Consider the following 287792-nt stretch of genomic DNA (forward strand, 5'->3'; position numbering starts at 1 on the left):
GGAGAGCCAAGGAGTCATCAGTAAGACTTGCTCACCCTTTAACAGTCCCATATGGCCCATGTGGAAGTGTAATGGAGAGTGGAGGCTAACAGTAGACTATCATGGCCTGAATGAAGTCACTCCGCCGTTGAGTGCTGCTGTGCCGGACATGCTAGAACTTCAATACTAACTGGAGTCAAAGGCAGCCAAGTGGTATGCCACAACTGATATTGCTAATGCATTCTTCTCAATCCCTCTGGCACCAGAGTGCAGGCCACAGTTTGCTTTCACTTGGAGGGGCATCCAGTACACTGGAATCAACTGTCCTAAGGGTGGAAACACAGCCCTACTATTTGTCATGGACTGATTCAGACTGTACTGAAACAGGGAGAAGCTCCATAACAACTTCAATACATCGATGATATGATTGTATGGGGCAACACAGCAAAAGAAGTTTTTGAGAAGGGGAAGAAAATAGTCAAAATCCTTCTGAAACCTGGTTTTGCAATAAAACAAAGTAAGGTCAAGGGACCCGCAAAAGAGATCCAGTTCTTAGGAATCAAATGGCAAGATGGTCGTCGTCAGATCCCAATGGATGTGATCAACAAAATAGCAGCCATGTCTCCACCAACTAGCAAAAAGGAAACACAAGCCTTTTTAGGGGTTGTGGGTTTTTGGAGAATGGATATTCCAAATTACAGTCTGATCGTAAGCCCTCTCTGTCAGATGACCCAGAAGAAGAATGATTTCAAATGGGGCCCTGAGCAACGACAAGCCTTTGAACAGATTAAACAAGAAATAGTTCATGCAGTAGCTCTTGGGCCAGTCCGGGCAGGACAAGATGTAATAAATGTGCTCTACACCACAGCTGGGGAGAATGGCCCTACCTGGAGCCTCTGGCAGAAAGCGCCAGGGGAGACTTGAGGTCAGCCCCTGGGGTTTTGGAGTTGGGGATACAGAGGGTCCAAAGCCCGCTACACTCCAACTGAAAAAGGGATATTGGCAGCATATGAAGGGGTTCGAGCTGCTTCAGCAGTGGTTGGTATTGAAGCACAGCTCCTCCTGGCACCCCGACTGCCAGTGCTGGGCTGGATGTTCAAAGGAAACATCCCCTCTACACACCAGTCAACTGATGCTACATGGAGTAAATGGGTTGCACTGATCACCCAGCGGGCTCGAGTAGGAAACCCCAGTCGCCCAGGAATCTTGGAAGTGATCATGGACTGGCCAGAAGGCAAAGATTTTGGATTATCATCAGAGGAGGAGGTGATGTGCTGAAGAAGCCCCACTGTATAACAAACTAACTGCCAGAAAATGAGAAGCAATATGCCCTATTCACTGATGGGTCCTGTCGCCTTGTGGGAAAGCACCGGAGATGGAAGGCTGCTCTATGGAGTCCTACAGGGCAAGTTGCAGAAACTGCTGAAGGAGAAGGTGAATCGAGCCAGTTTGCAGAGGTAAAGGCCATCCAGCTGGCCTTAGACATCGCTGAACGGGAAAAGTGGCCAGTGCTCTGTCTCTGTACTGACTCCTGGATGGTGGCAAATGCCCTGTGGGGGTGGTTACAGCACTGGAAGCAGAACAACTGGCAGCGCAGAGGCAAACCCATCTGGGCTGCTGCATTGTGGCAAGATATTGCTGCCCGGGTAGAGAACCTGGTTGTAAAGGTACATCATGTGGCTGCTCACGTCCCCAAGAGTCGGGCCACTGACGAACATCGAAACAACCAGCAGGTGGATCAGGCTGCTAAGACTGAAGTGGCTGAGGTGGATCTGGACTGGCAGCATAAGGGTGAACTATTCCTAGCTCGGTGGGCCCATGACACCTCAGGCCATCAAGGAAGAGATGCAACATACAGGTGGGCTCGTGATCGAGGGGTGGACTTGACCATGGACGCTATTGCACAGGTTATCCACGAATGTGAAGCATGCGCCGCAATCAAGCAAACCAAGCGGGTAAAGCCTCTGTGGTATGGGGGACGATGGCTGAAATATAAATATGGGCAGGCCTGGCAGAGTGACTATATCACACTCCCACAGACCAGCTAAGGCAAGCGCCATGTGCTTACAATGGTGGAAGCAACGACTGGCTGGCTGGAAACATATCCCGTCCCCCCCCGCCACTGCCCAGAACACTGTCCTGGGCCTGGAAAAACAAGTCCTGTGGCGACACGGCACCCCAGAGAGAATTGAGTCAGACAATGGGACTCAATTCTGAAATAGCCTCAGACCTGGGCCAAAGAGCATGGTACTGAGTGGGTGTATCACGTCTCCTATCATGCACCAGTCTCTGGAAAAATTGAACAGTACAATGGAATGTTAAAATCTACACTGAGAGCAATGGGGGGTGGAACATTCAAACACTGGGATACACATTTAGCAAAAGCCACTTGATTAGCCAACACTTGGGGATCTGCCAATCAAGCTGGCCTTGACCAATCAGAACCCTTACGTACTGTGGAAGGGGATAAAGTCCCTGTAGCGCACGTAAAAAATATGCTGGGGAAGACAGTCTGGGTTATTCCTGCTTCCAGCAGAGGCAAACCCACTCGTGGGATTGCTTTTGCTCGAGGACCTGTGTGCACTTGGTAGGTGATGCAGGAGGATGGAGGAGTCTGGTGTGTGCCTCAAGGGGATTTGAACTTGGGTGAAAACAGCCAATGAACTGAATGACATAATGCAAACTGCTATATAATATTGCATGTCATCTCTTCTGTGGTTGCTATATGCCATATCAGTGATATCATAGTAAAAATTTCCCAATCCATGGAAGATGAACTTTGATGAAACAAGCAAAGTGCAGCAGTGATGGAATGAAGACTGACTTGGTATGTAGCAACCCACCACCACACACACCATCTCTCCTGCCCTGAAAGACTGATATGACAGATGGAGCCTGGAGTCATGGACTGGGTGAACTCAATGGACATTATTATGGACATTTTACAGGGAAGGTCCATAAACTAAGGGAAAGATGTCTGTGTATTATGTCAAAGGATGGGAAGGGATGGGGTGGGGGTTAGTAAGGTTGTATTGGATGGTATGGGACCTAGGCATGGTGTAAATGGTATGGAATAAGGGGTGGGGAATGTGCTGGTTTTGGTTGAGAAAGTTAATTCTCGTCACTGTAGTGCCTGTGGCAGTCAGGGACCTTTCCAGCTTCCCATGCTCTGCCACGTGGGCAGGGGGCCGGGAGGGGCGGGGCCACAGCCAAGACAGCTGACCCCGACTGGCTGGTCGGATGAATGGATGTTCATTCCATACCATGTGATGCCATGACCAGTACATTAACCAGGGCAGCTGGTGTGCGGGGGGAGCTTGCGGCTCGGGGACTGGTGGTGTTGGGTTGGCAGGTGGTGAGCGGCTGCGTCACATGTGGGTTGTTTTGGTGGTTCATTCCCCCTTGCCCTCCACCCCCAGCCTGGGTTTTGCACCCCTCTTTGTTTTCCTTTCCATTGCATTATTGTTGCCATTGTTGTTTTATTTTAATTATTAAACTGTTCTTATCAAAACCCATGAGCGCTACCCTTCTGATTCTCTCCCCCATCCCACCAGTGGGGGAGTGAGCAAGTGGCTGTGTGGGGCTGAGTTGCTGGCTAAACCATGACACTCCACAAATCAGTTTCCCTTCCCATAAACTAATATGATTCATTCAATATATCTACCAGATTTAAAAAAAAATCTGATGTCCTTGCCACCCTCTGTCATATCTGGAAAGTCATGGAGACAGCGGAATCCCCAACAAGCAAAGAAAGACAAATGCTCCACCTATCTTTAAAAAAGGTCAAAATGATGCTTTGGGGAATTACAAGCCAATCAACCTCACTTTGGTTCCTGGGAGTCTGGGACCAGAAATATGGAGCAAATCCTCTTGTAAGACATTTCTAGACACATAAGGAAAGGTGATTGACAACAGTCTGCATGGATTTACCAGAGGCAAATCATGCCTGACCAAACCGACTGCCTGCTATGACAAAATGACTGGACTTGTGGAGCAGTGGATGACGTCTACCTCAAATCTAGCAAGGCTTTTTTAACATGGTATCCCACAACATTCTTATAACCCAGTTGGGATGTCATGGCCTGGATGGGTAGACAAGCAGATGGTTAAATTGGCTGGATTGTTGGGGTTCAGAGGGGGTGGTTAATGGATTGTACTCTACCTGGAGGCCACTAACAAGTGGAGTACTGTGGGGGTCTGTCTTGAGACCTCTCCCATTTAATGTATTCATCAATGACCTACAGAAAGTGGTAGCATGTCTGCTCATCAAGTTGGCAGCTGATACAAAACTGGGGGGGCCAGTTGATACCCTGGAGGGCAGGGCTGCTATTCAAAGGGATCTAGGCAGGCTGGAAAAATGGGTTGGCAGAAACCTTACAGAATCTAACAGACAGATGCAAAGTCCTCAGCAAAGAAAGGAATAATGCCTTGCCATGATACAAGCTGGGGACTGCCAGGCTGGGAAGCAGCTCTTTTGAAAAGGACCCAGGGGTGTTGGCAGACAATGAGCTGAACATGAACCAGCAATGTGCCCTGGCAGCAAAGGCGGCCAAGAGCATCCTGGGCTGTATTAAAAGGAGCATCATCAGTATATCAGAGGAGTAACTATACCCCTCTGTTCAGCACTTTTTAGACCACATATAATATTACATCCAGTTTTGGGCCCCCAGTACAGGAAATACATCAATTAATTGCAGTGAATTCAACAGGGGACCCCAAAGAAGGTCAGGGGGCTGGTGCACTCACTGTATGAGAAGAGGCTGAGGGAAGAGGGCTTGCTCAGCCAGGGGATGAGATGCCTTTTAGTAGGCCTAGTAGCAGTCTTCCAGTGCCTATGAAGTGGTTGTCAAAAGGACAGACTCAGGCTTTTCATAGTGGTGCACTGCAGGAGGACAAAAGACAGTGGACATACACTGAAACACAAGAAGTGTTTCAGACTTGGTATAAGGAGAAAAAATTTCAGCATTAGGACAGTTAAGCACTGGTTGGTTGCCCAAAGAGGCTGTGCTGTCTCCACCCTTGGAGGTTTTCAGGATCCTACCAGAAAAAGCCCTGAGCAACCTGGTCAGGCCTCATAGTTGACCCTGCTTTAAGCAGGAGGTTGGCCTAGCAACTTCCAGAGGCACCTTCCCACCTGAATGGGTTTTATGATAGACAAGACAGCTAGACTAAAGGTGGCTTGGGTATGTGTGCTCATATATCTGCTGTTACAAGACTGCAGCTGCAATGTAGACATACTTTAAAGGGATGTAGGAACACAAACCTTCCGATTGTCAATGGGACAGGCGCCCCTCAGCCAATTGTTTCTGAAACCACCAAACGCCTGCTTTTATGAAAAGTGCCTTAGGAGACAAGCCTCCACATTTTTCTCAAAGTAACATGGTACAAGCAAAGGTTAATCAGATTGCATGGAGATAAACTATGGGTCCAACCTGCCCTCCAGAGTTTTGGTTATCAATAACGATGTGCAAAAAAAGAAAAGACATGAGTTTGCTGGAAAATGTCTTAGGAAAAGCATGCTCTTATTTGTAAGTGGAGTAAATTGGATGTGGACTTAGTGAGATAAAACAGAAAAGGATGTCATTATTTGTAGGGTCATATTTTGGACTGGACTACATTTTAACATCAAAATGTCTATGTGCCAGAAAGCATAATCAATGTATGTACGGGATACCCTTCAATCCTCACATTTGTTGACCTATTACAAGCTGCATCTCAAATCAGATACAAATATCCAATGATATCTCTTCCTTTTCATACCCTGGTTTGGAAACTCTCATAACTACATACAGTTAGCTATAAACTCCACCCTGAGTGGAGATGACTCACAGGCAGGAGCACAGAAAAGCCCCTTCTGGAGCAGAGACTGATGCAAGCCCTTGTTCTCAAAGACTGCCATGTGTTCAGAGAAAATGGGTAGAATTCAGGTCTAAATCGGTTTCTGCTCTGTCTGTCTGGGTTTCCTTAGTCACATCAATAAAAATCTTTGCTATATCTATCAAAATGTGTGTAATTACACATATATGTCACCAGCATATTGTGAGGCCTAAGTAATATTTGTAAAGCAGCATATTATCTTCAGACAAAAAAGGCTACAGCTGCAAAGGGTTGCTACTTTTAGCTCCCTTCTGCTATTTCGGTCATGGTGGCTCCCAAGATTTTTCAAGTCTTTGTTTACTGTTGTTTGTAGCAGTTGCCATACAGTTTTTTTGGATCTGTTTTTAATGTACCTACCTACTGCTGTCCACAGCACAGACAGCAGGGCTGGCCCAGTCTTCTTCCCTGACACTCTCTGTGGCAGGGCCTGGACCGAGGACTGACCATATACAAGAAGAACAGTTAAAGAGCAGAGGAAATGTTGCTGTCAGTATTTCTAGGTTGAATTTTCTTCCAACACTAACATTACTGCAGTGCAGGAAACAGTTAATCTAGGCTATTGATTTTCCAATTTTCTTAATACTGAAGTGACTTTCAGAATAATTTTGACATTTATTCCCTTTAATTCTTTAACAGTGATTCAGTATGAACATACGAACTCTTGGACCTTACTCCAATTTAGTTATAGCTTCAAATTCATATCTCTAGCATACCGAAAATCAAGCACGTAGAAAGAAATCTTCTTGTCATATCTTTATTAGCATTAGCCTGAGGCCAGGGTCAACAGAGGGTGTGGACATCTTATTACCTTCTACTGACAATATTCTTCAGCAGTTTTGGCCAGCAAAGGATTAACTGAGTTTTGACACTGCAGCAATGGGTGCTACAATAAAAGTTGGGAGATAAATTAGAGGTAACGCTGCTTCTACATCACAGCTTGTGCTCTGCCTGGCTAAGACTTAAACTGTGCATGAAAAGGAACAGTTCCAGAAACACTCTCTGCTTTTCTTGCTAAACATCTGTCAGGCAATGTACCTGCTTGAGCCACTCAGCCCTGCTACCCCAATGGAAGGAAAGAGAACGCTATCAGGACAAGGAGGAGAGACACCAGACTTCTCTCTCCCTGGGACAGAGAAAGACCCATGAGGAGAGAAATTCAGATCATCCTCCAGAGAGTACAAAGAAGTGCCTCAACTCAGCAGCTCTCCTGGACTTAGCAAAAAATTTTATCCATTCATGATGTTGCAGAAAACCAAATGATATTTAAAATGCTCTGTTCACAATGGCTGGGGGATAAATTCAGTTTGTAGGAAGGGTACGGAAAATTAATGCTTTTGTGGGGAGGGTATAGATCAGATTGGTGGTAGAATGCAAAGTGGTAGATCTATTGGTGAGCGGTAGGGTCTGGATTTGAATGAAGCAAAGGGTGAGTTTCAAAGGAGAATGAACAAATTGACGATGAAAAACGTCCATGGTACGAAATGCATTCAATGGTCAAGGGAAAGAAAGAAGAGAGTGAAACAGCATCTCTCAATGCCAGAAAACTTGCATATGACCTGCAGTTTAACTCAAAAAAGCCTCTGCATTTAGACCAAGGAAACTATACTTTGCTAACTTCACCGTTCCTTTTAAAATCCAGCTCCAGACACCATAAAGCCTATTAAAAAGCATGGAATGATTTTTGGGAAGGAAAGAATCGCTGCCGGATGCAGCAGTTTGCTGGGATCATGCTCACATTTGCTGAATATTAGCACCACACAATTTCATACCTTCCTCTTTGATCTAGTTAAGGTGATCTAAATGGAAACACTTATCCCAAATAATGGCCCAGCCCAATGTCCATTAGCATTCTAATATGAGAAAAAATAAGGGAGAAAAGTTTTGTAGCAGAAGAAACAGTGCATTTTATTACCTAATGTATACTACTAAAAATTGTGACATGTTTCAGAGAGTGGCATTAACCATATATAATAAGATAATTTAAGCAGAAATTCACCATAGACAGAGGAGTACAGTATCAAAGGTATCCACTGCTTTGCTGCTACTGAGAATATATTTAAGGGAAGATCTTTGGAGCTAAATTAATAATTTTTAATTACTGCAGTGCTCACTTCAGTGCCATCTCTCTCTTGGCTATGGTTTTCATAGTGTATTTTCAAAAATGGTTTATGCCAGTGAAATTGAATTAATCCTACATTGCCTCCCAAAATTAAATGTGATGGACTGAGATGCTTAAAAGAGATATTTGCACCTGCTATTGGTGACTACTTTCCCTTTTCTGATTAAATGCTTGACTTGTCCAGAGTGCTGAACTAATTAAACCAGATGCAACAGCATTCATTTCAAGCCACAAGATAGCAGATTTTATCAGCTATCAGTCTCTTATCTTTACTATGAATTTGTTGAGGAAGAATCCGTGAGTGTGTTATATATTCAAGACCACAGGAAACATTGCTGTGCTCTTTTACATTCTATTAAAAAAAAAAAAGGCTGAAAAAAAACCACAAACCCTTCTTTGACACTATGTAGTATAGCTATAGTAAGTGATATCATGCAGTATCACTATGACTTCATTGCTTTGGCAGCAATTGTTTCCCTAATAAATAATTTAATGAGCAGCTAACCACTAGTTTAAAGCTAGCATACAGATTCTTCCTTTTCTGCTGATTACCTGAAAACATTCTTAAGTTACAGGACATCTTTCGCTGCTGCCTCTTCAACACCGATACCATTTTTCCTCCAGATTTAAGACAAAAATTAAGATTGAATACATTCTTTAACTGGCTGTCACAACCTGTATGTAGGTAGCGAAGTCTGTTTACCCCTTCAAACACTAGACAGAGCAATTCCTAGCAGTAAGTTCTGTATTTTCTCGACTTTACTGAATGTCACTAAAAGAACGAAGCATTTCTCCCTTCTTTTGCGTAGGTCTTTATTTTCCAGGACGTACGCCGTACAAATACGAGCAGCGCACCACTTTAGCAACGAACCCCTGAATTAGTAGAAAGAGGAGGAAGAAGCCGGGCTGCCAGCCGGTGCGGATGCTGCCCGCTCAGAGGCCTGTCACCCCACGCCGTCCCGGCCACCAGCCTGCCCCACGCCAGCTCCGCACCCCGCTGACACGTCCACCTGCCCCAGCACAGCAACCGGCCATTTCCATCCAGCAGGTATGGGTTAATGCTCTTGCATTAATTTTCTATTAACGTCCCGTATAAAGCTATAAATTATCACGGTGATGCATTAAGCACGGTGGAAAGCTCAGAGGAAAATTTGATATTTTTAAACACCTGGGTGAGCGGGAGTGTGAGCGACAGCACGACCCTCGCTGGCCACCTCAGGCTGCTCCCCCCACGCCCCCCGCCGCCCCCTCGCTGCGGGACACAGCCGGGCACAGCCCCCGCCTGCGCCCTTCCAGCCCCCCAACTAAAGCGGGGAGGCCGGGGCCGCCGCACTGCCCCGGGGCAGCCCCCGGCTACCCCCCGGCCCCCGCAGCCGGCTGCCGGCTCCCGCTCTCCCGCCCCGCCGCCGTGTCCCCGGGGCTCAAACCCGCGGCGGGGCAGGAAAGTTGCGGCGGGGCAGGTGCCGGGGCTCACCTGTGGGGTCCAGCACGGCCAGCGGACCCGACACGGCGGGGGCGGGCGGCGGCGCCATCATCATCTTCCACCCGCGGCCGCCTCCGCTCCGCTCCGCGCCTGGCCGCGCCGCGGGCGGTGGTGGCCGCGGGGTGCGGGCGGCCCGGCGGGCCCGCCCCGCGGGGGGAGAGCGGCGGGGGGCTGGGGCGGGGCGAGGCGGTTCCTAAGGCCGAACCGGCCGGTGCCGCCCCCAGCCCCGCGGCTGACGGGCGGGGAGGGGAACGGGGCGGCCTCGGCTTCGACCGGTGCCGGAGGGTCGCCTGCCATGGCCCGTGTCAAACAGAGCGGCCCAGGGCTGTACCTGTTGGCCCAGGGCCTGGAAAGGGCCAGCTCCCCACTGGGCGGGAGGGGCGCTGGGCGTTGGGGCCCGGGGTCCCCCCGCCGCCTCTCGCCCGCCGTCCCCGGGCTCTGCCTCTGCCCCGCTCCCCGTGCGCCCCGTCTGCGCCCCATCTCCAGGCTGGCGTTTGGGCGGGGGGACGGCAGGGGTGTGGAGTAGGTCCTCATCGGCACGGCGGTCAATAATTCCATTCATTATGTGCTTTACCTGTGACCCAGGCTTGGCTGCCCTTCTTGATTTGTTCTTGGCCTATGAGGGGACCAATTTTTCACCTGTTTCAGATCAGAATTATCAAGCTTCCCTTTCAGTTTTCCCTTTAAAAAAAATAATCAGTATCAATCAGAAATTAAATACCACCGCAACCAGAAATGTTAATAAAATTAATAACAAAACCAGGCATCTCGGAGACAAAGGTTAAGGTAGGCGTAGGCTAAGGCAGACGATGACAACAGTCAAGAGATGGCGTAGGGCTATTCTTTTTCTCACATGGTGTCCTACCAATTTCCCAGCCTCACTGGCTCTCTCCTTCTGTCCCGGTTTTCGTTCCCACGGCAGAACCTGCCCCTTGTCCTGCTGCCACCCAAGGAGGAGCTAGCTGCTGCTTCTAGTGCTACTGGCTGCAGGGACGGGTGACTTCTGCCTGAAAGGGCCTGGGAACAACTGAGAAGAGCGAGCCAACAGCCACTGTGCTGTTGCAGTGCCTGCTGTTCCTTTTGCAAGGACTTGCCCGTAGCAGAGAACATAAGAACATTTTTTGTGGGCAATGTTTTTGATGCCAAGCGCTTTGCTTACACTACAGTGTGTTCTCCCACTTGCAACAAACGCAGCTCTATTTAACATTCCTGTTTTTCTTTTGCTCAAACCTCTAAATGTGTACATGTATACATATATAACTTTTTCAGTCTTTGGCTGATTTCCCCAGAAAATGGTGAGATGGAAAGAGAGAACTTTCTCAGGTACCACACCTAGTCTATGAAGCCAAATAAGCCAGGAGCTAAGGCCAGCCATGAAGCCACTTTTTCCTCTTCACATCCTCTAACCTGGAGGGGTTGAAGAAAAGACAAAATTAGAATAGAGGTAGTATTTGTCCTATTAATTACTAATTATTAATAGAAATTAATGACATAACAGACTGAGAAGACAGAAGAGGTGATGGTACAAATAAAACATTTCTTAGAAAGTGACCGTGGATAAGACCTATAAAAAAGCCCCAAAATCTGGTATAGAGCCTCAGATTCAGGGATGGCTATGAGCAGAGATTTCCATCAACGCTAAATAACAGGGACGCCTGAGGAAGACTTTAATTCCCCAGACAGTTTGGAAAACAAATACCATATGCAGCATATATTAGTGGGTGTGATGGGCAATAAACATTTTCTACCAACAGCCACCAAGGGGAAGCTGCTGTAGAATTCTTTTCAGTAAACAAAATAAATCCTTTTTAAAACAATTTGATTATAGAAAATAACCTTTGATGAATGACGCCTGGTTTTTACTGCAAATCTCAGGACAGTCAAAAATAGATCTGGTCCTACAGTCCTGGGGGTCAGAGGGCAAACATTAGGAAACTACAGAAAAATGATTGGTGAGGCTGCTTGGACCTAAAAACTCAAGCATTTGAGTTTGGAAGAATCATGGACACACTTTAAATCCAAAATGAAAAATCCTGTGTAGCACTTTCATCCCCTAAAAGAGGTTGGAATAGTCAAGAACAATTGTAGACCTAGTGGATAAGTAACTACCTGAAAATGGATATTAAAGCAGTGAGCACAACTACAGGAAAGGAAACGGGGGAACTACAGTTAACAGGGTTAGAAACTACAGAACCAGAGAGAAAGAATGGATAAAAATCTAGCTGAGCCAGATGTTACAAAGAACAGGGCAACAAAGAATTCTTCAACTATATAAACAAAAACGATTCAGAGAAGGAAGACATATGGTCAGTAAATGCTGGGAATGGGATGAAGAAGAGTGAGGCTGCTCCAAATCTTGAATTAATACACTGCCTCAGTTTTCAGTTAAAGAATTGTTTACATGAGGGTATTGGCAGAGAACCTAAAGCAAGTGAGGATATTGGAAATTATTACATTAGCAGATGTGAAAAGGGAGCATAACTTTGGCTGTTTCTTGTGACAGGCCCAGAAAAATTGCACCCCAAATGTTGAAAGAATTGGTACTTACCTTTTCAAGTCCTGAGCAAGGTTTTCAGTGAATCAGCCAAGTTGCAGGTGAAGCACTGTTACTGAAGAATAGGAAACCTCTCATAAAAAGGCAGAGGGGGTGAGGGGAACAGCAACTCCATGCCCCATTAATTTGACTGGGCAAAGTCTTAGAGGTTAGTGAGAAATGGGTTCAACTACAGTATGGTTCATCGAAGTTAGATCATGTCAGACTAACAAGATCTTTGATAAGGTAAGTGATTCCTGAGGCAAAAGCAATGCAGTGAAGCAAATCTGTCTGGATAATGCTACACACAATTGAGTCCTTCAGAGAAAGTGACTTAACGTGGAGCAGACAGCTGCAAGTGTGGGTCACCGTCAGGTATGGAGATTGCTAAAGGGAAGCCAAGATACTGAAAGAGGCAGGCTGTTGGAGGTGCCCCTCAGGGACCAGTCTGGAGGCAAGATCACCGGTGTTGTCATGTTAAAAGAATGTATGTGTGGTTATGAAGCGGGTGACCATCACCAAGCTGGTAGACAATGCTCTTACTGAAGCCTACAGGAGCACGCTAGCATATTAGAAATGGGTTGAGGTGGAACTTACACACTTAAAAACTAGCATAGAGAGCTTTTAGTGTAACTTTGGATACCCCCTAGTCCAGTGAAATTGACGAGGGATCTGTGTACTACCAACAGTGCTTGCACAATGCCAATGCAAAGACTGCTAAACAGGTGTGATCTAGGATGCATGATTAATTAATACTTGTTAATTAGTTCAATGCATTGTAAGTGTGGCAGAACTTCATTTTATATTTATGTTGCTGGCTGTCTCTAAAGTTAAATGATTTTTTTCACCATTTTGATGTGTAACTTGGACCTAAATTTTCTTAATTAATATTTTTAAGGACTTTGTTTCTCAGCTGCCTGGCTCAGGTACCTTGCTCATATGTCAAAATTAAATAATTTGCTAGAATTGTGCCCAGAAAGAGTCCCCAGATTCCAAGGTTAGGCTGGCAAGGCTGTTAAGAGTTCTTCTAATGTGTGTGCTGCATAGAACATTGCCTATATTTCAGGATAATCTTTGCATTCTGACTTTAAAAGTACCCTGTTAGCACTGGGCCTGAAGGCCTCCATGATGCCCTTGGTCCTTTCATGTGGCACACTACAGCTTTGAAGGTTTTTGTCTTTTGTCCTGTAGGTCATCATTATGCTGGTGAATGCTTTGGAGCTGAGGTTGGTTACACATGAAATTTGAATCCTAGGTGTCCCTGAAGTCTTTTCATCTTTATTTTAAACAAGGCCAATCTATTTGATCTTTCCTCACCGGCCGTGTTTTCGAGGCTAGTGGACATTCCCATTGCTTCCCTCTAGTCTCTGTGTCATCACACTCTGTGTGGGCCACACGTTTTTAAGGGTGATGCCCAACGGCTGGGCAATATTCAAAATAGTTTTGAATGCTAAGTCTGTCTACCAGCATACTTCCTCCAATATACTGAACAGTTTCTTCCAACTTCATGTCATCTGCAACTTTAGTATACCTTATACCCCAAGGCCACCAGTAACCATATTGAATAGTACCAGACAATGGAAGCACCTCAGTACTTTTCATCTTCCAGTACCATTGATAGGTGTGACTCTCCAGCTACTTTTCTCATCCTTTCGGTTGCATTGCCATTTATACTCTTTCTCTGTAAAAGGATCTGGTCTGGGACTAAGTCCTGTTACGTTGGATTCATTCTCTTGCAAGAGTTATTTTCTCAGTAACCCCATTTGGAAATCCATTGTGGGCTTTCGGTGGTGGTGGTGTTGTCTTTAGGGGAAGGTTGTTTAGGGTTTTTTTAGTAAAATTCAAAGGAAAAAAACCATTCCTTCCAGCCTTCCTCCAAGGCTCTTGCTCTCCGCAGGGGTTTGTTTCCCAGGCTCAGGCTCAGAGATCCAGTCAGATACTGCCTGTGTAAAGCAGTTTAAATTACCCCAATGCTCTTAACTCTTCACCATAGTACTCAGACTGATTTTGTATTCCTCAAAAAGTTTGGGTCCCGTCTCCTCCTCCCATTATTTGAATCCCCAACAGAAAGGTAAGCCACTCATCGCTAAGGCTAAACTCAGGGTTCTTAATAAGCCAGTTTGCCCAGTCACACAGGGTCATGACAATGAGGTAGGTGGATTTCCTTTGTTCATAATTTATAAATAGTATTTATTGGCATGGTTACTGGTACAATCCCTCTAGGAATACATTGCCTTAGTTCAGCTGGGCAGTATAAGGAAATCGTGCAGGAAGTAAAAGGGACAAGAGAAGTAGCCATGAGGTTGAGGTTAATGGCCATTGACTATTTGACTAAAATAGTCACTGGCTATTAAAAGACAATTGCTGGACAATTCACTTAAAAAATTTTGCTTCCTGGCACCAGCCAGTTTCCAAGGTGTGGTGAGGTGTGGTTTTATTAGCAGAAGATTTAAAAGACTCTGTCTGCTAGCTTAAAAAGGGGCTTGAGAATGTACAGCAATTCATAACATTGTTCAGAGGCATCTGAGGTAAGTGAATGACACACAGGTACATGTTTGTCAAAAGCGGTTTAAAGTCTTTAACAGCCTTCAGTAGACTTTTCACCCATTAGTATGTGCAGTCAGTTTTTGAACTGTATAAACTTCCAGCGCTGACAACGTATTGTGACAAGGAGCTCCACTGGTATCTGTGTGCAGTGTGAAGAAGTGGGATATCCCAGTGGGAGCAAGAAGCAAACTGAGAAGAGCAAGATAAAAGTCAAGTTAAATGTCAGGTATATTTAGAGTCATAAGGGAATGTACCTGAGGAAAGGTACATTGCCCTTACAAAAAAACATTTGCTGCATGATACCAAAAGTCATTATTGTTACATACCTCTCAATAAAGCTGGATAATGAGAAGTCATATGTATGGAGACCATTCTTGTGGTGTAGCTCATAACCATATCAAGCCAACAGTATTGTGAGAAATGGACTTGACTTTGCTGAAGACTGACAGCTGTCTCTTAGCTGGGCTGATGACAACGCTGCTTCCTTCAGGAAGATCTTATCACTCAGTGAAAGAAGGGAATTAATCTAATTCAAAGGATTTAAGAAAGGAAGACAAAACCAAATGCAAGGGGTAACCAAAAGGCAGAGATTAAGGTATTTTGCGGTGGTTTGGAGACAGGCATAACTGTCCAAGACGCTAAATATGACATATTCAGAGTCATCATAATTATATGTCCCCATTAACACAGACCATGAAGACACAAAATATCAGAAGACATACAGTCCATGATATGAATATGCTACTATGAAAATGAAACATGCTAAGGATTTGCATAAATCTATAACAACAAAATGAAATCGCTGCACCCTAATCTTACTTCATGGAATAGTCAGCATGATTTCAGTAAAATATGAGAATATCTTCTCTTTCAGGTGCCTTCCGAAGGATTGACTCAATACAGAAATAAAATCTTTGAAAATTGAACTCTTCCTTTGATAGTTTAAAGTGACTTTCTCTGGGTGGTTGTAGGTCAATGAATGTTGAAGGTCAACATTCTGTACCTCTCAGTATGAGAGAGGTACAGAAATAACATACCAGACCTTTGTCAGGAAATTCCTATTGGTAGGAATAATCCAGTGTTACAGTGAACACTGCCCAACAGAAAGCCTTTTTATTGGAAAAAAAATCTCTGAAAACTAAAGTTAAAAAAGGTTTTCAGAAAAGTACCTGTTTTTGAAATATTCTTATATTGATAGAGCCTAAGTTTATATAAGCTGGATATGTACCTCTGCAAGATGATTAATAAAGGTAGTTTGAAATGCACAGATGTGTGTGACAACAAAAAAAAACCTCCTTAGTTTGTGTTGTGAACTGTTGCATTAATTTGTACATAGGTAAGAATGTATATACAGAGGTATTTATACCAGTCCAAACAGGAACAGATCATCAATTTTTGGAATGCCTGAAGACACTCCTCCAGAAAATGCAGCTTAAATTTCAAAAATGTGCCATCACCAAAAGAATAAATCGATCTGAAATACACGTGTGGTAATGATATTTTTATAACAGGCATAATTTCAATTACACTTCTGGGCAGTAAACATAAAGTTTGATTAATTATTTTGCCCATCTCAAGGCATGTTCAGAAATTCCTTGAATAGCTCAGTGAAATACACTATCCATTCACATTTTTTTTTTAAAGCCCAGAAGTAAGTGAGGCATCCTGTACCTTTTCTCATATCTGCTGGTGCCTATTTTAGTGAGCTGCCCTTCATGTCTGCTATAGCAGGCACTGTTAAAGTCAAGGACAATAGAGAATACAGTCTCAGTGAGGGAGAATAGCTCCTTGCACCTCTCTCTTGCCATGCAGGGTTGTTCCTCAGTATATTCTGAATGGCTTTGCTCAGTTCGGTTTTAAAGTCTCAGTTATGAGGTTCTCCTCCTTTCCCTTGACAGGCTGTTTTACAGTTTAATGGAAACTGGGGAGAGGCAAGGGCCAAGTTTCACACTGAGAACCCCCTCGAGAGTTGCAACCTACTGCAACGTTTGTCAGACTGATCTCCTATTTGTTTTACTGATGTACTCCCTAAACTTGAATAACTCAGTAATCTTCAGAAACTCTGGGCAATTAAATATGAAATTAGAGTAATATACAGACATGCACTGAAATGTCTTAGGAGATCAGTGAAGTTTGGAGCATGTGGTAGTGTGGCTCAACTGGGAAGAAGACAGCAGAGGGAGAGGGTGAGCAGACACAAGTGGGTCAGCCTTCAAATTTCACTCAAGAAGGAAATGCACATCTGTGGAGAGGTATCCGAGTAATGTAGAGTGGGTCTCTTTCTCCCTCCCAAAGGGTCTTTGGGAACCACTTGGGTATTTAGAGGGGGATAAGGTGGTGGGCTTTTATTGTAGTCAAGTGTCTCAGCATTTTTACAGTGCTTACATCCATTGAAAAGGTGACAAGTGCAGCATTTTATTTCACACAGGAGAAAAGCAGCTTGCCAATTCTTAAAAGCTTGTGTTTAGGATTTAATAAAGACGTGAGAGAAAGAAGGCCACAGAACCTCACCTATAGGCTGGGCCCTCCCGCAGGACGTTGTGTGACACTGGAGAGATGAGGATTCCTGGCTACTTGGCAGAATAAGGCAGGGAACGGGGTGGATCACATTTAGCTGGAGACAGTGCAGGATATGCAAGCAGCAAGTGAGTTCTGGGTGTCAGAGTCGAGGTGGCTCTCCACCAGTCTCACTAGTTAGCAGAGTGACTTACAGTGGCCATTGCTTTAGCTCAGCTGAGCCTTTCAGACGTGGAAGGGGCTGCCTTCACACCATCCCACTTGTGGCTGTGTCCATGATGGCTCCAAAGCAGCTGGGGAACTTGGCCTTTAATTTTAAAAGGGAGGACGATGCTCCATTCCCTGTTGTCACCTCTGTGGGGAAGAAATTCTTCAATTAAAAGTTAAAATGTCAGCACTTTGTCTTCCAGATTCCTAGCTTTGTTCATTATGGCAGCACAAAGGAAAGGCTACAGCCTGGTTTATTTCTTCTGCTTGATTTGAAAGTAACAGAATTAATGGTGCATGTGGTGACATGGTCTGCTTGTGGAGATAAAAGAGAGATGTAGGGTTGAAATAAAAAAAGGTGACAGGTTTTAAAATGCATTCTCTACCTTCAGGGCCAAGACACTTTCAGCAGCAGTTTAGAGTCTTCCAGGCACTTTGTTTTCTAAAATGATAAATTGTCAATATGGGAAAAAGAGTTAAAAGTACCTGGTGGACCATGACTTGCTGCTGGGGAGGTTTAACTATCCCGGAGATGGACTATGGCTTGCTGCCATGGAGGTTTAGACATCCAAGTAGAGGGCAAAAGGCGCAGAGCCATTGCAGCCCAAAGCGTTTCACAAAGGAAAAAATGCATAGAAAAAAACAACATTCAAAGATTTTTAAAAGTGTTTTCCTTTCTCCCTCCCTCTTTTTTTCAGCTTTGAGGCCCTCATATTTAGAGTGGTTAAGGGGACCACGTTACATGTCTTCCTCTTTTTCCCTCCGACCTCGTTGTCCAAAGTGTTCTGTGAAGTCATCATATTCTGATGCTAAAAATAGCAATAAATTCAGTCTAGGAAGCATACATCACTTCAAGGCTTCTTCTGTCCCTAATTTTTGTTTTCTTCAGTTGTCAGTCATAGACGTTTCTCCTGATCTCAAAGCTGTCACTTAAGCAGCAGAGCCCCTGTGCCTTATGTCATTAGACCACAAGAACAATATTTTCCGCAGTGCAGGACAGCACCCACAAGAACTCCAGAGGAACCTCTCTAGGCTGGAAAGATTTAAGCCATGAATAAATGTTGAAACTTGATTAGGACGACCATGAGTCAGACTGGTATTTGTAAGGCCTGCATCCCCAGTAATAAATCTCCATCTTTTCTGTCTGTGGACCCCCACAGACGGAGCCCTCAAGTTGCTGGATGCAACGGGTTGTGCAGAGGTGAAGACGGTGATCCTGAAAGAGTAGGACAAAACCAAAGCCCTTCTGTCTTGCTTGCTTTCCTTCATGCAGAACTGCCTGCTAGCCTGGAAGAAAGCCCTGCTGGTGTTGGCAGTGGTACAGGGGAGTTGGAGGATGACAGCCCAGGGAGGCAGTTCAGAAAGTGACAAAATGTAGCTGCTCAGAAGGAGTTTCAAACTCTCTGAGTGCAGCCACTGAAGACAGATACCTTTTAATTAGCTGTTGTATTCCTCCTCAGCAAACAAGCTACAGCATTGCATAGCGAAACAAGAGACATTCTTTGCCTATGCACAGGTGAAAGTCAGACAGACAAGAGAGCTAGAATGTGAGCAGGAAACCAGTCTCCTCATCATGCACTCTTTCAGTGCCAGTAAAAAAATGGTCATTGAAATATGGGTGGGGAAAAAAATAGAGACTTGAAATCAATCAGCTTGTGTGGGCTGGATGCACTGAAACACCTATGGAGGTAGGTGTGCAAATGATATACAGTATCACTCTTGATTTCATAGACTTTTAAAGGAAAAAATAGGTTATATTTGGAGATGCACTGACTGTTCATAGTAAAGAGATACCTTGATAAATGAGGCCGTCCTTTTGCCTCACTGATTATGAATGATGGTCTACATCTGATATTACATTAACTTTGTCCACTCATGTGACTGTTCATTTGAACAAATGTAAACTTAAGGTGGTAAGTAGCTGTTATGGGTTTGCCTCCAAGGCCCCTTTCAGTTCCTTCCCAAATTTTGATCAAGGCATCATTTTTCAGGTTGCTCCCTTCAGCAACAACATCTGCTTGGTTCCAGCATATGTGCAACAGCAATAGATGATTCACAGATTTCTGGCCCTTTTTCCTGAGGATCAACAAGAGCGTGTTCAGTTATCTGCACACTGAGCTTTTGTTTATGTTGATAAGATAAAGCTGTAATAAACCTAATTTTTTCATAAATCATCTTCAAACATCTTTTTTTTTTCAGTGCCTCTATTGTGCAAATAATGCAAGGACCTTTTAGAAAAATATGCTGGCCACTTCCAACAAGAATACAATATTGAGTGTTTATTTATGCTAATATTTATGTCTTTTTCCCTTTCCAAGAACAACCTTGATATGATCCATTTATTATGTCACAAATGCCATTAAAGAGCATGTCAACAGCATGCCTTTATTATTATGTTTTGCTTTATCTCCCCATCTTCTGTAAAACTTTGAGTCCATAAAACAGAGAATCTCTTAGCACAATTCTGTAACATCTTAATTTCCTATATATTTCCTATATATTTTTCATCTGAAAGTGTTTTTTTTAAAAAATTATTGTTGTTACTGATAAAGCCATTCAAATAGATACTGAAAACCTTGATCCAGCAACCTAGTAGGCATCTGCTTAACATCCTGCCCTACAGTTCATCTCTTTGGCTTCCATGGACACCCCCCGCACCTGTGTTGTGGTCCTGCTGTGAAGAAGGCAGATCCTGCAAACCCATAGGAAAATTATTCTGACTTCAGCCTGGCCCATGGGCTTCTGCAGGTCTCTAAGACATACAAATGCCCTTTGCACACAAGACAGTGCACGACTGGGTCCTCTAAACTTATAAGCTTATATTTTTCCAATATATAGAGAAAGACCTGATAGAAATGCAGTAGTAAAGATTTATTAGCATGACTGAGCAAATGCCTGAGCAACTGGTATATGGTAAAAGCCTGAAAGTTTTAGAAAGGCCAACCCTAACACATACCACCTCCAAGCAGTACCGAAAGGGTACAGACCAGTCTTAGAAAAACTGCTGTAGGTACTTCTTTGCAAAGATACTTAGAAACTATGCTGCTGACAGTTTTCACATGACTCTCTAGCCATCTGCCTTAGTACAGAGGTACAAGACTCAAAAAAGCGTGAGAAGCTAAGTGGTAAGTTTCTGAATTCTCTGACAATAATTTAAAACTGCTTTTCCATGTGCAATACCACCTCAGTTTTAGGAGCTGGGCCATCTGTCAGAAGATCAGCTAAAAGGTGGGAATCTCTACTTCAGTTTGCACAAAGCCTTCAGTCCTGGCTTTGCTGCTTGTTGAGATTTCAAGTCTTAGGTCTGACTGTTTCAGGAAAGGATGTGACATTGCCTCACTGCCTGGGTCACTGGGAAAGATGGGGAAGGGCGTGAGGACAGGCAGAAAAGCGCTATGGAGACAGAGTTGGCAAAAGATCCATCTTCTTAAAGGGAACAATTGCTGAGAGCTCATGCTAGTGGGAGGGCATCACTTGTTCAGCCTCTGTGGCAACAGCAGTTTGAAAGTGTCAGGGATTTATAGGGTGCAAACTGGGCTCAAAGGATACAGGTTAGTGGGACGTGGTGCAGGCGAGGCCTTAAAAATGCCTAGAGAATGAAATATAATTGCATATAGCTAAAGCTATCACACTGTCATAACTCTATTATATAGGCATATCTATTTCTATTTAAATATGTATACATATATGCTCATGCATCCCATTAAAACGTGTTAGATTCTTAAAAACATGAGTTCTTAGTGGTGCTCAGAGCCAGTAGGATTTTTTTTCCAGCTAATAGTAAATCTTTAAATTTACTTTGACTCTCTTTGTGAATTGAACCTAAGCTCTGCACATATATTTCTTGCCATAATTAATCCTGAGGACAAAATTTAGTATGAGAAATAAGCCATTCACTTGATCTGTTCATTGTTTCTCTCTTTTTATTGTGTGTGATCAGTCATCTACCTCCAAGGCTTGCCTATGGTCATAGCATGGGATTGCCCCAGAAGGAAGGAATGAAGGATTTCCCCTCAGAATACTCCCTTGGTGGTGTTGTACACCCTCAGGCTTGCATTATGCCCGCTGAGGTGCAAGGAGACATCAGACTTCCTCACCGTGCTGAGGGGAGACCTATGGCTCCCAAACCCATAGTTTCAGCCCTCATAGCACAAACATACCTGCACTTGTCCCAGTGCGTCTGCACCTTGCCTAGGAAAACAAACCTTTTAAGATTAATTTTAATAAGAATTTGACATACCCCCTATACTACTGTTTGCTCATCGGTATATGTGTTTATACATAGAATAGCTGTTTCTTGAGCATCTATGCAAATGAAAAATCTCACCCACACAAAGGTTATGAACAACATGTAACAGAAGTTACACATTTAGAAGTTTTAAAGAAGAAATGTTTGTGAATTTAGTTTAGTACTGGGCTCATTCTAGTAAAAACAAACCAACAGACCTTGAAACTGGGAATTTGTAGTAAACCTGAATTACATCAACAGTCACAAAAGAGAGCTCTGACTTTGGGGAAGGGGGCAGTTTTGTGGTTCCCTGTATTTGCTGGGCTGTGCCAGACACAAAGGAGACAGAAGACCTAGTTTAAAATAGCTGCCTTCTGCATTTTAATAACCAGCTCTTCACATGCTATGTATGTCTTTTATTTTAAATAATACTTACCCCAAGGTCCAAATGAGTCAGTAGATGCGATCACAGCTACTAGTATATAGCAGCTTATTTCAAGTGCTGCAGGTACTTTCTGCTTTATCCTTTAATAAAACTTTCAAAAGGGCCTTCATTTGGCTCCTAAATTTTGATTCAGGTTCCTTCAAGTAAAGGCATTCTTCTCTCAACATAACTCCTTTAGTAGTAACTAAGTTTAGTGATCCATTTGGCTATTGTCCCTGGAAGGCTTTCTGAGCAGAGCTTACAATGTATATTTCCAAATGTATATATATACAATATATATATGTATATATGTGTGTGTATATATATGTATGTATGTATATATATACAATGTGTATTTATACAATGTATATTTCCAAAATCACTTTTTAGTCACTTGAGAGCATTTACATCCTAAACCAAGTCTGCTTTTTATGGACCTTGATTTTGCATCTGCTTTTTATGCAAGTTCCCGCTAAGCACGATGCCAGCCTGGCATGCGGAGAAAGAAGTGACATCAGACCCAAGGGCTCCCTGCCCTGACAGAACACTTAGGATAATTTAAGATTCTGAGTCTGGCCCCTCCTACATCTGTACTGAAGCTTTTGTACATGATGTCAGAATTTGGCACAATTCAGGTGAGCAAAGTCAAATGAGCTAAGCCTGAAGTCACAATCTTTGGAAACCAGAACTTCACACAGTTTAGAATAGAACAAGGGAAGTACTGATGGTATTCGGGGTTCAAACTGAACACAGGTTTCCTGAACACACTCAGAGAGAACTAAGCAGGAACACCAACAGAAGCCACTCGTAAACTACCATATGAATGTGAGAGTTATTTAAGATCAACATATAGGACAGAGTGTTTTTAAAGACCTGGTTTTGGAAAAGCTTCTTTTGCCAGGCATCATTTCATACCTCCACGTTGACTCTCTCTGCAAGTTGCTGGCAATTATTCCCCCAAATCTTATGCTTATCTTGTTAGCAGCTGAGTGTCACAGGGCTATGGTTTGTACTCACCGTTAACGGTGGACACACTGTTAATTCAGGTCCTCAGTAGCCCTTGACTACAGTGGGATGGAGAAATAGATGAACTTCTTTCTCCTAAATGCCTTTGGAACATGTTGCCAGCACAATCATCCCCAGGCAGAAACTCAGCCCCATTTTGGTTTGTTTGTAGTACAAGGTAGGGGAAACACCACTGGGGTTGTTCTGTGTTACAGCTGAGACTGTGACTGCAAAATCCAACATACAAAGCCAAATTCTTTCTGTTCCTTTGGCCATTTTATGTTGGTCTTGAGTGTTTATACTCAGTATGAAATGCCATAGTCTTTTAGTGTGAGAAGAAACAGCTGAAGGGTTGGAACTGAAACTACATTGAGGCTAGTTGGTGGCCAAAGCTGTGACCTAAAAAGCCCACAGGGAGCTGCCAGGTAATGCCAGAGACATGTCCCTGCTTGACTCCAGCAGAAGCATGCCACCTCTGCTCACCCCCGGGGCCGTTCCTGGCCTGAGCAGCTCAGCACCTCTCCTCAGCCCAAGTGCCTTTTAAAAATATGGTGGTGACCGCATTTTATTTAATAGTTTTGTCACAACAGTGCTCACTCGGGGAGTGGGAAGACTCTGAGGACAGCCTGTGTTCACTAGGCCAACAGTACTTTGGGAGGACTACATTTGCTACTACTTACATTTCCTAATGAAGGTGGACCATCATTACTTCCTTGGTCAGCAAGGAGGCACTGATTTTGTTTCTTATCCAGCTGGTATTTAATGAAAAATGCACAAATAGCTCCTGGCATATGGGCCACAACTGCCCTACGTCAGGTGAGTATGCTCACCACGAAAATACAGTGTCCTGCTGCAACGTACTCCATCTCTTCCACAGTCTCCACGTGCTCAGCCACTGATGCTTTGGAAACAAAGGTCAGGAATTTTTGCCCTATAAAGGAGACTAAATGGACAGAGGCATCTGCCTGCAGCCTTTTGGGATGTATCTGAATCTTGGAGTATAGGATTGCTATAAACTGCTATTCATGGTCCCTCCTCAGTTTACGCAGCATTTGGAATGCCACATGAGAAGGCCTAACTCCATACACTCTGCATGGCAGTCCCTGGGCTGCCTCTGTTTCAGAGGTCTGAATTCAATTTGGGCAGAACTGGTAGGATCTTCAGCTTATGGGCAAACACCCATTTTACTATGGCTTGGGGTACAGTTTAGATTTTATATATATCAGATTCCTGCCTTGCCCATGTGCATGGTTTTTATCCATGATAAACTAAAGGCCACTTTCTACCTCGGTGGAAAAAAAGACATGTAATTTGAAAAATTATAATAAAGCAGCATAAACAATGGGAATAAAACAAGAGCTGAGACCAAGATTCCTGCTATAATGCAAGCAACTTTTGAAAGAAGTCAACTAAAACAACACATCATTCTAATTTCTGATGTCTTTAGGTTATTCTTTCTGAACACAAACATTTAAAAATTTTAATTACTACAGAATCCTCATAAATCTAGAGGACTTCCATACAGATGACCAAAACTGCCTTCATCAGTCTGGAAGATTATGGGCACCTGTTGACAACAAAGCTTAATCTAACCCAGCCTTCAGAGACTTCCAACTATCAGCAGACAATTCATGTGAATGCATGTGGGTGTTCAGCTCTGCTTCGAACATAAATGCCTGCCATTTATTTTGCCCTTTCAACTACAGTGCACCGTAAATAAACACAAAGCATTTCCTTCCTAGAGCACTTTGTTCCATTTTTTACTTCTTATCCAGACTTTTGAGTTTTTTAAGTAGATGCTACTTGTTGATTTACAATCTGCAATTTTCTTATTGTGTTAAAAATTTCTTGGTATACAGCATCCTACACTTCCCCTACCAAGCAAGGATGCCAGATCTTTAATCTTAATATTACCTCCTCATCTATTTATATTTGACAGTTGTTCGTGGAAACTTCTATCCTTTTCATTTTGATGAAGGACACCTTTAGGAGAATGCATATAGCTAGAAGGACTGGTGCCTGCTGTACAAAGAGAAATGAAAAGAAAGGAAATGAGACAAGAAAATCTTAACAGGGTTGGAGGTTGGCCATGTCTGGCTTACTCAGGAGGCTTTTGTTTTGATTTTCTCCTCTGGAAATGTGGCTGAAACAGTCATTCTGCCTGCAAGTGTTTTTTGGGAGGTGTCTCACTAACAACTTTTGAACCCTGGCCAAAGGGGCACTCCTGGACTTCAGCTCAAAGCAGACAACACAAGTGGCTGGACACCCTCTGAGGTGTTCAGGGTGTATAAATGTGGGGACAGGCACAGAGGGACACATTGTGAGGGACAGAAGTCATATGGGACCAAGAGGCCAAGGCAAAGCAAAGGAAGGAGAATGCCAGAGGAAGGATTTAGTGAGAGCCAGGAGGGAGACAGATAATAAATGCTGCAGCATTTTAACTCCTCAAATAATGACTGTGCTTTCAGCATGACATAAATTGACCCCAACCTTATGGTGACCTTACAAATAAAAGATAACTTTTTAATTAATTGCACAGTGAACAAGAGAGAAATTAAGGCTTCTTTTCTATAATTATGATGTGCATTTGGTCATGTTCTCCTGCTGCCTAAATAAACGGTAGGCAGAGTGTTGTGGTGTTCTGGCAGCACTTCTGGGATTGGATTATCTCCCCTCCTTTTCTTGGCATCACAGAACAGTCAGTCTTAATTGTGCCTTCGATCTGATTATTAACCACTGCTTCTGATCATGCTCCATCTCTTCCCTCATCTGCTTTTCATCTTTTGCATTGCCTCTCTATAATTGCAGACAGACCTGCCTCAAGGCCCTGAATTATTTCTTATCATCTTTGGGTGCGACAGATTGTTTTGGGGATTTTTACAGCTCCACTTGTCTTAGAGCTGTTCATCTCTCGCCTGAAGCTCTGTCTTGTTGGGTTCTGACATTGGCCAAGAACAGGAGCAGTTCCTACAGGCACTGGTGATCTGAACCCTACTCAGGGACAAAGACCCCGAACCAGCGTGACCTGTGTGTGGTCGCAGTCTTCCAATAGCTCGGCAGGCCCAACAGTGAAAGTACTGTGGGGTACAAAATGGAAATCAGTTTTGGTACCACACTGCCCTGCCTGTCTCCAACAGAGCAAACAAAGTGTAGTGGTGGCTGCCAGCCTGCAGAGGTTAGGTGAAGCAGTGATTTTGCATCATGGTCCAGAGGCACTGGCATAGTATAAGCAATGCATGGCACATGTTGCAAGATACATTCATAAGAAATGTTTCATATATGCAGTCATTGCCTTCTAAAAATCCTCTCACCAACCCTCCATGCAGCCAGACAGGAGTTGCTTCAAAGTCAGTGAAGTAAATAATTTTTTAAAAAAATTCTAGGAGACAGCCAGACCTCCTTGCTAGGAAGATGATTAGGCCATCACTTGGAGGCTGAAGCAGAGGAAAGGAATAAATGAAAGTGATAATATGTCCATCTATTCATATTACAGATCATGAAAGGGGAAAAACTGGCAAGCACCTGGCATGTAAGAAGCTGGTCTGGAAGTTGGGAAACAAGCAAGAGAGAGCTTGACTAAAGCCAGACTTCTCTGGAGGAGCAAAAAGACCCTTAATCATTAAATACTGCACATACCCTTCCCATTTAGACAGCAAATACTGAATGAAAATAAAATTCATATTGGCTGAATTATTAGCTCGCTAAATACCCAGCAGCAGCTAGCTCTAAGCTGCGATGCTGAGTACAGCAATGCTGGAAATTTCAGACAGGGAAACTGAATACCAAGTCTGTATCGCTGCTATTGATTACTTTGCTTTCATTTATAAATAATGCTGGGTTGCTTAGGTTGCCAGTTAGGAACTCTAAGACTATCCGGGGTGGTATCTCATTCCTTTAGAAAGATTTGGTTTAATACATTATACGCTCTGAAGGGCATCACTGCAGGAAGAGGCAATAAAACCACAAAGCAAGAATCAGTTGCATGGAAAAAGTGAGTTTTCATCCAGTATCAGGAGGAATCTGAGATCTTCTGTCCTTTTTCCCAGCTGGAAACAGAGGTACCTACCTCCCAAATAGTCAGTCACCAAGAAGTTGAGCTCTCCTACAGAAACGCTCTGGTGTTTTGGACCCTGGTTCCAGAGTCACATTCACTCAACTGAGAAGACAAATCCACACATCTGACAAGGCCTGTGATACAAGAGCTAGTTCTTGGCAGAAGTACCCCTCTGATGTAGGAATGAATATACAGTACCTCTACATCTACACATGCACACCCATGCATATGTGTAGTGTTCAAGGACCAGTGAGCTTGGGTTAGATAAGGTAAAAAAAGTACAGGGGTTTGCATGTGCAACTACAAATTAAAATCCTCCATGCAGCTGATTTGCCTGTTGAAACCTGGGAGAGGTTGGGCCCCTTTGAAATTGAGGCATCTTTAAGTGAGAGGTCTACCGTTCTTTCACACTCCAAAATGGACATCAGAGGCACCAAACTCATGGGTTTTTTACAGTCTTTATGTTAAGAATAATTGTAAGGCCCTTGCCTTTTGCAGGTTATTGTTAGCTGATATGCAGATAACATCTGTCCATACAACATCTGTAGCTCCAGCCTTGTGTGATAACTCTGTCTGCATGCAGGAATGTTCTTCCACTTGTTTAAGAGGAAGAGTGTTGCCTGGGAAAGCACTGCTCAACCCACATTTTAGCCAATGAATGCTTGGAGGTTTCTTAAATCAGGTTATTTTTCTCCTTTTTATTCTCTCTGGGGGATTTTTATCCTTGTCTCCACTGGAGCTGAGACTTGTGCAATTGTGCTGCCTATCAGTCACCTGTAATAACATTTGAACCCAGCTGCCAAATGTAATCACACTTGGCAGAGGGCTGGATGTCTCAAGGATAACACAGCTGGGAAAAGAGGCAATCAAACAGTGAAGGGAGAGGGAGTAAGTTAATGCATTCACTGCAGAAGGGTGTCAAGGGGAGATAAACCACATCGGGAGGCATCAAAGAAGTTACACAGGGGAGAAAACATGGGAAACAGCCTCTGCCAATCTGGGCATCATGGAGCAGCTTGTCTGAGAGTGTTCTCTTGAAAAACCCAGATGGACCAGTCACTCTGACAACATCAAGTACATGCCTGCATGTAGATGAATTTTGTCTCTTCCCAATAGATTCACAAACAGATGAAGTGTGCTGGACTAGTTCAGTCCAGCTCAGTTTTATTTTACCTACAGGATCAGATTTGTTCTACTTTTGTGAACGACTTTAATAGACAATGTTCAGGAGGCGTCCCTGGCGCTGTTCTCAGGGATCAATTGCCGAGTGCTTACAGCCATGCACTTACAGAAAAGGGATATCTAGTAAAAAGTAAGTCAACTTCCTTCCTCTCTTGTCATGGATTGTGCTTCTCAAACAGTCTATGCCACTATACAGCAGAGGACAGCATTTCTTCTCCACGCAGTCCACATGGCATAGTCATATCGAGCATGTGTGGTGGTGTACCAAGTGGTTTCCTGAATAGAAAGCAAATATGCTGGTTTGTGTCTCAATATCTCATCAATGTCCTGGAAAAAGTGTGAAGTTCATTGAAAGAAATCATGTTGGACTGCAGGTATAGGAAGGGAGAGACAAAGTTTTCCATCAGGACCCAGCAAAATGACACACAGCAGCTGGTAATACCTCCCCAGGCAGGTTACTGCTGCTTGCAGGGGGACCATGTCCCAGCAAGAAACAAGGCTTTACACTTCCTTATTATGAAAGGATATCTGATAGCCCAGATTGCTCTACCTGGCAACGTATCATTTATTTATTGAGCTTTAATGAGATTGAATAGTTGTCTGCCCCTCCTGGATACATCCTGCTTTCTGCTCTCTAAGTAACTGATAGGCACCATTAATATTGTGGTGGACAGATACATTGATTTTAGGGGGAGGAGGTGTTTCTTAGGTTGAATACTGTGTGCTTTTCCCAACATCCAGAAAGCTACAGCAGAACTGAAAAAAAATGCAAAGATGCATCAGGACGCATCAGGATGCATCTGTGCATCAGCAGTGAGGCTAATCAAAGGTACCAAGTGACCTCTGCACCAGAAACCACTAAGTCTAGGAATGGTCTTCTGTTTGAAGAGGAGGTGAGTGGGGCTGGTGTGAGGGAGATCAGTAAGACCACAAATGACAGGAAGAAAGCCAGTGGGGGACAGTTGCCAGCTGTCTCTTCTAATCCAAGATGCACTAGGCAGCAAACGAGCCTGTAAGGCAGCAGTTTTAAAGGACAGAAAAATACCTGTGTACATAATCTGCAGGTAATCTGTGGGCTGCCTTGCCAGAGACCTTTTGTAGGCTAAAAGGTCACCTGAGCTCAGAAAGCACCCAGACCAGTTGAAAAGAGAGTCATCACCACTGGCTCAGATGGTAGAAATGTCCCGCTGTCCCCTTATCCCTCGGGGGCATTTGGGTCTGCATCTGATGCCCAGACATGATGGCCGGCACCTGGATGAAGGCTGCCAGGAGCCCCACAGCTGCTTCCTGCCCCAACCCAGTCCATGGTGGCCACCTGAGCATGGGGATGCTCCAGGGCTTCCTGACCCATGGCACATGGTGGGGTTGGATGATGGTAGATGGGGCCCCTCTTGTGTCTTGCTGGGAGAGTGGTCTCAGGATGTGGAGCAGTTCCACAGCTGGTGGGTCTTGGACCAAGGACCCCTGCAGGGGTCAGCCACTAGAGCTCAGGAAAAACCCACATTGTAGCTGTTCTGCGATGTTCTGCAAACCATTTGTACAAAAAAAACCCAAAACAAAACAAACAAAAAAACCCCAACAAACTAGAAAGTAATTTAAATGTAAAGCGTGTGTGCTGGGAAGACCATCCCCTCATCCCAGCCTCTGAGCCCTCTCCTGGGGCCTTGAGTTGAGCACACAGGATCATGTTCAGCTCATTCAGCACCCCACGCGTGCCACTGGTGACACCTTATATGCCCTCCTCAGGTTGCTCCTTAGTCAGACTTGCATTATTTAATGATTCCATCAGTTTGGTGGCAACCAGAAAGCCTGTACGAGACCAGGCCTGAGAGCTGGAAGGGAGGGACACTGCAAAATCAGCACTGAAAGGCATCCTGCTGGAGTCAGCAGCATCCATGACCCAGAGTTTCTAGATGTCTGTTGTAAGAGCCAAGAGCTGTGTTACTGTTACTGGAGGAAAAAACAATAATATATTGCAGGAAAAAAACCCCCACAGAATTTCTGGAATATAATGTATTATCTAAGGTCACTTTTCTTCCTTGTGTAAGACTCTCCTCAAAGTCAACATAGGTGCTGCATATAGGGAGGTCCCAATGGAGTTAGTGAAACTGGGTTGTCTTTAGCCATCTAAACTTAGCAAAGCCATTAAACCTATGAAAGAAGACAACAAGAGAAAGGTATTATTTTCTAATATGTAAAAATACATTTAAAATAACTATAATATAAAAACATTTTACTTTTGCATATTCACTGCATGACTTGCATTTCTTAGACCCTAAGAAATAACAGGCAACAGAGACCTAAGGTGTCCAGTCCATATCCTTGCTGGTGATAACGTTTGGCAGTGCTTGCCCTGTTTGCTGAGAGGTTGTGCTTTTAGTACTGTCCCTGACAGACTCTTCCTCACCCTCTCCACACTGCTGCTGGGGGCCAGACAAGGCCCTCCTGGTAGCTCCTACTCCTCGCTGTAAAACACATGCCATGAAATTCTACCCAGTCTTTGCTACCGTGATCTCCTAGCTTACAGTTTCAGAAGCTATTTACAATTGATCTGAAAAGCTGCGATGAAGCTCCCAAGGAGGGCATAAGCACATAAAATGTTGACACTCAGTAGTCCACACCTAGCTCTGGACAAATTTTATTTCCCTAGCCTTCAGGCAGTAAAGTCCCCTAAGTAGTAGTAAAAGCAGCTTCAACTGAAAAAGAACTTTACATTTAGAATATAGAGTTTTTTTCTATTAATCATGCCTTTTCTGCAAGGTGACCGCTAGTGAGTGGTCAAACACACCAGTACCAAAAATCTCTGCCTTTCTCCTTCCTGCTCTGTGCTGAAGACACCTGTACAGGTCCTCGCCCTCAGAAGCAGGTCTGATTTTGCTGGAGGGCCCTCCCTTAGCAGTTATTACTCCCATCTTCAAAAAAAACCCCGACCTGACAGGTTTCTCCATCTGCCGCTCTTCACGCTGAACCTTTGCACCCACGATGCTGTTCTGGAAATACACTACCAGATAACAGTCAGTAGATTATGACCTGCCATCTCATCCATTCTCACTGTCTAGGAGGAATTAGCCCTTAATCCTTCAGATCAGTCAGCTGCACACATGCATCTTTAAAATGTATAGCTTGAAAGGCGACTTCTAACAGCTACCACACACACTCAGCTTTTACTCCATGTTGTGCAGGTAAGAGAGGGGGATCAATGCTGTATAGTGCTAGTGATTATCGATCCTCTTGACTGTCTGGCTGAAATGACATTGATTAATAAATGTATTTGCAGAAATGCTTAGGAAGAAGCAGACACATACACATGCATTCCTCATGGACATAAATAAAGAGAGAAGTGCTGTCAGCCAATATCCACACTCCCCCTCCCACATCCCCAGCAACATAGGAACCAAGCAACTGGACTTCATGTGTTTTGATGGAATGAGACAACGTACAAGTCAGCGATGGGGGTATATTTATGCACATAGCTACCCCCTTTCTATCCAGTATATCTGGGGGGCGTGGGAGCTCTGGGTGAGTGTTGGTACCTGCTAGTGAGTCCTGCAATGAACTGGTGGAGGCATAAGTAGGAATTCAACTAGGAACACTCTGGACATTTACAAAAATTATTTTAGATTGCTTCCTAAATAAGACAGAGTTTTAGCAAGCCCACACTTTTCAGGCATTTAGTAGACACCAAACACTTTTCACCATGTGCGTTGCCAGCAAGCATATACTCGCTGAGCACAAGCACATCCTCTTTGCAGGGCTTTTGGCTGGCAGGTTATGGGGAATACTGCTTACTGAGCACAGGTGATGCACTTTGCCTTGTGGTCATGACCCTGAAAGCCCCTCAAGCAGCTAATATGTCTGAGAGGGAAATCCCCCAAACCAGCAACTTTAGTACCACCTGTGATGTGAAGACAGCTGCCATGTCCAGGCACAAGGTCAGAAGCGCCGCCCAGAAGCATCCCATAGGCAGCAGCACAAGCCAGGCAAGGCTGGAGGGAGGCAAACAGCAGTGAGATATGTGGTGGGAGAGGAAACCGGGTGAGCAGCAGGATCTCGGAGCCGCTGGAAAAGCAGTGGGGAGAGGCAAGGAAGTAGAAGGTAAAATGCAGGAGAGAAACAGAGCAGCAGGCAGAGAAGGAGGGAGAAAGTGTGAGCAACCTCAACAGGGAAGCAAAACTGCATTCTTGGCTGCCCTCAAGGTGCACCAAAAGCTTTCCTTTCTCTCCAAAAGTTGATCAGCTTCATCCAGATCTCAGTGCCAGTGCTCTGAGTCCCTGAGGATGTGTGTGTTCTGCTGATGGGATGTGGTGGAACTGGAAATTACCCACGTTTCCCCAGTTTTTTGGCCATGCGGGTGTAGGTGTTCATTGTAACCAGAGTGGCTCTTGCTGCGAGGGGCGCTGGGAAGTGCCCCTGTGGCTCTGCAGCGCCTCAAGGACGAGGTGGGACAGATGAGGGGATGTGAGGAAATACATGCAGAGTCAAGGCTTGCGGCCGCAGAGCAGCTGCAGCCCCCATGACTGCCCCAAAGGCTGTGGCAGCAGGCCAGGTTGCTGCCCCAAAGATCGGGGGAGCACCATCCCCACCTACCAAGCAATGGCCAGATACTGCCTCCCCCCAATCCACCAGCAGAAGCACATCTATCAAAATGATTCAAAGTTAGAAAAAACTGGTAATTAAGGGCATTGAGGTAAACTGGGTCAGAGGGAGGTAAGAGAGCTTGGGAACCATCTCACGTGCAGTTGTGCTGGCTGACTGGAGGGGGGCAGCAAAACATTGGGGAACTTTGGACCCCAGTTCAGCACCAGCTGTCCTTTCCAGGAGTGGCTGACAGCCTTTACACCCACCCAGCTGCACCCCACACCCAGCTTTGGAACCCAGCAGGTGTCCACACAGGCCACAAAGTGTTAAGTGTCACTGAGAGTGCCCTGGCCTCAACTCAGGTCTTCTGACCTCTCGTGGAAAGTCTCTGTATCCTGTTGCCCATCCTCAGAGCTGCCCACTAATCACTCATTTATCAATATTGGCATTTTGCAATATTGGCATTTAAAGTGACTTTACTGAGTCAAGAAAAAGAAGCTGTTTACAGGGGCACAGTCACAAAGCAGGCAGAAAGCAAAGATCATCACAGAGCCCGTCTGCCCTGTACATCTCCACCTAAGAGGGTGCTGCTGTCCTGGGGCCACAGGAAGGAACAGCCTGCTCAGCTCTGTTGCCCTTGTGCACTGCATGATGCTATTGCTCTCACAAAATGAAGAAGGGAGACTGGCATTTTAGGACATTTTGGTGCTCCACATATAACTGAGGTCATGACTGCACGTATGACCAGCTGGAGCAGCTGTTAATGCAGGGGTTATTCAGGGACTTGACAGTTCCTCCTCTGCCACTGATTGCCTGTGTGACCTCCTTGGGCACATCACTGAGCCTGTCTTTGCCTCCGTTTGCAACCTGAAAATGGTGATGACAACCCTCCCCCTATCCTCACAGGAGTATTGCAAGGTGGTAAGACGCCACAGTGGTGGGACCCACATATGTAACTGCAGACCAGAGTCCTGGCAATGGGAAATGGGATTTCTTGTGGATCTGCAAATCTTGTGAGTTCAGCAGTAGGGTAGCAGTTCAGACCAAAGTCATGATGGGGCATCACTAAGAATGGGCATGAGCTTTAAGGTATTTTCATTTAAGCCTAAATTTAGCTTGAAGGGATATGTCAGCATCCCAGATCTGGATTTTGCAAATCACTTTTGCTTAGTTAAAAGCATGCCTTGCTGTTTGCCCGAGGGACCTGGCCTCTACAGGGTCCAGCTGCAGCCTACTGCTTCCCTCCACTAGTCTCTGCAAGGGTCTTTTCATGCTCAGTCAAAACACGGAGACAAAGGACGGTGTAGCTGGATCCCGCCTTGATCCAAATTGGGTCGAGACTAATCTTGCTTTCCAGTGTGGGAACTTGAAAACTTCCAAATCTGGCTAGGGAAACCTATGAATAAAGCTACTGGTCTCCCCTCACGTGCCTGCCCAGGCACCACAATAACATTGGTATTCATTGTGGGGCCACTTTGTGTGTGTACACAGTTCCCCTCCTGCCTTGGCAAACCCTGCGTGAGCAGAGTGGCAGGGCCAGGATTCACACAATATGGCCTCCCTCCAGCCTTGGGAATTCAGAAATGATCCCAAATAAGTAACTTGTACCCAGCTTCAGAAAAGCTAAATTGGGTGTTGTTCCTCTGCTGACTGTGCACGGAGCCCTGACTGGTCATGTAGGTGCTCTGTTCCCATGCCAGCAGGCAGGCAGCATGAATGTATCCCCTAGCCATCCACATTTTATTTACTTTCAGCAAGGCATGGGCATCTACATGCCTAAGGTCTGGATCCTCCAAGATATCTAAGCACATAAGTTTCACTGAAGCACCACAGGGTATATTCACAGATGAGAGCAAGAGCAGGATACAAAAAAACCAAGACAGAATAACAGCATAGTCTATGCTGGACCATTTGGAGGTCTGTTTATCCAGTGCATGAGCCAGAAAAGCCAAGGATATAACACAGGTGTCGGAGAAGTGAAAGGACTACTAACTACTACTCAGCAGCCTGACTTGCCCGTGAGCCATCCCTGAGATGTCTCTCCACCAGTCTGCAATGGAGCACTTGGAGAATATTTGTAATCCTCTCTGCTGTCCTACAGTAGGTTTATAAAAAGCATCCCCCCATGTCTGTCCTTATTAAGATGTTTCTGCACTTCAGCAATTAAAGTAAAGACAAATTTTACTGGATTTCTGTGTATATATGGCTTCCCATAGGACAAGCCTTAATGTCTTTCTAAACTGGAAGAAACTGTTTGGCTAATTCCCTGGCTTTCTAATGGGAAAGTATCTTGTTGCCTGTCATAGATATTAGTCATCATGTCCTCTCTTACTGCGCCTGTTCCCCCCTGGTTCCGCTGCGCATCATTCCACTCCTTCTGTTTTTAGCTGAGCGCTATTACATGAGACACTTTTCAAATGATTGATCATTGCTGAGCTGCATTTCAAGTGCGAGGTCAGACTTCGTTTGTAACAATTTCACAGCAGTGGATTGCAAACTGGAGTTTAAAGGGCAGGAGGAAAACCATGAATTGTTAAACACAAATGGGAAAAACAACAAAAAAAGGGCACCATCTGTAGATAAGCCAGTGATTTGGGGCAATCAGACCAAAGACCCTGTGCCATTACGCCTCTGGACAACAACCTACAGCACTGCTGAAAACAGTTATTTCGAAGACATTTCCTACTCACTTTTCTTCATACAGAAATAGCATTCAGTACGGACTGTGAGAGGTTATCACCTCATCTTTAACATCTGATTCACTGCCACATTGCAGCCTGAGGTCTTCATCACAGTTTTGTATTGGCAAGATTTTTTTTTCATCCTGGGTGTGTCCTGGAATATAAATTACAAATATCCATGTAAACAGAATAACCTGAAAAAATGGTATGACTACCCGCTTAGACTCACTCACTGAGCAAATAAATAAGCTCTTACAATGTCATTGAAAGCCCTGAAATTATCATTCTAAACTTGAAAGTTAAATTTATTATTCATTTTCATGCCCAGCTGAAAATCTGGCCAGGGAGGAAAATAAAAATACTACACAAAATCTATTTCTGAACATGTGTGTTTCGGGGCTGGAAAAGCCTGTCTAGAATTATCAAACATGGTCATATCCAAAATATGTTTTTGGCAAGTCTCATGAATGCCCCCCATCTCCGTGTCCCCCTCTGTAAGCAGACCATAGGGGTGCTGGCCCTCTTTTTGAGAATGCTTTAGGGTCCTTGGTAAGTGGATCTCTGCTGCTGTGTGTGAAGCAATGCTGTTACTCGCTGTGAGTACACAGAGCACTAGGACTAAGGAAGCTTCATTAATCGAAGATGTCAAATTGTGCTCCACGGGTTTATGAAGGCGACAGGGGCCTTTGCTGTGGGACCAAAAGTAGCTGGCTGACATGGTGTGACCCCACGTTTGTAAGCTCATAGTTTATCTAATCCTTCTGAAATGCAAGTTCTGCTCCCTCCCCTGAGCACATGCGCATCCTCCCTTTTGGCAAAGCAAGCCGTGGGTGCCGTGCGAGGGCTCCTGTGTAGGAAGCAAACCGGACTGCCAGGCTGCCCTCCTCAGACCACCGAAATGTCTGATTTACATGGGTCCCCGTGCAGGCTTCTTACCATTGGGTGCTGCCACGCCGCTGGTGCCTGCTGGGCATCGCCGCAGGTGGGAGCACAGCCCATGACACCTGGCTGGAGAGAGCCCGGCAGGGGAGGGCCAGCCAACAGCATGGAGCATGCCAGGCTTGCAGAAAGATGCTGTGTTGGTCCTGGTATGGACAACATAAGTTCTTATTCAAATGGTGTTTTGACTTGTTGCTCCTTCAGTAAAAGAAACTCACTGAAATGTGACTCTGGCAGCTGAGAAGATGGACTTGCCACAGGCTCATTGAACCAGTTGATGGTTCAGGTTTACAGGTTTGGCTTTCTGGCGAAGCTGTAAATGTCAGATGAGAATCAGGCTCACTGTCTTGCAGGGTGGCCAGTGGTCTTTGCCATGGATCCTGCCAAGTCTGTCAACCTTAATACTTATTTCTAGGAAGGAATAAATCTAGCTACAGGTACGAGTCAACGGATAAATGCCACAAATACATCTTTGTGCCAGTCTTATAGTTTAGGAACAGAACAAGTTCTTTATAGCAACTGGGATATATCTCAAGAGCCAGGCCTCGTATTCACAATTATCTCCACAACTTCTGCTTATAGCAGCAGTTAATTCCAAATACCGTGACTTCCTGATGGTGCATTGGGATCACAAGCTTCATTATCCGTTATAGATACTGATCCCAGGCACTCAGATCAATATAAAGATGCACTGATACTTAAATTCTGATGCATAGTCATATTCTGAAATGTTCCCATCTCAGCAGCATGACAGCTAAACATAAAAGTGCCATAAATGCTCCTAACCCGTTTTAGCGAAACACTTAAGTTTTAAAATAACTTGTCTCAATCTGGCCTTCCCTTGAAATGTTGATTCAGCCAGCATTTGTATTAATGGCACCTCCATTAAAATGGTTCACCTTGTGTCTCTGAAAACAGAGATTTCTAAGTCTTGTAGAGAAATAGCCAAAAGTGGAACTGTTTCATCCATAGCCAGGTACGTTTTTAATGCCAGGTCGCTAGACCAGTTGTTTAATAGCTCCACAAGTAGGCACACAGAGATTGTTTAATACTAAAACCTGCTTGTGCTCAGCCTTTGCCCTCAGATTTCTCACCTCCTCGTTTCTTGAGGATCCCTCCTTAGCACTTACAGTCCCACTATCAGGAAAAAAATCTCGTAGTCTTTTTATAGTTACCAACATTTATTAGAACAAAAGAAATATTTCTGCCTCTGGATGAAGATTGAATGCATCATTTTTGCCATTTCCTCAATCATTTAGGCACTGTTTTAAAAGGCCTCTCAGCATGGACAGTTCAGATGTGCAAAGAGGAGTTCGCAGTTGTTTCCAGAGCCATGCAATCATGCGCAGCTCACCATGGAGGACCCTCGGGGCTGTTCCCCTTGCTTTGCATCCTCTTGGGCAACCCTGGATGGATGCTGCAGTGCTGCCTGTGCCAGCACCCTGCTGCTGCTGCGTGTGTGGGTGCAGGACAGCAGCAACACAGCCCCGCTGTCACCCCTACTGCCGCAAGAGGAGGTGAGAGGTGACTCTTCGAGAGACAACCTGGCCTGCATTTGGGGTCCCTTATAGCACAGCACCATTACATCATGCTTTTCAATAGCTCAGAATACTTTATTCAACAGAAATAAGTATCTATGCAGCAACAGGAGCCACGTCAATTAAAAGAGCATCGGTCTGTTGTTATAACAAGGCCAGGAGGATGGCTGAGCTGCTCCAGAGGGACAGGGAGTGTAAAAGGATGGCTGCATGCTAAAGTGAGCTCATTAACCACTGAGCAGCCACTGTGGTTATCCTGGAAGATAATTCCACACTTTCTTGCTGGCCTCATTTCCTTCTATAAGCCTGGAAAAAAGTGCCTTTACATATACATACGTGTATATATTTTTTTTTTCATATATATGTATATATATGTACAAACACATCACATACATAAAAATATTTTTATATATATTTATACTCATATATATATATCTCATTGGCACCAATAGGGGAAATAAGGCCTATGGGGATTTAGCTCTGAACAAATACAGTGTTACTCAGACTGACAGCGAAGGACGCATCAGCCATGCATACCTGAAGGCAATTGTCAATGAGTACAAGGGGCATCTATAAAAGCAGATTTTCCCAATGCTTTTTTAACTCTCACAGCTTAAGGGACTGCTTTCCACTCAGTACTGATTTCTTACGCGGTTGAAGCTGACCCTTCCCTGCCCAGTCCGATGCAGCGTTAACATCCAAAACAGCACACCCAAAGGTTGCATAAACCCACCGTGTGCAAATAAAGCATGGTGCCTCCAGGAAACTGCAGCTGGTCGATCCTTACCTGGGTTGGGCTGTCTGTGGTGTTGGGCAGGAGCCTTCAGGGCCTGCTGAGGACCCAGCTCTGAAGACGTGATAAAGATAACTGTCATCTTGTCACCTGGGACTGGCAGGGCTCTGCTATGGTTGGGCGGGTGCCCGCTTTGGCTGGCACCAGGTTACATCCTTCATCGGTTTTGGCTGGGAGGGAAGGGGAGACCATACCTTGATTCACCCATTACCTGGGGGAAGCTAGTGTAGCAATCAGCAGGCAGGAGCAGCCCAGTATCAAAGCCAAGACTGGGGGCAGGCCAGAATAAAGCGAGATCACGTTAAAGAACATGTAGCCAAACAAGGGTTTTTCAGTTGCCCAGGAGGAGAGCAATTCAGCAATGAGCCAAAGCAATCTCTGAAAATCTTGCTGAGGACCAGCCTCCTTCCCAGGGGCCCAAAGACAGATAAATACACCGCCTTCATTTAAAACCAGAGAGAAAGGAAGGACCTGTGGAAATAAGTTAGCCCCGTTCAATACAGATGAAGAGACTAGAAACAGTATTACACAATTAGTTTACAAATACCTACCAGTTCATACGGTGATTTAAGTCATGCTGAAAATGCCAGACCAGTCTAATTTCTTGCTTTGCCTAGGAGGGCAGGTGGTAAACTTGGCGTATCTTGGTTTAGGTAAGGTTTCAAAGTGTTTCACTTAGCATTTCTCCAAACAAACTTTGATAATGGGATCTAGGTGAAATAACCATCAGGTGAGTTCACAAGCATTTGAAAACCTGTTCCCAAAGAGGAGTTTCTACAGTTATCTGTACTTATCCCTGCTTTCTTCTAAACTGGGAGGATATCCTTGAATTAAGGAATTGTTCTCCCTAGAAACACACTATAGGATTAGTGAGGAACTGGTACTTTGTTACTTCCTTACCATAACATCACTGGTAATGCACTATCTGAGTTAGTCATGGATTTATTGAACAGTCTCATTAATTATCTAGCAGAAGCTGGGTGAAAAGTGCAGTCATGAATTGGAAGGATACAATTTGTAATACAGAGGCACACTGCGCCAGAACAAGGGAGTGATGTGTGAGCATGATGGCAGCCTGAGTGCTGTTACATACATTTTTCCCAGTCTCTTGACCTTAGCATGTAAGCAAATGTTGGGGTGGCTTGCCTTTGCTTTGCTGGGTGCAGAGTCCATTTCTGAACACCAGGTGCAGAACTGAGCTGGGTGTCCTTAAAAACGAGGCCCTTTGGACATGTTTGGACAAGGACTAAGAAAGGTACATTAAAATTAAGACCCAGACTCTGTGTTGTTACTTTTTCATCTCAGTTAAAAACTGAAAATCAGCACACATCTGCTACTGATGCAAGAGAGATGGTCAGCTTGTCCACAGGGGACTTTGGCCACAGAAATGGAGCAAGAGTACAGGAAGGTCTGGCAGGATTAGAAACTTGGGCAGAAAATCACATGATTTTAGTGTGGCAAAGTACAAGATATTAAGCCAGAGGACAAGTATGTGAATGGCTAAAATTTGATGGGAGGAAGGACTGTGAGAAGAAGCAGCACGCAGAGCAGTTTGGAGAATTTGCTGAATAATAAATACACACAAATTGGCAATTTGATAAGTCTGTGTTAAAAAAAAAAAAAAACCACACAAAAAAAAAATCCCAACAAAAAACCACCCTAAGTCATTTTGAGTTGATCATGCTGAGACATCATATTACCAAGCTGAAAAGCACTATTCTCCTCTTTGGGCCAGATCCCAAAGTAAATTTAAGCCCGTGGGCACATTGCCATTGATTTTAGTGGGTTTGTGGTTGGTAAGGCCATGTCTTGAACACCATTCAATTTTGGGCACCTTATTACCCCCAAGACATAGAGAAGCTGGGAGAAGTTCAAAGGAAAATGGCAGTAACAGACTCTGGGAGAACTGGCTGAGGAAGTAAGAATGAAGAGTTATTAAATTATTAATAGCATGGCTAAGCAATATCTCAACAGTCTTTGAAGCAGGGAGGCATAAAGGAAACAAAGGTGAGGGGAAGCAATACCTCACAAGGTGGTGATGCCAGTACAGCCATGGTGAGGCCAGAGCCGGGGAAAAGCCCAGCCCAGCGCACCTGGGCAGACTTGAAGGCTGAGCCCACTATCACTTAAATATGATGGGGTTTCCCTCCAGCTAAGTGGTCCCCACCACCCACAACACCACCACCACCACCCCTCCCGCAGCCATGCGCCACAGTCCCCAAGGGGTGTCTGGCCTGCCCAGGGGTGATGGGGTGTCCCTGGTACAGGACTGCTGTCACCATCGACTGGCCATGGGCTTGGTAATGAGTCTCAGGAGCAAGGTCCATTGAGCGTGCTAAATCTGATCTTCTCTTGACCTGCCGGCAGCTCTGGGTTACTTGGTTCAGTTGTAGCAGCAGCTTTGCTAGTAGACCAGGTGTCCTTGGCATGTCTGCTTTACTTGTTTATCTTCATATTATGTAGCCATAGTTCCATACATAGAGCCCCACCCCCAGCTGTCAACAGTTTATGGAGGGGCAGGTGAGGACATGCGGCCTGGAGGTAGGCAGAAGGTGCTTCAGGGCTCGGGGCAAGAGCAGAGAAACCAGGCCTAACAGGTGGAGTAACTGGTAATAACGCGGACAGTACACACCATGCACAGCAAATTCAGATGCAACATGAAGCTGCAGGCCAGTGAAGAAAGACTAAGGTGCAAAAGCTAGTTTGCAAACATAAAAATGACCCCATGTGGTTTCTTGAGTAAGGCCAAAGAAGCCATCAACACAGACATCACTATGTTCCTGGTGCAGAACTTCAGATGCTCATGACTCTCCATAGCCCCCACCAGACCCGCCAGCAAGACACCACTAATCTCAGAAGCCCAAGGAGCAGGGGAAGGGGGAACATAACATCAGGAAAAGGGGTGAAGGCTAAAAAGTGTGTGTACAATTTTAACTGCATCATTGTTCTTTCCTGCAACATCTAGATTTGGAGTAGTAATGGTTAGACTCATAAGATTTCAATTACACTAACAATACATTCTTGGCTTTACTGGATGAGCATACCTTTCGTCCATGAACAAGATTTTGAGTGTAACAGAAGCCAGGGTGCAGCTTTGCAGATGGGTGTTTGGCTGGGCATGTGGCTTATTTCTTTGCAACGCCACATGAAACTCTATGGCCTGTGGCAGTCTGTGCATATGGAGAAATCCCTTTGGTGAAAGTTGATGAAGCCAGAACTACTGGAGATGTTTCATGGGGTGTTTAACATTCCCAAGGACCCCGTTACTTGCCATCACCCGAAAGAGACCGCGAGCAGTAGTATGTTGCCCCCACAACAGCAGGCTTTGGCACTCAACCATGTCTGAAAGGAACATCATTGGGTTTTGCTGGGTTTACTTTTGTGTTCAGTTTAGCAGGTTTTTATAGCAATAATTTCCTTCAGTTTCTTGAGAGGCAGAGGGGATGTAAAGAGAGCTGGCTGGCCCCCTGGTGGGTTCAGCAGCCCTTGGACAAACAGGGGCAGGACAGAAAAGCGGATATCAGCCATGCTCCTTCTGGAGAACCGGGGTGAGTGGTAGGTCAGCCCTGAAGAGAGGCTGCTTTACCTTTTCCACAGCTCTGATCATTCTGTGCTATTACAAGCCCAGCACTGCACTTTTGCCAACCCCCCTCCTTTCTCTTGTCACTTGCCCTGAGGCTGGGAACAGTGGGAATATAAGTTCAGTTCAAGTCCAAGAGGTTCCCACTGTTTTCTTCCCTTGAAGTTTTCAGGCAGCAGATCTGACATAATTATTATCAAATGCGGAATAACTGTGCTCCCCAGGTCTGAAAAATACTGACACATTTTCCCTTGACAACCTGTGAAACACAGGAGAAGCAAATGAGAGGGATTGCTAGTAAAAACACAATCCAACTAAAAACAAAACAAACCCCAAACCCAAATTCCTACACAAAATACAATCCTGGACATGAAAAGCATCCCTTCACCATCCTCCACTGCCTGAGACACTGGCAATAATTTTCGCTGCGTTCTCTTTCATTCTAAGTTTTAGATTTCAGAAATTTTCAGAAAATTTTCTTTATCGTCGCCATGAGAAAAGGAGAGCAAGTCCAGTGTGTCTGATCACCTGCTGATCTTTTAATACAGAAGACAGCCATGGGTCAAAGAGAAAGGCATAAACCTCATGGACTTCAAATGCCAGCCCCAGTGTCCGACCCCATTGGCGACTCCCAGGCATGCCGCGGAGGATCCCCACAGGAGCCTCCCACCACGTCATGCTACACTGCAGTGGGTTTTCCTCCTGGCCAGTGTGGTCCGTGCTGTGCACCATGGAGGCACCAAAGTGGCACACGATGCACACCTCTTTTGGGGAGCCAGGCTGAAATCATGGTGCTTGGAGAGGCAGTGGCACGGAGCCGCCCAAAACCTGCAGGCCGGTCCCCTGGCCTGGTGGTGCTCCAGTAAGGCAGCAGGCAGTAACCTGTCCCTCCTGGTATTTCCCCACCACCACCACCACCTCCTGCACAGCCTCCACAGGAGGGAGGAATCAGTGCCGTTATCACGAGTGAACAAAGTTAATGTTATATTAACTTTGACATCGAGCTCCTAGGGCAAACCTAAAGCAGCTCAAGCGGGTACAGCGTGTGAGGAGCTCTGCGTAAAGCAGGCCTAGCCTTTGCTGGCCAAGGCGTGCCACCACATGGTTCTGCTCAGGGCAACATCTCCAAGGGATAACATCTCAGCCTGGGTCTAACTTTTCAAACCTCACCTCCAGCCTTGTGCCACCCCCACGCTCCTGTGGAACCTTCCCCCTCGGCTGTCCTTCTCTTCAGTGGCCAGCCCAAGGTCAGTGATGCAGGCATTAAATACCAGCTGGGGAAAGCAAACATCAGTCCCTCTTTGAGCAGCTCTGGGTACATTAAACATGACAAAAGGCTCGGGGTTGAGGGTTGTCACAGCAAAGGGACCAGGGCTGGCTGCAACAGCTGCAAGGCTAGAGCATCGGGGCAGTGCACTGGATGCTGATGGGCAGCCCTGCATGGTCAGATGAGGAAAACGGGCACTGATTGAATCCTGATGGACTACAGCAAGAGGGTGCTTAGACCAGCAACCCTCCTGTGGGAACGTGAGATGTCCACTGGTCAGTAACAAGTGTCCTGACAAATTACTGCAGTGGCCAGGAGCCCTTCAGCAGACCCCATAGAGTAGCCATCACTCTGTCCTACCTTGATAAACCTCTTAGAAAGGCAATGCTCATTTTCACTCACACACACAAAGTTTCCACGAGAATCCCATATTTTTTATAGCTGCACATGGGTCGCGCCCATGGCTCAGCTGTCCCACACAGCCAGCGTGTCATGGGAGCTCTGATTTCAGCTCTGCACCAATGCTTCCCCCTCCTGCTGTTCCAGCAGGTTTCTCACCCCCACTTGCCCCCCATGTTTGCTGCATCCCCTCACACAGGCATCAGTGCCCCCTCTGCTCACGACTTCCCATATCCTGTATTTCGTCCACCTTAAGTGGCAGGAGACGAGAAGAAGGAGGTTCCCCTGGCCTCCTGTGCAGTTCAGTGGGTAAATAAAGGCATCAAGACCTTTTGTCAGCTCTGTGCAGCCAGATTTCACTCATTGTTTAGAAAAAACCTCGAAGGAAAAATCTGTCATTACGAACGTCTGCTCCTTTCATCCCAAACTTTTTTCCAGCCTTTCAGGGGGAACACCAAATTCTGAGTCAGTTTGTTTGCAGGGAGGTGGAAAATCCCCAGGTTCCCAATGGGAAATTTCTACACTCAGTACTCATGCACGTAGGAGGGTGCAGCTCTTGATGCCCCTACTCTTCTTATGGTTTCTGCTGCTGTGAAGCAGAAGAGGGCAGGGGGACGAGCCAGTGAAGGTGACGTGGCTGTGTCTGGCTTGGGAGCAGGCTGCCCGTGTCCATGGCATGCAGCACATGGCATCCCCTCCAGGCCCCTCATGGTACCTCTTTGGCCCCACCAAAGACATAATAAATATTTTTGCACATTTTCCCAGGTCTAGGTCTTGGAAGAGGGGAGGGCTGTGCAGCAGGCTTTTTGTGACGTGAAATAGAGGGGACCCCTTGTGTTCTCAGGGATGGGGCTGAGCCACGTGGGTGATCGGGCTTGTTGATGCTTTTCTTTATCAGCCGGCTGCATTCCTGGAGTCCTCTTGTCCAATTCTACCTTTATTATGTGAATTATGTACACTGTTGTTGGATTTTTTTAAGCAAGCTCTTTAGTAGACATAAACCTGGAAAATTTATACTTTTCTATTTTGAAGACAAGCTGCCACAGAAAAAAGGTATGGTTTCCTTCCAGTGGGGCACCCCCTGCCTGAAAATAGTTTCGAGTCTTGCCCTAACCCACAACACAAGCAGTAAGAGAAGCTTTACAAAGACAGTGCTAATTTTCAGAAAAAATGCTGCAAAATGCGTTTAAATTCATGCCACGTCTGTACCAGAGTCTCCTCGTTCAGTGAATTGCTGTGGGTACAGGAGAAGAGCTGTGACTGCAAATGACTGTCACATGCCTGCATGTACACAAGCACAGGGACATGTGCACGGTCACCCTGATGGGCTCACCTCCCAGAAGTACCAAACCTGCCTGCTGAGGCGGGAGGAGCTGTGAGCGGGGCAAGAAAACAGAGAGGATGGAGGGGGAGAGCAGAAAGGGGAGCGCAGCTCCCGTGACAGCAGCGACAGGGGGACCAGGAGGTGATTTGCAGCCTTTAGCCAGACCTGACAGGAGGAGAGGTTGAAATGTCAAAATATCCAAGAATAAAAAACTTCCAAAATTTTAAAATGTTGCATTTCTAGTCGGTTCAGTGACAGGCTGGGTTAGCCTCTGCTGTCACATCACCTGGGGGTTTAAGCTTGAGTGCCTCTTGTGCCCTGGTCAGGGGAATGGGACAGGGTCCCTGGCCAGGCAATGGAGTGTCAGCCAAGGAAAACCCCATCCCCATGTGCAACCCTGCTGCTGTGCCATGGGAGCTCCGGCACATGGGGGAATTACTACTGCAGAGGGGGTCTCACAGAGCAAGCAGGTACCAATTAATCTATCCTGAACCAAAAACAAGTGATTTAGCCTGATTAGACATCAAACTGGAAAAAAAAAATCTTATTTGGATGAAGCAGCCTAGAATAAAATATTGTATTTTTGTATTCTGAGTTAGAACTGGAGAAGAAAATAAAGAAATAGCAAAGTCAGCACTTACTGACTGAAAAATATGGTGCTTATAGGACAATAACATATGCCATACCCATCACTTGCTGCCTTCTAAACCTGCAAGGTTTATCTTTTTCTAAACACTTTTCAGCAGAGTTTATCCCCGTACCAAGAACATATCTCGTGGGCATAGGCCCTGTTTTTCTGAATTACCTCTTCCAAAGTGGTTGGAAGACATTCATACAGAGAATTCAGGGGCCACAATCCATGGGTTGAAAACCGATCCTTCTCCACAATCTGCTGGCAGCTCTGCACAGGGAGAAAAGGAGAACGATGCCTGTGTGGGTTTTGGTAGTGGTGAATATGTGATCACTGAGGTTCTGGTGGCACAGCAGCCACCAAGGGTTTGACAGCTGCTGCTACACTGAGTTAGTGCGAATCAAAACCTCTGAGGGAGAGAGGAGCAGAGCTGCTCAGGGCTGTTGCAGGGGTTCTCTGTCCTTTCCAGCCAGGGCTGTAGGACCTCAAAAATCAGGTGGTTCCCATGACACTGGAAAAATAGAAAAATCCTTTTCTGGTTTGCATCCTGCTCAATAAAAATTAGGACCGTAGGTTCCCCAGACAATGATAGATGGGAACAGACAGGATATAATATAAGAGGGAAGAGCACACGAAATCCTTGGCCTCAGTTTCATTAGAGCACAAACTCCTAAGTTTCGAGAGGCTCCATTTTGCCTTCTGTGCAGACACTTGTGCTGAGGCTCAGCTGTGCCGACCTGAGCGGTGCCTCCTCACCTTTACTTGCGGTGGAAACCCTGCTGATTTGTACATCACCTTCAGCGTGTGGAAACAGAAATAGCAACATTTTCCTTTGAGCATAATTTGGGATTTGATTTTGTTATGAATAATTAATCTGGTTGTTGTTTAGATTTAGCTGCATCCTGAAGTTGTGCACCGTTAGATTATCACCTTTCTGCAAGCAGGGTCGAGATTTAAATTTCCTTCCCTTTCTTCATAAATATTCTAACTCCCCATCTAACTGAGTCCAGTTGCTCCCTTCCACCCGATCCACCAGACGGGCTCATGCTCAATATGGAAAAAAGTGAAATCCTGCTGAAGACCTGCTACTTCCCTCCCTGCTTTTCCCCCTAACCTCTTCACTCCTCTGTTCTCATTTCTGAAACTGCTATGTGGGAGCCTCCGACAGCCTTTTAACCTCTGGGTAGCTGTTTCATTTTCAGGCCGCTGCCCAATCTCCTTGTCTTATTTTAACTTTAAAAAAATGAACCATTTGTCCTGAATGTTGGTCAGTTCATGGTGTAATCATCACTGAAAGTACCTTTCTGTTCATCCTCCTCTCCTTTCTGTGGGAAATACAAATTGGTCAAATGTCTGCAAATCTTATTTTTCTTTTACTTGGCCTGACTCCTATTTCATCATCCGAAAACAAGTTAAATCACCCTAAATTGGTGGCTATTACACTATCTATCATGCTGCTTGATCTGAGGCAGAAAAGCACAGTAAATCTCTCTGTATGTTCAGAAACTCAGCATTATTTGACAGAATAACCCTGCCATATTACTCCAGCTGACAGGCTCAGTTACAGCTGTCTCAAAGTCCAAATAATCCAAAGTCTCTCAGTCAGCCTTCTCATGTAAGCCCGTTTTAAAGATTTAGCCCCCACCATGCGTCCTGTGAAGTGAGTGAAAGGCAGGGAACGCCCATATACCTAGTTAAAAGGGATGAAACCCCAGTCCTGCTGAATTCACAGGGCAGTTTTGGGGTTTGACGTTACTGGGGTCCAGTAAGAGAGTAAGAGCATTAGCGAACAACTTCGACAAGCAGCAAGCACACCAGTGTGCTTGGAAGGGCTTTCAAAAACCCAAGCTCTCCTTGCAGCAGGGGCATTTAGAGAGCCCGTTGGCTTTGCCGCTTGCCATGCACCCTTTGCTTTTCCGTCCATGGGGAGCTGATGGGGACACTTTTCAGTCCTGCTCCTCTGTGCACGGAGCGAGCTCAGGGTTGGGCTCTGAACGTACCAGAGCCTTTGGCTGTAAAGCAGACAGAAAATGATATCTGTATGTTCTCCGCTCTGCCTCATCTTACACCTGTATGGAAAAACTTTTATTATGTTATTATACTATTAGTGATATTCTTTATTATTTACTTTATTATTATATTATTTTATTATTTTTTCTTTTTCTCTCCTCCATCTTTCTTCTGGTGGCATGCTGAGAGGGAGGCAGGGATAGTCAGCAAGCAAGGTAGGGATACCCTCTGAAGTTGAGTCATCATCGTCAGAGATCACCTAAAAATATTCCCCACAGAAGACAGAAAAACATTGAACAGTGCTTTTCCCCTACTCACTCCTGCTGTGATCCCCTATATCCCAACACATGGTTACAGGCTGTAGTGGGAGAATTATATTCACTATTTGCAGGTTAATTGGAACCAAAAAAATAAAAAAGAAAAGAAAACCTAGAGAGAAACAAGTTCTCCTTCCCTTTATCTGCTCTGATAGCAGCTATCGCACCGAGCATATCACAAGCCCTATGGGCACTCCGCAAAATGCGTAACTCTGCCGATCTGCTAAAATGGTCAAGAGAAAGGAGAAGGGCATTTGATAGGAACTAACTTCTCCTTGCCAGCCTCAACACCGAGCATTATCAACACCTTTTATAAAGAATTGTATCTGCTGCAGGTTGATAATGGTGAGCAGAGGCTTTTATTGGTATAGGAAGTAATCTCGTTGACCTTCAGCAGAGAAGAAGCTATAAAAACCAAAGTGTTTTTCTTGGGGGACTGTTTGGGCACCGGTTGAATTTCTTATTTTCTGAGGAGGACGCATTTGGGGGAAATTTTGTGAGAAAATGGCAACTTTAAATGAAAAAAAGACCTGCAGCGAGCGGATGGAAAATTTCCGTCGATTTGTCTGGAATCCAGAAACAAAGCTCTTTATGGGAAGGACCTTAATTAACTGGGGTAGGTTTTCATACACAAGAGTCTTCTCTTTCTTCTGATATACTTAAAAATCTTGGGTGGAAGGTCGTCCTAATGAATGGGACGTAATGTGCTGGTAGATGTGTTGTAATTGTTGAAGACATCAGCGCTCATAAATGCTTCTGGGCTGCTTTTAGGCTGGCCTTGTAAGCTGAGTCAATTAGACCAAAACATTGACCCAAGAGGTTCCTGCAAGTATAATATGACTTTAAACTAGTTTCAAACCAAATATTTCAAATGGACAATATTTAATGCATTAACAATTAACTTATTAATAGCCAAGGGGGATGGATACAGTATGATTCTGACACTGCTGGCTACAGGGGTCTGGTATGCGGACCATTTTGTTTAGTCGGTGGGTTTTGTCCAATTCTCTGGAAACATATTTCGCTTTTCCAAAATTCCTTTCTAAATTACTGTCTGCTCAGTAGATGTTCTCTCTTATCACCGTGTGCTAATGCAAATGTGTCTACGACGACTGTGATTTTTCTGATCTAAGTTCTGGGAAGGGCAGCTCTGACCATTGTAAGGGAGGTCCCTGCTCTTCCCACAGAGCAGCTGCAAGCTTCCAGGTGAATTTTTTCTGCCATGAAGCCCATGAGTGCAGCTTGTTAGCCATTCTTAAAACCATGATTTTACAGAACACCAAACTGAAACATGAGCCTTTCCACTTTGGAGAGAAGAAGGTGCTACGAGGCACCGATGATTACAGGGAGTGGTTTCTGACGGCCGCCCCAAGATACTGGCTGCATGTAGGGCACTGGCCGCTTGTAAGACATGTTATGCACACACAGACAGAGGCACAGTGTCATTCCACGTCTCACACCAGAATTAAAATAGTGAGGTGACATGTTTTGCTGATGGTGATTTCAGATGTAAAAGGTAGTGAGGTGATACGGGTCTAAAATCAGCACACCCGAAATACTGACACCCGCCATCCAAATAACACAAGCAGCAGCAACTTGTTTTTGTTGAAGAAATACCTCGGCTGTGTCGCTTAGTCCATGTTAATAAGCAGATAAGTGGTCCTAATACGTGGAGCCACTTCAAGAAGTCGCACAATCTTTTAAGCTTTAAATGATCTGAGGAGCTAAGCACCAACTACTTCAAAAGCCCTTGTAAAACCAAACAAATTTACAGTAAAATTTTTCTAGAAGAATATTCTTTTGAGTATAAAGAAGAAGATCCAAACCACTAGTCTCTTCACAGGGAAAACCTCCCTGGGGCCAAGGGCAGAAAGGAGATGGTCACTGCTGCCAGGACGGTCCTGGCTGCGGAGGGATCACTGCACCCCTTGCTCAAAAAATGAGATTTTGCCCTTATTTTTTTCCACAGTGTGGATCAGCCTGTACTACCTGGCTTTCTACGTGGTGATGTCTGGGCTGTTCGCACTCTCCATTTACTCTTTAATGAGGACGGTGAATCCATATGAGCCGGATTACCAAGACCAGCTGAAATCCCCAGGTATTGCCACGGTCTGGCCGGCTGCAGCCCGGCAGGGAGTTAAACCCGCTGGGACCCTGCAGCGGCTGCGTGGGCTGGGCTGCGCTGAGAGGCACCAGCAGGGCCCGGGCACAAAGGGAGGCAAATGTGGAATAAATCGGGTTGACTCTCCCCAGACAATCCCTGCAAAGTTTAACTTCTGCCTGCAAACACTTGCAGGCTTAAAAAAAAAAATTGGCACATTAATTTATTAATATTTAGAAATGCATAGCTATTTAATATATTTTTTTATATTATCTATATAAATATATACCTCCTCTCCCCATGGGCAGGAGTCAGCCCCTGGGGAAACCCTGGTTTCTGCTTCAGCTCCCCAAACACCCCAGAGGTTTTGGGGTGCCCAGTGAGGTCAAGGGGCACTGGGGCGAGCAGCCTGGGGTGGGTATTTCCACACTTGTCAGCAGCTTGGAAAGTCCCTGGGAGAGCAGGAACCCCTCCCCGCTGGGGTGTGCTGTGCCGGTGGCCAAGCAAATAAAAATAAGACAGGCAAAGACACATGGGATTAGAAACAAACATGTGTGGGACACAGAGTGAGGCTGGGGAGGGACAAGACAATATTAGCAAGAGATCATCTGTGCTTCCTGCTAAAACTTCACCCCTCTAATGGCTTGTTTTTACAAGCAATGGGAAGGAAAAAAATTACTTTATCGAAGCTGTAGCCCTAAAAATTATTCTATCCGCCTGTTGCTGAATTTTGAATTTTCCTTTCCCAATATTCAATAAGCTTGATGTTTGCTGGAAAAATAATTCCTGTAAAATATTAAGTGTGGCTTTTTCAAAAGCTGTTTCTCACACTGCAGTATGATCTGTTTCTTTAACCTAACGTGACTATTATAACTGTTACTTTTAACAAGCCCTGGGGAAATCCAGTGCAATGGCTGGAATGATTTTTGCAAGTTGTTCTGATAACAGCAAGGATATACGTGAAAAGAAAAGAGTTTAGCAGTAGCTTTTGGTTTTCAGTTGAACAATTCAGAACTGAGATGGTTTCCGAACATGGTTAAATCCTCTCCAGCAAAGCCTGGGGATCTCGTACGCTTAGAATAATGAGTCTTGAAGCGGCGTAATCCCTATTATCAATTTAAATGAACAAATCTGTGCCTGGCACCTCTCCTCTGTTTTGCCTTCGCTTTTCTTTCCCCATGAAGGTGTAACGTTACGACCCGACGTTTATGGGGACAGAGGACTACAAATTTATTACAACGTATCTGACAACAAAACCTGGGAAGGTCTCGTGACAACTCTTCGGAATTATCTCTCAGGTAAAAAGGAGGTTTCCTACATAACATTGAAGGAACATGCTGTCACATCTCCCTCATTGGGCCTGAGGACCTTAAGTCAGTGTTTCCATTTTCTATTTGTCCTTCTGAAATCAGATTTTGAGTGGAAAATGCATCTGCTGAAAGGGACGCGTAAATCACCTCATGACTCTATAAACCAAATGTATGTAAATCTGTCTATTAAAGCTGAGCTTCTAGTTGCTGCTTCAGAGCTTTTACTTTTTTAAAAATCCTGAATAGCCTTAATAAAATAGGCTAATAGAAAGTTTGAAGAAAGAGGGTAAAAAAAGGTCTTCAATACTAAATTAATCTAATATTGTCCGTGACTACAAAGTGCCTTAGTAAGTCTTGTGAAGCCATTGCATAGTGTCATCAGAGAGTAGAGTCAAAGTAGGTTGGGTGCTCCATTTGCCTGTACGTTATCTTGATGTGTTTATATTCCTTGTGAGCCTTAATATCATATTTCTGTGTTTCTCATACACTTATTGAGAAAAATTGTATTTGAGATGGACTTTATATGGAGCTACCAACACAAATTGCCAGCATTAACTCAATTTGATCTTCTTTTTGCTTTGCATGGGGGTATTCTAAAAAAAAACCCCAAACCCAGACAATTCAAGCTTTCCTCATTCCATCTAATCCCAGCATCACTTGAAGTACAGTTTGTCATGATATAACCTCCAGCCCAGTATTGGGATATATATGAAAAGCTTCAGAAGGGAATTTTTTTCCTTCCTTCACACATCTAGCGTATACGCCAGCTGCTCAGCGTCTGAACATCAACTGCACCGGTGACACATACTTCATTCAGGACACCTTTGATGGCCCGAATAAAACAAAACTGTCCTGCAAATTTACCTCAGATATGCTTCAAAACTGCTCCGGCATCACAGATCCTACTTTTGGATTTCCAGAAGGAAAACCCTGTTTTATTATAAAAATGAACAGAGTAAGTATGAGCTTAAGGTGCTGAGCAGGAAAGAATTCTCCCAAAAAAACCCTGATAGCTCAAGTCTCTGCTGGGGAGCTGCTCCATCGTCTGCTGCCGTGGGCTCTGATCTCTGCTTTGTACTGGGAGGACAAATTCATATGCTTTTCCCAAGAGATCTCCGGTGTTACCAGAGAAATAGTGAGACTTTATCACCATGCCTAGGAAAGTTACATAGGAAAAAGTGATCTGTAAACCAACTTCCTAAAGCTTTGGGGTTTGTTTAGTTTTGTCAGTGACTCTGTAGCATCTCATCCAACAAGCTAGTACGTAAATCAGTTTCCTTCTGCAATACTGCGATCCTGGACCTTCAGCTAAGGCGTTAAAGTGTGACAGTAACTGAAGTGATTTCAGAGAGATAATATTTGCACACCTTATTTTTCCAGGCTGCAAAGAAAATCTTTAGCAGGACCTGTAAGAAACAAAATTAAAACCTGTTGAAATTTTTTTGTGTGTGTGAAAACCACAAACACTTTTATTTTAGAAAGGAAAAACGGAATCTTCCACACCTCCTCTATTTTTTTTCAGGACATGGACAAAGGCATAAGCATTTTATTTTTGTTTTCAGGTAAGATTCTGAACCTTCTAGCTCAATTTCAGTATGAAGTGAAGAATTCGTATTCTCCACCAGCTCCTGATAGACAAAATCACTTCAGTTTTGGTTGGGCTTGCACCCTAGACTCAGGCAATGAATATTTTCAAGAATCTGTGCAAGGTCCAGCTGTGAGAAGAGAGCTGTGCCCCTGATTTTGGCAGGTGAAAGACACGCTTTTCCCCCAAAAGCCTTTGCCTCCTTCAGCAAGGCTGCACACCAGCCCTGGCAGGGGAAAGGCAGGTGGATACGGCCTAGGGCCTTTACCTCCTTTCGCCTTTGCTGCCTCAGGGTGCAACCCCACTATTTTTGTAGGATCAAATGGAAACAAGAGGTTCTGCCAAAGCCACGGTTTTCTAATATGGCATATGATGAAAAGAACAAGGGTTCAGCTTTTTCTTTATTTTCATGCAACTAGCCGCTTTAAGAGATGCCCGGCCGAGAGCAAGCAGAACAGGGAGGCGAAGGAGCTGAGCTTGCCGCGGGGCGCAGCCAGGAAAGAGCCCGCCTGCAGTGCCCATCCCAGGCAGCATGGAGTCCTGCTTCTTAAACATCCAGCCACAACACGGGTTTTTTTCCACACAGGTACATAAGATGAGATGGCCTTACGCAGAAACACAGTTAAGCAGCACCTGAAGCTTAGTTAATTGTTTGCTTGGTTTTATCTCAAAACAATTTCCAAGATGACCAAATAGGAGTTTTCTATTTCAGATCATCAAATTTCTCCCTGGCAACGGCACTGCACCAAGAGTGGACTGCACATATGTGGTAAGTGTATGAGGTCCAGGTCTCGAAAATTTCAGGCACTGCAGCTCTGATAGCAAGTGAAGGGCAGCCGCAACCTGAAAGATTACCCTGCAGCTCTGGAAATCAGATCATTCTGGCCAAACACTGGGAATATTCTCAGTTCTGTGCAATTTCTTGCACGAGCAGACATCCTAAGAAGAACAAAAAATAATGTTTGCTTTATATTAAATCACCTGAAAAATTGTTTTTCTATGCTGCACAGAACATTTGCTGCTTGCTTTCAGCTCCCACTGGTGAAGTTCGTGCCTCAGAACAGCTCCTTGAGGCTCTCTGCACGTTTCAGCAGGTCCCCATTCACTGAATTCACAACTGCTATGAAAGAACACTTCCCTGTTTTTCTTGGCAAAAGAAACAGTGGAAGAGTTCCACTTTTATTTGAAAAACAAGAACAAGGCTGGTGCTAAACAGATTGCTGAACTTGAGCTTTAATACACGCTGCACAGCTTTTAGCAGCAGTAAAACACTTGCCCAGGGCTGGCTTACGACTGCCCGGCCAGCTGAGCTGCTTTCTTGCTTTACAAACAGGGTGACAAGTCTCGCCCGCTGGAGGTGGACTACTACCCCGTGAACGGGACCTTCAACCTGCACTACTTCCCCTACTACGGAAAAAAGGCACAGGTGGGTGCTCATGTATTTCAATATCACTTTTCTTCTTTACCTTTGTATAAGATGAAACACGTGGGGCATCTCTGCAATCTTACAGGAACGGGAGGGAAGGCTAATTTTAAGACTTTTAAAATTGGTAGTGTAAAATTAAAGAACCTTTTTTCCCCTCTCTAGCCCAGCTACAGCAATCCTTTGGTAGCTGTGAAATTTCTCAACATTACGAGGAACGTAGAACTTAAAATAGTGTGCAGAATCATCGGGGCTGGAATTACCTTTGACAATGTTCACGATCCGTACGAAGGCAAAGTGGAGTTTAAATTGAAAATAGAAGACTGAGCAGCAACAGAGACACTTCTGAAGAACGTGTGAAGAGTGATCTTACCTATCACCACTTTCATCTGTATTTATTTTCTATGATTTCCATATAAAATTACACAAATTACAGTGCAAAGAGACGTTTTCTACCGAAAGATGACCCATGTAGCTAAAAATCAAGATACTGCTCTCAGTGTGTGAAGGAGATGAGGATTATCTCGATGTACATAGCTTAGCATTCCATGGCTACTGTACGCTGCTGCCTAAGTGCAAATATTTGTACAAAACACGTGCCCTGTAAACTGAGCAGCTGTGTCTTCAAAGAAAATAAGCATAGGATCAAAACATTTTCTGTCACTTTTCAAACCATAATAAATAATTGATGTATGATACTAAATCTTGGACATTGAGAAATAGGTAACTAGAAGAAGAAATCAATACTTTGACGTACTAGCAAGTAATATATTCTCAATCTCTCTTGTATAGGATGTATAAACTATAAAAGTATATTAAAATTATCTGTATCCCAGTGAGTTGGGTTTTTTTACTAGTCAGCCAACTCAGATTTTTTTAGTCGACAAATCAACGACTGCAAAAGAAACTTGAAATCTCTCCTCTAGCTTACCAATTTTATTGTACCACTTACAACTTCTGTATATATATAACTTAATAAAAATGACTGGTAAGACTGTAACATCCAGTAACATCCAGTTGCACCCAGGAGAACTGTGGTCATTTAACTACTGAAAGGGTTTTTTGTTTGTTTTGGGTTTTTTTTAGTGTTTTTTTTTTTTTCATTAGGATAGCCCTGTATTGCAGTGATAAGTTTTGGGTTTCTTGGAATAATCTGGAAGATGCTGAAGTAACACTAAATCTTGAAGTGAATCTAAAATTTGAGAAATCTAACTCTACCACAGATGATACAAAGACACAAGATTGCTCTATATATATATCTATCTCACTATAGACTATATCCATATAGTATGTTTATGTTAGATGAAGTCCAGGATGCTTCAGCCAGAGAATGAACATTGCCCAGAAAAAGATGTACAAGAGAAGAAATCATTTTACACCTTCACTGCCTGGACAATTTAGGAAGTGGGGAGACGTTAACAGGCTAAGCTCCTGTGATGCTCGGAGAGCCAGCTTGCAGAAAGAATCCAGTTGGAGGGGAATATTTCCCCTTCAAAATCACAAATGGTATTTGAGCCTTTCTCAGAAAAATTGGACATTTTTCATTTCAGAAACAATAAGAAAATGCATCTTCTTATAGGATTCCTCCCCCCGCCCTGCTTCCAGCCTTCCATGTTTCAGCTTTTACAGTGGGACTGTGTCTCTCTTCTAAGAGACTGAATGAAAATCAGTTTTATATCCTTGTCGGAACACAGGTCTCCCCCTATGCATCTTTCCAAAATAACATGGAAAACAATAAAATAATAGACTACTTTTGGTAACAAAATAGTAATTCATGCTCAAAGGTAACTCAAGGTTGCCTATAACCAGAACATTTTAAATATTACCAAGAAAACTAAGGACTCTTCCCTTCCCTTGGTGTCTCTAACATAGGCAGATTCTCTGCTCGACCATATCTGATTTAGCATCTCCCATTTACACGTTTGAGTCAGGTGACGCAGCGTTACAGGGTCACATTTTAGTTAGCGCTACAGCACAACACAGGAAGATGCTGAACAAATTTCCCACGGACTGGGTGTCTGCATAGCCACAGCTTCAGATCAACAGCCTAGACCGACTTTACAAAAAGACCTCTGATGGGATACACACATCAAAAGAAAAGCCTGAAGCGCCCCCATATCGAACAAAGGATGATGTGTTCTGAGGTCAAAAAAAGGGTACACAGGTCCACGGGATCTGGTTCTTCAAGTACTGAGGTTGTCACCCTGAATTTAGATTTCTCTTCAGGTTTTAGCCACCTGAGATTATTCTTTCTTTATTGGAATTATAAATAACAACAGAGAGCAAGGTTTGCGGTTACTGTAGCAAAGTAGAAAAGCTCTGTGAAAGCTCTAAGTGTATTAATCTGAGTATAGTTAACATTAGCTTGACTGGAATCCAAATACAAGCACACTTAAACAGCAGAACAGCCAGCATGTAAGCATTTTGCAATACTGTGATGGCACAGCCCCACACTACGTGTAAGCATTTCATGTAGTGAGCAACATAACCATCAAAGCAGGCAGCCAGGCATGCACGGTTGCACTTTGGAGACATCCAAGTGACAGAAGTTACAAGATGAAGACCAAAAGAAGCACAGGGGAAGGAAAACGGGCTGGGCACCCTGCCCAAGGCACACGAGGCGTGACTGGCAAAAGCAACACCAAGTTAAGGAGCTTCAGGCAGGGGAGGCGGGAGGGCAAGAAGCATTAAACACGAGCGATGACAGGGAGATACAAAGACAGACACTTCCTTTGGTGGAAGAGTTCTCCAGCCTGATCCTGGATCCTCACCTTGGAGACTTAATGAGGGCCTTGGCCATCGGTGCCAGCTGTACAGCAGCACCTCCATGCTATTGTATAGTCACAGTTAATTCAGTGTACAAGTGTTACAGACTAAGTTTTATATACATAGCAATAATGATCAATAATATGCAAGAATTAACCATTAGCACAAAGTGAGTTGTTAATGAATTCAGTGGTTTTAAGTTTAAAACTGACCTCATTTATCAGTCTTTTAAGGAGTCCCATCGCAAGTCTCCAGCTCGAGAGACAGACACAGAAAGACAGGCACACGCACATGCAGGAACATATATAGATGCATACATACACAGAATGTATACATATACATAGATATAAATAAATGCAGTTGCAGCATCAGAGGTATTTGATTAGACCAAGCAATAGAAATGGGAAGAAACTGTCAGGCTATGTGGATTTTTGATTAGGAAACTGAAGCAGCATATTTAAGAACAAAATACAAGTGAAAACAAATTCCTGAATTTAGTTAGATGTTGATCAACGAGGACATCTGACAGAAAAGGCAGTTAATCTGTGCCTCCGGAGCAGCGGAGGGGCAGGCAGGCGTTACCAGAGGAGACAACTGGGTGGCTGTCAGTGCCAGACCGTCTGCCCTTTTTCCTATCAGCTGTGCACGAGAGAGGTTGGCCAGAAGATGCATAGGGAAGATAACATGCCATGACACTAGTATCACCGACGCTATGGTTTTTATGTATGGAATAAATTTTAGTTTCCAGACTCATCCCTTAAAGGTGTTAAATAAAGCTCCCGAAGATCAGTGCAGAGAGAACAGAAACACGGCTTTGAGATGTATCTTCCTCTCAACATCTCCATCTATTCTGACAAACGTTCGGATGACTGGTAAAGCCAATAATTGAAGTGTAAAGTCCTAAAGTCTATTATTATAAATGATGAAGAAAAATTAACAGAGTGATGAAGAACACTGAATACAAGCTCCTTGATGCTTAAAGGACTTTTTGTGCCATGAGACTACAGCAAGTTCAAAGCATTTGCCCTCTATCTTTCAGAATTGCTAAGCACTATATATGAATTATTAAGTCTTTGCTAAATGGTCTCAACATGATGTCATTGCTATTGCACTTGGGAATTCCTCTTATCATTTCATGTAACTGGTTTTAATCTCCTACCTGTAATAAAAGTCAGGCAGACATTGATTCTGCATCAAATAGAGCTATATAACCATGTGCCACTTTCCGTAACTGGATGTAGAATAACAGCTGCACAAAATATTTTATGCTTCGCACATATGCTCCCTTCACCAGCTTCACTTCTTTCAGATACAAAAGTTCAAGCTCAAGCATGATCTTATTTAACATAAAAGCGTGCATGAAAAAACAGGCATCCTTTTCTTTTCCTCAATTTAACTTGTAAAACTCTCTCTCACTGGGGACAAAGACTCTTTACTTTTCTTCTCTTTCAATTTCTTTTTCTTGATACCAGAGCAATAACAATAGTCGCACGGCACTTATTATGTTAAGAGCAGAAACTGGGCTGAAAATTCCTGTTAGGATCCCGCTCCATCTCTCTCACTTGGTCTAAAATGAGAATGAACTGAATTCTGGAGAGACACTTGGGGTAACACCCTTCATCATTAATGCGTGTCTTTAAGCGTAGTCGTGTTGCCATTGTGGAAATTCTATCATTCCAATCAAAACATGTTCCAGGGGCTTATTACCACCTTTATCAACTAGATAACTAATTTTAATTATTCTGATTTCAAGCCCCAGTCCTTAACACTTGTGTCATTCTTCTCTCTGATATTGATGAGCCTGTTAAAATGGCATCTTTTTGTGTGACCTGACATAAATCCAGTAATTTACGGTTTGGGCTTTTTTTTTTTTTTTTTTAATAAACCAAAACAGAGTGCCTTAAATCTCTAAAAGATCTTGCCCGTAGGTATCAAATAAGTGGGATAATGGCTTTTTTCTGAGTCTTTCCCACTTTTCCCAATACCCTTTTTAAACTATGATGCTAGCAAGCACATAGCTGCTCACTAGTGGTCTCACTGTATGTGTTTGCATGTAACATCACTTTCCAATCCATTGTTAGTTCTACCTCTACATCCAAAAGCAGATTAGCAAGTTCCTTAAAACACCATGTGGGAGACATATGCAGTTCTTGTCCACCTCGTTCACCCACATCATTTTTAGGATCCCGTATTTTCAGCATATAGTCTTACCTCCTGTAAGCGTAGCTTGAATTCTTTGTTCAAAAGATGTGTAGTTTAACTGTGACATTTTTTGGACATGACCCACTTGCCAAGCAATCCACAGTAATCTGTCCTTTTCATTGTTTACTAACCACTACCACTTAACAACATATTTTAATTTTCTTCTGGGTTATTGAAGAAAATGTTAAACAGAAGTACAATCTTACTTGATGCAGCTCTTCAGTCGGGGATAATGCCACACAGACTTACTTTTGATTCAGCAGTAAACAGTTCACAACCCTTTAACATACAATCTGTTGATATTGTAAAACATGTATTTAAAATCAGAATGCAATGAAGCAGAAAATGCTTAAAGATGCTGAAACATATCCATTGTTTCCTTAATCAGCTAAAAAGTTGTAATGTCCTCCCATATTCATTTCATAAGGCCTATTCTGTACTTTGTTATTAATAATTAACCTTCCAGGCTTTTAATTTTATTTCAGCCGTTTCCTTCAACAGTTTTTCTAATATGATGTTCAGGGCTGATCTCAGGCTGTCTAGACCACATTTGGACAGGACCTCCTCACACCACTTTGAAAACTGGCACTCTAGCATTACTTTAAGAATTTACTATTTCAAGGTTCATTAAAAATCAGCATCAGAAACGTAGATATCCACTTGCTGCCCAGCATAAAGTAGCTGGGTTGCCTGTTTTAGAAGATTTAAGCTTTAACTATGAGCTTAATGTTCTGCTTTAACAAATTCTCTCAAGTTTACATGATAAAAGAACATGAACCTTGCCCAAAGTCTGCAACTTCACTGTCCTTTAACATGCTGTAATGCAGAAACTTTCCATTCTGCTCTGACCAGCCCTGCCAATAGGTACGGGCTGGTATCATTACAATACTTACAGCAATGTACCATGATGTGTACACAGTGACATGTTAAAAGAAGATCAAATCTTTGAGCCCAAGTTTGGATTTCAACCTGTTCCAAACATCCAAAAACTGAACAAACAAAAGAGGCGTTAGCAGAACAAAGAAAAGCATTTGTAAAGATACTACGTGGATGACTTTTGATTAACACCAGTCTCTCTTCTTTATTCTCTGCCACATCAGTACATTCTGCCCTTATCGCAGCAAAGCTGTCAATCAAACCATCATGATTTTCTCTGGTTAATGTCTCACTTGGTAGTGGTGACATATTTCAGATGTCTCTCTGGGGACAGCAGCTCTCCAACTGAGAGGCAGACACAGCTAGGTGACAACCATCATCATGCCAGATGAGAATTACCAGTGTAACCAAACGCCGGCAGTAGGAAACACCTGTGCATGTCGCTTGTTGCCCTTCTTCAGTCTGCTCTCAGCATCACCTGTATTTCTGCTTCTTAGAAACCTCATCCTAAAGGAAGACAGTCTTCAGGTGCACCTGCTCATCTACCTTTTCCATCATAGGAGTTCGGTAACTTTTGATGGCTTCTGAAGATGAGCTGAGCTTCCATTTTTTTCCTTTGGTATGAGTCTTCGGTATGAGGCAAGCCAGATGACCTGCTTCTTAGTCTGTTCCTCTCTCTTATGGGATCCATATGGTAATTCAGGCATCTCAGGTCATCTCTAGTCCACTTCCTGCTCAAGGTATGGTCAGCCATGAGGTCAGACTACATTGCTCAGGGCTTTTATCATGTCTGGTCTTGAAAACCCAAGGATGGAATCAGCAGAACCTTTTGGGGCAACCTGTTCCACAGCTTGACTATTGTAGGTTCCTCCTCAAACCCTGTTAGAAACACTTCTGTTTCAGCCTCTCATCTTCCCACCATGCACCACTGCAGACTGATTCTATCTTTGCGATTACCATCTCGCAGTACTGGAAGGCTGCTATTAGGACTCCTGAGACCATCCCTTCTTCAGGCTGAACACACCTCTCTCCCTCAGCCTCTCCTCATACAGCAACTGCTCTAGCCCCCTGAGCATCTTGGTAACCCTCCAGAATCGATGGGAGTTCAGGGAGGAATCAGAGACCACAAAAAAACATGGAAAAAATCTTAAATCCCAAATATAGAAAATAATGAAAATAAAAGTTGCCGCTTTCATTGTGCTAGCTTGTCTTTGCTTTTCCTGATAAACGGATAAGGTAAAGCAAGACTTCAACAACGAAGCGTGTGTGGTAATATTCACATCCTTCTGGAAGCAGACAGTTCTGAGAAGAGCCGAAAGTTAACAACTCAATGTAGTAGTCAAGACAAACAGCCTGCTACTCTCCTCATAAGCAGTCAAGAGAAAGGAAATCCCTACAGGACAGAATGGACTATCTGGGAAAAAAAATGTATATACTCTCCTTTCTACTGATGATCATTCCAGTAGTAATACATCAATGCTTTTTCTTCTTTCACCCTTTTTATAGTAAAACAGCATACAAATTTCAACTTCTCCATTGATGTGAAGATTTCACAACCCATGTATTCACTGACAAAGAAATGAAGAGCTCTATCTTGTGACAATTACCTCCCTTCCATAAACAAGTTACTAAATGATCTTCAAGGGGTTGGTACCCTACCAGCCCCATTTATTTTCTCTTCTGTGCAATAGTTGCTCTTCATTGAAGGAAGATTAAAAAACAGGAAGTTTCCAGTCATAAACGCTTTTCTTCAGTTAAGCAAATGCCTACAGGACAAGTAAAACATTTACTTTTGGAAAAAAACCAATCCTTCTTAACTTGTTACCCATGTCAAAGTAGAGAGACAGTCTTTCAAAGCTCAGTATCACTTTAAAAAACAGTGTAAGATGCACACTGTTCCCAGGATTTTTCTGCAGGACCATTTCACAGATATACATACACACACCTACTTCGCAATTTTTCCTCTTCTTCAAACCACAAAAAAGTGCTGACAAGTGAAAGAAAAAAGAGCACATCCCTTCCCTGTCATGTTTTTCTCCCAACTGAGCCCTTATTACCATTCTCATTACTTTTACCATCTTTTCATCTTTCTTAAACGGAATTCTAGTTTCTATCTCCTTACAGTATTTTCTACTTCCACAGATTTCCTCACCAGTTTCCTGTCTGTGATTTCCTCACATTCTGTTCCTGGTTTTGATCTTCCTTTTCCATCTGTACATGTGGTACCACCCTCTTCAGAGATTAGAACCATATAGTTTAAAGTTATCTTCCCCTTTCCAGGTCCTTTCAGGCCAGGCCTGATGTTATTACATCCGCTCTACGCATTCCTCTGCCTTTTTTTTTTTTTTAAAATAAATTTTCTACTACTTGTCTTTTTTGTAGTCTTTGACTAGCCTTCTCTTGTTTTCTCACTACTTCATCCCAACTTACACCTTCTCTTCTTATACCCCTCAGTATAGACCCTAAGGTTCAATCTGTTCGATCGTTCCTGGTTCCCTCCTCTTCCTCCTCCTTCAAGTCTCCTTCCCTCATTTCCACCTCCTCCCTCACCATTCGTCTCTTACCTTTTTTTCCTCTCCTTCACCTAAACACTATGACCAGGTAACTGCCTGAAATCTAGCAAGTAATTAAAAAGTCAGTAGACTTTCTCTTGTTATTGTTGCATTTACTAGAAAGCTCTCCTGAAACAAAGGTAATATAGATCATTCCCCCAAACTACTCCAACACTGCTTGTTTAAACTCACAATTTCCATTTCAGACATTCATCAGCAACCAAAAGCAAGCGAAATAATGTCTTTTGAAATGAATGTTTTGCCACACTTTCACTCCCACCTTGACCTTGTCTCATCTGAGGTCTATTCCACATATAAGAACCAAAAGGAAACTGTCAAGATGCTTTTAGCCTTCGTTACCTAACATCCCTGTACTCACTCTTCGCAGGTAAATCTTGGATCATACATTGGAGATTCAGAACATAAAGGAAAACTGGAATAACCCCCTTGGACCATCAAAAGTTCCTTCATAACTATTGTTGGGCTCTGCAGATAAAACTGCTATTCAACAGCAAAGAGGATTGGAATCAGCTGACTCAACTGTGACAAGAACATTGCTTCTAGCATTAGCACTGCAAAGAATGACATCTTCAGTGAGAAGCAAAGCATTCAGGTTAGCTCCCCCCCTCCAAATGGTTTTCCCAGGCCCATAAAATGAAGTCATTTGCTTGGTTTACTTGTATTACCATGTTTGATACAATTAGAAAACTGCTTATCAGCTGCTCTGTAGTAAGTATCTACATCCCTTTACCACAGAATACCTATCAAGGCATAATCCCTCAGAGAAAAAAACCCACGTATCACACTTCATATTTACCACAGGGTTTAAGTGAATCCAGGAGCCCTTACCACAGATGGAGCAGTTATTAGACTGTAAGCTGTCTTTGCAGAGACTCCCTGGAGTTTGTGGAAGTAACAGATCCTGACTCTGATAGCAGCCTGCAGAGTGACTGAGCCAGTTCAGTGACCTGTGCTTTCAGGTGAGAGCAGAGGATGTGATCTAACAAAAAGATTTAAAGGTGGAAGTATATTGCAAGTAGGTGCAGACCTGTTTTGAGGACATGGAATGTATGATGGAAAGCCAGGATTGAGGAATATGGGGTGAAAAGTTAGGATAGTAAGTATGGGATTTTAAACAGAGAAGCTGCATTGGAGTACTAAGGTTGGCCTGACACACTGAGGAGCAACAGGAGGTGTGAAAGAAGAAAGTATACAGGGTAAGATACTGCTTTTTGCATCATAAGTTACCAAGAGCTACAAGGACAAATTACTAAATCAAAGCAAAAAGTCTGGGCCCTCTGTAGTGCAGATGCATTATCCTGAGACAGTTAATTCTAGGTCTTGTGATGAGAGGAAGTGAAATGTTCTAAAATAACCCTAAAATTAGAAAAACCACAGAGCTTGTTAAAAATGCCCATGCGCGTTTTATTAATAAAAACTAACAGTGCCAAGGTTAAACAAGTAAAACAATTATAGTCTCTTTATATTCCATAAAATATTACAGAAAAGTTTATTTGTGTTTCAATAAAAAGACTACTGTCTTAGAATAGGCAGCTGACAGTATTTGTGCAGTTAATTGTTTGTGAATAAATTTAAAAAGACTACCACCTGCCCTGAAATTCCTTTTATAAAAATGAACTATTAAAAATGATTGACAAATTTTGAGTTAAAAAACTTAAAACATTCTCTATATTTAATTTCAACTTTATAATAGATTACAGGAAGATGCTTATGAAACAAATACAAACATTTGTTTCAGTACATGTCTTTATATGATAGACTTATAAGTATGTAAACAACTATATAATAAAAAGTTTCCAAAGTCTGCCTGTAAGAAATCAGGCAAATTTTACCATAAGCAATAAATCATTCCAAACCTTCAAGACATTTTATATAGCTGCACCAACTGGCAGTAAACATTTGCCAAGAACTTTGTAATTCATATGTCCCAACATACAGTGAGAAGTATATAAACTTGATGGAATCATAATGTTAGATATAATTTAAGGGAAAATAAGTTCACATCAACATTTCTGGAATTTAACATGTAAAAAAGTAGGACGTATCTTTCTTGTTTGGTTCTTTGGACACTGCGCGATTAACAAAAAACACTACTACATTAGCTCACTATCCCTCAAAAAGGGGCATAATCAAAATACACTCCAAATAAATTGCCATTCAGTGTATTCATTTTCCACAGAAGGACAGCATTTTATTTCTCAATGATGTGTCTACATTTTTTTAGCAAACTTTGCAAGAACATTTGGGGCAAAATCCATTTTCCTTCAAGTAAAAAAAACCAAAACCAAACAAAAAAACAACCAACAAACCAAAACCCCTAAAACAAGAGTAAATAAAGGCTCTGCATTAACACACTGGTATCAAAAACACACATCCACACCACATTTAAAAGTATCCTACATAAAACGATCCTTGTTTGCTTATCAGAGGTGCAATTTCTAAACTCGGAACTGCTTACCAATATTCTCCTTGAGGGATGGGGCAAAGTAATTTGAGACACTTCTCCCTAGAACAATTTATTCCTGAAGCTTGCTGAATTTTAACAAAAAATAGTCTACAAGCAAAGGGCATCAGTCGTCATCATCGTTTTCATTAAAATCGTCGTCATCGTCATCATCATCCCCAACATAAGAAACTGGCGTTTCAACTCTGGAGCCACTGTACTGAGATCCATTGGAGCTTGTCGCCAACATCCCATCGCCACCATTGGAAAAGTCACTGAAAAAAGAAAAAGAGGCCGGTTGGCATTGCTTAATGATTTCTCTCAGTTTACTGTGCTCTTAAATATAAACATGTACCTATTCAGTTTCATTAATAAATCTGCCATTGCTACTTTATAAATTGTCTTTAACATATGTCTAAGTTGCTTCTCAAAAGCTAAAACAATTGAAGCAATTTTGAAGTGGTTTATTATGTTTCTTCCTTTAGGTTTAGTATAAACATTAAATACTTTCACAGGTGCCTTAGAAGTATGCTTTCCAGGTTTCTTCTAAAGTACATTTAGTGTTAAGGCTACACAGCTATTAATACCCTTTAATATTTTTATGTAGTACTGGATACTTGCATCACAAGTGAATCATGTCCTTCAGAAGTACTAATCTTGATTCAAACCCTTGGAAAATTGAGAAATTACTAGCTTCTCCTTATTTCCTTGTTATTACGTGGCAAACTATCATTGCTGCATGTGCTGTATATTTACCTTAAAATTATTTCCCTCTTATGATTTTTCTTTCCTAGTTTAAAAAAGAAAAACCCCAAACAAACCCAACAACCAAACCAACTCAGAAAACCTCTTCAGAATCTCAGGATTTTCCCTCCATGAGAGTATCCCTACTTTGACAATTCACCTCCTGGATCAGCAAATAGATTCAGGAGTATCCACTTTCTTACTTGAATATGTTCTTTTTCCACCAAAATACATACACACATTGTAGATATGACCTGGAATGTCTTGCTCCTAGACGAATTAACTGCATGCAGAAATATTTTATCTTAATAGAGCCAAAATATTTCTGCCTCCATCATTACTTCTTATTTGCCAATCTTTTTTATTGTTTATCAATAGTTTCATAAAGTATTAAACTTGGTCACAAAATCTTGACAAAATATTTTTCTAAAAATCGCAGAAATACTATCTTCAACTTGAAAGACTCATCATTTAAAAATTACTTTCAAAAATAAGCTTGCTAGTAATTTTTTAATCAAGCTAATGTACATAATCAACCATGCACACTGTTATTGTATGGACCTAACTAAATCGTCTATCATCACAGAACGGTTTGGGTTGGAAGGGACCTTAACGGCCATCTAGTTCTGACTCCCCTGCCATGGGCAGGGACATCTTCCTCTAGATCAGATTGCTCAAAGCTCTGTCCAGCCTGACCTTGAATACTTCCAGGGATGGAGTATCCACAGCTTCTCGGGGCAACCTGTTCCACTCTCCTGCCAACCTCATTGTAAAAAATTCTTCCTTATATCCAATCTAAACCTACCCTCTTTCAATTATAAACCATCGCCCCTGGTCCTATCTCCACGTGCCTCTGTGAAAAGTCCCTCTCCAGCTTTCCTGGAAGCGCCCTTCAGGTACTGGAAGACCACAATAAGGTCTCCCCAGAGCCTTCTCTTCTCCAGGCTGGACAACCCCAACTCTCTCAGCCTGTCTTCACAGGAGAAGTGCTCCAGCCCTTGGATCATCTTTGTGACCCTCCTCTTGACCCACTCCAACAGGTCCATGTCCTTCTAAAGTTGGGGGCCCCAGAGCTGGACGCAGTACTCCAGGCGGGGTCTCACCAGAGCAGAGTAGAGGGGCAGAATCACCTCCCTCGACCTGCTGGCCACGCTGCTTCTGGTGCAGCCCAGGATACAGTTGGCTTTCTGGGCTGCGAGCACACATTGGTGGCTCACGTTGAGCTTCTCGTCAACCAACACCCCCAAGTCCTTCTCCTCAGGGCTGCTCTCTCAATCCATTCTCCACCCAGGCTGTATTTGTGCTTGGGACTGCCCCAAGCCATGTGTAGGGCCTTGCACTTGGCCTTGTTCAACTTCATAAGGCTCGCATGGGGTCACCTCAAGCCTGTCAAGGCCCCTCCGGATGACATCCCTTCCCTCCAGCGTGTCGACCGCAACACACAGCTGGTGTTTTTGGCAAACTTGCTGAGGGTGCACTCAATCCCACTGTCTGCATCACTGACAAAGATGTTAAACAGTGCTGGTCCCAGTACTGACCCCTGAAGAACACCACTCACCAGTGGTCTCCACTTGGATATCAATCCTTTGATCACAACTCTTAGAGTGTGACCATCCAGCCAATTCCTTACCCTGTTTCCCTCTGGAGAGGGCCCATATTTTCTCTAGTCTTCCCTGTAACACCGATGCACCTATAGAAACTTTTCTTGTTGCCCTTGACGTCCCTGACCAGATTTAAGTCTGCCAGGGCTTTAGCTTTCCTAACCTGATCTCTGGCTGCTTGGACAATTTATCTGTATTCCTCCCAGGCTACCTGTCCTTGCTTCCATCTTCTATAGGCTTCCTTTCTGCATTCAAGTTTGTCCAGGAGCTCCTTTGTTCATCCATGCAGGCCTCCTGGCATTTTTGCCTGACTTCCTCTCTGTTGTGATGCTTGAGCACCTCCTCTCTGAGCTTGGAGGATGTGATCCACAAATATTAACCAGCCTTCTTGGGACCCTCTTCCCTCCAGGACTTTATCCAATGGTACTCTACCAAGCAGATCCCTGAAGAGGCCAATGTCTGCTCTCCTGAATTCCAGAGTAGTGAGCTTGCTGTGTGCCCTCCTCAGTGCCCTGAGGATCTGGAACTCCACCATTTCATGGTCACTGCAGCCAAGGCTGCCCTTGAGCTTCGCATTCCCTGCCAGCCCCTCCTTGCTGGTGAGAACAAGGTCCAGCATAGCACCTCTCCTTGTTGGCTCCTCTGTCACTTGGAAGAGTTATCATCAATGCCTTCCAGGAACCTCCAGATTGCTTACGCCTTGCTGTGTTGTCCCTCCAACAGGTATCACGGTGGTTGAAGTCCCCCATGAGGACCAGGGCTTGTCAACATGAGGCTGCTCCTATCTGTCTATAGAGGACTTCATCTGCTCAGTCTTCCTGGTCAGGTGGCCTGTAGCAGACCACCCACTATAAAGGTACCCGTCCCTGCCCGCCATTTAATCCTGACCCATAAGCTTTCAGTCGGCTCCTCACCCATCCCCAGGTGGAGGGGGATGATCACGCAGAATGAAATTGCAGCGGCACACTCTAGGAGCTCACAAGGAAAACATACTCCGTAAGACACTTTCAAGAGTTTCTGCTGTTCTGCACATTTATTCAAAAGGAAGACACTAAGATATCTGTCTAGCTGTAGTCAGACAACTTATAACAGGCTCTCTATAATTATCTGCAGAAGCAGTTTCAAAAACAAAGAAAAAAATTGAGATTATTCTTGTGTTCCTGTGAACTTTGAAAGTACAAAACAAAAAACCTGTCTCACCTCTTTTTGATAAAAATGGAACTGGATTTCATAAACGGAGTATCCCAGTAAGACAAAGTAATTGGGATGAAGACATTGGTAGCAGCATCCTCAGTCTTTTGAAGAGTTTCGTTAGAGAGCTTGCTAAATAAATTTACAGCCTTTATTTGCCTTGGCAGCAATTTTTAGTACCAGAGAAGCTACACATCTTGTAGTTTCCTAATGCCATGAATATTTATATATGTACCATAACTAAACATAATTTGTTACTCCCCTTTTCCAACTTCCAAAGTGGTAGGAGTTCTTGTGCTTCTCACCAAGATAATGAACCAGAGTCAGCTTGTGGTTTTCTATCGGCCTCGGGCTAGTAGTAGCTTATTCAAATTTCAAAGTCTGGGCTCTTTTTCACTAACACCATGCTCATTATCACAGAAGGAGCCTTAGTGAAAACAGGAGATTTTATGTATCAAGTAAGTTCTGCTTCTCTAAAGATATTTTGGCAGTATTCTCACCCAAGCTTCAGTTCCCTAGCACAAAACAAGGCACAATTCCCCACGCTTTTTTGGGCAGCAGGAACAGGTTGGAGCATAAACCATGTTCCTCACCATTGCTAGTCCCACACATCCCTGAGTGTAGCTTTTTCCCTTGCAAGCTTTTTTTTTTTTTTTTTTTGGTGCTTTGAATTCAAGTGAGCCTATCATCTACACAAAGGTTTTCTTTTAAAAAATGCTTTTAAAATGTAATTGCATTGGCCATTTAAAGTAAGCTAGATACTGTATCTTTAGAAGGACCTTCTTCCAACTCTGACAGAAGCCAGATGGGTGAGAAAAAGCTGCCAGAATACTGTCTTCAGAGAACAAGAATAAAGCTGTGTTTCCTTGTTTAAAGAAATCCCATCAATACAGGGCTTTTGCCTTTAAACACAAAAGGCTTAAGCAATGTCCTAAAAATTAGGACTTCCATAAGAATTTCAATGGCATAATAATTTCCCAAATATTTTACAAGGTAAAGCCAGAGCTTGGCAGTGATGCTGACGTAGAACATTGTTGTGGAAAGAGCCAAAGTAATCTGGAACTTGCCCTCTCCTCTCCAGCCTCACCTCAGTGTCTGCTAAGATGATGGAACAGATCCTCCTGCAAGTTATGCTGAAGTATATGGAAGACAGGGAGGTGATTAAGGACAGCCAACACGGCTTCACCAAGGGCAAATTGTGCCTGACTAATCTAGTGGCCTTCTACGATAGCGTGAGTTATTCAGTGAAAAAAAGGAACAGCTACAGAACTAATCTACCTGGGCTACTGGAAGGCCTTTGATAGTCCCCTCCGATAGTCTTACCTCTAAACTGCAGATATACGAGTTTGACAGATGGATTATTTGATGGAGAAGAAATTGGCTGGATGGCCATGACCAAAGAGTTACAGCCAGCAGCTCAATGTCCAAATGGAAACCAGTAACAGACGGTGTCCCTCAAGGTTCCATACTAGGACCAATACTATTTAGTACGTTCATTAATGACAAACAGTGGGATTGAGTGCACCCTCAGCAAGTTTGCCAAAAACATTTCAATATTTGACTCATTTTACAACGTGGTAGAGCTCACAGAATATCATATTTTTGATTAATGCAACAGCAAGAAACTAGTGAATAGCAACTACATAAGGAAAAGTGTCTTATATAGCAAGAGAAAAATATTAGTTAAGTTCAGAAATTACGTATGTCCACACAAAGTTAAATACAAGTTATAGTTAATCACTCTACCAGCTTCTGATGCTGTTTAAAACCAAAAGACCTAAACCTTCAAGTTAGATACTAATGACCAAAGGATAATCTTGCCCATATTAAATATTTAGGTAAGTATTTGTTTTCTTGTCACAAACACAAAACTGAACAAAAATACTACATTCAAGATTAACACCAGTCTCATCAATTTCTTTTCCACTATACGGGAAAAGATATCTTTAATGACACTGGTAAGAATCACCACTACTCAAGTAAAAGCAATGTCTGAGAATAAACTTAAACATATATCCACACCACATTTAATTAAAACAGATTTTGTTTCATGAAGTATTTAATCTCTAATTAAGTTTCTTTGATGATCACATATTTTTAAAACTAATTGATAATTTAATCTCACCTGGCTGAAAATCTTGTGCCATTTGATGCAGAACCTGATGAAGATGTGACATATACACTGCTGATTGATCCCTGAGCCATTTCTGTAAAATCAACAATATGTATTTCAAGAATACTTCAAAACACACTCATCTAATTCAGTGGAAATGCCTAACCGTTTCTGAAGTCCAGAAAATTAGTCTTGCAACCAAAACAAGACATATTGATGTACTATAACCAAAATAGCATAACTAAAATCTGAGAAGCTAGCGCAACAGCAAAATTTCAAAATAAATCTAAAAAACCATTTTATTCTGAAGTGAGCAAGTCAGATGTCTTCAGTGTTCTTATATAATGAAAACAATAAAAATATAAAATGAAGCCATGATCATGACTGCACTTACTACCTTTTGCCTTTATAGGTGAATCAACCATAAATACTGTCCTATTAAAAGAATTACACACTGCAAAGATCTGCTCGGGTGGTATAATGCAAAACATGGTTCTGTGAAGACCATCAGCCCATTCTGTATGGATACCTTTGTTCTTTGTTCCCTAAGGTGCACTAAAAACCATATGTATTTTGAGAACTTGTTATAAATCTTCACCACACACTCATGGAAACACCTGATCTGAGATTTTTTTTTTTCCCTCTCCTTTCTTCCCTTGAGTCCTGTATCAAGGAGGAAAACAAAACAACTCTTCTTGGAGTAACTAACCTGTCACATACGGTTCCAGAGCCTTAGGAACCAAACTCCTTGCCATTTTTAGGTCCTCTGCTGAACAGCTTCCAGATTCTAGCCCACAAGCCATTCCCATTCGCTTTAGTACTTCTATATCATCATGGATTTCAAAAGTATTGTCAAAATTAAATAGATATTCAAACCTGGAAAGGAAAAAATGCCTCATTTAGTTTCCATTACTTTAACTACCTTTCCAGTTTCAGGAATTGCATTATTTCAAAAGCTTAACACACAGCGTTAGCCACGCATCACATTAAGCAATCAAATGTTACAAGATTTGTGATATGCTAGCAAGAGACTAAAACTGTAATTATACACACTACATAAATCATTAACAGGTTTAACAGAGTTTTAATCAAACATTTTGAATGTTTGATAATGTTGCCTTTAATCCCATTCCTCTGCCTACTCTGTACATTTTTTCATGTTTTTAAGCTTTTCTAGTAAGCTAACAGCGGAAGTAGAAACCACTGCTACATTCAGCTTTTATTTAGCAGATGAAAAACCTAGCTTTTTGAATCAAAAGTAGAGAATGGCAGTTCTGAAAGCAAAATCCATTTTCAGTTCTGCTGGCTGCATTTCATCATGTTAAACCCAAAGGAAAATACTACTTGGTAAAGTATTATAACAAACTTCAGCAGAGGTACCTTACTTTGCTTCTAACATCTCTAGATAGTAAGTCTCAAGTTATTAAATGTGAAAGCAATTATTTTATTTATTAAAAAGCTCTATAAAATTGTGTTTCTATTCAACATGACTTAAGTTTTACCTGTCTGAAATGCATGTTCTCAATCTCCAAAAGGCACAAGTAAAATTTTTTTGTACTTAATTTTTAACAAATCTAGATTAACACTTTATCATGGACATAAAACTCAGAGCTGTACCAAAAGCCAGACAGAAAACTTTGTTAACTCACTTGTCATTTGAAATACTGCAGTCAATCACTGTCTTTTTGCTGGTGTTCACAATGATAAATGGCAAATGGATGACAGAATTGGAAGGTGGCGGTCGATTTGCCTGTTGTTCTGCTTGACGGTTTCGTTGAACGAGGTTCTTGAAGGCAATTTGCTAGAAAAAGCAATAGTGAGATGAAAGTATGAATTAAACTTTTAAGATCCTATTAACAAAAAAATCCCTCAGATAAAGAATACCAGCAATGGTTGCAGCAAGCAAATGCAAAAAAGGACAGTGTTCACCATATTCCTGCATGTTAAGACGCAAGAAGACACACATACAATAGTATTGAAAAATACAACAAAGTAAAACTTAACTGGGGGAAAAAAATTTGCACATTTCAATAACTGCATCAAGTTACTTGGACAGATACTTGGCAAAATGAAGAGATAAAAATGACTGGAAAAAGGAATTTTCATACAGCATCCTACTTTTACTTTTACTCTGGTTACTATTACCTGCTAGCTACCACACTCCACAAGAACAGCTGAATGATTAATAATGTATTTTTGCTGAGATTATATGCTAAAAAAGTTAACGTTTGGGATTTGAATGTCTGACATTAGGTTTCTGAATTACTCAGCTAAGATTAGCGACTTTACTCTTACATCTTAGCAAAACTGCTTTTCAGAATGGAACGTTCATATTTTAAAGATTAGCAATTGTAAGAACTAAAAACTCAAGGTAACTATAGAAACTCAAGTTATAAATCTTAGAGTAAGCAACCAAATTAAGGAAAAGTATTCTGCTGGTCACTGAATCAAATTACATAAACAGGAATTAAAAACAAAACCCAAAGCCAACACAGGGACTGATAAATATCAGAATGCTGTGGGGATTGCTGCCCTCCCCAAGATTCTTGTCCTATTGCATAGGTAATGCAACTACTGACGGATACATTCCAGTAAACCAGCAGCACAGTAACTTAGGAGATAGACTACTGCTTCCCCCAGAGTACTAGGGGAAATCTGGGAAAGAATTTAGCAACTGTTTCACAGCAGTTAAGCCACTTACACAGCAGGGGCAGCAACGTCCCAGAAAGGCAAGACACAGAGCATTGAGAGATGACCTCTACAGTCACATAATTTCATGACTTTAACACAGAAAAACATTCTAGATACAATAACTGAATTAGAAAATTCAGAGTGTACAGTACAAATTACACCTCATGTCAGCATAAATCCTGTTTAAACATGCTTGAAACTGCAACAGAATTCATCGTAACTCATGGAAGGTTGCTGGCTTCCTCAATAGCAATGGCCAACAGCATGGTCCCAGCTGAACTACAGTGCTAAATTAAAACTGCATATGCCTTGTCCTGAAATTCACCTCTAGTCTTCTTATAAGTTTCCCATCCCTCACTGGGATAAAACAACAGGAATACAGATATAAGTTACCTTGCCCTATAGACAAGAGTACCTTGACTGTACCTGCAGAATGAGTTCTTGTAGTTGAGACTGTTTTTGCTTTATTCTTTCAAGTCTTCTCTGTTTCTCCACCTTAAGACAGAAAAAGGATTGGTTAGTTTGTTGGTTTTAGGTAGTGCTTTATACCAACATTTTCTCCCCTTACAATCACTTCAATACCAGAGAACTGGAGGCAGGACATATGATGTAAGTCATTAAGGTTCTGCAGATAATTTAGACATCTAACTATCAAGACTCACATCAGTACTACTGATGGAACCTGTAACAAAGAACAGAATTAGAACACTGGGGAACAAAGTACAATATATCGTGGAGAACGTAAAAACGCCTTTGCTAACAGAAGTTATGCCTCAAAGAATTATTCAAATTCTCTCAAGGAGGCAAAGAGCATGTAGACCAGAAGGATCCACTTTATGTAGTCTACTGATACTAGAGATATTGAAGAAGATCCATCAAAGATGCTTAAAAACATGAAGCTGCTATGGAGCCCAAGGTTAAGTCTTCACAGTATTAAAAACTTACTAAATAATAACATAAAAGACAGCAGACAAAATGGTAGGAAACAAACAGCTTTCTCAGTGGAGGAAGCTCACCAGCAGATTCCCACAAGGATTTAATTTACAGACCGTTATTCAAGTTATAGAGGATCAGAAGAAGGGGATGAACAGCAAGGTGACAGAATCTGCTGACAATGCTGGGTTACCTGGCAGAGTAAAAAGAGAGCTCTCCATAAAGCACACTCAAAGTGTCTTGTAGCATTGAGCATTACATCATCAAAATTTTTGGTAGCATAATGTGGTATGTGTAAGTAAACATGATCCCATCTATGCATATTTTAGAAATAATGACATTCAGTAGAGATCTTAAATTACAGTACCTACAAAAAACATCAGCTCTGTACACCACAGCAGCCAAAAATTTGAATTTTTAGGCAAGGAACAAACCAGAAATTATCACTACACTACATCAGTGTATGAACCAGAATGTTTACATCTTGAATTCTGTAGGTCTGGTGTTCCTATTTCAAAAAAACCATATGAAAGAGCAAACAGGATAAACAATAGTAGAGAACATCATTCCATACAAGGGAATAATGTATAAACTAGGACACTACAGGAAGGAGCATGAAATTGTGGGGGAGAACATGGGAGATACCTATAAAACCATGAATAGGATGGAGAAAGTGAATAAGGAATGACCACGTCACCATCACTTCCAATCAAAAAAAAAATCAGAGGATATCAACTAAATATAGCATGTTCAAAACCAAGCAAAATGTAATTCATAAGAAGCTCCTAATGCACCTGAAACTCACTGCCACAAATGACTCAATCTTAAAAGCAAACTTTGTACAAAGTAAAAGTTTGAGGAAAACAAATTAATTGAGGACTATTAAATAGAAGGATACCATATCTGCCACAGGTTACACCTGAACCACAAGTTACAGGAGAAAACATCACTGAATACTTTCTCTGAACTTATATTCCTTCCTAGGCAACTGTTTCTGTCAGGCAAGATACCAAATAGACCACTGGCCTGAACATTAACTTCTGTTCTTAGGTCCTTAAAATATGCAGATAACAAGACAATGTCTGGAGTTAAAAATCCACGTGAATGCAGTTTTCTGTTTGGGGTGGTGTTTTTTTTTTGTGGTTTTTTTTTTTTTTTGGTGTGTGTGTGTGTGAAAAAAAAATCATAGAATCATAGAATGGTTTGGGTTGGAAGGGACCTGTAGAGGCCATCTAGTCCAACCCCCCTGCAGTGAGCAGGGACAGCTTCAGCTAGATCAAGTCGCTCAGAGCCCCGTCCAGCCTGACCTTGAATGTTTCCAGGGATGGGGCATTTACCGCCTCTCTGGGCAACCTGTGCCAGTGTTTCACCACCCTCGTTGTAAAAAATTTATTCCTTATATCCTGTCTAAATCTACCCTCCTTCAGTTTAAAACCATTACCCCTTGTCCTGTCACAATAGGCCTTGCTAAAGAGATTGCCCCCATTATAATAACCACCTCCCCCCAAAAAGCTTACCACAACTCACCTGACATATTTTCCTATCACATGCATATCAACTACATTGCTTTCCATTTTACTTCAAGATACAGACTTTATTAATTGCCCACACCCTCTCTTTTTGCATTATTAGGATATATTTATTGAGTCTAATATTCTACTTTACACACAAAGTACAAGTTTAAAAGGACTTAACATACTGAATACTTGATAGGAAAACCCTTGAACTCTTTTGTTCCCTTACAAACTATTTGGCTTGATTTTTCAACAGTTTAAGGGGGAAGCTAAGCAATATCAGATGGAATAGTAAAAAAAGTTTGTTAGGCTTGACAATTTCACAAAATAATCACTAGCCTCCACAAACTCATTAAAAAGAATCTTATTGCAAAACTTGTCAGGTAATCTCACTAATAATTTAAATGTCAATGGAGCTTACAGAAACAGGAGCTAGAACACTCATGAAGCAATAATGGGGAAGGGAGGAATTCTGCAATTTCCTCAGGTAAGCTCAATGCGTCTTAGGATTTTTGCCATTTTCAAGACTATGTTACACTTGTGGCTCAATTATTCAATGGTTAACAGAACTCCTTCCTCCTCTTGTGACATCTAATTAACAAGTCCTCGCTTTGGTATCAGAGTTATCATTGTTCCCATCTTAAATGCATGAACCTTCACTGTGCGTTATTACATTCTAAGTTGTCCTTTTTACTTCAGTGCTAATATTATTATACTCTTCTTAGGACATTATCAGTCATGACATCAAACCCAGCTGAATGAGCCACACTTTTTTTCTTTTGCTCCAACATTATTGGCAATGCCATACTTTGTGAAAGAGATTGAAAGAGATCTACTTTTAAAATACCCCCAGCTAGCCGGTTCCCTGTTCAGCACCCAGCACTGCCTTGCTCAAACCATTTCACCTTCCATACTCACCCTACTATTTATGCCCCAATTATCACTCTCTTACCTTAACTAGTAATTTTAACTTGGGATGATAACTATTTAAATAAAACACAGATTGATGAGACACCTTATATTTTCTTCATCTAGATAGCAATCACAGTACTAACTGAAAAATCAATTATCAGTATCAAACAAAAATCTCCATAGAATTAGCCCTTGGTACATAGATTCCAAAATGGTTCTTCCATTTTGTCAGCTTCTACACTGATTTTTCAGTCCTACTGAAGGGAATTTAGACTTACTAAGAATAAATAAACAATCCTGCCAGAACTTAAGAATGCCTTTCAGTATAAAACATTTTACTTTTACTGCAAGGGTAAGAAAAGTCTGACATGTTCATGTAAGACAAATGTCAGAAATACACAAGACCTGCAGCAACTATGAAGAGCAATGCGTATATATACCGATCTACATGCAACAACTATTATCACAGATGTATTATTTGGCTGGCACTGGGAGAAAACAATCTTCCTGACTCTTGAGCATTGCTCTGCATTGTTGAAAATACACATTCAGCTTTCAGTTTGATTAACTCCCACTCAGAACCATTTCACACACACTGTAAAAGCTGAGACAGAGCTGTGTTTTTGACATAGAAGAATTAAAAAAAATATTTGCACAATCTGGAAGTTTAAATGTGTGTTCTGTAAATTCAAATTAAAAAAAAAAGTCAAAAGGGAGCATACTATTCCACCTTGCTGTCTCAGAAGATCACGTGCACATGTTGTATTAGAACTTATTAAAGCTGTACACATCTACTCAAACACAAAGCCATTGTGAACTTCGTAATACATATACCTCTAAATTCTGACATTCCTGAGCCGAGTTAGTAGGTAGACCAATCCACTTGATTTCCTTCTTCTCCTTAGAGATAATGTTCATGGCCATAAGGACATTTAAGGCATCATAGACACGTCGTCTAATATTCTTCTGGTCATAAGCCTGCTGTAGACATAGTGCATTAATCAAAAACATACCTGTGATAAATATATTTGAAAATAAATATATTACAGTAAATGGGTAAACTTGGGTAATGTCTGAACTGTTTCGTTTAGCAGTAGGAAAAGAAATATAAAAGTCTCAAAAGAAACTTCTCTTCCCCCATTCAGTTCACATGTAATTGACCTCCCATATACTTACTGATTCATTTGGTGAAATGTGATTATCAGTGGTACTGAATTCTGCAACCAACTCGTCTGCCACCTCATTGTATGAGGTGGTTCCTTTTCTTTGTACCTTCTCACAAACCTTCATAGAGAAATGACGTAAACCCTTTCCATTCTTCTCTCCTTTTTTGTTCCGCTTCCTAAATATACGTATAATATATATTTTAAGAAGATTTGAACTTTGGAATATTTAATGTCTCTTTTTCAAATACAGGCACACTGCTGTAAAAAAAACAAGCCTTCCCTTTTGCTCTGCTGCTCACCCCTTCCCAACATTTTTTTCCTATCATTTTTCCCCTTCAACTTACAAAAATTAACAATTCTAATATCTTGATGCTGAAACACATTACAAATTCATTATTTTGGCAACTCCGCTAGCTCCAGTAGCAGATTAGTTAACAATAAGGATACTCCTTGAAGAAGTCAATAAAGAAAACCTTCCAATCTTCTAGACAAGCAGGGATAGGGGGATAAATGCTAAAATATGGAAAGTGCATTACAGGAGATTTTTTTTCCATTTAATTTAAATAGCCCATCTAGTTTGACCACAAAAAATTAGATTGATTGAGCATTTTCTATGTAAGTCTGATATTGACTGAACAGACGAAGTCTGATATTGAACTCACTAAACATTACACTATTACTAAAACACAGATTTTAAGTTATATGCTATATGAAGTTGCTATGAAAATTTCAGAGTCACAAGATACAAGAAGTATAACAAAGTTTTCTGCATATTTTTTAAATAAAAAGTTCTTTGTAACTTGGCGAAAAATAAAAGTATCAATAAAATTTGCATCAGCAATGGAAACTCTCAGTTTTCTACATCTCATTTCGCTGTGTAATTCCAAAGTAGAAATCTATTTATGTGTAACAAGACACTGATGATAAATTTAGTCTTAAAGCAACTACATTTGACAAGAGACCCTTAAAAACAAGCTTGCATGAGAGAAGACACCAAAAGAATGCATTCATTGTATGTAATAATTTTTCCCAATAAGATGTACAGTCTTATTTCAAATTATACTTCCGGATACACTTTTTCGATCTGAAATGTACTGTATTTTTTTTTTAAATACACCAGCAAAACAGAAATGCCAAATTAAAAACTGAATCAAGTAGGATGAATTCCTGTGCCCTTTTAGGAGCTACATTCTCTAAACGTAAGTAACGTGAGAATATCTGTCAGAGTTTACAGAAAATATTCTAGTTCCTTTTATGACAAATGAGAGGGCATTCATTCTTGTGTGACTATTCCTGATTTTAATACAATATACTTTAATGTTGAAGTGTTCTTGATGGAAAGAGAAACAGACCGTGTCTCTCTCACTGCTAGCTTGAAGAGTACATACAGTATCACAGTGAACATTTAGAGCAGAAGTTCCAAACAACGTATTAATCCTTTGTAACTTTTATTTTGCTCACCCAGCAGACCAAGGTGAAGAGTCTGCAGTCTGGTTCTGTGATACAAAATGTGTGTTGGGTGTATGTGGACTTCCTACCAGGATAGTATTTGGCGCTGAAGGTCTCTGAGGTGTACCAATGACCTACAGTAAAGATAAAATAATTTGGAAAATGATCATAAGTATTCCAAGATATTAATATGCTGCATGATTCAAACGATGCATCATCTAAACAACACTAACACTCTTCTCCTACCTACTTCTATTAGATGCACTGAATTTATACACACTAGCACAAAAACCTTCAGGCTACAGATTATAGTTAGAGCACTCCCTAAGTAATGAGCATTTATGTTTTATCATTCTTAAATGAGCTTTCCATGCTTGCTGGATTTTTTTAGCACTGTTCAACACTAACTTAGACACGATCAAAACACACACGCCCTCTTCCCCCACCCGAAAAGGGAAAAAAACAGGAAAAAATCCCAACCCTACCAGACTATGTACAGAGAAGTTACAGTAAATTACAGTTAAAATACGAACATATGAGACAAGATGATCTGAAAATCAGTAAGAGCAGAGAGAAAATGCAGAGCCACTGCAAGAACAGCCAAATCCTCTCCTGCAGTCAGTCGCTATCATTAAAGTCAAAACCAAAATACAAGTATGTTAGAGGTAAGGAAGAGTGAGGGCTAACTTTATCACTGCAGTGGGTGAGACTAATTTAGGCAATACCATTCTGTTCTGAACATGTTACGAGCACACACTCAGCTAATCACAATCTTCCACCTTACAAGTAAGTAGTTCTAAAGATGTGGTAATTTGATCATGAGTAATACACACATTCGCACACAGAGCCATGCACTCTTTATCTGTGAAACTAGCTGAAGCAGAACTCCCACTTTTGCAGATGATGTTTTTTAACTCTGAAATGTTACAGACATAACTTTCTGGAGAATACGTACTTAGGAAAACAAAATTATACTGTATAGATTTCTATTGTGTGGAAAGATGTGCCTACTTTTCGGGGGTACATTTACCTCCCAGGGGAAACAGTAGGTTGCATCCTTGACATCGGGTAAGTGAAACAAACATCAAATGAACCTAACCGTATAACCACCCACAAGCTTCCTATATTTTCCTGCAGCCACATTCTACCTCACCAACAAAATTTTAAGTTTCTTCCTCGGGTTAGCTTCAGTAATTTAGCCTCAACAATAGCAAAATAGAAAAACTGAAAACCCGAAATGAAACATTTTACGCGTGGAAGTTAAGAATGAACCAAAATTTGAATAACCTTTAAATGTAGAATGCAAAAGATAGTCTAATGACTGTAAGTTGTTCATTACTTCAGCTGCCTGGCAGGACAAACAGCTGCGTTTCTCCCCAGATACTGGCTCTTTATATTATGCCACCTCTCTGAATAGTTAGCATACAAGTTTGTTATATCCATTTCTGACAGCCGGAACATCTTAGGTCTTCCTCCCCTTTCCAGTAGCTTTGTTCCATATTTAAAATGTTCCTAATCCTTAAGGGAAGTCAACTAATCTTCTCTACTACTTTTCATAACCAAAACTTCTGACTGTGGGACACAGAATAGGGGTGGGGGATGCTGAACAGGCACAGGACACGTGAATCAGCTCACTTTCTCCCCATGAAAAAAAGTACTGTCAGTTCTGCTACTGACTGGTCTGGTTCACCAGATGTCTCAAAAGACTGCAAAACCCAGCATGTGCTATTCAAGTAATGCAGACAATACAGAGAACAGAGGAAAGCCGTTAGCCTGGGATGCAGTTACAGAGGACTGGAAGAGATGATTCAACATCTTGCTCACAGAGGCTAAAATTAGAGGGTCCCGCTCTACTCCCTAGCTTCCTTATTCCACAAGCAGACACACCATCACCCTAGTGCCACATCTAGAATTCATATGACTGTGCAGTAAGATGAGAGGCAAGCCAGTACGGGGCGGGGGGGGGGGGCTAGAATTACAGCTGGGAGAAAAACAAACCATTTGGCAGCAGCAAACCCTGGACGTCTACTGTGTTCCATAGTGTCTTGAAATACACAACAGTATAAAGGAATAAATGGAAGCATGTACAAATTCACAGGCTCATTTCCAGAGTGGAAAAGTAAAGTTTGTTTAGTACATTCAAAACCAGCTCTGCATTCCTATGTTAACTCTAGAAAGCCTCCAAACTAGCCAGAATTATATGCTTTATGTATCACTATTACAGAAGACCCTACAGTCTAGAGTTTCAGAATCCTTTAAGGAATTACTTAATATTATTGGCTCCTTAATAGAAATGTTAATGCCCCTGACTTTTCTCAGAAGTTCATAAACAACCATGACTTTGAATGAAAAGAGCATGAATGAAAAGAGTTAAGCAGTATCAAATCACTGGGAACATCCTAAAATAAAAGCTTATAGATAGAATTAGAGAGGAGGCTTTAGAGAGAACAGAGGGACTGGGTGGAGGAAGCAAAAGTAGAAGTGCCTGCTGTTTCTCTTAAGTTTCCTGATTTCAAAAGAGCACAAGATTACAGTTTAGCTCCTTGATAATGAAAAAGATCAGGACAACGGAAAAAACAGCAAGATAGCCCATACACTCCACTCCACTGTACTCAACAGAAAAACTTACATGGGGACAGTGTTAAGAAAAAGAAAACTACTTGAACAGAGAACACCAGCTCAGAAAATTAAGTATTAAAAAAGCTGTTTTTACCACTCAAAGGTGAGACAGTTGAGCAGGGTCACAAGCCAACTCCTCAACTCTGTTCCCCAAGAATATTTCACACATTGACAGAAAATTTATCCTCTCTTAATTTTCAGGGTTCTGATTTTTTTTAACAGTTCTTGTTATCCCCTTCAGAACTGTAGTCAACAGAAATTTAGCCAAAACTTCTCTTTCTATACATACACAAAACAAAACCTCCATCTCTTCTTTAATGACATACAACTAACCACCTAATTTTGTATTGATAACAGCCAATACAAATATGCTGATATGGGTCCCTTCTTTTACAAAACAACTAATGCTAGTATCTTCAGAGTAAGACTTAAAGTGCTGAAAAAATTATGATTGCAAATGTAGATTTCCCACAGTAATCATACTAACAAAACGACCATTAAGAGTAGTCATTATTTCAGAATCATATTTTTAAAATAATGTTACCATGTAAAATTAATCATAGGTAACATAGATGAGGATTTGTCAATTTAAACTTGTGATGGAAGACACAGGACTTTATATGTATATAAACGTTGTTGTAAACATTAATTCTCTCATTGTTGAAAGTTTTAAAAAAAGCATCACATGGTTTGTAATTTCATTATTATCCCCTGGTTTTGGTACTTTAAGAAAGGATTCTGTAAGTTACCTAAAAGAACATTTCATTTTCAACATTAAACTCCAGTATGTACAAAGTCTCTAAATAATGCCCAGGAGGGATCTCCTCTGCGCCATTATGGCCTATGATCTGTAGTTAAAACATTCTCCTACTGCTGGTTACTGGTTTTTAAATTAAAAGAATGCCTAACTACTCTGAATTTCCTTGCTTGGAAATTTATTGATAAAACACCTCCTACTGAAGAAGCAATTTCATTCAGTTAAACTGATTTTGCTACATTCAACTTCCAGGTGGCTGCTGGAAAGTGCTAATTCACCACCACTGCCGGAAATACCGCACAGTGAATGATGTGCGCTGCCTCTGTGCAGCTGAAGTGGTACAGTTTATACATTTAGGGAGCCTCAATTATAAAACATTCCTTAGAGCTTAGAGTTGGGAAAGGCAGATGGGAAACTGCTTTCCTATCAAGAAGAAACCCAAATATAAGACATTCCATTTTAGATGTTTACACATTACAGTCGCTTTCCAGAAGATGAACTGAGACCAACTCTTTTCAAATCATGAAATTTTAATTTGGATCACTATAAAAGTGACTTCTCATAATCTGTGTATTATCCACTGCATTATTAGATTATTTGAAACCGCTAATTTCATGTATCTCTCACAAAGCTCCCAGTAAGTATTTAAGCAAAGGGATATCTAAATAAAGCAATAAGAAATGTAGCTCTGGTTTCAATTTTGTTCCACCGAAGTTTAATCTCAATAAAAATGTGCTGATGGACTTCATTTACATTTCCCTATGCCAGATTTCAAAGCAGAATCTGAAAGAGCAACTGATTTTAAGTGGCAATACTAGCAAAAGACAAAGCCACTGAATATTCAGGTATCTGCATGTTGATTGGAGACTCATCTTTGCATTTCTTTATGCAAAACAACATTTGTTTTAACATAAATCTACTAAAATTAGAAACAGGCTTAGATTATCTGCCCATTACAAGTGATACCAGCTATCAAGCTAGAAGTCAGATTTACAGTAGGTTTAAGCAATAGTACAATTAATAAGAAAACCATGAAGTCTCCTTACCACTTGTTGTGCAATGTTGACATTAGACTGTCCAAATGTTTTTGGCAGGAGCTGTTTTCCAAGTGTATTTACTGTAGAAGGATGAACAGCCAATAGAGAAACAACCCCTAAAACAAATACAAGTAGACAGCTTCAGGTCAGCCACATGTATTATTTTAGCAATTCCAGTTTCATCTATACTATCAGTGCATATTAACAGAAACTAGCTCTGAACTGCATACAGAGTCAATATAAATGTAGCATTTACACATTTGAAGCAAAAAAAAAATATTAAAATTCACTATATTTTCTCTCAAACTCTCTCCTATGTAACCTTACAGGTCAGTAATCTAGTATGAACATGTTTTAATTCCTTATATTCCAATTTTTCTCTCAAAGCATAGTAATAGAAGTAATGGGCATCTGATAGAAAGCATATTCCCCTCTTCTTCTACCCCTATTCCTTTGTGGCTATTGAAATCTTTTCGTGTACCACCTGAAAAACATGCCCAATGCCCCAGCATATGACATACCCTTCTGAGCCATGCTGGTCTACTGGAGACAAAATTTGGTTAGCACATGACCTTCCAAGAGAATATGCCCAACTTTCCTCTCTAAGTGCCTCCTCCCAGCTGAAGGCAGGGAATTAAATAACAAAAGTCTTAAAGAATCCAATATCTGGGCAAAATACATGCAACACAGTGGACCAACCCTGCAGGGAAAGCTTCTCTCTTCTTGTTCATAAGCCATCCACAATCACCAGTGATACGTAAGCAAGTCTTAAGGCAGGTAAAACAAAAATTCAAATACAAAAATACCAAGCCAGGTATCCTCTAGCAATTTGATGCTTCATGCACAGTAAGAAAAAAAAAACCAAACCACCACACACACATAACCTCCACAAAAACCCCACCCCACCCCAAAAAACCCCAACAAAACCCCAACCCAGAAAAAACCCAAACCAAACAAAAAAGGAGCAAAGACTGACTACAGAAAAAGAATAATGGGACAATCGAGTCTTAAAATACCACATACATTTATTTTGCTGAAAAATCTGTCATTTAGTTGTCAGGTGAGAGGTTTAGCAGTTCTTTCTCTCAGATCACTTTTAAAGGGGTCAATGAGGCCAAAAGGACTTGGCACAGTTCCCGTTCCCATTCCCCTTCCTTTCTTTTCCCCATTATCCAATCCAGAAGCAACAAGTAAGCATTTTTAGAATGGTTGTATTGGGAAGGGCCCTAAAAAATCCTTGATGCCTACCATCCCTCACACCCGTTAAGGTAGTCTACGGAAAGTTGGGCACAACTCAAATCTTGTTTAAGCCCTTGCTTTCCAAAAGGCTTGTATTTCCTAACCGCTATTACTACACCATGTCAAACTGATAGCTTCACACAAGAACTTATTCTCAGTCCCCCACATTTCAACAGGACGCAGTAGCCTGTCATTCTTCCATTATTAACCAACCTCCCAGTGCTCCTTCAGAAAGTCACCAGCTATCCTGTTGGTAACTTAAATCCGCTATGCCTTCCTGTTTCTTCAAGTACACCCATTGCTACCACCGCCTGTTCTGTGTGTTCTTAATCTCTGCAGAATGCAGTAAAGCAATACAAACTACCCTGGCTATTAGTGCTTGTGGATCATCTTCTCAGCTTCCTGGTGGTCAGCATGTCTTTTTAACCTCCTCCTCACTGCTTTAAAAACAACCTGGAGATTGTACTTCTGGTATAAAATAAAGAGTTGTAACTGCTTTCCAAAGTTAAGACATCTCACCTATTTGATCGTTTTTCCTTACCATTGACAGCTCTTGTTGCCCATACACTTTCTAGTTCTCCTACCCTTTGAAATTTGTTTTTGCAGAGGACAGGGGTGGACACGTTATTCATGATAAAGGCGTTCCATATGTTATTGTACAACTCATAGCACATTTTCTATTTTATTCCCTGTGCCTTTCCAAATCATTCTCAAAATTCAATTTGCTTGTTCCCCACCAAACACTGACACCACATTTTCATAATATAAACTAGAATGACTTCAAGATCTTTCTTGAGTGCTAATAACTCAGTTGGGGTCCCCACTGTATCTAGTTTGGTTTTCACCAATTATTAACCCATGGGAGTACTGCCCTGTTCTATAACACCTTAGTTTCTTTAACAGGCTGATTAAGGGCCTTGATAATCAAGGGGTTTTTGGTTTTATTTTTAAGAAATCCAAGGACATCGCACTGATTAGATAACCTTATCCACATGGTTGTTGACTCTTTCAAAGCATGACTTTGAAAAGACGTAACTTCATAACTGCCCTTTCCCCCTCCCTCTAGTAAGCCCCGTTAACACCTGCCCATTATCACATTTATCCACATGTCTACTACCTCTCTGTTAGGCGTTCAACTGATTTGCCTAACAGAAATCTAACTTACTCATCTGCAGTTATCTGAGCCCTTCAAAAAATGGTGCAGGATATGTCGTTTTCTATCCTTCTGGTACTATATGAATTATACTAAGTTAGCAGACAGAAGTACCATCCCTAGGTCCTTTAAGAATTCACAGGCAAATATTCTCTGACCATTGCGATTTCTAACCATTCACGGTACCAATTTTTTCCTAAGACAACAAAATCTAGCAATACTTCAGTAGGACAACTTCACAAAGAACAGTACTGCCATAAGACTCTCTCTAATCATCTTGATCAATCATCTATTAATTCTTTGGATGCACTCAAGAGACTTCATTCTTCTGGTACGTTTAAAAATAAAGTAATTTTTATGCTATTTTGTTGTTTCTTAAAACTTTTATTCAGTCAACAAAGACAAATGCAAAGGTGTTGCACCTGTGACAGTGCAACTCCACGCAACAGCAGAGGTCAGGGTCAAGTGGTTAGGAAGCAGATGTGTAGAAAAGGACCTGGAGATCCGGGTGAAAAAGCAGCTGAACATGACTCATAAGTAAACCCCTACGCTAACAAAGACTTAACTGCATCTTGGGCTGCATTTGGAAGAGTACGGAAATAAATACAAGAGAAATGATTGTTCCCTTTACTCCAGCACTCTTTAAGCTGCATTATTCTCTTCAGTTTTGGGGCCCACAGTGCAAGAGAGGCATTAACAAACACGAGAGCCCAGCAGAAAGACATTAATGGCTAGGGTACTGGAGCATATGATGTACAAGGAGAAGCTGAGGGAGCTTGGCACGTCCAGCACGTGGGAGAGAAGATTAAGGTGGGACAAGGGGTATATTTGCGGAAATCTAATCACTTCCTTCAATTATCAAATGGAGAGTTACAGAGATGACAACAGAGATGACAGAGGATACAACAAAAGGAAGACAGGCCACAGTCACAAGTTGCTGCACAGCAGATTTCAACCAGATATGAGGAAAAAAATTCACGAGAAAGGTAAAGCACAGCAACAGGTTGCCTAGGAGGTTCCCTGGAGATATACAGAAAAATTCAACTACTGAAGGCTCTCTGCTTTGAGGCTGGCCCTGGTTTCATTGCAAGGTTAGATTAGATGGCCTCCAGCATCCTTATATTATTAATTTCATTTTATGAATACAAATAGCTATCTTGCAACTAAAACATCTGCACAAAGGGAAGACTATGCACTATGCTTCTTTAAAGTTTAACTGCATTAACATCTCCTGTGGTGCTGTGCCAGACTTAAGTCATGCAACTGAACCAACCTGGCCCTGTACAGAAACTGCAAGGTATGTCTGCCTATACGGCACCAACTCATTGGCAAGGAAATGCAAATGTAACTGGAAGAACAGTACTACACACTTCAGTTTGAAACAAAGTCAAAGTCAACCCATAAAAAGTATCACACTAAATAGGAAAGAGCATAAATGTTTAACTGGGGGCAGAGAGGGGAAGAAGCAGGGAAGCTTTGGGTTTGTTTTTTTTTTAAGGGTATTTTCCATTTGCCTCTGCCCACGTACATCCTACTATTTTTTCATTTACTTGATGTGCAAACATTTTTCTCACATCCATGTACATTTTCATTGAATGCTCATAATGTTCTGGTTTCACAGTGGTTTTGTCTGTGTGGCTTGTTCTCTAAGTACACAAGCAGAAATAAATTTATTAACTTAGCTTTGCAAGTGGCTGACAGCTCTGTTTCTCACAGGAATTTTACTAATAATTTTTTAATTAGTGTTACTCTTACAGCAATCACTGCAATCCAAACAATCCTGTACTTTGTGGCCAACATACCGTGTGCATAACAGCATGTAAAAATTAAACCGCAAGTTTGCAAACAGCTTCCCTGGCACCAACTTCTCCTCCTTTTCAAAACAAACACATATTAATACTGCAAGTTCCTGACACTTTTCCCCCCTTTCTAAAGACTTCAAAACACATGGAAAAGGCAAGATAAAGAGCACACACACAAAATTATACTGAAGGACATAACTGCTATTAAAATTCTCAGTCTCCCAAATATCGCCAGTTTGGAAGACTACTCTTGGTAACTTATAAGCAATCATTAAACCTAAATGAAAATAGAACTTCATCAATACAAAGTTCCAGAATGCCTCAAAACCAAATATAACGATACTGATGGGATCAAGCAGTAATGTCATAAAACTTGCACACCAAAAGCAGCAGCACCCTTTAACAAAATCTATTATTTATCTGTCTACAAACTGTTCCAAGTAAGTGCTTTCTTCATACAGACTATGCACTAGATAGCTTTCTTTGGTTACTGACTGCATTTATAGAAGAACTCTTGAACTGGACCTTTGCTTGCAAAGGAAAGTAAACCCAAAATTTTACCAAAAAGAAAGAATCCCTTGCAGACTTTTAGCAGTAAAACAGACTAGTGGTACTGTCAATTATGAACATTTTAAGTAACCTGACATGCCACAGAAAGACACAGTACATCTAAAATTAGAGAAGGGAGTGCCCTCTGCAGACAAAGCAGTACATCTGTCTAAAAGCTGACTGGTCCAGTTCATGTAACAGTAGTGCCTTTGATTTTGGTGTTTCAGACTGAAGAGGTTGGGCTGAGGTATTCCTTGCCTGAGGAGCCGAAATCCCATTTGTTTTAGGTGCCATACCATTTTCTGATGTAACCTTTATGTTTATGTCTTTATGTTTTCTTTACTAATGAAAGACAAAGCAATCAGAGTGATGCAACAACAGAAAAATAGAAAATAGAAAATAGAATAGAATAGAATAGAAATAGAATAGAAAAACAACTGTTTCCCAATAATGCAGTCTCTAACAAACTCAAGTCTTGTCAGTTTGTCTTCTAGTATAGAAGCAATACTGTATATGGCAGACTGCTGATGTATTTAAAGGAGCCCTTCTTGTTATCTTTGACATGCTTTGCCAGATTTAATTCCAAGTGGGCCTTGGCCTTCTTCGTCACATCTCTGCATACCCTGACAACATTCCTATATTCCTCCCAAGTGGCCAGTCCCTTCTTCCACATACTGTGAACCTCCCTCTTCCATTTCAGTTTCTCTAGAAGCTCTTTGCTCACCCATGCAGGTCTCCTGGCTCCTCTGCCTGACTTCTTCCTCCTGGGGAGGCACCAAGCTTGAGCTCAGAGGACAAAGTCCTTGAATACTGTCCAGCTCCCTTGGATGCCCCTGCCTTCCAGAGCCCTAGCCCACGGGATTCCTTCTAGCTGGTCTTTGAAGAGGCCAAAGTTGGCCCTCTTGAAGTCCAAGGTTGTAACCCAACTCATAGCCCTCCTTCTACCTCGCAGTATCCTAAACTCAACAATCTCATGGTCACTGCAGCCAAGGCTATCCCCAAATCTCACACCCTCAATCAGCCCTTCCTTGTTTGTTAGGTTAAGGTTGAGCAGCACATCTCGCCTCGTTGGCTCCTCCACCACCTGCATCAAAAAGTTGTCCTTGATGCTTTGCAGGAACCTTCTGGATCGTGCATGGCTTGCCGTGTTGCTTTTCCAGCAAATATCAGGGTGGCTGAAGTCCCCCATGAGGACCAGGGCCTGCGATTGCAAGGCTTCATCAACTGCCTCTTCTTGATCAGGTGGCCTGTAGCAAACACCCACAACACTGTCACCCACATTTGGCTGTCCCTTAATTTTTACCCAAAAGCTCTCAACTTGTTTTCCCTCCACTCCAAGGCAGAACTCAATGCATTCCAGTCGCTCCCTCACATAAAGAGCAACTCCCCCACCTCGCCTTGCTGGTCTGTCTTTCCTGAAAAGCCTGGAGCCATCCATGACCACATTCCAGTCATGCGAGTTATCCCACCATGTCTCTGTGACTGCAACGAGATCATGGCCCTGCGACCGCACACAGACCTCTAGTTCCTCCTGTTTATTCCCCACGCTGCGTGCATTGGTGTACAGGCATTTCGGAAAGATACCTGAGCATACGCATTTCCCTGGAGGGGTGTATGAGGACCCACTACAGCCATGTAAACCCTTGAGGTGGTTGGTCTCCTGGCTGCCATTGCATGAGGCCACTACGTCACCTTTATCACTGCTCAGGTTGTCCTGTGTTATTCCCCCATTGTGTGTGATGGCATTAGCATTGCCAGTTTGTCCCCCTCCCCCTGAGTTCCTCAGTTTAAAGCCCTCCTCACCAAGTTTGCCAGCCTGCCCCTTCCAGACAGGTGGAGTCCATCCCCCCACCCAGCAGCCTATGGCTGTTGAAGAACGTCCCATTGTCATAAAAGCCAAAACCCTCACATTGACACCAGCCATGTAGCCAGGAGTTGATTTGTATTATTTGCCTGTTTCTAGTTGCCCATTTTTCTCCGACAGGTAGTATGGAGGAAAAGGTAACTTGGGCACCAATATTTTGCACTTGCTGTCCCAGAGCTTTACAGGTTTGCTAAGTTCTGCCCAGACTCTGGCTTGCAGCATCATTTGTGCCCACGTGGAAGAGTAGCAGAGGATAGTAATCAGTGCTTTTGAAATGTTGTGGCACCCTCTCAGTGATGTCTCGGATCTTAGCTCCCAGAATACAGCAAACCTCTCATGACTCCGTCAGGTCGGCAGATGGGTGCCTCAGTGCCTTTTAACAGAGTCACCCACTACGAGCACTTGTCTCTTTGCGGTATCCACTTTGTGCTGCTGGTACAGTTGCACCTTGTGGACCATGCTTGTGGGTGTCAGCAGTAGGTAAAGCTACAAATCTGTTGCTGGTGGTGATACTGGGACGTGGGGGCTGAGGCAGAGCCCTGCTTTTGCGGGTCACCAGGGTCCAGGGTGCCTCCTCCTTCTCACTGTTGCCTGCTACAGGAGCGTGGTTCTGGGGCCGCCTATCTATTCCATTGCAAACATCAATTCTGAGAAGGCAAAGTGCCATCTGGAGCACTACATTCCTTATTTCAGGAATTTTTAAAAAGTCAATAGAAATAGAAATTATATAAAGCCAGGTTACCTGTACTGCTTAAGATGCAAATTATTGATTTAAGTGTATATGAAAACCATGAGAATTATCTGAAAAATGTTGTCGATTCAGTTTTGGCAGTCTTCCGTATGTGGATGTTGTTGTTCTTTTTGGTAACAAAAGAGATAAGAGGAGAGGAAATGGAATTCAACATCAACATCACTAACAAAACTCCATACTGTAACCATTCTGTAAAGCAAATACAAAGCTAATTTCAGCTCCAAACGTGTATATCAAACCAACTGCTTAGAAAAAACAAAAACCTAAATAACAAAAAGCAAACTAGCCTTAAGTGTACAATCTGCCCCTCTCCTTCCAGTGTGTCACCCCCCAACCCAAAGCAGTCTCTGTAGAAAATTGACTGAATAATTACCAAGCAGGGTCTCTTACAGTGATGTAAAGTAGCCTAAGCCACCTAGTTTTTTGCAAAGGTTCTTTTTTCAATTCAAAAGCTCTGTGTTATCAGATTACAGATTTCTCTCAGGGTCTCTGCAAGTCGTGGGCCTTATCACAGACTCTGCTAGTGTTTCTAGACGACCTTATGTTAGACTCATTGATCTTTAGTCATGGCCACTACGTCTCTTCATACCATCTTCAGATATTTCTTATTTGCCACTATCCTACTCAAGAAAGTTGCATTTGGCTAGTTCAGCCATGTACTTGACAGCTCAGTATGCTTTTAGTAGTACCCTCCTCCCTAGTAAAGTGACAGCAAAGCATCTGCATCTCCTGCAAACAGAAAGGAAAACCACAGTTTGAAATCATTCCGAACTGCAGATTTACAGAAGCTTTCTAATTTGTTCTTGAGATTCTGTTCAAGGCAATGCATTTATTTCCAACCTGAAAAAAACACCCTAATATGCAAGAATTACAAAAAGATGAGCTACCTCTAAAACATCTTTCATTAACCAGAAGTACCGTTCTATCCAGTTGTTTGGGCTGCTGTCAATAAAACCGACAGCAATATGCCTTAGAGTAATTTATCCCATGCACCTGAAAGTCTCAGTTGCTCACTTTTACTTGGCTTCTCTGATAGCACTGAAACTTCCACAGCTAACTCCAGCTCCAGGGCTTCAACAAAAATTGCCCAGTGACCAGGCTACAGGTTCTCTTCCTCAAGGCATTACCCAAGCAGTAGAAATCTAACAAAAACCCAAGTTTGTTTTGTGTGTGTTTGTTTTTATTTGGGTGTTTTGTTTTGTTTTTATTAAAGGCATGGGAGACCTCATGGAAGCTCATCATGGAGACTGAAAGATAAGGAATGCAGATCTTAGGAAAAACTTACGTTCATTACTCAACATCACAGTCTAGTACACAGAAATAATAGTAAAGATGTGCCTTTGAAGACTCCAAACAATGAAATCCAAAAAGCTCGGTAGAGAGTGGAAGAATCTCTAGAAGGCTCCAAATCTTCATGCTGTTCAAACACAGGTGCACAATTTCTGAAGTGGACACAGAGATGAGGATGAACCTTGTTTTGGACAGCAGTGAAGCAGAGCTCAGAATCTCATCCATAGTCAAATGGGAAATAATGCACAGAAAGTGAGAATTTCAGAGCTACAGAAAGCTGGGAAGGCAGTCAGGACACAAGTAAGTTGAGGGAAGTCATCAACTGATCTACGCAACTATCGCTGCACAAGAGATTACAAAAGAAATGTCTAAAAGAAACATCCTGGAACAAGGTATCATATCAGCATCATAACAAGAAAAGCCTTTTGTATCACTTAATGCGGCAGACTTCCACCTCTTTCTCTACCTCAAAGCATCATGACAGCAGGAAACAGTGTCCTAAAGTCTCAAACCCTTTAACCTGTCTCAGTACAGTGACCAACGCAATGCTTGACAACAGCCTCATTCAACCCCAACAGTATACATAGGTGAAGTGGAGATCATATGCCAAGCAGTTCCCTCGAGGACTGTTAGTATTTTCTGTGCATTTTGCTTTACAAGATCTACCCTGAATCACTGCGCCTGAACCGTTGCTTTCTTCCAAGTGCAAGAGGAGTCTTGAAGACACAGCTAGGATAATAACATTAGTTTAAAGATGCCATTTAAAGTGCCTTTTATGCAGTCCACATCACCTTCAGAGATAATAATTCCTTACACCTAAAGCATCAATTTGACAAGTTTCAGATTATTAGATTACATACGCATACAGAATACGTATAAAAGCTGTACTTAGAAGATGTGGCAAAGACGACAGAGGTGACAATTATATCCCAGGAGCAGATTCCTCAGATGTGAAGTTGCAGTTTTTAACACCTCCCTCACAAACACCATAGATATTTTATGATTAGTCAGTTACATGCCCATTTTCAGAAAACACTGAACTCTTTTTGAGGGTATCAACCTACTATAAACTTTTGCAACACGCAGATGATTGCCCTTAGCTGTGTGCCAAGTCAAGTAAAAATACCTCTGCTTATTGAACGAGTCACACCATCCTGTGAAGACAAAAAACCATGCTTATACAGCAATTCTGAGCACTTTCACAAAGACATTGATATTCCCCAGTGTGTAGTACTACTAAGTGCTTAATTGATTTCTTATATCAGCTCAGACTTTTAGGTAATTCTCATCATCCGTAGGTATAACTAGCAATGATCTGGATGAGAGGATTGAGTGCATCCTCAGTAAATTTGCAGATGACACCAAGCTGGGTGGAAGTGTCGATCTGCTCGAAGATAGGAAGGCTCTGCAGAGGGATCTGGACCGGCTGGATCGATGGGCTGAGGCCAACGGTATGAGATTCAATATGGCCAAGTGCTGGGTCCTGCACTTGGGTCACAACAACCCCATGCAACACTACAGGCTTGGGGAGGAGTGGCTGGAGAGCTGCCTGGCAGAAAAGGACCTGGTGGTGTTGGTTGACAGCCGGCTGAACATGAGCCGGCAGTGCGCCCAGGTGGCCATGGCGGCCAATAGCATCATGGCTTGTATCAGGAACAGTGTGGCCAGCAGGAGCAGGGCGGTGATTGTGCCCCTGTACTGGGCACTGGTGAGGCCGCACCTCGAGTGCTGTGTTCAGTTTTGGGCCCCTCACTACAGGAAAGACATTGAGGTGCTGGAGCGTGTCCAGAGAAGGGCAACAAAGCTGCTGAAGGGTCTAGAGAACAAGGCTTATGAGGAGCGGCTGAGGCCACTGGGGATGTTTAGTCTGGAGAAGAGGAGGCTGAGGAGAGACCTGATTGCTCTCTGCAACTACCTGAAAGGAGGTTGTAGTAAGGTGGGGGTCGGTCTCTTCTCCTTACTAAAAAGTGATAGGACAAGAGGAAATCGCCTCAAGTTGCATCAGGGGAAGTTCAGATTGGATATTAGGAAAACATTCTTCACCAAAAGGGTTGTCAAGCATTGGAACAGGCTGCCCAGGGAGGTGGTTGAGTCTCCATCCCTGGAGGTATTTAAAAGAAGAGTAGACGTGGTGCTTGAGGAGACTGTTTAGTGGTGGACTTGGCAGCGATATGTTAGTGGTTGGACTTGATGATCTTAAGGGTCTTTTCCAACCTTAATGATTCTATGATTCTAATACTTCAGCCATTACAAACAAGTCTTTCCAAGTCTGTGTTGAAATAAACTGTGGTCCACCTTCAGACTTTTCAACTTGCAAATAAAATGAACAATAACATTACATTGCAAAAGTTTCTTGTCATATAAATAGGCCGTTAGGCAGTGCTGAAATGTAAGACTCTAAATACACCTTAAAAGTCTACACATTTGACTTAAATTTTTTTCAACTACTAAATCTGAAATTAAATCAAAACTGAAGTTCTTTATGCCTATAAAATGTGAAACCTTATTTTAAAGTGTAAGAGCTGAAAGGAGCTAAAGACAACTTTTACAAGTATTTTCTGGTTCCATACCAATAATGCCACCTACTGGCATGACAGAAGATTCAAATTTTCTTTCCGAGTAATTTAAAAAATGTAAGAGGTTTTATTTCAATACATTAAATACCACTGATTATCTTTTCCCTTGCACTCATCTGAAGCAGATAATTTCTTTCACCCAGATTTCTTCACAGGCAAGGGGCAAGATTAAAATTGAACAGTTCCATTTAATACTTACATATCAACACTAATCTGGATACAGCAAGGACCAGAATGTAGCACTTTTCTTCAAAATGCAACCTCCTGGAACAGCAAAATTTTTAAGTCTCTAAAAGTAATTGCCAAATAACTTTTAGAAGACACAAACTTGTGAGAAAGTTTTACTGTTTCAGCACCTGTTAAAAATTCTTTCCATCCTTCCAACCCATATGTATTTTCTAACCCTCAAGATGAATTCTGATATTGTAATTACCACTCAAAGTCCATGTACAGGGTCAATTTTAGCAATTTTGTGTTTAAGCAATTAGCCAGGTGGATATCCAAAACAAAGCCAGGAATTAACAAAAAAAAAAGTTTTTAATCCCAGAACACACACAAACTAAAACAATAATTAAAATATCTAATGAGATTATCCTTGCCTTGTAACTCAGGCATGCAAGAAGCAAACAATTACATCAAATCACTTTGGAATTTTACTCCACAATTAAACCACTCTCTTATTCTGTCTTGGATGAAGTGATATAGAATTAAAATAGAATTAGAACAGAATATTTTCAGTCGGAAGGGACCTACAACGACCATCAAGACCAACTGCCTGACCGCTTCAGGGCTGACCGAAAGTTAAAGCATGTTGCTAAGGGCATTGTCCAAGTGCCTCTTAAGCACTGACAGGCTTGGGGCACCCACCGCCTCTCTAGGAAGTCTGTCCGGTGTTTAACCACCCTCTTGGTAAAGAAATACTTCCCGATGCCCAGTCTGAACCTCCCCTGGTGCACCTTTGAACCATTCCCACACGTCCTGGCACTGGATACCAGGGAGAAGAGCTCAGCACCTCCCTCTCCACTTCCCCTCCTCAGGAAGCTGTAGTAGAGGCATGAGGTCGCGCCTCAGCCTCCTTCTCTCCAAACTAGACACGCCCAAAGTCCTGAGCCGCTCCTCACAGGACATGCCCTCCCACCCTATCACCAGCCTTGCTGCCCTCCTCTGGACACATTCAAGGACCTTAACTTCCTTCTTAAATTGCGGGGCCAAGAACTGCAGAAAGTACTCCAGGTGAGGCTGCACCTACACTGAATACAGCAGGAGAATCACCTCTTTTGACCAGCTGGCTATGCTGGATGCAGTTTGCCATCTGGGCTGCCAAGGCACACTGCTGGCTCATACTAAGCCTGCTGCTGACCAGCACTCCCAGAATCCTTTTCATTACTGCCAGAAAAGGGATAGAACTATAAATCATACTTTGGGTGCCCTTACAGCTTTTCTTCACTTGACCTTTGAAATTTTTATAAACATTGCTTCTGATTATAATTTGAGGGTTTAGTGGGATTAATTTAGGCACATTTTCTATAAAACTCATTCCTGAATATAGGGTAACAAGCAAAGGAGAGGACCCTGTGTAATGACGTTCTCAGCAATTGAGGCTTTAGGGGAAAAAATGCAATCGGATGTTTTGGAATGAGCCAAGGAAACTTACATCTGCTTCCAATGGGATCTAGCATTCCTCCACAATGTCACAGCTGAAGTTGACAGTAAATAAACAGCACAGGACAAGCAGCAGCTATAAACCCAAGTGGCTTTATCAGAGTTCATCAGCAAGAGGACATCTGGATATACAGCTACCTTTTGCTGCACTTGTTAACTCACTGGCAGTAAAGAGCAAAGCTACATTTTCAGAAGCACCTGGCACTGCTCAGGATTTCCTGAAACAAAGACCTCCCTCCTCAGACACTCTCTGTACATTACATTGCTGCTTCTCTCCTGAACAAGGTTATACCAGAAAACCGTATTCCTGGTTACCAAGTACACCAAAACTTTCAGAGTCATGCTTGTGCCAAACCAAACCACTCCAGACCAAATCTGGGGATTTGTGCCACTTAAGCCCTACCAGACTACAAACTCGGCAGACCTTGCACTTAACAGGAAAGCTGCACTAAATGTAAATGTCATACCTCATGTCCTTCCAGGAGAAGTTAGAGCTTCTCAACAGCACCACCCTGGGGCCAAACATACTGGAAACCTGCATTACCTAAATTTCCTCATCCAAGGACTGGCAAATACTCAAATAGTTTCAAATAGTAAACAAATTTATCCCTAACAGCTGTTTTTTCAGGGCTAAATGGGGAGCTACACTCTAGTAATGGAAATAACACTGCAGTATCAGAGAACACAGGTGAATTTACAGCCAACCTCTTCTGGAGGTTGCAGGAGCACTGGAGAAAGCAAAAGATTCCAGCTCATTTCTACCACATATAAAGATTGATAACTTCTTATTCCACACTAAAGATGTTTTTGAAGGAAGACTTTTTAACGGCATTTTCTAGAATGGTCTTTTATGTACGTCCATGACCAATTTACTCAGAATCACATGCATTATATACAAAACTTTTATTTTTATTTACTATTTTCTCTTCTTAAATAAATTCAGCTGCTGCTTTAAAAGCAAAAATCCTAATCTGGAGTTCATGCTTGAGACCAGTCTCTCCAAAATGAATTAGACTGAAGCATGTCCCCAACTGTTGAAGTAAAAAGTCTGTCTAGGTTGCTAACCTGTTTCTGACAGTGGATACTGGTGGATAATCAGGGAATGAGTGTAAGGACAAGACTTGCATACAGCAACAGTTCCCTAACATACCCTCTCTCTCCCAGATTCTATGGTGTTAGGCCTTTTTGAGCAAGAGGTTGTAGAGCGTAACTGTTCAGCATAGCAAGATGAATGATATACCCCTTTCATTGTTCATCTAAGAAACAACAGCTATGTACCCTGAACAAAACTCAAATCTAAAAATAACCTATTCACAGTTCCCAGATTTATGCCAGTACAGATTAAAAATTTACAGAAGTCCTTTCACAGGCCATTCTGTGCAGCAGAAGCTGTTCAGGCTGTAAGAACTGTTGCATAACAACCTGTTTTGGCCAGAAAAGGCAACCTTTGCTTATCTTTCATAGTTGATTCATATACCTACCACTAAGTCCTGTATTCACCTATAGACCTTTGATGAAGTGTTATAGAACCATTTCAAGAAAAATATTCTGCACTCTCTCTCTTCCAAACTATGCTTTTGCATGCATGCCCTCAAGATCCAGTGGACAAGTAATTTTTTATCCTCCACCACCCCCCTAAAATATTTATTTCGTTGACAGCTGAGCTCCTCCTCCTTTCAGATCTTGCTGGCAATATCTGGAAACTGAAGCAAGTCCTGAGTTTCTTGTTGAGTTTGCTTCTTAATTTGCTAAGTCTTTCAAAGTCAGACTTCTCTGAAAATATGCTGGAATGCACCCCCCCGATATTACTAATCCAATGACCTTGAGTGCTGTGCAAGCATAATGGGAATGAACTTCAAAAAGTAGCCAGGCTCTTCCCTTCTCCCCAAACAGCTTGCCCTACTACTGTTGTTGGGAGCAGCAGATTGGGCTAAGCAAACCACTCATCCGACACAGTAGGGAGATTAGATCCTGTATCATTAATGCAATTTATTCCCAGACTGTCCCTATGACCGACTTGCAATTTCCAGAAAGACTCCTTCAAGAAATTAAAATTGGGGGGGGGAGAACCACAACCCAATCAAAAAAACCCCCACCCACTTTTAATAATGACCACCAGTGAAGAATAGAAAGATTCTTTCCTTACCTCCTTCAAATTCATCCCAAGAAGTACACAAGATACACATCTGCTACCCTGTGGAAAGCTTACTCTGTGTTTTTATCTGTTGCTGTGGACTGAATCCTCTACACCATGAAATTAAGTGAAATTTTGCAAAAACTTAGCAAGATAGTGGAGGACTGGACTTTTTGATATAATGGCATGTAATGTTGACAGGTACTTTTGTGTATAGTGGTTACATATAAAATTCTGACATTTAAAGACAAAAAAATCTAAAAATTATTAAAAAGTGGCAACAGAAAATTAGTACTACTTTAGTGAATAAATGCTGATACATACTGAATACTTCAGTGGCAGAGTATTTGCTATTTTAAGCTCTGATTAAGACTACAGAGCCTGCACATAAAACACAGACAAGTTAGAGGCAAGAAACATAAAATGACTAAGCCAAGAGAAACAGTTGATTCTTCTCAATGTTAAGAATTAGTTGCTGTCCATTAACTTTACAAAACTCCCCTAAAAGCAATGGGGTGCAGAAATTAACTGAGAATAGCTTAGTTTGCTTCTATTATTCATGGTGGTATACATGGAGAATAGAGTTCAACTCTCAAACCGGAGGAGCTGCAAGCCTATAATAAACTGTTTAATCACCTGAATTTATGTTAGAAATTCTACAAGCAATGAAATGGCCTTAGTTTTGCCCATTTCTACTGTAAGAGCTAAGTAATAATGGAAGATTCACATTTCCAATTTTTGCTGTCTAGACTGCACTGTCTGTTTTGACTAGCTCTCTACTGACTGTAACAGGGTCTAGACACAGATGCCTACATGAGTGTAACATGTCCCTGTATGTATCTGCCCTGACAAAAACATCAGTTTTACTGCCCGTAGGGGGTAAGGAAATGGTACCACGGTTAAGGATCAGGTAATCTACCTGCATGCTTTTTTTGTTCAGGGGTATGTGAACGTGTGTACACATATACACGTGGACTAGTTAATAAGTGTCAGTTAATGCCTTCTCCATCAAAAGCAGATCATGGCAGATGAGTCAGACTGCCCCCTTTTGTAAAGCAACATACATTTTAGACAAGGGAATATCAAAGACAGAGCCTATTGACAATCCAATAAAATTACTGATGTACCTAGAAAAAATGCTAGTTAAATTGGTGGTGACAGAAAGCAGAAGTTCTGCAAGTTATGAAAATAAATGCTTAAAGGGGTTTCCTGAAATGGTATATAAAAGACTGGAGCAATACTACTAATAGAATTCACCTGAACTGGACTACAGCTTAATCTCAGAGTACTAGTGTAATCCAACAATGCATAAAGTCAATAGATTTGTTAACAGTGAGGTTTATGAGAGCAGACAAGAACAAGTAGGTGACTCTGTCCTAATTCATTTCACCCTAATTAGTACAGCCTATCAAAGCACACATCTCACACAGAAATAAACCAGACTATCATCATTTGGAAGTAACAACAAAGGAAAACGGCCATTTCACCAAAATCTGTTGTGCAATGGCTGTGAACTAAACATGACGTTGCACAGAAAAATTACTGATAAGTCCAGGCAAATACGACCGAAACTTCACTTGGAGTCTTATATGCTATTTTGGTCACTTGCGTTCAAGAAAGTTGATGAAAGCAATCAAACAGGATCAAAGAATGACGATAAGGAAAATCCAGAGGACAAAGAGCTCATCTGATGAGGAATCTAGGGAAAAACAGCTAGATGGCCTGTCAGACTAAAGACTGTTAAGATATACAATTGTTATTTATAAAGGGTAAGTAAACACACTGGAGAAAACGATTAAGCTGAATAACACTGACACCAGCAAAATGTATAAACTGGCAAGAATATACTTATTGCAAGTCAGAGAATAGTTCTACAGTTTCGCTATGGAAACAGCCTTCCCCTAAGAATACAGGGGACAAAATTCTAATTTGCACTTATAGCATAATCCATTTACAGAAGAGATTGTACGATGTACCTGTCCAGAACTGCAGGTGACTGGAACTCATAGAATTATGGCATCAGAGATTGTTTTAGGTTGGAAAATACCTTTAAGATCATCAAGTCCAACTGTTAACCCAGCACTGCCAAGTCCAGCACTAAACCATGTCCCTAAGTACTACATCTACACGTCTTTAAATACCTCCAGTGATGGTGACTCAACCACTTCCATGGGCAGCCTAGTCCAATGCCTGACAACCCTCTTGGTGAAGAACGTTTTCCTAATATCCAATCTAAACCTCCCCTGAGGCAACTTGAGGCCATTTCCTCTTGCCCTATGGCTTGTTACTTCATGAAAGAGACCCACAACCACCTCGCTACAACCTTTCAGGTAGTGGTAGAAAATGATAGGGTCTCCTCTGAGCCTCCTCTTCTCCAGACTAAACATCCCCAGTTGCCTCAGCTGCTCGTCATAAGCCTTGTTCTCCAGACCCTTCAGCAGCTTTGTTGCCCTTCTCTGGACACGCTCCAGCACCTCAATGTCTTTCCTGTAGTGAGGGGCCCAAAACTGAACACAGCACTCGAGGTGCGGCCTCACCAGTGCCCAGTACAGGGGCACAATCACCGCCCTGCTCCTGCTGGCCACACTGTTCCTGATACAAGCCATGATGCTATTGGCCGCCATGGCCACCTGGGCGCACTGCCGGCTCATGTTCAGCCGGCTGTCAACCAACACCACCAGGTCCTTTTCTGCCAGGCAGCTCTCCAGCCACTCCTCCCCAAGCCTGTAGTGTTGCATGGGGTTGTTGTGACCCAAGTGCAGGACCCAGCACTTGGCCTTGTTGAATCTCATACCGTTGGCCTCAGCCCATCGATCCAGCCGGTCCAGATCCCTCTGCAGAGCCTTCCTATCTTCGAGCAGATCGACACTCCTACCCAACTTGGTGCTGCCTATAATCTGACAGAGGATGCACTCAACTCAATCCCCTCTTCCACATCATCGATAAAGATATTAAACAGAACTGGCCCCAACAGTGAGCCCTGGGGAACACCACTTATGACCAGCCGCCAACTGGATTTAACTCCATTCACTGCAATTCTTTGGCCCCAGCCATCCAGACAGCTTTTTACCAAGTAAAGAGTACACCTGTCCAAGCCACAAACAGCCAGTTTTTCCAGGAAAACACTGTGGAAACAGAGTCAAAGGCTTTACTAAAGTCCAGGTAGACAACATCCAGTGGATGAGGGAGAGGCTATGAACGGGTCATCTTGTCATACAAGATTAGGTTAGTCAAGCAGGACCTGCCTTTCATAAACCTATGCTGACTGGGCCTAATCACCTAGTTGTCCTGTACATGCCACATGATAGCACTCAAGACGATTTGCTCCACAACCTTCCCTGGTACCAAAGTCAGACTGACTGGCCTGTAGTTCCCTGGATCTCCCTCCTGGCCCTTGTAGATGGACTTTACATTTGCTAACCTCCACTCAGCTGGGACCTCCCTGGTTAGCCAGGACTGCTGATAAATGACTGAAAGTAGCCTGGCGAGCACTTCTGCCAGCTCCTTCAGTACCCTTGGGTGGATCTTGTATCTAGGTGGTGTAGCAGGTCGCTTACCGCTTACCACTTCCCCTTGTATTATGGGGCCTTCGTTCTGCTCCCTGCCTTCCAGCCCAGGGAGCTACGTACCTGAAGAATAACTGGTCTTATTATTAAAGACCGAGGCAAAGTAGGCATTAAGTACCTCAGCCTTCTCATCATCCTTTGTCACTATGTTTCCCCCTGCATCCAATAAAGGATGGAGATGATTCTTAGCCCTCCTTTTGTTGCTAATGTATTTATAGAAACATTTTTTACTGTCCTTTAAAGCAGTAGAGCCAGATTAAGGTCTAGTTGGGCTTTCGCCCTTCTGATTTCCTCCTTTCATAACCTCACAACATCCTTGTAGTCCACCTGAGCTGCCTGCCCCTTCTTCTAAAGGTCATAAACTCTCCGTTTTTCCCGAGTTCCAGCCAAAGCTCTCTGTTCAGCCAGGCCAGTCTTCCTCCCCACCAGCTTGTCTTTCCGCACATGGGGACGGCCTGCTCCTGTGCCTTTAAGACTTCCTCCTTGAAGAATGCCCAGCCTTCCCAGACCCCTCTGTCCTTCAGCACTGTCTCCCGAGAGACTTTGTCAACCAGGCTCCTAAATAGGCCAAAGCCTACCCTCCGGAAGTCCATGGTGGCAGCTCTGCTGACCTTCTCCTTATTTCTCTGAGAATCAAAACCTCTGTCATTTCATCATCTCTATGCCCAAGACAGCCTCCAACCATCACACTACCCACAAGTCCTTCTCTGTTTGTAAACAACAGGTCCAGTGGGGTGCCTTCCCTACTTGGCTCACTCACCAGCTGTGTGAGGAAGTTATCTTCCACACACTCCAGGAATCCCCAAGACTGTTTTCCCTCCACTGTACTGCATTCCCAGCAGACGTCTGGTAAGTTGAAGTGCCTCACGAGAATAAGGTCTATTGACTGTGAGATTTCTCTCAGCTGCTTATAGAAGATTTCATCTGCCTCTTCATCCTGGTTGGGTGGTCTATAACAGACTCCCACCATGATATCTGCCTTGTTGGCCTTTCCCCCAGTTCTTACCCATAAACACTCAATCCTATCGTCACCATCATTATGCTCTAGACAATCCAAACACTCCCTAACATACGGAGCTACCCTACCACCTCTCCTTCCTTGCCTATGCCTTCTGAAGAGTTTATACCCATCCATTGCAACACTCCAGTTGTGCGAGTCATCCCAGAATGTTTCACTGATGGCAACTGTAAGTTATGCTTCTGTTTTTTCCCCCAACTATGCTAATTGTAAAGTGCAGCACATAAATCCCCAAATGTTTAGATACTCTTAGTTTTCGAGCTTACATATCAAATTCAAGTTTACAGTCTGTGTTTTATTAAACTGCTTGGTTACATTACACCATCATATACGAACAGCCATTATCTGCAAGTCCAAAACAGTTCTGTTCAGATTTCAGATAGTGCATCCGCTCTTGTGCAAGCCTATCATAAAAACTGTCATACCCCATGACACTACTCCTGCTACACTCCTGCATTTTTCCCATTTGCTAAAACATAGGGCCCCAAAAGATGTTTTTAGACCATCCTGGCCTTTACAGTTAAACACAAGCTACACTAATGAGAAGATCACATATGGGATGACAAACCACTACTGAACTTCACATGCAATTTAGAGACAATTATAAACCACAGAAAATCTACAGTTTGCCTTCTGATTATATAACTTACGAGAAGATTTACAAAAACTGTGCTAAGAAAGCAGTTTAAAGCCAGTAATAAGCATAACAACTGAAAATCAAGAAATGGAGAGTCTGACTAAAAATTATGTTCTTACCTTTTCCAGGACTTAGGTTTTGGTCTATAAACACCTTAAGCTCTCCATTGGCTTCAATTAGTCCAGCCTGTTAAAGAAAGTAACTTCTATTAAATTTACAAACACAGACAGCCTTTTATTGTTAAAGACGGAAGAAATCACACCACAAGTCTCTGCTGCTACCGCCCACAATTTGTCACAAATCTGCCACTATGTAATGGCACTGCTGTGGAACATTACTTGCCAAACTTTTAAAATCTTGACTTTATAAATAACATTCTTAAAACAAAAGCAGAAAATCAGTTTACACCTACCTTGTTATTTTGTGTCCTAAGCTCTTATAGTGTACATGCACTGTTTAACAAACAGCTGAACACCCTTCTAATTAGAACCACTGACACCTCTGACTACATCTTTCTCTATGTAGATGCTATTTACCCCCCACAGAAGTAAACAACATTACAGCAAAATGTTTTATCTACATCCCAGTAGAGATGGGAGAGAGCCTTAAGCCATTTTAAGAAGAAAAAAGGCATTAAGAAGAAACACCTTGAGCTTTTTCTTCCAGAGATCAGAATATAAAGCTTTTAAGTGAACAAGCTATTGGATTACATACAAGCTTTTAAAGTAATCACCATCCTTTGAGAAAGCTCACAGCAGAAGTTACTTTTAAAAACTAATAGTAGTTTTTGGATAGAAAACACTTGATGCAAAAAAAAAATAATGAATACACGGCACAAATTCTGTTTCCATTTAGAAAGAAAAGCAAGAAAGTCAACGCTTGCACTTAACCATAGTTTAGCATGTGGTGTTACAGAGGCTGAAAAGTCCCTAGCTGCATTTTGTGCGTAGCTGGTATTGGCAGGCTACTGCTGATCTTCAAGAGAGGCAATTAACTGGTTTGCTGTCAGTCAGCAGCAAAGCTTTTCCCTTAGAAGTCTACTTGAAAAGCCCCACTTACGATTTGCCAGAAGTTCAGCAAACCAAGTGAGCCACTAGAGGATGCTGTGGTGCTATTATTATCCAGGTGTACGCAGCAATGATTTCTTAAGACAAGGAACTTTACAAAACGGGAAACTTTCTCTCCTCAGTGAAGGGGGAGAGGGGAAAGAAGATGACTGGGCACTGAGGACAGGCTGAAAAGTGAGCAGAAGAGACATTTTTCTAAGGGAAGCATAAGGAGCAGTGGCCTGTAATGGCACGGCAGCAATGAGGACCTGGTGGCACAAAGAAAACCTAAGTGAGGAGACAGTGAACTGATGGGTAGAATGAAGAGCCTGTGGCAGTTGTTCTCCATTCTCCCAATTCCCACCACCCCAAAAGTAAGGAAATAGCATTGTTTTAAGGAGACTGCAACAATTTACCAGTACACAACCACTGCCTGTTCTCCATCTTGACCAAAGCAGGGATTCAAAGGTCCACTTGAACAAACGACAGTTCTCCTACCCTTTTCCCAGGCACCAGAACTTTTTATAAGCCTAACTCTTCATCATACTACATAATTCAGAAGTGCAACAGACTATACAGACACTTTCAAAGAAAGAATGTATACTCATCAACATGGAATCAGTATCACGTACAAAGACATTACTAGAGCTACACTCTATGGCAATATGACATTCCAAAACACTGGAATGCTATGTGGTGTAAGATGATGAATTTTTTGGGCAAGTGTTACATTATACACACATTCTACCTCAATTTCACAAGAGTGTTAGACCACACAGGAAGTGCAGTCGTGGTGTCATAATTTCTTTAAACGCAGTACTTCAGTTTCTATTCAATAGCAGAACAGGGAGGCTTGTACTCAAGGATTCCTGCAAATTCTCTTTTCTGTGAGAATCAAAAAGATATCAGTGAGACTGGAAAGACATTTAATATATTGAGGTTGTGATCAGTAGACCACCAAGAAAATGACTGTTTTAATCTGTAATGTCTTTCATTTTAGAAGCACATGAACTTAACAATTCTGAGTTATTAAATCCATTCATCATTTTAACATGCAAAAGCAACTTGCATCGAGTTCATGTCAGTTACAGTGATAATGTTTTAAGCTGCCATATTCAGCAAATTCAAGTATTAAATGGAAATCTTTATTTCAGTAAATAGAAAATTCAGCAATTCAGTAATCAATTACTTATTGGTCCCTTCCTATTTCTATTTTTTTAAAAACTAGAATGGTCTCCAATATAATAATCCCTATTAATTCATTTTAGCCTTAAGTATTCAACCAACTACCATATCGTAATATCAACTAATCTCATAAGCTTCAAGTTTTCTTCTACATAATTAGAACAAACAGTGAAAAATATCACCCAAAACAATACGCAGCCCGAAAACCCACAATCTAACCTAGCATCACAAAGGGTCAGGTTAGTGCTACATGCCCCGGGCTATGCTTTTGTGTGCCTGAAATTACGCAAGTCACTGACAAACTGAAGAACATTTGGGAAATACACTGCATTTAATCAATAAGAGATTACAAATTGGGAAAAATCAGAGAATAGCAATCACTGAACAACAAGAAGAATCCCCTCAGGAGCCATGACAGTGACAAAGAGTATAGCAGTTACAGTTCCATTGCCTTTCCACACCAGTGTCTTACTAAAGGTAAGACAGTTAAACCAGCAGTTAAAACAGCTGGTAAATATTCAACTCATTCATAAGAGTATGCCTACGAGAGACTCCAAGAAAACTATCTGGAAAGAGTACTACCAAATCCCACAGCAAACAGCAACCCCAGCTGCTATTATTCATAATGAAAACCGATCCCTAGTGAAAATCCCATTACTCCAGCCTTAGTATGCTCTTCACACTTCTGGATGCACTATTTAATTCCAAGGTTATAAAAATTTATCACTAGTTTTGAGCCTCCTCAGTCTCAGATACAAGCTTTTGGCGAGAGAAAATTGAACAGCAGAACTTTCATCCCATAGGAAATTCTGGTGCCTCTGTTCTAAAATGGAATTACTAGGCAAAAAAATCTCTTAGAAAATGTCAAAGAAATTCCCACTATTTTTCAAGCCAGGTTATATTTCACAAGAGTCCAGGATTACTCCTCCATAACCTATCTAGCATGGTGCAGTGCCCAAAAGAAAGAAAGAGAATACAGGAAAATAACTATAACTCCCATTAAGTATATCATAGTCACAGATTCACAAGGAACAAAACAAAACCAAAACAAACAAAAAACCACGCACACACACACACACAAACACAACCAACAAAAAACCACACCATGAAGACACATGTGATTTTCCCCAAGGGAAAAGTAGCCTTCTGCAAAGGAGGGTTTAGACATTAAGGAAATTCTATTTTCTGATGGGAAAATACACATAGTTTTCAGGCCTTATCAAGCTACTTGTCACAAGGTATTTTGATTTTTTTTTTTCCACCTGATAATGTCATTTTTTTATATTCCACATCTTATCATCTCATGATTCTCAATTTCAAGATGCATTATTTCATTTGATAATGCTTGAAATAGTATCATGCTCTTAATATTCAATCTGGAAGCTTATTAAGTGTGTGCAACTTCACAATTTAGCATTGCTTTCCTCTTCAAGAGACATGTTGGCTAAGTATACTTCTCTATGGCTATGTGAAGAAACTCCTAGTATCCCGAACAGGCAACAGATACAGATATGCCCTTTATCCTTTTCACATTACAAGAAAATCAACAATCATTTTTTAAAATAGCTTTTGACGCTCAACATAGCATCTAATCTGTAATAACTTAAGATCTCCTTTCCACAGATCAGAGGAAGAAGGAAAAGACCACTGGGTTAATTTGTAAATCTGGATTTTAACCATGAAAGCTATGCTGGAGTGGAGACCCCAACCATCACCTAGGCTTTGTCTCATCACATCATTCAGAACTCCTAAGGAAAAGAAATCAACTGATGGGCTAAACATACAAAAAATTCAGCTGAAGTTAGCTTTGGCCTGCTATGAGATCATCAACAGTCATCAAGACTGGGAAGTCTATTTTTGTTTTGTTTACAAGTAAAAGCTGAAAGAGATTACACGTGCCCTCAGCCTTAAAGTCAGTAAATTGGGAAACATCTTTTAGTTGGGACTAAAGTTAATCTGAAGCAAAATTTGCTAAAAATGCAGAGAATTTCACCTATTAAAAAAATCCCTTAGTGCAGACAATCATAGAATTGTCTGTACCTTACCAATAGTACCTTACCAACAAGCTAACATTTGTGGTCTCTGAAGTTATGCACTAGAAAATCAACACCCGTACAACAGAAGTATCATTTCTTCCACAGCTTTCCAGACTTTCAACTCTATTTCTTAATGAAAATTAGCATAAAATGATTCACTAAACAGAAAAGATTCAAGCTGAATTTGGACTGAAGGACAAGTAACCTAAAACAGCATGACCAAGATTTTTGACTAAAATAAGACTGAACAAGCATACGTGCTACAGAAATACCTCTTCTATCTTGCTTCTAGGTAATGAGCCCATTTTAAGTATACTCCCTGAAAAAGAGTTCAAAGAAGAGAAAAAGGGTAGACATAAATGGCAACAGAGGTATTTGACAAAAGGTATTTCTCAGAATAGAAATTTTCAGTTGCTAACAGCAGATTAAGCCCACTAGATTGAGGCACGGAATGAGGTTTGACAACAGAACATGGGATGTGGGTGCCAAATATAGAACAATGGTTAAAGAATGGGAGTCAGAATGGGACAGACAGAAAGCAAGACAATTTTGCGACTGGCTGGGAGAGAAACAAAGTGAGCTAGAAAATGAGATGGAAGACGGCAGGTAAGAGTTGAGGTAGAGAAACTGAGAGTCACTGAAAAAGCATAGGCAACAGAACTGCTGAGAATCCAGACGAGAGCTTTAATAGAACAAGGAGATCAGATCCTCTGAGAAGGGAGGAACATGGGAACTGGGAAGACAAATACAATCTATTCTAAACTATGATTGAAAGGGTAAATAAGCTGGGACTCAGACTGAGAACTTCAAAATAAATCAGGAAAGTGGCAGTAAAGACAGAGCCAGAAGAAGAAGAAATTGGGAAAGAAAATTATTCCTATTAGAGTACATTTCCTCCCAGAGCTTGTCAAAGGCATCAGGAGGATGCCTCTGCTGTCTACAGGCATTTGCAAAGCCTACTGGCAAACAACCACACATCTTGTGCAAACTGCACCTAACTTGATCCATACCAAATGACAATCCCTAATCATTTTACTGCTTAAGAGTAGACAATAAATGTAAAGGCCGTATGCCATACAATTTTACTATGTGCCACTTCACTGACAATGTAGGGCTTGTTTGGTTTGTCTTATTTTAATATCAGGAAGCAACAAACACACACAACGGAAAATTAGCACAGCTACCAAGTGGAGAAAAGCTTATAATCAGAAATAATGCTACTTAAACAACGTTAATTCTTCTTTCACCCCTAACTGTACACAAATGTAATTTGTAACAAGATGAAAATACACTATTTTTCCTATAATTTCTCATCTCATTCAGGGACCAGAGCAAACACGCCCTGGGAATGAATCATCATGTAACTGCAGGAGACTATTTTTACGGGACATCCAATTAATTTTTTTGCAAAAATTAGAAGGCAATTAAGATATGAAGTAGAGGATCGCAGGAAAGTTCTTAACTTTAAAACATTTGAATTTCATTTCACAAATTAAGTCAGTGAGAACAATTCCTTACTGTACAAGTAATCTAAAAGAACTTTTAAGTCAGGCTATAGGAGTCTGATCCTACAAAATTCTCATTTTATTTACTGTGTCTCAGTAGCTGCCTTCTGAAACAGAGATCACACCACATCCTCAGTTGATGGCAGCATCTTCAAGATTAATGTGTTCATCAACCACTCAGCAATGAGCTATACCACAGAAATGAGCTTTCCAAAAAGTAAACTGAATTACTAGCACGTTCACTAGCAGGGCATCGTCAAAGCACTAGATATTAAAGATCTGGATCATGCAGAATTGTGAAGATAAAGCTAAATACGGGTTTAGTAGCTCAGTTAAGTATTTTCAATCTTTGGTCTGCATAGAGGTTCCACTGATACTGCACATACATCAGACACTGAGTATATACAGAATGACACCTGAGGTCTCCTCATTGCTGAATATGCCAAGACCATTAGCTTTCTTGCCTGGTTTTTTTCTGAACAGAGCAACACACCTATAATTCAGCAAAAATTAAGTCTTAGAATCATAGACGAAGAATTTTGAAGGTGAGTCAAATAGCAGTCCAGTCTAAGCAGCCACACAGATCAAAAATACCACAAGAGTTAAAATAATTTTACTGGGTTGTTTCTTTTGATAATTCAATTGCCCAAATGACACAATCCTTGCAAAATTTAAAGCTGACACCCTCAAAACTAACTGTGAAGCTGTAAGAATGAAGGAAAATTGAATATGAGATTCCTAGGGTGAATAGAACCGAAGCACTGGTTTGCCACTTCTACTACACAAACTACTCAGAAAATAAAATCATCATTTGTGTCCCCCTGGACTAAATACAGTCCATATGCCCATACAGACATATGCAGACAGGTACCAGCAGCAGCCACTTCCACAACTAGATCCTGGTGCTGTTCTAGATTTGACCTAAATAGACCTGTGTTTTTTCCAGCCAAATCAAATCTTTAGAGCAGTTTGTCCAACTGTATCTGCACCACAGCAGAAATAAACAAGCAATGTTAAACAGGACTCATTCCAAAACCATCTGCCTCACCAACCTCCTTATCAGTCTACTGTAAGGCTCCAGCAGCCCACAGCATAATTTTCAAGCAAGTCTGTATAACCATCGATGCAATACTGGGACACTCAGCATAATGTAACACAACCCAAGACAAGTAGCTGGCAGTGTTTTTGGGGATATGGACCACTGTCAACCTTTAAAATCAAGTTGTCCGCTATCTGAGAACCACTTCAACACAGAGAATGTTTAGCAAACATTGGCCAATTTTTCCTCCCACTTCTAATTAGCCACAATAAATCTCCATTAAGTGATATCCAGGCAAGCAAATACAAACACTAAAATAAGTGATCCCTAGTGTAACTTTTAAAAGCTGCATTTTTGTTTAGCATGTTAAGTTGTCAGCACACTGTATTTACTCAGTAATACTACAAATATATATCTATATTAAGCCACTACCATTAACTGACACATACAATTAATAGAGAAGTTAAACACTTAAAGGCTACAGAAAAATGCTTTATTTAGACAAATAAATTGGCAACGTGACAGGCAACTTCTGAGTTCCTATTTTCTGCCTTATAAATATAAACCAACATGGGGGGGGAGGAAACTCTTATTGTGTATTTGCCATGTAAAAAGGAGGGCTTAAAGATCATTTTCCTTCTGCCCTCTTCTAAAAAGCATATTTTAAAAAATTCTAACAACACTTGAAATCCCAGAGTGAGATGCCTTTTTAGAAGACCTAATTTCATAGTAGTGTTTGATCTTCAGTTTGCAAACTTCTGAACACATTAGAACTCAGTAAAGGCAAATAGATACAGATCAAGTACCAAGAAGTCGCTGAACTAAAATTGTATCAAAAAAGGTGCATGAACCACTTGAGATCCACTGAAGACTTAACTTCTCTAGTCTGCCTCACTGAAATTCCCAGTACATAATCAAAAATAAACATAAAAGGAGAAACACATGCTGATATTAAAAAGTCTGAAAAATGTCTTGAAGACTTTTCAATACTTTCTCGACATTGAAAGTGCATCATGTAAAAAAGATCCAAAATATACCTTTTTCCTACTTCCATTAGGCTCTATTTTTAATCCATCCCAAATGAAACCTTTTCAGACCACAAAGACTTGGTCAACAATGATGTAGAAGCACCACGTGAAAGCTATTAACAGGTACAACTTTTGTGGCGTTCCAGCAAAATTGCCATACAGAAGCAGAGATGTACTTCTTTCCCCAAATCTAGCAGACCTATTGACCTATCCAGTAAAGTTGCTGTAAGATATTAGTTCCCTGTGGGATTTTTTTTCAAATATTCTTTGAGCAAAATATTTATTAAGTAATACTGTGGAATAAATTCATTGGTTTAAACTACATACCTGAAAGTATACTGAATACTCAATTAAAATAAAGAATTAACGTTAATCCCTAGATCTCTTGAACAGTAATGTCAGATCAGGTGTTGAACTTTGTGCACGCCAAACTTCTTACATGGTGTCCTCAGATTTACACATCAGTACAAGGCCTCCTTTACAAAGTTACATACATGGGCCATAGCTACTACTCATTGAAATTAATAAAGGCACCATGAAATATTAGAGAGATACAAGTTTTATGAAAAGTCCCTGATAAAATCATTCAAGCAAAAGATGAGAGCAGAATAAAACAATTTTAAAAATGTAAAAATCTAACTTTAGAACCAGTGGTTCCAAAGCCAATGCCACTGTCAGCAACCTATGAACCAGTGAAATGCATGAGCTTTCCAGACAAACAGCTTTCAAGAAAGTTATTTTAGTCTGTGAGAAATTCTGAAGGCTAACAGTGGTGTGTCAGTTTAAGAAGTTTGTGAAACATCAAATTGGTTTTCAACCACATATTCTTCATGAACAGCTATTATTTTTTTAATGACTGGAAACAGTCCACGCAATAATGGTGAACAACTGAATCGTAAGCAACTGCTACTATATAGAGTAGTTAATTTATGTATTTAGATATATGTAATTTTTGAGATTAGAAGGCATCTTACTCATTCCTTTTGCCTAGCCCCCTTCTCCTCACTACTCTCTGTATCACCATGCGTTGGACTCTCCCCTCTAATAGACCCGGTTCCTGCAAGTGACTCCTGCTTCCTCTCTTACATTTAACAGTGGGTCTTAAAGAAAAGAGCCACAAGCTTCTCTCACTTTATGGCTGCCCAAGAGGCCGCAGCAGTGCATTTGCAACAGAAGTAACCGAGTGGAGAACCAGGGTCATACCACAAGTTGGGTCTTCAGCTACATTACAGAAATTGTTAATTTAGTGGTGGAAGGTATGTTTACTGTTGATACTAAAAAGGATTTATCGACTTAATTTACAGACAATTCTAATGCGTAAGTGAATATAAAAGTGGTCAGCAATTAGCCCTCAGTCTTATACTGGGAATCCGAAGGCAAAAAATTGTCACCAAAATTTCCTTTCTTGGTACAGTAATTCCTGCTCCTCCTTTCAATGCTGCACCTTGCCTAGTTTTAAGCATGCCAAGGATGGACAGGTCACCATTTCACTTCGGGAACTGTGATCCCCACCAAACTATTAATCCCATAAATCCAGTGAGCAGCACAAATCAGCTGAGGTGTGTACATTTGGCTCCCCCAGCTCCTGCCTGGAATGTGCCACCTTTGTAAGCAGTGGCAGAGTTTACAGAAGACTCAAAGTCTTAGAGAATGACCTCAATTAACCAATAAGAGGAGTACTGGCTATGCTGGAGTTTCTGGAGATTCTCTGCATGGGATGACTATCTCTGTCTCAGACAAAGAAATTTCTCATATGGCGCAAATGTACATGTCAAACTGTACCCAACCCTACTAACCTCAGCTTAATTTGTCATTCAGCCTCTGACAAACAACAGAATGATCCCACTCCCAAGGCGCACACATCCTTGAGGTACAATTGCTGTTCTCTCATCCATGTTTTTTTCATTGTTTCCTTAAATTACACAAAAAGTAAAGTACTTCTAGTAACTAGGAATTCTAAACTGAATGTGATATTCCATGACCAATCTGCCTGATTCTGTTAGAACTGCCTCTCAACTCCACAGAATGCTCACTTACATAAAACCAAAACCAGCAATGCTCATTATTGTTGCCAGATCATGCTGGAAGATGAGCTTCCTCCTCTCTTCCCCTTTATACTTATTGCATTCCAGATCCCATACCCTTTATATAATAGTTTAAAGGAAAAAAAAATTTATATACCCACAGATATTCCAACCTTCACAAGCTCGCATTTCTCTTTTTCCATTATTATTTTTCAACCTACCCAGCTATAATCTTACTTGTGATTATGCTCTTAAACTCCACCTGCAGGCTCTTAATTAAGGTGCTACATTTGAATTCATCTTCCCCGCCCCCCCCCCATAGCTTCCTGACCACTGCTGAGGAAATGAAAGTATTTTGTAAAAAAATCAATACTTTGTTGCTTATTTTCTTTATTGTACACTCTGAAAAACATTACAGGGATATATTTCGAAGCGGTTCTTAACAGAATTTAGGCTTGGGTCAAAGAGCTCATATGCATTATCTTGCCAGCTTACCTGATCAGTACTTTTGTAATTTTTTAATACTTTATAAAAAACATTTAATTGGGTCAGCTGGTATTCTCCATCATGCTCCCCATTTGTTCAATTATCCAGCAAAGTCTCAGTCTGGAAACTTTTACAAGTATTTGACTTTTCAAACAGGCCTTTTCAAATTATAGTTTTTATAAAGAAGTATCAGAAGAAGAGCTGGAAGTGAGCAACAGAAGGAAAAGTGCTCTCCTGCAGCAGGTGGGAGGAGGGGTTAAGTAGGAGCATGTTATCTTGTGGCGCCCTGGCTCCACACCTTCCTCTTCTGCAGGGCTGCCTGCCTGCTTTACTGTCACCAGAACAAGCGCTGGCCCCAGCAGCAGAGAGGAAGAGCAGGACATACACTGAGCCCGTGTTCCCAGGCTGCAGCACACTGAAGCACATTTGGCCATGTAAATGCCACCTGGAGCCCAGGCTTGGCATTGGAGCAGCAGAGCCCTTACCACAGTTTAGTCATTTCAGGTCTGCTCAGAAAAAGGGAAGGAAGGGGTGGGGGCATTCATCAACTATGCCATCTTCTTCACCACTACCTCTCACAGTCAGTTAGTGCACTTGATAGGTGACAAGGCAGAACCACAGGCCATTAATCACAGCAATATTTCCATGTCAGAATGTTTAAATTTACAGCGGTGCAGGTCTTCATAGATTCAGGGCCCAGAAATTTAGTTATACTATCTCTATCATGATTAATTCCATTATTTCACTAGGAAACTTGGATTTGGGACAAAAAAATGTGGGAATAATTCTATTCCCTTCTGAAAATCAAGAAGTGTCATACCAATTAGCATGTCTATTGTCTAGCACTAAATCAAACCTAATAATAATCAGACCCGGAAATTTAAAATTTCCCAGCATTCGCTACACATTTTAGACATCATGTAATGGTGGGTATGTAATAGTCTGCAAAAAGGTAAGCAGTTCATCTTTCTTCCCTGAGGCAGGATTAAGTATGTGTAGAGGTTTTTAAGAACAGGTTAGACAATCCTTCAGTTAAGATTTGTACCTTTTCTAGCTATCCTGTTCTGGTGCTCAAGCACACTTAAAATTTTACCTAAAACCTGACCTAGATTTTAATTTTTCCAAATTCAGTTTATTAATTATTGTAATAAAGATAGTGAAAACAATTTCTTTTCTGATCTGTAGCATCTTCTTCAATTTCTGAGGTTTGTTATCATGTACGGTATTCCCCTCCTTAACTACTCTGTTTCCTACAATAAGCTAGATCTTCCAAAAATGAGGTCGGTTCTTAAATGTTTTACTCTCATTCTGCTCCCCTAGACTTTCTAGGATATTCATCTGTATTTCCAGGTGCTAGCCCTTCTTCACTTACTGGGATCACATTCCCAAAAGCTAATATTAAGCTAATATTAAACAAGTGTACTTTAGTACCTCAATTACTTAGAGCTGTTTCATCACCTAGTCTAACATTCCTCTTTCATTTTCTTCCCGCTTATACGGCCTTTCATTCCCTGAACTCTGCTATCTGTAACGCACTTGGCCACCCTTATCTCTTCCAGGCAAGCTTTGAGTGACTACGTATTTCTGGTTGCTTCTCTGCATGTTAAGATATTTTTTCAGTTGCTTCTGAACTTGTAAAATTCTCTACAAGATTAATTTGTTAAACCAATCTCTATTTCATGGGAATTCTCGCTATTTGAAAGCTACAACAGTCCACATTATATTCTAACCTGCCACTTAAGAATTTGAACTGTATCACTCTTCCTTAGCTTGTATGCTGTTGTTTTTTGGTTTTTTTTTTGAAGAGGAGATATATTCTAACTTGAATATGGAATAGTATCTTGTCTTTTCAAGAAGGGAATGTGAAAGCCCAATTATATTAGGTATCAATGATGAATTACATCTTAAATGCAGAACCTGTTAAAAAATTTTTTTTTAAGTACTGGAAGAGTAAACATGGTTCAAGAGGTAGGCCAGAGTCAAAGCCACTAACCTTAATGTCAATGGTAATGGAAGTCTACGATGAAAGTCCCCCAAGCCTGTTTTTACAGACACTAACTATCATCTTGTGGATGCTAGAGACAAAACAATAAACACATATGGAGATGGAACCATCTTCACTCCCTTGAATACATGATGCCTCCTTGAACACAAGAAAGGCAATGCCAACTGACAACAGTAGTCAATGACAACCCCAGCATCCAAACAGTATTTGCTGAGGTTTTTTTAAATCCAATATTAAAACCACGTTGTTTCAGTGTTCAATGTGAATAGCCGTAATGCCAATGGCCCAAGTGCTTTTATGAGCATATTCTTAAGATTAATTACTCTGGAAAAAATGTCTGCAGATCTGAAGCTGTTTTATGTTGTTACATCTACAGGAAAACATAGCCGAAGCTTGATGCACAACACGGATAAAGTGAGTTTCATATATTTGTTAATGCCAGCTATTATAAAGCATGACCTGGTTTGCTTTGTAACAAACCCAAAAATATCTATGAGCTATGCTTCCACATATGATGTGCTACAAATATACTTACATCTTTTGCATGTTACCAAAGACTAGAAACCAGTCCTCTTAAAATCTTGACGGCTGCAGGACACAGAGACAATGATGCTATTTTCTAGAAAGCAAGTAAAGGCAACATCAGCTATAAAAATGAAATGAGGGAAAGTTTTTACAACCGCAATTACTGACTACCACCAAATACAATTTAGCTTTTAAAAAACGTATTTATAGAGGAAAAGTTTCTGTCATCACCATTCATCCCTAAGGCCCCCCCGCCCCCACCCCACGTGTGGGGAATACCCCCTTTCCGACAGCGGGGTGAGCTCTTCCCTGGCAGAGCGCCCTTCCTCCCCCAGCACGTACCCGATCCCAGCAGGGCAGCAGGCAACCCACGCTGGCCGGTCCCTGTCCAGCTGCGCCCCTTGCAACACCGCAGAGCAGGGCGCGGGCAGAAGCGGCAGGGGAAAAGATCACTCCCTCGACCGCCTCCCCACCCCCATTTCCAGCAGCAGGCACAAGTAGGCCTCAGGGCCAGCTTCCACCCCACCCCCACCCCGGGGCCTTGCACCCCTCCTTTCCTCCTCCTCCTCCTCGCAGGCGACGGGCCGCGGCTGCACCAGGAGGCAGAGCCTGGCAGTCGCCGCGCGCCTCGGGCACCCAGCGCCCGCCCGCCTCCCCACTCCGCGCCCCCCGACCAGGGCCTCACCGCCGGGCAGAGCCCTGAGCCCCGCGCCGCCTCCCTCGGCAGCGAGGGGCCGCGCTAATCGCCTCAGAGACGGCGACGGGGGCACGGGGGAAGGGGGGACGCGCCCGCGCGCCAGGCGGCACGGGGGGGGGGGGGAAGGGACGCCGGTCCCCAGCCTCCGCGCCCCGCCGGCGGTAGCACACCCACCCCCCCGCCAAATCCTCCCCCATCCCCCGCTGCTCCCCATCCTCCCCAGCTGCAGGCCGGCCCGGGCTGCCCGCACCTGAGCGGCCGAAGGCAGAGAGAGCCGGCTCCATCCCCCGCCGCCGCCCCCAGACAGGGACCCGGAGCGCGGAGCGGGAGCACCCCCGCCCGCCGGCCGCCGCGCTGCTGCGGAGGCGCCCGACTGCACATGTGCGGCGGCGCGCGCGGGCCTGGCCAGCCCGGCGGGAGGGGCAGGGGAGGAGGGAGGGAGAGAGGGAGGCGGCGGGAGACCAACGGCCCCAACGGCAGCTCGGGCGGGGAGGAGGGGAGGGGGCTGGCAGGCACCGCCCCCTCCCCGCGCTGCGGGGCGGGGGTGGGGGGGAGGCGGGGGGGGCTGAGGAAGGGGGGACGGCGGGGGGTCTCGCCCGGCGGGCTGTCACTTCCCAGCCCGCCTCTGCCCCCGCCGGCAGCCAGCCCGGCGGGCAGCCGGCACGCCGCCCCCGCCGCCCGGCCTGCCAGCCCCGCGCACCTGCCCGCCGCCGCGGCCCGCGCCCCAACCGCCGGGAGAAGGGGGACTGCCCGTTGAGGGGGGAAGGCGGGAGGGCGCGAGTGCAACGGTCCCTCCCCGGGACCCGCGCGCGCGACCCCGCTGCTTTTTCCTCTTTTTTTTTTTTTTTTTTAACACCCCCCCCCCAGTTGGCAGGGAAAAAAAAAAAAAGAAACTTACACTTTTGTGCGTCCCACCGGCGTGACGCTGCGCGCTGACGTCACGAGGGTGTAGCGTGCCTTGCACGGGCACACGCGGAGCGGGTAAGCCAACCGCCCGCCGCTCCATGAGCGGAGGGAGCATGCGCGGGAGTTTCGCGCCTTCCGACTCCCCGCCCTGTGGCGCTGGCGGCGGGCGCGCGGGAAGCATCGGCGAGAGGTTGCTCTCCGGACCTGGCCGCCGCCGCCGAGCACGTGGTCGCCGGAGCGCGCGCGCGCGCTGGCGGGTGGGAGCGAGCCGCCCGCCGCGCCGTGCCGCGTTAGGGTGCCGGGCTCCGCTGCGTCTTTATCGCTGCGGGACGCGGCCGCTCTTTGCCGGGGCCGGCGGGGGGGGGGGAGGGTCGGCCCCGCCCGGCCTCCACCGGCCGGCCCGCATCAGGGCCCGGGAGCGACCCCGGGCCGGCCTTTTGCGTCCGAGCGGGCTTCTGGGGGCGCGGGAGCTGGCGATGAGAAGCGGGAGGCGGCGGGGCAGGGCGGTGCGGGGCGGTGCGGTTAGTTGCCACAACATCCTGCCGGCGCTTCCTCATCGCGTGTTGTCCAGCCGTTACTTGAGCAAGTTCGCTTACAGCAATCCTTGCCAAAATGAGGATTTTTACAGTAATCCAAGTGAAAGCATTCCGTTAGGCAGCTGCTGCTCTCCACCTTGAATTAGGCCAGACCTACGCGAAAAAAGCGGCAGTCACACCTGACACCTCCAGGCTGTGAAACCTCTGCAGGCGCCACATGCTAGTTGTGTGCAGTGACAGCCACAGGAACAGTGCACGTTAGTTAGGGTTGGGTGATGTAATTACACGAGAATGATGTAATTCTTGACAAAAAAACTTCTCAGCATGCATAGTGGGGGCTATAAAGGCAGAGCTGTAACGGTGGAAACCAGCAAAGCCAAAAAGCCCAAAAGCTGTGTTGCTTATACGAGTGGATGTAAGACTATTTGATGGCGGCAGGGAGGGGGAAGCTGCACACGCTTCTGCACGCAATACCAAGCCCGCATAGTGCAAGGCTGTTCATAACATGATCAAGAGGGGAGCAGGAAGTAAGAGATTCGTTTTCTCTAAAACCACTCTGCTTCCTCATAATGCCTGGGAAAGAGGACTAGTCGGGAATAGAAGGCACAACCGGCAGCGCCACTACACAGAAACAGTGGAACAATCTAGCACAGATGTGGGAGAAGATGCATTTCATCACTTGCCTAGATTCACATTTAGTTACTTTTATACCTTACTCAATTTCTCTATTTAATTTTTTTTAAGACATTAGGGAGGTCTGTTTTATAATAATGAGGAAACAATAGCTACCTCCATTTTCCTGATAAACCGCAATCTTTGAAGTTTTTCATTCACAGAAGCCCACCGCTTGCTGCTCTGGGGCTCCATGGCTGTTACCAGAGCAGGTTACTACATAAGCAACAATTATTACCCCATTTCTTCGTTCTTCTTAACCAAGCCTGATGGCTAATGAGAATATGTTTATAACTGTTCAAAACTTTACAGGAAGAGGCAAGAACTTTCACCCACAAAAAACACAAAGCACCCCAAGCCAGCTGCAGGAAAAATGCTTCCTAAAAGACATCTCCTCCAGGTGATGGTGCTGCTCTCCACCCTCCAGGTCTTATATATCATGCCTGTGGCTTTAAACTGCCTTTATAACCCAAGTCCCTGCCCATATCCCTCCACCTGCCTTTTTATGTTAATTCTTGTAGAAAAAAAACATGTTCCACTATTCCAACTACCACAAGCTCCATGCACCCTCGAGAGTGAACATCCATCCCTCTTGAAGGGTGGAGAAGGGACTACAAAGAAAGTGAACGTGCTTTCAAAAAAAGGTAGAATTCAATGACTCTGCTGATACCAAGCATTTCCTCTGCTGTTTTAAGGTTTACCTAAGAGACTAGTACCATTTTGAAAAAGTCTCGAGTTGAAGAGAAACCATCTACCTTGTCTAGTACAAAGCAAAATTGGCAAACTTATGAAAAAAAAAAAGTATCAAACGATTCATTAGCAACTGTGATCTGCAGGGACTAAGATAACTACACTAGCATTAAGAATGGAGGAGCAGTGGCAATCGAAGGCCAGAATATGAACCTCACGCCACTACCAGCTTTTGCAAACCTCACAGCTTCTCCGCAAACATCGGAATTCATGCTTTCCTGACCATAGTCAGTAAATAACCAGCGACTGAAGCTCACCCTTTTTACTTAAATTCTACTCTCACTTGTCACATACTCTTGCTGTGCTGCTCATGCTCCCCAATAAGTCCCTCTGCCCCGAGCTTCTTGCAAGACAACTGAACAAGCACAAACAAGAGGGGTGTCCTGGTTTGCTAGCATTTATTTTGATGCATTACCAACTGCCCAACCATAGCTGCTCACAAGTGTTTTCTTTAGCGGAGGGTTGTTGACAACTAATTTGAGGTATTTGTACCAGTGGAAAAACCTTCAGCAGTCCTCTAATCTCTGAGCACACCCTCCTTAGGCATTTTGGAGCTTTAGGACTGTGTTTGCGTTTGTAGTGGTGAAGGGCTGTTCCAGTTCACGACTGTTTTCTGTGGCCTCCCTCTTTTAAGTGCGCTCGAAAAGGAGGACGGATCCTAACTTGAAACAGCATACATGTGGCAGGAAGAAATTGTGTTTCAAGAGGTCATCTAGTTTACAGACAGAAACCTAGGACAGGTGCCAGAGGATGTGCACATGGACATATTTTGACCTACGTGCTTCAGAACTGGAAGCCATGCCATCTTAAGAGAGGGACCTGTGCAAGGCTCCTGCCTAAAGTAAAGGCCTAATATCAGCTGACAAGCTTGTCAGCATCTGGCCTCACTGGGAGGTAGCATCTCCCAACTCTCAAATTTCTGCTCTATTTTAGGAAATAAAAAATACAGATGGTATTGCAACCTTGAAAGTGTTGCCATTCCCTGGTCTAGATTTTGTCCCCTGAGGCAGGATCACAGTTGTCCCTAAGCCACTCTGGTCACACCATTATTCAATTTTTTCTTTGTCTCCAGCAATCAGGAGATTTTCCTGTGTCCACTGTCCTTGCTAACAGTAAGTTTTTCCCACCCAGCAGTGGTAATTACTCAACAGAGGCAGCAGGAGAACCAAAGCAGCACACCTCCTGGGCTACATAGTGAAGCTGGTCGAGGCATGCCTTTCCCTTTTGCCTTCTGTTTCCTTCAGGGTGGGGTGGGCCACACATCTCCCAGCCCTTAGGACATCTTGCTGCTCTTCCTTCTCACGTCCCTAGTTTTGTCAGCTCCCTCATTGTCAGGTCATTTTACTAGTAGATGTCTGGTACTTGCTGCTCTTTGTAAGCTGTTTCCCACAAAGATGTTAACGCTGGTAGTGTGGCTTGCCTCCTGTCACTCAGGGGTCCCGTTTCCTCCACCTTCGGCGCTGCCCACGTGCTGGAGCACTGCCAGGACTGCTTACAGAGCAGAACTACAGATTCTGCCCCTAGACAAACCCCAGGAGTGCTTTTGTGGTTAGATTGTTCCTGGGTTCACTCCACAGGCAGCAAGACCACGCTAGGTTTCTCACACCCTCCATCAAGCATCCTCATATGGCACTGTTCTGTCACACCAGGCACCCCCCCACGCCTCTCTGCCCACGAAGTGGAAGGTGTCCAACTGTAAAACAAGTAAAACACAACGTATTGTGAGGCTGCTTTCTCCTCATCTTTGAAGATTATGGGAAATACAAATTCTTACAGCTTTTTAAAAAAGCTATATAGCCCAATGGTCTCGGCCACCATGACAGCGTTCCTTGAGCCATCCTAGACCCATGTCAGTCACAATTGCAAGAACCTACCTCACAGCTCCCACTAGGTATCTTCCTACTGAGGAACTGAAGCAGCCTGCTCTATATGGGATGGGCCATAAGTAGGGTGGCTGTGGGTCCATATATATCAATCTGACCCTGGGGACAGGGAAATGACTTGCGAAGTATCAGCATAGCTTACGCTACCAGCTTTCAAACCATTTTGGTTCCTTCACCCTCCTAGGGAACAATGACCAAAGGTAGCAATTAAGGGGTAACAAGCAAGAGCTCAGATTTTCAGAGAGAAAGCCACACAAGCAACCCAGTTACACCAACCTCCAAAACCAAAAATGCCAACGCCAGACCTGGTACGCTGAATGAGTTGCTACTCAAGCACAAAGCAGACCCTTCCTTTCCACTCCCTTAAACTCAGCTTCACCACAGAAGTATCCTCTCATCACTTACAAAGTTTCTGCCCTGTTATCAGCTTTTCTGTACTCAAATGATGCTGATCATTAGATAGATGAACGAGAGAGAACCACTATCCACCAAGCTGAAACAAGAATTTCCAGAAAAGACTGCCTGTAAATTTTCCTTTCAGGGCTCCCAGATCCCTGCTTTCATTTTATCTACTTGACACAGAATGAGAATATTCCAGAGTACAAGCATAAGGTTCCTGAAAAGCTACAATTCTAAGTGGGCCAACTGTAAAATATTCTCTGCATTTTCCATATAAGCATGACTGATCATTCACGAATAAGATCTGTTGTTTCTGTCCACAGACTATATCATGAGATTACCCCATTTTGACATGGAATTATGCATGGAGCCATTATTTGCATTTCAGGAAACATTTACAGTATCTCAATACATCTCACAGAAATCTGGAGGTAATCCCAAACATCTGATTGTAAACAAACTTATCACATGTCCAACAAGATTAGTCATTTGAACTTGCATCTAATATTCAATCAGGCAATCCAAGTCTATGCCAACAAAGAGGCACAGAACATTGATACTCAGATGAGGCTCCTATTTCTCTTTCCCCAGTTCTCCTAAGGCCTAGCCAAGTCATGACAATCAAAAATTATTTGGGAAACAAGAAGTGACAGAGATGAGGCAACCAGTAAAGTATCTAGATACTTGCTTTCCTTTTTGGACTTGGTATCAAAAGGTCTCTTCACCCAACTCCTTTAAAAGGCAATCAGGAAAATAGTTTTTCTTTTAAGAGACTCAAGCCATCAGTATTTCCTACTCTCCTAACTGGAATTTTCCAGAGAAGTACAACTAGCCACAGCAATTTATTTAGACAAAAAAATTACTCAACACAGCTGTAATACTTTGTATAATAGTTTCAAGGGCTAACTAAAAGATACAACAGAAACTCATACAGAGGTTTCTACCACAGTCAGCCATAGATACTTTTTTCCCCTTGAAAACATAGGTGGTAAACTACACATGAAACAAGCACCTTTCAAAACCAAAATGAGGCATTCAGGAGAGAAGCTTGTATTTCAGGCAGAAACTATGAGCTAGGACAGTGGACAGAGTAACATTTCTCTCTCTAGTACAGCTAAGAAACAAATTATTTTAGTGAGGCACCTGAAAAAGAGTAAAAGGTCTGAGTTAGTAGATCGTTCAATGGTACCATAAATTTTTTTAATTAATTCTATAATTTGAATACAAGATACTGAAACACACCAACAAATAAGTTTCAAGTTTCTTTTCTGTTACAGATTCATTTTATAAGAAAACCCCTATTTTATTTATAGGGCAGCTTTTCCCTCTGCATTTGTCACTGTTCTTCGATAATGTTTGAAACCACTGAAGGAGAGGTGGAATTGCCATACATTCCTGCAACCTTCGTGAAGCATCAGTGCCTGGAGAGAAAGCCCTGAATCCAGTGAGCAAGAACTCAAATATGATGAATCCTACCCTGTCCTACCAGTACATACAGACTTCAGAACAGTCCAAGCTGCATCTTGACAACCCCAGCAGATGTCAGAGAAAACACAAGAGAAAACTGAGGCTGCTATGGTAGAGGAAAGAGGTATAAACACACACATCCATCCAAAGCTTTGTTTTACTAATTGGAGGACAGCTTTCATTTTAATTGGCAATTTAAACCTACTTAACATGCAGTTTCCTAACCATTTTGTGGGTATCAGAGTTATTTCAGATGACAGTATAATACTGACCTAAAGAGTTAATATATCTTTAATAGTGTTGGTTTTAACAGATGAACCTCAAGATTATTTGTTTGTCAGAGTAGACTACAGTCTATGAGTAAGCTTTCTCCATGACACTTAAAGAATGGGCTTTTACAAGGCTCATCCCGCTACATATAATGTTTTAAAGAACAAAACACATTTAAGATCACATTCAAAGCATTGTTTTTTAAAATATCATGATATTTTAAAGAGACTAACAATTTATTCAATGTAAATGCAACGTATAAAGTCATGGAGTTCCAAATACACATCCAGTCCGCCATTTCTAGTTTTGTGCAAATTAATTTACTTAAAATAATTTCAATTCTAGAATAGTGTCAAATAACATCCAACCTCCAAAGTTACAGAACTGATGTTTTTCACATCTGCTTGAAATTAGACTTCCCAGTTTTACTAAATTTATTTTTGATTTAAAACAAAGAAAAAAACCCAGTAAACAATTATTGTAACAGCAGTTAGCAACAAGAATGGGTGACAACTACCAGTCTTCAAATATAACTTAAGTTATGCCCTTTCTTACCATCACCTTTTAGTCAAATATGTAAATAAATATAAGAACAAACACAAATGAAAGTTACCACTTAAGAAAATACATTAGATGCTGCAGTTTGGAATGAAATATCATACAATATTGGCTGCATCATTTGGCATACGTATTTGACTGCTTAAAACAGTTTGATGCTAAACAGTTAAACCTTTTCTTTGTGTAGAGGACTACACTTTTACTCACCGTTAGAAGTGTGTTTTGTGATTAATTTTATACTAGTATATCAAACTCCTAAATGTGGAAATGACTCAAGTCATTTAGTGAAAGAAGATACCATAGGCACCATAATATATTTTTTTTTCTTTTTAAACAAAATCTGGTGATGAACCAGCAGTAAACAAAATAGGATGAAAATTAAAAGGCACATTCAGGCAAGAAAATAATCAACACAGTTTGCATGATGCTAGGTCTAAAAAAAAAATTATTTATGCTCTGAATAATTGATTGGATCAGGAACAAATATTCTGGCAGATTCTAATCTGTCAGAGAGAAAGTGAAGTTTGTAAAAGGTGTGCAATTCAAATTATATAATTATTTTTTAATGTTGAATTTTGTTTTAAGGTCAGTGTAAGGCTTATAACCAAGTGCACATTAAGAGGACTGACGGCTCAAAACCTCTTGTTTTCTGAGTGCATAGAAATACAATGAGCAATGAAGATATTCCTTGCAAGAAGATGTATTCTTGTACACGTGCAAATCTGAATCAAGTACTTGAGCGTCTTTCAGGTCTTGGAACACATTTCATAATCGCAGCTCTCCACAGGGCAGGGGCAAGTAAAAGGCTTAGAGTAGTCACACTCAGGATAAGAAGGTAGACCTGAAAATTGCAAATAAAAGCCATTACTTCTCTTAGTTACATGGTAAACTGAGAAGTGACTAGAACCTGAGGAGATCAGACTCTTCTGGACAGTATTTTCAGGAGACTTCACCTGTCTTCCTAACCATGACACACACTGCTATAAAAGCAAATAAGTGCATGCTCAAATAATCTAGTTATCCGTTTACCTGGTTTGAAGATACAATTACAAAGACATTATGAGCTTACAGAAAAACAATTATTTACACATATAGTTAAGAGGTCAGTTTTAAAAGCTCAATGTTTGCTAAAAGTTCAAAGGCCAAAAACCACTTTATTAAAAAAAAAGAAATTCAACAAAAAACAAATAAACAAACAAAACAAAAATCCCACATCACCCAAAACTATTGTGGTGTAATGATGTAAGGGCAAAGTTCACATACTTTAGTGTATTTTATACACTAAAAAAGGCAAACAAAAGCCCCCCCCTTTGAGTCATACTGTACATCTGAGAAAAGATTTTAACTACATAGTCTGAATGAGCCTTATAAAACAGCAGCAGGAAGTCGTTTTGAGGTCTCAAACAGAAGAATTACTTGGAAATTTCAGAGCTATCTACACCTACATAGTAGATAATCACATGAGAGCTGCCACAGAAAAAAAAATGAAAGCCTAAAGCCCTCCAAGCGCAGTGGGTGGGCCCCTGAACTGGTTCTGTGATCACATATGGGTATCTTGAAACTCTATACAAACATAAAATATTTATAACTCCTTATTATATGCAGGAGCGAACATGAAAATGAATCACCTTTACCTATACAAGTGAAGAGCATTGTGTAAGTTTTTAACATGTGCTTTATTTGGAAATGGTTCCAGCATTACACAGCCTGCTTGCTCACACAATGAAAAGCTCGGAGAGCCAGCAGAGTATTTTTGTGAGCAGAGATACAGAGCAGAAAGCAGCTAGCACTGGAAAGTGAGGTCAGCTGTTGTATCTCTATAGCCATAGTTTATTTAATTTCACAAAGCAGACTTCATCTTGGGGAAAAAAGAAAACCAAAACACCAAAAAAAACACCAAACCACACATTCTCACAGATTCAATATAAAACTAAGTTCAAGGTTTCTTTCCTAGGGGATTTTTTTTCATGACTACTGAAAAAGCTGGTTGTTTCTTCTGCAGAGGATTTAAAATGAAGAATATTTGCAGGTAAAGATTACAAGTTTACTTGCTTGTTTAAATGCTAAGGTAATTTCCACTTCACCATATCTGCTCCCTAGTTCTTATTTACTGATATTTCCTTATTCAAATCCTGTACTCTCAGTTACCTCTTTCTATAGCTATATAAAGATTTTAAAAGCAAAGGCTTGTCAGTGATTTGGGTGCTATCTACAACTCACTGCTCAGTTAATTAAGTAGTTGTAAGTGAGAGCAGTTAGGGTAAAGCATTTATAACTAAGCTATTTAAAAGTAAATCTGCTATTTAAAATATTAAAACACAATACGAAACAAAAAATGGAACAAAGAACCCTTTCGGGGACACACATGTCTCCATTTGTATTGGTTGATTCTACTTGTTAACAGTTAAGAGATGCCACAAAATTGAAGTGTATTGGTATTTCAGACACACAGTAATACAAAATCCCAGTAAGTTATACAGGTGCAAAACCCAAAGTTAATAACTAGGGAACAGCTTACCTCCCGAGATATGATCCCTGCTCTGCGTGCTCTACTTCCCAGAACAAAAGAGAATTCACTGACTTGTGCCAGTCCTGCTGAGACAATCCACTTGATATACTGGCTGGTCTTTGGAAGAATCAGAGAAAGGACAAGCACTGCCAAGACAAACTTTAAAAACGTTTTTTTTTTGGGGTTGTTGTGGGTTTGTTTTGTTTTTTAAGTAGAAGTGCAATAAATAAAATAGTACAATCTTTGTAAGACACAGAGCATCATACAATAGTTCTGGACATAAACTACTAGACTTCTAAACGTGTCTACTGTACTAATGTCAAAAGAGACAAGTGTACATTACACAGTAAAAAGTAGTATCTTGTTTACTATAATAAAATATACTGTAATAACTTTGTCACAAATCCCAAGCTTAATAGGTGTTTCTCCACTAACTTATAACATTAAATACAATCCTTACTTTAAAATATCTTAAGAATGTTGTATCAAACCATATTCTAATCAGTAAGATTCCTCCAAATACAGATTTAGAGTAAAATTGTAATATTCTCTGTTGTATCAGAAGTTCAGTTCTTGCACAGAATTTTCATTAGGGAATGCAGCACAAGGATTATTTAGACTACTAAAAGATAAAAAAAGAAGAAAAGGAAATACCTTCATTATGACCACCGACAATGTAAGGAATAGTAAGACCGTGAGTTCATATATTACAAATGTGGGGAAAACATGAAGTCCTAGGAGGAAACAAAACAATATTTCACAGTTTAAGGCCAATATCTTACTATGATAATTTTCTGAGTAATAATAGATTAATTGCAAGACTCTATTCTCAAAAACAAACAAAAAAGCCCTAAAATACCTACCAACACCGCCTACTTGATCACTAAAGCACTTCCTACGTTATTCAACCATTTTTCCTTTGGACAGGTTTAGCACAAACAATACTCCCCATTGAGTTAACCTGCATGGGACCAGTGCACGAGCACCTTCATTTATGAAGTTTTCTCTCTTCCACACCAAGCAACAATCCAGACCCTGAACCGAAACACACCTCTAATGAAAGCTATAAAAATACTGCAGGAAAATAATTCCATTGTTCTGCACAGCGATCGTAACATTCACTTTGCTAACCATTTAACATTTTTGTATGACATGGTAATGGACTGTCACCGTGGGAGGAACATGATATTCAGTATTTGCCTTGACTCGACAACAGAAAATATAACTGTTTTGATCACATGACCCTCGCTTGCAAACACTGAAAGTCACCTGAACTGGAAAAGTCACTTAGGCTGGAATCAGATAAAGTCATAACCCCCTGAGCATGGTCTGACAATAAGGAATGACATAAAACTCCAGTGCTATGCTGTTGGGTTGGGGTTTTTTTTTGGCAGGGGCGTAGGGGAGGCAGTGGTGGTGGTGTCTGTCTTTTATTTTACCTTTTTTTTTTTTTTTTTTTTAAATTTCCTAACATTTTAACTTGGTAATTATATGAAGCAAGACAACAAGAACCATAAAGACCACAGAAATTTAGAACTAAATCCTGCTAATATTAAACATAAGAAAAAGAAGTGTTTGTTGGAGAAGTCCTGGAGTCACTGAGGAAGATTCTTACTCACAGCTGACTAAGTCCACTTTTTCCTCAGGGTATTAGGAACTTGTGTAGGCAAATATAACTGTATCTTTGGAAGCTCATTCCTTTTTCATAAAAGCTCTTAAAAAGAGGAACCAAAATAGTGGTGGTGTTCCTGATAAAACCATAATAGTTGGCAGTTCTCCAACCCCATTATTTCTGGTGAAGGACAAGAGTTCAGCTTTCTAAAGCACAAGGCATGTAAATTGGTGCTGTAACTCCATATTGTAATGCAAGACAAGTTTTCACTAAATTTCCCTGCCCCATAGTGCTGCAGAGCCAGAACTGTAGAGAACTGAGAGTCGTCATCTCTTCCCGAGTACTCAAGAGAAGTTACTTACAGTAACTGCACGATGTTTTGTGCGTGTGCACATTCCACTGTGGATGGAACCGTACTTCAAGTACATCAGAGATTTTTATGCAAGTCCACCCAGTCAGCATGTACACACCCTGTTTTATTTCTCAATTTCTTTCCATCTACTGAAGCGCAAATGCAAAAGACTATCAGAATAAGGGGAGAAATGGCAGAATAAGAGCCACGAACACCACACCAAAAAAGAAATCCAAACGTGTGCGCACATGCACGTGGAGGGGCAAGTAGCTTCTCTTTTTCACGCGTATCATGCACGTTGCTCATTCACCTTTAGGCCAGTCTCAGAAATGTACATGAAAGGCAACTAGAGACATACAGCCTGTAACAATGTCACATTTGATAAGAGGGCCAGCTCTGCCACATCTGGAATTGAAGATTTCAGAGGAAGGCTATAAATATAGCCTAGTGCTCTCATCACTACGGGTGGAGCTACCTTTTCAGTTCTGGAGCAGACAGGCAGTCTGAAGTCCATTTGAACCACTGCCCAACATGGAGATTGTTACCATATTCCAAAGAGCTGAGGCACAAACTACTGCAGATTTCTATACTAATCCTGTGGAGGTGAGTACCTGCAAGGTGAAGCAAGCCTAAACCTATTACACACATTATTCTGAGCAAAAATAAACATCCCAGCACACAGACGTGTTTTGGGGGAAATCACACCATAGTGGATTTATTTCATGGTCGTTACAGACCTTTGCGCCAGCCCTAGATGAAAACTTCGGATAAGGCCAGAAGTCATATCAGCCTGCTATACAAGCACATGAAGCATCTTGACAACACAAACTTCAGCAGAAAGATTAATTTCATAGACAAGAAGGTGCATGAATATGGGCATTTATTTCAATGGTTTTAATGAGACTGTGACTAAGCTCAAGAGTCACAATGGACTAGTTCTCTAAAACAGAAGAAACGCTTCAAATAATTCAAGAACTTTAGCACTGTCACCAGGTAGCATGTAGCATGTTGGCCTGTGACCAATAGCTAGGCTATCACTGAGGTACATTTTCACAGAGCTGAGCATAAGCCACTGGACTTCAGTGCTAAGCAGTGTTCTGGAATAGCTGGAATGGAGGCCTTGGGGTGAAGGTGACCTTGCATCAATGTCAAGCCAAAAAGCACAGTTCACTCATATAAGTTGGTGTGTGTTCTCCTGTGGATGACCTACAAGCAGGATTTTGCACATTCTTTTCATACTTACTTTTTCTTAATCTCACTCTCCCCCCAATTAGACAGATTCTACCAACCTGCTGGATGGCTGCTAAACAGCACATGAAGATCCAAACATCACAACCATATTCTGGAAGATCCAGCATTGAGAAAAGGAACCTTGGAGATCTTTGATGGTAAGCAAGATCAGAGAAACCAGAACTCTCTTGGTCAAACTGGAGCCACTAGAATTATTTCTTGACACATCCTCAAAACAGGACATCACTCAGAAAAATCATGTTAGCAATGTGTTGAGATGCTCTTAATGAACCTAAGATCATACCTAGCAAATACAATAAATGCTACAGCCCTGGCTAGATCATTAAGTAGCAGTGGGAAAAACCAACATTCATCTCCATCTTTCTGCAAAGGGGAAGTCCTCTTGATTCTCATGTCAGTTCTGGGACCTTGAAACCTTCAAGTTTTATTGTGTTCCATGTAGGGCAACAAAGCAGCAGAGCTGGATGGAGAAGATGATGATGTATGTCACCTAATGAATTCCAGTTGGGATCTTCCTTTGATTTCTCTCAAATTCAACAGAAATGTTAAGAGGATCATCAGAGAAACATTGCGTGTGTGTTTGTTCTGGACAGTGGTAGTGCTGACAGTGTCAGCATCACCCACCTTCTGAAGAAGGCTGCACTATTAAAGGGTTTTCACCTCTTGTATTCAAGGTCCAACGCTGACCACAAGATTTACCCAGAAGGGAAACACTGAGCCTGGCAAGTGAGTACATCTGTACAGCACATTGAGGACACACAACTTAGTGGAAGTGATCTGCCTCCTCACCAGTGGTAGATGCCCAATTTCAAACTCCATATCCCTTGTAGGCTGACAAAAAATGGGACACTGGAACCATTAAAAAAATAAAAAAGGTCAAACAGTCTACGCAAAGATGCCTTCCATCTTTTTAGAAAGCAATCAAAACAAAATCAAATGACGCAGAGGTGGAAAGGTAAGGATCTCAGTACTAGGTACCAAAACAGAAGTGAGAAAGAGAGTTCTCAAAACATGGCTCTAAGAATCAGTCCAGATGTTCTCTCAAAAATACGAGGACAGAGACTAACAGGAACTTTCTAACCTCAGCAGATAGCACAAAGAGAGCCAGAAACCTTGAAAAACACACACATGCTTAAATGAACGTACAGATGGAGAGTAACTCAAAGCGCAGCTGTTAATGCCTAACTGCAAAGGTGTATTATTCCCACAAATGCACCCATGCGCGAATTTGAAAGCAGTAGCATTTCACAGGTCAAGCTCAGGGCAGGACCGCTGTTACAGATATTACATTAACAAGAACTATTCAGCTCAGCTTTTAGGCACCAGAAGGATTTCTGTAGTGAGACAGAAAAGCAGGCATTTAAGACAAGCAAAAGAGGAGCTAGCTTTTCCCAATGACATATTTACAGTAATTTGTCAATTAACTCGAATGTTTCTATTTATTCCTTTATTCTAAAAGAACAGAACCTGTATTACTGCGGTGGTGTACCATTCCACCTCAGGATCTCAGTGTTTCTGTTCTCTATGATAGGGTGTTTGCTGCATGAGAAGGCAACAAGCCTTCTCTTTAGACAGGCAGGGTAGAATCTTTCCCTGTGGCCTTTACATAATTTCACACGGTAAGTCTTTATATATTTATAGATACATATCATTTGCATGCATACATATATGAGTAGAGAGCAAGCAAGTAGGCTTTTCTTACTAGATTCTTTTTATAAAGTTTAAGGAATAATTTTTATCACATTCAGGTTTTCTTTGCAACGTCAAATCAATCCTCTTTAAAACCTACCTCCTTGCCACCCCACAGAAGTTCCTGTAAACCACAAAATTTCAAAGTAATGGAATGTAAAAGGGGAAAGGTAGGATAGTATTTATTTGGGGGGAGTGGTATTTTGGGTTTTAGGGGGGTTGAGTTTTGTTGGGGTTTTTTGTGTTTGTTTTGTGGGGTTTTTTTGTTTTGGTTTTGTTTTGTTTTTTACAAGAAGCATTACCACATTTTGTCAGAGGACTGTAACATAGCTAATTTTTCTGCTTTTAGCTAACTTTCTTCTGAGGTAGGAATCACACCCATTTTCCGTAAAACCATCCGAACTTGTTAGGCAATCTTCTTTTCTTTCCCTTCTTGTCATTATAATGGTAACAACAGTTAAAAAGAATGTGGTTTTTTTTTAATTCTGTAACAGAACTACTAAAATAATTTCCTTGCAGTATAACATAGGCTATATGGAGTGGTGCCAGCATGGCAACTGAGATCTTGCTATTTTCTTGTACTCTACCAAAGTCTTATCTCTAGTCTTAATTTATGCAGTCACAAAAGGACAGTATTTTTGTTCAGTCCCTTGTAAAATTAACTTTGGGCTTATAATTACTTGTCATGCTTTGTATCCGTGATAACACTATCTGCTCCATCACCGTCCTTACTGAAACACGTTAAAAAAACCTTACCTGTGAGCATACATTAATTACTCATCCAACCTTGTCAGTTATATGGGCCCAAGAGTTTTACCATAGATTACCACTTTCCTCCCTTTATTAAAAAATAAGTTATTCAAATAAACATATCTATTACTAAGCAATCTGACTGATCAGCACAAGTTATTATCATGGGCTGGGTAAAACAAAAATCAAGATTGGCAAACGTAACTACTTCCTTTTTATTTTGGCAGCCACCAGAAATGGCTTTAGTTTCTGTTACGAAACAATTGGTATCAAACAGGTATATAAGAAAAGCCATTAAAATTATGCTGATGAGACTTCACTATTATCTGAATAAATATATGGAGATAAAAAGAACAGCAGAAAACTTAAAATAAAAATCAGCAGAAAAAGTGGTCTTGGGGAAAAAAAAAAAACAAACCCTGAGAATTTGAGTAAGGACAGTTGAAGGAGTCTGGATTTGTGTAAAAGGCCACATTCAAACCTGCTGGTTTTACCTTGCAGTGTCCCCAAAATAGGGCAACATGCATCTCCTATACAATCCACAGGCAGAGGCAAGTGCTTTCATAAGGCCTGTCTCCTCATTCACTCTACCTAAGCACTTCAGTAATGTGTTACCATTTCCTTTAGAGAAAGCGTATTGGAGCATGCATGCACAGCTGGAGAATGTAGCAGTTCAGAATTAAGCTACTGATTAACTGTAAATAGTCTCAGATTTAACTTGCTCTGGATAACAAGCATGATGAGTTACTCTCCTGGTCTTAGGCATCAATGCTGCATTTCAGTTGGCATTCAGGTATTCTCTGAGATACATCTTGTTCAATCATTTTTTCCCTGTGTTGAGAACACACAGATCGCATTTTCCTAACTAAAGAAACAAGATGCTATAAAAAGAGATCCATTTCCATTACCATATTCTGCTTCTAGAGAAAACCAAGCCATAAGGACCTTAAATCTACAATCTACTCTACCAACTGACTCAAAACAGTAATAGAATTTAGTATAAAAATGCAAATATAGCCACTGTGAAGACAGAAGAACATTTGGGGGGCAAAACAACCAAATCAAAAAAAAAAATCTTTTTACTTTAAAATTTTTAGTTGCATATTTTAAATAGCCCAGACAAATTCAGAATTAACAATGACAAACTGACATTAAAACAAGAATTGAGAGTACAACATGGAAATTGCATATGAACATGAATATTACATTTAAAAATATTAGCAAAGTCAAACCAATATTGTGGTCAGTTAACATTTTGGTGTCTTAACAAAATTTTCTAAAACTAAAAAAAATAATAAAATTTATCTCCTCCCGCCAATTTGTAGACACCTTGTTTTTTCTCCTCCCCCACATTTGTAGGTTAATGCTATTTTTAAAGTAAGTTTTCTAAGAAGTTACCTATGGATGCAAAGAAAATGATGGCAAGAAAGTCACGTATTGGTTCAATACAGGACATAATCTCCTCAGTAACCATGTGACCCTGAGAAGAGATCAGAGCTCCAGCTAAGAAGCATCCCAGCTCCATTGAAACATCCAACAGCTCTGTGATCTGCCAAGGAATAACAGAAAATCTATTGCTATTTTCTTTAGCCCTGAGCAACTTTATATACCATTTCACAGTGAAATTATAAAACTGTACATTATATTGAATGTAGGAAATTACTATGTCTTTATGAAATTTCAACAACAAACAGAATTCAGCGTATTTCAGTGTTCTGCAGTATTCTATTTATACAAAAGACTTGCAAAACCAGTTTCTGCTCCATGTTATCTCCCTCCCCACAAAAACAAAAAAACTGTCTTAATCTACATTGTAATGCTTTATGTAGTCTTAAGGATAGCATCTGATTTCACAAAAACGAGAAAGACCATAACAGCTTTGGAGTCAGGATTGTGTAATACATTGAGACTGTGAAATAAAGCAGTAAGAACAGCATGTTTTTCCAGCTGTCAAACAAGGGAAAAAAAAAAATTAAAAAAAAAAAATCAAAGCTTATAATTTGGGAGAATAGTCTCAATTTAGCAGAAGTTGCAGGCATAAATTATGTTTTATTATTGTAAATTGGACTTAAATGTGCCTGTGTTCTTTATGAATAGGGATGCATTTAAGCATGTGAAATAAACTGCTGAAATGAAGCACGATATCTGTTTGAATGAATTCAGACTGCTCTTCATTCTTTTTTATTATTTGAATACAGTACTAGGAAGAAGAAACGAAACACATGTGAGGAGATTGAAATAAAAACAAACTGCTTAAGGCAACGCTCAGAAAAGGCAAGCAGCACTTTTAGTCGGTATAAAGTATGTTTTAAAATAATTACTTTTAAACCACACTGCTGCAGATGGTCATCTTACTGAGAAAGGCCAATACTATTAGTGTTATTAGAATATTTAAAACCAAAGAGTTATTTCCATACTAATTTAGATTAAGCAACAATACACCATAGTACATTTATGGACAACAGTCATCATATCTTGAACAGTGTTACATGCCAAGGTATGAAGCTAAAACTCAAGTGACTTGAAATTAATGGAGATCAAAAGACACAATAAACAAGTCTCCAAGCTATGCATAAAATGCCACCTAAAAATAAACCCCAGACTTGTGTACTGAAGCATTAATGTCTGAATGCTCATCACATAACTCCATTTCTGCTAACAGACTGTAATTTACTGCAAGACATTTAAGAGAAGGAATTGGTTCTGTCAAATAATGCAAAAAGTTGCCGATCAGGCAAAACCAACAAAATATTATAGTGTTACTCTTGTTTTAAAAGAAAAAGATTTTCAGTGCTTTTCACCACAATTTGAAATTTTAAGAGGGAAGAAGGAAATATATATAAAAAGGCTTTAAAAATCACCAAAAGATGAGTAAGATAATGAAAACAGTTATGAATAGGAAACATTTAAGTTCTCAATCATACACTAGATGTTTTAAAAGGCACAACTTCTTGAGTGTGATTAAGATCCAATATAGCCTCCTCAAAGTTGGAGTTATTTTTACTGTTCAGCTATAATCCCCCCCCCCCCCCCATACTTAAGCGTTATCAGCTCTAACAGAGCTCCAGATGAAAACTTTTATAGCTAATATTTCAAGTGTTCACATGTACAGGGTTCAGTTACCACAAAAAGAGGGATTTACCATCTCTTGTATCAGAATGAGATGATATTGTGCTCTTACGAGAATCACTATTCAAGCAAGGAGCAATATAAGCATAAAAGAAACGTGCTTTTTCAGAAGTCATGAGACATAACTGGAGCAAACTATGTCCGTCTGGGTTTGCTCCCACCACATAAAACCTGAATTCCATTCCTTCACTCTACCACAAGCAAAGTGTGAGCTCAAGGGCCCGGTAGATAAAAAATGGCAAATTTTGCTATTTCTTGCCTACTCTACATACTACTACACAACTTCAGGTCTACAAAATCTACAGGTCACTCTACACACAGAAGAGTGTGAAGTGGATGAGAAGGCAAGAAAAGAACCGAAAATTACATTATTTTCTTAACCCCATCCCCCCTCCTCTAGCCTGTTCTTCAAATTTATATCTACATTTATACAGAGACTCCTTTTACCACCTTTTACCAGAGACCATCCTGGTCTCTGGTTGTCCAACAATATTACCAATATGGGGATACATTTCCTCAACTAAATCTATAGCACCAGGCTTTATTATATGATGAGGTGTGGGTGTGTACACACATACACACACGCACACTAGAGGGTTTGTTTTACTGGCAGGAAGGCATTCTCAGCAAAGTTTCTTACCTAAGCAAAACTTGGAATATATTTTGCATTTTGTATTCCCTCTCTGCTTGCATCACTTTCAATGTTTTGCCTCTACCAAGCAGGGCTCTAACAATTACTAATCCCTGGGCTCTGCACTATCATTTTCTCAACTCCTACATTATAGAAAGCTTTTTCAGTCAAAATTAAATTAGAAGTTTTGTCAATTTACACGTTTTTCCCAGTACAATTTAGTTTTCAGTCGTTTTCAAAGGTTCCATTTTACTCCAATTCAGAAAGGATAGCTTCGCTTTCACTAGAATATTAGATTTTTATGTTCAAATATTCTACCATAGGAATAAATAAAGAAATAAACATCGCTGCTATAACATGTTCCAGTTGAATGTCAGCCATTTGTTCAGCAATTGTTTTGCCTATATTCTCTAATAATGTGTATCTTATTGCTACTCTTTAATCATCATAGAAACTTAATTAATATGGTAAGCCAGTAAAATTAAAGAAAACCCCGAGGGAAATAAATGTATTAGAATTTCAGGCTTTAAAAACTTAAATCTGCCCAAGAGTAAAAGAGGTGAATGCTAAGCTTGCATTTTAAGGAAGTAAGCCCTTAATGGAAATGGAAACAATTTTTAGTGTGCCTTGTAAAAACTCTATCTCAACTGTATTTTATTAAATAATTAACTAGAATATTAGAGATTACAGTTCTTCCTTAAACTTCTTTTAATTTATAGAAGAGAATTCATAAGCACATTATAAGCCATTGAGAAGTACTCCAGGCAAACAAGGAATGACATTTCTAATACATTGCAGGAAAAAGTATGTACATTTTCATATATGAAGTACTGTAATAACATAGCTATATTTTCTTTTCGTCTTTTTGGTATATAAAGGAAGCTGGCAATTTCCCTCCATTTGCTGCCATCATCCCAGGTCAACCATAATGCAGTCAAACTGGAAGCCACTTTCTTTTCCTCCCTATGTGCATACACAGTCCTATAAAAATATAAATGTGACTGCTATCCTTTTTGTCAGATAAGTTTGGTCCACCCCACCCCCAGTTCCTTAATAACATTCAGCAACTTAGTTTTAAAACATAACAAAACTGACCACTGTTGTCCTGCAGATACCCAATACAACAATTCATTATCAGGATAGTGTTTAAAACAGTTTTCCTTGTAATATTTCTATACATATAGAACATAAAAAAGCAACATGACACCAGAGAACACTCTGGCTGACTTATAACACGTTCTTCAGCTTGACCTAAAAGTACCAATTTGGCCATCAATCCTGAATGGTCATATTTAAAACCATAAGCTCGATTTGCTATTTATGTTGCATTCAGGAGAACAGTTTCCCAACTAAAAAAAAAAAAAGCAGCACCTACATAACTCAAAGCTTGAAAAAGAGTTGCTGAAAGTGTAATAATGATCTACTGAACCTCTGTTACTGATGACAAGGTACGTGATTGAAAGATGCACAACTGTGTCTCTAAATCAGCTAGACTTTTATAGGATTGGCACTTCACACAATTCCCTCCCCTCCTCCCACCCCCAACCTGCCTAACTGTTGGGGGGAAAGAGGGAGGGGGAATTTCAATTATTTCTGAGAATATCTGGGAACAGAAAGAGATTTCTTGAGCTCCAGACCTTGGTAAAATATCTCATATTTGAGATTTGTTGCATCTCTTTTATGCTGTTAGTTTATCAAGAGAGGTCTTTAAGATCCTGTTTCAGATTTAATGAGTTGCAACGTTTTTCAAGTGAGCCAAGCAGTTCAGAAATGCTCAAAATTCACTTCCATACAGCAAGTTGGTCAACTGACAGGATAATCCCTTACATCAAAATTTCTTACTCACTTCTGTCCTAATCTCCCTCTTTGTTTTCCCATGTAGAATTTGCCCTTATTGGTAGGGAAATATCTATTCTTATTAAATAAGTCACCTGAGATTTTCAAACACAGGAAACAAGCAAAATAAATTAAGTTTCTATATAATGTGCATTACATGTGCTAGTGTTACAGGTGAACCCCTATACAAGATAAACTCAGATGGGCCCCAGAAATCCAGTGAACACTAAAGCATGTAACAACTAACTACGCATGTAACCATATGCATGAAGCAGGAATACAATGTCACTCCTACCCCCTTTGTCATGTGTTGGAAAGGATGTGGCCTGCAGAATAACGCGCATGCTACCTTGTTTAAAAAGGTCTCAAGCTTTCTAAATGGAGCCACAAAGTCATCTTTGGTTAAGGCCACTAAAATATACACTCTTCTTATTCCTCCCTCTACAAATTCAAAAGCATTTTTAGAATTAAACCAGTATGGAAAATTCTGTGTTGCAGATAATTATACAAACTCCATCAATGTTTAGGCTTGGTTGTCAAAGGAGAAAGATATTTGCAGGAACCATGACAGTTTAATTCTTTTCCTACCTGGCACCCAAACCCCATAATTTATCCTTTATAAACAGATGCAATATTTTTTCAGAATAGATTGCCAACCCCATCCTATGTTTTTATACCTCACATAGTAGGGCATCTATACCAGTTAGGATTTGTTTTCCAAAAGATTTGTTTGTTGAACTGTTCAACTGGACAACCAAATACTTTGTTTTGGTTTTTTTCATTGTTGTTTATTTGAAATCTCTGTGCTCCAACCACATCCTGTAGTATTGCTATAATGAATGTATCCGTGTCAGTTAAATATCAAGCATCTCAACTGGTTTACTGAGGTTACATGCAGTATCCTTTGTACTGCTCCCTTTGATACATTATTTATCAACTTTAAAAGGAAAATTGCTTTCACCTAAAGTACACAAAATATTTGCTCCTTCACAAATGCTTCTCATGCTGAAGAAGCAGTCTGTTTTATGTATGAATCCAACACATTCAAACATATTCTCCCTCAGGTTTGTATATACACATATATTACGTAAAGTCATGTAGACAAACTCCTTGCACATTTGATACATGACTGGTGCACAATATGCCAAATTCAGTTTATGTAGACTATATTTTTAATGAAGGTAAGACTGCTTCTAGATACTGTAATATTTTCTGCAACTTTTCTGGTTTGCTTGTTTTTTTATTGAAGTTGTTCTACAAATATTATGTCTGCTTGTTAGAAAGTAAAAACGAGACATTACTTTTGTTCCTTCTCTTATTAGACAGCACTCCTGTTTGGAATATGAATAGCTGTTTAGAGGAGTGGCATTTTTAACCTATACAACAGAAATCAACAAATTGTAAAGCTATGCTCTCACTAACTTCTTTCTTGACCTTCTTGCTGAAGGAGGTCAGCTTTCACTGTTGGACCTGTAATAATTAAGCAAATACTCCTAGGGAAAAGAAAAAAAAAAAAGGCGCACGCACAGGAACTTTTGGGGATAACGTTTCTCAGACATTCTCAGAGGACATAACAATCTGCACATCCAGGATAATGGAGTTTCAAACCCACAACGTTATCAGTAACTTTCACATTCTGTTCTCCAGCAGAATAGTTTTTCAGAGGGCTGAAATGTGAGGTTGAAACAAACAGAAGGAAGATTCAGAAGGAAATTAACCAAACTCCAAAGGGCTATCAAAACCTATGAACCTTTCTCTACTTCATCCCATTTCTCTACTTTCTCAACCTCATCCCAAACCAAACTGTTTATCTCCCACAGAAAAAGTATTTTATAATAAAAACCATGTTGAGAATTTGCTATTGAAAAGAAACTTGTGAGCAAATGTCGCTATCAGCCATTATCAGTATCTCAAAACCCATCCTAAATTATTTTCAAACGCATGAAGCGGTCCAAAATTAAAACTGGAATCATGACTCTCTAACTGGCTGTACTGAAAGTTACCAGCAGAAGTTCAGCTGATTAACATACAAATTCTATGTCATCTTACTCACTTAGGCTGTAATGCATGAATCATCTGTGCATTTGGGGTTTGTTTGGAGACTAAATAATTAACATTTGTTACAGAGGTACATAGACATGCAAGAACAGTAAGTGCGATGGCTTTTGTGATACTGATGCAGTAAGCTACCACATGTATCAAAATGCTTTATTAATTTAAAAGATTACCGTTAACATAAGGAAGATGAACGCAGTTATTCCTAGAATGAGGATTTCTTTATTCCCTTTGCTTTCTGCGTGCAGCTTGCGATAATATGGTCCTATGAGGTAAGTCTTTATAACAAGACATATAAGAAAAACAGCAGCCAGAGAAAAGAGAATTTGGCCAATCAGTATCAGTATTCTCAGTATTTCCTTGAAAATGCTGGAAGAGAAGAACAAAACATTTCTTTCAAGTGCTCTCATGCCTCCCAACCAGTTCCCCTTAAAAAGGAGAGATCTAATTCCACAGATGTTCAAAACTGAGTAGCTACAGTAAGATATTGAGATACATTAGGAAACAAGATGAATACTAAGTCTGCCGAGTCCCCAGCAATCTCTTTTACAGCCTAGAATTTACTTCCGTGTTGATTCAAAAAGAGTTTTGTTGATTGATCGTCAAGGTAAGCCATCAGGGTCAATAATACCATCACATAGTCTTTGACAAAAGTATGTCTTGAGGGAATACAGTAACTGAAGACATTCACTTATTTTTTACAATAACAAACCTTTCACTACAAATTTTAAGTACTGGACAGGACTAAGGCAGCTACAGCAGACGGAATATCCTCATACAACATGACAAGTACAAATAGTAAAGGGAACTCAGAGCACAGAGTGCGTGTTTTTCATGGGACTCACATTAATGGTAGCGCTCTCATATTTGCAATCTACATACTAATTGGAAAGGGGTGCGGGAAGATACATACGATATTTTTACCTGGAATATGTGCTCACTCCTGCTTGAATAAGTGTAGGCATGACAGCTATAAACAAACCAAGCTGTACGTCCTGCATCACCAACATGCCAAGTAGTACGCTGCTGTAGTCAATATCCCCTGTACACCAACAAAGTAGTCATGGAAACATTAATTAGAATCTATGAATGCTTGCAGTGCTCAGAAATCTAGAAATGTCTTAATCAAGTGGAGGCTAAGTGTAAGCCTCAATGGGATCAGGTCATTCAAAGCATTCTGGGTTCCCCCCCAAGTAGGTAAATGAAAATATATACATAAAAAATATAAATATATAATATATAAAGATATATTAAAAATATAAATAAAATATTCACATGAAGCTTCTGTTACACAATAAAAATATAGACTTCGTTTAGCAGTTAAGCACTAGTTATACATTTACTGGAACTCCTTTACTGAAAACATACAGTCTTTAGAATAACAGACACATGTAAGAGCCAGCATGTGTAAAATACACACTTTCAATTTAGGCATTAGAATATGGATATTCTAGGGGGTGGGGAGAACTTTAATGCAGTAGGTATGAGGGAGGTTTAAGCAAAAGAAAGCAAGATGGCAAAACTTTTGAAAGGAAACATTTAGAAGTCGTTGAGAGGCTAGCAATATGGCATTTGAAAGTATGTATCTGAAGAGCTGTTAGCTATGAAAGACTACCTGAGCTGGTCTTAGTTTGCTGAAGAAGGATGTGAATTATTTCAGTTAGCCTTTCCACCCTGATGATAGACTGGTAGTAATAGTCTAACCCAGTAACCTCTTAAAAAGCACAAAGATTCCATACCCTCAGTAAAGTCAATTCTTAACATGGAGAGTACTGATTGGGCTACACTGTCTTTCTCCAGAGGACTGTCTATGCAGATAGCAGGTACCCCTCATAACAAGAATATACACAACACTGGCCAGCGTTAAAGGAGGATAGTCACTTGTAAACCAGACTTACCAGCGGTTTTTGTTTCATTTTGTTTTCTAACTAGTTTCTCTTGTAATATTACAAAGTCAACTTCATTCAGATTTTATTGTAGATACTGCAGTAGTCCATAATTAAAATCATACTTACCTTCTTTATCTCCTCGAACACTACCTGCAAGAAATCTTGACACCAACGGCGTGCTTGACAGAGATAAGCAAGTGGAAATGAAGACACTTTGTGTTGGTCTAATTTGGAGCAAGTGTCCCCATAGTAAGCCAAAGGCAATCATCAAAACTGTCATGTAGCAGGGTCCTTGCAAAGATATTTTCCATACCTTGGGAAGAAAACGAGGTGTTATGGTAACATCTGATGACACTGATAAGTTACAATGCTTTTCAGCGCAAATAAGCTGTTAAAGATGCATGGTTTGGGGCTGTCGTGCTGGGCCACAGAAGTAACGGACTGTCATTCTATACATCCTGGAACTCTGAAGGTATTATGCCTCGTAGAATATATTTATGCCAGTAGGCTCATTACCAGAAGTTAGGTAAATTTCCTAGAACTCACAAATTAAGGGCCAAAGGTCCAGTATGGGTTGAAATATACTAAAATCATCAAATGGAATCACATCAAATAACTGGTCTTCCAGGGTGGGGAAAAAAATGGGAGCGCTTGAGACCATCATCAATACCAGCAGCCCACTCCACACTAGTGAGGACACAGTTCTGAAGTAACAATTTACATACTACAGTTTAGGAACCCTTGAATTGCTGATTTTCATCTTTGACTTTAGATGGACTAGAAATAGTAGATTACAATGAATGCTCATCAATTTTAATGCATTTCAATTAAAGATTTTATAGTCTCATGAAATCACAACCATCAGTTTAGGTACAAATTACACAATGCAACTCTTTATATACATACAGTATTTACATATTTTGCAGCAGTGTTTTCCACCATTAAAATTCTAGCTGGTCTATAAGATTTTTTTTTTTTTTTAAATTAAGAAACTTGTACCTTTTTGCTGAATCCTGATGGCCACATCATGTAATATTCCAGATTGTGCAACATATTTGCAGAATCAATTTATCAGCTAGTACTGCATGTATCATCAACATGCAGTACTTAACAAACGGGTTTTTTTTTTTAATAACAGGACTGGCAAACATTACTGGACACTCCATAACAGCAACTGCACATTAAAGTAAAGCAGAGATGGAGTGCATACTCCACATACACATAAATTGTGTGAGATTTTTCTAGTAATCAAACTGTTTTACGAAAATGAATAGCAAAGGAATAGCAATGGGGTTTTTTTGGAGACACCGAATAAATAATGCATTCTGTTCTTTCCAAAGAATTACAGAGAAGAAGCAAATGTCGTATTTGTCTTTTCAAAAGTGTACAAAGTTACACCAGTACATTATAGGGAAAATGTAAAAATCAGAAATATAACTGATAGCTTGAACATTAGCAATTAAATCCTGTAACGTAGTGGTATTATATAAAAGTACCTTTCTTAATCTTTCAGGAGAAAATTCCAGACCAACTAGAAAGAGAGTGAAGAATACACCAAACTCTCCTAACGTCTCCACCTGTACAATAGACTTTCAAAATAAAAACATTAGTGCACAGCAGTCTACTTATTATACAAATTATAAGTCCACTTACAAAACCAATTGTTTCTCATTATGTTTCCATAAGTAGTTCACTTGCTGGTCATATGACATCAGAATTTCCCTCAGCATCGTTAGGGTTCAAACATTTTTCCCATTACCTGGCTGCTACTAGATAATTTGGTTGGACAGTGCTGGTCACCAAAAATGCACACATGCATAGATCTAGGTAAGCTTGCTTGCTTGTTGAAAATAAATAGGTTACATTTTATGCATATGCTATTAAACCCCCAAAGCTTGCATTCCAGAAGTTACTTCTGGCTAGTTATCTCATTAGTCTATTGGTAAAATGATTCTGCTAGACTGCAGGTGCTGTTCTGCTCTCCATCCTACAGACTCCATGCATCTGTCTCTCAGACCAGTACAACTACCAGCCCTTCCACTTCAGAGAGAAGGGTGCAACAGCAAGAAAAGTGGTTGTCTTCCTTGTCACAACAGAAAAACATAGCATTTCGTTTCTTTGTATTTGCAGTCCAGAGCAGAAGAGGACAGGGTCTATCATCAAACACAGAGAAGTGGAGATGGAACCTATCTCCCTGCCAGATTAGAATCTGCCTGCCACCTCAGTTCCTCCAACATTCAACTTCATGAAATACAGAAGAGAAAACAGGAGAGTACACACCTGAGGCCCAGTCAACACAAACATTATCCAGATGAATAACGTTTAATCACAGCTCCACAAGAAAAAGGTATCTCACTAAGAAACTGTCCTAAACAAACCCCTCTCACGTTTGTTCTGACCACATCATCTTCATCAGTGTAAATTGCTGAAAATTCGTTATTCTCTTTCTAATGCCAAGCTCACAAACTTGTTTCTCAGTCTAAGTGGTCAAGCTTACCAGACCTTCTCAACACAGATGTATGACACAGAGGTTATTATTTAATCTCAATTTTAGAATATGAAAAATTGTAATATTTGTAGCTGTCTCTTCCAATATCAGATTGGCAAAATCCTACAATTTCTACTCATCCATAATTACTTTTGACCCCAACAATCATTTTCAGCAAAAGCCTGCATAAGAGCAGAGGTTTCAAAGATGGTAAGTTCCAAGGAGTTACCTGGATATCAATGTAATAGACACATGTAACTTAACTGGACATTACCATGCAACCGTAACATATGTTCTGTTTTGCCTGTTGGCTAAACGATCTGTTAATGCACACCAGACCACTAATCAAAACATGTGCAGTGTCTAGCCAAGCACAGCCCACGGTTTCACATGAGCTCGTAGTCATGGTACACGTGATGGAACTGAAAAGGTTCAAGAGATTTCAGGAATGTTGGCAGGGGACCGGAAAAGAACTAGGGTGACTAAGATGGATGAAAGAGCTACAGAGATACAAAATAACTCTTTAGGAAGCCAAGCTATGCTACTCAGGGAACGGCTTGTTTTAAAACACTTCCTCCACTGCCAACACTGACTTTTTGCAAGTTTGAGCATTTTGTGTTATTTAAATACTTTGGCTCTCAAATCTGATGCTTTATGATTAAAAGACAAAAATAGAAGAAAAAAGCCCAAACAACACCCCCCCCAAACACAAAACCTTCAGCTTTCACTTTCAATAATTGCTTATGTCATGATTTCATAGGAGAAAAAAATTGAACACAAAGTGATTCAAAGACATAAAATTTTAAGGTCTTGTCTTGCAAAGGTCCAGATTTGGGGATTATTTTTTAAAATACATTTGAGGTTGGCAATACCATACTCTTAAAACTCCTTTTAAGGACATCAACAAATTAAATCAGTCAAGAAGCAACTTGCAACACTTACCTTGATACTGTTTAGTCCTGATGGTCCTAGGAGTACTCCACAGATGATATACCCAAACATGGTTGGCAATCCTATTGTTGTGCACAGCCAGCCACATGGCAAAGACAACATTCCTATTGTCACAATATCCTAAATACATTGATTTACAAATGTGTTAATATAAAGGACGCACAGATTTGTGATGAAATTAACAATTATCATCTTTCAAAACATAAATAGCATTGTAAAGTTAAATGTAGAATACTGCCTGTGAAAAGAAAACACAGTTTCAGTAAACTAACCTGAACACTTTGTGTAGGTGTAAGCTCTGCAGTTTTGCAGATGACACAGAGAAGGTACTGACCTTAAGTGAATGGTAGCTTTGGAGACATTTGATCGATTTATCAAATATTTTAAATACATTATAGGAGGTAGACAGTTTCCTGAAGATGTGGGTGGAATGACACTTTGCATTAAAACAAAATGGTAAAACAGATCCATTTTGGTTTTGTCTTTTTGGGGGGTTTGGTTTTTGTTTGTTTGTGGTTTTTTGGGGGGGGTTTTGGGCCGTTGTTTGTTTGGGTTTTTTTTTTAAATCCCAATCCAGTTATTCTTCATGAAGCCCAAATACAATAAAAAACCCACGTCTATGTGTTTTCCAGTATCCTTTTTTCATCACAAGACATAAACAGATAAATTCTCTCTAGTGACAACATGCAAATGGTTTATCAGGACAGCAGCAGCTTGCTTTAACACTGTGCAGCCTGAGGGAAGAGGTGATGTCTCAAAGGTGCCAAAAATTAAATCAAACCAGAGAGGACTCTCGCAGCCTCACGATCAGCCTTGTGAAGACTATACTAGGAGTAGGGAACACATTGGTTGCATCACCAGTAGGCAGGGGAATCATGAATGCTAGGGTAAGTTGAGGCACAAATACTGAAACTGTAATCCAACCAAGCAGTACTGGCATGCAAACTAGCAGGACTAAGTCTTACCAAAATGAACTACAAGAATGTTTCTAAAACACTTACCTTTATGAAATGATGATCAGCTCGAGGAATGGTTGAATCTCTGGGCTTGGTAAGGATATACTGATTGTTCTGGGAATCAATAAGCATACTAAGACCTAAGTCATCCTCTACTTCTCTTTTTGAAGCATTTCTTTTAGAGTTGGCTCCATCTTCTTCCACCCTTAAAACCGCTTCAAAGTTTACACCTCTTACCTGTAAGAAAGCAAACAGCAACAACAACAAAAAGAGGGAGAGTCAATGAAGCATGCAGTAAAAAGGGAAAGACTATTAGCTGTGCTTGAGATTGCTCCAGAATTTGACAACACTGACTAAAAATACTGCAGTTTCTACTTAGAGAAGTCTTTCAGCCTCTTTAACAAAATTTTATGTCCATAACTGAAAAGGCTATAATTTGCTTTACATTTAAAAACGAGGAGTTTTCCAGACCTCTTTAGCCAAGTTGTCCAACCAAAAAATATAAAGACAGGGTTTCAAAGTTGTAAAATTCCAATTCGGTATTTTCAATTGCATCTAATCTGAATTATTTTTTTAAAAAAAAGCTTTATCACATTTAGAACACAAAAGGTTGGATTGAAATGTAACATTTTACTCCCTTGAACAAAAACAATTGGAGATTACGAAGTGACATTCAGTTCACAAAAAACTGAAGCGATGACTGCATTCCAAATCAAGAAAAAGTCACTCTCCTGTAAACCAGAGAGGATAAGAACTGTTTCTACCTAGCTCTGCCTTCAGTGCCTGTAATTACAAAGTAGGAGACACTAGGATGACTCCATTATTCACTGTATTTTAAATAACTTAGATTTTACCAATATTCAGAAACAGTTAAGGTTGTTACTTCTTTTAGACTCCGGTAAAAAAAAAAAAAAAAAATACACTGTTGTCATTCCAATGACTGACTACAAAACATTCAACTTCTGGATTGCTTGTATTTTGCCTAAGCAACCCCCCAATTTAATGAAAAAAACGCATTCACATAAGCCATCTACAAAACAGCCTCCTATTTTTCTTTGCTGATTCCCCAGCACCTTTCCCCAAACTGTTCAGATAAATATTGCATTTTCAATATTTAATATTTAACCTGCAATTTTCATCCTTTGTTTCCACTCCTTACATTTATGTGTGTGTATAATGAAATAGAAACATTTATCGTGGGAATCACTTCCCCCATTTTTGTACATCATGCAATATGATGGGCCTCTAAAGATTTGAAAGTCACTAACAATCAGACAGAGGGGAAAAAGGGAATTTGAAACAAGTTATGAGTTTACAGAATTATTTGGAAGCATAAAACAGCTGCTTCAAACATCAGCATTTTTAGCTGTTGGAGTGAGAGGCTGATCATTTTCTTTTATGCATTATGAAAGTTGACTTTTCACCTTTTTTTTGCCTAAAAAGCTGTCTTCTTATATATCTATTTTTGCCTTTACTTGCCTAAGCTCCCACTTACCAGGCTATTTTATATTCCAGAATGAGGCGTTCATTGCCAAGTCTAAGAGACCAAACCATGTTTTCAGCTGATGGGAGAAAGCAGGAGCAGCTGTACACCACATACACACAAACTATCCTCACAGTACTGGAGCAAAGAAGAAAAGCTTCCCTACAGTCAGCAAACATGAAGAACTGTTTCTAATCAGAATACACAATAAGTGTCTAATCCTGCTGGTTTTCTGTCACCTTTGCTGCTGACGCCTTCTCCCACACCCTCATTGATACACCAGGGATACTAAAACAGAGCTTAGAGCTTACTGTTAAACGTTGGCTCTGCAATATAAAACATACTTTACACCAACTTTCACATTGGAATCATTTGACTGTTCAGTGCAGCACCGCCATTTTGCAGATGACTATTACTTTGCCTAAAAACCAAAATGCTAATAAGCCAACATCTGTTCTAGTATCTTCTCAGGAATTTAATGTTATGACATCAGCAATAGTGTTCATTGAACAAAATTATCTTATAAAATACATCAGCAGCGAAGCATCTGCTTTGAAGCTCTGGAACTCCAAATTCATACGGAGCCTGTTACGTGTTCCTTTGTACTTGGTAGCTTGCGTGTCTGGAATCTAACCAAACTTCTCTGCATGAAAATTAAAAACGTATCAAAGATCATATAAAAGCAAGCAATTGGATAAATACATTCCTCATCTAGTGGAGTTCACAGTCTAGGTCAGAAACAATATTAGGAAAGAATGGAAGATGTTTGTAAGATTAAGACGTTATGAAAAACAATCTTTTTTTCTGTGTAATATATATTTAAAAAATCGTATGTTGTGTGGATACTATGGTGCATTTTCACTTTTACAAAAGAAAAGGGAACTGACAAAGGAAAGACCACGCTAGCAGAGCAAAAGTAGATGGCACAGGTTCAGATGACCTTTTAAATACTAATAAATTTGAGGACGTAATGAGACAAAACAGTTATTTTCAGGGTTTTATTTCCTGAAAGCAGGTTGTACGTAACAGAATATAGTGCACAAATACTCTTGTCTTGCGTTAACTGGGTTAGCTCAGACTTTTTTTTTTTACATTTTTACCTACTACGCATTTCCATCTGATTATATTTTAATAGAAACTTTTGTATCTTTATCTGATTACTGATGATCCTATTAGAGCTTCTTTGTTCTAATGTTCCAGTGTCTAGCTCAAGAGAAAATACACTAGATGTTTCTTGCAAAGATGGGAGATGTAAATAGTCCTCCCAGTTGCATTACATGATTCCTTTTCTTTCATGAATAGAGATAGAAGCTGAAAACTAAAGAGCTACACTGAAGAAAACGGATGTGTTGGCATTTTGCCAATTAACAGGTGTAGCCGAAGAAACTTCACTCCTGGTCCCTTTAAAACGTGCTATTATACCCCAGCAGAACGGAAGAGGGCACTCCAGCTAACTTGTCCCTTCCCAGCTGTTGGTCCTGCTAGGTAGGATTCCCACTGCGTACAATTGCTGCGATCCAGCATACACAAAATAAAAAGCTGCTTTCACTTTCTCTCAATACAAGTACAAGGACAAAAAATGGCCTGGCTCTGTACTACAGAGCACATGTTTTTCTCCTCAGCAGAATTCAAGAGCTATGCTCGCCTTGGAAGTCAACCTGCAAACCAACAAAAACCTTTCAAGGGCAAAAGCCAAATAAAATTGTAACCCACATTTATGCAAACAGGACCAGTTTAGAGAGTCAGTCTCTGAGGACAGCACAATAGGACACTAGACTAAACTGATGTACTCCCAGCTCCAAACACACACAGCCCTACTAGAGGGACACCGTCCACTGTGCAACACACACAATGAACAATGCAGATAGGCCAAAGTACGAAAAGCAGAGAGAGTCAGAAGTCGAAGGCAGCAACACCACAAACACATTTCAAGTCCTTACCTTGAACAATATATCTTTTCCCAGACTGTGAAAACTAACTGCAGGATTCTTGTTCTCCCATAACTTTCTCAACAAAATGAAAGACAAAAGTGGAGACTACGCTTAACGTGGTAACTCCATATCCTGCAGAGTCCAACTATCACAGTCCCCACCACCACCACAGAGATGTCTTAACTCTCATGGGCGGTATCAGTGAGACGGACTACACTTGCCACTGTCAAAGTAGCTGCTGCAGGGAGGACTTCCAAATGAAAAACACTGAAATCACTAGCAAAAAGGAGTAATTATTCCTGTTTCCTCACCCCTAACAAGCAATTACTCTACAACTAAATACTTTCTTCTGTTGAAGGGGAAGCAAAACCAAATGTAGAGCCAAAGTTTGGTTTGCTTTTTTAAAATAGTCACTAAAATCCTAACAACTATTTAACACAAGAGAAACACCCCTACAGTGCAAATAACTAAATGCACACCAATGAAAAGACTGAGTCTAAAACATCACTTACAGATTTGTTGTCATCAAAGGCATGCTCTTCTATTTCCTCTTCCAATCTATCAGCTGCTTTCCTGACATCTTCCAGAATTTCATCAAGCATTGACAGGCTTTTGTTTTGATGCTGCATGTTCTTAAGGGCTTCAGCCTGATGTTTTTCTGCTGCTAAGAGTTCAACGTATTCCATTTCTTCCTGTTGAATTTTACAATACACAGGAAAACATTTGACATAAACGTGCACTTCTTTTGACACAAAACATCTTACAAGTGGAATTGCAAAAGCAATATAGACTTTGTAATTGTATTTGAAGATTGCTTTCTCTTGTGCCAGTTTTCACTGGGGAAGTAGGCAAGAAAAAACAACAACCAAACAAAATACCCACCAATCGCCATTCCTAATCCAGTAAGAGTAGAGCTGCCCCAAGATTACAATCAGAAAATACAAGAAAGGAATTACTTTGAAGAACTCTAGGAAGCACTTCAGAGCCAAGTAAAGTTTAGAGTTCAGTGCTTTAGCAGGGAAGCATAACCTTGAAAGCATAGACTTACTAGCTACAAACAAACAAACAGGAAGGAAAACACAATGAACCTTAATAAAACTGGACTTAACACTGCCCCTTCTACATGGTTACCAAGACAATAACCAAATACAATACTTTGCGTATTGACAGAGCATAATTTGAGGTTTTCTGGAAAAAAGATGCCTACATTTTTTTAAAGATTTAGATGAGAGACCCTACATCTGCTCTTTAAGAGAGCCAATATTATTAGCAAGGGGGAAAAAAAACAGACAGGGAAAAAAATACAAACAATCTCTAGGTCAGACTGAATTCCCAGAAAACGCAAGTTTCCGTCTCCATTTTAGATGCCCTGCCATACCCTGTTAGAAGTCAGACAGAACACAGGTCTCCCTTAGGTTGTGCATTTTATCTCCCTACCCAACATGTATTTTAGATAACCTGTGCATCTAAAATGGTCCTAAACTCCTATGCTTAAATAACTGGAGTGTCCCCTCCTCCATACGTTCGTGGACGGACATTTTTTCCCTTGAAACCTGCAAGAACCTGAATATAATTTAATCAATTCCTTGATGCCAAGACAAAAGCATGTTCAGTACAGCCTATAACTGTAGCTTAACCCTTTTAAGACCCTGACAGATGAATACCTCTGGTGGTGGTGAAACCACAAACTTGCTGTCTGTTGGTGTTTAGAATTACCATAGTTACATCTGCATGATGAAAATTAGCCAGTTCCCAAAATAACTGGAGTTGGGAAAAATGTAACTATTAACGTGTTTGGCCCAATGTCAACTGCTGTAGTTCTTACGCAACACAGAAGCAAGAGACACAGTCACTCTCATACAGCCCCAAGGAAGAACATTTCCTATCTGTTGTTCTCTGCTAGCAGACATTGCTTGAATGATGTAAAAAAACCAGCCCGCGTATGAGCTGGAGGTTCTTTCCCCAGTCAGCAACAGCTTCAAACGTGAGACTGAGTTCATACACATTACATTCTTTCTCCTCAGAAATGGAACAGGGTTTGGGTGAAGGGAGCCGATCACTCGTTTTTGTCGGCTGAGACAAACAGGCTGAACACAGCTAGAGGTAAATTGCAGAAAAATAAATAATGCTTTAATTTGCAAGAAGTTAACTGTCTCTGAATAGCAAGGTAGAAGAGCTTTGAAAAATCTGAGTTTAACTGTAAGTTCCTTTAATTAATAAAGACAAAGGTTTTTGTAGTCTATTAAAGTGGCATCTCTGTTTTCACCGCAAACCAGCGTCACTGCAGTAGAGTGGGACAATCACAGAGACTGGTGTCCATTAAAAGCACAAGTTATCACAAACAGCTTGCTACACGTTAAGCAGAAGTGCATCACAGTACAAACACTGTTCCGCAACTTGTGCTGAGATTGGAGACATCTGATCACAAGGTACACACCAAACAATCTTTTAAGTAAAGTAATACAGATAAGGATTGTGCACTAAACAGGAGATGGGAACACCTAGAAACACATGAGCAAAATGAAATAAGATTAAGACAGACTTTGGGGCAATGCTGGTTAAGAGCACACTGTTGCTGTTGCTCTCTGCTGTTTAATCAAGGATGAAGAAAGTACATTCCGAATAGGTTGCATCTTCACACTACTCGTAGCAGACACCCATGAAATTAGAAGCTGATAGAAAGTAGGAAAGATTTTGGTGCTTTTTCCTGAACCTCTAACACAGGTTCCTGAAGACAAGGAAGGCAGAAGCTATCTTCAGTGCTTCTTCCTTCCCACCCCACCCCCTGCCCTCAGTGAATGATTCCACTATATCTTTTCCCAGCAGCAGAACCAGCAAAAAATGCATCAGACATGCATACATATCCCAACATTAAAGACTTCCAAATACTTTAACTCAAGAGAAATAAAAGGAAGAGTCCAGCACCCTCTACAGTCATTTGTACTTTACATTCAATTACTTTTTAAAAAATTGAAAGGACGTCTTACGAGAACACAAACAAACTGATAACTGCAGTAAAATGCAACTGGAACAAAATTGGACCCAATGTGCATCTTGTGAAGCAAGAACAAGTAAAAAAATGTATCCCATGTAATTTTCATGTTTTTGGCATGGATTTCCCCACTATCCTTTGTTTTATATAACAATTGTAAGGTTAGAACAACAAATATTCTGCTTAAATAATAACGCACATGACTTAAGGAAGGAAGGGATAAAAGATTACTCATTCAAGTAAATATCTTGATATGATAATACAAAAAAGCCTACACAATCCACCTCTGCAGGAATAATGTTTTGACATGACACACCTCTAAAACACATCATTATACACAGAGGCCTCATTTTCCTCATAAAATGAGGAAGCACCATTCTCAAGTTCAAGGACAGATTACCAATATTTTACAGTAACATTGCCAAGAATTAGGTAAATGAGAAAGACGATTCCGGACAGCTTCACTGCTGCTATTTTAAGAGCTCTGAGAAACAAAAAAGTGGAAAAAAATCAAGTAAATTTCATGACAACTGCTACCATTTCTATACAGCAGAGGCTGGTACTACCATTAAGTGCCAATATCAAAGTCATATTGAGCCACAATTGCCACAATTCAAGGCACACCTTTCTTGCACACAATCTCTTGCCATCTTCACATCTCTTACACAAATGCCCTCCCACCTCAAATGCTATATCCCAATTACATTTTTTTTCCTTCTCTTGCTCCCCTGTGCAAGGACAGCCTCTTCTCTTAGAGGACAGAAAACAAAGAAAATTCTTAATATATCCCTCCAGTGATTGAGGAGTAAATCAAGGAAAAGAGCAATTTAATTACCAAATCAATTAAATGACATTTTCTCTCAATGGGAGACTTTCAGTAGGCAGCCTGGGCACTCCCAAGTCCAGTAGACAGCAGCAGATTGTGCACACCATAACAGGTCTGCATTGACATGGGAACTCAAACTTTCCATGAAGTACTCATGCTCAACTGTTACTCATATGTGCTTTTCTTGGTAAAGTTCTCTTAGCCAGCTCTTTCTTGGAAGTACTGTTTTTCAAACCGGCACTTCTTAGGCTAGGAGTGCTATACTGAGATTAAAAATCTAGTCATCTCATATTTCGCATGTCCATTTTACCCACATCTATGCGAACATGAAAATAAAAGGCAAAAAGTCATTCTGTTTAAATTGGAGATTTTGGTCGAGCAATTCTCATTTGGAGTGGAAAAACACCAGTTAGTATTTTGCCAATTTATGGCATTATTTCCACTCTGATAAACCCACTGGCTTATCTAATGCAACTGTGCTACGTGCACTGACTCACTTCTTATATGCCTTTCCCTTGAACATAATATTTGCCATAGATCTTATGATTATGCTTAGCTTTGTTTTGAAATAAACTGTTGACTGCTAGCAAGTTTTAAGCTCTACATCAGAACTCCTTCTAATTTTACTAATAAGAACAAATACTTCATTCAAAATCCATTTTAAATAGTAAAATGTTGCAAGTTTCATCTAGATCCACTTTTTTATTAAAGCAGGTTGAAAACGTGCCATAATAAAATTAAAATCACAAATAGAATATTAATACACTAGTAATAAACATGGGGGAACTAACCTTAATTGCAGCTTCTCTCAAGGCTTCCAGTCTCTGTCTACTGCTTTCTTTCATATTTACAACATCTTTGTAATCACCCTGTAGAGCTCTCTGGAGGCCATGGATTGCTTGAAAGACCGAGTTTTCACTTTCATTTAGCTCCTTTTGGAAAATTTCAAAGGTATGCACCTGAAAAACCTTCTCTTCATCTGACAGTCCTGCATCCTTCTCAACTGCTTTTATAGCATTTTTTAGTTTGTTCAGAACAACGTTCTTCTGGCGAAGAAGACCAGATAGTTTCCTGCAGCTCTCCAACACCCACTGCTTTCTCTGAGTGATAACAGCTCCTTTCCCACGGTGCAGCTTTATTGCATGCTTTACTACATCTTCATGTTCTGCAGGATTTGCTAACTGGCCACAAGGCAGTGAAACCAACGTCCAGAGGGAAATAAATCCAGTTGCCTTCATGCTTCACTTTTTATTGCTGTTAGGAGAAACTGATAATTCACAACTGCTCAAAGCTTTCTGCTACGTGGTTTCTGCATCTCCAGTACGCATACTGTGCTGCAAGATAGTACCAGTCAGTTATCAAACATGATAATGTTGGACTATTAGGCCAAACAAATATAGAAAAGAAACCTAAGACTGCATCCTACACTATGATCTTTAACAGAACGTATATGGTCTCCTTCAGTCAACAGTTATCAAAACCAAGAAACGGCCCAAGTTTATTGACAGATTTTTGTTTTCCCCTTGAGTATTTTCTAGAGATCGTCATATTTTAAAAAAATTTAATGGAAAGCTTAGTCATAGCACATGGTAGTCATCTGCACTGCTTCACAGATGAGAGAAAAAGCCATTAAAAATATTAAACCACAATGACATAGGCTGTACTTTAACCTAGCACCAGAACTCATTCTTTTTACCTATCAGTAGATGATAGGTTAAAAAGTATTTTTTCAAACCTAGCCTAAAAATTTTTATCATAATAATTTGTTATTTATTCATCCTCAGAAGCATTAACACACTCAACTATACACAGCATAATGGAAAAAAAAGTTTAACTGAAACAGATTACATTATACTTGTGAAAGAAACATTTCTACAGTAAAGAAATAACATCAAAACTTCCTGGACTTCTGAGCACTACTAGTTTGGATCAAAGACCTTCACCTGAAAGGCTGCATGGCATTAAGGCATTTTACTTCAAAGCTAATTATTGATCCTTATGATTTTAAAATAGAGTTGTAAGAACACCAAAAGTAAAATCAATTCATTCATAAGTTCATTTCCCAGAAGCTACTCAAAGAGCTATATTTAAACTACTCTATTTGCTTTTAACACCAAGCAGGATAGAATTTCAAAACTGAGAACCAAATTCCTTCCCCCAGGTCCAACAGGAAAATACTGTCATTATTGTAAAATAACGAAGTTATATTTCCTTTAAAAAAAACCCAAACACACATACAAAAACCCCACACACCTCAAAGCTGTACTCAACAATGTATAAAAGTGTGTACCAAACATACATTCATCACTGAAGCACAGCATTTTTAAAATGTGCAACAGACACTACACGTTAGTAGATCATCAATAGAGCAGGTATTTGCCTAAAACTTTAGCTGCAGTCTTGATCTCTGGGCCAACAGCCTTAATCAGGAACCAATATATGGATATAGTCACCTGGAAGCAGTCTGCCCAAGAGAGAATCTTCTTTCCCCATAAGGCACTAGCAGCCACGATCACAAGTATCCAAGCCAGCCATTGTCAATATACAGAATGGGAAGGGAAGATGGTGAGCACAGCCATGCACTACCTTGGTTTTTAAAACACCCTCCCATCTCTGTTTCAGAGAAAATTGAGAAAACCTGTCTATGGGTTGGTTTATTTCTTTTCAATGCATGAAATAGAAGCCAAAGTGTTTAGTTGTCAACAGTTGACTAGGGGCTAGGGTTTAACAACATGAAGAGCTCAAACATTTAAAATCAAGCACTGAAAGTGTAACTGAAGTAGCAAAAGCACATCTACATCACTCTAATTTCAATAAAATTATGAAGTAGGAATATTTCACATTTTTAATAAAGCTATAGGTATACTACCTTTAAGAAATCAGGAAAAAATAATAATCCCCACCGCCTGGCAAAATTCTAGAGTGATATTTACGGAAATACTTCTTCACATATACAAAGTAATATTCTTATTTATTTATTTAACATGTTTGGGGGGAGATTGCGCTGAATATATTACAACCTATTCCTGCAAGGAAGAGGGAGAAGAAAACACCTAGTGTGTATTCAAGCTTCCATTTGCAGGGAGGCGAGAAAAACACTCTACTGCATGTCTTACGTGGTACGTCAAACCCCATAACTAAATTCTGAGCAGAGATTTATATTAGCAAGTTTGCCATTGTTGCATGGCATAAACTAACCACTGCGGCTCAGACGCGGTGCAGTTTTGTTTCAGTGTTCTTTACTTGGCTAATGAAAACTATTTAGAAAAACGGCACCTGGGGCAACGCTCAACAGCTCTTATGGGAATGATGACCTCACGCATAAAAATATATGGTGTGCTTCCGAGGGCAAATAAAGAGGGGGGGAAACCCCACCTCACTCCTCTCCATGCACCAGCAATGATCAGATTAGAGAGAACTCCTGCGGTTTGGAGTCCTTTTTAAGCGCGGTTTGATTGCTGATGGGATTGTAGCTCCTCTTCCCGATGTTTCCTTCCCGAACACGACACCGGGTTTCATCAAGCTGGTACCGGCCCCCGCCCGCGGTGCAAATCCCCATCCCCTCCTCCACAGCGTTCGCGGGTCCTCCCGCACCTGCCAGTCCGCCGCCACCCACCCGTTCCCTCACTACATCCTCCTCCTCAGGACCGGCCGGGCAGGCGGGGGGGGCACCGGCCGCCGCCGCGGCTCCCGCCCCGGCACGCACCCACCTGAGAGCCACGGCACCCGGGGCGCCGCTCCCCGCTTCGCCGGCCGCCTTCCCTGCGGCGCCCGCCGGTACCTCTCCCTGGGGAAGGCCGGGAGAAAAAAGGGGGAGAACGGAGAAAGATCAGGAGAGCGCGGGTGCGACCGGCCCCTTTCCCGCCCCCTCATGGCGGCGGAGGGAGGGAGGAAGAGGTGGAGGGAGGCGGCCGCCCCACAGCCCGCCCAGCGGTCCCGGCAGCAGCGCTCAACTTCTCGGCCCCACGGAAAGCCGCTGCCGCCGCCTCATCGCAGCCCCCACCGCCGGCAACCGCCCGGCGCCCGTCTCGAGGCGGCGGCCGGCCCCGCCGCTGAGGGGAAGGAGACGGAGACAGCGCCCGCCCGCGGGCGCTGCTTCCTCCCTCCACCCCACTCACCTGAGGGAGCGGTCAGAGGAGCGCTGGGGCGAGGGGGCAGCGGCCGCCGAGGGAAGGCTCCGAGAGGCACCGTCCCTGCCCACGGCCTCCTCTGCCACCCCCGAGTGCGGCACCTTTAAGCGCAGGGTCAGACGGGACCTGTAGTCCGAGCGCCTCCCCGCGGCGTGTCACGGGGAAGGCTATGATAGATCCCGATCCCGCTCCCGCTCCACTCCACTCCGCGCACGCCGGCGTAGTCGCCTCAACCCCGTGGAGGTGGGTGGCCTCTCCCCACGGGGCAGCGGTAGCGGGAGGGCTGCGGGGCCGCGCACCGCCCTCCGTCCCCCGCGCCCGCGCGCCCCGTCCCTCCGGCGCGGCCGGCCATAGGCGGCGGGGGCGGAGCCGTGCGCGCCTGCGCGAGGGGCGGCGCCGGGCGGTGAAGTTGCTCAAAGCGCCGGTGATAAAATGGTAGGTTGTTGGAGCGGGGGGGAGGGAGGCAGAGAAATTAGGGGATTGGGGGTATAGTGGCGGGGGAAACCCCAAACAACCACCCGGGACAGCCAACCGAGCACGACACGCGCGCGCACACACACCTCACGGTTTGCCGCCGCTCCCCTCCCTCAGCGCCGGCTCCCGCTCCCCTGCCTGGAGGGGACACACACACACACACACACACACACACACACACACACACACACACGGCCCTTGGCGGGAGACGGACCGGGACAGGCGGCGGCGGCGGGGGGGGGCGGGACGGGACGCTACACCGCGCGGAGTCGCCCTCCCGCCTCCCCCGGGGCCGGGAGCGGGGGAAGGTCACTGGGGGCGGGGGGGGAGGGGGCCGGGCGGGGCGGGCGCCGCCGCGGGTATTTCGAGCGGCAGCAGCTCGGCGCGGCGCGTACCTTTCCCTTTTTTGGGCTTCGAGCTGCCGGGGCAGGTCGCCGAAGCCCCTGCGCTCCTCGCTCCCGCTGCCCCGCCTTCCGACACCGGGTGGGTCCCTCCCGCCGGCCCCCTTCGCTCCCCGCCCCGGGCGGCGGCAGGTGCAGCGGGGAAGGTGCGGTTGCAGTTTCCCTCCCCGGGGCGGGGGGCGAGGGCAGGGCGCCCGCGGGAGCGAGGCGGCGGTGAGGGCGGCTGAGGTGAGGTTGGCGCCGTTCCCCCCCCCCCGTCCCCGTCCCCGCCGCAGCCTGCGCGTCCTTGGGGTCTGGCGTGGGATGTCATCGCTGTTTTGAGAGGGGTTTCTACGACGTGGCTTAACCGTGTCTTGCCGCGAAGCGCGCCCGCTTGCGTGGGTTCCGTCAGAGAGGAGCCGTGCTAGAGACGCGGCTTCCAGACCTTGCCCCGCTGCCCTGCGGAGAGCCCGTGGGTGCCGCGCAGGGCGTTACAGGCGGACCGGCGGGAGAAGCTGTGCTACGTGGCAGGGTTAGTAGGTTGGGTAGGCGAATGCGTTTCTTATCTCCAAATTCTTCAAATAATTCGGTGTTTCGTTTTGGACCTAGAAAACACGCCTGTGTCTGGCTGATTAGACTTAGAAGAGGAGGTGGGTTTTACTTTGGCTTTGTTGTGGGAGACCTCTGTTTCGAAGTGGTCCTAGCGAAGGTGGTTGCTGAAAAGAAGTTTATGTAACTGAGGAAGATTTTGGTGCAGAGAGACTCTCATAGTTAGACCTTAATGAAAATTGGGGAGGGGGGGAAGGTTACGCAGAACTTGCAGTCAAAGGATTATCGAGTATTTTCTGGACAAAACCCACTGAAGTAATTTTTGCAGCTCTTTTCCCACTTTACATGTTTCTTCTTGTATATAAAGGAGCTTTACATGTTTCTAATTCTATAAAACTGAAGAATCTTGTAGGAAAGACCAAAGTCCTTATCTTGTTTATGTGATGTGTTTCTTGTCTCAGGACCATCTGTAGTGAAAGTGTAACCATCCATATGTGTACCAGAGATAACAAGTAAACTTAGAGATGGTCCTGTGTTTACTGCTTACTGCTCACTGAATCAGGATTCAGTTTTTCTGCCTGATATTAAAGAGACCAGTACGTTTTCTGTTATATCTGATGATTTAAGCAGTAGCAAGGAAGTCAGAAAAACTTCTCAGCTTAGTTGTTGGTCCAGAATATGTCTTAAGTCTGGTTTAACAAAATTGGAAAGTATCAGAATGTAATAAAAACCAGAGTTTGATTTAGGCTGTCCCTTTCTCCTTCCAACTTCATGTAAAGAATAACGTTGAGCTATGTTAATAGCAAATTTGCTCCCTATAAAATCCCTGTTCCCACCTCTTGGGCTTTCCAGAAGTTTAGGGATGTTGTGTAGATAGGGTTGCTGCAATTAGCTGCCACTAAAAGAAACATCTTACTGGTTCCTGTATATCACTATACTAGGCTCTTCTGTTGTCTAACATATTAATAATATAAACATCTTTTTCAGAGTTAATTAAAGTTTCAGATCACGTTTACAGCAACTTTCTATCTCACTGTAACATTCAGCAAATCTCTGACATGTCTGCTTTATCTATTTTCTTTTTGTCCTATGCCTTCTCTTGGCAATGGTTTCTAAAAAAGTGTTAGAAATGCACCTGCGTTTTTCAGCTGATTACTTAAAATGATTAAACTTTGCTAAGAAAGTACTAGGAAAACTGTTGAGCAGTTTTTCTCTGTGTATGAAGGACTTTATACAGAATCTGAGGATCTCTAAGTTGTGTCTTTGTAATGTGTTTGTATAACCACTAGGCATGTTTTCAGAGGATAACCATATTGTTATATGATGAAACTTGTGTTTACTGCTGTTACAGAAGAGAGAAGCTTGTGCATATGTGAGCAATAAAGCAGAAATACAAATTTGTTACTGCCAGAATATGTGCTGCTAAAAATGTATACATAGATGCTGTGATTTCAATTTTCAGAAGAAAATGTTGTCTTTTTAACTGCAGAAGATCAAGGCTTTGTCTTCCTGTAATTCTGAAGTGAAAGTTGTCATCAACAAGAAAACTAAAACCTTTTAAAGATAGGCGTTAGTAGTAGAATGCTGAAACAAACTTCTGGATTAGCTTCATTGGCTTTCCTGCTTCTTTTGCATCCCAAAGCATAAGCTTAAATCGTCTCAGAAGGACAAGGTCCGCCAGTTTATGGCATTTACCCAGGCTGGTGAAAGGACTGCTATATACTGCTTAATGCAGAATGAATGGAAACTAGAAGTGGCAACAGACAACTACTTCCAGAACCCAGACTTGTACTACAAAGAATCCATGAAAAATTCAGTAGACAGGAAGAAATTGGAACAATTGTATAATCGATACAAAGGTAAGGCTTGTTTTTTTGTCGTGGTTTTTTTTTTTTAAATAATTATTTTGTTTGGGTGGTGTTTCTGCTTTTCCCTCTGCCATTCTTAAGGGCTTTTAAGGGAAGATTGCTAGCTTTTGCTTCTCACTCTGTGCTTGCGCTAGTGAGATAAGAATGAAAAAGGTTTTAAATGCTCTTAATGTTCAGTACACAACTTCTGTAGATACTCCTGTAGAGTTTAAAGTAAATTCACAATAGGAAATTAAACCTGTCATGAGGAAGTAGTGTCAGCTACCTACAGGTGGAAAGGAGAGTAAATCTTATTATGCAACTTACTTGATTTATTGCCAGTGGCTGCTATTAAATATATGTACAATGTACTTTGTGTGGCAAAATAACGCATATGATTCCTCTGCTAATAATTGGGGGTGTTAATTTTGTTCAAAGATAATAGTATTTCTATACATTAAAATAAAAAATGTTTCAGTTAACATTACAGCTAGGAGACTGACAAAACAGTCAAATAAGAAGACTGAAAAACTAGTAGTGGAAACTCCATCCTTAATTTACCCTTTGAGCTGGCATATTACAGCAGAAGTGACGTGCCTTTTCAGAGAGGCTTAGAGGGAAAACCACGGGGAAGTGGATTAAAGTCAGAGTTGGTTCTTTTCCATTTACTTTTATTTTACAGCGTTGTTAAAAAGAACAGCAAAAATAAAAGGAAAAGGTAGTCATGTAACTATAAGAATGTGCATGATCCAGGTAACAGTGATTTCTGAAATGTGGCCATCCAACATGAATGCGTGCATTGTTCATTACGCGTTAGGGCAGGGCGGGCTGGAATCATTACCAGCCCCTGCTGAGATCCTTACATCTCATGTTTTAAAAAATGAACTCTTAACAATTACTCAACAATGATTTTATGTACTTTTCTAATTGCAGTATATGGCATGTTTTATATATGCTTTATCCTGTTTGTGTGATATCGTTTCCACCTTTTTTTGTTACTCTTTACCTAATGTGTTTTATTTCAAGTATAGACATTCTCCAGTATTTCATTATTATGGGGTAATTTTTGATTTGTGTTATGTATCTATAACATAAATACATATCTAAATCTTTTGCTTGCTCTTTGCATGTCAATCCTGGAGATTGCTGGATCAAGAATGCGTACAAATTTGTAAATGCTACTAAAAATATCTGAAATGAAAAATATTCACGAATGTTATTTATTATGCATAATTTTCTAGCATGCAAACTGTGCCACTTGGCTTTGTGAAAGGAAGTCTAGTTAGTTTTACGTCCCTGTTTTGTTTAGCGTCATGCCTTTGCACTTCTTGCACTTTAACACTTAAGTAAAGTTGTAAACTTGAACAAAACGCTCACAAGGTTTGGGAGAAGACAATAAATAGTCTTCTATTAATATTAATAAATAGTCTTCTATTAATAAATAATAGTTAGGCATCTTTCCTTTTTTCATGTGTAGCTTAAACCTGAGTCACCAGCCACACAACAACAGGGAATTCCTTTGTCCTACAGGCCCTATAGAATATTACATAGGTTGCACTATATTTGAAACCTGAGGTGAGAGGTTTTTCATTTTCTGTGCTGTCTTTCTGTTAGTTTTCTTATCTGTTTACCCAGCAACTCTATCAAAACGACAATTTCATTTTTGTTCCTATCTACCTGGATGATGTGAAGCATAGGGATGAAACGGTCCTTGTTGAAACTCATCAGAATTTTTCCACTGATTTCAGCACTAGTGCACTTTTAGCATTTGGTTCTTTAATTACTCCCCAAACATACAAGAGATTTTACATGTCTTAGAACTAGATCTGGCATTTAGTAGAATAGATATGTTTACTTGTTATTCCTGCTCAGAGGTCCCTCAATTATAGCATGGGTGTAATTCTTTGTTTAATGGGTGTAAATCTTTGTTTGCTAAATTAACTCCTTCTCTGCATTTAGCATCTCTTTTGCTGTATTTGCTGGAAAAGTGGAAGAGATCTTAGCTTAACACCCAAAAAAAAAACCCCAACCCAAAACAGTAAGTTTTCTTTAGACTTGATTTTAAAAAAAAAAAAATATTTATCAACTTATTGGATAAGGACTTAAAAAAATAGTATGATTGAAAAGTCTTATCAGTTTAAGGTGTTAATCTTAAATTTACTGGAGGGATTCTTTTCTACGTAGCCCAACCTAAAATACTGAAACATCTTCCTATCAAAAGCTGGGAAAGGCACTTTTGTAGGTTGTAAAATGTCGAGCTTTGAAAACTAAAGGTGGGGTTTTTGTTGTTGTTTGTTTTGGTTTGTTGTCTGGGGTTTTTCCCCTCCAGTTATTTAAGTTTACATGCAGGGGGCTTTGTTTGGTGGCTTGGGGTTTTTTTTTTTCTTAATTTTGTTAGGGTTACGGAATTGCTACAATGACATCTACCCTGACATGGGTAGTTACAAAGTGTGGTTCTGACATCCAAAAAGGCAGTAAATTGTACTACTGAAACATATTGTTTAGCTTAGGACCCTGTTATGCCAAGGTATTGCTTGAGCGACTTCTTGGTCATTTCACAGACTTATAATTAAAAACCAGAAATGTTTGAGTTATGGTCTATAAACAGTTATAGTGGATTTTCATATATTCCCTATCAGGAAAAAAACTGTGAGCTCACTTTGAGTTTTTGGTTTTGTGTTAAACAATATCTGTGGTTTTGTTGGGTTGGGGTTTTTTTTGGTTGGTTTGGTTTTCTTTTAATGTTTAATACATGCTAACCAATAAATATATTGTAAATTTTGATGTGTTTATCAGCCTTACTGTTTTTACACGTAGTCAGGCATTTCCTTGGTTAATTCAACTCTTTCATAGAGCATTGTGGAGAGAGGACAAAACTATGACATTACCTGTAGATTTTAGGAAAAAGTTGCAAACCAATTTCCAGGGAAGTTTGCAGAATACTTAATCTATTTACAGATACTCTTCAACGTACTTTTAAAATTCACTAGATTTCAAGTCAAGATGTTTATGAAGCTTATGAAAAAAATGAAGACCTGTGTTATGCAGCATATCAAAGCTGTACAGATGATTATTTCTAAGTATTTTTTGTAAATTATTACAATTCTCTCCGTATTTTGAACTGCAGACCCACAAGATGAAAATAAAATTGGCATTGATGGGATTCAACAGTTCTGTGATGATTTAAGCCTGGACCCAGCCAGTATCAGTGTTCTGGTTGTAGCATGGAAGTTCAGGGCAGCTACTCAATGTGAATTCAGTAAAAAGGAATTTGTTGATGGCATGACAGAGTTGGGGTAAGTATCCGTCTCTGCATAGTTCAAAACATAAGGCCTGAGATCGGTTTACATTTAGAACATTTTTAATTTAATTAAGTGTGAAGCTTCAAAAAGTTGGTAAGGCTGGCGACAAGCTTAGCAGGTGCTAAATGCCAGTAGTATCCCACCTTCCTTAAAATGATACTTTACTGCAAAGCCTTAACAATGACCGCAGTAAGGGTGAAGCAAAAGAATTCCTACCTGTACAGCAAGGAAAACAGACAGGTATGCTGATCTTTACATGTAGTTCATACAAACATATGCATGGTTGTGTTAAGGTTTTGGGTGGACTGTGTGCTGTTAAAAGCTGGAAGTGACTGGAGATGTATGAAGGGGGTAAAAAAGAAGTTTAGTCAGTGTTGAAGCAAAAAAGAAACAGGAAAGCAGAAAAGAGCCCTCAGTTCCTTCCTTTACCTTATCACCACCAAATGCGACTTTTTTCTTTTCACCCATTTTACAAACCATAGTTTTCCCTTATTGCCTAGTATACTAGATACTGCATTTGTACAGAATATCTATAAGAAATGGAAATAAAAAATGGGGGTATTGGTAGTAGAAAAGGTTGTTTAGTCTGACTGCGGTGTAACTGATAAACATTTTTTCCTTCCTGGATTACGGAGCTGGTCTAGATAATAGACTTTGAGGTTAAACCACGTTGCCTCTGTTTAGCAATAAAGTCAAGCATTTATCACCATAAAAAATATTTTGTGTATAACTTTTCATTGGAAGGGATGCAGTATTTCTAATATATAGAGGTGTCAAAGTATTTTTTTAAAGAGATTGCATTAGACAGGTGAAGAATTAGTTTATTACTTGTGCATATTTTTGTGGCTAAATAATTTCGTTTGATCTTAGAATGGCACCTTATCCATACTTTTCTAAAATAGACCAGTGTCTCGCAAGTGTGGTGGTTGTTTCTTGAGCAGCAGTCCTAGCAGTCTGTTCTTACTGACCTCATCAGTTATTGACTTCTTTCTAAGCTTTCCTTTTTAGGTAAGGGTATTCAGAAATTGTGATGAAATAACTTTTTATATCATCTGAAGTGCACTGCTTTAATTTGTCCTTTTGGGTAGCTCTGGGTAGAGACTAATGAGAATAATTACGATTTTCTAGCCATGGACAGCAATCAAGTGCTCATGCTGTTATATTAAAGGATGCCAGGATTATTTGATATAACTGATTAAGAAGGTTTTGCTAAGCCACCTGTGGCTTCTGGCTTGGATTTATCTTTGTAACTTTATCACGTTGATCCTCTGTCCTCATGGCTGTCTCTGATACGGTTGCACAGAGGTCTGTGATTTTTATCTCTTTCGGCTCTACACACATCATTGTGTTCTTGGGAGCATAATCTGATCATACCTGCTCGCCACTGGTGTAGTGCTTATTGAGAGCTTGGAATGATTTTGTACATACTGGAGGTGCAGTGTCTGTGGTTTTTAGCACTGAACATCGGTGAAAATTTGAATGAAAATAAATCCCCTGAGGCTTAGTTCATATAGGACCGTTAGGGTACGTATGGGAAGGTATATTTGTCCCTGTTGTTAACTTGACAAGTCTCCATGAAACTGATGATGTCAGCTGAAGACTGTTGGCAGAATTCTTTATCTTTTATCCACCAGGTACTGCTCGATGCCAGAAAGGTAATTTTATCTGTACTGTGCAAGACAGTTAAAACTGCATCTGCATTTTATGGATTTTGCTATAGTTATCTATCATTTAATAAAATAATTCTTGACTCTCTAGAATAAATACAAACATTTAGCTACTGAGAACTTTTGCATGCAAGATATCAGTTATGATAGCTGCTTCTTTGAAACCCGTTTCCTTTGCTTTGAGTTTCTAGGTGCAATTCGAAATATTGGTAATATCCTATAAACCTTGAATATTCCTTTGATTCCTTGGTGTGAGGGAAACCCTTTTTCTTTAAAATTGCATCTCATCAGCTCAGGTGCTTTCACTGAAAATGCTCCAGTCTTATGTTATTAAGGGATATGTTTCTGTTAGAATCTCAGTAACTTGATTCTATCTTAGCTTACCTGTGCCAGGCTGTTAAAGGGTTTATCAAGTTGCTTCAAGCTCTTGTCAAAGGCTCATTTTTTCCCTGGGTTTCATCTGCAAGTGTTTTATAGTGGGGAGAGGATGACTGCAAATAATAGTTCATTTTGTTGGAAAGCCCTCTAATGTTAACTGTAAACGTAGTATGCAGCTCTTCATTGAGGTAGAGCAGGGAATAAGTAATGTCTGTCTAGATTAAATCAAAAACCACCAGCCTTGTGTTAAAACAGCTATAAAAAGGGAAAGGTTAGCAGATTTCAGTGAGTTTTATGTGTTCTTTAAGAACAGAATAACATCTCTTGTTTGAGTTCATAAACTCATGAAGAGACTGAGAAAAGAAGCTAAGCCACTGAATTCTGTTTGGTTTGTGAACTTAATAGATGCCTATATATAAGTTCCACTTCAAATAATTTAGTAAAGGCATATGAGTGTTTAATTTTTTAATAATGCTATCCAGAAGGATACTCTATTTTTAACTACTGTTTTATTTTGCTCTGAAATTAAACCTTAAAAAGAAAAAAAAAAAGAGGAAAAAAAGTAAAAAGAAATCTTAAATATTTACAGATAACGTAACCTCTTTTGAACAGGTGTGACACCACAGAAAAACTAAAAGCTCTATTGCCGAGACTGGAACAAGAGTTAAAGGATCCAACAAAGTTCAAAGATTTTTATCAGTTTACTTTTAACTTTGCTAAAAACCCTGGACAAAAAGGTCTAGGTAAGTAGAAAAAAATATTGAGAAAATATCTACAGAGAATGAAGTAAATTCCAAATACTTCCACTAATACAGTTTTCTCATCGATGATTGTATAGTAAATTCATTGTTGATTTCTTTCACTGACTTGTCTTTCCCATCTTCTTTCAATTCATCTCTTCTTTATGTCCTCTCTGTACAGATAATTTAATGGGTTTTTCTGCTAGTATTGACATTCTCTCTCCTCTTGTCAAAGGAAGTTCCTGCAGTTCTTAGAGACTTGTCAGAGTTTTATTTTTTTTAAAGAGACTGAGGTAGTGAGCTCCTTGTGTTTTCCATTTTGTTCAGAACAACTGAAACAAGACATCTGTATCAGCTCAAAAAGAGAGAAAACTGGGCAAAAGTTATTGTTCTTCTAAGAATTTTTAGTTTTATCTCACAGCTGTTATGTAAAGTTTAGAAAAATAATATTATGGACTTGATTCAAAGCTAGTGAATAGAAATACACATACAGTTTACAAAGTATTAAATTATTATTCTTTATAAAGTTTGAGACTTGTCCCAATCCATGCCTTGTATTGCTGGAGTAAAATGGCTATGACAATTAAATTCCAATGTTTTATTATCTTCAAATCAAAAATATTTAAGGTTTGTGAGTAGATTAAAAAAAATAAGATGAAATCTGATATCCTTTGAAATTTATGTCCACTTTCAAAAGACACTGTGTAGGGAGGAATTAAACTGTTTCATGTGTAGAGTAGCACCGTACCATCACCATCATCACTGTTCTGTGTGCTGTGGGTAAGAGGAAATGTTTGCTGTTTGGTTGTTGTTTTTTTTTAATTAGTATAGCCACTTTTACTCACTGTCTACATTACTTGGCAAGCACGTTAATAAATACTTTTTTTCCTCAAAACTTGTTGGAAGAGTAGTGAGAGGAAGAGCAGAATATTGATTCAGACTGTTTCAACCAGAGGCGTCTGTTCCACGTTCTTTCTTGGGAATTACTTTGAATAATATCTTGTCTTTCCCAGTGCCTTTTTTTTTTTCTTTTAAACTGTGGACAACTTTCCATTTTTCTTTATTTTTTGCACCAATTTAATTTTTCATTACATATGTCAATCTTTCATGGGTCACGTGCCACCCCTCCAGACACAAAAAATGAAACGGTCTTGTAGTTCTGTGAAGCTGGTTGGAATTGAAGTGCCTTAGTAGTTGTACATTTTCTTGCCTGTCTTCATTAAAAAGCCTAGTACATTCAGATTGCGGAAAAGGCAGTTACAGTTGAGGTTGGAATTTATGGGATACCTAAAGAAATATTACAAACAGCTTCCTGTTTTAATTGGATGCATTCCAACACGAAACTCACGTACTTGGGAAATATGTCTCAAAAGCTTTTCACCTAAGCCTGTAAAAAGAGAGGAGGGGGGAAGGCAGCCCAACCCAGATTACGGAACTGAATGTACTGTTTATTTGACATGAGGTGGAAAAATGAAACTTACTCGTTTTCCATTACTTCTGTTTATTTGGTATGGAGGCCCTTTCATTTGTAAGCCTGTCTTCTCCGTTGTGTAAGAATGGTACTTTTTGGCTGTCTTGCACTAAGAGTTCAAGTATTAGCAGGGAAAGTAGAAGTGCACAACTGGAAGTTAAGCTTAAAACAAACTGTAGAAAGAGGTGATTAGAACTGTTACTGATTTCAGTTTTCAGGAATTTTAATAATTCCGGTAATACTGTTTCTCAGTGCTTTGTTCTTACATGGCAGTATTTTGGTGACCTTTTTCGTCAGACTCTGGTTTTGCTAAGATGATTCTAGGTATTAAATATAAGCAGGTGCTACTGCTTTTATTTCAGTGGAGATACACCATATTTCTGTCTCGCGTGAACTTGAATCACTATAGGTTGAGTAGAAATTAACACTATAGGTTTGGAGTTGGAATCTTTTCAGGGAATGCCATTATATTCAGGGGACCAGAGAGATGGAGGAAAAAAATTACAGGTTGGCGTGTACAACATACTGCTTCCTGCTGCGATTATTCTAAGAGTTGTGTTTGTTGTTGTTCAGCAAGGAAAAAAAACAGTCAGTTATCTTACAGGGGGGTCTGTACGACCTGAGAATTCTACTTGCTTCAGCTACGTTTAATGTAGGCCTAGGTGCTTTTTTATTTTACATCCTCTTCTCTGTATACACTGTGTATTTTTTCCTAGAATGAGAAACTGCCCATCTTCCCTCCCTCTCTTCACAACTAATGTAGATGCGTTTGATATTTGTGCTCCAGTGACTGTGCCCTCTATTGTCTAGGAGATGTGGGAATTTCTCATCCATGTACAAAGTCTGTTCTTCTGTTACTCAGTTTGGAGCCTTGGATCAGGATGCTTTTATGAATTCAGTCCAGATAGTTAAACAGAATGTACAGCCAGATTTGTTACCAAATGAGCTGGTATAAATCTCTACCTAGCTCTGTCTAGGTCATCTTAAGGTGTTGACCTCCCCTTCTTCCCCACACGATCATTAGACGATATGCAGCGCTGCCTAAGTATAGGATGCTGCTAAGCTACTGCACTAGCTGCTTGCCTTAAAGTGTTTCTGGTGACATGCTCCCACAATACTGCTTGCCTGGGGGCGTTAAAAAAACATGTAGACGTGGCACTTCGGGACATGGTTTAGGAGGCATGGTGGTGTTGGGTTGACAGTTGCACTTGATGATCTTAGAGATCTTTTCCAACCTTAACGATTCTGTGATTTATGTCAAGTAGGGATAAAAGTGAATGGTTTCAATTAATGAGGTAGAAATAATCAAAGGAATTCTTTCCAAACTTTCAATTACAAAATATTTTAATGTGATTTTTCTGGGGTGTGAAGTATCCAATGCTTCCTCCTATTAGACTCGGAGCTTAAATCACTTAGTCTGATTGTTGTTGCACTCATTGTTTAGGGGAGTGATCTGTAGGCTAAAAGAATATTGCTTGATTCTCAGGTATACACATGACCTGTGAATATGCCTATTTGAAAACTAAGCAAATTGACATAGTGCCAGTGACAAATGGGAAATTCTTATTCTTAACAGATTGTTAATAAAAAATTCTTGTAAAAGAAGGCATAAATAGAGTGATCCTTCTGTTGGATCCTTCAGGCTAAGTGCTAATGCGTCTCTTTTTTTTAACACAAATAACTCTTGAGAATAGAGCTCACCAGAAAAATGTCTGTAGGCAAAGATGACTCATTTATGCAATTATTTTAATGTTTATTATCTTAACATATTGAAACTAAAGAATTTACTGAAATATCTCTAAAATGTCCAAACAGTGATGCTTTGGTTATGAGTCATGTGCACTGCTGTATCTGTATTTTAATATGTTTCAGATTACTTTTTTAAAAATCTATTTCTGCTGTTTTAAGAAGTGATAAGCAGCAGTTATTACTTTTTTGCCCCATTTCCCCAGAACAACATCAGGAAATACAGTGATTCATGGGTTGCTTTTTAATATGCCAGGTGGTCTTTAAATTTAAGGCAGAGACACACTTACAAAGTGTATTCCCTTGTGCCAGACAGGATCAACGTCTACCAAAACCATGCCTTGCAGATGGTTTTCTAACCAAATGTTCAGTGGTATGCTAGCAACACAGGCTAACTTGCCTTTTCAGTTTCAGTAGTTACCAGCAAGAGCTGAGATCTGATTGGCAGCGGCCCTCTGTCTGGAAAAGTTTGGGAGCCACTGCCTTCACATAATATAATCTTAAATTTCTGATGACAGGTCTCATACATCTATGCCTGTGCTTGCTCAAACCTATTCTTAGATTTTTTTTTTTCTTTTTCTAGCATGTAACTTAAATCTCTGTTCCTGAATTCTTCAGTTCAATACTTGTCCCATCCAGAGTAAATATACAGAAAAGGTGTTTCCTTAGAGTTTGTAACAACCTTTTAGGTATTTGGCAACTATGTATGCCTCTTCCCTTAGTCTTTAGACTGAGTGAAACCAACTACTCTGCAAATTTTTTTCTTCCAACTCTCTGATGTTGGAAATGTATCTTCAACTCTTTTCCTTTGCAGTTCAATTGATCTAACTTCCTCTTGTCTTGTAGTACCCAAACAAACTAGCTTCCACGTGCCTTAGCTACTTTGCTCCTTGTTTTACATCCCATTATTAAGTTTGCTTATGTTTATAAAACTGATACAGTCTGCAGTTTGTGATCTGTTATTTTACTGGGTTTCTGCAGAACTGCAATGCACCCAGTTAATTCTGATCTTGTATTTCTGCAGCTGATTATTCTCACTAGCTATACGACTTTGCACTTCTCTAATGAAATCTTATTTACTTCCAAGTAGTTTTCCAATTTGTCCCAATAACTTTTAGTTCTAATCCTGTCCTCTACCATGCTACACTTTCTTCAGGCTTTGTATGAGTTGCAGATTTAATAAAGGTTTTAGTTATTTTATCATCTGAGTTACTTAAGTATTGGACAGTGTTAGCTACGAGACTGACCCCCAAGGATGAGTTACTTTCTCCCAGTTTGGCAGAGAGCCACCGAGATTCTTCTAGAACCTCCTTTGACCTCTGTGAAGTCTCAAAGATGGTAGGTAGCAGTCTCAGGTTGCTTCAGCATACTGAGATGAATTGCACCATGGCTGGCTTCACTTTGGGCACCAGTGCTTTCAGACTGAATTTCTAAAAGTTGTTCCTGAGATTACTGTCAGTTTTTATTGAACCTTTTTGTGTGGAGCATATCTTGGAAAAAAAATCTCCGTGTATCCCAAACACTTCTGTTTTGGGAGATATCAGCAGGTTGTGTAGTATCTTTTACTACAGGAGCCGCCATTCATAAGGGAGGGAGTGGGAAGGTACAGAAGCCCTTCTTGGAAGTTTTCTTGGTGATAGAATTTTGCTGATACCAGACACAGTTGTCTTCACGATGCAGTGGATTTCGCTCCAGGAAAGCGGTCCGGCAGGAGGGGTGTGTGTGCAGTTTTGTGTTTTAGTTATTTTTAAAACAGCCAGTCTTCCATTGCTTTTTAATTTCTTCTCATTCTACAGTTCCCCTCAAAACTTACGTGAGAAATTCTGCCTTCATGTAATTAGATGGGACGAATCCTCTCCAATAAATTAAGTTACATCTATTCTGTCATTCCACAAAATAGGCACAGAGTTCAGTACACTGATACGCATTCCTAGAAATAGGAGTGCCTTTTATAGGAGTCTCTTTTCAACAGTTCATGTGGTGATACTAGGGAATTTTTATTTCTCTTTAAATCCGCAGTATTTCTGTCTCTATAGTGTCATCCAACTTGAATGTTTCCATTTACTTTTATCAGCTTAATATTGTCAAGTAGTATCCTTCAGTCCAGACACATGCTGTTTAAAGAAGTAGAAGTAGTACCAGTCCCCCTAGGTGAAGCTCGTGTAAGTAGTGAGGTGCAGGAGGCAAAAGCATATTGCATAAGATGTACCATGATTTTCTTTAAGCAGAAAATGATGTTCTGATTAATGTTACTCGGGACCCAACTGTCAAGTGTCTGGATAGATTTGATTGTTATCTAAGAAAAAGGTGGGTGCTTATAACTGTTAAGACTGTTGCTCTGTAAGTGGTGGACAGAATTCAGGGGAAAAAAGATAGCAAGGTTTCAGTACAGCAGTGCCCTCTCAATGGCTGTGTATTGGAGCTGGGAAGCGTCATATTTAGATATATTAAACTTTATCTGAGTATTTTGTATATATTTTGAGATAATGTAAAAGGTGCAGTTTATTAAGGTCTGGTTTGCCAGGAGACTTTTATAAAGAATTGTTACGGATAACTGATTCTGTTTAATCTGCTCTCTCATGTTCCTCACTACTGTATTTAGTACAATAAATCTTTGTTTTGCATGGTGCAGATATGAAGAGGTTTATCTCACCTTCTACTCCCTCTACTGCAGTCTGAGTGAAATTTTGCATCCTAGCTCTTGGTTGATTACTGTACTAAAGAATAGGGTTGTAGATCTTTTGTCATGTTGTACGCAGAGCAGATCAGATTTCTAGGGACACTGTACAAGCTCAGAACAAGGCCTTAGTTCTAGCTTTCTTTATTTTTTAATTCTTTTTAACCTGATACCGACTGTGAGTCTCTTAATGGGTCTCCATTTGAGCCCCAACAAGACGTGTTCAGGAGGTTCCTCAAGCTCAGGAGTTTACTACAGTTTGTTTCAGCACCATGGAGTAACCTAATGCAATCTTTCATGGTCTTCGACTTTCAACATGGAAACAAAAAGCAGATTTGGCCCTTCATCACTCCTTTTTGGTCCCTTCGCCTGCTTGATGGCTCAAAAGGTTGTGCTTCCTTCTCTCTGCCAGTTTCCTGGGATCAAGCAAGAGATGATACATGAGGAGAGCATTCAGACTTGAATCAAATATTACCTCAAGACCAGAAGAATGACTATCTTTGCATCTGGTATGTGGACTTCAAGGAGGTTGCATCTTCTATGAGCAGATGAGTATAATGTGCTCTTTTTAATTGAAGCAACATCACCTTTGGCTTTCATCATAGCAGTATCTCAAGATTCTTTGAAGAGACACTTAGACATTAGGGAAGGATATCTCCCCACTGTCCCCTCCCCAACTAGTTATCAAGATTTCCTCCAATTTCAATGAAGAATTAGATTGATCCATTTGTAGGGTGTTTGCAGGAGTAAGTGGATGGAAGAAGTTGAAGGAGTTCAATAAATGAATTTCATGTTTGCTTTGGAAGAGGTCTCTGAATGCTGTATTTCAGGTGTTTCAATGGCCTTGATCTGTGCGTATGGTCCTTGCTTTATTCATATTTTTCTTTCTGAAAATTTCAGCAATTTAAGAGAACCTTAGTACAGAACAGGGTGTCCTGCTGAAAAAATGCCAACAGTAGCAGCAAAAGTGTGACATAACTGCTAGTTCTAGTAATGCCTTGTTGGTTCATTTACTCATGTTTGGTTCTTACTTGGGAAATGTATATCCAGTCAACTTTGTCATCCATTGTAGTTTATCTGAATTGTACTTGGAGAGATTTGCAAAGGCGGAAAAATTTTGAAACTGGCTACAATTGGGTTCATTAGGCTGCACTCAAATTGATGTTTAGATAGCTATCTTCTTCTAAGCCTAGCTCACATTCAGAAGCAGTTTATCTGCTTTTGTGCAGTTGATGCTCAAGATAATAAGCATGAAAGGTTCTGCATGAAGTCAGCCAGCTTCAGTGTAGCAGATGTTGAGATAGAGTTAATAGACAGTTAGACCCCGATTCCTGCAGGGCTCTTCTGAAATCCAAATGCCGTGTGCTTCACCACTCTTCCCTGTCCACCACAGGGACTTAACTCTGACACTGCGCGTTATATGTCCCCTAATGTAGATCACTGGGAAGCTCTTGCTTATGACTTTGCAGGGGTGAATGGATCCAACTCAGCTGGATTCTGAGTTTAGCCACTTCCATTATTTTTATCATACCCCTTAACTGTTTTTCCCTTTCTCTCTTCCTTTTGCGGGGGGGGCTCTTAATTGCAGATAAGGGCTATTTTGCTCTAAGTTTTGGCAGTTTGGCAGGTTGAATCCTGATGGTATTTTCATGTTGTTTTGCTGTATGGGTTTTGTTTGTAGAAGAAGAAAACATTCTGATTAGGAAAGAAACTAATTCTTTTGTCCATGTTCTTAGTAATTTGGAGGCCAAAGACGACTCTTAAAATCATTGAGAGATGAGGGAACAAGGAATCAAGTAACTCACTGAATCTTGCAAGTATTCATTTGATGTTTGTTGGTCAGGTAGTGTGATAGTACAATAGTTGAGATAGATTGATACCAGTTTCCACTGTTCCCACATCGGCACCAGTTTCAGCACAGTGTCCAGGAAATATATTGAAACAAAATAATTTTGTGCAACATAGTCTTTGTTTTAACTTTACAGAAATATGGTGTTTGCCTGTTTTCTCACTGTGATCACAGGAAGAAAGAGATTAAAGAATATCAACCAAATGATTCTTTAGGGCAAATATTATGACTATAAAGAAAACATCTGAAGTTCAGTCTCTTACAGAGGGTACATATATTTTTACAAGGCAATTGAATGATAAAATAGATCTGTGTCTTGCATCTGTCTAGATTAATTTTTTGTGCGGTGTTGGGAACAGGAGAGTTTCTTGGCTACTGTTCTGTTTTCAAAGCTATATACTCTATAAGTTTTGGTTAAAGCATTGGGGAGAGAAAGCCTTAAACAAAGGGGCTCTTGGCTCTGAAATTTTCATTTCCAAAACTTTTTCTTTTCCCATCCTTATTAACTGGTCTAATAAAAGTAATTTTTTTTTCCTCCTACAAGCTTTGTTACATTTTTTACTAATTTGTTGGTTTGTGTCTGTAGATGGACTGGGTACAGTGATGCATCCTGTTATTTTGGAAAAACAAATGCTGCCCATGTAGTTTGAGAGAGTACTCTGAATAAAACTCCGTGGTGAGAACTGACGCTTACAAGAAACTGCCCAAAGTCTTGCAGAGATGGCCTATAAAGTAGCAAAGCTTTGTAATATTGATAAGAAGATTAAACATCAGTAAAGGAAGAAGAATGCAATACTGGGATAATCAGTTAATCTCAAAAGATGAAATTAAAATAATTTGCTTCCAAGCTCTAAAACGTGATAGAGTCTACATAATAATGTACAGAACCTAGTTAATATGCTAATTAGGAATTAATGAGCACAACAGTGGCTAATATTAAAGTATTTTTGGAAGTACCTTAGATTTTAAAATGTCATTAGGAGGCCAGTGTAATGCCTTCAGCCCTTTTTTTTTCTTTTACATTATATCAGTAATTTACATGAATTAGTTTTAACATCTGACAGCTTCAAACATGACTGCATGAACAGCCCTGTTGGTAGGGCAGTGTGAGAGCTGGAAAGTTCTGTTTGGCAGAGGATGACAAGTGAGTGCTGCAGTCCCAGAGTGCTGTTTTGGCACAGCAGGTCTAAATGAACTTCATTTCATGTTCCTCATAAATCCTACTCTCCAGCCAATTCCTTGATATCTTGATTTATCTTTCTGTTTTCTCACTTCCTTCATTACTTATGTGCAATGACTTCATTGCCCTTGCCCAAAATCATAGCAAAGGAATGAGGAACTTAATTTGATTTTTTTTTTTATTCATGCAAGAATCTAATAATGTTTTTTTTGTTGTTAATAAAATAAGCATTTGATCAAATCTTGAGAGTAGACACAGGCTGTCTAACTGATAATGAATGTCTCCTGCATTAATTGTGCTAATTTGTTATCACTTCAAGTTTTCAGCCAGGGTAGAAGAGGCTGAGGGTTGTTTAAAAACAATTTTAGAATGAATCTTTAATATTTCAGAATAGATCATACTACATGCAAAATGCTTTACTTCCGATTGTGAAAAGCTGATTGTTTAAATAATTCAAAAGTGTAAAGAACTATTAAAACATATTGAAACATGTGTATATAATAAATCTTATTTAGCAAAAAGTTTAAAATAATTAAAACTTTATTAACCTTTTCCTCTGTCTTGAACTTGTTTTACTTAGATATGGTATATATTTTTTAAATTATTTTAGTAATTTTAGTTTTAATAATTTTGTGTTGGTAATTGGTATCACTTTTAGGTGACTCGGTTCTTTAGGTTTTAGTTCAGAAAGCTTTGTAGATGCTGTATGTAGCCGCAACTAGCCTAGATATCCACAAAGCTTAATATCTAGATACTGAAGCTTTGTTTCAGTGTATGCAAAAACTTTGGACTATAAAGCCATTATATTGAAGGGGCTGCATGACATACAACACTCACTACATATTGACACTGAAAATCTTTTGGGATGAAGGGAAAGTTCAAAGAGTTTTACAGTATATGATGTGGTATTTTTATTATGTTCTTTAGACAAAATTGTCTAGCAATTTTATGTTTTGGACGTGAACATGGAAGTTTGCAGTGAAGTCTTTTCTAAACAGGTCCTTGCTTAGGTGTTAGTTTCCAGAGATTCATGCATCTGTCTTTTCCTTTCCATTTAGAAAACTTGCATTTTTAGTCTATAATGTGGGAAGCACATTTTTGGGCTACAAACAAGCATATTTTTAAAATTGTAGTTTGGTTTTATTTTATTTGTAATAATGACTTTGTATCTATGCAGCATGAAAATAAGTATTCCTAAGACTGCCTAAGAAATCCATACCTTGCAAAAGCATCTTCCTGTAGGGATGCAGAACTCCCATGGCACATGGTCTTTTTTTTTTTTTTTTTTTTTTTACTTTTTAGTGCTGCACTAATTGTAGCAGACACACAAACTCCACAACATTTCTGTTTATCGATACTACTATCAGCATCCTAATGTGGAACTGGAACTCTGTGGAACTGGGTCTTCCCTTTAAAGCAGAAAAATCCTCTCTTCTGTCCTCCAGTGCTGCTTTTCAACCTAGGTAGGGAATTGTCTTCAAACAAAAGTGTAGCCCTATCCCCTGAGAATGTAGCACACCTGAAGGCCTAGTTTTCTCAAATAATTGAAGATTGCGTAAGCTGGCACCACTACCAAAAGTGATAGTCCCATCTAGTCCTTTTGTTCAAGTATCTATTGTGTTAATCCATTAGTTTGTGTGATTGCAGTGAACTGGATGAGGAAGATCTACTTTTTTAAATTCTTTTTTTCCTTTGAGCTAATTTTAACCATGATCAGGACTTCACTCAGTGGGCTTAATGGGGAGAGCAGCTCCAGCATGGACCGGTTTCAGCCACTACAGAGCGGCATCCTCAGCAGGATATGCTTTTGTTGTACATTATAACAAATAATTCCTGTATCTTTGTGTGGGAAAATCGATTTGCATGCACATGTAATGTTCCCCTCAAGTATCAACTTAATTAAGATAGAATTTCACATGCATTGTGTTAAATACAATTTTGCAATAATCAAGTTTTGTACTGAAAAGCACTCTGATCACAGTGGAACAAACACTGGCAGCCCTGTCTCTATATAGCTAGGTACAGGTGTACTGCACTTCTCTACGTCTTAACTCTTAGACTTTGTCTGGGCCCTAGCCCTCTATGATACAAACTGTAGGGAGCTGGCTATGGTAAAATCTGGAACATCTCTTTCAGACTTGAAACTTGATTTCAGGTGACAGTGTGTGCTTTGTTTTGTAATGTGATAGGTACAATTTGAAATACCATGCTCCTTTCTTGTAGGTCAAGGTCAAGCATCCATCTGTCTGCTATGGCAATGCTTTCTATTAAGTTTCATATTCTGTTTTTACTTACTTTTCACTGAAAGCGCAAACTGAAATCTTTTTGTAGTTTAAGAAAGGCTGTGCTTTATTTTGTGGTTGCACGGCAGTATGCTTACATTTGATGCTGTTGCCTGTGGGACCAAGCAGAGAAGCCATTAGGTATTATGAGTTGCTGAGAATGAAAACAGGCCTTCAAGAAAACATCCCTTCTACCCTTACGCTGCATCTAATATTGCTCCTACTTTTCCGCTTGAATGTGTGGCAACACTGCATCCTCCTGTTGGCATGCACAAGCTGAGCTCTGCTCTCAGATCCATGGTCATGGTGCAGAATAAGGGCTGCTTTCTTGGACTTTTATTTTCAGTATTGGGTGTAGGTGTTAGCTAAAGGATTCCAGAAGCGAATCCGCTGTAAGCAGTGCTGTAGAATATCATGCCCCAGACAAGTTTGTTTTGGTTTTCTTTAATCCCCTAATGCCCTTAAATTCTCTTTAACGTCAAATGTGTCTAAAATGTGATAAATTAAGAGGAATTGGCACCTGCAGACTTAAATGTTTGGGTTTCTATCACTATTTGCTGTCTTTATGCAGTTTTTTTTTTTAATTTGTAGGCAGTTATTGATAACTATTTTGTTCTGTTTCTGTAGATTGAAAGTAGCTTTAATCTGGAACTGCTGGATTGTGACAAAAAGATTTTAGTCTTTATGACCGAGATGTTCAGTACACAATTTATACCATTACTGCTGTCTTCTGCCTCTTTGGTCAGTGAGAGTAGAAAACAGTTCCTTATAATTTCTGTAGTGATTTTAAGAGTGTTACTCATTTGTATCATAATATACTGGATGTAGCATTTATTTTTTTACCCGTAAGAACTTTATTGCATATAATAATCTGTAATACTTATGTGCTGCTTTGTCTCTTGCAGATCTAGAAATGGCAATTGCATATTGGAATTTAGTCTTATCAGGAAGGTTTAAATTTCTAGATCTTTGGAATAAATTTTTGTTGGTAAGTACATTCCGTATTCCTTCCTGGCTATCTTAGTCCACAGTAATCTGGTTTGTCGGCTGCGTGCTTATAATAAAGAAAAAGACAGGATGTCTGAATACTTCCTTTGAACTTCTTCCTTGTTGAAAACTGATATAAAATAGTCTTAAATCAAGCCAGATTAAATCTTCTCCATATAATTTTCTAATTGAAAAGAATGCAAAAAGATGTAGCAAAGCATTAGAGCATTCTGCTTCCTTGATCCTGTATCCTCCTACTTATGAAAGCTTCTGCATGAAATGAAGCCATGATTGTAGCATGGTTGATTATTGTCAACCATGTGTTTTACCATGCTCTGCCTTTTGTGGTATTAATGCATAAACTCAGTCTTTTTTAAATGTCAGTTCTGTTATGACTGACTTAACCTGAGAGACTTTTCTTTTTAAGTGAAAGTTCTTGCCTGAGTAATTATTTTGACTCATTTTTTAGATAATAGTTGTGAACTGATTTTGATGGTTTTCTGTTACCAGTGCAATTCTGTGGGCAGTAGCATAAAGATGTATAAATTAAACTTTAGAAATTGCAAAATATTCTTACTGAGGACCTGATTAATTCATCCATGTTTCTACATCTGCATTTCTATGTACTTGCAAAAAAAGATACCTTAAATAATGCTACATAATGTCTAATTTATCTTGATTTTTTTCCTTCAATTTATCTTTTTATCTGTAGTTTGGGAGAATTAAGAAGTCTGTATTTTGTCTCATAATCACTGATGCTTAATAGGGAAACTGTATACTTTTTGAAATATTTTATGAAGTTTTTTCTAAATTTTTGGATGGTATTTTATTCAGTGAAAAATGTATCAGTTTAATCAAGACAACGTGTGAAAAATATTTCACATTTTAATTGCCTTATTACACTTAACATACCCAAATTCAGATCTATAATGTAACTGAAGAAAAGACCTAACTTTTTTTTTCTCCACTGGGCTATGTGATCAAGTTTGTTACAACAGACAGTTCTGCAGGTATCTACTTCAAGCAATAATCTCTATATATATAAATATGAAGTGTCTTACTTTGCTCCAAATATTTACCTGAATGTTTACTTTAGAAGAAGTGTTTAGATTAAAAAATTCAACCTAAGAAAGAAGCAACTTAGGACTCTAGGATTTTGGGGGTGGGAGTTGGGGGTGTTAAGTTTTGTTTAAGGAACCTCTTTTAGAAGGTATGTTTGCTTGTCATATTTTTTTGCAAGATACGACATTTGGCTTGGTGAGAGGACACATCTGCTCTTGTGTTGGACATCAATCTCATTTTGATCAAGTTCCAGATTTTTGAAATGTAATTTGTTCTTCTCAATACTTTAGGGTTTACTGCTTAAAAAAAAAAAAAAAAACCAACCCACCCCACAGCACAAAACCAAAACCACAAACACAAAAAAAACCCAACCCTTCACCAATCAAGTCTTTCCATGCAGTTGCAACCTTTTGCTGCAGCCAGACCTAGGTGTTGAAATATAATTCCCTATTAATCCCCCCTGCTATCTTCAGGTAACTTAGCAGTATCAACACATGAAGGGAGATGTGAATGGTCTGACTTGATCCTACAGCTCACAGCTAGTAATTGTGTTTCCACACACACTCTCTCTTCTTGGGAGTGCTAACTTCAAAAGCTGAGAGAACCTGGAATGGATGCCATTAAATAGAGGTATAAAGTGCATTTGGTTTATTCTTTTCCATAAGAAGTTAGGAACACGTACCCTAAAAGCAGAATGGAAGACATAAAAAACTGTCAAAGACTTCTTACACTTTTTTGCCTTCTGTACTTGTGATTTATTTTGTAGCTTCCTTTGGAAGCTCTGAGTAATACTTGTAAAACGTGTATTTCTATATATGTCAATATAAAATACTACTGTGGAATTTGAAAACGGTTTGGATTGAACAGTATTGTTTTTTCTCCTTTATAGGAGCATCATAAAAGATCAATTCCAAAAGATACTTGGAATCTTTTGTTAGACTTTGGAAATATGATTGCAGATGATATGTCCAACTATGATGAAGAAGGTAAGCAGTACTTGAATATCTTCAAAAATTGGTACAGCAGAATTAAAATATTGCTATAAATGAACAACAGAACACACTGTTACTGTATGTCTTAATTTGTTTGCCCTTCGAGCTTTAGCTGCAAATGTAGTGCCAAAACAGTCATGATAAGAAGGTTAACTAATTTGCTGTAATACGTAAATAGAAGTAAAGGTACTGTCACACCATGATGTAGCACGTGCTGTTTGAACCTGCTGTGCTCCAAAAGTCTTAGTGAAACTGTATTTTTTGTATAGACGTGCTGCTAACTGCAAGGAAATAGTAATTCTTCTACTTACAAGAATGTGTACATGAGCATTACCTTTTTTTTGAACTAGCCTAAAAGCAATTACGCTCTGTTACTAATGCGGCAATTGCTATTTTAGAGTTATGTATGGCCCTAATAGGAATGCCATAGTTTTTCTATCAACTAATGTTTATAAACTTTGTGGTGTGGGTTGTGCTTTAAATACATTTTGTTTGCGCAAATAACTATTGCTACAAGAAGAGAGTCAAATATTAAATTTATTAGTCAGGTCCTCTTTTTCAAGTGTTTATCATGTCATGCATGTTAAAGCCAGACTAGGCCAGAAAAGTCAAGGTGAGCTTCTGATCACAGGTTGGAAGGAACCTCAGGGATCATCTAGTCCAACCTTTTTAGGAAGAGCAGAGTCCTTTGTATTTGGAGACTACACCGATTTGTTGCTAGTAACAATACATTAATTTCTAAATTGCTTGGCTTCTCCTTAGGAGCGTGGCCTGTTCTTATAGATGATTTTGTGGAATATGCACGACCAGTAGTCACAGGAGGAAAACGTAAAACTTCCTAACCCCAGACTCGTCAACATGGACTAAACGTGCGCTCTGAACTGCATTAGGTAATAAAGACTTGATGGGTGACTGTGCACATTGTTGCTGGTTTCCACAGTTGTGATGACACTCTGCAGGCAAAACTGCAGTTCTTCCTTTCTGCCTCAAGAAAACGACGTCTGACTTGTGGACGCTTCAGGAACAAACTCAGAAGATAGTCCAGGCTGTTAGTAGGCTATTGGCTTCAATTATTGTACTGGTTGTATCATATAGGATGTAGATTTTGCATGATTTTATACTTTGGAGAGGCCATTTTATTACAGTTTTGACAGCACAGCATGCAATTCAGTTAGTGATCCAAAGTGAACACCAGCAGCTACATACATAAAACTGTATTATATTGTACTTATATTAAAAGCAGTATTTGTGGTATATAAATTAAATCCCTAAATAAAACTTATGCAGTATGTTGTATTTTTATAAAAGTTAGTTCTGTGGATCTGTTCTAATATAGAATTGTAACAAAACAAAAAAACACCTATGCTTTTTTTACTCATTGCCAAAATTTCAAATTTGTATTTTTAACTCCTAGATGTATAGATTGATTACATCCAGCCTTTTGTTTTCTCCCAGTGAGATTAACTTCCTCATTATTCTTCTTGAAGTGCTTGGACATGGAACAGTAGCATTGCTGAGGAAGGGCTGCTGCTTTATGCTATGTTGCAACTTGAAGTAGACATTGAACAATCGAAGACGCCTTTATAATTCATGTTTGATTATCATAATTCAGTTAGTCTTCTTCAGTTATGTGTTTTATTTATTTAAAATAATGAACTGGTGGACTATAACTTTTAGTTTTATTTGTAGCCGGAAATGTATCGTGAATTCCGGCTAAATCAGCGTAGTTATAAATGCAATTCCTGGCACTTTTCACAGAAAACAAATGTGAATAAACCTAAAGACTTAACTAGTTGGCTTCCACTTTGGAGAAATAGGATTAAGGACACTTTACATTAATGATGATAATTATTTATGCCTCTGGATGTATTTGTGCGTTCAGTAGCATTTATTTAAGGGGAAAAAAAGAGAGTAAATTAATGCAGTATCATTGATATCAAGGCTAGTGGAATTGGACTAGTTTTCATCAAATCTGAATTTATTCAGTCATTTGTTTCTCCTCTTTCACCAGCTATCAGTTATCAAGTATACAGAGGACAGTCTTCTCTTTCTCAACAATGTCTCCCAATGCCTAAGCACAAAAAAGTTTTACCAGAAATTATTCAAACATCTTCGCACAGGGCTCTTTTAAATGCTACCTCATCAAAATGAGTTTGTCATAGCCACTGTAAAAGTTTATTGAAACAAAATTTGCTAAAGAGTATGTACAGCTAAAATTAATGTATTTTCTGTAATCAGAGCTAAATAGATGCAAGGATTTTGGAGGAAATAGTACATTAAGTTATATAATTTATATCTGGATCACATCAGATCGTTTAAGTATTGCATGACAGCATATTATTTTATTTTGTAGTTGTAAGGGTATAAAAGCTTGCAAAATTCTCTTAAACTCTAATATTTAGAGTTTTATATAAGCAGTCAGCCTTCATTTATGTCAATGCAGCCTAGAAGAACAAATGTTCGTGCTGCATACAGAAAGATTACCTTCAGTCTTCCGCTTGAGAGAATTTCAGTTGTGCATGATGTTTTAAAAAGCAGGGTTAGGACAAATTTGGGAAAAAAAAAAAATTCTGTTAGTAACAACGTAGCAGGCAAGTTAGAAATGCCTCGCAAGTGATTTATATTAGTAGTCTGTCTTACCCTGAGCGGTAAACTGTAAATGGTAGCTCTTGCATGGCAGCCACTAGATGTCAGTGTCTCAGTCTTCAGCTGCCTCTCTTCTGTGTCGTTAGGGAGTAATAGTAAGCCAAATTACTACTTTCTGACTACGTCTTTTTAGAAGGGTATTTGTGTACGTAAGTCCAGGTATTCTACAGAAGTCAACGGAGATTTAAGAACAGTATTTTGCTCTTTTTTAATGCATTTGACTTACCTACTCTTCCTTCCCAAAACAAGCCATTTCTAAGTCTGTCCTGTAGGCTTTGGAGAACATGTAGCTTCTCATAACATCAAGTGCATTTATCCAGGCGAAAGCAGTGCAATGCTTGTTATTCACACAATTGCCACTTAAAATATATAGCTATAATATAACTGACCAGAAGTAGTTTAATATATTGGTACGTGATGTAACTGAATAGTTTCATAGGACTAGAGCTTGTGAAACGTTTGTTCATGCTAAGAACACCCTCAAATCAACCCAATGAACCTTTTACCTTTAAAAATAAATAGAGCACAAAAAAATGCATGTGGTTTGAGGTTTTTTGCCTTGTTAATCTGAGGAAGAAGGAAGGTGCTTAGCCCAGTATTTGGTTTCTATATATACACACTCACTTACTCTGAAGCCTCATTCCTGTGAGGATCCTTCATGGAAGACACCTTCCAGCAGAGGAAGACTGGGCAAAATGCTCTCAAGACAGGAGTTATTCTTTATCAGCCAGCTTCCTAGGTGTGTAGTGTGCTTTTTCTTTTCTTCCTAGTCTTCTAAACATTTGAAACTACATATGCATTTTACATTCCCAGAAATAATAGCATGGAGTAACACCTTCACGCTTGAACAATCATAAAATAAATGCAAATAAACTGCTTTCAAATTATGAGTTCTGTATCTATTTTAATAATCCTCTGCTGTCCAAAGTTCCACTTTACAGGGCACCCTGACTTGCTTTTTAGGTAAGCTGATACAGTGGTAACACCTAGGCTGATCAATTTATAATCATAAATGGTACAGATGTTTTCAAGTTGTTCAGTGCATACAGTATTAGTTCCTAGATATGCTGTATGTATTTTTAAACTTGGTGCCAAGTTGTTTGGTTTTACATCCTAGAGTGTTTGAAACTGAGCCATAGGATTTGTACTTGCCAAGTCTAAATTTAAATGTAATTTATCATGTATGTCATGCCAAGGAGAGAAAACCTGCAGGCATCTGCTCATTCAGCGCACCTGAGAGATGGGCTGCTGAGTAAGCTGTACGTGTGTAAATTTTGTGGCCATGGAAAAAGGAATAAATGGACTGTCAACATAAAGGTTTGAAGTCAGTCATGTGAGATGTCTGTATGCTTTTTGTCAGCTTTCTGCTTTGGAAGCCTTGCAAAGGCCAGCGGGGTTTTTTTGTTTTCTGGTTAATTTACTAGATTCTTGCATTATTATTCCATTGGTCAGAAGAGGGCAAGGATGTAACTCATTCATTTATGAGCAGTTACAATAAATGTCTGTTGTCCTCATCTGTGCCACCTGTAAGCTTTTAAGAAGCTCGCTGTGTTTAGCTGCCGTGCCGCATCCCCTACACGTACCTGCTAGCGACCACCCTCTCTGCAGTTTGTGTCATTAGTTTGTACTGGCAATGAGAGGTGTAACTGCAGGGGAATTCTTGCTCACTCCTAGGCTCTGAACTCTGTAGGAGAAGTCTGTGCAAAGACCTTCAGAGGTACGCATTCAACTGCCCTTAATTCTCTTCTGAAAGTTTAAATCAAAAAAAGTAAGTTGTCTCTGTACGCTCCCAGCTGACATCCCTCTCCAGTGGTTTCACCAGCCACTGGCTGCTTCGGTATCACACAAGTCTGTCGTCTTTCTCCTATAACAGAGAAGCTGCGGGTGATGATAACTTGAACCACAGCAAGCTCTTTCCTTTCAAGTGTCAGCACCAGTAGCTTCTCTCAGCTGATGCCAACCAGCATCTGGCACACCAAAAAGCACAGCCCTCTGAAAGGGAAAAAAGGGTTATGTTTTACAACCACGAGAACTTTTTTTACAAAAAAATATTCGACAAAACCTGTTTTCTGACCTTTGCATTATGTACAGGATGATGGGTGGGATTAGGTGAGGATGATGCACCTCTAAAACGGGCTTTTTTGTTATAAACTGTTGACAGGGGTCTGCAACTGCAGCTACTGCTACAACCGCAGGCAGAAGGTTCCATATTACAGACAAATAGGTACAATGTTCACCTCAATAAGAAAGGCCTGGGGGAGCTTAAGGGTATTCAGATTTTGATTGATTATAATTATTGGGATGCTTCCTCTTGTCGGTGTGTGTACTTGACGAATTCCCATGTGTTTTTTGCTGTGCCTCTCTTACACGCAGTGAAATACCCTTCTTCGTTGTTAGGCAAACCCTGTAGGCTTCATGCGTTTTCTGTCAAGACAGTAAAGGAGAAAGAAGACCATGTTGTGGTGCTAAAGGAATATTTTTCTGTTAAGGTGGTGGTGTAAAGTGGTATGAAAATGATTCATCCCGGCTGTTAAAGAACTGAGTAAAACCAGTCTTATTTTTTCCTGGATCGCAATGAATGTGTTCTATAATAATTATCATTCCTAAAGGAATGGTCCTGTGGCCAGAGTGACACCCTTCACTTCAGTAGCGGCAAAGATGCAGCTCTGACAAAAGGCTGACACCCATTTGGTGTCAACCCTACTTTTCCAGGATATGGCTCAGCATCCTTTGGATGGGTGAACTTGGAATCCAGAGCATTTTTCTGCTGCGTGTCTTTGAAAGGCAGAAGCATAACTCACTCACTTCGTGGGTGAAGTACTTGGGGTAGAGTTGCTGTAACTTAACACTTTAATTTAAAATGCTGAAAGGCTTGTGGTGACAGAGCAGTCTCAGCCCGTGCCCCTCCATTCCCTGGTTCATTGAGACATAAAAGACCACAGTGCCTTTATAGCCCAAGAGCCTTCTCCTGTGTGGTGGAAAGCACTGATTCACATCCCCCCAGGTGGAGCCACGTTTGCTGAAAGCATGCTTTCATGTTATCGCGTAGGGTTTCCGATGCAATAGAGCTGAAACAGCAGTGTGTTGCCACCAACACGAAGACGTCTTTTTCTCTGTCCTGCCTTCCCATTCCTTTTTTTCTGGATTCTTGCCATCTGAAGGCAGTCATATGCACACTAATGAGAGGACACCAAAGCCGCGTTTTTATCTGATTTAATGTTTACCAAACGGTTTTTGCCAGCTCTGCTTGGTGGTTTTTTCCTATTGTGAATATGTATAAGTGAATACTTACCCATCTTAATGGAGTTATTGCATTTTGGCTGTTTAAGATATGCAAGTATGATATTTTACAACTAACTGTCTCTTTTGGGGGGAGCAGAGTTAGACATCAGTGTGCCTAACTTACCGCTGCCCAGAAAGCTCATTGTGGCTGAAAGTACCACATGAAAAGGAATGCATGTGCAATTAACAGATTAAATAAAAAACTAAATTTTTTGTTCCATGTTCTGTTTTGTAGAGTTGAAAAATAGAACTTTTCTGAAATTTTCACTGGGTTTTCATTATAGCCTTGTTTCTAAAGCCCAAGATTTTATTCCTAATTTGGGCTGTGTTACGAGCAGCCAAGTGTGCATGCAACAGGGTAAAGTCCACGGGAGGCAAAAGGGCAGTGCAACTGCCAGCCACATTCAGAAGGAAGAGATAAATGGAAATCTAAAAATAGCTTTGCCCATTTTCAGGAAGGAACCTTCCCTCTGATGAGGCCCTTACTAGCTCTCTGCAGTGCCTCAGCAGGTGATTTCTCCCGTCCTTGCTTTGCAAGTTCAAATTCCCATGTGCTTCCAAATCTTAATGCTGTGCAGGAATAGAGAAGGTGTGGGTGCTGCAGAAGGGTGCATGGACTTGTAGCGGAGGCGTCAACATCAGTGCTTCGACCTGGTGTGTTTTTTATAAGCTGCATTGGCCTTAGTTTTCCATTTTGGGTATTCACTTTCAGACACGCAGAACCTGAGGCAACTCTGACAGTGCAGGGGAGGACTCTAAGATTACCTCTACGTTGCTTAAATGTGCCGGTTGTGGGACGTGATGCCTGTTCCCCCAGCCATGCAGGGCAGAGGGGCTGGCATCCTCACTGCTCGTGGCAAGCCACCTCTAGAGCAGGATGGCCGTGGCCCCGCTGTAGGACACACGGCCCTGCATCCCCTCTGGTCCCTGCATAGTGCCCATAAGGCATAATTGACCTTTTTTGTGCTTTTTTGGTTCAGAGTTGTTCCTTCCTAGCAATGAAGACACACTCTCAGTGTCCTTTCCGTAATACTCAGCACTTCTATTGCCCTAACCCTAATCTTTGAAACAAGAGCGTACTAACAGAGGCTACTTTCACCACTTCAGCACCTTCCTTCTTATAACGTAGAATAGGGATGCCGATGCTTATCTGTGTTCTGAAACTGCATTAAGGTTTCTTGTGAAGTACAGTGATATTTCCACACATGTCAATAACTCACCCCCTGATGAACTGCTTATTGCTCCAGGTGATTTAGGAAAAACAAAGAGCTTTCCCCAGGTGTCCTTTATCAAAATGGCAGTCAAGCCAATGAAAGCTTTCTGTTTATCTACCTAAGTTTATATTTACATTTTAATTTCTATCTGCAAAGTAGTAGTAATTTGTGAATCTTTAGGACAGCATGGGTGGTGACTTGGAACCATGATCTGAGTCAGTCTCAGCAGACCCCTTGAAGGAAGATGTTGAGCCTACCCAGAGTCATGTTTGTGGGCAAAATACATTTAAAAAGCTGCAAGGCCAGAGAGCCCCTTCTTGTACTGCATGGCAGAAGCACAGAAAAAAACTGCAGTAATGGGATGAAGCACATAATGGCACAAGTATCTAGTTTTAAAGGATGGTGTTAATAAAGCTCAGTTCTAACTAAGTGAGATTTCTTTATACATGAACTTTCTTAGACTCACAGGGTCCCATTTAAATGCATCTTTCAAAATAGTTTCCTTCCGGAGTCCAAATGTGGGATACACCTGAGCTCCACTTAGGAAACAGTTGGTCTTTGCCAGGGAGTATTGAAGTTGGTTTGAATTGGCGTGGGATTGAAGTTGGTGTTCCAGCACCAAATGGTGCTCAGCGTTTATCCAGGGGGGCAGTGAATTAGCAAAACAGTCTGGTAATAGGTAGAACAGAGCAAGAAAGCTGTTAAAATATCACCATAGGACGTAATTAGAAATGGAAGAGGTCGTCTGCAGTTGACTAGATTTCTTACTGCTTAACCCGTCATTCTAGTTTTACAGAGTTTGGAAACTCCTTTTGTCGCAGGCTTTCTTTCTAACTGGTCCCTGAAAGGGAGGCTGATTCCAGCATATCAGAAAAGGGCAGGAAAATATATTCATTTACAAGTTATTAAATAAATAAACACCCCTGTGGAGGCATCTGTTTTTCTGGGTGTAGGGTTACTTAGGCTGGGTAGGGCTAAGGATTTCCTGGCTTGCTTTATACCGGATTGCAGAAACGAGGCTTTTGCGCTTTGCTTTGTGGGTCCGCCCTTGCAGTTTCATTGAACAAAGCCCCTGCAAAATCCCTGGGTTATGAAATATTTCCTCTCCGTCAGGTCCCAGACAAGAGATGGCATCTGCAGAGCCAGAAAAGGAAGTCCTTGCCTTATAGAGAGCGCTCTCGGTGTGACACAATGGCTGATATAAAGTGTCGGGGGAGCTGAGCTGAAGGCAAAGGAACAAAGGAAGATCAAGATTCGGTGGTGCTCTCAGACAAAAGGAAAGCAGAAAGTGTCTCGGGGATGGATAAATTTAAGGCTGCGCTTGTGCTGGCTGGGGTAGGGGACGCTCTTGGTTATCGCAATTTCTCTCGAGAAAACAATGCCTTAGGTGCAAAAATCCAGCAGGAGCTGAAGGAAATTGGAGGGCTTGAGAACCTGGTGCTTTCTCCTGACAAGTGGCCAGTAAGTGACAACACGCTCATGCACATGGCTACAGCAGAGGCTGTCATCACAGGTAGGTACAAAGGGACTAGCCAACGCAGTCTGGAAAGGAACAAAACTGTTGAGCTGCTGCGTTTCTTAGAATAAGCCTGAGTGCTGGGGAAGTCATGAGAAAGCGTGTCAGAAATGCTGCTTAAATGAATGATAATGTGCATTAGCTTGTCTCCACCGTAAGCATAGTCTTGTGACCATTACACAGACTGGGGAGTTCTGATTTTTTGAGTGTGGAGGTGCTCTCCCTACACAGGAGTGGGTCCCTCTCCCTAGGTATATGCACCTGGTTAACGCTTAAAGACTAAAATACGACATGTCCAGCAAAACAAAAATAATTGCTAAGTAGATTATCTCTACACTGGAATATGTCAGGGAATAATATAGCAACTAGAAATTCTTCTGTATAAGATAAGAGCCTTTTAAGGGCCTTTTTAACATTTTTGTGTCCAGAACTCCAGGCTGGAGTAGAGTCACTTTAATACCTCATTCAGGCTAAAATCACTAGCGCTGTCTCCTCTTTGCTGTCCCTTGGGGAAAGGGTTGCACCTGCAAGGTCAGAAACAGAACAATTTGCTTTCGAAGGAGACCTCTGTGGTTTTAGTCAAAGAAATATTCTAACATACTGTATTTATAATAAAGTCTATCAGAATAGCGGATGTTATTAATTCATGTCTTCTAAATCACAGTAGCTTGAGAGAGAATGTCTGGTTTTTCTTAAGGTAGGAATAGTCTTTTGAAAGATGCGATGATATTTATATCGACAACCTACCCATTGAACTAGAGCTTTCTGACACTGTCAAGATCATCATCAAAAGTACATCAGAAGACAATGACCATTCAACAATATTTTGCCTCTTCAGAACGAATCGATTTTTTTAATCTGTGTAAAAATACTCCTCATATTTCTCAACACGCGTGACACTGGGTAACTAACAGTAGTAGAAGCTCACAGTGTAGCTTAGTATCCTTCACGTCAATGAAATTTCCCTTGTGCTTCTGTTTCCCTGTTTTATCTGCCTGCTTCCAATCTGCTCTAAATTTAGTACGTAGAGATCAGTTGAAGAGTGTGTTGGACATCTCATGCTTGGCTATTAGCTGACCAATGGTTTGAGGGGTAGCTAATACACTAAAGATAAGGGCAAGATGTCAGCCTATCAAGAAAAAAGATGACTAACATATTTCTGAATATAGGCTATGATTAAATGCATATCACATGTTTCTTGTTTATTGGACTCTCTGAAACCATAACTTCTGGGTAATCAAGCCAGTTAGACTAACAGTAAAATACTAAATCTTATTTCTTAAATATAGCAGGAGCACTGTGGCTCTAAAGAAAAAAAGTCTCAGCTATAATTCCCATCAGTTGTGTTTAACCTACACTCTCATTTCTTTTGCCTGATCAGACAAGTTTTTTAAAAAGGTGCTTTTATGGACTGGTGAGAAAGCAACAAGCTGGTGTGGGGAATGTTAGTACGAAATCTTCATTTCATAGTAACATTGGTGAACAGGGGAAAGCAAGTCCTTCTTTCTGCTTCCACAAGGGAAACAGAATGACTCCTGCCCTCAGCAGCGTCTCCTCCTGGCAAGGGGAACACAAAAAAGCCACCAGGCTTTGTCATGGCCTGGCCCACATGCAAAATCACCCAAGTCAACAGAGTGAAGCTAAAGGTGAATGTGGGTCCATGAGGTTGAAAGCAGCTGCCACCAGCCGCAGGGATCTGCCTTCCTTGTGTAGTAGGGAGCCCTTGCTGTGGTGTAGACTGAGATGATAAAGAATATATTGGGTTCCTGGAACATTGCCAGCCAAAAAAAAATAAATAAGGGGGATTAGCAATAAAAATACTCCTGTCCCCCACTGTCCCACTCCCTACATACCCCATTCACCTGGCTGGCTGCCCGCCAGCAGCAGGCAGCAGCCCCTGGGTGCATACCTCCAGGTATGTGCAGGGTGCTTGCAGGCTGGGCGAGATATGCCCTGGGTTTAGGCTCACCATGAAGTCCCATTGCCAGGGCACTGCCCCTGGGGGAGCTCCCAGTCTGAGGCTGTGGCAGCAGCCAAGCATAAGGTGGAGGTTTGCACTGAGGATGAAGGCAGTTCTCACCTATAGCGGTGATTTTGGCCAGCACTTTGCTGGCTGCATGGACGTCCCAGGATGGCCATGGCCAGAAGCAGCAGGGGCTGTGAGTGCTGCCGCAGACTGAGCTGGTGCTCCCCAAATCCAGCCTGCACACAGACTGAAAGTTTGATCCCACAATGAAGGATAAACAAAATGTCTGCTTCCAGTAGGAATCTGTCCCGTAAGGGAGGAACAAAAACAGCATCGTCAAAAGCAGAGGAACTACCCCTGCAATGAGGAAAGCCTTTTACCCTCTGACTTAAACACAGATTTAAAAACAATAAAGGTTCATTCTTAAGAAGGAACCTGTCCTATTGACTTGGCAGCTGAGATGGCAGCCTGGGTCCAAGTGCAGGAACTGTGGTGGGCTCAGGCAGCCCGGAGTGCTGGACCACAGGGACCCTGGCTCTGGGGACAAGGCTTCTGCAGAAGCTGCTGGGTGGTAGATCCTGCTCCTGGCTCCCATCCGGATAAACTGACACCTGATTCCTAAATCTGGAAAGAGTCGGCAGCTTGAAAGTATCTTGTTCCTCTAGGATTGTATGTGGGATGGCCAGCATAATGGATAGGGTATTTTTTTATGTGAAAGGAGGGGAATCTTGATTTTACCCTGCATCTTCATTATTCACCTGTCTGCCTAACTGGCATTTTCAAGTGGCTGTAGCTTACAGGGCTCCAAACATTTTCATAAATTAAACCTCTCCTGTGGATATCAAGAAACCACCGATCTTCGACAAAATGAAGATATTTTTAGAACTTCCCCTGCTGTGTCATTCGATCTGTGAGTCAAACCAACTATTAAAACGGGTTTCTCGAAGTACATAGAAAAGATATAAATGGACAAATCCCGACGGCCTCCTCAGTTCCACTGATTACACAACTGTAATAGATGCCAGTGGAATCTTTTCCTTGGCAAGAGCCGAGGGCAAGGCCCTTCAAGCCCAACAACACAGAGCAGCAGCCGAGAGGAGCAGGTATGCTGAAGAAACATATATGTTTAACAGGGGAAATGTTCCTCCTTAGGCAAGATTGTAGACCTGAGTAAAAATAATTAATAAACAGATATTGCTAGTGTACTTATTCCAGAAAGACATTTATCTGCTGGTAATACTACAGACTGTAGGGATTTACTACTTTTACTGATCTTTATAATCATTTTTGTAAAAGCTCGCTGTTCTGCTTACTGTGCTGGCATAAGATATAGGGATCCCCGCATGAAAAGCCTACAGATTTTAGACAAAACAGAAGTAAAATAGAGATTCAAAAAATATGGACACTAATTTGCCTTTGTGTTTAATCATACGTACCTCTTTAAAATAAGTCAGTGGTAATTTAAAAAAAGCCAGGCTTTTGTTTTTAAATTGGGTTTGTGTCAGCAAAGGCACGGGGCTGAGCCAGACACAGCTGGCTTCATGTGCACACCCAGTCCCAACAGCAGCAACACACTCACCTCTGTAAATACTTCACACCGCGGAGCCTAAACAAAGCCCCTGAGCAGCTACTGCTGACAAACAGAATGCCGCCTTCTTTCTGATGAAAGAAATTAAAAGAGGAAAGGAAAGCAGAAAAGACGAGAACAGGGAGAAGCAGCTGTTCTCCCTCCAACCTGCTCTCATAGTGTGTAAAAATGGGTTGACAGTGGCACCAGAAACACGACTCAGTGTACTGGAAGTGGAAATAGGAATACTTCTTAAATGCAGAGTGAGCTTCCCAGTTTTGTTTTCAGTGCTTTCTTGCTCTCCCACCTTCACATAGCAAACTTCTCTTCCCTCCTCTGAGCAGATTACTGGTGTTTAGAAGACCTGTACCGGGAGCTGGTAAAACGCTACGTGGATGCTCTTGACAAGCTCTCGGGGAGGCGGCCAGACCCTGCTACCATCGAAGGCTGCAGGGAATTAAAACCAGACAACTACCTTCTTGCTTGGCACACACCGTTCAATGAAAAGGGTACGGTACCGCTTTCCATTTACAGATCCTGGCTTGAGTAATGCATGCTTTCAGCGTTTGTGGCTATATGGGAGTTTTTTCCTTTTCCCCCTTGACATCAAAGACTACTACCCCTGAAACGTTTCCATGTTTGCCTGAGGATGGCAAGAGGTCTGCCAGGAATTCCTTCGGTAGGGCACTATGTCCTCTCGTAAATGAACCTTTCCCTCTTTAACATCTATTTAAAGAGACTTTGTTCTTGGCTCTGTGCCTCTGGGTCCAGATCTTTGTCCTTGAGTTTAATGGTTATTTTAAGAAATACTTTCTGTCATTTTTTCATTTAAACGTTTTTAGTCTTGGATCTTGAGCCTGTGAAATGCTCTATGCACCAATGCATTCACTGGAGGGAAAGCAGAGACTTCTTTCTGGGTGGATACCCTGATAACAACTATGTTTTGCTGATAAACCCTAATATTCCTAGCCCTATTTCCCTATCCATGACCCTCTTTTTCTTTCAATTTATGATAATTTCATTTTATGATGAATTGAATTTCCGCTTCAAGTTATATAGTATGCATGCATCTATGTGCACACACATATGCATATACCCATACCCAACCAGTGCGACTAATCTTGAAAGACTGTAGAGGCACCATGTCATCGGAGGAGGCAGACCTGGACAGCCACAAGACGATGGCAGCTCACACAGACGTTGCACTGTGTTGGTGTGATGCTCTATCACTGCAGCACGCATTGGCACCACTCAAGAGCATCGCATATTGATGCAATATCGTGGCAAAGACCCAGTGGCACAATGCCATGGCTATTTCTGGGTCTCTGCAGTCAGTTTTCTCTGACACAAAAAGCATCCCTCACTCAGCCCCCGCTCCTCACAACAGCTGCTGGGACGGAAAAGGATCCCCTCCCCATTTATTCTGCCCACCCCACTATTAGCCAGGCAGATCTGAGAAAGTGCCCCTTTGGCACTTGTCATGTTTTTTGATTGACAGTGAGTAAAATTTGGTCAAAAAATTGTGGCAGCTGCTGCTGGCCCTGAGCAGCTCTCCACACCTCCAGCATTGGAACATGGCTGTTCCCTGGCTCATTGCTGTGTTGCAACTACATCACTTCTTTGAGTCTTCCTCCTTCCCAGCTTTCCATGACAAACTATTTGCTTTTGGGATACTCAGGGCTAGAAGGATCTAAAATGAATTCCTGTCTTGACACCTGGCAGCTAAAGCCCACCTTCTCCATCTGGTCTGACAAATATCATCCTGAACATCTCAAGCATCCTTCTTTTCACCCTGAGAGCAAAAGAACCAGTGACCTGAGGTGGCGATGTTCAGCCTACCATGGGACCTGACACTACTGTGGACACAATTAACTTTTTTATTGAATTCTCACAAATTTCTTCTCGAGGCAAAAACATTCCACAGGCATCGAATGCCTAGCAGTTGGATGATATCTTGGATGGGCTAGAACCAAAATGTTGTTTTCTTGTGGTCATTATATGTTATCTCACTTCTAGCAAGAATTCATGTGCCAGTCTTCATGGATCAGTGAAATCTTATCTTAGGTAATTTTGCATTGCTTATATGATGCTCTTCTGCTCAGATTCTTGTGGGTGTAGTCAGAACACTGAGTTCTTAAGTCAAACTGCCCTGTGTGTCTCTTTGCCACCTCACATCATGCTCATTGCCACACTCATTGCAGAGGTACCCGGATTATGTTAAAGGCTGATGAGATTCCTGAGACTGCCAGAAGAGCTGCCCAAGGCTGTGTAACACCTTCCATTTTAAGAGCTTGTTTCCAATTTATGGTGTTCATAAGGTCAAGGCTAAAATTTTCACCGTTGATTACTTGCCTCTGTTTGTCTGTCAGCATTTGTTTAAAGTTTTGATGCAGATGAGCCTGCTGTTTCTGAGACATGGTAAAAATGTTTTGTTCCATCACCGAAAGCTCAAATTGTTCAGGAGAGAACCACTGATGTTTGAGAGCTGGAATCAAAACCTGAGTGAGGTGGTACCCCTTGAGCCAGAGATGTGCCTTCAGAGCCACTGCAAAAGGCCAGTGAAATGGCAGCTTGGCTCTACCTGTATCGCACGTATTTCAGGCTGAGGCTGCAGCATCCAAGCGGGTCTTTATTTGTAGCTACTGGAGCAGCTGCTGGGCTTCCTAGCAGCACTTGAGAACAATGCCTTTCTGCTGGTGGCATTGGTAGAGGAGCATGAGGAAAAAGTGAGAGTTAAATGCAGAAAGTTGGGAAGCACAAATTAAGAGAAGGATAAGCCACAGATGGACAGGAGATAAAGGGGCCAGGCCCTAAATTCTCATGCAGAACAGTCTGTAGTCGCAAAAGACACATCTCTTCAGGGCTTAGCAGCCATTAAGCTGGTCTTTATTATTCTACAGATTATTCTACAGATGTAGAGTGAAGAAAAGCACACTGAGGCATTACATACTAAAAGACAATAATGTAGTGCATGACTGAAAATAATGTAATAAGAAAGTGTTAACACAGCTTTTGTGTCAAGAAGTGACACCTCAGAATTCTGTTAGAAAGCTAATGAAGTAGCCAAGAAATGGGAGGAAAAAGGAGACACTGTGAAGATGGTCTGTTAGGATTTCCAAAGGACTCTCAACAAGGTCCCTCACTAAAGGCACTAAGTGATGAGGCACTAAGTTGCTGCAGGATGACAGAAAGGTTATCCTGAGGATAGAAAACTGGTTAAAAGACAGTGACTGAAGAACAGGAGATTGCAGTCTGTCTCCTCCATAGAGAAGGAGGTACCTGTGTTAGATCTCTGTTGTTCAGTATGTCCACAAACTATCTGGAAGTGCAAGTGCATAGTGGGTCAGCGAAGTCAAAGGTAATATGGTGCAGAGTAGTGGAAGATGCTCACAATGATGAATAACTGTGTGGCATAGTAGCAGAACCAAATGCAACGCACATAAATGAAAAGTCACATGTGGGGGGTGGGGAATCCTAATTTTATATACATAGTTGCAGTTGTTGATTCAGCTACCATTCCTGGAAGGGATCGTAGGGCTATAGTAGTTCTACAAGAGTGTTGCTTCAATGCTCAGTAAGACCCAGAAAGCAAATAGACTATTATAAATGACTGGGAAAGGAACAGAGAATAAAACGCAAAACATGTTTGCACCAGTGCATAACTCCATAGCTGCTGTTTCTCGATTACTGTATATAATCTGGTCCCTCCCTCCCCCCAAAAGGATCTAAGAGAACTAGAAAGGATATGAGGAAGGATCGTTGGATTAGTAAAAAACTGCTTCCATAGGCTGTGATGTCTGAGGCAGTATAACAGAGAGCTGTAAAGCCATAGATAGTTTGGAGAACATGAATAGGGACAGAGAAAACTCACTGTCTCCTCCAGCACAGGAACTAGGGACTTCAAATGAAACTGGCAGGTATGAGCTCAAAGCAAGCAAAAAAGAGGACTTCTTCGCACACCTAAGGAAGCTGCACAGCTATTTCCCAATGCCAGTTTGAAGATGCTACAGTTCATGTGGGTTCAAAAAGTAGCTGGGCAAATTCACCTAAGGAAAAATGCTTCAAGGGTTGTTAGGCAGAAAGATGAATAGCCAGCTGCCTCCTGGATCAGGGAGCCGATTGTCAGTGGGTTCATTAGTACAAATGAACATCATACTTTTCTTTTACTCTTCCTTAAGTATCCTCTCCATTGGCCACTGTCAGACGTGATAAGTCAGGCTGACCTTTGATCTATGTTCTTACACATGTGTCTCACCCCTTGCTTGGACTAGTTTTGCTGTCCCTTATTTCATTGATTCAAATGGTAGATACTGAGACATGGGAGCTAACAGCTGCTAATCACCTGCAGCCCTGTCTAGGCTTAATGTTACTCCATGTGATGGAATTTTTTGTTACTGCGTTTTCTTGCCTAATTCTGCAGAAGGTTTTAATGTAACTTCTTAGGCTGGAGGAACACAAAGAAGTTGCAAAGACAAGCAGCTTCAGACCAGCAGTCAGACTACCATAGCATCCACTTTGGATGTACCAAGAGATGTTATTTAATTAGCAGCTCTGTGTAGCACAACACCCTTCCCTCTTGGATAACCAGCATGGATTGTGACCATTGGAGGAACTGGGACTGCACAGTGAAGAAGACTCTGCCATAGAGTAGCAGATGGTTTAATGAAGAGTTTGGTCTTGCAAGCAGGAGACTATACATTCTCCCAGTTAAGCTGATTGGTGTTCTGGAAGACTGGATTTCTTTCCTGACTCTTTCTTGTGGTTTCTGTTATTTGTGGGATAGACAGATAGTTTTATCTGCTCCTGGCTCCTTAATAACCAGGCTCTACAGCTGCAGCATATATGAGGTATAGGAGCAAACACACCATTTGCAGGACAAGTGTCCAGCCTTTTCATCAGGAGCAGTGCCCAAAGGTGTCCTGGAAAGAGTCTCTTTCACTAGTATCAAGAAGGCTAGAAAAGAGGAAGCAAGCTCTGAGCTTGCAGGGAATAAAATTATATTTTTCAAAGCCTTTCATATCACATTTACCAGATGTTTGGCCTTTTTTAGACTGCCCTTGGTGGTTAAACCTACTGGAAGAGTTATTGCATGCAAAATTTGCACATTGGACTCTGAGGAGGAAGGGAGGAGATGTCTTCAGATAACTAATTAGATCACCTAACCAGAGTAATTGCTCAGGATATCTGCTCTCCAGGGAGAAGAAGAGCTCTTCTCGAGAAATTCAGATTGGTCTGTATTACACCTGCAGATGCCAATGGGTGGCTTATGTTAGTGTTACACTTTGGCTCTGGCAAATACATTTGAAGCCAGTCTTCCTGCCACCCTCACTACCACACTTTGATCATACTCATGATCTTAGGACACCTGAGCTGAAGTTGCTTGGCATGACACTAAACAGCAAGCAGTGTGCCAGGAGAGTCCCTGGTGCTCTGCAGCCACAGCAGGCACAGCCCGGGGGACCATCTGATGGCTCCTCTGAAAGCAGGTGTCTAGAAACTCTGACCTTGGCTCCTTGGCATCTGCTGCTTCAATTTCCTCTGGCCCATGAATTGCTCCTACTATGCCATCATACCAGCTGAGGGAGATACAGCCTTTCTCCATGCTGCCTGTCTGGGAAAGTCAGGGAGACTGCTCCTGCTGCAGGCTCCACAGATGCTAAAATTAGTTGGCATAAATATTCACCTTATCTTCCAGGGACCAAGTAGAGAAATGCTGATTGCTCTCAACTATACCCAAGGTCAATAGGAAGTGTGACTGAGCAAAGACAGTACTGAAAAACGCCAAGTACTTTGAAAAACCGAACCCTATCCATCTCAGGGTGGGTGCCTGCAATAAGTTAATGCATTTTTGGCCATTGGCTTACCACTTGCAAAGAGGAGATAATCACCTCACTGGTGCCTTGTGAAGATAAGCATGTTAAAACTTCTGTGGGATCCTGATCTTACTGTGATAAGTACTGCAGAGCAACGCATTAGTAAATTTAACTCTCCATTCAATTAAGTGTTTAAAAGTTGAACACCTGGGATCATGCACTCAGTGCTGAAGATTAAAAGAAATACTGAATTAGCTGTTCAATAAATAGCCTCCATGCTGCACAAGGCAGAAATTCCCAAGAGCAAGCTCAGTAAGCGCAGGCTGTACCATAACGGGCGTGCACACAAGCACTGACTTCAGGTCATACAGGAAACCTCACTTCTGACATTGCCTAACATTGGAGGATTTGGCTCCGTAGCCTTTAGCTTCTTTTTGGACACGTTATATTTTCATGTAGCAGAAACTCTTTTGTGAATTACCTGTGGGGCTCTTTAGGATGAAACATGCATTAAAATTCTTGTGATACCCATAGGAAGTGTTTTAATTTTGCGCTTTCAGCATGAAGACTACTAAAATAAGGAGGTAGTAGAAGTGTATCTCTCTCTCAGGCTTCTGTTTCTAGTGCTGACACCTGGAGCAAGCAAAACAGCAGTGTCAGCCAAGAATGAGTAAAGATGGTGTGAGAGTTTGAATCCAACAAGCACTGTGAACAAGACAGCACACTGCTTTCTGAACCCCCTAAGCTCTTCATAGCACTTGAGAATATTGGAATATACCTGTAAAACCAGAATTACTACGTAGAAGCAAAATTCCTCACAAGAAACTTTCAAAACTTGTAACTTGATTTGCATGGTAATTTCCCATTCCCTCAGGGGTTCCCACACATGAGCAGAATTAATACAATGTGCTCGTTTCACATTTTATCAATGTGTTCGTGTATCATTAGTCTCCATTTAAATGCTTGGCATTATCTTTTTACTTTAGGTTCTGGATTCGGAGCATCCACGAAAGCCATGTGTTTAGGGATGAGATACTGGAAGCCGGAAAGGCTGGAGTCACTTATTGAAGTGAGCATTGAATGTGGACGAATGACTCATAACCATCCTACAGGTAATGCCCGCTGACATATCAGTGCCCTGAAATTCCTAAGCCAGCTTTTCGCTTCTGCAGAGACTAACAGCTCCTGTGAATTCACCTGGTTAAACTGCTTCTGTTTTGCAGACTCCAAGGTCTTGGTTTGAATTTTGCTTGGATAATATATACATGTATCTATTACTTATGCAGGCTTATGTAGTTGCTTCTATGTTATGCAGACAGCAACCTCAGGCATAGGAGTTTTCCCCCCTAAAAACCCAATAACTAAACGCAACCTGCCTTGCCCAAAGCATATTCGTGTCAATTGCCTTGATCAAATTTTAGGATTCACGTACACCTAGAAGACTCACTGTTATCATGCAAGTTTATGGTTCAGGGGATAATAGTATTTTTCTGTTGACAGGTTTTGTCATATCCAATAACTGTAGGTAAAGGTAGAAAGCCAAAAAACTCTAACTCCACCTATTTTAGGGCACAATCTGAAACATTCTCTAAACAAAACTTAAATAAGTAGATTTAATGTTGTTTTGAATATTTGGGTCTGTCATTCTGATAATTTTATGCTACATGAGTGTGTATTCATTCTGTCTGCTTTAAACAGCAATAAGTAAAATCATAACAAACGTTGACATGTTGAGCACGCTCAGTGCTCTGAAGCAGTCAGAAGAGCCATCAGGATGACACAAAATTAGAGGAAAAAAACTCAAAGCAAAGCAGAAAATATCATTAAACCAATATATAAAGTCGATGGTGCATTAGCAGCAGTAAGACTGCTTGCAGTCTGGGTCTCCCACCTTAGAAAGGACTTACTAGAGCCAGAAAATGGCAGCAAGGAGCATCCAAGTTGTCAAACACCTTCCATACAAGGAGAAATTATATCCAGAAGGAGCTTTCAGCTGGGAAAAGAGATAAGTGCCCCACAGGGAGGCGGGGAGGAGAGTGGTGGAAGGGTCACCATGGACCTCACAACTATCCTGAAAGGTGCCAGGGAAATGTCAGTTGTGACTGTCATAACTCAAAGACTGAGAAAACCCAACTGACATGTCAGTCAGGACTGAAACAAACAAAGGAAACACTTCCCTGCGTCATCCATAGTTAAGCCGCAGACCTCACTGCTACAGGCAGCTGCAAAATCCACGATACGCCCGGGTTCAAAGGGGATCAGGCAAGCAGACAAGAAGGGCTGTCGCTGTTAAAAGCAATCAAGCTGTGTAATTAAAATTTCCTCTAAGCTGGTCTAGAAGCTCTGGAGAGCAGAGAAGCCAAACCAATTAGGCTCACTCTGTACTGGCATTTCTTGCAGAGCCAGAAACCTCGGCTGGGGCTTGCTTCTGTCCCCTGTGAGGGGCAGCAAGTTATGTGGGGGCTGCCAAAATTAGGGGGAGCAGGGCAATAGCAGCAGGGGAATGGGCTACCGGGGTAGTGAGCCGGAAGAGACTGCCAGCCCTCTGAAAACGTTCTGGGCACACTCCAGCCTCTACTACCCTCTGCACTGACTTGCCCTGCTGCCCCTGCTAGCCCTTTTCTTCACCCTAGCTAAACTCTCTCCTGCCATCCTCACCCTGAATGTGGCACTCAAAGATCTTTGTGGAAGTTGGGTTAGATGCTCTCTACCTGAGTGAGACCCTTTGAGCTGGCTTTACCTGCTTTTTTATTCTTTCTGAAAGCATCTGTTGGATCCTGGGTTAGATGTGCCTTTGGCCTGACCCAGTATGGCAAAGAGAATGAGTAATCATCTCATCTGGACTTGTCACCTCCTAAAATAATTTGATTTTACCTTCAGCACAACACGAAGTTCATGCTTACCTCTGTGTATGAGTGAATGCTTTTGGACCCATGCACCGAGAGAAGCACATGCATCAATACTTTGCTCACTTGGGGCTTTTTAAAATGACTGAGTTGTTTTCTTAACCTTCTGTTGCATGTTGCACTAGGTTGGTTTTGTTGCATTTGACTGAAAGCCAAGAGCACAAGAAAGTATGAGAAATGAGCCTCTCTGTCTCTGACATCATGGAAGCGTTGAGTGCCCATTAACAAAAGTTCGTCTTAAGTATATTCATATCCAAAGTGGAAGTCCTAGCTAGGCAGGCAGACAGTATGTCCTACTTGGACAATTGCTTCTTTCCTCTAAGGAGACATGGACTTGTCCCCTTAGAGGAAAGAAGCAATTGTCCAAGCAAGATATGGACTTGACACCTTAGAGTAAAATGAGCCAGAAATAGGCTCATCTGTCCTAGGAGGATCTAACAACCACAGCCCTTGAGCTGGATGACTGTGTAGGCAAGGCGATATAGCCTGTAATCGAATCACTTTGTGCAAGTCAATAACTTCATGTGACTTCAATAAGAAGATTTTCAGTATCACATTAGAGGATGATGTTTATTTTTGACCCCTACCTCAATTTCTGTCATGTTACACCACTGAGAACAGAAGCTCCCTTCTATGTAAAATAAGTAGTAAACCAACAGGCACCACACATTAGCCAAGAATCTCAACATGCCACGAGCCAGCCTGTGAACAAGCAGAGATGGCTTATGAGCATTCATTATTCTACCTGACAGCGATGAGGCATTCCCCTAATGATTCTCCCAAGGACATGACAAGGATGGTAAGAGCACAGACTGCACATTGGTAATTGTTGTTGTCTATGGATTCCAGGTTTTCTAGGGTCCCTCTGCACAGCCCTCTTTGTGGCATATGCAATACAAGGGAAACCCCTTGTGCAGTGGGGAAGAGAGATGATGAAGGTTGTGCCAATGGCTGAAGAATACTGCAAGAAGACCATCCGCCACATGGCAGGTAACATGTGTGAATCAAGAGTTGTTCTCTTAAAACTATGTTCATTAGAAAGATACTGAAGAAATGTCTCTCTGCAGTCTCTCCTTTTTGCTGCCTCCCCTCCTCTCCCGTCTCCACAGGCTGTCCTCCTGCTTTCTCTGCTCAGACTGTAAGCTCTTCACAGGTGATACCACCTTTTTTTACTGTCCGTTAGATGCCTGGTATATTTGTGGCAAAAATACAGAGAAATAGCAATGATAATGCACTACTGCACAGTTTTATTTTTAGAAAGTCTTCAAAGATTGCTGGGCAGGGGGGAGGGAGGAAATATTTAGCAGGTTATTAGGGAAACTGACTGCTGAGATATGAATTATTCAGTTCACTTCCATCAATTAGCACAGTCCAATATTTTCCATAAGAAAACCCCCTGACATACCTCATTTTGCCAGGAAAAGTTCACTTGCAGGTGCCTCCTGACGAAGAGTTAGCTTTTGATTGGAAATTCAGACTTGACTTGTATTTCCAAACAAATATTTAAGATACAACCTCTTATATCCTTGTTTTAAAACAACTGAGTGTAACACAACTATGGAACTTGATATTGCTACTTTAGTAACGTATGTGATCTTCAGGGCAAAGGTATTTTGTCCCCTCTTGCCAGGGAGCGATGCGTTTGTAATGGTGAGACCTGCCATGGACAGACAACTATCGTCACATTAAAGCATCAACAAAAGAGGTTTTACTGTTAGTCTTAAGGGACGGCTTTTGAGAAAGATTGAATTCAATAGAAATCTTTACTTAAGAGCACTCAGAAATGAAGATTTACCTGGGAAGGAAAGCTGCCACTTTAAAATCTGAAAGGAGCACCGGGGAGCCTTTCTGAAAGACCCCGCATTTTCGTCTGCACCTCATTGCGCACCAGGATTTTTTTAGCTGAGACCTATGAGGAGCAGGTGCAGGATTAGTGTGAGCAAGCTCCTCTCTGAGTGGCTTTGCAGCAGGTCCCTGTCACTCCACCCCAGCAGGACCCCTTGGCGTGGAGGTATGCGCGTTGGACTCCTGAGGCACGCTCTCCGGCTAGCACACGTATTGTTGAGCTTCATCCTATTTTGGTAGTGGGAAAAGTTTCCTGCATTAAAGTTAAGCTCCTTGGCTGGTGAGATGCACTGCAAAGAAATCCTGCCAGACAGAGTCCTCCAGTTTTAGAAAACTCTTTTTTAGCTGTGTTATTCCCCATGGATAACACAGTGTTCAGTCACACAGGACTCAACTCAGCACCCCTCTCTGATATACAGCTGCGATTACTTGCCAGATAGTCCCACGGATCTGAATGTGAACATTGTCTTGGGCTGAGCACAAGAGATAGGGCAGAGCCTCGCTAGGGCTGGCAGTCTGGGATTTCTGACCATGGTACAGGTTATCCACACAACCGAAATCTCCTGCAACTGCTTTATCCCTTTGTTTCTGGGCCTGTGCATTGGAATAATCATACTTCCTTGCTTGTTGCGGTGCTGCATAGAAAACATTTATTTTTGAGGCACTCATGTTCTGTGGTCAGGGGGGAAATAGGGGAAAAAACACAAAGACAGACACCTGCCAGGTCACCTGCATTTCTAAAAGCAGTTTTGTAACCAGCTGATGGAGTGGGTGTTGGTAGTTTACTTCAACTAGCAACATTTTCTTTGTGTGACCTGCTTTCTTCCTCAAGCTGCTCTCCTTGGCCTGCTGGCTTGAGTGCGTTTTCACCCTGTTTTTCTAAGCACCCCCCCTTTATTTAGGGTTCTAATGAATAGCTTATGTGTAATCAGGCAAAACTGGGGCATGGACTCAGAAAAAGGGCAGCTGGGCATTCCCAGGCGTGTAGGGCCACGTGGTTGAAGGCTCATCCCTGTCTCTAGCAGGGGACCCAGCAACATCGTGAAAGTATCAGATCCTACAAGGCAGCTTGGATTTTTTCACATGGAGTTGGACCACTGTAAAGTCTTAATTGTCAAAAAGGGTCACCTGTATGGCATTTTAGGAAAAGAAGCAAAATCAGATTACATCCTCCAGAGAAATGGTTTGGTTGGGCGCATGCTCCTCAGTCGCTTGCAGCACACAGCTGAGCAACCAAGCAGGACAGAGCCAGAGAAAAACAGCAACACTTAGTTTTATTTTAAACTCTATGCCAATAGTTCCATACTAAATCACCAGTTTGCCTTGGCATGCTTAGCCATCTGGTCCATCTCAGTGATTTCTAATTCCTTACCCTATTGGCTTCCCAGGCAGGATTTCACTCAGGCCTCAATTCTGCAGATGGGTTTGTATGTATGTCCTTACCAGGCCAGTGACTTACATGCCTTTTTAAGCCTTTGTAAAAAGGTTGAACCACAGCACTGGCTTGAAAATAAACTGAATTTAATAAGATTATTTACACATGCAAAGGTAAACATGATTAGAGATGCTCTTCTTAAAGTGACAGGAAAAGGAGAAAGGCTTGTGGTTATTAAAAAAGGCTTATTTGTATGGGCACAGATAGCAGATGTGTGTGTTATTTATTCCTTCTACTACATTTGATATGTATTATAATATATGCAATGAAAATTTTGGCCTTTCCTATCTGCCTTTTCCTGAAAGATCACACAGAAATACTGTGAGAGCAGAACAGAAATACTGGAGAAATGATGTGATTAAAAACTGTTAACTGAGGTGGGAGGCAATTTGTATTGAGGATGTGTAAGCATTTTTTGATATTCTTTAACCATAGTAAAGGAATACAAAAATGGTCATAGAACTGATTTTATTTTCTCTCTTTTTGTTGACTTTTCTCTTTTCCTTGGAGTGTTCCTTAGTAAATTCTTTAAAAATCTCATCTTGATGTATCTTAATGTGATTTCAATATATCACAAGAATAGCATGAGATTCTGAAAATATTTTCTTCTTTCACATTTTCTACTTCCAGTTAGATGTCCCACTTCATATTAAAATGCATACTTAGTACATATGCCTGTTTAATGTACGTTACTGTAAAATACCCAGTTTTTAAGTTCAGTCATTTTCTTTGACATTTATTTAAGTGGAACTGAAAATATAGATGAGATGAAATATTACATCATTTATTCTTTTGCATTCAGAATATCAGGAGCACTGGTTTTACTTCGAAGCCAAGTGGCAATTTTATTTGGAGGAGAGAGAAATCAATGAGGAAAATCAGAATAAACCTGTCTTTCCGGACAACTATGACGCAGAGGAGAGAGAAAAGGTAACTGCAACTCCACTCAGAAAGGCTCTGATCTGAAAGGGATGTTTTCAAAAGGACACACCAGTATTTTTCAACTATTTCTGGTGCCAGAGCAGTCAGGGAGTCTTTATTTTTTTTCTAAAATTTCAAGAAAGAAAAAACACTTCCCATCCTTGGCTCAGGTATGTGTTAGTGTAAAAAAGTAGTTGCCATCGGTCCTGGGGTTGTTGCAATGGGAGGAAACAGTGCAGAGGAGCACACTTCATAGTCCGATGTGTTGATGCCCAGAGCAGGTACGAAACATAAGCCATGGCTATTTGAAGGTGGAAAAGGCAAATGTCTCACCAGGGGCTCTCATTAAAGCCTAATGGAGCTGTGGCCCAAGTCCCACAGAAATCCGCCCGGGTACTAGGAGCTGGACTTGGTTATAGTCCATCAAACATAAGACAGCCATCCTCAGCAATTCTCTGCCAAGGCGGGCTGTGCCCAGGCTAGTTTTAAGTGTCTCAAGAGATGATGTTTCACTATGTCCCATGGGATACTATTTTATAGCGTACATGATCTTTCCTTTGCCTCATGACTTCTGGTTATAACTTCTTCACTCAAGAGAAATAATGTGTCTTCTTCCTTGGTGTTTACAGCTTTCTGATATGTGTTGGCACCTCTCAAAGCTCTCCGCTTAGCAGCTAAGTAATAAGTATGTGGTTCTTGTCACCTTCTCCCATATATCAATCCTTTTTTCCAGACTATTAAAGCACAGTTCTATTCTGAGAAGTCACTTTGTATATTTTTAGGTGATCATCTACACAGTGTAAAGTGCCAATGGAAGGTAGATTGACTGTGGATAATAAGAAATTACTCACTTGAAACATAAAGATGTCCTTCCAGTTTTATTTTATTAATTCAGTGCCATGAACTTGTTACTAGTTTTTTGTTCCTTCCAGTTCTACCAGAGTCTTAGCAGAGCTTTAGGAGAGATTAAACCCATCAGTATTTCGCCATGATTATTTCACATGAGAACTGCATGAATTCCTCATGCAGAAACAAAATTTACCTTAATTGCCCTAGCCCTACTCGTTTGGCCTATTGACCAATTTATTTTGATGCACAAGAAAGGAAAATGTTGCTTGACCCTCAAACTCCACCACCATCCAGAGATTACAGCCTGACAGAAGTCAAGAGGCTTAATTTGCTTATAAACTGAGCATGTTAATAGCCATGGAAGGAATAAATGAGGAGAAAGTAACCATCCGTCCTGCCATTTTCCCAGGACAGCTTTCCTTTGCGCTCCCTCCAGACTAACTGGCCGCTTGTGTCTGGAGGTATAGCTGATTGCCTTTCTACAGGCAATTGATAAAGCACCAATATATGGCACCACTCTTACCAACAGGTGTATGTATGCATGTTCCTGCTCGACCAGGTGCACCTTTCTGCGGGCACATACCAGCTGCAGGAGATGTGAAAGTGAAGTCCTCAAATGTGGCTTGGATTGATCTGAGTACATTGCAAAGGCAATGTCCCTCTCACAAAGAAATTACACCTTGAAATGCTAAGCAGCAAAGACCATATTCTGTATAAGTAGGTATACAGCTTAAATTTGGAGATGACTAGAAATGTGGGAATAAAAGACAAATTACCCCTCCTTAAATGTATAAATACAAGATGGGCCAATGTAGGATAAATCATTTTTCAGCGATATGTTTGGAACGCATTAGATACACAGTGAACAGGCAGAAACTGCACTGTGCTTGGGATCAGCCTTGCTTCTGCAAACAAATCACTCACCCTGCTTGCTTTCCCAGGATGGACATGATGTGCAACAAAACAAGAGAGGAACCAAACCAAAGTCCTCCAGGCTAATTAGATTTTGAGGGTCTTGTCTCCTTAGGATACAGTTGCTTAAACCAGCACCATAAAGGACCAAGAACGGGAAACAAAATGGATGGAAAGGGAGTGCTAGCCAGCAGCGGGTCAGCTCCTGGAGGGTGAGGAAGTCAGAGACAGCTGTAATTACTGACAGCAGGGGTTTACAGCAAGGAGGGGACATGTGAATTACCTCCAAGGCTTGGCAGCGGCTCAGTGCCTTCAGCAGGAGGGAGTGCGTGTCGAGACCCCCATCCATGCTCTCAGTGCTGCTGCTCCTCACCCGCCTGCCCGCAGGAAGCCGGGCTGGTGCCGCACCGCAGAGCTGCATGAAGGCAAAGGAGTCAAAAGGAGGTTGCACTTTTGAAATGTTTGAGAAATGGTGCCTTGGTGCAGTTAAGTCCCCAAAGGCTCAGTCCTGAGGACAGCTATCCCTAGTGTAAAGTTGTTTTAGCAAGTCAAGATGACATCAGATGTGTGGAGAGCATCAGTGTTCTTAAGGGCTAAATGGAGAGACACTTGAGCCGCCTGCCTCTGCACCCAGAATAGCACCTCCACGTTTAGTCCGCTTGCCTTTGGTAGTATTACACGTGTGTCAGTACTGCTCCACCAACATCCAAACTGCAGCAATAAGGCTGGAAAGTTTGCATGTGCCTGAGGACAGCATAAAGATATAAATACGCTCTATAGATTGGGGAAAAAAAAGAAAAAACAGCAGAGCGAAGCTGTAGTCAGACTCTGCCTTGTTCAATGTACATGCAGGTAAACCACAACCAAATATGTAGTGGCTGAGGTGAAAAGGAATAGACAGGAATGCAAACCCGTCATAAATATTGCAGAAGTCAAGAGCCAGCCAAGCAGGAACAATTCAACTTACCACAACGTAACTTAAATTCAGGAAATAAAGCTGCCCATTTCCTTTAAAGGAAGCTTTTTTTTTTTTTACCATGAGTTTATCAGTGTTGAGTTCATTTGGGGATTTTGGGCAGGAAAAAGTGAGCTCTACAGATACCTCCTCTAGAGAAAATCCAGTTTTCCTTTGCAAACCTAGCTGTGGGCTTTGGGGTTTTTTCCTTCTTTCTTTCCCTGGGGAAGAAATGTTTCTTACATTTGCAAATTATCTTCCCTTTTGTTCAATAAATGTTTGTGAAAGAGGACAGAGAAGGTTTGGCAAGAAAAAGTCAGAGAAAGGGGCTTCAATTAACATAGTCTGAAATTGAGCGCCTGAAGAAATTACTGAATCAGAACTTTTCACCCTCCACGTAAAACTTGGCTAATTGAAACATTTGCAAACATGTGACAAGGGAAGTTGAGAATATTTCCAAGAGGCAGGAAGAGGACTGACAAAATAAGTCCTTACCAAACCTTATTTTTTAAATAGTAAGGAGTTTCTGGAGCATGAACTTGGAATCTATCTTGATCTACTTTTTTACTTTCTTGGCTTGCTTAAATCAAGCCGTGTTATTGGCCCGCCAAGACTTGGTGCATGAAGCTGGGGTGCAGGCAGCGGTGCAGGCAATGCAGCTGCCTACCACCCTTTCCCTGCAAGGCAAGCTCTTCCTACCTGGCAGGGGAGAAGCCACCCCGGCACAGCAGCGTGCCCCACATCCCCATTTCCAGTGCCCTACCCTGACATCACCATCTCTCCCACAGACATACAAGAGATGGAGCTCTGAAGGCCGGGGTGGGAGACGAGGCCACGATGCCCCCATGATCGCCTACGACGCCCTCCTGGGCTGTGGTGGGGACTGGACAGAGCTCTGCAACCGCTCCATGTTCCACGGAGGTAAGGGTTCCCCACGCGTCCCACCCCCCGCTCCCTCGCCAGGGGCGGGAGAGAGGCCTCCTGGCTGTTGGCTGCCACCACTGTTGGCCAATCCACCATGCCGCCTGTTACGTCTGCACCCACGGTTTTACCCTCTAAATCCCCTTCTTGCAGCGGCAGCTGCCACGCAATCCATTCACGCTGCTTTTCAGATGTTGCTCAATCTAAGTCTCACAGTTTTGAGAGGTGCATGAGAAGTAAATCCAATATGACTTAGTAAAGAGGTGGCATCTTTCCCTACCGAAATGCTAGTGCCTTTGGCAATGCAACCGTTTAACTGCACATAGTGAAACGAAGCGCGCTCACGGCCCCTTGCTGCAGAGCCTGGCTGGCACAAACCTGGGGGCGCCACATGGACCATCGGTGTTACTCACCATGACTAGATGTTTTAAAGCACATGCAATGCCATGCTGCGCTATTGGGAAGGAAGGTACTCTTTCCGATCTAGGACAGTTGCCATGTAGCAGGGACACCTGCAGCTACTCTTCCCTCCTTTTTTTCCTAGCAATAGGAAAACAGCTTGCAAGAGCTGCTGTGTTGGAGTGGATTTTCCCCAAACCAAATAAGCTTCTAGACCAGAAGCACACACTGCAGAGGTGTCACCACATCGTTGCCTTGGCATTGCTCTCTTCCAAGGGACCCTCACCTGGCACTTCCAGAGGCAGGACACAAGGTGGTGCAAGCCTTTGGGACTGACCCAACATGCCCCCACCATGCTCCATCAGCAGCATAATATTTCCTCTTCTGTGCAGCTCAGATTTTGGTTGTCTATGTGAAGGTGTCTCTAAGAGACCATTGCAACTGTGCTTAAACCCGCAGGAGAAAGCGCAGCTACTGGGTCCATCGCTGGCTGCCTGTACGGCTTGGTTTACGGCCTGAGCAAGGTTCCTAAAGGCTTGTACCAGGACCTGGAACAACGGGAAAGGCTCGAGTACTTGGGCGAGAATCTTTACCGACTATCCATGGAGGAAAAGTAAAGCAGTTTCTGCCATTTCTCTTTCTATAAAGACTATATTAAACCCTGTAGATAACTGACTGACATTCATAGCGAAGGAATTAGCTGAGAGTTAGTCTGAAAGGCTGTATGTAGATCGTGTGCAAGCAAAAATAACTGAATTACTCAAGACTGATTAGATATTTACGGTCTTTGTGGTTTTTTTTACAGATGTAGGGATTTCTGAGTATAAAGAGTGCTGCTTAAACCAGTGAGATAATTTCAAATGGAAAAAAATAAATAAAACCTCTTTTGATTGATTTCAGTCTAACTTGCTATAATACCACTTCCTAAACAGCTGTGACCAGTAATTACACATACAAAATTAATTTTCAGAACTAATGCTTTCCTGCAAAACTAATGTCAGTACCTACTTATGGGGATATTCTCTGTATATTTGACAATCCTTTCACTGCTGCTGTTCCTCCTTGTTCTCAAATCTAATGCGTCTGTGACACTTGTAAACCTAATGTCTCACGGATTAGCTTTTAATGAACTGCTGATCCTCGCATCAGCACTGTGGTGCAAGGTATTGTTACATTAGAAGCTTCCAGAAAAGGAAAAGCCAACACTAAAAATACCCTGAAGGAACAGCAAAGCATCAGTCTAAAATTTCTGAATTATGCTCTTATCATTCTTCAGAACAAAAGGTTTTTTTTAAATAGAACCGGCTGAAATATTCGTAAATAAATTAATCTTACACTACTTTCTAAGCATCATTCATTATTTTTAGATTGAGCAGATTATATGTTGCTGTATCAGTATCAGAACTTTTGGCTGAGGTCTTCAAGCAGTTGTAATAGGTCAGCAGTCAGGCTGTGATACTTTTCACAAGTCTGAGCACCACAAAAACCCCAGGAAGAAAACAGTTACAATTGCTTTACCTTTTTCCTCTTTCCTTTTTCCTTTTTTTTCCCTCTGCCTTTTTTCCCTCTTTTCTTTTTGCCTTGCCTTGCTTTGCCTCGCCTCACCCTGCCCCTTCTCTCCAACCTTTTTCAACTTTTTTTGGTTTTTACTTTTTCTTTCTCTTTTTATTTTTATTTTATTTTTTTTAATTTATTTTTTCCTTTTCCTTTACCTTTCCTTTTCCCTCTTTTCCCTTTTTCTTTTTCTTAAATTTTTTAAACTTTTTAAAAATTTTTATTTTTCAAGAAAACCAACAAACTGTGATTCAGTTAAAAGTTGCATACAGCAGACAAAGTAAACAGTAGACCTCAGTGAAGGAGATTCTGATGCACCTGCAGCAGCACGGGCACAATTCTGGAATCCTCAATGAAATGGCACGGAAGAAGTGAGCACAGAATTTGTCCCTGGTGTTTAACCTTATGTTTTACCTCAGAAGTTCAGAAACTGGGGTCTGCATAGCACTTTCTAATGTCTGCCATGAGTGATTGCCTACGTCGTGTTGGTTTCTCCTATCTTTCTCCAGCTGCTGAACTGTGTTTTAGAGAGATAGCTAAAAATACATAAGTACTTTCCTACCTCTTTTTCCATGTAAGCAATTGCTGGAATCGTCACTGGGATGCTATGTGGCAGAAAGAGGAGCAAGTGATGTCTGTCATTATGAATAGCAGCCTGCATGACAATGTCTATATGAAAAGGTTTTCCATACTACGAGCTACTTCAAACACTGTTTGAGCATGTCGTCTCTTTGCAGCTTCGCAAGGTGCTTTCTTGTTTGCTTTGGAGATACGTTAAACCAAAAGAAGCATTTGTGTCAGTAACTTTTGATTTAAGAGAATATCAAGACTTTTGAAAAACATTCCTTCTAGTTTAGGATGCCTCTAGCATACCTGTAATAAATTCAGCAATAGAGAAGAGTGAAGAACATATCCTGCATAAGGTAGGATTTTCTCTAGTACTTTGGCTTTTCCTCTTCCTTTAGAAAAAAAAATCACAAACAAAAAAAAAAAAAAAAAGAAGAGCATTCATAACTGTTCCCACTTTAACTTCTATCCAGGCTGGAGAGGACCAAGTTTGTTTCAGAGATACATAAGATAATCTAACTTAAAAGGCAGTTCCCAAAGTCTGAACTTGTAAAGCACCATTTCTGCAGTTGTTGAGGTGAGCAGCGTGTTGGCCATCATTTCACTGACAATGCTAAAAAGGCCTGTGCATTGGTCCGAGCAGGCACAGCTGCTCCCAGTTGTCTTCCTTGTCTACGAGCAGCTCTTTGAACCGAACACCACGCAGAGCCGGGTAGCAGTGGGGATACCCGGGGATGAGGGGGCCTATGGGATGCAGCATCTTGTGTGCTCCAGCTTGCGGCCATTTCCTCAGAGCCAACCATCAGTGAGTCGGAGCAATCCATTGATCTCTGGCAGCTTCTGCAAGTCGGACAGTGTTTTCTAATTTTTTTCCTATCTTTTGACGAAGTCTCCATGGTGCTTCCTCCTCCTGCCCATGCCCTGTCCTGAGTGCTGCCCCTGCAGCAGCTAGTCCTTCAGGTCGCCAAACTGTGCAAAATGGCAGTCAGCTATTTAACATGTAATTCAGGGTCAAAAGACAGGGCCGTTTCTCCTCCACACCACAGACAGTAAACCAGAAACTCCTTCAGCCGTATGTTTTTAGCAAATGCTACAGGATGCCACCACCCCCAGCTCTTCAGCAGCCTCCAAACCCCTAACAGAGTGGAAAGGCAGGAGTGCGTTGGTGCGGGAAGGGCTGGGGGAGAGCACCAGCTCCTCTCTCTCTGCCACGGCACGTCGGCTCTCCTCTGCTCTGCAACACAGTGGTGTCTGCTACAGAGGTTTCCCTGGGACAAGCCAGCTAGCAGGATAGGGTTGCACTGCTGCCCATTAACATATCAGGCTGTTGCCACTCTGATGCTGCCATGATAAGTAAGTGTCACCAAAGAATCTATAAATAAATAACTAAGCTGCCTGTCTTATGCATCTTAATTTTTCTTGGGCCAAGAAGACAGGAAACTTCTGAAGGTGGCCTTGCCTCCTCTGGAGGTCCAAGCAGTCTCTCCTCCAGACAATGAAAACAATGCAGCAGCGCCTCCAGAAACCAGCAGCATGCCAAAGCAGCACCATGCACATTAAAAACAGTGAAAACCAGCATGTCCAGGGGAGGAGAGGAGCAAAAAGGCTGAAGTCCACCTTAGGCCATTTCACGGCATCAGGGAGGAGCCCAAGTATCTGCCTTGTCATCCAGTGTAACTCACACCGCTGGGAGGTGAATTCTGCTGGCGTGGGGTTCCCCCTGTGCACAGGGTTTACCTGCCCAGCTCCTCCTGGCTGTGGGTGGGACTAGAGTTGACTATCTGTAGTTGATATAGATGTGACTATATTTCATTTATAGGTCACATAGTTTAAGAATGGCAGGATGCAACTTGAAAAAAAGTGGGGAAGAAATATTAGGGATGATCTCTCGGCCTGTTAAAAATGGTGATCATGCTCCCAACCCGAGAAACCTTTGCTTTCCTTCCGCAAGGTGGAAGCATGGTGTTTTCCAAACATGGGGACAACACAGTCTCATCCCTACCCACATTTTCTGTGGTGGTCTCAGAATTTAGTGTAGTTGTACCACAGCCCTTGCAAGGAACGCATTTCAGATTTACACAGTTGTGATGTTGGTTTGCAGGTGCAGTCATTTTGGAAGAATTGCAGATGCCCTAAAAAGGTGCCATAGCTGTTTGCTCATCTGCTGCTGCTTGCTGGTGAATATGGTTCAAGTACTCAACCCATGCAACATGTCTGCATACTTAAGACAATGCAGTATTCCCCCAAGTGCTACATTTCAGAAGGCATCCCATAAGAATGCTCTAACATATATTTTACTAAAAGCATAAAAGGAAAACTCTGAACAAAGCTCACTAGTAGTGTGTTTTAATGAAGCTGTATGAATTTTATAGCTCATAAGAGATTAATTACCTTGAATGCTCATAGTAAAGAGGGTCTGATCTTCCCTTCACGATCAATAGTAGTTTGGCTACACTGACCTCACTGAAAGCAGGACTAGTCCATATTCTGCTGTGGCCGTTTACCGTATCCAAAGTAGTCTGGAAAGGAGAGGTGAGCGGGGCATCTGGTTCCACTGCTGTTCTGAGAGATCAGAGGTGACCCTAAATCATGCACATTAATGGCCTTCCGTGTGTTTCTGAATACACCAGGCACTTCTTAGGGAGGAGAGGAGCGATCTGCTGCCATGGCAAGGCTTCAGTCAAAATACCAGCAGACTGGTTCTAGGAGGAAGAGTGAACCAGGACATTTTTAGCCTCCGTTATACCCTGAATTCTATTATTACGTTTTTTATTCTGAAAATTCCCATAGTTGTGACACATGGGGACCTTGGTGTAACATGGGAGCCTTGCTTCCTTGGCTATGGTCAATTCACTAAGGGAAAGGGTAGATGTTACCACATTATGCATGTGGCAGCGTGCACCTGTGCTATGCTGAAATGTGGTTATTCCCAATCAAAACCTACGAAGTATTGTTTGTCACATTAGACATGGGCCAGTTGTCACGCTTTTTTCAGTTATTGGCCTTTAAAAATATCTACAAAGTAATTATAAATAGACCTTCTTCCATTCAAGATGGCAACTTCGTCCCACTGCTGAGGGATGTAATTTTCAATATGCGCACTTGAAATGCAGCCAAGTGGAATCCAAATGTCACCACCCGACTGGACGAGAACCAGCCCCCCACTTTGCAAACAGCCCCCGTACTACCACAGTGGAGGGCTGGGTCCGATTTCTTTCAGAGTCCGTGGGGTACCAGCTGCTGGGGCACAGCTGGGCCTTCCCCAGCCTTTTGAAGCTGACACTCCCTGAAGGATGAGCCTCTTTGCAGCCTTTCTTCATTTTCTACATGTGGGCTTAATTTTAAGAATTTTTTATTCCACTTCTGCTCATAAAAAGTAATCCCCTCCCGGTATGCAGGCTGCATTCTGTGCGTGAAGCTATTTCACTGCACGGTGAAGTAACCTTCCAGCTTTTCGTGGTGTCAGAAAGCCGACACCTCTTGGTTTTTCCCCTCCTAGTCCCATCTATTGTTATTAACTTCATGCTCCAGCTTTTGTGCTGAGTTCAGTATTTTATTTAGTAACTGATCCACCCCAATTAAAGCATTGCCTAAATCCCCAGCTGTCCAAGGGCCTGATTCTTCAAACTCAAGTGTAGGTCCAATAAACCAGCCTTCTTGCTCCAGATTAAAGGGGGTGGTAGTCAAGGGTCATTGCCAGGGTTGTTATGGTGGTGGTATGCTTCACTAAGCAGATTTAAGAGCATAGTCTTGATGTGGGATTTGAATGCCATCAAAAAGCAAATCATGCAAATTCTGTGTGTGGGTTTTTTTTTTTTATTCTGGAGAGGTACCTACTGACTTCTAACCTATACCAATAGCAAAAACTATCAGTGGCATATTTGTGCTCCTCAGCCTTGATATTTTGTTTTAATGGTTTGAGTCTGTTTTTACAACCCAGATGTAGAACCATGTTTTCCTGCTGTGTTCCCATCATATTTATCTTTGCCTACCCTTTATGTAGCAGGAGAGGAAAACACCTTCAATGTTGGTCTCACGTTAGGACACAGTAATACTAAATGAGTGAAGAGCGGCACAGAGATGTGGCCACCCCAACTAGTGTTGCTTGCTCCCCTAAGTGCTTCCACCGGCCACAAAACACAAAGAAAGAGGCAACGATGCTGTGTGGGACCATGTGCCCATGTGAAGCCTGCACGCTCCTGCTACACCATGCCTCACGAAGCTTGTAAAGCACTTTGCATGCTTTTTATTTAACAGGCCACTAACAACAACTCTTTTGAGAAGGTCTAAATTAAAGTATTTTTTTCCATTTTATGTGTGGCAGCATGCCATTAAAGCAAAATAAGGAGGTAGCAGCAATGTTGATGACTTGAAAAGAACATTCGTGTTTTCTTTTGCACAGCACCAAAAGCACACGCTTTTGTGGAGATGATAAGATGCTGGTAGACCCTTTGGTGCTGAAGAAGAAGCTCAATAGGATGGCCACAGAGCAAGGGGTCTTTGCTGTTCTCAGTAGCCTGCTGCTGTACGTCACCGAGCTCGCAGCTGGCGATCCACAGCTCAGAAGCAAGAGGACAAAATGGGCAGAAGGTAAAGAAAACAAGGTGAGTTATAACCAGCCATGTCCAGATCCAAACAGGGGCCAGCATCCGACCAGATTTCAGCTCTTACGGTCCAGGTTTCTAAACAACAATCGCGAGCCGTACACCAAGAAAAGAAGAGAAGTTGGCAAACTGGTCATTAAAGAGAAGCTGTGGGTGAGCAGGGCTGGTAACAAGCTGGACAGAAGCAGAGACAGGAAAGGAGATGGAAAAGCAGCAGAGGAGGATGCAGACACAGCACCCAGTGAGAGGGCCAAGTGGAGCAGCATGAGTGGGAAAAACACAGTGAAGAACATCCTGCAGAAATTTTTAGCAGCCGAAGAAAAAGAAGCCAAGGAGAAGTCTCCCAGTTGGAAAAAGAAGGGGCCAAACAGCAGTTTGCCAAAAATAGTCAACAAAAGTTCGGTCCTGTCCAAACTGAAGGAGCAGTTTGAACAAAGTGCTCTCTGCTCAGCTGCAGAAGTCAAATCATCGCTCTTGTGCAAGGGTGAGAAAAAGACTAAAAACTTCCCAAGCAGAAAAACTATTCGTAAGCCAGAGGTCAGGGTACTGCGCACAGCAGCAATTACAGCCACAGGTATAAACAGCCCAGAGTCCCAATATTTAGTGTGCTCCACAGTCCCAGTACCCAGACTCAGCATCGCTACTGAAATTAACCATCCTTGGAGCTGGTCAAAAAATAATGCTACCAAGCAGCCTTTTGGTCATGACACACTGTTGAAAGAAAAGGGGGGGTCTGAGAGAAACCTGGGTGAGAACAAAATACCAGCAAATGCAGCACAAGGCAGTGAGGACAAAGAAGAATCACTGGCAGCACCCAAGGCAGTGTCTGATAGAAAGGACTGTGCTGAGGCTAAAAATTCTGCAAAGCAAGGACCCAACTTTACTCTTAATCTAGATAGCTCTTCTACTACCCGTAAAAACAGAGCTCATGCAGACTGCACTCCTCCCTTGTCTGAACATAATCTAGACTGCAACAGGAATAACATGTCAACTGGGCCTGAGACATCTTCACTACTGGGGATTACCAGTGCTGTGCAACCTGTTAAGGAAGACAGCCCACCTTCTAACTCGCCTTACTCTAGCACAGTTGAAGGATCCCATGAACAAATTCCTCAGGATACTAGAACAGGTGAGATTCCTGAAATAACTATGTACGTATACAGTTCAGAGGAAGCTGACACAGAGCTTGCAGAGCCAGAAAAGGATCCTTTCTTTGCAGGCCAAAAATGTTTTCCAGAGCAGAAAGCACTGGAAAGCATTCTGCCCTTTCACTCTCCAAAAGTTCAAGCATCTTGTGAAGTTGAGCCTCCAATGGAGGATCGAAAGATAACTCTCCTAACACCAGCTTCTGGCAAAAGGCCACCAATAGTTCAAAAAGAGGCACCAGGTTTAAGAGGCAGATGTTCTGAGGAAGCCAAAGAAGGAGTGAAATATCACAGGGAGGACAAAGTTTCCTCTACGTCTAGCAAAAATGATAGTGATGTCTCAACTAAAAAGGAAGAGGAGAATAAAACACCCAACAAACAAATGCAAAATGAATCCAAAACCAAGTATCCACAGCCTCCTCAAATGCCCGGTCCACAAAATAACTTAATTAATTTCAAAGGTGACATATCAAACCCAGATGTAAATCAGACCAAACCCACACTGTCCTCAAATGAGAGCCAGGAGCAGAAGCCTGGTGCTGCAGAAGAAGAGCACATCTCTTCTCATTTGGAAATGACACAAAGCCCTTTGCCAGGTGACCTTGTGAAGCACAGTTCCTACATCGCCGAAGAAGATTTTGGGAAGGATAAATTATCTTCGTCAAATGAAATGATGAATCATGCAAACAGTCGAGCCCTGCACAGGAGTTCCTTGACTGACCTGGAGACCTGTCACAAGCCATCCAAATCTTTCATTAAGCATGAAGATGCCACTGCAGATGATATGCCCTGGCCTGACTCTGAGGCATGGCAGCCACCCTTGTCAACTCCTTTACCAACACCCATGAGTGGGATTGCAGGACAAAGAATCCATCACACTCTTGGAAATCCCCCAGCCCTTCCACCTGTTGACCTGGTGAGACAGGGAGCTGGTGATGTGGGAGATGAGAACACCAGCCATGGCTGTGAGAAGCATCCACCACTCTCTTCAGATGAGTTGACAAACCGTGGCAGTGATATGACAGTGGAGAAGAGAACTGCATGTGATTTTAAGAACCAAGTGCTCTCCCCAGATCATGCAATGGAAAATGAAAACTCTACAGCTGAAGAGACAAATACATGCCAGAGATTTGAGAACTGTCTTTCACTTTCACCCAAGAAGCCAGGAAAACATGAAAATAAAACCACCCTAGCAAGAAAGCCCCTATTACCCTTGGAGAAAAACCAGACACCAACTTCAGATGATACCACGAAGCAAGGAAGTGATATGCTGGAAGAGAACCTGTTTCCTTCATCAACTGAATTGGTCTCAGACCAAAAGAAACATGCAAAAGATAGTAATAAGGTCTCTGAATACACAAAGGATAAGCTCTTGCCATCAGGTGATGACATGAAGCATGAGAGTAATAGGATGGAGACAGAGGAGAGAGAAGAGAGAAATGTCCTGAAATCTGAGGAGAAACAAGTATTCACACCAAGTGATACAGTCGATCATGATAATAACTCTTCAAATGAGAATAATGCACATAGGCATCAAACATCCCAGTTCCCTTCATCAGAGCATGATACCAACATTCAAGGAGGGAAGAATACTGGACAGAGTTTGAAGCGTCTAAGACCTTCAAGAGATTTTGTGAAACACGAACATGATATGACAGTAGATGAAAACACCTGCTGCAATAATGGGAAACACCACCTGTCCTCATCAAAAGAACAAGTGAAACAAGCAAATGACAGTGCAGGGAGAAAAAGCATCAAGTCAAACTTCAAGAATTATTCAATGCCACCAAGAAATACATCAAGGCAGGACAATAAGACCACTGATGAGGAGAATACCCCGCATAATTTGAAAAATGAACCAGTGCAGCACAAAAAGCATTGTGAAGGAGAGAGGAAACCTTCATGTGATCCTAAAAATCTAAGACCATTATCAGATCCATTGGTGAAGCAAGACAAGAAATCCTCCCCTCTAGAGACACAGAAACAGGTGCCACCAGGTGACTTTGTAAAGCCTGAAACTGAGTCAGATGAAAAAAAGTCTAAGCCTACCTCTGAGAAGCCCCAGTCACCTTCTTCAAACAAAGTGCTGAAGCCTCAAGAAAGAAGCTATTCAGGAGAGAGGAATCAAAAGTCTCCAGCAGCGGAGGACACCAGGTCACCTGAAACAAAGGCTGTAAAAAAGGATAATAAGCACCAGCATTCTGGGAAGTACCAGCTACCCCCTTCAAGAAAATCAGCAAAGTGTGAGGAAAACACTCCAGGAGGAGAAAAGCAGCAAACAAGATGTGAAGATTTTACGGCGCCTGATACAAATGCTGCAAAAGAGAAGAACAAATATCCAAGTTCCAGGAAGTACCAATCAGTATCTTCAGAAACATTGGTTAAGCCTCAAGAAAAAAATACTCCAGAACAAAAGCAACAAACACCAGCTTCTGCAGGTTTTAAGAAGCCTGGTACTAATGCTGTAAAAGAAAAGGACGGAGATCCAAATTCTGAGAAGTCACCTTCTTCAAAGAAAGTGGTGAAGTCCCAAGAAAAAAATACTTCAGGAGACAGGAGGCAAAAGACACTGGCAACAAAGGACATCAGGTCACCTGAAACAAAGGCTGTGAAAGAGGAAGATAAACACCAGCGTTCCGGGAACCACCAGTTACTGCCTTCAAGTAAATCAGAAAAGCCTGAAAAAAATATTCCAGGGGGAGAAAAACAACAAGCTGTGTCTGAAAGTTTCACAAAGCCTGATGCAAGTCCTGTAAAAGATAAAAGCAAAGGTCCAGGTTCTGGGATGTGGCAGTCCCCACCTTCAAATTTGCTGGTGAAGCTACAAGAAAAGAACACCACAACCAAAAAGAAACAGTCACCACCACTGCCCGATGAAAAAACAACGTATAAAACTGGTAGTCCAGGAAAGAAGAGTGGACCTGAGAGAAGAGAGAAATACCAGCTGTGCTCTTCAGCTCAAACAGAGAAGCACGGCAATGATGGCTCAGGAAAGGAAGGCCCTGCAGGCGACTTTGGGAGCTATCAAGCTCCATTGCCAAGTGATGGCACGAATTGTAAAAGCAATACTGTCCCAAAAGAGATCAGTTTGTCTAACACAGGAAAGTCGTCCAAATCATCCTCATTTCATGTTGCATCAAAAGATGAGGAAAATCCTGCTGAAAATAGAAAAAAGCAGCCTGGATTCAAGAAGTACCAAGCGCTCTCATCAAAGAATTCAGTGAGGCATGAAAAAGATGTTGCTGAAAGGGAGGGGAGCTGGCAGGCAGCTGGCAAAACAAGTGAGAGAGAAGCAGAACTGGAGGACTGCTCTAAAGCAGCGCCATTCTCAAAATACACAGTGGAAAGCTACAGTGAAAGCCCCTTAGATTCATCCTTCAAACCATTGATCATTAGAGTAACTGACACATTTAAATATCACAGCTAAAAAAAGTGGCTACAGCTTAGGCAAGGACTTACAACTGATCATGCCACCGATTCCCTTGATCTTTCTCTTTTCCTTTACTCTCCAGGGCATTATATTATAATTTTTTAATCACAAGGACATTGATGTGCATCTATCTGAGCTGGGCTTTTTCCTTTCTTAAACATTAGCCTGAAGACATGAATTAAATTAATCACTGCAAGTGAATTAGCTAATCACTGAATTAATCATCAGTTTATAAATTAAATATGAGAAGGGCTTTGAGATCGCATGAATTCAGCCCTGCTCCAGACTCTCCTTGCTAACTAATGGGTTTTGTTTGTAACAAAGACGACTGTTCAGGGTGAACTCTATTTGTATTTACTTATTCTAATGAAACTCCACTAGTACTTCTTCCAGGAATGGTGGTAGGCAGTGTCAGCTTTCATTATGTCAAAAAGCACTTGTTCTAAGCTCTGCCTTTTCACAGATTAATGGGAACTGTTGATCTATTGCTGCATTGAGTGATGCCGTTAGCAGAAGTAGTGAGGGAAGGAGGGGAATGCTTCATTTATCTGCAGAAAAATCCTCAAAGGATGTTGATGCTACCAGAGGATTTACCACAAATGCAAATGTTCAGCTTCATTAATATTAATATTGGAAAAATAGTGATTTAACCTCCTCTGAAGCTATTTGCACTTTGGCCATACACTGTGTGAGTTATTGTTGTAACAATGCATCATTTCAAAGGGTTCTTAATTACTGCAGATGAACATGCAGCGAGTGTAAGAGCTCAGAAAAGCTCAACACTGAAAGGCCCTGAGGACCTCTCCTGAGGACAATGTAAGCCAGAGAGACTCAACACCTTGCCAGGGCAATTCAGCTCTTCCTGGGACATCTGTCCCACTCCAAATCCTGGGACACACAGGCATGAGCCAGGTGCAGCAACTCATATTTAAAGTCTTAGGAAGTGTTTATTTTACAATGAGATGTGAAATTGAGCAGTAAGAAGCAGCCAGTGTCACCGAATCCTGCTAATGGGATACGATTGTTTGTGTTTACAGTAATAGCAGCTTTTGCGCAAAGTTTGTGTGTGACAAACTTTGTTTTTGAGAAGCGAGGGCAGGGTTGCTGCCTTGGGGGTTGTATCAAAGCTGTGACAGACGGAGAAATCTTACAGCACCATTCTCCCATATGCTAATTTAGCTTAGCGTTGTAACCACACATTCAGGCTAAAACTTACTGTGGAGGAACTCTAAAGGCGTATCCTAAGGACTCACCTTCAGAAAGATGCAGAGCTATCCAGAAAAAGAAGGGGTTTACACAAGTAAGGTCCTGCTCCCCTGTGGCAGTGACTTCCCTTCAATTTTTAAGACGCTCTCCACGACTGCACTCTGTGCAGCTGAGGGCTGGCCGTTCCTCCAGCCCAGGCTGGCAGAGCGCCCTGACCCACTGCCAGCAAGGGAACAAGGACAAGAGCAGGCTGGCAGTAAGCGGAGACCAAGCCCGTTTGCCAGCAAAATGCACACAAGTCACATACGTGACAACTGGGCTGGCCCAGCCAGGGCTGCTGTCAGGAGGAAGGAGGGACGTGAACATCGTGTCCCCTGATGGCTGAAGAGGCTTAGACTTTGATTTCTTTTCCTTCGCAACATGCCAAGAACCACTCTTTCTGGCATCTGGAGGGTCACAACATGAAAATCACATACGTATATCACACCGGTCCTCAAAACAGAGGCTAAAAGGAATTTATTGGTGGTACAAGACTGCCCTTCTGTGCAGAGGTGTGTTTCACCCACACCTTTTATGAGCTGGCAACCATACAGGCCACTTTGTACTAAACCTAAACCATAATTTGATTTTTATTGTCCATGATTTCATTTCCTATTTGAGAAAAGTCCTTACAACATAAAGCACTTGCAGCAGACTTGAAGAGTAAATTCTCTATTAGCTGGCTTCTCCTGCCAGCACAGGAGAAGCCATTTTAATTATTCTTTTTCTAATCTTTAGAAGAAATTTATGGGGGTGGAGGGGTTGGGGGTTGTTGCCCCTTTTTCACACCTGGAAAGAAGACTAAACTGTCACAAATTAAAGGACTTCTCCTATCTGCCAGATATTAAGTAGGTACCATCCAAGAGCGGTAGTCAGTGCATACCAGGAGGCCCTCAGCTCTTCCACTTTACACCTGCAATGTCTGTTTTTCTCAACAGAGACACAGCAGTAGGAGACTAAGCACCCTATATTCAGGACAAGTCAGGCAGAGTCACCCTGTGGAGGTTAACTTTTAGATTGTTGTACGCCTTCATCTCTGCTGGTAAAACATAAGTCATCCATCCAAGTCAATTGACCATTCCTCCCTGAAGCTCACTTAAAATGTGGCAGGGATTTGCACTAAACACATCCTTTAAGGAAATGCCTCACTTAAGCAAATCACCAAGTTTTGTTTCAGGAGCTGACAAAATTAATCCTCCAGGAAAGGAAGGAGTGAGGCCATAGGAATTCTGATGGCAATGGCTAGAAGAGCAGTAGAAGAATGGTGTGTCTTGTGGTCAACAGCCCCCAAAAAAGCCACTCCAGACCATGTAAAGTCTTTCAGATTTTTTATGTCCTCTTTAATTAGGCCATAGTAAAATCTTCCCTAGCACTTCACATTGTCAGGACACCTCTCAGATGGACTTAGTAAGACAGGATTCACAAAAGGAATGGTCTGGGGTGATTTGGATAGCCAAGCACGGACCCAAACAAACTGCACACCAGTGTGGTGGTACAGTCCCCTTACCAGAGCTGAACCCGTGGCTGTTGTCTCCAGCAACCCCATCTATCCTCCTGCATTTCTGACTGAAGGGCAAACCTCTGCCTTTGGTCTCCAAACTCAGCAGTAGGTCAACTGCCCTCTGGATGTGCCTTGCTCTCCCTCCATCTCCTAAAGCAACGCAGCCCTCAACTGAGGCACCTGAAGCTGAGTGGGACAAATGCGGGCCTCAGAGTCCCAGCTTTGTAAAGAGACTGCCACTTTCTCCAAAAGTTTCATGAAGCGGCTGTGATGCCTGTATTTCTGGGGCTTCAGGCACCAAGAGAGTTCAAAGGGACCAGGGGAAGGGCTGAGAGCTCCCTCTCCCCCTCCAGCTCAGAAAGGGCTGCTAAGCCATGCTGGATGAGCGTTTTCCCCATGAAACTGTAACAAAGAGCTCCCGCTTGCTGATTTCTTTTTTGTTTTGTTTTGTTTTTAATTGAAAGAGGGCATATAAAGCATAGATACTCCGAGCAAGAAGAGCACACACCCTGAGAAGGTTTAGGCAGTGGAAGAACTCAGACTGGTGCTGTACCACAAGGCATGACTGGTCCACATCAAAATTAGGAAATGTGTCACTATTTTTCCCCAGACCTCAAAACCGGGAAGAAACAGTTGTCCCAGCAGTGCTGTCTGATTCCAAATTGTTCAAATGCAACAAAAAATGAATGAATGCACACTCTGGCTCTGAACTGTGAAGTAATGTAGTAATTTATCAGTGTCTTCTAGAGTCGTGTCTCTGACAACCTTTAACACATCATGTGTGACAGAAAAGACAGAGACAAGACCCGAAGGTGTACGATTTGTCTCAGGTTTCCTCCACTGTATTTTTTTTTAATATCAATGGAGCTGGTAATAGAAGAAAGCGCTAAACAGAACAGAAAAGACCTCATATTAATTTTCTCTCTTCTCCCCCCCCGCCCCCATTTTAGCTTTTTTTCATTTCCGCCTGCAGCCAGCAGACCCCAGCACACAGGGATTATTCAGCACTCGGGTAGAGCATCCCTCCCAGCCCCGAGATGCCACAGAGGAGATCTCTGGGCTGCTGGCGGTCGAAACGCTCCACCTAATGGCTGAATTTGTAAAGCAGTTTGCAAGCAAGCAGTGATGAACGCAGAGAAGAGGTGGGGATAGTGGTGGGAATAGCAGGGAAATTTAGGGAACCATTTCTTCTCTTATTCCTGTGTCGGTAAGGGCTGGACACCATCCAGAAGGAGCTTGTCGGTGTGATCAGAGTAACCTTACAAGTAAGGATCCTTATGGATTTTGGGTTGGGATGTTCCTCTAGACCACTAAGGGAAATCTCTAATCTGTCACATGAGAAATAAGCACAGGGGTATTATCAGCTATCAGCAGAAACAATTTTAACTACTCTACTCATTATGTGATTTCCAAAATGCACCATGTACTCTAAGCTTTATTTCTCTTTTTCATTTCCATGACCACCTCCTTTTACAGAAGGAAGCATTTTTCACTCACAGAATCACAGGTTGGAAGGGACCTCAGGGATCATCTAGTCCAACCTTTCTAGGAAGAGCACAGTCTAGATGAGATGGCCCAGCACCCTGTCCAGATAACTCTTGAAGGTGTCCAACGTGGCCAAGGCAACCCCTTCCCTGGGGAGATTATTCCAGTGGTGACTGTCCTCACTGTGAAAAATTTCCCTCTCGTGTCCAATCAGAATCTCCCCAAAAGCAACTTGTGTCCATTCCCCCTTGTCCTCTCCATGTGACTCCTTGTAAAAAGGGAGTCTCCATCTTCTTTGTAGAGACCCTTCAAGTACTGGTACATGGGGATGAGATCCCCTCTGAGCCTCCTTTTCCCAAGGCTGAACAAACCCAGCTCTCCCAGCCTATCCCTGTATGGCAGCTTCCCCGTCCTCTGATCATCTTGGCGGCCCTTCTCTGGACCCCTTCCAGCCTGTCCACATCCTTTTTGTATAGCAGGGACCAGAACTGTACACAGTACTCCAGGTGTGGCCTGACAAGTGCTGAGTAGAGCGGGATAATTACTTCTTTCTCTCTGCTGGCGATGCCCTTTTTGATGCAACCCAGCACCCTGTTGGCCTTCTTGGCCGCAGCAGCACCCTGTTCGCTCATGTTGAGCTTCCTGTCCACCAGGACCCCCAGATCCCTTTCCACAGAGCTGCTCCCCAGCCAGGTGGATCCCAGTCTGTGCTGCACTCCCGGATTATGTTTTCCCAGGTGCATGACCTTACACTTGTCCTTGTTGAACTCCATAAGGTTCTTGCTGGCCCACTCTTCCAGCCTATCCAGATCTTCCTGCAGAGCAGCTCTCCCTTCTGGAGTGTCTACTTCCCCACTCCTTGATGAGAACTTTCAACATAGGAAAAAAAAGCCTTGCTGGGTGTCTGCTTTCCTGCCAAGACTTTTTGTATACGGAATAGCCAAAGAAGCAGCAGGTCAGTATTTTACTGCTTACAACCTGAAGGACCTGAAACAGTTTCGGGAACTGCTACACACCTCATGTTACTGTACTTGGTTTGTTCTTAACAAGACTTCTGTTGCTTGTACTCTACTGAGCTGCAGGCACAACAGCTTTGTAAGATGGTAGGATTTTCACTTGGCAAGCAAATGCTACAGCAGGCTTTCAATGATGCGTGTCATGCAACAGCAGCAACATACTGCCAGAAGGAAAATTTCCTGAGAAAATAAAGCCAGAGAAATCTATAATGCACTGAATTGGTTATCACCAAAAAGACACCAAACAACTCTTAGGGTCTATATTTTAAAAATTGGCTAGCGATTCTGAATATCCAACATGGGACACTTCATCAAAGGATCTGACTTTGGGGGAAGCACTCAGCACTTGCTCTCTGAAAATCAAGCTTCTTTCATAAGATGCCTCACATTAGGCAACCAAAGCCCCTTCTAAAAAAATTGACCCAGATTTCTGAAATACAGGAGAGTGTCACAGGCACCTACTTGCCCCTGCATCTACAAAAAAAAGGCTGTGAACGAAAGAATTGGCATGCAGGGATCAGCCAGCTCACTGCAGCCCTGTGTGTGGATGAATGCAGCCAGTGCAGGTTGCTTTCAGCACAAGGAACTGCAACCACCTTCTGCAAACCACACACCTTTTTGGCCTGCACCATGGCAGTTGCTAAGCCTGTCACTCTGGCCCTTGCAGGGAGGTGAGAGAGTTTTTATATGGCTGAGCCATAGGTTGTGGCCTAAAAAGAAGGCAAGTCCTTCCCATTGCTGTGCGCCCCAAGGCTTCTGGAAGGAATCAAAGAAAGCAAACTCTTGGGCACTATAGAGCCAGTCCATCCTTACCCAGAAATAACTGTGTTTAGTCAAGTTACACCATCAGAGTGAAGTACTTACGTCCCTTGGGATTCGTACCAATACAATGGACTACCCAAAGGCTGCTCTGGATTGCTAGCCCCGGTTACTGAGATCTTTCATTCTTCTGAAGAATGGGAACAGTGTGGGTAGCAGCGATCCAAGCACCCAGATAAGGACCCACCAGATGTATCTCAGCTCTAACTGTCTCCATGCTCCAGGAAACTTATCACAGAAGAACAGAAATTCCCCAAAGACTTCTTATTTATTAACTCATTTAAATTACACCCACCATGTAACAAGAAAGTCTGTACCATTGTCATACCATACATATTTCTTAATAAAACTGTTTTCCTTCTTAGATGGGTTACTTATTTGTACCACTGAGTCTTACTTGTGTGTTGAGAAGATGAAAATAATAAAAGCATACAAAATTACAATCTTGTAATCATTCTGTCATTAACAAGGAAGGAACATAAGAAACAAAGACAAACAGTGCCTGGAAGTACCTCATCAGTATGCAAACTGTTTTGCTCATGCCCAAGAGAGCTGACACACGCTGAGTTTCATAGGACAGCTGGGAATAGGTAGAAAATGCAGAGCATTAATTATGCAAATGTTGTGGCTTTGAAAAGAGCACGACAATCTGCATTTTCTGCAGCTTGCTCCTTGCTGCCCTGTCCCCGCCGGCTCCTCAGACTGGGACAAAGAGCACACTAAGTGTCAAGGAGGTGACTCCAGCCACCAAAATAGGAGCAGTGATGGGCTAAGGACCAGGTTGGTGGTACCAACCTGCTCCTCCCACACTGCCCATAGAGCAGGGGTGGCCAGCCAGGGCTGCATGGCCTGATGCGACTTTCTATCTTGCTTTTGCTTGGTGATGGGAGTGATCAAATACACACCTGAAACAAACCCAGCGCCAGAGCAGGGCTGGATCAGGTTTGGCTATCTGTGATCCAAGGCTGGCAGGAGAGGCCTGTAACCTGGTGAACACATTAGCGCATTAGAGCTGCAGAAAGGCCTTGGGCAGCTATTCTTTCACATATAACTTTAAGCAAAACAGCATTACCATTGAGATTGCTGGATGCAATCCAGAACACAAAACTCGAGTAAAACTGAACTTTTGAATACAGAAATACAGTCACCCACAGAGCAGTCCAGGATGACCTGCAATTGCTCCAGCCCTGCCCGCTGCTTGGCTGGAGTGGTCGGACAAACCTGAGGCTAGCCTGTGAGGAGCAAACCCTGGGGGACCCCTGAACCCTGAGCTGGGCCTTTCTTCTGCTCCCACAAACACTGGTGAAGGGAAGAGAGGGATCTTGCTAAGGGTTCACTCCTGCCCCATCTGAGGATGTTCTGGAGGTGCCAGCTATGGCTGGGGTCCAACAAGCACCCAGCCTGAACCCATCACCAGGACATGGGCAGCAGAGGGAAACGATGACAGAGGCCGCCCACCCACATTTGCTGTTGTCTTGTGCATCTGACTCCTCTTCCAAAATCACTGCTGCTGATTCTCACCTTCCCTTTGGCTCTTTCAGTGTTAATTCTCCAGGGGACATATGTAGGTGAGACAGCCACTGACAGAAGTGCTGTGAGGAGTGGGCAGAGCTGTGGTGGGAGACAACCCACGTGAGCATGCAGGTTATCAGAGTGATCCCATACACAGGCAACATTTTTTCAGCTGTATATTTAGTCGAGTTGCAACTTCCCTGTTATTATCCAAACCAATGCTAGCAGTTGCTTGAGGCCTTCTGATGTTCCTCTGGTGTTTCTCTTCACCGGCTCGTACAACCCATATTTAAAAAAGGCACAAAGGGTGCATGCAAAGTGTGTGGGAGTGTAATTCCGGCAGGAGCAAGTGTGAAGCTGAATGTCACTAAGAATTAGAAGAAACAGACTTGTACAAGTACCACATGGAAGCAAGCACTTAAGCACAAGCTGTTCCTAAGAAAACATAATGAAAATACTAAGTCTTGATTTCCCTCCCAATACAGTGAGTCTTTCTGACATCAAAAGAATCAGCTTCTTTCTATGCCTTGCTTCTCCATCTGTGTAATGGGAATGAAAGACTTTTCCCCTCACCTTGGTGCCTGTCTTTCTATATGTAAGTTCTTTGGGTCATGGCAGTCTGCAACAAGTGTATGTCTGCAGATGTACCGCCTATCTGACTGCAACTAGGAGCTCACCTGAAGTTTCCAGGCAATGTGAAATCTCAGACTGAAGATTAAATTTATTATTTTGTATTAACTTCAGCCCTTCATTTTCAGAATTCGCCTGGAAGCAGACATGTGGCACAGGCACAACCTCTGGGTACTCCCTTACAAACAAGCTAACACTGAGGCTTAGTTTTCACAGAATCACAGGACGGTAGGGGTTGGAAGGGACCTCTGGAGATCATCTTGTCCAACCCCCCTGCTTGAGCAGGGACACATAGAGCAGGGGGCACAGGAATGTATTCAGGTGGGGTTTGATTTTCTCCAGGGAAGGAAACTCCACACCCTCCCTGGGCAGCCTGTGCCACTGCTCTGGCACCCTCACAGGAAAGAGGTTTTTTCTCATATTGAGGTGGAACTTCCAGTGTTCCAACTCGTGCCCGTTGCCCCTTGGCCTGTCGTTGGGCACTATTGAAAAGAGCCTAGTCCCATCATCCTGACACCCACCCTTTTGATATTTATAGGTATTGATTAAATCGCCCCTCAGTCTTCTCTTCTCCAGGTTAAACAAACCCAAATCTCTCAGCCTTTCTTCATGTGGGAGACGCTCCAGTCCCCTGATCACCTTGGTAGCTCTCCACTGGACTTGCTCAAACAATTCAACATCCTTCTTAAACTGGTGGGCCCAAAACTGGACACAGTACTGCAGATGTGGTCTCACTAGGGCTGAGTAGAGGGGGAGGATAACCTCTCTCAATTTGCTGGCCACGCTCCTTTTAATGCAGCCCAGGATACCGTTGGCCTTCTTGGCCACAAGGGCACAGTGCTGGCTCAGGGTCAGCTTGCTGCCCACCAGCACTCCCGGGTCCTTCTCAACAGAGCTGCTTTCCAGCATGTCAGCCCCCAACCTGTACTGGTGCCTGGGGTTGTTCCTCCCCAGGTGCAGGACTTTGCACTTGCTTATGTTGAATTTCGTGAGTTTCCCCTTGGCCCATCTCTCCAGCCTGTCCAGGTCTCGTTGGATGGCAGCACAGCCTTCTGGTGTATCAGCCACTCCTCCCAGCTTGGTGTCATCAGGGAACTTGCTGAGGTTACACTCTATCCCTTCATCCAGGTCGTTGATGAATATGTTGAACAGGACTGGACCCAGCACAGATCCCTGGGGAACACCACTAGTGACAGGCCATCCAGACTCTGCTCCATTGATCACAACCCTCTGAGTTCTGTTGTTGAGCCAGTTCTCAATCCACCTCACTGTCCACTCATCCAACCGACACTTCCTTACTTTGCCTGTGAGGATGCTATGGGAGACAGTGTCAAATGCCTTGCTGAAGTCAAGATAGACAACATCCACTGCTCTCCCTTCATCGACCCAGCCAATCACGCCATCATAGAAGGCCTATCAGGTTGGTCAAGCATCATCTCCCCTTTGCATGTTGACTGTTTCTGATAACCTTCTTTTCTTCTACATGCCTGGAGATGACCTCCAGGATGAACTGCTCCATCACCTTTCCGGGGATGGAGGTGAGGCTGACTGGCCTATAGTTTCCCAGGTCCTCCTTCTTGACCTTTTTGAAGATGGGAGTGACATTTGCTGTCCTTCAGTCCTCAGGCACCTCTCCTGTCCTCCAAGACCTTTCAAAGATGATGGAGAGTGGCTCAGCAAGAACATCCGCCAGCTCCCTCAGCACTTGTGCATGTATCCCATTAGGACCCATGGATTTGCAAGGATCCAGTTTGCATAGGTGATCTCTGACCCAATCCTTCTCAACCAATGGTAAGTCTTCCTTTTTCCAGATTTGTCCTCTCTGGGGGCTGAGACGCCTGGGGGACAGCCTTAGCAGTAAAGACCAAAGCAAAGAAGGCATTCAATAACTCTACCTTTTCTGTGTTCTGTGTCCCCAGGGCCCCGTCCTTGTTCAGCAGTGGGCCCACTGTATCCCCAGTCTTCCTTTACTGCTGATGTATTTAAAGAAGCCCTTCTTGTTATCTTTGACATGCTTTGCCAGATTTAATTCCAAGTGGGCCTTGGCCTTCCTCATCGCATCTCTGCACACCCTGACAACATTCCTATATTCCTCCCAAGTGGCCAGTCCCTTCTTCTACATACTGTGAACCTCCCTCTTCCATTTCAGTTTCTCTAGAAGCTCTTTGCTCATCCATGCAGGTCTCCTGGCTCCTCTGCCTGACTTCTTCCTCCTGGGGAGGCACCAAGCTTGAGCTCAGAGGACAAAGTCCTTGAATACTGTCCAGCTCCCTTGGACGCCCCTGCCTTCCAGAGCCCTAGTCCATGGGATTCCTCCTAGCAGGTCTTCGAAGAGGCCAAAGTTGGCCCTCTTGAAGTCCAAGGTTGTAAGCCAACTCACAGCCCTGCTTCTACCTCGCAGTATCCTAAACTCAACAATCTCATGGTCACTGCAGCCAAGGCTACCCCCAAATCTCACACCCTCAACCAGCCCTTCCTTGTTTGTTAGGTTAAGGTTGAGCAGCACATCTCGCCTCGTTGGCTCCTCCACCACCTGCATCAAAAAGTTGTCCTTGATGCTTTGCAGGAACCTTCTGGATCGTGCATGTCTCGCCGTGTTGCTTTTCCAGCAAATATCAGGGTGGCTGAAGTCCCCCATGAGGACCAGGGCCTGCAATTTCAAGGCTACCTTTTTGTATGAAAAAATTGCTTCACTGACTTTTTAAAATAGGTGGCCACTACTTTCCAACATACATCACTAGTGCCCAACACTAGGCAAACAGAAATTCAAAATCAGGTCTTTCTTTGTGCTTTCTCCTTTAGAAACAAAGGTTTTTAAAATGAAAAATCACCTGTTTGCAAATCTCAGGGGCTAAACTACAATGAGATAATTGTCCGTTTCACAGGGGATGAAGAACAGTTCAGCTTCACTTCTGAAGGCCATGAGATCATGACAGCCTCTGTGAAGACCATTACAATTCCTCTTTGAGTGCCCTGTGACTGATGAAGGACTGTAAGAGCGTAAAAGTCAACCAACAGCAACAGGACCCTGAAGCTTTGACAGATTTGCTGGGCAGCACCTCGCCTGGTGGCTGCCCTCCTTGTAACCCCATGGCAGGGGAGCAGCTCCCTCCACAACAGAAGCTCCGGGTGGGACAAGACCACCACCAAACCTCTGACAAGAGCCAGAGGAGGCCATGGCAGACTGGCTTGGGCCTCGCTCACCGTTGCTAGGACCAGTGGGGCCAAAAGCACTGTGCATTATGGGCAGGAAGCAGAGCAGTAACAAGGCTCTGCTGTTTCTCATTAGCATGCCGCATGATGGTATTTAGGACACAGTTTACGGGACTGGCAAAGGCAGGGCTGCAGATTCTCTGGTTCCCCTGTGGTGTTTACAAAGCCTTCTGTTGCTGGGGGAGCTGACTATGTGTGTTTTCCCTTTGGCAGCATTGAGATAGATAGCTTTTATTCAAAATGGGGTGAAACTGAGGTTGCCTCAGTTTCCTCTTGTTTTGGTTTTTCTTTTCTTTTTTTAAAAGGGTTGAACGGAAACAACATTATAAAAATGAAACATTTTCCTTAGTTTTTGACTTTTTATTGTTAATTGGACGTGGCTGTGATTACTGAGCGCTACAAGACAGCCACTGAAATAAGGTAACTTTTAAAATAACCCTTAAAATTAATTTCAAATAGAAAAATGCATTCCAATAATATTCCTCCAGCCTGACAAAGAAAGCTCAAACTTCCTGAAACACCATGTTCTGGCATCTTTCAAAAATAAAACATGTTCTCATGGAAAAAATGTGCTTAAGAAGCAGTATGTTCCAATCAAAACCATGTTTCATGGGGAAAATATTGCTAATTTCTAGTAGCATGGGGGAGGGTTGGACTCCCTGGACTGGGAAGCCAAAGAGGCAGGAGCCCTGCTGCATGCTCTGTCCATGCAGCTCAGACAACTGACCAGGCATGAGGACACCACTAGCAAGGGTAGGAGCAGCCTGCTGCAGAAGGACACCAAGTCTTTTTTTTTTATTTTTACATTTTTTAAACAATCCACTGGGGTAGGATTAAGCTCCAGAGACAGACACTCTAATCTACTTTGGGATAACACCCAAAGGGCAATTTCCTTTTGCTAACTGGAGCATAAAAGAAGAGGAAATCCTAAGCAAGGTGTCCCTGAGCTTGCAAGGCTGTTTTGTTCCCCCGTCCTTGTGAGTGGTCTTGCTGGCCTGCAGATGGCGAGTTTGCCATTTGGAGATGGGGAAAAGCCCTGCGTCCTTAAGGGAATCTGAAAAACAAATACCGTGTGAAGGTGATAGCTAAGAGTTAGCCCTTCACCCTCCCTAACACCTCTTCTGTGATGCTTCACCTTGTGTGCATGAGGATATTGCCCTGAAGATGGTAATATCAGTACTTTGGCTGAACATTAAACACTATTATTTGCAACAGAAATAAGGAACTTCACCGCCCATGTCAGCAGCATCCACAGACCACAGCACAAAATCATTAAGATTGTTCTTCCAGGAGGCAAAGTAAAGGTATATGATGATCACGCTGTCATTTTGTCATCCCCCCTACGGTCTTTAGTAATACACAGGCATGAATTAAAAGATACCCATATTGACTGATTGACTCCAAAGGTCCCACAGCAAGATCCAAGACTAAGACTCAAGCAATGACTTGCAGTGTTACTGATCTCTGTGTCACCGTGAGCCAAATTCTCCAGGGAGGTCAAAAATTTTGAGCCTGGACCCCACTAAATCATCACATACTTTTAGGAGAATATGTTTTCCATATCTGGTTTTCAAATTTCATATCCGTGTTTTAAACTCACCTGGACTCCACCAATTTACAAAAGCAAAAATATGAATACTTCACAAAAGTCAAAATATGAGGCTGAAAAGAGTACTTCTAATACACACCAGAATACATGTTTTTCCCTGACTGCCCACATGAAAACTCCACTAAGCTCATCCCCTGACTCGCACCTTTCCTATAGCTGGCTTCCCTTTTTTCTGTTCCACTTTCCTACCTTTCCCCTTACATTTCTGTCCTGTCCAAGGGCTACAAAATGTGGCTGGAATGTGAATCATGTATTTCCAAGAAACATAGAGAACTTTATCTGTGGGTCAAATTTTCCATTCATTTTTCAGTAAAGATTTCTGAGCCCTCCTGAGGGCCGCATGAGTAGGAATGTCTTTCCAACATGCAGCTGCTCATTAATTCTGGGAAAACCCCTAAAACAAAAAAGAGTTTTCAGTAACATAGTAATCTTTCCATTCTGAAGCTTCACTGTTATTTTGTTAAAGAAAGTACTCATAGCCATTCAAAAAAAAAAAAAAACATTTTAAATGAGCTATTTTGATCAGCTACACAAATGCACACACATACTGTATTCTGGCTGCAAATTTCAAATGTGGTGACAATTTGGTGCCCAAATAACTAAAAACATTTGGGGGGGCCGGATTTTTACACCCCTCCTGTTCACCAGTGTGGTACCCACTCCTCCCTGGATAGCCTGGGATTTTCCCTCTGCCGCCACCCCAGGGGCAGGAGGATCCCAGGGGGGCGGAAGGCAGGGTCCTCTGCATCTTGGAGCCCGGGGCAGCACAAGGGACAGGCAGCTGTAGCTGCTGCCAGTATTGCACAAAGCAGGTAGCAGCACCCCCTCCGACATTTTCAGCATTGCAGGAGGATTCTATCTCAGCTATCAGACCATAAATGCACTCCAAACAAGCCACGCCTGTTATATTTACACCAGGGCTGAGCTCTGCCATCTCATTCACCTCTACAAGCTGCAAGACCAGATGAGCTGCATGCTGTAACACGGCACTGGTTCAAAACCTCCTGTAAACACCAGCCTCCCCTTGCTCTGCTGCCACCAGTACTGTCCCCCACCATTCCACAGGGAATGGCTGGGTTTTGCAAGAGCCTGGACACATCTGTGAGCATATTTGCCCATAGCTTTTCCTTTGCACACCCAATACCCAGTGTGGCAGGGCTGCTGCTGTGACTGGATTTCGGTGCTGCTGCGGGGATGCTCTCTGAGCTGGCAAGCAGCTGTGGAACGCAGAAGAGGGTGGTGGTTTCCTCCAGTACCAGAAAAGGAGAAATGCACAGCAAAGGCTGAGTGGTAATAAAGAGGAAAACTTCTTGATTTATGCTTGGAAGAGCATGTTGTTGGCAAAGAGCAGCACTTAGTACCTCATCCCTCCACCAACCCACAGACTCTATTTCTAGGTCTTAATAGCTTGTCTTTGACCCCACAACAGTTTGTGGGCCATGTGGGCAGAACTAAGGGGAGCGGAGCCAATATCTCACTAGCATATTTCACTGCCTGGGGGCACTCCCTTTGCTTGCGCAGCATTTTTTGGCTGAGTAAACCAGCATTTTTGGCTGGCTAAACCCCTTTGCCTTGCTGCAAGACTCCCTATGCCATTACTTCTGCCTTTCCCAATGCACACAGGGCTTCCAGGCTCAGCTGAGAATGAAAGTGCTACAGGTACTGGACCACTGGGGTCTTAAAGCCCCATTGCCACTTGGCAGAGAGCATCCTTTTGTATCTTACAGGAGGGAAATCATTTGACTGCTGCCCCAGATTACTGCCGCCAAAAACAATCCCAGGGTTTGCTGTCACTTAGGTGATGTGGTTGTGCAGGCCTGAGAGGAAGACTGCACCCCTGGCAATCCCTCTCCAGTGAAATCACCAGCTCCCCCCACCCCACACAAGTCATTTTGGAAACTTCTGCAAAATTCTGCCACTTCAGGGCACAGGGTTTTAATGTTGTGTCTGCAGCTGGCTCAGTAGCTGCGCTGCACACAAATCAACAGTGAAGTGGCTCTGCCTATCCAGAGTCCCCGCGCTTTGTAGGATCTGGATCTTTCTTTCCATTTTCCAGACTTGAAAAGGTCTGGAGGGTGTTTTGCTGAGATCAACAATCAAATCCTCCATGATTTGCTTCAAGGCCCTTTTGACATTCCCTGATAGCGTCTGCACAGTGATTTCTTTGGCTGTTTTTCTGCTGTAGGCGTAGATCAAAGTGCTCTCTCTGACCCCCCACCGCCTGCCATTCAACTTGCATTCCCCAGCCACTGCTGCTAGTCAGAAGCTTTTTTAACAAGGCTGCTTTATCACTTATGAATATTACCATTCGGCACTGCGGGTAGATCTGTGAGCGTAAATGGTGATAAGAAAGCTGCCCTTGGCAAAGGCAGAAGGAATATTGCCACGTGACAGCTCCCTTATTCTGGGCCAGCTCAGGACACCCCTCTGACAGCTGAATGGGGGTTTATATGGCAAATGTGTTTGCATGTCCCCTGCTAGGGATTACAGGAGTCTTGCTCTCTGCTGTTCTCAGGATTAAGTAATGAGGGAGACAAGTTTTTTGGTAGGGACTGTCTTGCTTCCCAAAATGTTAGAAGCACCACAGAATAGCAATAAAAAGAAGGCAATAGGAAAACACAGTAGCCACCCATAACAAAAAAAAAAACCAAAACCCAGAGTTTTGTAGAAAAGCCATTCACTCCATTAAATAGTGAGAACCAAAGGCTGTAAAATTATGGAGGTAAAAGGTAACTGAGCAGAATTCTGGTAATTAAACTCCTTTCACTCCCCACTTTAAAGCACAGACTCACCACCCAGGACTGTCTTTGAATACTCCAGTAGGGAATAGTCATGGGGAAGTGGTGCTTTGCCCGGTATCTTTTTGATACACCTTCTCACCCTCCTCTATCAGATTGAAATATTAATAGTTGTAATTTCTCACCCATTCTGGGCAGTCAGACTTCATACTCAGTTGAACTGGCCCAGCCTAATGCCCCCTGAGCGACCCTTCCCCTTGCACTCCACACACGCTTGCTCTAGGGTTGGCTCCACATCACTCATTTATCTCAGGCTAATTTTGATCGTGGATACCTCTCAGGCCGTACTTTGTAAGTCCTTTGTTCCACACAGTTCTATTTAAAAAAACGGCAACCCAAAGGGAAAGGGAGGTAAAAGACAAGCATAATTCAATTTGATGGAAACAAAAAGAATTAATTATTTAATGCCTACTTAGCAAAACCATGCTTTAGCTAAACCCTGAGAGCTGCACACAATGTCGCTGGCTCTAGGAACATGGTTGTCTCTGCTGGCAGTCATTAGTGTTGTTGGTATGTACAACAGGCCCTCTAAAAATAACTGTGTTCAAATTAGATCTGCAAAAACCCCAATGCAGTGGTTCTCTGTGGTGTCCTGCCTCATCTCTTCTCACACTCGTCAAAGATTGATTTTGCTTCACCTTCTTCTAAACTGTTTTTACCCATCTTTGGTAGTACAGACCATCAACTTGATTACTGTATCAAGGTACGTACAGTCAGGGAGGAGATCCCACATGCCTTTGTCACCATAGGTTTTTAGTTTTTAAATGCAAGTGCTAAAACAGAAATGGCAAGATACATATCTCGCATGTCCTTATTATCAATGTTTCAGCATTCACAGCTTTGCTTTTTGCAATCATCTGCTGCAAATTTCTCAAATATTATTTGATGTTACTCCACTGGTTTTCAAAAGCGTTTAGAGAAAAATGTTAAACACAGTCCAGACCTGAACATCTGAAGATAGGCCTGTGGGTCAGGGAAGTGCAAGTTGCAAAAGCCAGTTAGGCACAGGAGGATGTATCTACAAAAGATACTGAAGGGTGCTCAAGCGGATAAATAGATCATTGAAAAGCTAAAACCAGCCATTGATTCTTATGTGTTACCTAATCGTTATTTCTTCACAGAAAACAGTCCATCAGAGCTGCCTCATGTTTCATTACAAGCATCCCCTTTGTGAGGACCCTTGACAGCAACTCTAAGGTTTTTAAGTACTGTTCATTATCACCATATAAACTTGACCGAAAGGATCAGTGTTAGCTTTCTCCCCTGGGAACATGAATGGCATTGCCAGGGACACACTACCATTGCTGTGGGAAGTACAACACCTGGTTAACCTGGCATTTGTTTCATACTAGAAACTAGGCTGTGAACACTAATCACCCTTCTAGTAACCCCATATCAGTACTCTAAAATGCAGCCACTGCTATCAAAAAAAGCCACCAGTGTTTTGCCACACAGAGTAGAATAGAAACATAGAATCATTTGGGTTAGAAAAGACCCTTAAGACCATCAAGACCATTAAGACCATTAACCTAGCACTGCCAAGGTTGCCACTAAACCATGTCCCTAAGCACCATGTCCACACATTTTTAAATACCTCCAAGGCATGGTGACTCAACCACCTCCCTGGGCAGCCTGTTCCAATGCTTGACAACCCTTTCGGTGAAGAAGTTTTTCCTAATATCCAATCTAAACCTCCCCTGGAACAACTTGAAGCCATTTCCTCTCACCCTATCGCTTGTTACTTGGGAGAAGATACTGACAACTGCCTTGATACGACCTCCTTTCAGGTAGCTGTAGAGAGCAATCAGGTCTCCCCTCAGCCTCCTCTTCTCCAGGCTAAACAACCCCAGTTCCTTCAGCTGCTCCTCAATTACTCTGTCAAATACTGATGGTACACTTTGAAAGACTGAGTCCTCCCTAGAAGATGACTTCCAAGAGTCCCCTTTGTGGAAACACTTGTTTCTTTTCTTTTCTTTTTTTTTTTTCTTTTCTGAAGCACTGAGGAAGTTCTCAGGCAGTTGTCCATCTTCCCGGTATCTAACTGTTTGATTCTCAGCTTGCATATAGACGATAGACTTGCAACTTTGCTGTGAGCTATATTTGATGCTGTGATGTGCAGGGGAAATACTCCACAGTGTTCTATGCAATATCCAGTGCACCAGCGTTTTCTCTACTGGATGGAAGGCTGAACTTGCTTTCTCTCTACTTGCAGCTCCTTTGCGTTTGCTTTACCTGGCTCTCAAATGCAAAGTAAAATCGTGGCTGTACCTTCACGTTTAAGCCATGGCCTGCGTTAACATAGAGCCCCCAGCCTCTATTTTTCGCTTGTCTTCAAGCAAAGAAATGCCACGTGAGAGAAAGAACAGCCAAGTGTAATATATTTTGTAAGAGCCAGATGGTTCCTCCAGGAAGGGACTAGACATTTCTGGCTAGAAGGAGTGCTAGATCTTCCCAGCGGCATTCCTCCCATCTCAGCAATCCCACGTTGAGCCTTGCAGGGCTCCAAGAATTGGGCAGGTTTTGGAGCTGGTCACTGGAGCTGGAGAGAGAATTCACCTTGGTTTTGCGTACGTGGAGTCCTGAGTGAGAGTTTTTCACACTGGAGGAGATCATCTCCTCTCCTTAAGGGATTCACATGCTCTCTATTCCTGCATTGCCACGTCTGTTTGAAACCTGGAGACTGGGACAGGCTGAAACAAATAACTGAAAATTAAGAGAGGCATAATAAACACTCAGCCCCTTCCCACCCACCCTGGTGAGTTCTGTGAGCTTGAATCTGAGCTTTCTTTGCTGAAAATTGTTTCATTTACACAAACTAATCTCTTGCACACATATAAAGAACCATTAAATACTCAAAGTCCATAATTCTCAGCAATTTTTACACAGGGCATTTATGCTACCATGGAAATGCAAAAAGCTATGTCTGAGAGATATTTCCAGAACAGCATAGTTTTGCAGCTGGAATTATTTATAGACTCATTCCTTGGAATGCTAAATGGTTTTATCACATGTAGATATCACGGGCTAAATTGTAACTGAGCAGGGCAGAGCACCAGCGCCCCTACAAAAGACGTTGACAGCAAGCAAAACCGTAATCCTCTAATGTCAATTCTAAGTATTACTTATGTATTTTGGTGGGTTGACAAACATCTATGTATGGATTATGACTATGGTCAATTTTTCATCAACAATTTTCCATCAACATCTAATAAGAAGACTTTTGATTGTACTTTTGCAGTCATGTGAAGAAATTACTTTCCATAGATCAGGAAAGATAATTATCATAAAGCTTACTTGACTGTGTTCAGAAGTTTATTAATTGCTCATAGAGGACCATTGGTGGTGAGATGTCATTATAAGGAGTTAAATTAAAGGAAACTATTATAAGGAAACTATTAAAATGGAACTATTATAAAAATAATACTATCAGAGTTTCTGAGAAGAAAATTCTTGAAAAATACGTTCTTGACAAATATGAAAATATAGAAATACGAGGTACCTGTTGCAGAAGCATTACAAATGTGCAGCATGGTCATATGCAATGATTGCTATGGCTCACTGAATAATAATGGCAAATTTTTGTAAGTTCATACATAGCTAAAATAAAATTTCTCAGTCAAAAAAATCAGGTATAATGTTGACATGTGAGCTACACTTTCAATGAAAAAAGAATTAAACAGCTGGCCAAGAACATATTATTTTTGTAACCACTTATGCAGCAAACCAGGGAAATACCAAAACATTGCTGATGGTTCTCAGTGCTACACATCCCTCCTCAATTTGATTATTTTAAGACAGAAGAGAACAGTGTCAAAAATACCTAAAATATAAAAAGGAAATTTAAATTAAATAATTTCAGTTTTGATAATGTATCAGCTAGTGATAAAATTAGTGTTTGGGGGACATTTGTCTGCAAATTAACACAAAATGAGAACCTAATTTTTCCTCCAGTATTAGTCATGTGATATAATCTGTAACCTGACAAAGTAAGCCAGAGAGACGTCATAATTTGATCCTAGATGTTGCAAACAAAGTTTCATACCTTTCAAAGGAATTTAAAACTAACATATTTCAGCTGATACCTTGTACATGTAAATACACATGTAACTATTGAGGCATATCTGTACAGATGGTTGTTGCTATAACCCTGCAGTTCAAAGAAGCTTCAGCCTCTCTTGCTATCAAACCCATGTTTGGGTTTTCACTAACCTCCTTATTTTCTTTCAGCCTGTGAGTTTGAAAAATTTGTAAGGAATGAACATGCAGAAAGCTACAGTGAAGAACAAATCCTTGGGAGCACATTAACTTTGCAGAGTTCAATGCTCCAAAGCTGGGAACTTAAAGGGAATTTGCTGCTCTGACCTAAACTCAGTGCTGTAGTACCTATGTATTATCAAATAGTACTTAATTACGGAAACTTAAGATTATCCGTGCTCCTGGAAAACTCCTGCCTTATTCCATGTAAGGAACGGAGATCTGTTCCTGAATGGATAGCTATTCATTCTTCTTTTTACACCAAACTGTGTCATTACTTTAGGTATTTTTTTCCTTAATGCATGATTTTTAGAGAAACTCTTACTTGCATAGAGACAGTTAAGTGAAATAGATAACATTATTCACAGTTAAAACTATGTATTTCCATGCAATGATAGTATTTAAACACCTGTAATGATAACTCTGCCTGTTCCTTATGGAATAGGACATGGCTTGGGACAATTGAAATGAGAGTCCTCGCAGGACTCCTAACACCAAGGCAAGTGGAGGACAGGAGAAGGTTTGCCTTTACATTTCTCAGCTAGGCCCAAATATAAAGTCATAGTAGAAAGCCAGAGAACATCCAGGTTAAACCTTGTCCCTAATCATTAGAACTTGGAGCTGCTGGGTTTGCTAGGCATGTTACCTTCACAAATAAGGACAAGAAAGAAAAAGGGGATAGGAGAAGTAAGGAGGAGTTAATAATCTCTGATCGTGTCTGTCATCTCTCCCTGTGAAATTTCAAAGTTCAGTTATAAGCCTTGTACTCATGCACCCAGGAAATTAAACATCAGCAGCATGAATTTAAAGTGCTTTCAACATACCCTTCATGATCAATCAAGTAGACAAGGAAAAACAAAACAAACAAAACAAAGCCATCTAGAAAATACTTCATTTTGCCAGTTGAAATATTAACCACATTTTATAAAGTTGCAGCCTGACCTAAGGTAGTTCCACAGAGCAATAAGTCACACTGAACCTCTCTTCTGGTTTACTCAGTTCCACACCTTGGGGTTACTGGTCTGTGATAGCTGCTGACCTTTTTCTAAGAACATCTTTGTCCCTGTCTTAGGACTCCTTCCTGCTAATAACGTTCAAGTATTTTTTCCATATCACTTCTGACATAAAATTTTGCTGTGTTTTTCACACCAAGGGCACAACCATGTCATTTATTTTGCCCTGCCATTTCTAGTATTGTCACCTACAGCCTTGGGCCTTCTTTTCTGACGCAGCTGGAGGATGGCAGCTGAGTGCAAAAACCTTTCTGCAGAGATTTCCATGGGTAATGTTGATTCTCCAGGCAGCTGTGTTGGTATGCAGCAAGCTTTAGAGCTCCTTTTTATAGTTGCTCAGATCAGTATGCTTTGACTCCTGGGGCCACAGTCATACTGAGAGTAATCAAAATACTGGCACTTCCCAGACTACACGTGGGTTTGTAACTTGTCCTACCAGCTAGTAACCTTCACAGACATGAAGCTGTGAAGCCTTCAGGGAATAGAGGAAATTATTTTTTATATATATATTTCTGTCCTTGTTATGCAGTCTGTTCTAAAGTTCAGTGGCTGCTGTTGGAACCATTCACATGAACAGGTTTAATCAGGCCTGCAGACTGCAATTATGTAAGCATGATGCAATTTTCTGGGACAAAAATATGGAGCAAGTTCAGCATTTCATTACCTGTCCAGAGCCTCTGACTAAACTTGGTAGGAGCTGGTTGTAACAGGAACCAAAAGTGTCTGAATGTGATGGTGGCATTCCTTAACCTCATTAGCTGGATGAATCATCTAGTCCTGGAGCACATTGTGCCTAGGTAGGAATACAGACTTGCAGTGATTAAAATATATCTATATAAATATATACACACATATGTTTACTTCTTACTGGATATTTCTATACTGCCAAATCCGCTTAATCTAAACTGGTTTCCCCAAGTATGGATAGCAGATTTTTTTCAGGTCATGGGAAAGTAGCTTAAGCCAAATAGATGCTGACTAGAGTACCAACAAAGCAGGGTATGCTTGCGTGGCGCAGTTTACTAAATACAGACACAAAGATGAGTGGCTGTATGACAAACCACACAAGCTGGGGAAGCCATGTATGCTGTGGGAATTTCATTGCTTACTTGGGATACTACAACACCCAGTCACTAGCAAGAATTATCTTTTGATCTCTTCTCCAATGCTGCCGCAAGCACATTTTCTAAACAGGGGCTATTAACTGTTTCATGAGCGGTTAGGGGTTTTTTAAAACTTACTGTCTGGATCTGGAAAAGCAGAGCTGCTAGCTTTGTTGGGAATGGTGTTTCTCACTGGTATTTCTCAATGAACAGACTCACCCGTGCCATCTTAAAAATAGCAGGCACACTATATCCACACACAACATCTATATCCACACACACCTTATCCCTTTCTTAGTCCTATTGCACTTTGCTCCCCACTAACATCTTGTTTTCATTGACCTCCCTGCGGCCAGCGGAAAGAACCTCATGTAAGAAAACTGACACATTTATGATACACAAAATAATAAAAATATTTCTTCCATTCTTGGACAGATAAAGAATCCTTACGGCCCCCACAGGCAGCCGAGGAAATACTTCCAGGCACAAATATTATCAAAAGCTTTCTCCTGATGCTCCTTCCCTAGTTCCGGCCTAAAAGTAACAACGGGCTTGGGGGTGGTATGTGAGGAGCTAGGCGATGTTTCACCACTGCTGATATGCCAGGCACACGTGGTGTAGTGCACATTTCACAGCTCTGGGAAGCGTAAAGCCATCCCAGACTAATTCCTGACAAGGCTGAAAATTTTGCTGGTATTGTGATTTAACAACTGCTCTGCAGACACAAGTAGGGATGAAATACAGGGTATAAGACAAGCGGAGCTTTGAAGGCCTCAGCATGTGAAACACTTGTCTGCTGTCTTCATCTGCCTTTGCAGGGAACACATCTAAATGCCTACCCTTAAAGGGAAGTCACTATTTTAAGGACTTACTCTGGCAGCAGCGGGATGGGAATTTCTACCAAACACATTCACCATATTGTAAAAACTTCAGGGACAAGGTTCAGATCCAAAAGGGGGAAAAAAAAGTTACATAAGGTATATTTCCTTTGTGCCAGGTGGTAGGTAGGAAGGCTGTGAGCTTCACTGCTCTGAACGTCACTGACTGAAGTCTGCCCTCCTGCATGCTGCCGCTGCCACCAACTCCTTCAAAAGTAAAGGGTCAAAAATAAGTTCAGATATAAGATAAAAAAAGTAAAAAAAAAATCTGCTGATCACAACACCAAGCACATGCATTTTACAGATTCAAGGGTTTATGCATTAGTTTCTTTGAATGCCTTTAAAAGCAGCATGATATAATCTGCCCAGAAGAGAGCAGCATTGACACCCTGTGAAGGACAACCAAGGTATTACCTATTGCCAGACGGTTGGCTGGTTCATATTATCAGCCACAACATGGGGACGCAGTTATTGTTACAATTGGCACTGAAATTTAGGAATTATTTCTATTAATTGATTAACATTCTAAGTAGCTTCCTTAAGAGGAGTTATGTCAGGTCTCTTAATAGGAGCCTTTGTGTCAAACAGGCATAAATCTGAGAGAACCACAAAGTCATTATGCTTGTATTAATGCAACAGAAACTGTATATAACATTTAAGGCTTGCTGACAGTAAAAATGCACCCGTGGTATACACAAAGCTAGCCTTGATGCTCTGCAGATGTATTCTTAATTAATCACAGAAACAATCTCCTGTTTGCAGGGAACTTTTGGCAGATCCATTTTAAAAGGAACATGCACCAAAGAGCCTGACATTGTCAGGTGAAGTTATAACCCTCTTACCAAACAAGCCCGTGGCTTCAGGATTTCGGGGAGAAAGGGGTATTCTGCCTAACTGAGGCTTCCTTCTCTTCTGTGGGACAGCATCGCCTCCTATTCACAGCTCTGCCAAGGATTTTCTATGCAACTTTGACCAAGTCACTGGGGCAGAGCTGTTTGCAGAGCGTGCCTCTGCCTACACTATGCCAAGGCAACGCTGGCGGGATGTCAAAGCACAGGCTTGGCACAGGCACTGGCTGGCTCTCCCCTGGCTGGTTTGTAATCAGGTTCCAGTCCTGCCAGTACCCGAGTGTGTTTGTGGCGCCGCACAGTAATTTGAGCGGGACCACCCTCCTGCAAGAGAAGCCCTATGCCTGCTGAAGCACAGAATTCCCACCCCCACCCCCCAAAAATTATTATGTTTTGTTGAACAATCACGAACTTTTACAACACTGTGATGGCAGTTAAACCAAGTACAAAACTCTCTATTTTTCCCCTGCCATAGGAGCTGAACTACTTCCACATTTCTGTGTGGGTGATTGCCTCTGATCCCACAGAGAGGAGGTAGCTTTCTCGAGGAGTGTGTTGGGAGGGAGCAACTGTTGATCTCCCGTGTGAAATCCCATCTGTTCTCTTCAGCAACTCTTACTCGCTGGCTGAATGAGATAATGTTTCTCCGGCAGTAGCAGTAATTTTCCAAGCACTTTGCTCGGTGCAAAGTCAGAACTTGATTCAAAAAGGACAAGCAGGGATTTAATTTCGCTCTCTCCCTTCTGTTATGCAGTGTGTTGTGAATTAGGCTGCTGGCAGTCAGGTAGGGCAGAGTCTGGGTGGGTTTCAGGGTTTGTTCAACACTTCTGAAGACAAAGAGCCTTGTGCTAATATTAGAGGAGGATTCTGGAAAAGGGAAGCCTTTTTGGGTGTTATTTTGGGTATTATTACTCCACATTTTTGACAACCTGCCATTTATTATTTAAAGCATATTTAGATGATTGTTGGTTTATGGTGGAAACTAAGTCAGCAGAAGATAAATGTAACAAAGCATTGACTTTAATGAATTATTTGGAGAAACTAAATGGAAGAGTGCGAGGATTTGGGGGAAAAAAAGCCCAAACAAACCAAGTGAACTTAAACAGCAATACGACCACCTCTTCTCGCCAGTTACAGGGAAACACCTTTGGTTTGAAGGGCCCTACCTGCAGCTGCTCTCCCCCTCTGTTATCGAGACATTTCCCTCGCGCTAAAATATCTGAATTTTCTTCCAAGGTGTGACAGAAATACGTGTGAAACACGCAAAGGTAAAGCAATATCATGACACATCCAACACCTGTTCGCTGCCGAGGTGCCGGGGCCCCCGGACCCCTCCACCCGTCGGAGGGGAGCGGCGGGGGCCGCACAGGTTAGGCGGGCCCCCGCCTGGGCGCCGCCCGGCCCCGGAGCTGCCCTGCCCGGCCCGGCCCCTGGCAGGGGAGGCGGGACCCGGCGGCCGCCCCCGCCCCTCTGAGGCCGGCAGGAGAGTTGAACCCGGGAGCCGCTTTGCATGGGGCCGCGGCGCTGCTCGGTCTGAGGAGCGCCTACCCCGCGGCCGAAGCGCTGCGATCCCCACTCGGGCCGGGGGGAAAGGCCAAGCGCGGACGGCCGATGGAGAGGCGAGAGGACGGGCGGGAGTGGCCGTACAGGTAAGGCTGCTGCCGCCGGCGGCGCTTCGCTCCGCTTCCCCCGCCCCGGGCCCCTCCGCGGGCGCCGGCTCTGAGGCGAGTCCGCCGTACCCGTCCCCCCCCACCCCCTGTCGTGCCCGACCGCGGCCGCCTGCCCGCTTCCACCTGGGCTCTCCTGGGGCCGGGGAAGGGGGAGGTCCGGTCCCCTTTAAAAATACCGCTTTTACAACTTTCCTGGGAATCTGCGAGGGGCAGGAGCGGTGATTCGGAGCCGGTTAACCCGGGGAGAGTGAAACGTTCCTCCCGGTGTGCTCGGGGATGTGAAAGGGCGGCGGGAAATGGCTGAGGGAAATGGCCGAGGGGGCTCCGAGGGGAAGCCCCGCCGCGGAGGGATGCGGCTGTCCACCTAAGGGCACCTGGAAGTAAGGACAACCTTCGCTGCCTGGAGGCGGGCGAGGGAAGGTAACTTCCTTAAAACCGTACTTCCTGACTCTTTTTATTTTCCCTTTCCACCTCAGGAATGGAGTTGAGCATGGAATTAATCTGTACTTGCAGCCTGGACAGTCACAGTCGCAAATATAAGATGTGGGTTTTTTTTTCACAGAGGTGTTAGGATTTTTTGAGTGTTCTTGCGTTCTGTGTCTTCAGAGAAACCTGTTTCAGGGGTTTCGGTGTTTTTTACACCTGTGCTTTTTGTGTTAAATTTGAGGAGTACGTGAATACAAAGGTGACTTCTAACTGCCGATTAGGTAATGCCAATTTGAGGACTGAATATTAAAATGTTCCTCTTCTGATTCATGCTGTATTACCCGTGATGATCTCGTGAGCTGGAGTTTACCCAAGGCTGTGCCGGTGCTGCTCCATGGGCAAACTCCTCCTCTGTGAATGAAATAGGCAGTGGTTCTTGGAAGTTAAGCCTCGATGTCTGTCTTGCCAACTTTTCTGCGTGGACAGACCCCTCTGCCTGTTTAAGTTCTACAAACCCTGTGAGTGCTCTGTACTCCAGTGACAATCGGCAGGTATAAAGCGTCCTGGGAAGTTGCCATAAACTGAGTTTAGCAAGGTGACTTGATATATCAAGCTAGAACAGAACCAGACTTGCAGTTCTGAAACACTATCAGTGCCATGCTGCCTGAGATAATGTGATATACCATTGAAAAATCGTTAATAAAATAAGCACTTTTGATGCTACCTATGAAGAAGGTTGACACAAGGATTTGTGTGTTTTTCCAAACCCTATACTTTCATGAAGATAATTTCAGAAATAAGCCGTTCCGAAAATAATCTTTGTAACTTGTTCTTTTTGTTATTGTTTTCCTGTGCAGAACTGCGTGGAAAGTGAGTTCAGGCCATATTTGAGTTGTTGTGCTATACCTTTGTACTTTTCAACCATTTGTATTATGGAGAAAAACACCTCCCAGACTTCTGCGTGGTCGTAATTTGGATCAATTTTGTACACAACAGATCCTTTGCTCTAAAAACTCTGTACTTCTAAAAGTAGTGAAATCTGTAAAATTGACTGAACAGTGCATGTTTAAATTAATTTACTTAAAGAGCTTTGATATGCTAAATGGAGTGTAACAGTTTGTGTAAAGTAGGTTTCTGTTAGGAGGAGGTAGTTTTGAGCTGCTTTTGGAAATAGCAACTGGAAGTTATTTAAAGCATACTTGCATACATTTTTTTCAGCTGTAGGTATGTAGAAACGTTTGTACACGAATTCTTCTCTATTTTGTAGGGTTGATCCATATGGGTTTGAAAGGCCAGAAGACTTTGATTATGCATCCTATGAAGCATTCTTTTCCAGATATCTAGTGGTACTCACTAGAAGAGCAATAAAATGGTCCAAGCTCCTAAAGGGGAATAACAGGATACAGAAGAGTTTAAAAGGTGAGTCGTATGCCTATTTATAGGTAAAAGCACATTATGTTGGAACTAATATAAATTGTATTAAATGGGTTTGCATTTTTGAATGTTAAATACTATTTTTGTCTTCAAATGAAAAACACTAGTATAAACAGTAATAACACATAAGCAAGTATGCTGTTGTTAGGGGAATTGTTGATTTGATTTAAAGCTTGCAAAGGAGTAATCCTTCTTTGGCATACACTATAATATGTTATTACATCTGTAAGCCAGAGGTTATGGCCGCTGGCACTTCAAGATGCCATTTTACAGCTGTTTGTTGTATTGCTCTGTGGTCTCTTTAAAAAGACATGAAATTATGTAGAAGACACTGTCTTGAACCCCAGGGATCAGGGTGTTAGGGCTCTCAGTTGCTGGCTCTCGGACAGTTTTTTAGATTGCTGAGATTTTTTAGCTCTCCTTATCTTCCTTTTGTAAAATGACATTCACCTCGCAACTAAAAAGATGTGTACTAAAAGCTGATGCCTTACTGTGTGAAGAAAGTAAAATTAATGCAGGAGCTAATGCAACATAGGAAAAATGCTGATGGAACTTGTCATGGTTTCAGCTGCAATAGAGTTAATTTTCTTCACTCTAGCTGGTATAGTGCTGTGCTTTGAAATTAGCATGGAAAAAAACCTGTTGAGATAACACACAGATGTTTAGGCTGTTGCTGGGCAGCGCTGATACTAGTCAAGGACATGTCTAGCTTCCCATGCTCTGCTGGGTGCACAAGAAGCCGGGAGGGGAGGGGGCACAGCTAAGAGAGTGGATTCAAACTGACCAAAGGGATATTCCATATCATGTAACGTCATGCCCAGTATGCTACCTGGGAGGGGCTGGCCGGGGGAGGGAGGGAGCAATCGCGGCTCGGGGACGGGCAGCGTCGGTCGGCGGGTGGTGAGCGGTTGTATCGTTCGTGTTTCTGCGTTTTTGTTCCCTGTTTTCCCTTTCCTCCCTTTTCCCTTTTATTATATTAACCTTACTGTCATTATTATCATAATCATTTATCATCATTATTCTATTGTAGTTATTAAACTGTGCTTATCTCAACCCACAAGTTCTTTTGCTCGTCCGATTCTCTTCCCCATCCCACAGGGGTGGGGGGGGGGGTGAGCGAGCGGCTGCGTGGTGTTCAGGTGCCAGCTGAGGCTGAACCACGACAGAACTCTTAATGGCTGCTTCAAAAAGCAAGAAAACCTGTAGTAATATTTTATCTTGCAAGAGAGACAGGGAAAAATAAATGGAGGGAGTCAGAAGGTGGCAGGGAATCCTGTGAAACTAAAGGAAGGGGGGTTTTCCTCCCACTCTTTCTCTGGGTTATTTTTTCATATAAGCATCTAAATTTTCCTCTTTGCTCTTAATGATGCTATTCAGCTTACTTTCTCTTGGGAGTCTTTTGGAGTTGGGCAAGGTTCTCTAGAAGTATGTTAAAGAAAAAGTGAGTAAAACTAAGCAAAAGTTAATCAGGCACTGACTGTAACGTAGCTGAATATTTAGAGGTGTGCTTCAGGTGCAGACTTTGACTGCTGATTCTAGTGGTTTTGTTGGTTTGGGGTCTTTTTTTTTCTTGGCACCAAGAATGGGATGATAACTAGTGAGACATTTTAAGTATAAGAGTGTATTTAGTGTATGGATGTCCATTTTAAGGCTGAGGAATCCCAGAAAATGTAGGTTTGAGCTATTGCTGCTCGATCATATGCCACTAACCAGAAAGCAGCTACTTCTACACTCTTCATTTTCTTCCAAACGTAAAGAAGCTTTTGTTTAGGGCGTCAAGTTTGAATATAGTGATAAGTGTGCGGTGTTTTTGAATTAGTGAGGATTTTGAGATTTTGCAGAACTTAGTCGTCTTGTTGTGGTAAAATAATCTCAGGTTTTGATTAATCGCCGCCTTCTCTTAAAATGTGTGAACTGTGACCGTGGCAGCTTTTAGCAATTTCTGCGAGTTTGTTACATTTTTCTTCCCTTGTGTTCCCTGTAGACACAGAACGCTACTGTGATACAGTGTGAAAGCCTTCGGTCTTATTTCAGAGTCAAAACTTTGACCAAATCTCTCAACTTGTCCACCAGGCTTTAGTACTGATGGTTCTGCTGCCTCACTAGTCACGTAACAGCAGTAACGGTTAATGTGGTATTAATCATCTCTAACAGGCTACTGTTTGTGAAAAATGGGATACTGTAAATCCACTGAGTGGACACAGGCAGCGGCTCTTGACTCTAGCAAGCCCTTGCAGGCTGGTGCATCACCTTTGACATTACTAACATTTGCTAAAGATATTTGGATTTGTAGACTGCATTCTCATGTATATATGTAATTCTAAGGAGAGTGACTGGAGTAAGTAATGTTGAGGAAATGCATTCTGGGCGTAAATTGAAAGTTGTTACAATAAGCCTCCCTCATTATCCTCAGCTGATACATCAGAAGAGGAGAGCAACAAGTTAACCTGTACAATTACTGATTTTTAAATACTTCCCTCCTTATATCAGTATTAAGATTGAAGTCTGTGGCATATGCTCTTAGAATTATGTAAGCAGTTGTTTAGGTGTGTGCTTTATCCTGCAAGATGGTCCTGCAGTGATTTCCTTGCAGGCAGGCAGAGAGCAGAAGGTCTGCCTGGTGATGCACTAAATTTCCCTCCTCCAGGACCTGACTTCATTGCTGTGAAGCTTTGCTCAGGAGCTGCTGGTTCTGATTAAATTCTCCTGTGCTGCAAGTCGGCCATAAGCTAGAACTGAGAGGGATGTTTCATTTGCCGCTTCTCCACACCCCCCCCCCCGAATACCCATATCCTCATTTTGAGTTCTACTGGGGCCTTTTCTAAATGCATCCTGCGCTGAATAGACATGAGAGAGGCATTGTACATGTGGTATCTCAGCAGCTCCCCATCCATTTGTCTTTACACATAGAGAATCTCATAATTCCTGTCCAGGTGAACAGGAAGAAGTGATGACTTGTGTTAAATTTTCCAGTTTGGAAATGTGGTGTGTTCACATGCTACTGTGTTTGCCTCACATCCAGGGTGGTATGTATGTATGTAATTCTGTTCTACTGTCAAGAAAAATAATTAGATTACATTTTAACAACAGTAATTAAGCAGTGTATCCTGTTACTCTGGATTACAGCCTTCCGGCAGGGCAGGTCATAGGAATTTCGGCTGACAGTTCCTTTTGCTTGTTCTCCAGTCTCTTCCTTTTTGCTGTTTTCTGATATTTTGTTTCCTCCTCTACCCTTGTTATCTTTGCTGTCTCCCCTGCACATGTGAATTTTCAGTCAGCGTTTAGTCACTCACTCTCTGCCACTATTAAGATCCTCGTAATTTTTGCTGTTCTCCATTTGGCCGCTATCTTTATGGAACCAAAAGACAGTGTTCTGCTCTGTCGTGTTTACAGGCAGGCAACAAACTGTCTGACGTAATTGCCCAAAGTAGCTTAATTCTGACCAAAAGCATGCGATGTATAAAAAATTTGGCTGTAAGTGGATTAGTCAAAACTGACCAAGAGCAGATGGTGCTTTCTAGTCTTTGAGGCTGATAAAATACAGTGAAAAGTGAAAGTAGTGGTACTAACCAGTGGTTATAACAGGACCTGGTTAGGTCCCTAGCCTGGTGAGTTAGTGCAAGGAGCATCCTAGAAGTTCAGGTTTTGTGTTTGACTGCAACTGAACATCTACAGCACAGATCTGCTTTGATTCTTCTGTGATGTATTCACAAAATAAAACTTTCAATTCCTTGCTGTATTCAGCTGTTTTCAGCTCTTTCCTGAATTTTTCCTCTAGGGCCCATGTTAGTTTCCTCAGCATTCAGCAGTAGTTGTTAGTAACCAAAAAGTGCAGATGCTTCTCAGTCACACTCTTCTAATATTTTAGACAAGATAAATTTTATTTTTAAATAAACTTAGTCTATGGTGTGCAGTGAAACAATGGTAATGGGGGTAAAAAGGTAAAAACAACTTTATCTAGAAGCAAAAGCCTCCAAAATTTTCATATTCTACCATTTAACAAGGACAGGCAGGTTTAAAGTGAATCACCTATTTTTAGATCTTGTTACTGTAAGTAATGCACAGTATTGGAAAATGTTAATTTCTGCATATTTTTCTCTTGAAGTTACTTTGGGTATTTATCAGCACTTCTGGACTACTACCCTGTGATGTAGCTGTTTTTTCTTATAACAAGAAAAGCATTAATAAAGCATGACTCTAAACCTGCAGAAACTGGCACTGAGTGTCAGAGGTAATGGAATTAAGACTGCTTTTGTTTGCTTAAAAGATGGTGTTTCATATTGTTAATGAACAGAGGCAGAAATATCACATGAAGATGTTTCTTTACTGCGATGTTTTAAAGCTTAGACTGCGTTGTGTACACTGGTTGTCCTGGGAGTGATTCTGCATGTGGATACTCAGGGCTTGGTGGTATTCAGCAGTGCTACTTTTGAGATCAAGGCCTTGGTTTACAATGGGAGTTGGATGGCTGACTGGAGGCATTGCACAGTCTGACTTAATCTGTGAAAGCTTCTTAAATCTTATAGTGGGAGGCTATTCTGCAGCGTGGACTGTTGTGGGCTTTTTAGTTCCTAAGGATAATGTGGAAGAGGGCCTATAGAAAACAAAATAAATAGCTATTTATTAAAAACAATATGATTTTCTGTATACAATATAACATGTATAAATAATATATAAAAACATTGCAACTGTCCTTATTTTCAGAACTACTTTGCTGCTTCTGTATGCCAGGTTGCAGATCCTGGCAAGTGTGGTAGTGGTGCGAGGAAGAAAAGTGCCATGTAAAGGGCTTTCCATTCCTCAGCGAGTGGGGGAGCTGGGGTAGGTAGTCATTTGGGGCAATACAAACCTATGGCTGTCTATTGCCATGAGAACGATGATGCTGAGGAATAATGAGTGTATGCTGTGCTGCAGGGCTGCTTTCCCCTTGTGCCAGTGTCAAAGGCTTGTTCCTGCTTTTCTTGAATTTAATGTGTGTTGCTGGATGTGGATGTTGGCTATGCTTTCAGAATTGACAGTTGTTCAGGAAAAAAACCCACATTGGAATTGTATGTCAGAATATGATAATCCAGTAGTTTAGCCAGTAAACCTGCTTCAGGAGACATTTGCAGGCTCATCCAAACGTCTCTTCTTGTTGACCTAAATGGGACTGGTTCCTCATACTCATTCCTATGTTTGCTATGTCCATCGATAGGATTTCTTGAGCATGAAGAGTTCAAATCTTGGTGGTTGTGGATTGTTGTTTTTAAAGAAAAAAACCCCAAGATGAAGCAGGGATTATTAAACAACCATGGAAACAAGTAAATTATTTTCAGTCTGTCTAAAAGAAGATTGTAGTTAAAGTTACTTTACAGCTAGAACAGTAGAGACTGTAGCCCACAGTATAAATCCTCATTGAAAAGTTAAACAAAAACTCTACCCTGCAAACTAGGTGTTTATTGCAAATGTTAAGGGTAGGAGTTTATGTCTCTTAGAGAAAGTACCAGATTTTAGATGGGTTAAATGTCCATTAGAGATGCATGGATCTCTCTTGACACTGGGAAAGCAGCTTTGACTCCTAAAGGATAGGCAACTATGATTAGGTGGAATGTATTTAGAAGGTGGCTGGCTGAGTTGTTGTAAAACCTTGTTTTACTCTGCTGTTTTTAAGGCCTTTAATTCAGGCAGCATTTATTTTGAGTTACTGATCTTTGTGATTGGATAAAACCAGATTAGGCAATGATATCTTGTGTATGTGTGTGTCTGTGTGTGTGGGCAGGATAAAAATCTCCATTTTCATTTGAGTCCCATAGAATTTAGGGAGGAGAAGTTAATAGTTTAATTGATGTAGGTCATTAATTTAGTAAGAAATGTCTGGTTCCTTTGTCAGTTTCTTCTCCCTGAAAAAGCAGAAAGATCTTAAACATCTGTGATCTGTTTTTTTGGGTCAGAAGGGGTAATGCTGATTTAGGATTATTGTACGAATGAGCAGCAACCAGCATTGACTCCCTATTAATATTTTTCATACCATTCCCAGGAGGAAGCTGCTTTGGCTGTCATTAGCCTGATGCTTCTTCCTGCAATCTTGCATCCTAGTTATTTACACTGAATCATCTGCTTAAAAAAAAAACAACCCAGTGCACACCCTGATGATGAATATGATGCAGGAGATAAAAGCTAATTTAGATTTGAAGAGACTTCCCCAGTTATTCTAGGAAAAATCATCTGCTGCTCACTCATATCTCCAGAGGCTCATTCGGCAGTAGCCACATATTTCACGTTTCTCAGTTTCTGCTATGATTTCAGTGGTCTGGTGCTAAGCTGAAATCCTAGGGTTATGTTAACATGGCCGTTTATGCTAAAGTATAACCAAGCAAAGGGAAAGAGCTGTCATGTCAGAGGCCATTGGTAATATAGGGACAGAAAGTCTGTTCTTTGGAGTGAAAAAGATCAAGGGGAAACATTGCTGTTCATATCTCCAGCCGGAAGGAGGGGAATGAGAGGAAAGGATTAAAAATCCTAATGGTGGAATAGAGGAGGGAGGAAAGCCTGGGTCTGGAGATCTGTGTGGGGAGTCTGAGTGGCAAGAATTTAAGGGTGCATTTAAAGTATACTGTGTAGCTGAGAAGGAAATGCTTATCCTAAATGGCAGCATAGGAGAGAAAGCATAATAATCTCTAGTCAAGAGTTTTCCTATGACTTTCTGTTGCTCATTTCCGAAAGAAAAATACAGCTGGATTTACTTATTTATTTAAAAACAATTTAAAAAATAAAAAAACCAAACCCCACCAAACTTCTTGTTTTGCAGTGAAGAGATATATCAGGAAAGGCATCCCCAATGAACACCGTGCATTGATCTGGATGATTGTGAGTGGGGCCCAAACCAACATGGAACAAAACCCTGGGTATTACCACAAACTGCTTGAAGGAGAGAAGAATGACAAGCTGGTTGAAGCAATCAAAACAGGTTATTGTCTTGATAACACTGTTTCTGTCCTGTGTCCGTAAATGTTAGAGATCAAGTTATGTAATGGAAACTTTCTGTAGTAGTGGTTTAAGTGCTGAATTAACATGCAAATTAGATTAGCCTTAAGCTCTTTAACAGCACAGATCTTTCCAGGCTATTCAAGTGGTCAAAAGCTTTAAGGAAGGTTAGAAATCATTGGGGAAGGAACTGAGAACAAACTAGAAACATTATTATGTCATCTCCTAAGCGATGGAAGAGTTATAACTTCATACCATGAGACCTGCCTTTGGGCCTGTTTCTCCTTATTTCTGTCCCAGTAGGACACTGGAAGAGCAGCAGGGATGGTTGAAGATATGTTACAGTGGCTGTATGAGGCAGGTGAAGTATCCTAGGATTTCAGCTTGAGGAAGAAGACTGCTGAGAAAGAGCTGCTGATAGACCTATATGAATTATAAATGGTGTAGAGAGGGTGAACGGGGAGCAATTGTTATTTGTTTCTTGTAAGGTAAGAACCAAGGACACTGAATGAAATTTACCATGCTGCAGGATTAGAAGAGCATATCACTGACTTGTGGCAGTTGTTACTGGAGGGTGCTGCTGGGGCCAGAAGTATGAACTGGTCTAAGTAGGAATTTGACAAACTGAGGGGCAGGGAAATCCACCTGGTACATGAAATCCTAAACACTAAATGTAAACCCCTGACAGAAGGGAAGTGTTGGCGGAGAAATACCCCTCCTCTACTAATCCAATTTCGTATGCGTTGTCAGTGAACGTTGATCAGTGGCCAATATTGGTGATGGGGTATTAGGGCAACCAGATGTTAGACTGGCCCACTGCGTATTTAAAAGAGGCAGCAGGGGAGGACAAGCAAATAGAAGTTTGATGTAACTGATATTTGTCCTGAAACTCTTCAGCCTGCTGCAGCAGAGTTTTTGTAGAGAAGCTGATATTGACTGAATTGCCCAATTAATGAGTCAAGAGGTTGGGCTGTGATCTGGACAAGAACAATGCCACGGTTGTTTTGTTAGAATGGCAGGTGCAGTTGTCATCTTTTTCCTCTTGAAAAAGCCAGGTAGTTAAAGTTGGGGGTTTATGGCTTTTTATTCGAGTTAAATAACCATCTGAACACTTCAGTTTATGCTGAGTTTCTCCTCTGCCTCTCCCTGCAATGGCAGCAGCACTGTGGGCTTTTGGGACTACACGCCTCAGTGAGGCATTTTGTAGCATAAACTTTCATGTTCCTACAAATATGGTAAGGACCTGGCGAAGGATCAAACTATTCAGTTGGGATGCAGCTGCTGCAAGAGGGAGTTGCAAACAATTTCTTTTCCAGTACTAGACAATGACATGAAGGGTCATATCATGGCAGTAGGTGGCTTTTCACACAGGTTATACCATGAAATAAAAATATTTCTGTGGCAGAGGAAACATGATGGAAGAAGATAAAGATCTGTTTGTGAATTATAGAGGAAATAAAGTTTTGGAAGAGCTAGTGCATTGAGTGGAAAACTGCAGAAGAGAAAACTAACAAGGAGCAAGTGAGGGAAGGGAAAAAGAAAAATGGGTTGGATGGTTTATTGGAGGGAGGGGGGGAATAAAAAGAGGACCTTGGACTCCAGAGTGATAGATTTCCCTTCTAGAAAGGAAGAAACTATGTGAATGTATGAGGGAGGGAAGGACCAAAGCATTTAAGGTGAATGGAAACTTGGAGTTTAATAAACCTAGTCCTCCTGTTGACTGCAAATTCTATAGTGGGCTTTAGCTGAGGACTGTTTCAGTGTGAATTGTTTGACATTCAGTTTGTTTCTGTCTGTGTTGTTTTCCTATCACTGTAGTTAATTTTAACAGTAAACTAAGATGTGGAATCTTGCTGCTGTTCACTTTTCATGTCTGCAGTTGCCAAAATTTTCAGGCAATCGTGCTGTATTTTGTCCTGCAGTCTAGCTGTAAAGTTATAGCCCAGGACAATGCTGCGGTTTAAAAACAAGAGAACAGCAACCATGCTGCTTTTTTTTGGGGCCTTTTTTTTTTCTTAGGGTTAGGGACAGGAGGACAAGGCCAACCAAAGACTTTATTTAAAATTCAATTTAAAACATGTATAAGAGCCAGTGTGTCATGTTTCTTTTACGTACCCAGAAGCTCCAAACAATTTTCATGTATGTTTGAAACTGATTTTCAATATGGGAATGTCTTTAATGGGATATAATCAGGTTTAAAAGTGCAGGTAGAATGTGTAGGGGAATGGCCTAATCTTCAAAGAAAAAATCTGATAGAAGTCTTTCAGCTAAATAAATCTAAACTGTCCTTTTGCCATTTTTTTGCCCTTTAACTTGCTGATTCTTAACTGATGGGCTTTATTGCTGATTTTGTGTATATGATATTTGCTGTTTGAACGTACTTTCTCCTACATTTCTCTAAAAAAAAAAAAGAGCATAAACATAAAAATAAGACCTTAAAGAATGCAGGTCTCTAAATTTTGATGGAAATTTTCTGGGCTTAATTTACATATGCTTTGCTCTTCATGCCCTAATATAGTAAAGTTTAGTAGGACAAATGACGCTGGCAGGATAAAATGTGGCTGCTCTCCTAATGCAAGGGCTACCTGCTGGTTACAAAAAGGCTGGGGTGTAAGTTGACTTAGCGTCCTTGCAGTAAGTCCCCCTTAGGCCGGGCTACTGAATTCCAGAGTAAGCATGTCTGTGTCTGCAAGGCCTCTCACAATCACGTGCAGCTAATATCCACGTTTCCACTCTTGCATTTCATGAGGAACAGTTGTAGGTGCTGTGAAACCCAGGTTCTGATATTTACCAGTCAGCGCCCTGAGCCTGCACTGCACTGCACTATCTGACTGCGTGGGTTGGACAGTAGTTACAAGATCTTAGTTTAGTTTGTGATGGCTTCAGAAAAGTAATTCAAACAATACCCATTGCCACTTCACGGGAGACACTGAATATTTTACTACCAAGCACTAATAAGGTTCTCTGGGGTTAAACTATTAGTGAAGGTTGGGAATTTTTACATGGGTTTAGGGCATTTAACCATGCAAGAGCAAGGAGAACAGCAGTGTCAGCTCTTTTGGCTCTCTGTAAGAGAACCCATATCAGGTTATATCCAAGCAGCAACCTCAGTCTGGTCTGAACAGCTAAAGGAAGATCTGGAGGAGTAAAATGTGTAGTGATGTTTCCTCAGAATGTTCTTCCTCATCCCCAGTTATCTGTGGCTTGGAGTTCCTGAGTCATATGCTACATGTTTGTAGTTAATAGCACCAGATGAGGAAAAATTTCACAAAAAACCCTGTTTGCTCCTTTTTCATATCATCTACCTTGCTCGTGATTTTGCAGATTTGTGCTGTCTTGCTCATAAGCTCTAATCTACCTTGTTTTATGCTATGTATGGTAGCCATTTCATACCTGTGATCTTCCTTGTTGCCATTCTCTTCTGTAACTTCTCCAATTCTGATATCACCTTTTGGAGATGAAGGGGACTGGAAGTTATGCAGGTGCTTCTTAGATTCATACAGTGGCATTACTGTTCTTTCGTAGGAAATCCTAACTGTGTTTGCTTTCTTGATTGCTGCAAGCTATTGAACTGTTATTTGGTACTGGTGGTGAGGGGTGTCAGGCTCAGTTTCTCTGATTTTAGTTCATAGTAAGCTTGACCTTAACTTAAACAAACAAAAAAAAACCAGCCAAACCTCCAAAACAATTTCTAGTTCCAGGTGATGCAGGGAAAAGCTTGAAGATGAGACCTAAATATCTAGTTGTAACAAATTTAAAATACCCTTTATTACTTGTACAAGTCGAAATTGATGACCTAACCTTATTATTCTGGAGGTTTGCAGTGGAGTTTTTGAATGCTTGTAGTTGGTGGTTGAGGTGAATTTTTGTTCTGCTCTCTACTAAGAAAGAAAGAAAAAGAAATTACCTGCCTGGAAGCTGTTCAGAGCAGATGCAAGTTACAGACGTAGCAGCAGTAAAGAAGTGACTGTAAGTGTAGTAGAGGATGTTAGTACTTGTGTAATTTCCAGGGCACTGTGTCTGGGAGTGGGAAGCACCTGGATACGAAGGTAAGAACAGAAAGGATGGGGTAGCAAAATGAAGAAGGTTGACTTGTTCGTGCCTGACTTCTGAAGTACTCTAAATATGAAAAGCACAAGACTGGTACAAAAGCATTAATTTTCTGGACTACACATTTACATTTCTTTGCTCCAGAAAACATCAACAATTGTGATACCAGGTATCGAAATAGATGTCTGTTTTATAAACTGAGGCTAATGTGGCTTTCTACCTATATTTGTATAACTGAATGCGAGGTAGAAATATTGCAGACTTGTGAAAGGGAAGAAACAAGCTAGTAGTCTTCTCATGGTTGCTGCACAGAGATAAATCAACAGAAAAGGAAAGGTGTTGGTTTTGTTTCACAGCAGCATAATACTGCCACCTCACAGCACTGAAAGATCATTTAAAAAAATGCTTTTGGGATTTAATCTGAATTTACTGCAAAGGAGTAGCTAGTCTTTTCTTTGTGGCCTTCTTCCTGGTCCCATGCTCCTATACCTAGTTTGGTTATAGCCAGCAGATCTGCACACAACCACAAGATGGTCATGGTTTTGGGGTTTATCTAGCAGTATAAAGTCTTAATGTTCATTTCCCTGCTTGAAAAAAACTCTGATTTTTTTTTTTCCCCAAACTGGACTAGTTTGAGGCTGTGTTCCTTTGGATGCTAATGTCTGTCAAGAATGAAGTAGGTTAATGGATAGCAGGTCAGAGAGTGGGCTGCATGGAGTTGGAGAACGTGTTTGGATGTCTGCTCTGGGACAGGTGTAGAGAAGTGGAGGTAACTGCTCAAGTCAGATGAACAGCTCTCACCTGATCCTGCCATTTGCCTTGAGTCATCTCTGGCAGCCATCTTGTAGTACGGTAAAATGTATCCGTTTGTGTGTGCTTGGGGAGCGGGTTGACTTCCCTCACCTTGCAGTCAGAGGAGCCTCAGAGCTGGAGGAAGAGGGAGAGCATGCAACTGGAGCAGAAAGGGGAGGATGGAGAGGAAGCAGGGCACCCTGCTCTTGTGCCAGATTATTACCTTGAGGGCACCAAGTCCTGTGAGACCATGCCCTATATCTTCGATTAAAGGTAAAGACTTTTAGCTCTTGTATCTTGTTTTTGTCCCCATCCCTTCCCCCAAATCAAAATACTGTTAATAAATATAAAGAAAAGTTTTAAATCCTTCATAAAGTTAGGGAAGACTTCCCCCAGTCCTTGTGGGAAAAACATGCTCTGCAATCAAATCAAATTGGATCTTATTTTCTCAACTGCAGGCCTTCCTCAGGCTGTGAAGTTGAAGATGAGTTTGGTTTGAGTAGTCTCTGCTCTGTACGTGATGGGCTTTTCATATTCCCCCCTCACCCTTGTTCTGCATTGCTAAGAGGAAGAGCCATAACTGAAATGTCAGCATTAATCTTTTCTGTAACATCCAGCATATACTTTAATAAACAACAAATTTTGATTATGCAAATATTATGCTGCTCTTCCTATGAAGAAGAAACAAAACAAATTTATTTATCCTATACTGGCAGTTGCTCAAGTCCTTTTAAAAATAGTCTTTTTTTCCTTGAGGTTTTTTTTTTTTCAGTCATGTGAGAGATGAGGTGAAATATTTCCGTGCTCTCCCATTTCTCTAAGTGATTTGTTAACTTTAAAAGGAAGAAATAGTGATTAGGGTGATAACTTTTTAATGCTTGTGACTTCCATGACATTACTTGTGATTTTTGGGGAGCTGTCTTCCTCTGGTTGCTTACAGCTCAACTTTGTATCAGAACTGTAACAGACTTCTTCCTTTATGCAGGAAAAGGCAGATAAGAAGTCATAACTCTTAGGGTATAGATCTCTGTACAGTAGTGCTGTTACTGATTATTTTTTTTTTTTAAACCCAATATTTTTCTTGCTAAATATAACCAAATCAACTATTCATATTTTATCAATGTGTTTGGTTTTGAAAATCTTTAAAGTTGCTTTTGAATAGGACTCTTCTCCCAACTTAAACATCTAAAAATCAGATACACAAGTCTGGACTAGTGACCTTGGTTTCCCTCTTTATAGAGTGAAACAGGCCAAAAATTAACTCTGCCTGTTTCTTTCCAACAACTAAAGGGAGTTTTGGGTGACTAGATTGAACTTGCATGTCTAATTTTTAGACCTTTGTAAGGACAGATGAGTCCTACTATTCACGTTTGGTCTGGAAGAAATGAATGTTTTGAAATGTCAGTAATTGCATAGTCCTTACTTGTTTTAGGATTGAGCTTGAAGCTTTGCTGCTTGGATATCAAAAAAATCGCCCTCCTTCATCAACAGAGAAGCAACTTTTCTCATGGTCACATCATGGAGAAACTTAAAAACCTTTAAAAAGCTGATTTAAGTCACCAGCTGAAGAAACAGGACTTTTTTTTCTTTTTAGCTCTTTGGGACTGTTTGGTAGAAGTTCACTTAATAAGTCAATTGAAAGTTCACCTGTTTTGTTATGAGAAATACGCTTCCCTAGAGGCGCAGCTCATTTCATGCCACTTGGATAGATAAATTTGGTATGTGTTGTTTCTGTCAGTCTAAACGTCTGGTTTGCTTTCATTTAAGCCTTTGCAGTCAGACGTTGAGAGAGCCCAATCTGCAGGAGAATTTCTTTAGTACTGCTTGAAATTTATTTCTGTACACTAACAGGATTCATCTTTCTAGGAATGGATTATCCTTGAATGCGGATGGCCTTCTGGCCAAAATGGAGGTAAAGCTGTCTCTTAAAGTTGATCCACCAATACTACAGTTCAGTGAACCAGAGTGAAGTTTCAGTTGTACTTCAGAAGAGCTGTAAAAGTTTGTTTGGAAAGTGAAGGAGGGAATGGCTCTTAACTTTATTCTTTCTCCCTTTTGTCTAGACATGAACAGAACATTTCCAGATAATGTAAAATTCCGCAAAACTGCTGATCCCTGTTTGCAGCATACGCTCTACAACGTGCTGGTAGCATATGGGCATCATAATAAAGCAGTAGGATATTGTCAGGTATGTAATCACTGTTTTTTAAACAATGCTGCATTTCACCAGTGATAATTGTTCTTGTGCATTTCTAGAAGCAGATCCACAAACTATTTCTGTTTTTAAAATGGCGATGGGGAGGGAAATTAATTGCTTCAGGCAAGTTCAAATGTCCTTGTGAGTTTCTCTGTGGCCTTCTTCGAAGCTAGCTTGATCACGTTTGGTTCCACTTGTTAGCTGCAAAATAAATGTTTTGTCACACGTGGTTGTATCAAGATTAGTTGCTTCAGAGAGGAAGAGAAAGCAAGCTTGCCTTTTCATCTTCTTCCCGCCTGCCATCTTTCCCAAGAGTCCTTGGTACATGTGACGAGACATCCTGAGATCACTATTTCCTTTGTTTTCACTGTCACATTTTTCAAAATACAGGAAGAACAGCATTCATCCGACATCATGTAGTTGTGGGGGAAAGTGGTAGCATTTATTTGGTGCCATCTTCCAGTGTAGTCAGGCAAGTAGGAAGAAACTTGTTTGAAATTCAACCTGATACTGCTTAGAAGGCAGCTCAGAAAAGCTCCAGTCCTCATTGCCAAGTACTGTGAAGTTTTCTGTGGGGCACAAAGTTGATTTGTGACAGTAAAAAAAAAAAAGAAGTGGCCATCTTCAAGGATCATAAAGAAGCAGAAACTGTCATGAGCAAAAGGTGTTTTCAGTTCACTTAAGTCCTCTCCTCTCTCCTCCCCTTCCTCACCAAGGGTACATATGCTAACATATACCTCGTGTTAGTTGAGAAAGTTAGTACAGTAAATACAACTGTTCCAAAGTTAAAGGAACACGAATTGTATTTGTTGAAATCTGGAGAGGAGAAGACTTAGAAGGACTTAAACCTAGACTGAAGTCACTAAAAATTCTGAAGTCACAAAAATAATTTTTTGTATCCCAACTGTTTTAGTACAGAAATTATTTGAGGAATGGGAGTAAAAGATGAATGATTTTTATTATTTCCAGTATTATGTATCTATTAAAATTTTTATATTTTGAGACTAACAGAAGGGGTTATATGGAATTATATAACAATTATAAATATTCTCTTTTGCGTCAGACTCCTATATAGAGGTTGTCATACCCACAAACATACATAACTTCTAAACCATGCTAGTTTCTACCCAAAATATATGTCCAACTGTTACTAAAAAGTCTTGGTATATTAACTAATGGACTAATCTTTGCATTTTACCTTGACATTATGAATACCAGAGATGAAAGAAAAAGACTTGAAAAGCCTTATGTGATTTCTTTTCAGCTCTGGTCTCCTCACAAGATGAATGTTATCTTTTCTGGATAAATAATTAGAACATAAACCAAAGGTCAACATCTGCTTTCGAAGGCATGTTGTAAATCAAGAGAAGTTTCAGGAAACCACCTTTTCTGTTAGTGAAGCAGCAGCCTTCATCAAGATAGATATAGTGATACCCACTGCATAAGAGATCCTGTAAATCCTAGAAAACTCAGAGTGAAAAATGGCTTTTTTTTTCTCAAGTGTTTTGCAGAGCTCTTACTCACTGAAGGCCTTTCAAGGGTGATTTCCATAATGCTAGTGAATATCTGGTACTTACTGGCATTTAAGTCTCCCATCCGGGTGTGTATTAGGCTCTACATTGTGATGCTGTGACAGTGGTACAGTGTTGCCTGCCCTGGTATATATAACCTGCAAAATTTGGTGTCCTGTGAACATACGTCCCAGAGTGGGTTTTGGTCCATGCCGTGTTAAATGTCAGCCTCTTGCCATCGTAGATGCAATTACTAAGATAACTGTCCATGTGGAAACAAATAGTTGCCTTCTTAACTAGAAGGCCAAGCACTGTGTAAGGCCATGCAAGGTCTATTCAAGCCATTTGTGTAACAACTGCTGTAGTGACTCAAAGCTTGAAAATGAAACATCGGAGAAGATGCAGTGTCCTAATATTTCCATGTTCTGAGAGTGTTGTGAGGCCTTCTGAGGTGGGACAGGTGAGTCAAATCTGTTGAATGCAAGAAAAGAGATCTCAGTTCAGAGAGAAAGTCGTAGCTTCCAGAGGCTGCAAGGGGTGTTCTTTTTGGTAGCTGTCATCTGGCTCACAGCCGTAATTGGCAGCACACCAGGGACCCCAGAGACAGTGGTGCCTGTGGCGTTAGGCATGCTGGAGAAGTCCATCTCGGGGGGAGAGAGAATAGGGAAAAGGCCAAAGAAAGGGACGAAACAGAAGAAGGCAATGTAACTAACAGCAGCCTTCATAGCCTGTAAATGTTTAAAGATAATCTTCTGTTAGCTTAGGAAGACTTTGGGGAGGTTTGCATCTCAGAGGCAGCTTTTGTATATTGTCGTACTGATGTGGTGTCTGTTATTATGGTTGTTGGCTTGTTTACAATGAAAAGACATACTTAAAAAAATGCTTAAGGAAGTGGACTACTGTGCACCTAAATCAGTTACGTTGCCATAATTTGGCAGTGTTATGGTGGATACAAGAGGAAAAAAAAGTGCCTGAGACAGAAGCAATACATTTACAGGGAATACTACTTCGTGACCTGCATGTTCTGTATGCTACTTCTCCAGTTGCACAGTTGCAATTTGGCCAGTCATGACTTGACTACTTTTGACAAATTTTCTGGTAGCTCTTCCAATCCCCCCCACCTCCTAGTGTTTACCTTCTGTTTGCATGTTGAAAGGCAGGAGATGTAGTGGCCACTCATTGACTAGCATGTGAAGTACTGGAGGTATTATGGAACCAAATGACTTGTATACGGTCATTTGAGTTAAGCAGCAACAGCTTGTAAAAGCTGCTGGAGCTGCAGCTTTTTACTAGAGTGTTTGGGTCAGGCATTCTCCTGCAGCTGCACTGTCTACCTGCAGGTGTATTGTGTTTGTACTACATGTCTAATACAGCTGTGTTTTGGTTCTGGTCAAAGCAGTCTTTTGGATTTAACAAAAAAAAAAAAAAAAAGAAAATTGAAGGTAAATTATAGACTGCTAAGCTCTTTCTTTTCATTTTTTTCCTCTCCTTGATCTTTGTTAATAATTCTTGTTAGCTGTCACCATGCAGGTTTAACAACTTACTCAACTGTTGGCCTTTATTACTAGATTTCACTTAATACGCCCACTTTGCAGAATTGTAGTAGTTAGCCCTTAATCAAAAGAAATAAACTAGAAACTCATAAGCATATGCATCTTAAAACCATTCTTTCTATTTCAGGGCATGAACTTCATAGCTGGATACCTTATTCTTATTACAAAGAATGAAGAGGAGTCCTTTTGGTTGCTAGATGCTCTTATTGGAAGAATACTGCCTGGTATGCAAAAATGTGTATAGTTGTATTCATATATTGGAGCTTGGCTTTTATTTTATCTTTGCGTTCCTCTCCATTTTTAGAGGTTTTAGATTTTAAAATGGACTTGCATGGACTGAAGATTCTCTAGGGTCCTGGAAATACAGGGCAAAGACACAGCACACAGGCAAAACTTGTCTGGTTTGTAGTCAGATTTTAGTCTTGATGCAGTGGTTTATGTATATGTTAATTTGCAGTCTTACTTATACCTGTTAGGTAGATATCTTCTTCTATCAGTATGATGCTGGGGAACAGGACTTGCGAAGGTTTCTGAGATACGATAAGAGACACAGATGAAGCAGTGGCTGCAGAACAAAGATGGGAGGTGTGCACAGTTTGAGCGCAGAGCCTGAAGTAGGAATTGCCGGTGGCTTGAAGTAGGAATTGCCAGTGGCTTGGCTGGAGGCAGCGTGAGCTTTCTTTAGAGGTATTTGGCGAGGTGGTGGTAGTTTCTGCTGTGTCCCACACTTCTGAGCGGGGATATCTTGGGCACTTTACACATGGTGATTTCGAAACAAAGCAAACGTATGTCAGAATCCCTGTCGGTGTCTATGTGAAGTTCTTGTCAAAGCTGTGTTATAATCAATGGTGATCTAGCTGGGTTGGTCAATAGAGTCCAGATGGAAATTCTGCACACCCTAAGCTATAGGTAATATCTACATCTCATCAGTTCAGTAGCCCTCTGGGTTCCCTTGCCTGGATCTCTGGGTTTGCAGGAGGTATTTATGCACTGAATTTTGCCCTGTGTATAAGCTGAATCTCACCACATGCTTGGAGGAGTTTAAAACCAAGCAGTCGTCAGACACAGCTATATTTTATACTCCTGTGAAATACATTTGTGAATGTTCTTTCCTGGGATTTAATTACAGAGGAAGAATGGTTTCATCGTGAATTCCCATTAGCATTGCAGAGGACTTACTACAGCAACACCCTTAATGCAAAGCCGTACTCAAAATGGAAGACTAATTTTTCTACAAGGAGATTTTGAAATTCCCTATTGGCCTGGTTTTGCTTTTGAACAGATGTTTATTCCAAATGGCTAGAGACTGAATTTAGTATGACAGTGTCAACTAAGTGCTGGCCAAGGACATCAGGGTTGATACTTACTTTCATTTTTGCTTCTTTCTGTTCTTGTTTAAGATTAAACAACAAAAAAATGTGTATAATTCTTGATTCCTTATTGAACAGAAGGGAAAGACTTTGAGAAAGAAGGAGAAAGAGCTGAGGGAATCTCTTAATGCTTTTGAATGAATGTAAGAAATTCTTTTACACTGAATACACCCTATAGAAACTCAGGTTTTCCTTGCATATAAGCAGAGCGGCTGGACTTCGTTTGCATATTGAAGGAGTAGAGACAAGCAGGGAGTGCTATGACTTGTTGAATCAATCTGCAAATATTTGAGGGTCTGCAGCCTTGAAGTTTACTTTCAAGCTATAAAAAAGGTCTAAAGAAAACTCTCTGTTGCTTTTGCTCAGCCTTGAGACCTATAAGCTGCGCAAACAGGTCAGAGACTTGAGGGTTGCTGTCTGCCACGTGACCTGCCACTGGCTGACATCAGCGGATGTCTTTCCATTGACATCAGTGTGTGAGGGATAAGGCCCTCAATAAAAGGCACATTTCACTGTGATGGCAAAGTGATGGCAACTTTGGCTTTTAATCTTTTTGATAGTCCTGCATGTCTTTATTTGGGGCAAGGGAGTAGATTCAGAATTTTTTTATTAATTGTTTTTTGGTAGGGATCTTACTTTATTCTGTCATAAGACCTTTAGTTTTTCTTGTATATCCTTCTTCTATGCGTTGCTAATACCTAAATGACAAAAGTTGCTTTTATTTTTTTTCCCCTCTTAGTTGTTGAATTTATCTTACACCAGTAGCATTGGTGATGAGAAGAAACTCATATTGTGAAAGGCAATTACTGTGTGTAAAGACATACATTTACTGAAGTTATATTTATAGATATATTTTTACTACCCTGTTTATAGATATATTTTTACTACCCTGTGACAAGAGTCTTGTTACAGACTTTGGCCTGGGTTCAGCACATCCAATGAGGCGTCCGTCTGAGGTGCTGAAGTTAGAAACACGCGTGCTTATGTTTCTTTGATAGTCAGTGGGGAAGGGGATATCTGATCAGAATTGCTGATCTGAGTGTGCCTCTATCTCCTCCACAGTCAGTTTTAAGAGAGCTTGATGTGTTTCTTCCAGCTTGGGCACCTCAACAAGTGACCAAGTTAGGTACTATTAATCTCTCATGTAGTAAAAATATTTGTATTGAGTAATAAAAAGCTTTATTGTCAGAAAACTTGTTGGCTGATGCTCTACCCCACCCCGAATTTTCCCTCCCTTTTATTCCCACTACCCTCCTATATCATGCTTGAACTGTGCATTTACAAAAGTCAGAGCATGACGGATAAAATAATTGGCGTAATTTCAGTAAAGTAGTGCGTGTGTATGTGGGGGAGAGAATCAGACAGGCAGGCTGTCTGCATAAAGAAACTAACTCTGGTAAGTAAGTACTGCCCTTCTGTTAACAGTGCAAGGGAAAGCGCATTTCAGTTTAAAGCCTTATTATTATTTGTTGGGGAGGCAGAGAAATATTGTATATTCTCCAGATCTTCAGAGGGAAAAATAGCAATCATTTTTTGTTGGATGTTAACAGTCTGATTAGCCAACATTTTTTCCTTTAGTTTCGTTGCTGATGCTCTTTTCCTTGATATGTTCGTGCAGATTGTAATGCATTTTCCCCTTTCATGGCAACGGATGCCCCTCCAGGTCATGTCCTCATTTTTTTGAGTGTGTCCTGTCACAGCCAGTTAAATCAGTGATGATTTAGGACAATTTAGCAATACCTCCTCTGCCCTCTGCTGTGTCCCGGTGAATGCTCCCTTCCCCTGGCCTACAGGCATTTAATTACATTAAACAGCTGCTCAGTACCTTGATGCTGACAGTGTTGTTTTTTGGTCAGCAGATGAACCAAGCCAGCCACAGATCAATGTCATTGATTAAAAAAAAATGTTGAATGTGACAGACGGGAGCACTAGTGGCAGCTTTCTGGGGAAGAGACAGAGAAGGGCTCCCTAAGCTATGGCTCACCTTCCCTCTTCTACTGCTTTTTAGGTCTGGGTGGAGGTACGTACCATAGGATATGATGAAGGTGTAACTGTTCCACCCACTGACAGGAGTGGGACAATTTGGGAGTGGGACTCCATCAGTAGAGGTTTTCTGGATGAATTGTTCTTTTACACTCAAGTGGAGGTGGCACAGCTGGAAGAGTGAGCCAGCAAAAGCTACCATTGGGTTTGTTGGTCTGTGGAGTCGTGTGCGTGCCGTTCGTCTGGCTGAACATAACACTGCTGGGTACAGCTGGGTGAGGCCAGAAAGATCCTGCTTCTGCTAAAGCCAAGCCCATAGTCTCCTGCCTGTTGTGTCTGTCAGCTGCTCAACCAGGGATTTGGAGGGATTAGGAGCATATCTCATTTAAACACAGCAAAGGGGAAGAGAATTGTTTGTTTAACTGAAGTTTTGGGTGTTACCAAGATCTTTTATTCCCAGGTCCATTCAAAACAGATGGCTGAGTAGGTAGTATTGCCCACAAGAAGCAGTATGGATTCAGTTCAAGCTCAGAGTGCACGTGTCTGCAATTTGTATTCAGTGTAGCTCTAGTGTTTCTGTTCTGTTCGTAGCTCTGGTTCTTGTTGAGACTTTTTTTTGTTCTGTTGAGGAAATATTGGGGAGGATGCTTTAGAAAGCATCAGGAAGGTAGGAACTTTTAACTGTGGTACTTTGGTGTGTAATTTAAGGAGCATATTTGTCGTGTTTTACATATTTGTGATTAAATGGTGAGTTTAAGAGAAGAAAAACTTGACAATTTGGACTCGCCTTAGCATGACAGTTATGCTTACATATAGCAGAACAATTTCCCTCCGCTTCAGTGGTACTCAGTTTGAAAGCAGCAGTGTTTATCAAGATATACTCTAATTAGTCTACTAGACTGCCATACTAGAGTGAGTTACTCTTACTGAAAACCGGTTGTAGAATAACTCCTCCAGTGGTTAAGAGACGACTTATTTCTACACTAGCGTGTTCATGGCCAATTTTATATCCTTTTATTCTTGTGCCAATGCTGACTTTTGCGGGTAAAAAAAATCATCCTCTCTCTTGTGCTTATCTTTCATATATTTGTAGGATACAGTCAATGCATTTTACAGTTCTTTTGTATTACTAAGCTGCTTCAGTGGAACTGTTGCATTATATTCTTCTCTGTTCCCATTTTAGCCTAATGATTATTTTGTGTGCCTGTTCCAGTTTGAATTGGTGGTTTTTTGTGTTTTGTTTTTTTTTTTTAACTTGATCACAATAGCACTCTTTTTTTTCCGGGGGAAATCTGCCAGTGCAGTGGCATTATTTCTCTCTCTTAACAGCTGAAGGTGTTTTATTTGAGAGAGAAAAACTGTAGGATCTCCCTTGCCTTTTTTTTTCCCTTGTGGCACTCTGGTTTTGATTTGTGATCTCAGTAATAATGCATGTGCTATTGCTCCTCTCTCATTGTCAACAGATGTTTTTTCCACATCTTATAGGAATTCATAACATCTTCTTGCTGAACTTTATTTGCACATTCTTGTCCTTGTTATTTTAAATATCATCATCTCTCTCTTACTCCAATCTTTTTACTATGTTACTCCATTGTGCCTTGTGTATTGACATGGGACAATGTCTCTCTAGTTTAGGATTGTTAACAAATACCAGCTTTTTCTCCAACATTGTTAATAAATTTTACATTAGGAGTAGCATACAAGCATTCTTCAAGGATCAGTCTAACAACCTTCGTTCAGCCTGGTACTTTTTAGCCTTTTTTTTTTTTTAATTTTTTTTTTTTACCCACATGTACTGCCCGATTGTTTATCAATAATTAACAATAAGAACAGACTTTTGAATTATGAAATAGTCACAAAAGTAGTAGACTGCACTGAACTAACTGGCATTATCTGCAAGGACACAAGGTGCAATGCAAGATACCACTTCGGTGGGTAGTGTAGCAACTGCCAGCTAAGGCAAATGTCTGCATGTTGAGATAATAGATATGTAACGCTTTTCTGTTTTGAGCTCTCTAAGGTTCTCTGTTGTATCAGCTGTAGACTTGCAGGTACTGTTGCATAAGAGATTAGGCACAGTAAAAGACATGAATATTTGAACTGAATAATAACACAGTTACATACCAAACTCTTGCATATCCCTCTCTTGAGTGATTCATGTTATAACACTCTTTGAAGTCCCATCATACAGACTTGCAGGTTTGAAGGGGGGGGCCACTTGAGAAACGTAGAATGCTGTACTACCTTTACAATATTTCTGTTTAGACTGCTTGCTTTTAATTGCAGTTAAGCATATATTTATTTCATTCCTGTGGCTGAATTTATTTTAATAGCCTGATTGGGTATTGCCAGGGCAGCTGTATCTCTTAAGACCTGCTTCTCCAAAGGAGAGTGGAACTTTGTTTCACATGAAACATTTTATTCAGCTGTGCAGGTAAAAGACTGCTAGACCTAAATAGTAGTAATGTTGAGCTGAATTTGCAGCCTGTGAAGGAGACTGTTGTGATTAAAAGCTTGTCCTTTCACAGAGGAGGCTTGAGCACCGCAGGCATGTGCCTTTGGTGTGGAAAGCTTCTTGCAAGGCTGTGCATAACACGAACGACTTCATGTTTGCAAAGTAGTTTTTGATAACAAGCTTTTTTTTTTTAATAGCACCATCAACCCAGAACATTTCAGCAGATTGGTCTGTTCTGGCCTGTTTGCTTATCCTCCTCCTCTGGCAGCACCAAGCTACAGGGCCGTGAGCTGGCAGAGTGTTCTCTCATCCTTAGAGAGTTCCTCTGTGATAGTGTGTGGAGCTGTAGCAGTGCACACCTCTGGAGTACAGAGTCACGTTTGCCACTAGGAGAGAGGAATGCTCAGCTGGTGGGCTGTATAATTAGGAGATTTGAAATATGGGACTCCAACATGCTTTACTGTTAACCAGCAGCCATGGTGAAACCATTAATCTTTGAACATTAGAGGTCAGTTTTATCTACCCAGGAATTAACCATGCAGTGTCCTTTTAAGCTGAAGGTGGAACACAGGAATCACCATGTGTCTGTATTTAGAAACCATGATAAGCCTGACATGCTTATTACTTACAAATCTGAACTGCTGGGGAATCTGGGAGACTTGAGCAAGCAGGAAATGAGTAACTGATGTTTTTCTTCTTTAAAATGATACATATATTTATACTTCTGGAATAACTTATTTCCCATATGTATTGTATACTCTCCACCTCCCCCCACCCCCAAATCACAAGCCTCATCAATAAAAGAGCAATTTCAATATCTGTAGGTGTGCTTTAGGTAGCGGGTAGAAATCTTAGTTTTGTCTAAAACAGAGGTTTCCTGTACATGTCAAGAATATGCATGTTGTCAGCCTTGCTTTTGTGAGGAAACATGCTGAGTTTCAGCTGTGCAGCAAAAGGACCCATAAGTGTTTGAAAATGCTGAAGAATATTGTGTTCCTTGATACGGCTGTATTTACACTGGAAGAGGGACCTAAATGACTTATTCCACCCAAAAAAAGTAAAGTATGCTGCTTGCCTTCTGGCAAGCAAGCATTGTATTAATATAATTTCATTACGTTGACCTCAAAAGTATTTTCAGTAGGCCGCCTGTGGTACTACTCTTGATGGGACTGCAACCCTTGGCTATCTGTGCAGGCAGTGGTATTTGACCCTTTATCTCCCCAGTGAATCAACGTTTCACCCCTTTCAAAAGCCACCAGCAAAATAAACTTTTCAAATTAAATCTTAGTTCAGTTAGGACTGATCAAAGGTAGAATTCCCTGGCTGCGTACAAAGGACGAAGGTAGGTGGAGTGGTAGAAACCCAGAAGTGTGGGTTTGGGAGAAGAGGTCCCCTTTTTCTGGATGTGTAAAAACCAATTGGTGGCCAAGCCTTAGCATCCAGCACAAGGATTACTTAGTTTGTGTTTTATATTTTGTCAGAACAACCATGTTGGAGGGATGGGTTTGTTTTTTGGTGGGTTGTCTTTTTTTTTTTTTTTTTTTTTAAGCTAGTGGCTCTAGCTGTTAAAGCACCAATGTGTACATGTGGTATTGAAACTCTAGTTTTGATAGGCCTGTCTCCATGTTAAAAGGATTGTGCTGTTTTAACTGCAGAATTAAAGCAGTAGGGGTGCAAAGCCAAAGCGAGTACTTATTTCATTTTTTTCTAGCATATTTTTTTTTTACCTTCTAATTGTCAGCCAGCGCTCTACATGTTCAGTTACAGTTTTAATTATGCAGCCTTCTTGAATATGTCACTTTGACAGCAAGAATAGTAATATAATTGCTGACAAATGTATAATGGGGTTATAGGTGCTCAATGCAGGTCCTAATATACAGTTTTGTATTTTAACTTGTATATCCCTGTAAGATATATTCATATGCCTGAAGTAATACCTGTGTTAAATACCAAGACTCAAAACTGGAAATGTAACTGGACTTGCTGCACACGGAGCCATCTGAGGAAATGGTAGTATTTCTTCCCATTCTGCTCTGGTCTACTCTGCAGTAGACTTGTTTGGCTGGAGCTCATCTTTGTAAAAGGTCCCAGACTTGGTCTGAGAGAGAAACCCTACCACCACTGCTAGTAGTGTACTCAAACTATAAATCATTCTCATTAAAAATGTTTGCTATACTTTTTATTGAAATTTGCCTTGTCCTCGCTTGTAGCTATTGCTTTAAGACTTTCTCTTACTGTATTGAAAAGCCCATAACGCCTAGGGTGTTTTCTCTTTTGAGGTGGTCAGGTTTGCTTTTCCTTTTCCTTGCATAAATTCTAGAAATAGAGAAGTTCCTTACAGAGCTAAGTAGTGTTTTATAACCCTTTCTTTCATGTCCTTTCAGTTCTTCAACTTCATGCCTTAAATGTGAATATTAGAGTTGGATGCAATTTTCGAACCTCAGTTTTGCTAATGTCATATACAGAGATGACTTGCTCTCTCCTTCAGTAGTGAATATATCCAAGGATTACTTTGGCTTTTCCTCAGCTAAGACGTGCTTACTCTGGATTTGTCATATTTGCAACTTAAGATACTACAGAATTGTTTCTTTTCAATTGCTCAACTGTATTGCCAAGTTTTCTTTTTTTTAATATGGTGTAGTATGAAGAAGCACTAATAGCAGGCTTTGATATTGTTTCAAAATATAGTATAATGAGTACGCAGCATAGGTGGCTACATAAAGAATGTGTTTGTGGAAGGAGGTGTGCTTTGGGAGTAAAGGAAATTATATTAAGAAAATCATGTGCAGTGCACAGGAGTAACTTTTGTTTACATAAATGTACAAGAAGTAAATCTGTTTAGTTTCTAAAAACTACGACCTTGGTTGTTTCATGTGTTTTATGTTCAGAAGATATGAATGCATTACTAAGTTTTCAATTTATGGCTAGTAGAGAAGTCCCATTTGTTCCTCTACAGTTTTAAAACCTGTTGCTTCAAGATTAAAGTTAATTCTCTTGTTAGCTTCTTCAAGCTTGAAGTAAGAGGATTGTGGCTTTCATTCCCCTTCCCTTCAGACTGAAGGGTTGGATTGGTTTCCCTCTGCAAATATCAGGCTAGAACCGTGTGTGTCTGCCCAGCTTTCTATTTTAAGCCTCCTGTTTCTGTCCCAGTCTTTTAAGTAATGTGCTTGGTAGTTCCCATGGTGTGACTGCAGCATTCTTGTAAAGAGCAGGAGAAAATGGAATGCTGGAGCTGCTCTTAAGTGTGAGAGAATATAAAAGTTGTGTTTTGTGCTGTGGTGTTAAGAATAATCTTGTCAGAGCAGTGAATTGATAAAATAGCTATTCTTCCTAATCCCATAGAGGAGTTTAAAAAGACATAGATCCAGGAATCCTTACTCAGCTGAAGTCCTTGGTCATTAAGACTCACTGTACAATGGTAAATTCGTTTAAAAAAAAAAAAAGTTTGTTTCCTTTATAGGCATTATAAGCAGTTGTGAAAATCTTCAGTGCTTGTTCATTAATTTCTTCTCCAGTTGAGGAAATTGGTGTTAAAAGTCTGTCAACGTGTGTTGTGAATTAAAAGCCTTGGCTTCTAGCACCATTAACCCAGTAAGCTGCAGCCTTCTCCAAAGCCTGCAACTCTTCAGACTGGTGGGAATTATAGCATGCAATGGCTGGAGTGAGGCCAGGCCATTTGGAAACAGCCAAGTGATGAATAACCCGTGTCTGTGGGTGTCTAGCAGCTCACTGATACTATGAAAAAAACCCACTGTTCACAAAAGGAGTAATTCCAACGGTAGTGGACAGGAGGAAGGAGGAGAGGGAAGAAAGGAGAATATTGGCCAATAGCATTTTGCTCAGCGTTATATGTAATTTGTACAAGAGTGCTTTGGTAGCTGTAACTTTAATCTAGACTAGTTTTTACTGATGCAAATGTCTCTACTGAGCAGCACATAACAGAGAGTTAGTATAAAAAAAACCCCAGCCAACGAAAAACCCTGAACATTAGCCAGTTTCATTCTCCATAACTAGAATGTCTGAAAGTTGCATTTGTGCTTTCTAACATGCCGCCAACTTCAATTTGTTTCTCCAATAGGTTACACGTGGAGTCTTTGTTTCTTTGTATTTCATCTCTGCCTTCTGTCGTGTCTGGAAGGATATAATTTTTGCCTTTCTTTCCATTGTCTTTATAATTAGCAAGCATCCTTCTTCCATTTCCATATGGTAGCTACTACATCTGCTCAGAATCCCACTGTGCTGTGTGAAATGCAAATAGGAAACGAAAGGGCTCTTTCTGCTCCACAGGATCCATTTTCCAAGTTTGGGATCAGAAGCAAGAGATGGATACAGGCAGATGGGATTAGGTAGAAACAATCAAACACTGCCTTTTTGTGTTTGCTGAAAAGGTGTTAAATCATTTCTCAAAACACTATTATAAACTTTGTGTCATCTCAGTATCACAATCAGTAAGCCTCCATAAAATGCTTATAGTCTGGTTTTTTTGTTTGTTTTTGTTTGTTTGTTTGTTTAAGGTATTTCTGCCATCCAAAATGAATTGGGCTTGCTTATGGCTTTTCTTAAAGCTAGTGTTTTAGCTGTGAACAATAGAGCTACTGCTGGTTCTGGTGTGAATTCAGTACCTCAGGACAGAAGTTCTGGTTCAGTTTGGTTTGATGAAGGAAAAATAAAATATGGCTTGAGCCTGTTCTGGGTTGGTTGATTGGTTTGTTTGTTGGATTTTCTTCTTCAGTTCCCTGGAGAATTAGGAACTTATGTTTTAAAAATAACATAGTAAAGAGTTCAGCTTGCCGTTTAACCACATATCTGCAGGATATCGCTTTGGCCAGGACATCTGCAGGGGGTCACTTTGGCCTGATACTGCAAAAAGAATTGGCAGTACTCATGGTTTTCCTCCTTTTCCTGTTGTGACTTTCTGATTTCCTCCCAAACATAGGTTCTCCAACTTTTTATGCCAGGGTCATGATGTATATTCTTAGAAGACCTATTGTACCTTTTTGGACCATCTCAAGGTAGAAAGAAAATAGCAGAACGTTGCCCTGCCTTCTTGGACTAAGTGGGCTGAGAGTTGCCAACAGGGAGAATGAGCAAGTCCATAAATTGTGTAGGAATAGCATAAATGGTATTTAGATGCTCTGAGAAGGGACTGCTGTCATAATGTAGTTTGACCTCTCTGTAACTGAAGTGATGAAATTCATTCTACATGTGTTGCATGAAGTTCATAAACTCAGCTATGATAGCGTATCTTTTTGGAAAGGAAAACGTTGCACTGCCAAGGTTGTTTAAAATAACCCGTGTTCAGCAACGTGCAAACAGCTAAATTTTTATAGTGAAGGATTACTGGAAAGGATTTTTTCCCACAAAGGCACATGGTAGAATCAGTTTCCATTTTGACTTGAAATGTAGAACTAAGTGCTTTTCATGAAGTTGGCCAATTCTGTTCATGGCAACCTCTGCTTTTGCCTGCCAGCTGTATTTGTCTCTTCTGGATTCCAATGAAGTCTGGAAGCAAATGGTGATGTGCGTCTACAGCAAGACATTTCTGAATGTTGCATATTGGCATAAAAATGAACAATCTTTGTTTGTTTGGGGGAGGAGAGAGAACCCCAATTCCTCCCCATCCTGTCCCCCCCCACTGTGGGTCTCAAGGACATTATAAACATATTCTTGTGAATAAAATACTTCACATTGCTTATGACTGTGAGAAGAGTTAAACCAACTAATTTTTAATTTTTCAGTTTGGTTAAATAAACTGGATTGCCAAGACAAATCACTCAGCTTGTCCCAGGCTGGGTTGTCTGGGCTTCTGAAATGATAGTTAGAAATGCTGGAAGATAAGCAGCAGAGCTGAGGTCTTGTCTTGGGTATTTCTATAACACTAAGAATTCATATCATGTTAGTTCCAGTAGGAGTATTTATATTTAACTTGACATATGCACAACAGACTTAAAGGATTCTTTTTTAACTTCTGCAGCTCTGACTTGTAGAGGTAACTTAAGGCTATAAGCATAGTGCTTCTTAAACTTTTATTTTTGGAACCTCTTAATCTATTTGTAATGGAGAACAAGGTCATACAGTCCCTACAAGTTTTATCCTTATGTCCTGCAAATCTCATTACTGCTCTGGAGCAGAAGCAGACAGTTACGTCTTAGTCCTGGACATCCTGGTAGGATTCAGAGAGGCGCTAATTATTGTGATAGGGAGACAGCAGAATGTAGTTTAAGGAACATCTCTGCCAGATGCTGAGCAAGAACAGGTTTCAAGCTAAGTGACAGCATGCCACAGTCAGCGCAGTGTTAGTAACAAACAGCCTTTTAAACAAGTAAATAAGTCCCTTCATCTAGTCACCTCTGTACAGTAGCAATAAAATACCTGGCAGTTGGTGAAGTTGGCTTTTCTTTTTTGCTGCTCAACTCCAAGAGGAAGAGAAGCCTGGCAGAGCTGCTGTTTGGGATCAGGACTTTGAGGAAGGGGCACTCGGGGGAGGTGAATTCCACGTGGGGTGCTGCCTGTATTGCTCTCTGCTGTGCTCTCAGGCACTCTGGAACTCAGTAAGGCATCTGAAGTCTATAGGCAGGCACTAGGAACAACAGACTAGGCAAAGCGGGTGTGTGTGGGCAAGCAACAGACAAAGGCAAGCTGAGAGGAAAGTGAGGAAAGCCTAGGGCCAGTTTACAAAAGACCTTGGAAACATGAAGTTCCGTACTGGGAAACTTAGTTTTCATCTAGACATTTTTCAGCAATTTAATAATAATTTAATAACAGAATATAATGATGATACAGTATTTAATTTGTTGCCTTCCAGAAGGAATTGCAATGAAAAAATAACATGGTGTGTGATCACCTAAATGTTAATATTATCACTTCTGTTTGACAATTTAAGGAATAAAAGGAAGCACTCTGGCTATGTGTTTTTTTTCAGGGGGATGGTATATTGTCAGAGGACATTCCTATGAACCAACCTAGTTCAACAGCCTACATTAGATTCCCCCCCCCACCTTTTTTTTTTTTTAAATTAATAAGTGGCAGATTGGGAGCAGTTCCTGAGTCTGTTCTGGGTCATCAACTGCTCAGTATTTTGCCAGATTATTGAGATTATTAATATGCTAATTAAATGTGGATTATACAAAACTAGAAATTTCAAATAATTTTTATGTTCCTTACGTATCTTATCATACAACTAATGTATTTTGATGGTAGGTAAGTAAAAATAATTTGCTGCCCAATATCTTGTGAAAAACAGCTTTGTGGTGTGGGGGAGGGTTAGGTTTGTGTAGCCTTGTTTATAAACAAGGATGTCTTGACTTCAGGGAGAGATTCTGGGCAGAGCAGCCAATTATAAAAGATTAGGAAAATAAGGCACACACAGTGAAACATTTGCAGCAAGGGAGAGGTGCAGGATTTTTGCTGAGGGGACTTTACCAGAAAGCTTAGGGACTGGCATCCCTAGCAATTAAGAACAGAAGAGCCATGTAGGTTAAATATTACTGAGACCACTAGGCACCGAACCAAGTTACAAAATCATTTTCACTAGTGAGACCAGAATGGACCATGGAAAGTGGCTCAAGCGTGACACTGGATCCTCTTCTGCCTCGCCTGTGTGGTTCTGGCTAACCCTGCGTAGCCCTGATGACTCTGTGCGGGTCCCTTGGGCAGAGTGGGGGCATGGGTGCTGCTGGCTGTGCTTGGGGCAGCTGTGCCTGGAGGCCTGCCACCCCTCCGGGGTGATGCTGCCCTCAGCAGATGGATGTTAGAGCTGTAAGGTTAGACCTGTGCTATCCTCTTGGCTTTTCCAGTGCTGTTGTGTTCCTTGTAAATGATCTGTGGGTAAGTTTTGCACAAATACAGGGACCTGCAGGAATGTTTCTGGAGGATTGGAAATGTGGCTCTCCTAATTTGAGGAGCTAATTTTATATATATACATTTAATTATAAAAGTGTGTATATACAGAGAGAGACTAAAATTATATATATTAAATTAGAATTACATATTAATTATGTGTAACAATTATAATAAATAGGCACACTAACTATAGTTGATCCTTTTAATGTAACTTCTGTGAACTGGATGCTAATATCCTGGAAAAAACCTGCTACTCAGTTATTGGCATTTGCATAAAACCATTAATCACTCCTCCCGCTTGTTTTACAGCAGTGTTGGGCTGAACGTTGCGGTGCTGTGTACCAGGGCACATGGGAGCTGCTCCTGCTCCACGAGGAACAGCAGGAGGCTGCCCCAGATAAATGAATAGTTCCTTTTTCCTTTCGTCCAGCAGTACAATCTAACAAACTTGAATGAAATTTTAATTTACGCTGAGGCTTCCCGGCAGCTCGCTGCTTCAGTAATTCAGGGAGTGACGTATCTGAGTTGCCTGGCTGTTAACTTTTTACTCGCCAGCTCTCAAAAAGCTGGGTGGGTGTCTGTTTGCATTCTCACTGAGATCCTGACATTTACTTTGCTGTACAAATTAAAAATAGCAGCTGCTGTTGATTTCAGCATATCGAATGATTGCAGCAGTGCAGAGCAGAGAGCGTGTGGGCTGCTGTCCTTCCTCCTGAGGACACTTACTGGTAGTAATGTGAAGAAGTTTTAAGTACCCACATGTCTCAGGAGCACAAAAAAAAAAGAAAAAACAACTGGTTTGTGGATGTATGAGAGGAGGAGGAAGGGTAGGAAAGGGAAAAGGTGCCTTGTTCTGTTATGTGAAATGTGATTCTTTGTTTTTCACTTACATTAAAGCAGAATTTTAAGAAAGGATTACTCAGCCAGTTAATGTTACTTTACCTCCATTCCAATTCACAAAGGAGCACAACGCTAATGTAAAATATGGAGCGAGGTTTTTGTTTTGGCTTTGAGGTCATGGTGTGATTCCATTTGGCTTTAGTATGCTTTTTCATGGGCTTACTTGTGTGTTAGCTCTCAGAGCTTTCCCTACAAGCAGGCAAAAGGCAAAGGGTTAAAGAAATAGCTGTAGAAGAGTTTCACCTATCATTCTTCAATGGGAACAAAGAAAATTAGGATCACAGACAAAAAGCTAGATTCCTAAAGGCTGACTGTGATGCTTCTTAGAACCATAAACCCTCCTGTAGGTGTTCTGCAGAACAGGACAAATGGAGAGCAAATAGCTCCTGCAGTGGGAAGTCCATTCAAGAAAAACATTGACACAGAAAAAGAGTTGAATATTAAACTGCTCTTGTAATTTCATTAGAGGAAATTAAAGTGGTTCTAAGTGTACTGCGTACTTTGGACATCTTAAACTTCTTTGTGGCAGGGGGAGGTTTTATTAAAACTATTTCAAACAAACGGAGTTTACTCTTTCTGATTCCTTCACCTTCATGTGAACCATCAGTCTACGCTGTGTTTCTAGGAACCTTGCCAGAAACCAGCTAAGTTAGAGGAAACGTGAATTGCAGCTTTCCAGAGTCAGTGAAGGAAAGAAACACATAGGTGCTTGTGTTATGAGTTATTTTGTTCAGCAAATAATGTTAATAACATAGATTTTTGTCAGCAAAGCACTAGTTGAACCATCAATGATTGCTTCCCAGAGCTGGTACCATTGAGTCCATTTAACGTTTCTGTCAACATCTAAACCCAAAATATTAATTCCTTAAGCATCTCTGTAACTCCTCTTCCTTGCTGGGCCATCTGAACTCTTATGAACTAAAATAATCCTCTTCTTCCCTTAAGTATCTCCAGAGCTACTTGTTTGTAGACCTGAGATGCTTGTTATTCAGCCTGCACGTGGGTAATGAAAACGCTCACCCTGTCAAACAGGTGTAGAGTAGCAGTCATAGCGTGCTCTGTTTTTCTTAAATCCAAAATTAACAGTTTAGTGCAGTGACCGGCAGTGTAGGAGATGTAGGTCTAATTTCAACACCTGCCTTGCAGATAAATTAAGGTAGGAAAAGATGCTGCCTGGGGGTAACCTGTCACTAACTTCCTTTTGGAAATAGTCTGTGAAAAGTAGGATTTCCTTGGCTCAGAGAAAAGAGAGGAAAAACTCATCACTTCAGGATTAGTTCAGCCCCTAGAAGTGAGAGCTGGCCTGCAGCACCCCCACATAGCTGACAGTCAGAAATTTACATTTCCAGTTTGTGACTGGACCCAGTCTAAAGGCTATGGGTTGTTTTGGGGGTTTTGTTACCTGTCTGGGTATTGTGGGGACTGGGAGGTGTACAGCCCCCACATGTGGGAAGGAGGTGGTGGTTCTGTGGACCTGCTTAGATATTGACAAGACTTCTGTCGTTTAACCTAGTAGTCAAAAACTAACTATCATCTATCTACCTTATTCTTCCTTGGGAAGGATGAATTGCCTCACATCATCAGAGAGAAAGAAGATACTTTGATAGGCATGAAGGAGGTGTTTTGTGTAGCAGCATCAGCCTTGGCTGAAAGAGAAGTGCTCTATAACCACGATGCAGACATCTTCACTGCATGCTTTAATTTAATCCTATTTGGGATTAATAGGTTCAACATGCCTTTATCTGCTCAGCTGTTCAGGACATTCTCTGTAATTTTGTGGAAAAAATAATGTCCACAGATTCCTGAATTTTGGTTTCTTCTCTCCAAGATTATTACAGTCCTGCAATGTTGGGCCTGAAAACTGATCAGGAGGTCCTTGGAGAACTTGTGAAAATGAAAGTTCCAGCTGTGGCAGAGCTGATGGAAAGACATGGAGTCATGTGGACCTTGGTGGTGTCACGCTGGTTTATATGCTTGTTCATTGACATTCTTCCAGTAGAGGTAATCAGTAACAGAAGATTCTCTAAATATACACTCATAATCATTATTTGATTTGTAGTCCTTTAGTAATAATTACCTACTGGAAATCAAGAAGCAGTAATCTGAATTCTCTCCTTTCCTGCAGACTGTGCTCCGAATATGGGATTGTTTATTCTATGAAGGGTCAAAGATCATCTTCCGCGTGGCCTTAACATTAATTAAGCAACACCAAGCTTTTATTTTGGAAGCCACGAATTTCCCTGACATTTGTGATAAATTTAAGCAGATCACCAAAGGAACATTTGTAACGGAGTGTCACAGCTTCATGCAGGTAAATTCTCTGCAGCTTTTAGTTGTTACAAATTAAAAACAAGACTGACTTAGAAATATCAAAAAGATGGATACACTTAAGAGAAATGTATCTGTAGGAATTGCCAAAAGGGTGGAGAATGTTCTTATATAATAAAAGGTTTGCATTTAAAGAATTTTTGGGAAAAACTATCATCTAAACCCATACATAGTAAGCCATTCACATCTTCTGTTGTACAGGGGAAAAAGAATCTTTTTACTCTTTCTACTAGTTAAGGCAGGAAGTCTGATGAGAAAACTTCAGTGCCTTCTTTCAGAGAGCTATGCCTTGTGTTCCTGTTTGTTTTTTCAGATTAATTGTAACAATGTTGTAGAACAGACACAAAGCGAATTTTAAACTTGCATTGATAAATCTTCACAGTGCCAGAACATAAAGCATTATATTTAGTCAAAGAACAAAAAGGGAGCACCAAGTCCTTTTTTCCGGACAAAATCCATGGAGTGCTTAGGTCTTATAACAACCTGCAGACTAAGAATTATTCTTGTAAATTATTAATAGATTGGATGCCAAATCTCTATAAAACACTAGATTCAGAGCTTAACTCAGAAGATTGAAATGTAAGAGATATTAATTACATAAAAAAAAATTACAGGAGCACATCTGTCATAAATCACTTGGCCAACTCTACTATCCTGTTTGCTAAATGTGCATGAAAATCTATCCCAATAGGTGACTTTTACTCTCAGGAGAGTTTTGTGCTCATGGCAGCGCTCTGTGCATAGGCCTGTCAGAGTAGGATGTCATTTAGGTTATGTTTCATCTTTGCTCACATAAAGAAAAATAAGCTTAACTTACTAATGTTTGTGAGCCTTTTAATTAAAAAGGAGCAAGGGAAAAATAAATTGCAGGTACAGCTTAATTTAGAAGGGAGATGTTTGAGGAATTTTCCCATTCCATAAAGGACTTAGAATAAGAGTTTTGTTAAATGTTAACTGCCCTGAGAATACCAGTTCAGAGGCTGATACAAACACTTGTCTTTGAAGGACCTCTCCCCTCCTCCCCCCCATTACATTACATTTTATGGCAGCTGTTTTTAGGAAAATCAACTACCTTTTTCTTGCCATTACTCTGAATAAAACATTTATTTTAACTGCATTGGTTACTGTCACGAGGGGGCTTTCAAGGCAATTAAATAAACAATTTGGGTTAGGTTCTTATGTATCTTTGAAACACATACTTTAGGGTTTGTTGATTCTTTTTTTCCCCCAGCAGTACAGGTAGTGGTACCAGCAGAGGTGATGACAGCTGAGTATTTTAGAGTGCCTCAGTTTTTAGCATCATGCAATGCAGGCTTCTTTATCAGAACAATGTTCAAGACTGGCTCAGTTATAATCTCATCTCCAGAATTGTCAGTTACATCTACAGAGGATTGAATTTTTAAACAAGAATTTTCTCCTTTTGCCCTCAGAAAATATTCACAGACCCTGGAAGCTTGCCCATGGCAACAATCAACAAACTACGAGAGACTTGCAGAGAGAAGTTGCTTTCTCAGGGATAACGCACCAGATTTAACCAGGTGGTCAGATACTACAGCAATCAACACATTCCTCTATTTGCACTGACTACAGCACACTTTAAGCTTTCCGTAAGTCAACTGACACTTGACCAATTTTCCTGCCTTTCAAGTAAGTGTTGTTAACATTCTGTACTGTACATCAGACTTTGTAACTGGAGCAGCTGGTTCTGGTGGGTTGTTTTGTTGTTTGTTTTTTTTTTTTAAAGGTGTTTTCAGAGTAGAATGTGACCAGTGTCGAGACACTCCTCCTAAAAAGAACAGTCACCATCCTTGTCTTTTCAGGGCATTTTGTAATATTAAAAGAAAAGTGGTGTATAAAATTACATATCCTTCCTACTGTATTAACTGTGACACTGCTATCATTTGTACAAAATAAATTAATTTAATTTGTCAGAACCTGTTACTTGGTGTGAAGAGCCTTTCCTGACTGCCACTAGTTGGCTAGAATACAAGCATCTGCCTTCTTCCTCTCTAATATCACTTAAGGAACTCCATAAATATGGCAACGTGCAGGGCACGCCAGCAACAAGGAAGGTGATCTTTTACCTTCACTAACAGTTACTCTACACAGTGCACAACCGCTCTTCAGGTAAAGGCATGTGCAAGTCCAGGCTACAGAAAGCAGCAGCAGAGAGTCTTCTGTAAACACTCTTGCTATTTATATGCTCTAGCACAGTAGGTAACAAGTAATTTGACTCAAATCTGGAAGCAGCATTTCTCACTTTGTTCCAAGGGATGCTGACAGTAGATGTTCTATTTCTACTTTGGTGTACTGAGGTCACACTGCAGGCGCTATATCCTCATATACGTGTCCCTAAAACACTCGTAGACACAGACGGACTTCTTCCTTGACAGAGTGAGACATCAGGCAGCTCCAAAACTGTACCTTTACGCAAATGCAACCCCTGGGCAGAAACGAGCAGGGCAGCAGCCCTGCCCCCGGCGCTTCGGCCACATCCAGCCCTGCTGGGGCCGGGTGCCTGGGAATTGCTTTCTTGTCCTTACAGAGCCCTCTCGTGGCCAAATCCTTTCCCTCTCCTTCCTGCTGGGAAAGGGAGGGAAGAAGACTGAAGAGAGGCCAGCAATTTATGCTTTTCGTTCTCCCTGGTGAACAACCACAGTGGAAAGCCTCACTTTTTAACACCACGCTCCTTTTCATACTCTACTCCAAGTTAGCTTGATTTCCTTTTCAAAGGTGGCTTATCTCCACTCCCCAGCCCTGCAGGCTTCATTCCTCAGCAGGGTGAAAAAAACCAAACTCCAACATTTCAGAGGAAATAGATGAGTGCTCTTCTAGACAAGCCAGCTACTCAGCAGTATGATTCTGAGCTATGCCAGCCTTTATGGTTCCAGACAGACACCTTTTTCCTTGAGTACTGAATTGTAAGGACAGTAGTAGTAGTACCGTACTTCTAGTACATCAGCAGGTATTAGGAAATACTAGTTTATTTACCACTTGCAAAATCCATAGTTTCCAGGTACCTTCAAAGTGGCAGGGCAGATGGTCCGAAGTATACCAGCCTTGCTGCCGTGCATTCAGTTCTCCCATTCAGAAGAACAGCATTCTGTGCAACGTTTCAGCGTGCCTTGGCTCCTGCCCTGTGTAGCCAGTACTGTTAACACCAAAGCATTACTGCAGGAGGGAGTCAGGGAAGTTTTAAACACAAAGGCTCATTTCCCAGCACATTACAACACACACAGACCTCAGCAAACATGCGATTCCTACTCTGCAGTAAGAATCCAACTTCAACATCAAACACAAAGTGTCATTTACACAGTCATTACACCAAGTATCTTAGCAGCACTTCGTGAAAGCAATGCTCAGCAGGGCAGACCAGTGTTCGGACCTTTCTCAGCAAGCAGCACTTTAAAGCAAGAGTTATCCTCTCT

General features: G+C 41.6%; 7 protein-coding genes and 1 long non-coding RNA gene across 18 annotated transcripts; 6 read left to right on the forward strand and 2 right to left on the reverse strand.

The window, feature by feature from the left end:
* The first annotated feature begins 50185 nt into the window (after nt 1–50185).
* On the forward strand, nt 50186–55648 carry ATP4B (ATPase H+/K+ transporting subunit beta). The gene is made up of 6 exons (XM_064472137.1): nt 50186–50310; nt 51498–51611; nt 52379–52578; nt 53921–53977; nt 54542–54634; nt 54797–55648. The coding sequence occupies exons 1-6, from the start codon at nt 50220–50222 to the stop codon at nt 54956–54958; spliced, it is 717 nt and encodes a 238-aa protein (XP_064328207.1). The 5' UTR covers nt 50186–50219; the 3' UTR covers nt 54959–55648.
* A 9565-nt stretch (nt 55649–65213) lies between these two features.
* On the reverse strand, nt 65214–112801 carry TFDP1 (transcription factor Dp-1). Its single transcript, XM_064446274.1, has 11 exons — nt 112793–112801; nt 104579–104645; nt 84228–84334; nt 79818–79939; nt 78367–78532; nt 78025–78171; nt 74258–74326; nt 72790–72941; nt 71850–72016; nt 71153–71234; nt 65214–65766 (listed from the first exon to the last, which is right to left on the reverse strand). Exons 1-11 carry the CDS (start codon nt 112799–112801, stop codon nt 65619–65621), a joined length of 1236 nt encoding a protein of 411 aa, XP_064302344.1. The 3' UTR covers nt 65214–65618.
* A 5829-nt stretch (nt 112802–118630) lies between these two features.
* LOC135310899 (uncharacterized) lies at nt 118631–135775 on the forward strand. Its single transcript, XR_010370851.1, has 5 exons — nt 118631–119016; nt 124495–124772; nt 127431–127505; nt 131224–131337; nt 131643–135775. It is a non-coding gene; the product is annotated as an uncharacterized LOC135310899 (long non-coding RNA).
* TMCO3 (transmembrane and coiled-coil domains 3) lies at nt 124788–159059 on the reverse strand. 4 transcript variants are annotated; one of them, XM_064439944.1, is made up of 15 exons: nt 158925–159059; nt 158517–158593; nt 157260–157305; nt 155598–156140; nt 151501–151680; nt 147620–147811; nt 146610–146738; nt 144676–144768; nt 143306–143492; nt 142215–142332; nt 141464–141659; nt 135038–135188; nt 128640–128719; nt 127995–128102; nt 124788–126317 (listed from the first exon to the last, which is right to left on the reverse strand). In XM_064439944.1, exons 4-15 carry the CDS (start codon nt 156042–156044, stop codon nt 126204–126206), a joined length of 1995 nt encoding a protein of 664 aa, XP_064296014.1. In that variant the 5' UTR covers nt 156045–156140; nt 157260–157305; nt 158517–158593; nt 158925–159059; the 3' UTR covers nt 124788–126203. The 4 variants fall into 4 exon arrangements, 2 of the variants coding, with proteins under 2 accessions (XP_064296014.1, XP_064296008.1); XM_064439938.1 differs by having other exon boundaries at nt 127995–128144; XR_010370831.1 differs by lacking the exons at nt 124788–126317; nt 135038–135188 and having other exon boundaries at nt 128008–128144.
* A 17-nt stretch (nt 159060–159076) lies between these two features.
* DCUN1D2 (defective in cullin neddylation 1 domain containing 2) lies at nt 159077–186049 on the forward strand. Of its 7 annotated transcripts, none has more exons than XM_064439995.1 (7): nt 159077–159179; nt 161829–162198; nt 165314–165482; nt 168146–168276; nt 180384–180466; nt 182417–182513; nt 183282–186049. In XM_064439995.1, exons 2-7 carry the CDS (start codon nt 162024–162026, stop codon nt 183359–183361), a joined length of 735 nt encoding a protein of 244 aa, XP_064296065.1. In that variant the 5' UTR covers nt 159077–159179; nt 161829–162023; the 3' UTR covers nt 183362–186049. The 7 variants fall into 7 exon arrangements, with proteins under 7 accessions (XP_064296065.1, XP_064296079.1, XP_064296048.1 ...); XM_064440009.1 differs by having other exon boundaries at nt 159088–159179; nt 161982–162198; XM_064439978.1 differs by lacking the exon at nt 159077–159179 and adding an exon at nt 159271–159371.
* A 4724-nt stretch (nt 186050–190773) lies between these two features.
* ADPRHL1 (ADP-ribosylhydrolase like 1) lies at nt 190774–212560 on the forward strand. The gene is made up of 7 exons (XM_009514342.2): nt 190774–191174; nt 195055–195219; nt 201510–201635; nt 204279–204419; nt 207512–207639; nt 211135–211267; nt 212126–212560. Exons 1-7 carry the CDS (start codon nt 190961–190963, stop codon nt 212281–212283), a joined length of 1065 nt encoding a protein of 354 aa, XP_009512637.1. The 5' UTR covers nt 190774–190960; the 3' UTR covers nt 212284–212560.
* An 8615-nt stretch (nt 212561–221175) lies between these two features.
* LOC135316957 (muscle M-line assembly protein unc-89-like) lies at nt 221176–223268 on the forward strand. Its single transcript, XM_064472397.1, has one exon. It carries the CDS (start codon nt 221188–221190, stop codon nt 222961–222963), a length of 1776 nt encoding a protein of 591 aa, XP_064328467.1. The 5' UTR covers nt 221176–221187; the 3' UTR covers nt 222964–223268.
* A 25071-nt stretch (nt 223269–248339) lies between these two features.
* On the forward strand, nt 248340–286302 carry GRTP1 (growth hormone regulated TBC protein 1). Of its 2 annotated transcripts, XM_064440084.1 has the most exons (8): nt 248343–248539; nt 250254–250405; nt 257208–257366; nt 264289–264413; nt 267614–267710; nt 283865–284037; nt 284162–284347; nt 285795–286302. In XM_064440084.1, exons 1-8 carry the CDS (start codon nt 248502–248504, stop codon nt 285882–285884), a joined length of 1020 nt encoding a protein of 339 aa, XP_064296154.1. In that variant the 5' UTR covers nt 248343–248501; the 3' UTR covers nt 285885–286302. The 2 variants fall into 2 exon arrangements, with proteins under 2 accessions (XP_064296146.1, XP_064296154.1); XM_064440076.1 differs by lacking the exon at nt 257208–257366 and having other exon boundaries at nt 248340–248539.
* Nucleotides 286303–287792: the final 1490 nt, after the last annotated feature.

Source organism: Phalacrocorax carbo, chromosome 1 (genome assembly GCF_963921805.1).
Source record: "Phalacrocorax carbo chromosome 1, bPhaCar2.1, whole genome shotgun sequence".
Classification (NCBI taxonomy): Eukaryota; Metazoa; Chordata; class Aves; order Suliformes; family Phalacrocoracidae; genus Phalacrocorax; species Phalacrocorax carbo.

Excerpts from the sequence above, each read along its gene's own strand:
- DCUN1D2 (XM_064439967.1), top strand. Across the intron at positions 162,199-165,313 it reads ATTGTATAATCGATACAAAG|ACCCACAAGATGAAAATAAA; the intron begins GTAAGGCTTGTT and ends TTTGAACTGCAG. Across the intron at positions 180,467-182,416 it reads TTTGGAATAAATTTTTGTTG|GAGCATCATAAAAGATCAAT; the intron begins GTAAGTACATTC and ends TCTCCTTTATAG.
- ADPRHL1 (XM_009514342.2), top strand. The coding sequence starts at position 190,961 with ATGGATAAATTTAAGGCTGCGCTTGTGCTGGCTGGGGTAGGGGACGCT. Across the intron at positions 191,175-195,054 it reads AGCAGAGGCTGTCATCACAG|ATTACTGGTGTTTAGAAGAC; the intron begins GTAGGTACAAAG and ends TCCTCTGAGCAG. Across the intron at positions 207,640-211,134 it reads ACGCAGAGGAGAGAGAAAAG|ACATACAAGAGATGGAGCTC; the intron begins GTAACTGCAACT and ends TCTCTCCCACAG.
- TFDP1 (XM_064446274.1), bottom strand. Across the intron at positions 78,172-78,366 it reads ACATTTCACCAAATGAATCA|CAGGCTTATGACCAGAAGAA; the intron begins GTAAGTATATGG and ends CTATGTCTACAG. Across the intron at positions 72,017-72,789 it reads TGCAGTATTTCAAATGACAA|GTTTGAATATCTATTTAATT; the intron begins GTGAGTTAACAA and ends TTTCCTTTCCAG.
- ATP4B (XM_064472137.1), top strand. The coding sequence starts at position 50,220 with ATGTCTGGGCTGTTCGCACTCTCCATTTACTCTTTAATGAGGACGGTG. Across the intron at positions 50,311-51,497 it reads AGACCAGCTGAAATCCCCAG|GTGTAACGTTACGACCCGAC; the intron begins GTATTGCCACGG and ends TTCCCCATGAAG. Across the intron at positions 52,579-53,920 it reads TTATTATAAAAATGAACAGA|ATCATCAAATTTCTCCCTGG; the intron begins GTAAGTATGAGC and ends TTTCTATTTCAG.
- GRTP1 (XM_064440084.1), top strand. The coding sequence starts at position 248,502 with ATGGAGAGGCGAGAGGACGGGCGGGAGTGGCCGTACAG. Across the intron at positions 250,406-257,207 it reads GATACAGAAGAGTTTAAAAG|TGAAGAGATATATCAGGAAA; the intron begins GTGAGTCGTATG and ends CTTGTTTTGCAG. Across the intron at positions 257,367-264,288 it reads GGTTGAAGCAATCAAAACAG|ACATGAACAGAACATTTCCA; the intron begins GTTATTGTCTTG and ends CCTTTTGTCTAG.
- TMCO3 (XM_064439938.1), bottom strand. The coding sequence starts at position 156,044 with ATGAAGGCAACTGGATTTATTTCCCTCTGGACGTTGGTTTCACTGCCT. Across the intron at positions 151,681-155,597 it reads TGAGAGAAGCTGCAATTAAG|GAAGAAATGGAATACGTTGA; the intron begins GTTAGTTCCCCC and ends AAAATTCAACAG. Across the intron at positions 135,189-141,463 it reads TCATCTTCCTTATGTTAACG|ATCACAGAGCTGTTGGATGT; the intron begins GTAATCTTTTAA and ends ATTCCTTGGCAG.
- LOC135316957 (XM_064472397.1), top strand. The coding sequence starts at position 221,188 with ATGACAGTAGATGAAAACACCTGCTGCAATAATGGGAAACACCACCTG.